The sequence below is a fragment of the Pempheris klunzingeri genome, chromosome 21 (genome assembly GCF_042242105.1).
Source record: "Pempheris klunzingeri isolate RE-2024b chromosome 21, fPemKlu1.hap1, whole genome shotgun sequence".
In the NCBI taxonomy this organism is placed as follows: Eukaryota; Metazoa; Chordata; class Actinopteri; order Acropomatiformes; family Pempheridae; genus Pempheris; species Pempheris klunzingeri.
Genome location: NC_092032.1, coordinates 486,290 through 774,647, shown reverse-complemented (window position 1 = coordinate 774,647; position 288,358 = coordinate 486,290). Strand labels below are relative to the sequence as shown.

The 288,358-nt window shown below is 41.9% G+C and overlaps 4 protein-coding genes across 5 annotated transcripts; 2 read left to right on the top strand and 2 right to left on the bottom strand.

The window, feature by feature from the left end:
- Positions 1–48,458: 48,458 nt before the first annotated feature.
- Positions 48,459–65,071, bottom strand: c1ql3a (complement component 1, q subcomponent-like 3a). Its single transcript, XM_070852868.1, has 3 exons — positions 64,922–65,071; positions 64,475–64,876; positions 48,459–48,638 (listed from the first exon to the last, which is right to left on the bottom strand). Exons 1-3 carry the CDS (start codon positions 65,063–65,065, stop codon positions 48,459–48,461), a joined length of 726 nt encoding a protein of 241 aa, XP_070708969.1. The 5' UTR covers positions 65,066–65,071.
- A 6,983-nt stretch (positions 65,072–72,054) lies between these two features.
- rsu1 (Ras suppressor protein 1) lies at positions 72,055–117,608 on the bottom strand. The gene is made up of 9 exons (XM_070852867.1): positions 117,502–117,608; positions 117,292–117,404; positions 116,142–116,192; positions 106,621–106,741; positions 102,687–102,805; positions 101,401–101,483; positions 99,136–99,250; positions 98,493–98,625; positions 72,055–73,499 (listed from the first exon to the last, which is right to left on the bottom strand). Exons 2-9 carry the CDS (start codon positions 117,398–117,400, stop codon positions 73,397–73,399), a joined length of 834 nt encoding a protein of 277 aa, XP_070708968.1. The 5' UTR covers positions 117,401–117,404; positions 117,502–117,608; the 3' UTR covers positions 72,055–73,396.
- A 492-nt stretch (positions 117,609–118,100) lies between these two features.
- trdmt1 (tRNA aspartic acid methyltransferase 1) lies at positions 118,101–129,328 on the top strand. Of its 2 annotated transcripts, none has more exons than XM_070852866.1 (11): positions 118,101–118,255; positions 120,618–120,727; positions 121,479–121,555; positions 123,884–123,955; positions 125,358–125,423; positions 125,566–125,635; positions 125,722–125,802; positions 126,177–126,502; positions 127,450–127,507; positions 127,834–127,963; positions 128,993–129,328. In XM_070852866.1, exons 1-11 carry the CDS (start codon positions 118,192–118,194, stop codon positions 129,091–129,093), a joined length of 1,155 nt encoding a protein of 384 aa, XP_070708967.1. In that variant the 5' UTR covers positions 118,101–118,191; the 3' UTR covers positions 129,094–129,328. The 2 variants fall into 2 exon arrangements, 1 of the variants encoding a protein (XP_070708967.1); XR_011585866.1 differs by having other exon boundaries at positions 118,107–118,255; positions 127,450–127,511.
- A 4,966-nt stretch (positions 129,329–134,294) lies between these two features.
- On the top strand, positions 134,295–232,165 carry cubn (cubilin (intrinsic factor-cobalamin receptor)). The gene is made up of 67 exons (XM_070852865.1): positions 134,295–134,443; positions 135,043–135,172; positions 139,757–139,852; positions 140,025–140,063; positions 140,161–140,262; positions 140,711–140,814; positions 141,482–141,608; positions 142,389–142,557; positions 144,063–144,194; positions 147,208–147,303; positions 148,283–148,407; positions 148,764–148,956; positions 150,363–150,481; positions 154,884–155,118; positions 157,500–157,681; positions 157,998–158,160; positions 160,464–160,654; positions 160,816–160,972; positions 161,818–161,993; positions 162,763–162,928; positions 163,336–163,561; positions 163,750–163,880; positions 164,508–164,697; positions 164,993–165,153; positions 167,739–167,920; positions 169,740–169,896; positions 170,021–170,211; positions 173,932–174,091; positions 174,854–175,035; positions 175,412–175,580; positions 178,422–178,603; positions 179,797–179,953; positions 181,858–181,974; positions 182,088–182,201; positions 182,393–182,521; positions 182,678–182,810; positions 183,759–183,964; positions 186,437–186,618; positions 186,813–187,005; positions 189,700–189,897; positions 191,608–191,754; positions 192,839–193,029; positions 193,793–193,961; positions 194,575–194,749; positions 195,010–195,188; positions 195,650–195,859; positions 196,374–196,514; positions 198,016–198,200; positions 201,066–201,237; positions 202,290–202,493; positions 205,287–205,436; positions 205,596–205,717; positions 206,544–206,769; positions 208,025–208,212; positions 216,126–216,282; positions 216,545–216,694; positions 216,855–217,040; positions 217,245–217,374; positions 218,077–218,294; positions 220,480–220,679; positions 221,012–221,174; positions 222,148–222,356; positions 223,339–223,483; positions 227,889–228,070; positions 228,741–228,906; positions 229,628–229,863; positions 231,727–232,165. The coding sequence occupies exons 1-67, from the start codon at positions 134,322–134,324 to the stop codon at positions 231,832–231,834; spliced, it is 10,893 nt and encodes a 3,630-aa protein (XP_070708966.1). The 5' UTR covers positions 134,295–134,321; the 3' UTR covers positions 231,835–232,165.
- Positions 232,166–288,358: the final 56,193 nt, after the last annotated feature.

Here is a 288,358-nt window from a genome sequence, read left to right as displayed (position 1 = left end):
GAACACATCCTGGGACGCTGTCCAGTCCTGATGCTTTCCCGGTCTTGACTCGCCACAGTGCATTCCTCACCTCGCTTGTGTCCAGCCTCAGCTGCTGCTGGTCTGGTGACCAGGTGGTTTGTTCGCGTGTCCAGTGCAGCTTCCATTTTCAAAACGGACAAAGAACAGGTTCAGGTCCTCAGCAAGCAAGGGGTCGACGTTGGCAGGCAAAGTGCTGTTTGTTTTATAGTCACTGTTTGACTGTAGGCCCTGCCACATACGTCTGGTGTTGTTGCTGTTGAAATTCCCCTCAATCTTGAGCCTGTATCCATTCTTTGCTGTTTTGATGCCATGCTTCAGGTTGGTTCTTGCCAGGCTGTAAGCTGCAGTGTCTTTGGCCCTGTACGCAGCGTTCCTGATCTTCAGTAGGTTCCTCACCTCGTTGTTGAACCAGGGTTTCTGGTTGGGAAACACGCGGATTGTTTTCCTGGATAATACTGAGGCTGTATAGTGGTCCAGATCTGAGCTGTCCCGGGCAAAGACAGACCACTTTGTGTTCTCAAAACAGTCTTTCAGCTGTGATTTTGCAGTCTCAGGCCAGACCCTGATCTCTCTACTGGCTGGTTTAGTCCTGTCGATATGCGGACTCAAAGGAGCCAGGGATCGAACCACCGACCTTCCAATGGACTCACTCTACCATCTATCTAGGCACAGCCGCCCCTGAATGCATGAGATAAGTTTCTTTCCCGTTCAATGCTGATGGCCCCAGGAACGAACGATTTCCTCCATCATCTCCTTCCTCTTCACCACATTCAGCTGCAGGCGATTCTCCCCACACCACCTCATGAGGATGGCTGTGGCTCAGAGGTAGAGTGGGTCGTCCCTCAATCAGAAGGTCAGGGGTTCGATCCCCAGCTCCTATGGGTCAACATGTCGAACTGAACCCCAACTTGCTCCTGAAGCATAGCTTCAGTGAATGTGTGTGAAAGAACAGTCTCCTCTGGCTTAGATTCCTCCTGAATGAATGATGTGTGAATGGGTGAATGTGGATGTGATGTAAAAGCGCTTTGAGTAGTTGAAATGACTAAAGAGGCGCTATATAAATACAGACCATTTACGAAGCGTTCAACCATGTCCCTGTACTCATCCTCCCGTCTATTCTCCACACCTATGGCTGGTGAATTCAGTAGCAGCTTCCACTCTTCCTTCCTTTATTTCTTTGTATGGCTCCTTTCATTATTCTCCATATTTCATTATTTTCAGTCTCATAAGATCAGCTTGATAAGGACATCATAGAAACACAGCAAAAACGCTTCCTTCAGTCTGCCTAAGAGTAGCACTCATGGGCAAAAAGTGGCATTCTTACTAAATGATCACTGACATAAACATAAAGCACAGTCCACTCTCACTATCTTGGTCTCTCTGTGCTCGAAAATATTTCTCTTGAGAAATGAGTTTTAAAAGTCTACTAGTTGCTATGGAAGTGCTAAAAGACTCAAAGCTGCAGAGTTACAGAGTAGTGGTGAAGCCAGGGTAGCTGGGCTGGATAAAGGCTTTTCTCTTGGGCTTTGTTCAGCTCAACATGTGGATCAGTTGGACTCAGAGGAGATGCCCAGTGAATTCTCTGGGTGTAGGGTAAAGCTGTATGTGTCTGCCTTATTTGTGTTTCCACCTCAGTCTCAGTCTTTGTGGCATATCAGCTGTGTTTTGAACACAATGCTGGCTGGAGCTGCTCAGCAGTTCACCTCCATTCTGGACCCTTCAGTCTCTATCAAGTTTAGTTCTCTATCATGGTCCTGGAAGTCAAGGACTCCAACTGATTCCCATCTCCATCATCATGACTTTATACTCTCACTGCGCAACAGGAGCAGACAGGTACACTTGCTGGCATGTGGAATTTCGCTCCAACACTGAGCAGAGACAGAGAGAGAAACATTTAGAGAGAGCTAGAGTGGAAACAAAGATTGCATAATCTGATATTTAGCATCAACATGGTCACATGACACACACTGGAGCTCTTTAATTTGTCTGACTGACATCATTTGGAAACATGGTCTGTGTTTAGCTGATCATCACCTCGTGTTATGATCTTGAGACTTTTGTTTGTTCTTTTTTTACAGGTGCCAATAGAACAGCGTTTGGTAACCAAAGAATATGTTTGTAGTGCTTTAAATTTGTGAATATAGCTATAAATAATACACTCTACTGAGCATCTTAGCAGTAAAAGTCTAACGTTTCTCTGCCTGCTGAAGCACTTTGTCATCTTGCTGTCCTTTCTACTTGTCTCTGAGGACTGTGGTAGCCAAACAGAAGTGGGAGTCAGTGGTCAGGATGGATGTCTCAGTTGAGCTTATGTGCTGCTCGCTATTGATGTGGGGTTCAGCTGCTTCCATTTTCACATCCCAGCACTGTCTAAAACACAGTTAAGAAAAATCAGCAGCAAACTCAGCACCCAGAATAACACAAAGCAGGCAGAGCTTCATCAGAACCAAACTCCTGGATCCTGCTACATGGCTCCATGCCCCCCCTGCTCAGCTCTTTATAGAGGCTGGTCATTCAGCCACAACCCAGCAGCAAAAACCTAGACTGACCTGGCGGACTAACCAACCCCATAAGGGCAAAATGTTGCTATGTTAGAAATGAACTGAATTTAACTTTGCTTATATTCACTTATTTTTCAACTTATTTTTTTCTTCAGGCAACAGAACTGAAGTGGACTAAAAAAGTGTGAAGGAAAACCCTACGTGGAATTTCAAGTTGGATTAGTTTTTGTTTGTTTTGTGGATTTTAAATCTGTGAATGTTTTGGTTTTGCACTTGTTGGTTGTACATTTTGATTTTGGGCATCTTTTTCTGAAGTTTGAAGTTTGATGCAAAATTAACTTTTTGAGGTCTTTTCCACATTAACATAGGTTCCATGGTGTGTCCACAGACCACCAAACTATGAGAAAAGACTGTCCTCCTTTTCTCCGGCCCCATCTGTAAATAAAGGTGTGTGAATACGGTCTGTTTAGATTTGTCTCCCTTTAGGATGTCACAAGGGGAGCTGTAGATCATGTGACCTCCTCCAACCATTCGCCAGGCCAACTGTCCCACTGAAAACCTCCCATGTCCACCTCAGACTAGAAGAGGAACAGTTAGGTGATGAGACTGAAAACAGAACAATTGAGTTCCATTTTATTCAAATTAGTTAGTTAAAAGACTACACCAGCCTGTTTCAGCTCATTTAGAAATCCTATAAGTGTTGCATTGTCCACAGAGTATTTGGGAATGTTTTATGTTTTCCTGCCGTTACACCAGCCATTGTTTGAAATGTATTTCCATAGAGTGTGAAAATCAAATTGTAGATCGGAATTTCCTTCATGTCAACGATGGACAGCTGTATGTGTCCACTGCCTTTAAAACCTTTGAAAAATTTAAACTGGTATTAGCCCACTTCATTGGCAAGTGAAATTAGAAAACCGTATTAATCACACCCTCTCAGACTTGAAGATGGAGTTTACTTTCTCCTAATGAGATAAAAGTAGTGGGGGCTCCGTTCAGTGAGAGCATACGCCTCGTGGTAAATGGTACAATTAGCTGGCAGCTATTACTGGCATCTGCAGAGAGAAATTAGACTGAACGACAAAATAAATGGACAGGAGCAATGCGCTCCCACACAGAACTCATTCCCACCCCCTCACCTTTCCTTGCCCCCCCCATCTTCCTCCTATGCCTCCCCTTCTCCCCTCCCTTCATTCCTCATTGCCTCCACTTTCCCTCTCTCACCTCATCCTCTTCTCTCTCACACTCCCCTCGTTTGGCTCCCCTTTACCCCCCTGCTACCTTCCTATTATCTCTCATCTACTCACCCTTTGCCCCCCACCCACCCCCACCACCCTCCTTCGCCCTAGCCTAACAAGCCAGTGTCTACTCCTACATTATTTGATAATTTGGCTTTCTCCCATGTGTCTCTGTGATAATTAAATGTGCTGTACACTGTCTGTCACAATTGATTTTTCTTGGTACAAGGAAGTGGGAAGCCATTTAATTTTTTGACCATGTTCATTTGGAAGGAAGCTACAGAGCATTTTCTCCCACTGGTTTGTTTTGCTTTTACACAGAAAATTCAACAGCAGTGTCTTTCCGAATAAGAGTAAATTATCATTAAGAAAGGGGATGACAGTGGAGACAATTACTATTGTGAGTTTGTCTCTGCTGTGTCTAAACTACACCTTATCGTGGCACATGTGGTTTCAGGCTTTGCCTCTCTTGAATTTAGTTGAGAATGAGCAGTATAAGGCACTTTACAAATAAAATGAACCAAGTTTTAGATAATGAATGGATGGATGGATTTGCTGTCATGCACTACATGCACTGATCCTGTGATAACACACCTCGTCCTCTCTATGACACGTGTGTTGTAGGGCTGCCAAAGACCAAAGAAAGAACTAGTAGTGGTTAGTTAAAGTCACTAATCATCACGCACTCATGATGTTAGTTTAATTATTTAAATATGTTTTGAAGGTGTCATCAGAAAACGGTATGGGTTTCAGAGCTGAGAACGAGTGTTAGAAGTAACATTGTTAACACTGTGCACCATCACAGAGAAATACAAAACTGTTGTAATGAGCCTTTAGAATATACATTTTACAAGAGCATGAAGCCAGTTGCATCAACACCAGCTTGCAGACTTTCATGTCACCTTCTTGGGATTGTCCTTTACCCTCTCGAAATGATCCTGGTTGACATGTAACTATCTGTAAACTGGAAGTGGAACACACTCAAAAACCACTTTTTGTTCATTAAATACCAACTCTTTCCAAGTGTGTGGGGGGGGGCACATGTTAGAATACTAACAGCTGATCATGTCACAAAACCTGCTCATCAACTGTTTCAGTCCAGCCTCTGAGTCCAGCCTCTGAGTCCAGTCTCTGAGTCCAGCCTCTGAGTCCAGTCTCTAAGTCCAGCCTCTGTAGCACTAGTGGAAACTTTCAGCTGTATTTAAGGGGTTCTGAACATCAGGTTGGACAACGTTTAGTTCATAACAGCAACATTATGCAGTGACCACAAACAATAACACACAGTTACTAATGCAACACAGTGACTGCAGGTCCACAAGTTATATAAATAGTCCTATCTGAGCATGTTCTGGCAAAAGTGGCAATGAGTTTTGACTGTCCAGCACAGTTAAACACGAGCTGTGGTTACTTTATCTATCATATCAGTCTACAGAAATCGGCTGGTGCTGGAAACAGCCAGATACACACCATTCTGTCCTCCATCACAGCGGTCTGGAGGTCCTCCACTAAATGAGTGGAAACTGAGCCTCACACAGAGTGGAGGTGAGTCTGTTTGCCTCAGAGAAGATGTGCAGAGCATGCCCTGCCCTTGTTCCCCATGAGTGCACGAGACGCCTTTCCACTACGATTGGAGGCTTTCTGTCACAAACAGTGGCCCAGAGGTCATCTCTAGGCTTTTCCTTGGGTCCCCTCATTCCTCGTCTTTCATTCAGGAGCAGGGTTTAGCAGTAGTTGTGGTGGCTTCAGAGTGCATCATGGTTGCATCATGGACAAATTATATTGTAGTCTGTTGTTGTAGTCTGTCTAATGGATTGTGGTACATTCTAGTCCCGTTCTTTTGCAGAATGTACTAGTTCTTCAGTGAATTGAACCTATTTTAAGACACCCATGACTGTACAAGTGAAACATTGTTGTCTCAAGCTGAGAATGAAGAAAGTAGAGTTACTTCCTCAGGAGGGAGGAGTTGAATGAATGCGCTAGTCCAATGTGCTAGGAGCGGGAGAGGAAGAAACTGTGACAAATGCGCTTTTGCTATCAAGCTTCTGCTAAGCGAGATGAGTCTTTTCACACCCTGATAACAAATGGAGATGTCAGTGATATTAAAAGAGACAAGGCCCCCTTTAACCCACTTGTCTCAATTTGCTTGGAGTTAATAGTCTGTTGTTGGAGATTTGATCAGCAGTGAGCCAAGTGGATCACATCCAGTCCAAACAGTCCACAGCAGCTGTCACTTCTCATCACATCAGCACCGCTGCTATACCCAGCTAATTCAGAGAGAGGAAAAACTGCTGCTAAAGTATGTGAGTGTGTCAGCGCACGTGTGTGTGTGTGTGTGTGTGTGTGTGTGTGTGTGTGTGTGTGTGTGTGTGTGTGTGTGTGTGTGTGTTTCCCACCAGGGTGTAGAGTGCATAGTGTGTTTGTAAGAAGATCTGTGTGTTTTGCACATCTATGTTTCAACAGTTACTTTATTATTGTCTCCTTGTGGTTTGACTGATGCTACAAGAGACCTCGATTTAATGTATTTAAAAAGAGATTAAAAATTATATTTGTATCTTCATGTGTGAAAGGAACAAGTAAGTTGGAAACAACAACAACAACCTCATCCTGAACACCTCCAAGTCGAAGGAACTGATTGTCGACTTCAGGAGGTATAAACCGGACATTCAGCCCATCATTATAAACAGGGATAGGGTGGAGATGGTGCCAGACTTCAGGTTCCTGGGCACCTACATCGGTGAAGCCCTGACCTGAACTGAGCTCTTGGTGTCCTTCTACCGCTGCTCGGTGGAGTCGGTGCTGAGCTACGGCATCTCGCTGTGGTTCTCCAGCTGCACTGCAGCAGAGAGGAAGCAGCTCCAGAGGGTCATAAACACCGCCCAGAGACTGACTGGCTGCCCTCTTCCATCTCTGGAGGAGATCTACAGCACCCGCTGCCTCAGGAGAGCCCGCAGCATCATCGGGGACTCCTCACACCCCGGCCACCACCTCTTCCAACTCCAACCCTCAGGGAGGCGTTTCAGGGCAATACAGTCTAGAATAAACAGACTGAGGAACAGTTTTTACCCAAATGCTGTCATTGCCCTGAACAATACAACCAAACCCTGAACAATGTGAAATAGAAATAATTCTGTTTATTGTGTTGTGTTCTGTTCTAATCATTTCTGTTTTGTTCATCTATATTTATATTTTTTATTTTTATTTTTATTCATATAATTTAATACTATGTTTTTGCACTATTTCGTTTTCCTGTTGTTTTGCACTGCCTATGAGAGCTGCTGTTTCCATTTCAATTTCGTTGTGCATTCTTTGTACAATGACAATAAAAGAATTCTGATTCTGATTCTGATTCTGATTCTCAAACAAAGAAAGAGGCTAAGCTGCCTGTCTGTCTGGGGTCTCTTCCATCCAGATTCCATCAGCATCATCATTTAAGACTTAGAGCTTCGGGTGTCTGCAGGAATAGTATGCTCATTTTTATGGAGCTACTAGAGTCCAGTTTACATCTTATGTTTAGAAAACTAGTGGTCAAGTTTAAATCTCAAATAATTAGTCTGGTTAACGCCCACACCACACACCATCAGGACGTTTTTGAGCTGTCCACTGGCAGGCCAACAGGGCTTTATCTGATTGGTATGTGCTAATGAATTCTGGAAGGAGGCACAATCGTTAGAAACATTAATTTGTCTCTCTGTCAGTTAAACTTATGAATGGGTAGCTCCCTGAGGACAGATTGAGGAGCAGGGAGGCTCTCAGAGAGCTGTGGGTTACCACCAATCGTGTGTTTGCTTGTAAGCATGTAAAGTGAGACATGTTTGTTGCTTGTATTTTTCTTGTGTGTATGTGTATAAGTAAGCCTTTGCACCATAGTGATTTTTAAATGATGATGATGAGGTGATGGCTCTCTAACTAACTCTCTAACTTTGCTTGGTTGTTTTATCTTAGGCCAATGTTTGTTCTCCACCAGGTATGAGCCTGTGTGTGTGTGTGTGTGTGTGTGTGCGTGTGCGTGTGTGTGTGCGTGTCTGGGGCTAATCTCTCAATCTACTGGACTAACCAGCAGTTTTGTTGATTCACAATGTTTGAAAAACGTATTTTATTGGCTGTTACATACCGTTGTCTGCTGCCTCTGCACTCCTCTGAACCAGCCGGTCGGGCTATATTATACTTATTCACTGCACATCGTTGGAGAGCGACTGATACAGCAATACAGCAGTGCTGGTTTACTGCATTCAGCCACAAGTTCTCATCCACATCAGACTCACAGTTTGCCCTCTCTGGCAATTCACCCTGGAAAGAATCTCATGGATGTCTGATCAACCCCTGGCATTCATCTGCAGTTATGTCCAGGCTTCCAGCATTCATGGCATCATCTGATCATGTGGACGGTGGTCATAAACTTTCCAACTCCAAGAGGAGAATTATTATCAATCAATCAATCAATCAACCTTTATTTATATAGCGCCAATTCATGAAAGCGTTATCTCAAGACTCTTTCCATAAAGAGCAGGTCTGGACCAAACTCTTTAATTAGAGAGAAACCCAACGATTCAGGAATTCAACATTAAGGATTCAAGAATCCCCACATGAGCAGCATCAGATATTTTATTAGGAAACAGTGGCAGGAAGAACCCCCCTTTAACAAGAAGAAACCTGGAACAGACCCAGGCTCAGAGGGGGGGGACTTTCTGTCAGGGTCTGTGTTGGGTGGAGGTTGGACAGAGAGACAGAGAGAGAGAGAGAGAGAGAGAGAGAGAGAGAGAGACAACACAAACAGCAACCAATATACTAACAGTGACTATAGCACTAACAAAAGGAGTGTGACTAATAAATTAGCAATATGGTAGAACTGAAAAACATGACGAGTGGCCGACAATCCGCATCAGTGATTCATGAAGCCAGAGAACCACAGCAGGATAACCAGGATCCACAATTAGTGAGAAATGAAAATTCGAAAGAAGTGGTCACTGAAAGTACTTTGTGCAGTCCACAGTTAGTCTACATTCCACTGACCTGATTGAGCTGTTTGTTTCTTCCCATTTTATCTCTGCCATCAAGTTGTTTACATGAGCTTTAGCTGATTGGCATCAGACGCTCACTGCACTGTGACAGCTCTGTCACCCTCCTGCAGGGCCTGAACACATCTCAGCCTGACCTTATCTCCTCCACAGAGCAGTCATGTGCAACTTTTTTGAATTAGCAAAATGTCTTTTGGGGGTAACATAATGCTGTACCTGAAAAACATTCATTGCAAAACATTTTCAATTTATATTTCTTCAGTAGTAGTGTTGCTGTTAAAATGATGAAGCCAATAGTACATTTATATGGATTTAAACAAAAATAAACTTGATTGTCCAAAAGGTGCATTTTTCATTACCTTTTTTAATAACCACAGACATGAGAATAAAAGAGAGTGTCCTCTCAACAGGGACAAAAGCACAACGCGTGACTCCAGTGGCTGTAGTAATTCTGATGGGAGCAGAGGGAAGTCAGATGATTTTATTATACAGAAAAGTGTGCATACAGAGGTCATCAGGTGGATGAATGGGTCACTAAAACATCAGACTTTAACACAGGAGCAACAATCGACCAACAATCAACCCTGGTTGTTTTGATAATCATTCTACAACATGAACCACATGGTTATTTTTGTAACCATGACATCGAAGGTCGCCTAACCGTAACACAATAACCCAGACTAAGCAAGTGCCTCTGTGCCAAACCCTTCGCACGTCAACCATAAAGTTGTTACATCATAAAACTGATTTCTTTTTAAACCATTGTTCATAATATTTTGGATGACACCAACTGTTCTAGTCAAGCGGTAGGGGCATCAGTTTGGAAAATGCTTCTATGTGTCATCGTAGAGGGCATGGATAAGTGTTTTAGCATTTACTTGTTTTATCTGTTTTTATGTTGTTTTGTCTGTTTTTAATTGTAGCACTTTGAGATCTGTACCGTCAAATATAAAGTGCATTATAAATAAAATGTATTATTATCATTATTATTACTTGGAGCTACTTTTGGAATGAAATGGCATCTCATGGAATATCGTTCATTACATATCTGTCATCCTGAAGTTGTCCTATCTTTTTTTGCAGGTTTTTTGTCTGGACAGTGGTTGAGGTGCTTGAGTTTGAAGTTTTGACTCTGCGTCTGTTTCAGACAGCAAGTTTAAAGCTCTGGACCCATCAACAACCTGAGTTGGCTCTGTTGTTTGTCCCAGTATGAAACTCCAGTGTTGTTCTGATGAGATATCAAAGCTGCAGTGTCCAGTCACTAACAGAAGGACAATCTCCCCCATGAAAGTGATGGCAGATGATAGCAAACTACACACTCTGGTCTGAGTACTACACTCTGTAACTGGATATTGGACTTCCTCACAAACAGAGCCCAGACAGTTCAGATTCGGCCACAACTCCTCCACTCCAATGCTGAACGCCTGAACCCCCCCAGGCTGTGTGCTCACGCTGGTGATGTGTCGGTCGCGAACGATCCGGTTCTTAGAGCCGGCTCTTTGAAGTGAACTGCGGGAGCCGGCTCCTGATTGGGAGACGATTTGTTTGTTCTTCTCGTCTTTTTTCTGTTAAAACCGCACGTGATTGGTCAAGATGTGTGGTGGTGTCTGTGTGTCCACACTGAGCAGGAGGAGGGTGGACGGGGGGGTTACAGACACACAGCACAGTGAGCAAACGGGTGAGAAAAATGGGCAACAGAAAACGTAGTAAAATCTGGACACATTTTAATATAACTGATAGTTCGAGGGCAGAGTGCAGACTTTGCAAAATTAAAATTTCATATCGGGCAGGCTCCACAAACAACCTGGACAGGCATGTGTGTACTGTTCACCCATCAATTCAGTTAGAGGAGAAAAGACAAGCAAGGGAACCTGCTGTTAATGAAGGTGCCAGTGTGTCTACTGCAACAGTTGCTGCTCCTACAATGTCTACAGCATCATCCAGGACAACACCACAGCCACCAAGATCTACAGCCCAGAGCTCTATGAGCCAGTAAAACTAAATAATTTAAAATTAATAAAGCAATATGAATAATACATATTCGATACAATGTGTTTTTTACATTAGTAATTCATTTTACACATAATTTGGTAATAAATTTATTGAAGCAACAAAAAAATCTGAGGAGCCACTTGGGAGCCAAAAGAGCCGGCTCTTTTTAGGGCGCCGAGCCAAAAGAACCGGCTCTCTAAAAAGAGCCGAAATTCCCATCACTAGCTCACGCCCCTCCTGTTTACACTGTACACCCAGGACTGCAATCTCAGATAAGAAGAAAAGTCAGAGGTAAAGTGAGTCGTCCTACAATCCGCATGTTGAAGGGTTTTTGGACAAGACATCAAAGCCCAACTTGGTTAGTTTCCTCCTGATGGCAGTGTTGGCAGCCTCCCCTAAGATTCCATCAAGTGCATTGAGTGGTCTGAAAGACTAGAAAGGAGCTATAGAAGTACTCTCCATTCACTATCTACTGTAAACCTTGCGGACAAGACTCCCATCATTAACTGGATTACGAACAGTCCATCCATCCATCTATACTGCTTATCCATCAGGGTCGCGGGGGAGCTGGAGCCAATCCCAGCTGCATTTGGAGGAGAGGCAGGGTACATCGTGCTGATAAACAAACCATGAATGTCCATTGAATGAAAGCTCATGAAATTTCTGCTTTGACAAGCACCTCAGAGAAATTTTGTCTTGTCAGCTGTGCAACCTGAAAGGTCATGAGCTCACCAGAATTACAGAAAGAAGCCTGTGAATGTATCACATGTAAACCACATTTTGCTGAGGACCTTTTTGTATGTCAAATAATGACCCACCAAGGTCTTCAGTGGCCTCATTGTGCAGACTCTTGAAGCTGCCTCTGAAAGCAGACACAGGAGCTCTCACTAAGAAGCTTCTGTTTGTGTCTTTCTCGTGGAGCCCCAGGCACACACACCTTTGTTAACAACACACACAGAGGCAGGCCTATTGTTAGCAGGACATCATCCATCACAGAAAAAAATAGACCAGATTGATCAGATTTATGTGCATTTTAGAAGTGTGTTTTCGAGGGTCAGAAAAGCCCTTCTGTCATGTGGGCGAGACACTTCAGAAAGACATGCACCGCTCTGTATCCTGAATCATCTCCACCTTCACACCTGCACATTACAATGTGGCTTTTGTCTCATTATCAACCATCAACACTGAGGAAGTATGTGGTGTACAAACTGTGGTATTTTGGGCATTCTTCAGGTAAAAACTGTTGGCTCCTTGCTTTTGCTGCACATTTGTGACATTTTCCGTCAAAATGAGTCAGGTGTCACAATGGCACCACTGCATTAAAGTATCAGCTTTAATATAATGCCAAATTTAATTAAAAATATCAAGTATACACATAGCTAGCATGAACAAAATGAAACAGCTGTCACAACACAGGCGAGCTGGTTTACTTTCGTTACGCATCAACAAAGTTTTTTAGGGATGGAGACAGATAGATGGATTGAAACAGCAGCTCAGACAAAATGAATTCTCACCATGAAGACGTCGCTCAACTTTTCAAATTCATTTGAGAACAAATGGATCGAGCTAATTTCAGATTATTTCATCCCTCTGGCAGCTGTTGAGTGCAAGGCTCGACCTCTGACTCGGACTGTCCAGCCAGCTCCGATGGAGAGGCTAGTAACTGTGGCAAAGATGAGGAGGAAGATATTCCACTTACGGCTGACCCGATAGAGGCATACAGTGTCTCAGACTTTAATTCTATAAATGAGGTAAAGTGAAGCCGCAAACTCCACAACAGCAGATGAAATATTAAACATGACAAAACAAATGTAATAAATATTTAACTATAATTGGGTGCTTATTAGTGCATGCACATTTTTTTGATAATTTTTTTGCGTATTTTCAAACCACAAAGCAGCGGATTTGAACCTTTAACCTTCCTGCTGTGAGGCAACAGTACTAACCATCGCACATCTAACATGTTGCCCCTCACAAACATGCACAACAGTCAAACAAAATACGTTTGTGAGTCCAACTGACTCACAATGATGGAGCAGGTCACATATGTGACCTATTACAGGATTTGCACTCAAAGCTTCTCATCTGAAGAAGCTCGTGCCACACAACAAACAGCCCTTTGTCCAATAATATATTGATATAGTAATCGTGAGAATTACGCCCCACTCTTGGTCTCAGCCTTTTTCAGCTGAGAAAACCTTCAATGTAACTGGCCTATTTTCTCTCCTCCTATCGGATATGTTTGAGTTTTATCCAAAAAAATCCCACTGCACTAAACACTGTGCTAACTGATACTTAAAGTATAACTTTTAAGTATTCCCTCTCTGGACAGTGATGCATTTATTTAGAATTACCATATTTTTATTGGAACAACATAAACATGTCTACATTGATTATTTTTGGATTGTTTTTGATTTTGGATAGATGAGTCACACTCAGTCAGCACATTGTTACCTTCCTATTGGATAAATCAACCACAAAACAAGTAAGTACTTAATATTCCTGGCATATAACAGTCATTAATGCTTCAGTTAGTCCTCCTTCATGTTACTCTCAAATCATTTAATATATTAAATGTTGCTGTTGTATGAAATTGGTTCAATGCATCAAAACCACCTTAGTGCATAATCCCAGTTTTCTCCTGTGGATAAATGTGAGTTGGAATTTAACATATTTAAATCATCACTACTTCTTACCCATCATGTGCAAACAAACATAAACAGTTATATAAAAGTAATTTTATTCATGGATGGTGCACAAACATTTCTTCTGCATGTGTTTTTGTTTTTGGGTCCCTGTGGAACATGTTGGTCTTCCTCACCCTAATCTGAGCATTTCCACAAACATAAAGAGCATAGAAATACATTTTCAGTAATGGCAGAACAAAAGTTACTGCCTTGCCCCTGTCCCTGCTCGACCTCGATCAACCCTACCCTGGCTAGCCCCAAAGGTAGGTTAGCATAATAAATGAAACCTTCAATTCAATTCAATTCAATTCAATTTATTTTGTATAGCCCAATATCACAACAGAGTGTCTCATAGTGCTTTACAAAGTTCACTGAAATAAACAAGTGTAAGCGAACAAACAATCTAATAAAGAGTCCAGCAGTCGATGAGGCCAATGGATCAGTCCAATGGATCAGTCTGGTGGATCAGTCCGAGGCATCACCTGCCCTTTATGACCCTCCTTCTTCGGGAAGGAAAAACTCAAAAAACCCAGTGGGAAAAGAGAAACCTCCGGGAGCACCACAGTGAAGGAGAGATCCAGCTCCCAAGGACAGACAGGCTGTAGCCTTGGACAGACGCACATCCATTGGCTGATGGAGAACCACATCAGCAGGACCAGGACCAGGATCCATAGGAACCAGGGAACCACATCAGCAGAACCAGGACCAGGATCCACAGGAACCAGAGAACCACATCAGCGGGACCAGGACCAGGACCCACAGGAACCAGAGAACCACATCAGCAGGGCCAGGACCAGGATCCACAGGATCCACAGGAACCTGAGAGATGAGAAAGCACAGAAAGGCTCCGGGGAAGATAGCAAGTTAGAGGCAGACATTTGACTGACATGAGACATAACGATGGAGAGGAAGAGGAGGATAGAGAATAGAGAATAGATAGAGAATTGAAGCGCAGTGCACCATAGGAGTCCCCCGGCAGTCTAAGCCTATAGCAGCATAACTAGGGGCTGGTCTAAGGCCTGAGCCAGCCCTTAAATATATGCTTTGTCAAAAAGGAAGGTTTTTAGTCTACTCTTAAATGTAGAGGGTGTCTGCCCCCCGAACCCAAACTGGAAGGAGGTTCCACAGGAGAGGAGCCTGATACTTGAAGGCTCTGCCTCCTGAACTACTTTTGGAGACTTTGGGAACCACCAGTAGGCCTGCATTCTGGGAGCGCAGTGCTCTAGTGGGGTAGTACGGTACTATAAGCTCTTTAAGATATGATGGGGCCTGTCCCTTAAGAGCCTTGTAGGTGAGGAGAAGGATCACTTCACTGATACTTAGCCTGCAGATAGGCCTAACAGATGATGTACATTTACTATTTGCAACAAAGAAACATTACCTTACATACCGAAAACACTTCCATTTTCTATTTTTCTGTTTTTCACTTACCAACTGAAAAATCTGTGTTTCTACTGTGCCTTTACAGCATGTTCCTGACTTTCATGTTACAACAGAGACAGTCTGTTTCAACTGTTCCCCTGATCCTGTCTCTCCCCTTTGTTACTAAATGTTGATTAAATATGTTTGGCACATTGATTCAGCTGCAACCTCCTAAATTCTACCTTAAAGTTTTCACAAGCAACTTGACTCAAATACAGCAGGTCCTTGGATTTCAAATGATAAAGGTTTTATTTAAACTTGATGAATTAAATATCATATAGATATGGAAGAGGCAACCCCTGAAATTGGTATGAAGCAGTCAGCCAGGGAGAAGACTGCTCAGAGATATTCAGTCCTCTCATGGTAGTGCTACAGAGTAACACCTCTTTGACTAGATAAAAATTTTTTGGCTAATTACACCTGCTGCAGAGAGCCCACAAACTGTACCTCTTAACAGTCAAGTTTCACTGTCCTTGTTATCAAATTAGTCACTGAACAGCATCAGCCATCTGTAGCATTTGTCATTTTAACCAGTGGACATGACGGGATAGAAGCAGCTATCTGAGTGATTTGCACACTGATCTTTTCTAAGGAGATAACAGATAACAGATTTATTACCAACAGAGCTCAGCGAACCTGTATTTTTCTGACATGGGAGTCAGTAACCTAAAATTTTCACCTCAGACTCTGGGCTGTCATTAAGGAGAGCAGCGCTGTAACACCAGCACACTGGGGTGAACAAAACACAGTTGAATACACTAAAGAAAGCATCAGAGACTCTTATTTTCGGCTTGGGACATCTCTGCTGAGCACACGTGGAACGTCTCCTCTGAACTACAACGTCAAATCAACTTTATTGTTCAGCTGGTGGGATTGCCATTGTCGCCTAATACCTGATGCTGCTCATGTGGAGATTCTTGAATCCTTAATGTAGAATTCCTGAATCGTTGGGTCTCTCTCTTAATTAAAGAGTTTGGTCTGGACCTGCTCTTTATGGGAAGTGTCTTGAGATAACACATGTTATGATTTAGTGTTATATAAATAAAGACTGGTTGATTGATTGATTGATTGATTGATTGATGAACTTCAGCGTAAAATGATTGAGAGCATGTGTAGAGGCTGAGTGGTAGACAATCAATTAATCACATTAAATAAGACAGGCAGCACAATGGCCAGAGGCAGATGAGAGAATGGGAGAACAAAATACTGCAGAAAATATTTTCATTCTAACAGACGAAGAAATCACAGATCACTTTGCTGATTCAAATCGTTACTTTGTGATCACTTGCTATTTAGTTTGATAATTTTTTCCTAAACTAACAACCTGTATTACCATTCAAATGGACTTCAATGTGTACATCAGTATGGGAATGCATCACTGTTAATATGCCCTGTGCTGCACTGATTCTGATTCGGACCTCTTGAATAGAGGCGGATGACAAGAGGAATAAGGAGAGAGTGGAGGCTGGAAAGAGACACGGAGGTTAAAAAGAAAGGGAGGTTCAGAACATAATTGGACTGTTCTCTGTGTTTTCTCTTCCTGTCTGGATTAAAGGAGGGAGTCAGGCAGGATTTGGGACACATGGTAATTATCCCATCTGAGATCCCATCTGTGACCCCCCCCCCCCGTCCCCAGCCTGTTTTCTAAACCCTCCCCAGCCCTCACAGCTTAAGCAGGATTGTCTTTCTCTGCTCCCGAGTCTCTGAGGTCACTAAAAACAAGCCAGGCTTTTGTGTCACAACAACAAAGGATTTGGAATGAAGAAGGAGATACCTTTTAACTCCCCAGAAGAGGAGCCAGTCAACTTGTTTTGCAACCTTCACAATTTTGTGTTTTGTGCAAGGTTTGTTGATTGTCTGATGCCCTTATGAAAACACAAGCAAAACCAAAAAAGCGTCTAGTTGTGGATGAACACTTACTTGCTGCCATAAAAAAAAAAAGAGTACAATACAGGAAATAATTTATGCTCAAAGAGAATATTTTTATTGATCAAGATACATATTTCAATAGCATCCGAGTTGATCATTAGTGTAAGTGTAAGACAAAGATCAAATTAGTAACTCTTAATACTTAGGCATACTTTAAGGATACTAATGACTTCACTAACATGGTTAGGGCAGCTGTGAATGAGCTAATCAACTGCAAATTGAATTGCTGTGCTCAGTGGTACTAGGGCACCAATAAACGTAGGGGTTCCAATTATGTGTGGACAATTAATACTCTGCCTCATACGGCGGCACCAACATGTTGGGGTTTGGTACCTTGTATGGGGCAATTTGGCTATCAGAAATAATTAATAACTATCAAAGATAATTAATAATTATTTAAATTAATGGGAACTGTGTAAATTCCACCTCGATTGGGGCACCACCTCAATAAATGTGGAAAAAGATAGCCAATTTAATTGATTGAGTCTCATAAAATACTAAACTATCAATCTGGTATAATGATTAATAATTAACTTAACTACCAAGTATTTCAGAGTTCTTGACAGAGTAGAGGTTGGCAGTATTCACTTTTGTACAATATTAAAGAAGACAGCATGTGGATTAAAACATTTATTAAGACATGACAAAATCACACATAAACAAACTAACTAACTAACTGTGATTAGCTAACAAACAATAGGTAAGAGTGTGTGTGTGTGTGTGTGTGTGTGTGTGTGTGTGAGGGTGTTGGTGGAGAACAAAAGGAACCACACAAACTGACTCCCTACAAACTGGCCCCCAGACCCCCTGGTGTGTGGGTCAGAGGCAGACAGGAAAGGAGTGCTGTAGCTGTTAGCTTAGCTTTGTCTCTCAGTTGAGGCCTGTTTGTAAAACTTTAATGCCGCGTTTCCACTAGCACTACTCGGCTCGACTCGACTCGGCACGGTTTGGTTGCGTTTCCACCAGCCACCAACCTGGTACCAGGTACTATTTTAGTACCTCCTCGGCCAGGGTTCCAAGCGAGCTGAGTCGAGCTGAAAGTGTGACCTCACCAGACTGCAGGCCACTGATTGGCCAGGGAGCGGCGTCACTTGATGAGTCATGAGAGCGACTCATTCACAAGAATTAAACCCACCGTTTTTAAAACCCTGGAAACAGAGACCGAGCGTTATTTTTATTTCTGTGAACGAGGTAAACGGATACACACAAACCAAACACTCCATGTCCGTGTTAGAAACTTTTACGTCCGGTTCTTTTATTGGCAGCTCAAGAACTCAACGGAGGTTTTCAGTCTGGTCTCACAAGCAGTTTATTCTGGTCACAGGTCACAGGTAAAGTACTCGCAGCGCTGGGCTCATGACGGACCCCGAGGGGCCGGTCAGAGGAGCCCCCTCTGGAGTGTGTGTCCCTCTGGTGTGTCCTGTCCTGTCTCTGTTTCCAAACATCTCATGTTTAAATGCTTGTTGGATATCATAAAGTACGTAACCATTTCTGATTAACTGTTTAGGTTCGTGCGTCACAGATAGCACGTTCCTGTAGTGATGTTATGGTAATCTAACAGTTGGATGTTGGTTGCAAGGCGTGTATCTATAATCAAACTTCAGAATATGTTTTGCACAACAAAAGCACTACAATCAAGGTCTGTCTGGTACATTCTGGAGGTCAGATTGACATATTCTGTTCACTCTCATGAGGAGAGAGTAACTTTATTTGAGAAGGCCTGAAACATTCTATGGTCATATTAAATTCTAATTCAACATCCGTAGTTGTGTTTGTTTGTGCCATATACAAATTACGCTACCAGAGTTTCGGCCCACCTTGCTATGACGACCCCACCCACTTTGTACGCCTCTGTAATGGAAACACAACCACACCGTGCTGAGTCGAGCCGAGTAGAGCCGAGTAGTGCTAGTGGAAACGCGGCATATGTGCGAGTGTGTAGATAAAGGTATCAGGTTAGGAGAGGATCGTTAGTCAGATGCAATGTAACTAACATCAACTTAACTTTATGGCTGCACATCACACATCACAACAATCAAACGCAATGAACATTAAAGCAAATCAAAACCAATACATTAACAAGGTTAAACCATTGCTTAGCCATGTATACAGTGATGCTATGCTTTAAATGCCCAGTTAGAGTTTGTTACCAGTCCTCAAAGAGAAGAAGAAGGTCCTTCAGTGTGCTGCTTTGTCAGCCTGTTGATGAACCAAGCTGGAAGAAGGTTCTGGTTCTTTGTCCTTGCTGTCCTGGTTGCAGGTTGGAGGAATCTGGTCGCTCCTTTGTTCCTTGCTAGTTAGCAGCTCGGTGCTAACTAGCTGGTGTGCTCCTGTTGCTCTGAAGATCAGCTGGCAGACTTTGGGTCATACCTGCTGGTGCTGATAAGCTTGGTTCAGGCAGGGCTTTGTGTCACTGCCATGAAAAAGATTGCCTGGTCTGGTATAGGCCACACTGAGGCTGAGGCTCTGGGAGGAGAGCTCCTCTCAGTCCAGATGAGAAGTCAGAGAGAGTTGATCTCCAGGAGAGAGACCTGAAAAAAGAGCCGAAGGTTTAAGAGAGTTTGAGAGAGAGCACTGAGCTTAGCTCAATTGTCCCTCAGAGGTCAGAGAGAGGTGATCTCTCCTCCATCCAAGAGAGGGATCAGAAAAATTATTATTATTATTATTATTATTAATGATGATGATAATAATAATAATGGTAATAATAATTATTCATAATAATTATACATTAAAACAAAACTCAACTTGTGGAAATTGTGACATTTTTTAACATCATTCAATGCATAGATTTCACCCACAACAGAGGCCAGACCCTAGACCTTGTCTGTTCCACCAGCACCATCATCAACCAACTGTCTCACACTGAGCTCACCATTTCCGACCACTTTGCCATCCTCTCTAAAATAGACATCCTCACCTCCCTTGAAGAGCAGAAATGTCTTCTCTCTCCCATCACTTGTCCAAAATCATCTCTGACTGCACCCTCATGTAGAACATCTGTCCCACCAAACTGGCCAACTGGCCCATTCAAACAAAATGTGTTTCCTTCACACATATCTGTGATTCACCAACAAGCTGCTCCACCTGAAATCTAAGGGACATTGGGAAGGGCAACTCACCTTGAGAGCAGGTCTTACTGTTCATGCTGATGCACATAAAGATCACCAACGTCTTTACAAACCTCATCACTACCTGCTCTACATGTCACTAATCCAGACTGGCTGTGATAACTAAGACACTATTCTCCACTATCAAAAAACTCCTTAAACCCATGGACACTTTACTTAACACTAAGCTTTATGAAACTCAGTTGCAATAAATAAGAAAATTTGCTTGTTGGGCCTGACCCCCCCATCTGACTGACTGATTTCTCATTCAATATTGACGGCTTCACTCTCTCCTCCTTTGCCCAAATCTGCAACCTTGGAGTCATCTTTGACCCCACCCTCTCTTTCTTTCCTCATGTCAACCAAAACAGTCTTCTTTCACCTCTGTAACATTGCCTGCCTCCAATCTTCATGTGTCATTTACTGCTGCAGAAACACTCATTCACGCATGCATCAGTATGCTGTTGTGCTTCACTATACAGTGAATAGCACATAGTGAAACCGCATGTTTCTTTGTCTGTAAAACTATTGGACTCCTTTCCCCAATGCCCCCCAGTTTCACAGATAGGTGTGAAATCACCCCCGCACCCAGCGCCACAGTCGCCATTGGCCGGAGGGGATTTTACGACCGCAGGCCAACAAAACCAGTTCACCCCCACTGAACTTTCTCTTTTCTGCTCCCTCTTTTCCGGACGTCTCTCCTGAAGAGGAGAGACCAGCTCCCCTGACCTCTCCTGAAGAGGAGAGAAGCTCAACTCAGCTAAGCTCTGCCTCAGTGTGGTCTGTACCAGAACAGCCACCTCCTTCATGGTAGCGACACAAGGTCCTGCCTGAAGTAAGCAGATCAGCGCCAGCAGGCACGACCCAGAGTCTGCCAGCTGATAACCAGAACCAACAACAGGAGCACACCAGCAAGTTAGCACAGAGCTGCTAACTAACAGGAACAAAGGAGCGACCGGATTCCTCCAGCCTGCAACCACACAGCAATAGACAAGAACCACACCTTTCCTCCAGCAACAGGCTGAGAAAGCAGCATCCTCAAGGACACTCCGTCTCCCCTTTTAAGGACTGGTAACAAACTCTAACTGGGCATAATTAGCATAGCATTACTGCATACATGGTTTACCCCTATGTATACCCCTTAATGTATTGACTTGCTTTAATGTTCATTGAGTTTGATTGTTATGATGTGTTGTAGATTACTGTGCAGCCATTAAGTTTAGTTGATGTTAGTTGTTCACACAGACACAGGGTCTACATGCAACTAACCATCCTGTCTTAACCTGCACCTTTATCTCTCTCACACACACAGTCTGCAACAGGCCACTGAGGGACAAAGCTAAGCTAACAGCACTTAGCTTCCTTTGTCTCCTTTGCCCCACACCCCAGGGGGTCTGGCCATCACCATTTGGTCTCTCTCCCCCACCTTTGTGGGACCCATCTCACATTCCTCAGCCTTATCACACACACACACACACACACACACACTCTTATTATGTGTTAGTTTAGTCATAGAGACTTAGTTGGATTGTTTGATTGATTTTGTTTCTGTAACAGCAGATGTCTTTAATACCTACTCTGCTACAGCTGTACTTACAACCAAAGTACAAGTCCTTCACCTTAATGAGTAACAAATGATGTCCCTGAATTTTGCTCTGTTTTAATAAATGTTTTAATACCTGCTGTCTCCTTTAATGTTGTACAAGGGTGAACACTGCCAACCTCTACACTGTCAAGAACTCCAAAATCCTTCAGCTAGCTATCAATGTGGTAATTTTGGTAGTAATTATTAAATTAATTATAAAACATAATTCCAAATTGATAGTTTAGTATTTTTATGAGACTAAATCAATTAAAACGGCTGTCTTTTCCTCGTTTTTCGAGGTGGTGCCCCAATCGAGGTGGACTTTATTCAAAGTTCATTTATTTTAATAATTATTAATTATCTTTGATAATTATTAATTATTTCTGATAGCCAAATTGAACATTACCACTTGTTAAAGCACAACAATGCTCTACGGCACCACAAACAAAGTCCTTAAAAAACTCTGGTATGTACAGAACTCTGTCGCCCACCTACTTGTCAGTGCCCACTCAAGTGACCTCCATGACCTTCACTGGTTCCTGGTTAAACACAGGATAAACTTCAAGATTCTACTCACTACCTAGAAGACCCCCACCTCTCCGACCTCTGACCTGTCCCATCCCAATGGGGCAGATACCTGCAAATCTACAGAACCTAGACCTGGAGTGATAGGGAGTTTTCAGTTGCCACCCCATCTTTGTGGAATTCATTACCTACCTGCAAATCTACAGAACCTAGACCTGGAGTGATAGGGAGTTTTCAGTTGCCACCCCATCTTTGTGGAATTCATTACCAATCCATATCTAAAATGACCCCACACTGTCATCATTGAAAAAGGCCCTCAAAATAAACTTTTTCAGACTTGCCTTCCCCAGCTAAACCTCCCCCTATATTGTATTTCCATGTTTTTCTTCCCTAGTCTTGTGTCTGAAAGAGATTCAGAGTTTGCTTTTGTTTTTAATTTAATATATCTACAGAAAAGCACTATACATCTGATGTATCACATTATTATCCATCCATTATCTATACCGCTTATTCGTCAAGGTTGCAGGGGAGCTGGAGCCAATCCCAGCTGACTTCAGGCGAGATGCTGGGTACACCGTGGACTGGTCGCCAGCCAACTCACAGAGACAGACAACCTGAGTAGCTGGAGTACCTGGAGAAAACCCACGCAAGCACGGGAGAACTTTTCCATGTGCTCAGAAATATCACTGCACCAAATCAATAAGAACCAGATTATGAAGTATCACATATGGCATATGGCATTGAAATCGAAAGGTTAACAGTCTTTCCACAAAACTCTATTTTATCGGACCATTACCTGATAACATTTGATTTCCTATTACTGAACTATGCGCCATTTGATAAAAATCCCTTAACTGGATCTGATAGTGCTGTTGCCAAACTTGGGACGTGGTGCACATGATCTTCCTTGGTCCTAGAGAAGATGAGTATGTCGTCCAGGTAAACAAACACATATTTGTTGACCATGTCTCTAAGAACGTTGTTTACACCAGTGCCTGGAAAATGGCTGGGGCGTTGGTGAGGCCAAAGGGCATTACCAGGTACCAGGTGCAGAGGAAGGGACATTTGTCACTTCCAGGTTGGACTATTTCTGCTCCTTATTATCAGCCTGCCCCAATAAGTCCTTTAAAGACTCTCCAGCTGGTCCAGAACGCTGCTGCTCGTGTACTGACGAGAACTAAGAGAAGAAATCCTATTTCTCCTGTACTGGCTTCTCTCCACTGGCTTCTAGTAAAATCTAGAATAGAGTTTAAAATCCTTCTCCTCACCTACACAGTTCTTAGTGGTCAGGCTCCATTATATCTTAAAGAACTCATAGTACCGTACTACCCCACTAGAGCTCTGCGTTCCCAGAATACAGGCCTACTGGTGGTTCCTAAAGTCCTCTAAAGTAGTGATGGAGCCAGAGCTTTCAGCTATCAGGCTCCTCTCCTGTGGAATCTCCTTCCAGTTTGGGTTCGGGGGGCAGACACCCTCTCTACATTTAAGAGTAGACTAAAAACCTTCCTTTGTGATAAAGCCTATAGTTTAGGGCTGGCTCAGGCCTTAGACCAGCCCCTAGTTATGCTGCTATAGGCTCAGACTGCTGGGGGACTCCCATGATGCACTGGGCTCCTCTCTCCTCCTCTTCCTCTCCATCCTGATGCTTCATGTCTCTTGCGGATGGCAAAGCAAGATTTTCATTGTACAGGGAAACTTGTTTCTACACTGTATACATGACAATAAACACTTTGAATCTTGAATCTTGAATCTAATGTCTGTTACTAACTTGCTATCTTCCCCGGAGCCTTTCTGTGCTTTTCTCATCTCTCTGGTTCCTGTGGATCCTGGTCCTGGTTCTCCTGCTGTGGGTCTCTGGTTCCTTTGGATCCTGGTCCTGGTTCTCCTGCTGTGGTTCTCTGGTCCCTGTGGATCCTGGTCCTGGTTCTCCTGCTGTGGTTCTCAGGTTGCTGTGGATCCTGGTCCTGGTTCTCTTGCTGTGGTTCTCTGGCTTCATGAATCACTGCTGCAAATCGCCACCAACACTTTTTACTGATGTTAGTCATGTTATTATTTTTCATATATTAACTATTGTCATGTTTTTCACTGTTACCATATTGCTCATATTAGTCATATTGTCAGTATTATAGTTGCTGTTATTATGTCTCACCCCCACCCAACACAAACCCCGAAAGAGAGCCGCCCAGCTCTAGCCCGGTTATGTTCAAGGTTTCTTCCTGTTAAAGGGGAGTTTTTCCTTTTCACTGTTGCCTAATACCTGATGCTGCACATGTGGGGATTCTCAAATCCTTGAATTCTTGAATCGTTGGGTCTCTCTCTTAATGAAAGAATTTGGTGTAAACCTGCTCTTTATGGAAAGCGTCTTGAGATAACACATTGGCGCTATGTAAATAAAGATTGATTCAATTATCCGTTTTTTTTATTCCTTGCCCATGACCCACTCTTTATTGCATCACAAGTGCTTCAGTTTCTTATGTACTTGGACTGAGAGCACGAGCCACTGTTGGACTTGTAGTCCCATCTTGACTGTGTGCACTAAATAGTAAAAGTGTCAATGTAACAGATGCTCCTAAGTTAATAATAGCATTTGCAGAAAAGCATAGGATTGATTTTAGTTCTCCTTTCCCCCAAGAGTGAAGGCTCTACATCCTTCTGTTCCTGAGTAATGACACGTAGGGGTCCTCTTATCCTGACAACTATGTCACATTTTTATCATCCATGTGTCATTTTCATGGAAGTCAAACTAAAGTGCAGATAGAGGCCTATAGGATCCAAAGTCTTACACTTGTTGAGTATTTTCAACTGAATATGTCTCCTTGCGCACAATGGCATTTTTTCTGCACTGAATTGCTTTACAAATTGTCACTCTCACTTTAGTCGCAGTCTGACTATTCAATCTGACCATTCTCTAAGCAACATCTTTGCATTAGTGATGTGGTCGCATTCCCAGATCTCAGCTAGCAACATTTTGTGCAGATAGGAGCTGCGCACTCAGCGACAGTCTCCAAAGGTGTCAGAGCAGGAATCACCTGAGGCCCAACAAAGAACTTCAAGCTGGTTTAAAAACACCAGCTGGCTCAGCTACCAGCCATTTCATAAAGGACTTGGGAAGAGAAATCACTAATGTCAGCAGTCATGATGTCCAGAAAGATCTCAGAGGGAACATCAGAGACACATCTAAAGCTTTGGCCAGAACTGATCTTTACATGGAAGACGGGGGAAATACATACAAGTGTGTATGCACCAAGCCGAGCTGAAAGCTGCACCCTTATTTTCACCACTAACAGCTAGAGGATGTGTTACTGGAAGATGCCAAGATGGGCTTCACAAGTCTGGAGGTTTCTGCCTCGACATGGGTCATCCTCTTCCAGCATGCACTGGGTAGAAGGAAGGGAGCTACGCTGGACAGCGGAGAGGATCATTGGGACTCCTCTTCCCTCCATTCAGGACATCGCACTAAAGCGCTGTATTTCCTGAGCCAGAAACAGCATCAATGACTCCTCGTACCCCCACCATGGACTGTTTTCCCTGCTGGCCTCTGGATAGAGGTTCTGCAGCATTCGGTGCGCAACAGCTTGCATTTTTAAAGTATATTTTAATACTGTGCTGAGCCAATGCAATAAAAGATTCATTGTTTCTAGAGTTTGACACACACTAGGAATTAAAGTGAGGACATTTCAGTCTCAGCTGCATAGATTCTTTCATTTGTCTTGGAAGTCCTCAAAGTTTATGGAAGATACCCATATATGAACCTGAACAGCATCAAATCAACATTCAGGAGGAGGGCTGTGACTCGTTTACCCATGTCATGTGAGGACACTGAGAGGGACAATAACATACACTGTGAGGATACTGCAGACAGATTGGAATGCATCCGCTGTATGGCTACTGCACCTTCAATTAGTTATGCCCATATCATAGACCAAGACTTTTCCATGTGATGTAAAAATGATCTGATTCAAAGTGCATCCTTACAACTCAATAGACAAGCTGTATAATTATCGTCTAGGCTGACTGTTCAGTGTCTCAGTCTATGCCAACTCTGTGCCACATGGAAAGAAGAATCTCTGATAATGTTTCTTTATCTGTGATGCTGTTATTTATCCATTTGACAAGCCAGAGCCAGCAGGCTGCTTTCTGGGACATAGAAGCTGGAATCCAGGCTGGTGGAGTCTGCCGCAAATATTCAGCTCATGCATCATACAGATACACTAAAATAGAACACGTCACAAGTCCACTATCAATACTGAGCTCCTCTTTGTCCACGTCAAATACTGTAAAAGAACAATAGTTCAAACCATATGTCATTTAGCCCCCAAGACTTTCTTTTCTTCAGACACAACATTTCCCAACATGGCCGGTCTACTGGGATGGTTTTGAATGACTTGGACCGCAGAGTGAGGGAAAAGCAGCCAACAAGTGCTCAGCACTTCTGGGAACTCCTTCAAGACTGTTGGAAAACCATCCAGGTGACGACCTTATGAGGCTGACTGAGAGAATACAGAGAGTGAGCAAAGCTGTCATCAAAGCAAAAGGTGTCTACTCTGAAGAATCTAAAATACAGAACATATATTGTTTTATTTAATTGATTTATTCAATATTATTATTATTTCTCTATTTTATTGTTTACTAGATAATTCCATATGTCTGCTGTAATGTTGAGCTGTCAAGGATATGTTTAGTCAGCTGTGGACTGGTGTGGACTGATAAAATAAAGAGAGGAAAACAAGGATAAAATCTGGTGGTTAAGTGTTGAGTAAGGTAGTGGTTATAGTTAAAAAAAATTAATAGAAACTGAGAAATAACGGCACAGCTTCACTGCTCCCAGGTCCTACAGAAGTCCTACTGGCTTCTAATAAAATCCTCACCGTCAAGGCTGTTAATGGTCAGGCTTAAAGAGCTCCTATTACAGAACTACCGGGGCAGCTGTGGCTTAAAGGTCGGATGGGTCGTCCAACAATCTAATCCCTGTCAAAGTGTGCATGACTCTGAAGCATAACTTGTGTGATAACAGTGTGTGAATGTGTATGAAAGAACAGTCTCCTCAAACTTAGGTTCCTCCTGTATGAATGATGTGAGTGGGTGAATAATATCTGATGCTGCTCGTGTGGGGATTCTTGAATCCTTAATGTTGAATTCCTGAATCGTTGGGTCTCTCTCTAATTAAAGAGTTTGGTCTAGACCTGCTCTTCATGGGAAGCTTCTTAAGATAAAGATTGATTGATTGATTGATTGATGTTCATGTATATGTGCTCATCTGTAATTAGCCCTCAGAGTTTGTGGAACAGGTGGTGACAACACAGGACTCACAACCACAAGTCATCAACATGAGCCAAAACCTCCTTCAGAGTTCTCTCTTTCTCTTTCTCTTTCTCTTTCTGTGTGTGTGTGTGTGTGTGATTTGATTGGTTCTGCCCCTGAATACACAACTTCCTTTCAAGTTTCCAAGTTTAAAGGCTTAATCATTATTTTTGACCACATTATTCTAAGATTAACTTGATTTTCACTTGACTTAAAACTTGTTACTACAACACGGGGGGGGGGAGTAAAAAGAGACAGCAGAGAGAGAGGGAGAGAAGGAGAGCAAGACAGAGATAGAGACAGAGAGCAAGAGAGACAGAAAGAGAGAGGACTTGCCTGCTGTGAAAGTCACAGAGACAGACAGAGGGGTCATAGGATGGAGAGAGTGGTGATCCTGTGAGTGACAGACAGACAGACAGGCAGTGTTAGGTGATACTTGTCTCTCTGGACAGACAGTCTCAGTAACACTGTATAACACAGGGTCCACTACTGTTCTCTATGTCTGTCACCTTAACTTGGTCAGCTTGGTTTCCTTTATGAGTTTGATGAAATCCAGTTTTAAAATTGGTCAGGATCAGCAGAGTCCTGCAATCTGAGCCCATCTCACACAGAGACAGAAGTTTCTTGATACAGGTTATTCTGTAAGCTTGTGACAAGAAGGAAATCAGTTCAATGCCTGAGCTGTAAGGATAAATAGCAGAAAGGAAAAGATCAGCTCACCTCTGATACTGCTATGTCTGCTTTTATACTACAGGACTGGGTGATACTACTATATACAGTATAAAAAAAGAAACAGGGCCACAAAAAGGAAACAAAATTGCAACACAAATGAAACCTACACACGTCAAAACAAAATGCCAGCCTGTACAAGTGAGTTTTTAGAAGTTTTTTAAAAACTGGAACTGGACCTGACAGAGAAGGGAAGGCAATTCCAGAGAGTTGGAGCTAAAATGCAAAAGAGCATGCCCCCCCTTAGTTTTGAGCCTGGACCATGGAACTGATAAGGGCAATTGTTCAGAAGATCTGAGTGGTCTTGCAGAATGTTGTGTTCACATCCAAAAGCTTCATACTGTTCCCAGACTTAAGTAGGTCAGGACTTATTGAACACAATGGGCCTCATTCACAAATGTTTTCTGATTTTTTTTGTGTTGTGATGTCTCTGCTTCATTTGTGCGTTGGTGAACAGAAATAAGCTTATCTTGATGCACATCTTGGGTCATTTCAAAATGAACAAAAATGAAATTGAAAATAAACTGAGTGAAATAGAAAATGAAAATCAAATACTATTTCACAACAAGACCAGAGAAGTAACAGCACCTGAAAAAAAAAAAAATCACTTATGAAAATAAATGCTGAAAACATTTGACCTGAAACAATAGAAGCTAAGAAAAGTTTATCAGTTGCAAATGTATGGAAAATGACATCAGATTATACATTTAGCGTTAATCAAACATTAATCAGACATATATGAACCTGCCTCAACTGTTGGTCCAGAGATGTAGTCTCGGGGATCATTCCAAACATTTCTCTTAGTGATTAGCCAACAGTGATAACAGCAGCGCCAACCTGATCTTAGATTAAACCCAACAATATGAAAGTGACTGCATGTAAGCCACAGAAAACTCAGAAAACAACTTTATAGTTACACATATTTATTTCTACAACCACTGAAACAATTGACCCAAGGACACAACAGAAAGACCAGCTACAAATACAATGCCAGAAACAAAGGAGGAACACAGGATGAATACCAGAACGAATACATCAGACCAATGACTGGACCTGAGTGGACCACTGACTGTCACTGGAAACAGTGACACATTTAGAATAAGTTAGGTCAGGGAGGCCAATTGAAGTTCCAAATGAACCCAGTTAGCTGAGAGGAGGTGTGTACTTGCTTCTCCATGAGGGTCACTGAATTGGCTGGGCGACGCCAGCCGTATGAAGGAGGCGACGATGCAGCTGTAGTCGTGTGGGGCAGAAAATCAGGCTGTCAAAGTGGGTGGTGTAACAAAAAGGACAGAATGGGCACTTTACACAAAAGAAAAATCATCTGTTGGAAAAAATTATCAAAGAAGTCCAAAATGACGTTTCAGTGAAGGTCTTCAATCAATCAATCAATCAATCAATCTTTATTTATATAGCGCCAATTCACAACAGCGTTATCTCAGGGCGCTTTACATAAAGAGCAGGTCTACACCAAACTCTTTAATTAGAGAGAGACCCAACGATTCAGGAATTCAACATTAAGGATTCAAGAATCCTCACATGAGCAGCATCAGATATTATATTAAGCAACAGTGGCAGGAAGAACTCCCCTTCAACGGAAAGAAACCTCGAACAGACCCAGGCTCAATGTGGGCGGCTTCTGTCAGGGTCCGCATTGGGTGGAGGTTGGACAGAGAGAGAGAGAGAGAGAGAGACAACACAAACAGCAACCAACGTACTAGCAGTGACTATAGCACTGACAATAGGAGTGTGACTAAAAGATTAGCAGTATGATATTATTGAAAAACATGACGAGTGGTCGACGATCCGCAGCAGTGATTCATGAAGCAGAGAACCACATCAGCAGGACCAGAACCAGGATCCACAGGAACCAGAGAACCACAGCAGCAGAACCAGGACCAGGACCCACAGGAACCAGAGAACCACAGCAGGAGAACCAGGACCAGGACCCACAGGAACCAGAGAACCACATCAGCAGGACCAGGACCAGGATCCACAGGAACCTGAGAGATGAGAAAGCACAGAAAGGCTCCGGGGAAGATAGTAAGTTAGTGGCAGACATTACGCAGACATGAGACATAATGATGGAGAGGAAGAGGAGGATAGAGAATAGAGAGGAGCCCAGTGCATCATGGGAGTCCCCCGGCAGTCTAAGCCTATAGCAACATAACTAGGGGCTGGTCTAAGGCCTGATCCAGCCCTTAACTATATGCCTTGTCAAAAAGGAATGTTTTTAGTCTACTCTTAAATGTAGAGAGGGTGTCTGCCCCCCGAACCCAAACTGGAAGGAGATTCCACAGGAGAGGAGTCTGATAGCTGAAAGCTCTGGCTCCATCACTACTTTAGAGGACTTTAGGAACCACCAGTAGGCCTGCATTCTGGGAGCACAGTGCTCTAGTGGGGTAGTACGGTACTATGAGCTCTATAAGATATGATGGGGCCTGACCATTAAGAACTTTGTAGGTGAGGAGAAGGATTTTAAACTCTATTCTAGATTTTACTGGAAGCCAATGAAGAGAAGCCAGTACAGGAGAAATGTGGTCTCTTCTTTTAGTTCTCGTCAGTACACGAGCAGCAGCGTTCTGGACCAGCTGGAGAGTCTTTAACGACTTATTGGGGCAGCCTGATAATAACGAGTTACAATAGTCCAACCTAGAAGTGACAAATGCATGGACTAATTTTTCTGCATCATCTGTGGATATGATGGGTTATGATTATGATTTTAGCAATATTACGTAGATGGAAAAAGGCAGTTCTAGAAATCTGTTAGAGGTCTGTTACAGCTTCACTGCTCCCAGGTCCTACAGAAGTCCTACTGGCTTCTAATAAAATCCTCACCGTCAAGGCTGTTAATGGCTCTGGACTCCTGACTGGGTCAAAGCTTCACCTTCCAACAGGATAACGACCCTAAGCACACAGCCAAGATGACAAAGGAGTGGCTTCAGGACAAGTCTCTGAATGTCCTTGAGTGGCCCAGCCAGAGCCCGGACTTAAACCCGACTGAACATCTCTGGAAAGACCTGGAAATAGCTGTGCTCCCCATCCAACCTCATTGAGCTTGAGAGGATGTGCAAAGAAGAATGGGAGAAACTCCCCAAATCTAGGTGTGCCAAGCTTGTAGCATCATACCCAAGAAGACTGGAGGCTGTAATCGCTGTTTTTTAACATTTTCTGATGCATGGCTGCTCACATTGTCGTAATGTCTGGGTTTTTAGTCAACTTCTTACTTGTTATTAATGATGTGGTCGCAGTCATTGTAGTAGCTATTGATGAAGTAGGTATAGCTGTGGTAGTAGTTGTGGGTGCTGTGGGTGCTGTAGGTGTAATTGTAGTAATTTTCGATGATGTGGCTGTAGTAATAATGTTGCAGTTGTAGTACGCGGTGTTGTCGTTGTGGTGGTCAGTGTTGTTGTCTCTATTGTTGTGGGTACAGTCATTGGTTGATGCTGCTGAAATGGTAGTCGGCCTAGTAGTTATGTCGGCTATTGTTGTGGTGGTTAATTGTGACTGTTTCACCAATTGTGGCTGCACAGTGTTCGTTGTCCGTGCGCACAGCATAACGGAGACTCCACAGTATTACCGTGTTCTTCTTCCCATCTACAAGGGTTATTTTATCAAGCCTAAGTTCGTACACTTTATTATGACATAACGCTGACACTGCAACCTCCATGATCCAGCCACAGGGCGTATTTCGAACAGATACCACGCACCCTGCTCCACTATTATCCCACATCGACACTCCATACTCATAATCCATAGTCCAGCCACATAATTAGGGCCCGAGCACTGAGCAGTACGAGGACCCTATTGAAATGCAAGGATGCAAGAAAATATCAGGGCCCAAGCATTTTGGGGGGGCTGAACAATCACGAAAACTCACGAAACTTTGCACACGCATCAGTCGTGGTGAAAAATTACGTATTTCAAAGGTTTCGTAAATGGGCGTGACAAAATGGCTCCATAGCGCTCCCTAATTTCAAGCCCCGGAACTGCGTTTTATGTACATGTATAAAATTCGGAGGGTTTATGTATCTCTCCAAGATGTACAAAAAAGTTTCTTGGAGTGATGAGCTAAACCCAACAGGAAGTTGGCCATATTGGATTTTTCACGCATTTTTGGCGATTTACAGGGGACGTAAATGAACGAACTAGTCTGAGGGGGTTGAAGCTATGATGTCTCAAGACCAGCCAGTTGATCAGATCCACTTCAAATTTGGTCAGGAAAGCCTCAAGACCAAGATGTTGGTCCGTAGTGAAAACTGTGAGTCTCCGTCAAAAGCCGTTGCCGTGGCGACACAGCGAATTTCGTTTGATAATTTTCCGTCGACATGAGCATTAAAAGTGCTGTAACTCCACTCTACAAGGTACTATCTTCACCAAATTTATACCGTTTGATGGCTGTCCGGCTCTGAAGACATGTACATGCCAATTTTGAACCATAGTCATAGCGCCACCTAGTGGCGAGAGGAAGTGCATGTTTTATTCTCAGACGTCTCTCTCTCAGCAGGTTCACCACAGCCACTTCAAATTTACTCCAAACATTCCCAAGACATGGATGATGCTCAGTTAAGAAGCTCTTAAAGTTTCGTCAAACACTGTCGCCGTGGCAACGCCTCATTCGCCATGAAAAGCGAAATCAGTTTCAAGGGCTAAACATATTTGAAAACTCACCAAATTTGGTACACATGTCAGGAGGCCTAAAATGAGTGATCTGATTTGGTTCATAGGTTTGAGTGGGGTAAAATGGCTCTACGGCGCCCCCTACAAAACTTTGACGAACTAGCCCCAGGGCTATGTTTCACCTACATGTACAAAATGTGGTACACATATGAAACATGATGAGACCTATAAAAAAGTCTCTTGGAGCGATGACCTAAACCCAACAGGAAGTCGGCCATTTTGAATTAAGTGTCAAATTTTCAGCAATTTATAGGGGACGTACATGAACGAACTAGTCCGAGGGGGTTGATCCGATCCACTTCAAACTTGATCAGCATGTAGACATTAAGGATGAAAAGTTATCAAAAGTCTCTACAAAACTTTAACGGTTTGCCCATATCTCACCATGGCACAGAAAGTTATTGTAACTTCAGTAGACTAATTTCTGGAAAAATTGTGGTGTGAATGCTGTCTGCTGACGCCACGCTGCCGTGTCACGGCCATAACATGTGGACCAGTGGAGAGAAGAGGGTCTGCTGAACACGTACGTGTAGTTTGAAGTCTCTAACTTGTGAAATGAGAAAACTGGAGCAGGTTAGAAAAGTCTTAGTTTCTGCTTCCCTCCTCAACTTTCAGCTCTCAGTTAACATGGCAGATAATGAGGCAGTCGGTCGGCACTCCCGTCGCTCCAAAGCTTGTAGCGGGTTGTTTTGAGTCACATCACTGCATCCACAAGGATTTTTGTTACGTTTTGATGTAAAAATTGTGACTGTGGGTGAAACGGAACGGCCGTGAGAGCGAGTTAAACTTTTCAGATGATTTTTAAGACCTCCATGCCAATAATCATCTGATTTGCATAAAATTTTCACAGTGTAGTCAACACTTCATACACTGGAATATAGGACGTCATTAGTGGCTGTTCTCTAGCGCCACATAGGGGACACAGGAAGTGACATGTAACTCCTTCATGCACTGTCCAAAATACATGAAAATTCTGAGCCGCATGGAAGGGTCGGAGTCCTGCAACAGGACGAAGCCGTCGCACACCCCGACGTGCACGAAGGTGCGAGGGCTCTCCAATGCTGCTTGCAACTTTAATTTCCATTTGTTTTTGTCTTTTAGAATTTCTAGAATAGTCACTTCTCTTTTTATCAAGTCCCCCAACTTGGTGGAATATGCAATCTCAACTTCCTCTATTTCTATCTCTAAATCAGTTTTCCTCTCCAGTTCCACTTCTCCCCACACTGCACTCCCAACACTTAAGTCTGATACTTTTAGAAAGGTTGTGAATGAATAATTTGGATTCCAGTGTCTAGCTAGTCTAACTTCTATCCCTACTTGGTCTCCTATTAATACAGTGACCAGACATTGATTCAGCTCCTAAGCGTGCCTTAACAGAAGAGACTATGACAGCAAACAAATACATTTTGTCAATGTTTTCTTTTCACTTTTAATAGAATGACCGTCACAGTTTGTAGTACAGACTTGCTCTGAGTCTCTTTTCCATGTGCTCTACTGTTTCGTAGCACTCCCGCCATACATATTTACATGTGTGCAGCTGGATAAGCTTCATCTCTGGGACACTGAGCTGTTCAGCTGTGAGCGGCCCCTGTGCTGCTGTGCTGTCAGCCGGCCCCCAGCCTCCATCTGGCGCACTACTACAGGTGTGAACATCGTCCTCAGCAGTCTCCTTCACTGCCTTTCACCACTACCCTCACATTTACACTTCCATTTCCACATGCTATTATGGCAAGTTGATGCCCTTCTTGTCAGGGCCTCAAAGAGTCCGAAAGTTATCCCATTAATTCCAATAAAGAGATATTTATATATTCCGTCCAAATTATAGATGAACGTTAACATGTTTCAGTTTGTTCATTCTGATGAATACTTCTGTTTAAAAAATTAAAAGCCTAAAGAAAACGTGGAAAAAACAAAACTGTGTATGAGGAGCATGTGATATGTTCAGATGGTTCAGAACAAGCAAGGAGGTGGAGTTTTAAAACAATTTAACAACTGCTGCAAGGACAAGAATGAAAGAATATTAGTGTTGTTCGTTTGCAAAAGCTAATCACCAATATCCTAATCTCGATGGATAGTAGATCTGAGAATAAATTATAAATATTATGATATGGAATCAGCATATTCTCTTTTCATTCAGAGCGAAGCCAGACACCACAGTGCAGATCACACAATATGATGATCCACAAGAGTGCCTGTCTCTTCTCTTGATACTGTAATGCATTACCTAGTAGTCCAAGACAAGAGTGCAAACCAGCCCTCACATTTCAGAGGCCACATCTTGCAGGCCTGTGCTGCAGTTATGGGACAAGACTCTTTCCTCATCTCTCATGTTCCTGGTTCTCCTGCTGTGGTTCTCTGGTTCCTGTGGATCCTGGTCCTGGTTCTCCTGCTGTGATTCTCTGGCTTCATGAATCACTGCTGAGGATCATCAGCCACCGACACTTTTACCTGATATTACTCATGTTATTATTATTCATATATTAACTATTGTCATGTCATGTCATGTCACTCTCTCTTTCTCTCTATGTCCAACCTCCACCAAACACGGACCCCTGCCACTGTTTCCTAATATAATATCTGATGCTGCTGGGGATTCTTGAATCCTTAATATTGAATTCCTGAATCGTTGGGTCTCTCTCTAATTAAAGAGTTTGGTCTAGACTTGCTCTTTATGGATGGTTATGAATTGGCGCTATATAAATAAAGATTGATTGATTGATTGATACTAACAAGAACAGGTTGGAAGAGAGGGAACATGTTTAGTCTTCTTCCTAAAGCCCAATTCTCCACTATTCCAGTGGTTACAACGTGAGATCACAATAACTCAGTCATAACTCAGTAACTCAGACTTCAGCGAAACAGACGGTTTAAGAGTAATTCAATCATTTATGTCACTTAATGTGAAGAATAGGAACATCTGTGATGTCATCAGGTATGCCTTGAGCTGTGCAGATAAATCCCTGCAAAAAAAAATAACAGGAAAATTAGTAACAGAGAAAAGCAAAACAGCATTAAAGCAAAACAATGTTTTCCCAATGTCTACAGTAAAAACAAAATGAGTCCAGCAACGAGCAGGAACCAAGTGAACATGGTCAGCAGTGATCTGTGTAATGGTCAGCCAACGAACCCAATGAGCAGCAATGACCAGGATGCATTTAATATGGTCAGGAATGACATGTACTGTAAATAGATTTAGTAAAAGTCAATCATTTCAATATTACTTTGTTAGCCTGATATTTTCAACCATCCATACCTAGGAACTGTATCATCCACTTGATGGAGAACAAACTGAACCATGACGTTACTTAACAGAATCCAACAAAATGTCTTGGTAATTAATCCAAATATGGAAGGGCGAGTCCTGTATCCGAACCACAAAATACAATTTAAACAGGTTGAGGATGAGTCCTTTTTGCATGCATCGATGTGACAGTGACACAGTCAAAGGAACTGTGTTAGTGTGTAGTGTGAAATAATTGGCTCACAGAGCTTGAGGCAAAATCTGATTGGTTAAACTGAGTGAATGAAAAGAAATAGAGTAAGCATTAAGATCATTCTGACCAAAATTTCCCTATGCTTCATACATAATGAGTTACTGATTAGGGGAATGAGGGGCTGGTGTGCAAACAGATGATGGTCAGGTGGTGGATGGGTGTATGTAGGAGTAGGAGTTCTGACATGAAAGGAGAGCTTAGTGAAGAACAGCAAACACGTTAGGCTGGGGAGGTATGTCATGAATCATATGAAACTGTAACGAAGTCCATGATATTTATTGCATGGTCTGAAGAATTTACCTTTACTTTCCAGTCTTTTACAAGGAGGAGTTATGTGTCTGTAGCCCAGAGAAAGTCATGGAAGAAAGAGGGTCAGTAAAGCTCAGTATATAGGTTTTCTTTGCTGTTGCCTCATGGTGGTAACAAAGCAGATAGGAGAGGTTTTGAGGGTATCAGTGCAGTTGTGAGCAGAAATTCTGTTCAATCATCAGTAGCTTTAATATCTATAAACAATGAAACAACAATGAACAAACAATGAAAGAGAGATACTGGTCTGAAAAGATTAACTGAGATGGAAACAGGAAACTTGGGTTTGGGTTAGGTTAGGGTCACGTTTGGGATGTTGGGCTCTATTGTCTGCCTTGGTTTCCTGTGTTCCAAGGAACTGGATGAAGGAGATGGAGGAGCTTTGTGTGGAGGTGCCATGAAAGTAGAAAAAATCTTTCCATGAGAACATTTCCAAGGCCGGGGGGACTTTCCCCAAGGTGTCTGGGTTTTGAGGTGTTTTTTTGATGGATATCTCCTGGGATGGTTTTAAGTGAAAGAGTCTGTGGCAGAGAGGGGTTTGTCTCAACGTCCTAATGCATCTGCTGTTGGGCCATAACAGTGGCCACTGCCTTTGTATGATTTCTCCCTAAATCTACTGTACTTGTATGGAGCCTCTCTAGTCTTTTTGACTGCTAAAATTGCTTTAATACTACATTCACATTCTCCCATTCTCACACCTTTCATACACTGATGGGTTGTTGCCAGTCTGCCATCAGGAGAGAGTTAAGCATTCACACACATTAACACACTGAAGCTGTGCTTCAGGAGCAATTTGAGATTCAGTGTCTTGCCCAAGGACACGTGATTAGAATGACTGTGATTACCGGACAACCTGCTCTAACTTCTGAAAGGAAACCAGCTGCCATTCAGTGTTAGATTGGACACATGTTTTGGCTTATAACCACTCTTCATCAATGTTGGAAGTAATGCATTACTATAACATAACTACAACAGTAACAAGTAATGCAAGCAATGGCTCAAATTAAATGCCACTATCACAATTTCTGGGACGGAAATGGGCTTCTTTCTCATTACTGTCGGGGCTACAATCTAACGTTGCCCGACCTGAGCCACTTCGATCCTGACATTGTGAATTAAACGAATGTTGCCCTCCCTCACTGCACTGTCACTGTGCGACATGCCAACAGGGATGTTTGTCTCTGTCCCTCTCAGCACAGAACAGCGATCACAGAAACATAGCGCCCATTCTCCCATACCCCACTGGAGAGGAAGTGACATAAGTCCCTATTCCCTGCTTTTCCTACTCTGTGTTTTCAGGCACTTCCATGTTCATTGGGGAAGTTGTTAGGTGAAACAGTTGCTCCGGAGCACTGAGCACTGTCATGGGCAGATTCGCTGTTGTCCCACACTGTACCACAGCAATGCTCACATAATATGTATGCATTGATAAAAGAAGAGGTGTGTATGTAATGGTAAAGGTTACTTTCCTTAGTAAATACTTACTTCTGTGTGCAGTCATAGGTAAAGTAGTCCCCTTACTTTTGTAACTAGTAACTGCAAATAATGACTTCTCTGGCTCCAATGTCTAAATATCAGAAGAGACATTGGTCCAACAGGAAAAACTGAGCATGGAGTTGAGGGCCAGAGGGAACTTGGAGATCCTAGGTTTAGCTCAGTTCCCCAATAAGTCCTGTCTTTTACCAGACAGGTTGAAACTAAATGGCTAGCTTGGCCACAGAAAAGGCACTTATTCTCTCTCAGGCACTGGTTGATCATTTCTTTCTTTCTAGCTGTGTGGGTTTGACAGAATTAGGTGAGATAATCACCAAAGGAGATAACAGGGCACCCTCAGGCTGACAAACAGCAAAGGGATTAAGATGGCGTCCTCAGGGTGAAGAGACCGTGGTTTTTTATTTTTTGTTATCTTATTTTACTCTTTCAAGTTATTGTGATGAAGGACCAGGGCAGCAGTGTACGGTGGCCGGGAGGTGCAAAACAATTTTACAATACAAGAAACACTTTTACAAAGCTGGAGACAAATTTACATTTTAGAAAACATTTTTACAAATCAGAAAACAAAATTACATTGCCATAACACTTTTACAAACGCCGAGACAAATTTACAAGTGACGAAACACTTTTACAAGCGGCCAAAACAAATTTACAAGTAACTTTTTCAACCGCAAAGGGAATGTACCGCATTAATCGGCTTATATGTTCGCCACAAAACGGGCAAAAGACCGCTTGACTGCCGTCCATCGTGGGTCGCCATGAACTCCTTATCACTTCCGGTTCTACTCGACAGTTGGTACATTCCCTTTCCGGTTGAAAAAGTTACTTGTAAATTTGTTTCGGCCGCTTGTAAAAGTGTTTCGTCACTTGTAAATTTGTCTCGGCGTTTGTAAAAGTGTTTCACGTCTTGTAAATTTGTTTTCTCAAATGTAAATTTGTCTCAGGACTTGTAAACGTGTTATGGCAATGTAATTTTGTTTTCTGATTTGTAAAAATGTTTTCTAAAATGTAAATTTGTCTCCAGCTTTGTAAAAGTGTTTCTCGTATTGTAAAATTGTTTTGCACCTCCCGGCCACCGAAGCAGTGGGCTCAGCAGCAGACAGAAGTCAACAGATTACCTGGTGGTTTGAAAACAGATCACTGATTTCTAGCAAATAAGCAATTTACTTCTGTTTGTCACTAGCCATTTGTGTCCACTCAGCTGCTTTGGTGCCTTCATCTGCTCAAAGCTCCTCTTCCTCACCACAGCCAAATGAAACATGCACTTCCTGCTTTACCTTATGCACCAGCGTCTTGAAGAGCAGCTCAGCATGAGCTGAAAATTTTGTTTTGCTGCAGTGTTGTCCAGGTTGTGTGACATCACTGTGGACTGTGGTCACAGGTATAACAGGTTTCATTTATCAAAGCAGAGGTGAAACATAAAGCCAGAGAGGGCAGTGAAGGGCTGCTTTACAGCCTCTGTTACACTTTAAAATGAAAGGTACTCTGTCGGGTTTAGTCATGTTGTGGAGTAGTTATTTTACAGGGCATGTTTGTGACATGACACACATTACTGGCAATGCTTTCACATTACTCTACTCCTCTACAAGTGGTGGTAGTGTGTCAATAAATGCAGCATAGTGCACCAGCTAAATGCAGAGAGTGAGAAGACTGACTATGTGTGCACTACTTCTGACCTCCTCAATATGTACACAAATATACTGTACACACATGAATATGTTCAGTATAGGAAACTTTTACTTCAGTCAATATGTATTAGCAGACTAAAAAGGACATGTAGAATATAAATGACTCCCTGATTTTAGCATTAACCTTTTAATCACCTCACTAACTTGGAGCCAGTCAGTGAACATTATCATCAGAGATCCCCTTAGCTCACCTCTCTCTGTCTCTCTGCTGCTCAGACTGTTACTGTTTAAGGGTTGGGGACACATGTAAATATGAATCCTGATGTCAATGATGAACCATGTATGGACTGATAATAGAGCAGCTAATCTGTCTGAGATGCTTAAAGTATAGTACAGAGTGCTTTAAAATGCTGTTGGTCCATCATGGTTCAGACACCACTGCAACTGTGCATGTGCACAAAAGTGCATGTGTGAGTGACTGTATATGTTTTTTGAAGTAACATTTCATCATCTGAATCACTGTAGTCTAACAAACAGACACAAGCACCGTGACTGACTACCTGTCCAGGGAGTACTCGCCCAGAGTCCTCTGGGATCGGTCCAGCCCCCCCAGGACCCTCCAAAGAATAAGCATCTGTGTTTCCTGCCTTTCCTTTGTTTTTCCTTTGTGGTTCATGTGTGGTTTCCCATTGGGATTAGCTGTTGCACTCGGAAGCCGTGTTCTGAGCCGACTAAACGCTCCAACAGAGGACTCTGGCAAGCTGAAGGGAGGAAGGCTCTGTGTTTCCATCAGTGATGCCTGGTGCTCAAACACAGTCAAAGAATTATGGACAATGTCTCCCAGATATGGAAATCCAAAAATACTCTACATCAAGGCATGTCAGGGCTCCAGACTGTGGTGGGACCAACTTTCCCAGGTGGTCGCACCAGCACATGATGTGGTTGCACCTCTAGCAGTACATTCTATTAATCAATGACTTTGCATGCTGGGGAATAGTTGTCTTCATTCTTATACCCTAGTTTTGCAGTGATGTGAAGACTCACAGTTACACGAGACTTGATATTTGCTTAATATTAGAAGCAGAGTGTGAAGTTGCTCTGCCTCTCTGGCTGAAATAAAAGGTTCTCTTTTATTAAATGATTTTAAAAGAAAATAGCAACCACAGGTATTGCATTAGCAGTATTTTACTTAAGTACTAAATTACGTAAGTATTTCTATTTTCTGCTACCTCTGACTGCACAACACCTCAGAGCCAAATATTGTAATTTTTATCTGACAGTTTTAGTAACTTTGCTTAATCAGATTAACACCATTTTTAAATGTGTAGATTTAAATTCAAATGAGCTCCATCCAGGTATGTGTGTACGACCAGGGCCATCGTGATTTCTGTAAGATGGACAGCTGCTGTTTACTCTGTCTCCCTGAATTTTTCAGGAGGGACCCAACAATTGAAGAATTCAATAGTAAGGATTTCAAATTCATGAACTCACTTGGGGCAGCAACTTATTTCAGACCAGGACGGAGCAATCCACCGCTTTCTGCCAAAGATCCATCTCTTTCAACTATAAACTGCTTTGTTCAGGAACTTGACTACATTTTGTGCTGCCCTATGGACCACCTGGCCCTTACTCACAATTTTTAGAAGAACTTGGAGATTTCATCTCATATCTTGTTACTCTTTCAGATAAGATCTTAGTTACTGGTTATCAATATTCAATGAATGAATGAGACCTCCAACTGAAGTTAGGCATAATTTTTGGTTTCATTCAGTTTCAACATGAACTCACACACTGGACTTGATTCTCTGTAGATGAAGGTGGCTCTTCTGTCTAATCCGAGATTTTGGACCACTTTCTAAGCACCTTTGAATTAAAACTAGCCTTTGTAGTGGCCTATTTGCGCTGATGTGCTTAGCACCCATCATATTGGCCTGTGGTCCTGGCTCCTGTCATGACCCAGCCCTTACTTCCCTCCGACCAAAACTAGATATTCAGAGAGGTTTGCTTTACAGATGAAGCAGGTGCTCCTGAGAAGGACTGCAGGAGATTGGACCATAAATGGCATAACCAAAAACTGGAAGTTTTCTGCCTCTCATGGCATGAGAGTCTGTTGAAACTTTCTCTCCATTAATCAGTAACAGTAAACACAATCCAAGATTTCATTTTTTAGACACTGTAGCAAACTAAATGTTGTATCATGTTCATGCATCAGTAATTTTGTCATCATAATTTGTTTACTGTGAATTAGTAGTCTATCTTGGGGGATAGATCCTCTGTTGCTCTTCTTGATGTTTCTTCCTTTCTTTTTATTCTGTTGAAAAGGTTATGGTTTTTGGCAGTTTTTCCATTTTAATCAAGAGCTGTCATATGCCGTCCAGATTATAAAGCCCTCTGAGGAAATTTGTGATTTGTGAATTTGCTATATAAATAAGATTTGATTTGATTTGACATTGAGGAAAGTGATATTAATTCCTAAAAGTTGACTGTGAAGGTGTTTTACCGTGAAATAAGAATGTTCTTTTGAAAAAGGTAATTTTGAATGAAATGAATTTGAATCATATCCAATAAAATTCTTATTATGAAATTATGAAAATGGAAAAATGACATTTCATAATAATAACCAGTTTCCTCTGGATGATATTTCATAATAATGCATTAAGTTTGAATCATTTATTTAATCATTTCATAAATGCATGGTTCATTTTTTTATATTTTACACAATTTATTGATATGACTATTGTTAGTAGTTAGACCTCACACTGTCACACATCAACTTGTAGACAAATACACAGGAATGAGCAAACTTCACACGGGCAGGTACATACTGTTCGTATTCCTGACAATGGACTTAACTGGTGTTAATGTTTCAGCCCTTCAGCTTCAGTCTGGTGTTCATATTATGGAGACTTGAGTGATACAAGAAGGGTTTGCTCGGCATGGTGTTGTCTTCATGCTGTGAATGAAGAATCACATTTTGGGTGTATACGTGTGGTACCTTCCCTGCTACAATCAGGCTGTCTCACATGTTCCTCAGCTGAAGAAAAGGGCCAAACTGAAGCTCAACCCTTGGCCTGCATCTGTGTGCTCCACTTCTGAAAACTCTCCTTAACAACTATTGGTGGCAGATGCTATGACTTGAGCCAGTTTTTCCTTGAGACGTCTTTAAAGTGAGGGCATGACATTAATGTCTCCAACAAAAAACAGTTTTCAAAATATGACTTCCCAGAAAAATGGTCTCTTGGCTCAAATTGCCCCTGATGAGGGCTAAGATGAGTAAATAGGTGGTAGATAGTAGTTTAGTATATATGTAGAGCCCACATAGAGGTGGCCAAAAGGGTCAGATGCAGAACTTTCACCCAGGAGACCAGAGGTCAAAGCCGTGTGACCCCACATGATAATGTAGACACTTTTATTCTAAGACTTATTTCAGTTTTCAGTTGCACTTTGATTCTGTCTTGTAGCCAAAAGTACTTGGTAATGAATGTGTAATTGTCATGTGATGTCAGTGGGACATCTGGTTACGTATGAGGCAAATTGTCTTATTGAGACTCACCATCAAAAACAAGACCTGCTGAGGATGTCTGAGCAGGAAACAAATCAGCCCAAACCATGGATGCAATTTAACTTCTGTCCATTTAATGGAGACATTGTTGAGGTAACAGTACACAGGCGACTGTTGTAAGACAAAAGAGTGCAAAGTTTTTATAGTATTGCACACACCTGACACTGTATCTACCATACATATGCCTTTCACACCAATACACTGGTGAGGCTATAACTTCAAGACAATCAGTGATTAGTGAGTTAAGGAATTGATTCATTGATTATTTCATAGGATTTCCTCTGTGATCCTCCAGCATTCTGTACATGGGATCGGCAGAAAAAATAACAACAGTTGGTATCACTACAGTATTTACATGATTCTCCTATCAGTTATCCACATTTTCTATCTTTAAGGGACATGACACTGTACATTGATAAACTGCTATTCTCTATGTATGCATAGTGCTTTCAGTTCACATTTCAATACTTCACACTGTTATTACAATTCCACATATATATAAAATAACAATATGTGACACTTTTCCTTGGAGAACACAGAAACAGTGTTAAAAGCCCAGTGTATATGGTCAGGACAAGAAGTGAGGCTGTCAGAGCTGTTTTATGCACAGTAGACTGATTCTGTAGGCTCCAGGTGTGTGGAAGAAAAGCAATGAGACAATGAAGACTTCACCGAGGGGACAAACAAATAAAGGAATACAAGCAATAAAGGAAATGTGGATAATGGAGAAAGACAAAGCAAGCTGAGGACAAGGAGTGAATTTTGGGTGTTTGGCTTACAGTTTCTTGCTGACAACACCACACTAATACAGCCACTCCTGTGTTACTTGATTACAAGCAAAAACACACTGTCATCATGTCATAATACAAACCACTGCTGGGTACTTTAATGTCTGCACTGTGTGTGTCTGCACTCGTGCCGATACTGGACTCAGGAAGTGAATACTTGGTCAGGCTGAATTAGGACAACACAGCTGAGACACAGGCAAATGAGCAAACAACTGAAATAAGCATCCTCGAAATGGCTACCAGGTCATTAGAGGACTAGCCTTTGTGGACACATGAGAGCCACTCAGCCATGCTGGTGCTGCTTGGTTGGAACTGATAAACAACTCACTTATTTGCCATATTTGTTGTCATGGCCATGTGAAGAAACTCCCAAATATAGAAACTCAGTTTGTAGTTCCCACATTTGTATCCAATATGTACTGGTTTGTTTGCACTGGTTCCCAGCCATAGAACAGCACTGGTTCCAGCATAAACACCCAGTCAGCCAAAAATGTTAACAAATGCCTTAAAAACGGCTGGAAATGGTTGTGTTTGGATCAGGGGTGTCCTTTATTAAAGAGCAATTGTGTTTCTACGATGAACAGAGTTTGGTAGAGTTGTATCTTATTGTACTATACTGTAGATTTTTAGCAAATATCATAGCAAATTTAACAGATACCTTTTACTCCAACATGTTTTTTGCCACATACTTACTGTGATACAAAATGTACCAATATCATGTATAGTGGTTTCATGTAACATCTTACTCATTGACATTTGTCTGGCACAATTCCTGGGCAATTCAGTCTACTGCCTGGCAGCTTTTTTGATGCTTTCCCAAGGGTCCAACCATTAGTGTCAATGACCAACATCCAGTCAGTCATAACCAAGTATGAAATGTTCATACTGAGGGCCCTTAACAAACATTTGGCATTCAATACCTCACCTGTTAAGATCACTCATTGTGCAGTAGTGATACATTTTGTTTTACCCACACAGGCATGTGAGGCATCAGTTTCATGATGTGTTTAGCACAAAGTCCTCAAGCACTAGGAACAGCCCAGCTGCATTAAAAAAGATGAGCTATTCTTGAAACCACTGCATTGATGTCTTATTTACATGTCTTCCTAACTAGTCACCAATTGTGAGATTTAAAACTGCAGATAATCCTAACCCAGACCCAAACAGATAATCCTAACCCAGACCCAAACAGATAACCCTAACCTGGACCCACGCACCTCTAGCACGGACCCAAACAAATAACCTTAACCCAGATCATCAGAGCTTGATTAAGGACATCCCATTACTATTGCAATACTAGATATCTAGCTTGATATTGTTTTGATGTTTTTTGTCTGATAAAATTTAGAGGGACGGAACATATTTTTCAAAATCCTTAATAAAATAGTATTAATTTATCATAACTATTATCATTATTATCATTAGTAGTAGTAGTAGTAAAACAGTCATGTTGACAGGGTCAGACATACCATGTTATTCTACTGTGTCCAATCATGAAGAAAAGATTATTAATGTTACTAAATAATCTAGTGAAGGTTTTCCCACATGTAGACATGAAAAATATTATTCATACTGAGTCCGACATGTATTATATGTCAGTCAGTCCTACAACCAGCCCAATACCCACACTTAGTCATGTATACTGTTTTGAAGTGGTATGTTACTCATCAAAACACATTAACATGTCAGGAGCATTTTCTTCCTCACAAATAATTTGCAAAGCCAATTTTTGGAAATAATTCAAATCAACCACTTCAGGAAGCACAACAGTACCGTGAACTCCTGACCTGACCAATACAAGTTCTGCGGCGGGATCAGGGTTTAAAAACTCAGATCAGAAGCTCCTCAGTGGTATGACAACAGGTCTGGATGATATTCACCCTGAGATACTGATCCTCTGGACATTGCTGGGCTGTTTTGGATGCCTTTTGGGGTGTTGTGTGGAGGTTGGGGACAGTACCTGCACAAAGACAGACCATTTGTACGGAGGTTGGGTATCTGTTTAGGATACTTCCTGAGCACCTTCCTTGGAGGTTCTCTGGGTCGTCCAGGTCTAGACCCCAGGGTACACCTAGAACATGCTGAAGAGATTACATATTTCATGTGGCTTTGGAACACCTTGGGAGCACACATGACAAGCCAGAAAATGTTGCTGGGGAGAGGGACGTCTGAACTACCTTGCTTAGCCCTGGATTCTCACCTACAAAGCTCTTAATGGTCAGGCTCCATCATATCTTAAAGAACTCATAGTACCATACTACCCCACTAGAGCACTGCGTTCCCAGAATACAGGCCTACTGGTGGTTCCTAAAGTCCTCTAAAGTAGTGATGGAGCCAGAGCTTTCAGCTATCAGGCTCCTCTCCTGTGGAATCTCCTTCCAGTTTGGGTTCGGGGGGCAGACACCCTCTCTACATTTAAGAGTAGACTAAAAACCTTCCTTAGTGATAAAGCCTATAGTTTAGGGCTGGCTCTCAGGCCTTGGAGCAGCCCCTAGTTATGCTGCTAAAGGCTTAGACTGCCGGGGAACTCCCATGATGCACTAGGCTCCTCTCTATTCTCTCTCCTCCTCTTCCTCTCCATCCTGATGCTTCATGTCTCTTTAATGTCTGTTATTAACTTGCTATCTTCCCCGGAGCCTTTCTATGCTTTTTTCATCTCTCAGGTTCTTGTGGATCCTGGTCCTGGTTCTCCTGCTGTGGTTCTCAGATTCCTGTGGATCCTGGTCCTGGTTCTCCTGCTGTGCTATTATTGTTCACATATTAACTATTGTCATGTTTTTCAATGTTAGCATATTGCTAATTATTAGTCACAGACCTATTGTCAGCACTATAGTTGCTGTTAGTATTTTGGTTGCTGTTTGTTTTCTCTCTCTCTCTCTCTAACCTCCACCCAGCACAGACCCCGACAGAAAGTCCCCCCACCTCTGAGCCTGGGTCTGTTCCAGGTTTCTTCCTGTTAAAGGGGAGTTCTTCCTGCCACTGTTTCCTAATATAATATCTGATGCTGCTCATGTGGGGATTCTTGAATCCTTAATGTTGAATTCCTGAATCGTTTGGTCTCTCTCTGATTAAAGAGTTTGGTCTAGACCTGCTCTTCATGGAAAGTGTCTTGAGATAACACTGTTATGAATTGGCGCTATATAAATACAGATTGATTGATTGATTGATTGATTAGCACCACACATGGATGGATGGAGGTTTTAAATCCAACATCGTTTATGTCCATGTTCATCTTTTTGGTCTTGAGATAACGCTGCTGTGAATTGGCGCTATATAAATAAAGATTGATTGATTGATTGATTGATCTTTTACAGCCTTTGGTCGTGCACTGCAGCACATCTCAGCGTATTACCTCCACCAGTAGATCAGAGGGATAGTGTGAAGTCACAGGCAGACAAGTGTCCTGCATCACTTGTGTGCAAGTCCTTGTGCATGTGCACAGGATTGGCAAAACAGGGACCCACTCATTGAAAAACAGCTCCATAGAGCTACTAGAGATCTAAAACTCCACAGGGAACCCTTAAGTGCTGATGACCACAAATGTCGCTATCCAGACTTCACTTTCCGACCAGGTCCTGCAGTTGTCTCAAGTTTAGCATGGTCATTTCCACTTTACAATCACTTCCTTTGAATGCCATCAGAGGTTACAATCATGTTTTCAAAAGCTTGACATAAATCAGAAATGTGTCTATGACAAAGTTTTTAGTTAATGCGAGTAAGTTTTAAACAACATTTTGCTTTATTCTGGACAAGCTTAAAACTAGTCACATGTGTAAAATCCTCATCTTTGAAAGCTTTTCATTAACACTTTGGTGGTGAAACAAGTCAATGATGAGGAATCACCACATTATAGATAATGTATGATTAATGATATTAAAATCAGACCATGAAGAAATAAACAGATTGTGTAAAAAGTGTACAAGCTCAATACTTTCAAATCAAATCATGAATGATTGAAAGAAATACTAATATCTTTGTAATATTTGTATGATCTACTGCCAGTATGTTATAATGAACTTCAAGTGTTACCAGATTTCCCTTGCTATGATATCAAGAAAAAACCAAAAACACACACCCTGACCTCATCATAGTCAAATTGTTGACAGGCAGCTAGTGACCCAATCAGATTTATGGGTGAAGGGTCTCTCTGTGACCATTCTGCCCCACCCCCCAATGCACACATATACCACTCCTCCCTCTCTCCTTCACACCCATTACTCTCTGAAATGACTGCACTGACATAAACACATCAGCTGTAAGCCCGAGTGTGATGTAGAGGATATGGTTTGATCCCACATTTTGACAATTCAACCATTTCATGGCCATTCATTTATTGGCCAAAGTCACCATGCAGGCAGAATATAGAAAATCAAATAATATGCAGGTTATAAAGGCTGATTTCTATTGGTTTCTCCACACATGTTTATAAAAGTAAGTCTGAGCTGTGTTGTTGTCTAATCAGCGTAGATGATGAATCCAGAGAAGGTGCTGTACTTGTTGTTGTTGCCTCCATGAGCTTTGCCTCCATCTAGTTTAATGTACACCTCGTCTCCTGGCTCCAGATGCAGCACAGCGCTGTTACTGGCATAGTCATAGTTCTGGTCAGCATCCTGGGCTATAGCACTGGCCCGCACCTGCAGAAAAGCACACAACCACAAGCAGGCACAAATCATACACCTTAAGTAAACCACTCAAAAACATAGTAAGTCTGATTGACGGCCCTACAAAGCCCAGAACAGATCCACTCGACACAGAGTAGAAAGGAATTTAAAGGTGGCAAAGATCTTGTTGTAGAAAACATTTTTAAATGGGCTCAGTAAATGGCTCCCAATCTGCCCATTAGACATTGGACATTTCTAGTGTACAAGGAATATGTGAAATTTGGTATTAGGAAATGTCAGGTCATTCTCGGTAACCTTGTGTTTACGACATGTAGCATGGAGTTGCAACATCCCCAAGTTCTGTCAGGGGACCTTTACTATATGTCACAGCCCTTTGCACGTAGACAGAGGGCTGTGTAGACACAAACACGTTCTCTGCCTGGCCACCATTAATACTTTGACTACGGTTAGGGTTAGAACCTGCAATAGGTGAAAACACTGAAACACTCACAAGGAAACATCGGAGCTTAGCAATATCAACAACAGCAAAGCTTCGCAGTCACACAGGGAGGAGGCTGGTGTGGTGCAGGTCGCTGGTGTTAACATGAATATCAACACATATGAATAGCATTTCACCAGGCTGGTGATTTCTGGGCTCTGTCTGAACACAGTGCTATATGTGACATCAGATCGTGAAATACCCACAGACATTAAAGGGGACATTTTATACACTTTGCAGTGCAATGCAATACACTTTTTAATGTAGTTTCAACAGAACAATCTGTCCCCAGTGTGTCAGGAGAGCCACAGACTCTGAATAAAGACCATCCTCCCTCTGTTTCTGTTCCATCTCTCAGTTAATGTTTGAAAAAGTTTAGATTTGGCCGCACTTCTGACATGACACACAGGGACCTGTTGATCATGTGACCCTGCCCAGCCCTCCAGCAGGCTGACGGCCCTGCCTACTGAGAGCCTCAGTCCACCTATCTGTCATCCACTGTTGATACCCGTCTGTCCTCCACTTAGTTGGCTGATGCTGCTATTCTCATAAGATGTGGAAGGTTGAGCAGAGCAGCAGAAAAAAACTCAAAAGCAGAGGAGGTGCTGCTTTCTTAATGAGGGCCGTTAATGTTACAAGCTCCAGGACAGATCGCTATGCTGTCATGACCGACTTCAGTCTGGGAAACTTAATCTTAGTTTGCTGTTTATTTGGCAGGTAGGCATGTTGAGCGCTAGCATGATGTTTGACTAATGCGCTTGCCTTTCAGAAATACAGCATAGATGATTCAAAATTGGTGGGCAGTGCCTGATTGTGACCAATCAGAGCAGACTGAGTTTTGGAGGGGGGGGACATCTCAGACATCTCATTACTGCACTTTCACAGGTCTAACCAGAGGGAAATGAGAGCAATGAAGAACCTGTGTACCAAAGAGAATCACAGGAAATGATGTGGAGTGTCCATGAGGCCGTGGGTTCAACCCCCTGCTCCACCATGTGTGTTCTGACTGGCCTGTCCCTTTGGGGACCCACTGGCTCTCATGTCTCGGTGTGGCTCCACAGTGTGGGAATGCAGTCTCCACTTTCTGACTACATCTCCACAACAGTCATGACTTCCTAAAGACAAATCGTAAGTACTTGTTCTGTCGCTCTTTGAGCACACAAGATAAACTTTTTATTGATCCCACAGTGGGGAAAGTTTGCTGTTATTGCAGCTCAAAGGACAGACATAAAGCACACAGTTAAAGAAAGAGAAAATTAAATAAACATAAAATATACATCAGTTAAACATCAGTCATACTATGTTGACATCTTTAAAAACCTCAGTCATGCTACATGTTGGGTAGTGATTATATTTGATGCAGCAGGTTATAGTGTATGTAGGCAAAAGCCAAAGACATTTGCTAAATGAACATAATGAAATGGACATGCAAGTGTTAGAAAATGTACTTCATCACCCATAACATGCAGTCAGTTTTCAGTTTTATCATTTTAGCAAGTGTGAACATGAAGTACCTACAAGTTTAGACATTTCTTCAGAATGCTTGGAGCTGTCTGGCAGAGGTTACACGCAGCTGAGTTACAAAACCTAAACAGAAACTAATCGTAACATTGAGCCTTTCAAGTACTCGACCATCAGACAAGCAGGCCTCACTGAGCGTTAAACAGCATGTATACAAGATCTAATGAGGACAATATGACAACTGCAGCAGCTGTGTAGCAGCAACAACCAGAGCTCAAATTCTGTCCACAAACATCTGGAGAACAGTGCAGTAGCCTGTATCATCCTACTGGCTGTGAATGATCACGGCCATCCTTTAGTCTGTGGAGCCTCCACAGAGAGACTTGATACACCACTGGTTCAAGACATAATGATGGAACTGCCCACAGACAACATCAAACAGCGCGTCAGGATCCCCTTTAGGATCCCCTTTGTCGCTGGATCCCTCCTGCTATGTTACTTGGCTGAATAAAATGGTCTCTTTCTCTTGTTCTGTTTTTGACAGATAAATAATCTGACACGGGTGTCCTCGTGTGTTCATTATTTCTTCAACTGTTGAAGCTGTTTTCTCTCTCTCTCATTGACAATGTCCACACATGAATCTTCACCATACAGCTGTCAGAATCAGCATGCAATATTGCTAACAGATGTTGGCTGTAGGTGGCGACCACAGCAGTGGAACCACTTTTTAACATTGATTCAATCTATGGAAGTCTGCAGGAGGGAAGACACAGCTGAAACATTGATATTCATTTTTATTTTGTTTCCTTATTTATTTTGCAATGCCGGGATAGTGGAAATCAGACAGAGACCCATGGGGAGGGGGTAGGCCAGGCTTATACAAGTTGCAGGTGTTTGCTTTCTGTTGGTTTTCTGTATTGTTTTACTGTCTTGGTCATGATTGTGCAGCTCTATGTTATATTAGTGGCAGAGGTTAATTACTGATGTAAACCTGCAGACCTCACAAAGGTAAATGAATGGAAAATAAAAAATGCCCACATATTGAATAATGATGTGTTCTGCTGTTGAATCGTATCGTTATGTCAGATTTAAAAAGTGATTCTTGAGGCAGACACTGTCCTTGTCCTTGTCCTGGTTCTGGTTCTGGTTCTGGTTCTGGTTCTGGTTCTGGTTCTGGTTCTGGTCCAGGTCCCAGTCCAAGTCCAAGTCCTGATCCTGGTCCTGGTCCCAGTCCTTGTACACCTCAGCTCCACTCTTTTTGCCTGAAAATGTTCTTCTTTGGTTTTCTTCAGGTATGTGGATGGTAGCTGTTACCTGCTACTTCTTTTGGTATCAGCTCCACTGGGGTTCTAAGCAAGATGAGCCAATAGTAAAAGGTGGATTGAAAACACTGCAGAGGATCGACTGGTCAGAGGGTACCGTCACCACAATCAGCACTTGTGCAACATGTGAAACAGCGACTGCTATTTCTTTATTCACACCATTCTTTGACACTCTAAAGAAATGGCAGCCAGCAAACCCCCACTGTGGTCAGCGGATGAAGTGCCGACACTTCTCTGTTGATTGCTGATGAAAGGATGCAGGGCGTGGATGGAGCAATACACAATGACAGTATTCCTGTTCCTTCGTGTGGCTACAAGTTATTTTATGAACATATACAGCTTCCCCTCTTAATAGACATCAATGTCTTTTTAAGTGGATTCCACTTAATGACCAAGCAGCATATCCTTGTTTTCATTTTGATTTTCCCACATTCAGTCATTTAGTTTGACAGTTCAGCGATACAGTTTCACTCGTTCCATTAGTCTGTAGGTGAAAAACCTTTTAACTGCTCAGCATTCCTTTCAGCCCTGAGCCCAACCCTTTGGAGCATGTGTGAGGCTTTGTTTGACACTAACTCTAACCCCAGTGGCCCACTGGATTTTAAAGAGGTTAGAAAAAAACAGAAAATGAATTGTACATATATGCTTTATTATACATGTAACAACACTTTCCACCTCTGCACGACAAACATCAGATGCACACAGACAGTCCATCTTAAACAAATGAACACTATTTAGTTAAAGTTAGAGTCAAACTTTGGAGGCAAGCTGACCAAACAGGTGCAGCCGCAGCTATCCTCGGCAGGAAAACCGTCTGTTAAATCACAGCGTGTTACCGGCAGCACATCCATCCTGCACACTCTAACCACAGCTCACTGTTACGAAGTTCTGTCAGCATCTTCTTCCAGCGTGGTGTTTACTGGTGATAGCCATAAAAAGGTGTATGGTTTGGGTTGTATTTGACGTATTTGGACCAAGCTCATACACCATATATATGAGATACTGTCAGATTGGGTGTTCTTTTTTTCTTCAATTTTCAAGTTATTAAGTTGAAACATGCTTATGCTGTTAAAAACATATGTGAACAACTATTGATAACTTCATGAGCAGTGAACATTGGAGCTCCTGTGAGTCTGGAAACACACTGTACAAACCATGGCCTGAGCAAAGAAGCATGACTCCGCAGTGTACCGTGGGCCGTTACACGACGCTTAATGTGATGGCACCCGGCCATTCAATGAATGGGTTTGTTCAGGAAAGGGGGGGTGGGAGTGAGAGTCCTGGTGGTCGGACGATGGCTGGGAACTGGATGACAGCTGGCTGACAGCCTTTGGCTTTTAACTGTGAGGAGCTGTGTGCAATTTAGCACACTGACCGTGCACCACGTCTAGTTAATGGTTCAGTCAACACTGTGTCAAGTGTTCACTTTATCAAAATTTCACCAAAGGCATCTTTTTTTAACCTTTTTAACCAAACCAAACCACACGGGGGCCTCAGGGTGTGACCTCCATGTCTCTGGCTGTTCTGTGATATGGTGAAGTACGTACAGTAGATTCAGGCCGCAATTCTGTTTCCCCTCAAAACACAGCTTGCAAAACAAATTCGTAGCATAAGTATCTAAAACTATAAACGTATAAATGATCTGTTACCTTTGGAATATCATGGTCACTTGAAATGCCAGTCAGACACAAGGCAAGGCAAATGTATTTATATTGCACCACTCAGACACAAGGTCATTCAAAGTGCTTTACAGGGACACAAAACATGTAAAAACAAGACTAAGAAACATTAAATTGCATGTAAAAGATAATAAAAGCACAAGAAAATAAATAGCTAAAGCTTAAGAGAAGATGCATTTAAAAAGCCTGAGTCCTGGGGCTAACTGTTAGCACAGCTCTCTGATTCTACTGCTGCATGTTTAACTTGACTCCACTGCTGATAATGGAATGAAAAACACTGGTGTCACATTCAAAACTGAAAGACGTTTTTCCCACATGATTTATCCAGCTGCTCTCAAGCCTAAAAAGCCCTGATATGACTCAATGCCAGTTTGTGGGTGTTGTAACCTTTACAGATGTTTAGCTGAGTAAAAGATTCATCGCTTCCCTCTTTTTGAAAAGCTTTTGGCGTTGTGATTATGTGGCATGCACCTTAACTATTTGACTATCTGGTCCCTCATTTTGGCAAGCTGTCACTCAGCTGCCTATGTTTATGATGTTACAGCTGTCAGCAGTGGCAACTTTTCAGAAAAATATTTTTGGAGGAGGAAGCACATTTTTGGGGGGACAAACAAATATTTCACAACCAAGCATTTAAAAAAGAATTAAAAAGAGAACGTGCAGAAATAACAAAATGGTCATTTGACTTACAACTACAACAGCCATGTATTACTGCAGCATTACTGCAGCAGGAAAATAGCCCACAAGTCCAGGGTCATTTACAGAGCTGGACCCAGTCTGAATCTGTGAATGCTGACGAACGCTGCCTGTAGCAAACATTTTACAATACAATGCTGACAGTTCAGAAGAGATGCAGTAATGTGTAGAGAAGGTAAAAAACATCCATTACACATTATTTCATACTGCATAACAACACGGAGAAGGTCAAGAAGTAACAGTTGGTTTTAGTCGTTTCATGCCTCTCCCCTAAAGTTTTATTAGAATGAACATCATTCCAAACTACTTATTCATCATTGCCTGCTGCTAAATTTGTGAATCAGATTAGTCCAGTCCAAGTCCCTTTGTTTCTTCCAGTGACCACCTTTTGAAAGGGAAATAAACATTTAATTTCCGTGGTTCCTCTTGAAGTTGTCATCTCCTGAAAGTACTGGACAGCTATCTAAGGAGCAGGAGTGACAGTTACACAGCTAATCACATTAGATCAAAAAACATTACATCACCAGTTCGCTGCCATCAAAGGGCATCACAGACCTGTCATTGATCTTGTGTGGCTGAATGCCACTTGTTTCTCAAAGAAGTTGGACGCCGACTGCAGCTGCAGCTGGATAGCTCAGTGGGTAACACTTAGGTCAGGGGTTCAAACACCTAAATCCAGTGTGGACCCTTAAACAAGGTCCTTGGTGCTGTTGGGCTACTGTAACAAAACGATGGACGAGGGCTGAGAACATGGGTCTATTGGAATGCTACTACACATATCACCACCAGATTTTATCCTTGTTTTCCTCTCTTTATTTTATCAGTCCACATTTAGTCTGCAGTGGTCCAAGTCCACTGCTTGTTTGATAAGTAAACAATACGACCACTTAATGCTATGACCATCCATTCAATCTATTTCTCCTTCCATCCTGAATTAACATGTTTTTAACCCCTTCAGACCTGATTTTTTTCTGCTGAGCAAAAAATTTGTATCCAGTTGCTTTTTACTCCTCTCCAATATAGAAATGCAGGGTAAAAAAGACATTTTTGCGAAGTCCATTTTATTCGTATTTTTGCATGTCCATTACAATGGTCTGAATGGCTAAAAATAAAACTTCAGAAAAACAGGATATGTTTTTAACATTTGGAAGTGGATGTCTGCATGTGTCTGCATGTGTGTGTATGTCTGTGTGCAGGTCTGAACATGAACAACTTTACATGTGCATGATTTTGGGTAACATAAAATCAAGACATCAGTTTTGATGTCTTTGATGGTTGATTCTATCTCAACCTCAACTCCCACCTCAGTTTCTTCCTGCATGCATGGAACCTCTCCACTGTCCCTCTCTGAATCTAATAACAAAAGAATCTAATTCTTTAACTCATTTTACCTATTCTCAATCCAGAACACTGTGCAACTATGAGCACCGTATATGCACCATTAAAACCTCATACTATGAATAAAAAATACTCTTAACTTCTAAATTTACCCTCTATCTCATTCCTGTTCTCATCTGCCTCATTTTCTGAATCCAAGGAGTCGATTTCAGATAACTTTCCATTTACAAGGAGTTCAAGGAAGTCTTCCACTTTATACTTCTTTCAATCAATCAATCTTTATTTATATAGCGCCAATTCACAACAGCTTTATCTCAAGACTCTTTACGTAAAGAGCAGGTCTAGACCAAACTCTTTAATTACATTACATGAATGAATATATATATAAATAAATAAACTGTCAAAATTTAGCTATGAAATGCTCACAGATATTCCATAACTTAAGTTATAACATAAGTCCCAATGTCCATTGGAATGGACAATGAACTTTAAAAAAAATCCTGTACTTTACAGTTATATATATATATATATATATATATATATATATATATATATATATATATATATATATGGCAAGCTGTTTAGGAAATTATATATATGGAATGAAACTCTGAATATATGGAATGAAAGTCCGAATATATTGAATGAAAGTCTGAATATATAGAATGAAACCCTGAATATATTGAACGAAAGTCGCCATCTTGTGTTTTTAATTACACTTTCACCTGAACGGCTGAAGGAGGGAGAGGATGGGTGAAGCTGCCCGAAATTTAGTAGCTGCGATTGAAGTGACACTGAACCGGGGTTCAGGGTCACTGGGCCAGATTTATGGTTGTCTTATCAATGCGCAATGGGTCAAGAAAACTTTGGCAAATGGATCAAAAATGAATCAAGAATAGTCAGGGAAACCAGTCTCAGCTGATATGCTCAAACAGTCTTCAGGAGTCAGAGTTCAGAGCAGCAAAAACCTTTAATGCCGGCAACAAAGGGAGAACAATCTATCTGCACAGTACATACAGTCAGAGAGTTCTGAGCTCTCACAGACAGTGCATCAGCTTATATTCTCATGGGGCTCCACCTGCTTTCCTTTCATCACCGCATCAAAATGACCAATCAAGTTATATTGTAACATTACACCATTATAATCATTGGTCAGGTGTGGGTCCTAGATGATGTAATCCTTAAAGTTGGAATTGTAGGGGCTTTCCAGCCACCTGCACTGGCACATGCATTTTTCCTTGAAGTTTTAGCCTGATGCAGGGCTGTGTGATAGTTGCAGTGACCTTTATACAGACCAAAAGAGATGTGTGTTGATGTAGAATAGAACAGTGAGAAGTCAGTGTACCTGCGCTTCCCACCAACCGCCCCTGCAAGGAGGAGAGGGAGCAGGGTGCGGCGGAGGACTGCTGAGAGGAGGAACTTTGCTTATACATGTTGCATATATGCTTGAAAGACACTGAGACTGCTCAGTGCAGGTGTAAATCCTTGCCTATACTCCTTGCTTGCTGCAAGTAAAACTTTGAACTGAGATCTCTGTCTCTGGGAGTTTATCTTGTGTGTTGGGAAATTAATGGTACGAACTAACAGTGAAAATACAGTTCTTGTTTTACAGAAATAATTTCCTGACATAAGTTATCCCTTTTTATTACACCCTTATTTCTCAACTCTCTTCTGCTGCCTTTTTTCAATGTAAGTGCACTTATTTTAACATAGAGAATACATGTGAGGGTCAATGAGTGAGGGTCACACACAATTATACTTTTAGTCCAGTGATGAGTACATGTAAATCATAGTGAGGAGTATATATATATATATATACACACACACACACACACACACACACACACACATATCTAAGCCATGGTGAAGAATATAAGTCTATAGTTTGAATGATTACTAAAAATAGAAACAACATATCACACTCCAGCATATATCTAGTTATTCCAGTGTCTTTCCATTATTCATATAGTTTCAGTGATTAAGTCAACAAAAGCAGCGTGCAAACTGAATTTCTTTTTAGTACAACACTTGTCTTTTACACTACACGATACTGCGCAACGAACAAGTTATTAGCACGGTAGTTGCTAGTGCTACTAAACCTAGCACGGTAGTTGCTAATGTTAATGCCTAATTAAATTAATTTAAAAAACAAGATAGCGACATTCGTTCAATATATTCAGACTTTCATTCCATATATTCAGACTTTCTTTCCATATATTCAGACTCAAAAAAACAATTTGCATAAATCAATGGCAAGTACCCATTAACCCCGCTACCCTTCTCACTCACGGTTGCAAAAAGATTCCCAAAACTCCCATGGTGCATTGCAGCAAAACAGTCCAGCACTTGCGACCAGCTCTGCAATCGCTACAATATTAAAACTAGTTATAACTATTAACTCTTAAAATGGAAAAGCTCACATTGATTCAAATGTAAAGCAATGCCCAATTAATATTACTACAAAACTATGCTATTCGATTTGTTTTGTAAGCAAATGTATTTCGCCAATGGAGGGGGGCGTTATATAAAATCTTACCTAGGGCACCACATTGAGTAGGGCAGCTCTGCCTTCATTCCATATATTCAGACTTTCATTCCATATATTCAGACTTTCATTCCATATATTCAGAGTTTCATTCCATATATTCATAGTTTCATTCTATATATTCATAGTTTCATTCCATATATTCATAGTTTCATTCAATATATTCAGACTTTCATTCTATATATTCAGAGTTTCATTCCATATATTCAGAGTTTCATTCCATATATTCGGACTTTCATTCAATATATTCACAGTTTCATTCCATATATTCCGAGTTTCATTCCATATATTCAGAGTTTCATTCCATATATTCGGACTTTCATTCAATATATTCAGACTTTCATTCCATATATTCGGACTTTCATTCAATATATTCAGACTTTCATTCCATATATTCGGACTTTCATTCCATATATTCGGACTTTCATTCAATATATAATTTCCTAAACGGCTTGCCATATATATATATATATATAAAATATCATCACTTTGAATTGTTAGAATTATGCTGAGTGCAAATTGATTAGGCTACAATCAACATAAATTAATATTTATGAGGAAGAAAAGGTGCTTAGTCCTCCTCATGTCAAGCGTCAGAGCCATGCTTGTCTTGTCTGATTTCTGCAGCTCTCTCAGATCAAGTTACTGGTCATAACTTCATTGTGATTGGATAATTAGGAACCAATCAGTAACAAAGCATTATTCAAATGACGGAATCACCGATTTTTAATGGTCTAGACCCATAAATATGTCATGTCCATTCCAGTGGACGCAGGGTCTGAAGGCACTCATTTCTCAACAAAACAATTTTTCATAGTGGAAGTGGCGCCATTATCCATGAGCCTCATCGACTGTTTATATGGACATGAAAATTTGCATTATGTAACAAAACTTTTATTATTAGTATGATACTATCATGTTGTTCACTGGATATTTGATATATTCTAAAGATATATCATTTTACAACCCTACTTTGTAAACTGTAAGGACTGCCAGTGTCCACAGACACGCATTACATTTTGTGACTCCTTTGTGAGACGGGGTTGGCTGGGACACTGTACGCTGACAGGCAGGAGCCCAGAAGCCAGCCAGCTGCAGTGTTTTCACAAAGCTGCTTCTCTTGGAGCTAAAATACAAATGATCCAGATGTTTGACTGCTATAATTTATCTAATTTATTTTAATCGCTTATTTTAATGGTGAAAATTCTTCATGTATCTGAGCTTTTACAGTTGCATTTTGATGACAGTTTAAATCTCCAAGAGAAAAAACCCAAACTCACCACACATGAAGTGGGCCTCCCATCATGTGTGGCTGATAATGAAGGGCGGCTCCACTCTGAGTGTCTCTCCTCCTCTGTGTGAGTGAATGCTTGGCTTTTTATGTGCAGGTGTTCCATCCTCTGTCCATGGCACAGAGCTGGTTGGATGGGAGCGGTCTGACCAGCTACTGGCAGCAAATAGAAACTCCAAACAGTTTTACTTTTTCCATGTTTAACTACTATATTTGAAGTCCTTTTCCCAAACATCACATGCATTTCTCTTTGGTAAACTGTGGTTCCAGCTGTTTTAGTTTTTAGCTGGGTGCTGTAATTCAATTATTCTAGTATTCTGTAGTGTTTGAGGTTATGATAAATGACACACAACATCACACACCACATACCTACTCTGAACATGAATTCGTGTCCAGAGGATGGATCTTTCCTCTGATGCTCAAATGTGGTTTGTGGCTTATGATGTAGGGATATATATATAAATATAAATCATATAAATAAAATGGACTTGACTCTGTTACGCTTTGTGGTTCTGATTCTGCCGTTTGTCTATTAGAGCATGAGCTCACTGAAAAACACAAAACGGATTGTGTGTGTTCACATACAGCTGATTCTGACAGATCACCAAGCCTTCACCATGACAGTAGACAACAAGTAAAACTACGAATCATGGTCACAGTCCACCGAGTCTCCTGAGTGACGACGTTGAATAATGACCAGAAAAGAAACATCACAATCACAGTGAGGGTGACCTTTGACCTCTGGATATAAAATGTCATCCCTTCATCATTTGCCCTTTAAGACATTTGTGTGACATGTTGTCATAATTAGTGCGTGAATTTTTGAGTCATGACCAAAAAGGGTTTTTTTGAGGTCACACAAGGACCATGTGAGTGATGACAGGCGTCTGTTAGGAGCAGGACATGGCATGCCGTTGTTACAGCGCCACCAAAGACGATACAATGACACATACAAACAGCATCCACATGTTATTATTGTAATATTTGCTTTTTTAACACAATTTTTTGAAAGAAAATGATGTGATTTTCATCTCATTGAGTTATCATGGCACGTTTTCTGCCAATAGCCTTTCTACTTTCCTATCACAGACACCCAGCATTGTCAAATAGTCTGACCTCGTTCAAACATCCTGTAAAAAATTCTTACGATATTTTGAATGGTGTCCAACAGTATTTCTATGATATGGTTGTGTTGTAGGACACCTTGTAGACAGACACCTCCGTGGTTCACCTGCTAAATCTGACTGAAACAGTCACCGAACAACCACACAGTCGCTCTCCGTCACAATTTAACCTAACCGGTTCTTACATGTTTCCAGAATCTCAGTGCTGCACGGTGAAGAGTTCTGACGGAGCGCAGAGAAGCATTTTAGGCAGCTGTTCTTCCAAGAGCAAATGAAAGGATTTATAGGCAGTAAGTAGAAAAGCCTTGATGGGATGTAGATGATGATACCCCAGTTATCTTCATCCCTACACAGCAGGGTGAGCACATGAGGTGTGTGAGGCAGCCGGCAGGTTGATGATGTGGACCTCAGTCCTCAGTGTGGCTGCAGTGTGAGCAGGGGTTTATGGAAGAATGTGATGGATGCTTTGGATGTTGGTGTGACCCACATTTGGCATCTTAAATTAAGAGAAAGATTTCTTCTGTCCTCTGTGTCCGCTTACCTCTCCTGAGCCTATAATGGCCCGTGCTGTTGTAAACACTTTTATTCATATGTATTTTTAGCGTAATTATATTGTGACATTTTAGTCTTATCTTAGCTTTTTCCATTTATCAAAAAGTGTGGTAAGGATTTTTTTTTACGGTTCAGTAAAAGTACCAATAGCCATGTAAAACACACTCCGTGTAAAGTAAAAGTTCTGCTCAATAAATCTTAAGTCAAACTATCATAAGAAAAATGTACAATTGTACATTTGTACAAAAAAGTAAACGTATTGATGATGCAGCAGAATGACCCGTCACAGTTCTCTTATTCTACGGTATGTGAGTATAATCACTGATGCATAATGACAGAAGGCCTTTAGTGCTGTAGCTGGACGAGGTGAGGATACAATATCTTTTGCCTTTAAAATGACTCAGAAATGCAGCGAAGCAGCGGCATCACCAAGTGGAAATAGTCACGTAAAGTCCAGTTGAAAGCATTTTGAATTCCAACAGGATCAATGGAACATTTCTACTCAGTTCTGTATGATTACCACAGTTTGTCCCCATTTTCCCCAGAAGTTCCTTGAGAGCAAGAAAAAAGCCCTTTTTCACAGACGTGACCTGGTCTCACAGTCTGTATCTATGGGGAATGATGATGACTATCATCTTACTAAATAGAGACAATAATCTGTCAAATGTGACACAACAGCTGGATGCGACAGCTATGAAATTATCAGTGAGCACAGTCACAGTCCGTTCACCCTCCTGCTTCTGGTTTGATCTCTCTGATCTCCTGCCAAAAAACACCTTCTACGCCTTTGTAGAACTTTCAGGAGAACGGACTGAAGCTTCTGTCAGACCTACAAGATTTCACACAAAAGTCAAAGTCAACATATGATGAATCAGCAAGATTCCTCATCTATAGCATTCCTCTGACGGGGGTTTTCTTCATTTGTGCAACGGTGGAATTGTATCATCCCCGACCACTTTGGAGCCCCCACACAGAGGACAAAGACTAAGGCTGCCTCCGCTCAGATTGTTATAGAGTGGAGGAAAATAAAAGCCCGCTCAGCTGAACAATGATCTCAGGATTTCCTTTTCAATCTTATTTGATCATAGTAGTTTTTATGTAATGCTACTACTGATGATAATAATAATGATAGTAACAGCAATAATCAGCATCATCATATACTATATATATTAGAGCCAGTATGGAACTCTACTTTGTACACACTGTGTCTGCACTGTAAAATCTCTGTGTGAAAGCACCATTTTGGTCCCGTGGTGTATTGAATGACGATTGACAATGATTTTATAAAATGATTTAAAGAAGATCATTGGAACCAATGAAGTCACACTGTGGTGTATTTAATTGTATTGAATTGTATTTTAATGTGGATCATAAATGAAGTGGACATGCAGTGTCAGTGTGGTGGTCCCGTCCACACAAATGGAACATGTGTGAAAGTGGTGGCAGCCGAAGGCCTGATTCAAACAGCATCGCATTCGTCACGGAGTGAAGCTCTGCTGCTTTAATCCCACTGCCCACATTTGCTGTGTGTGGAGACAGACAGACAGACAGACAGACAGGAAGACACAGGATAGGATGAGAGACAGGCTGACAGACAGACTGACAGACAGACAAACAGACACAGGCTGAGAGACAGACAGGCAGGCAGGCTGACAGACAGGCAGAGAGATAGACAGGAGGGATGTGCTCATTGGAGCGACACCGTAATACTGGTTTGGCCCATGGATTAGATGTACTGCCGACAGCCTGAGACACACACAGACGGAATGAACACACACATCATGAGCATTAGCTTCATTATAGTTATTGTTATTGTTACTATTAGTATCATTATCATATTAAGTCTAATAATAATAATAATAATAATAATAATAATAATATTGTTCTGTTGTTGTTATTATTACATGTAGTAGTATTTTTTCTTGTTGTCATTATTATCATTATTACTACTTTTTTATTTCCATTATTAGTATTCCACTTTATTAAGCACTCTTGTGGTGCAGACATAGTAAGCAGAATAGAATAGAATAGAATGAAAAAGCTTCAGGTGGTGTTAAAAGATGTGTTCAGATTCCTGCTAAAGCTCCCACATATGTACAAGTCATATGCTTGTGACAAGGAATGTGTACGAAGGAATTTATATTTAATACATTTTAAGTTAATGTGTAGATTAACTGATTCAAAATTGTAACCATAACGACCTTAACTGAGTGACACAAGGTAGTTCTCTTGTTTTCGGAAACGCTGGAAGAAATGCCTGTATGGGTTTTAATCACTGTGGAATGACTCTGCGTCTTCTTTGTTGTCCTTGTGTTTCATTCTATTTTATTTTGTTCTGTGTTTTTATACTGATATGGACTAATGTGTCTGAAATAGAGTTATCTATATATCTATTGGTAGCAGCAGTAGTATTGTCGTTGTAGTTGTTAGTATTAATATCACACTGAGAGGCAGTAGAAGTAACAGTAGTCTCTCTGTCTGCTCTACTTTTGAGGTTCATCCCTCTGTCAGTGTCCTCTGTAACTTTCGGACTGTCCCGTAACACAAAGCAGACCATCTGATGGGTGCAGAAATGTTGTGGACACGTGTCAGAAACATTGTGTGGAAGTGTTTCAAAGGGTGACCACACATTCTTATCGCATTATTGCATTTCCACGACCAGACCAGCTCTGCAGGTGAGCAGTGTTCACCACCTGTGTTCAGTCATGTTGATGCAAACATGCAATCATCAAATGTGAGGATGATGACGATGATGATGATGCGTTTCTGCAGCTTAGACGGCACGTGCTGTTGTTACATGTTACAACCCCCACCAGCTAAAGTTGTATTGTCCATCAGGACAGAGCAGTGCAGTGTCCTACCAGGGAGTCTTTTACACACATAAGGAGAATTAGTTCCAAATGCAGCACACTTCTGTCTCAGCTGAGAACTATAAACTACGCTCAGCATGACTATCAGCGAGAACGACCTGGTGGGTCACCGAGAGTGGAGGGGGTGAGGGGCACGGCAGCACGGCTGCCCCTCTAAAGAGTGGGGGGTGTTAGGTAGATCCTGTAACCTCTCAGTCAGCGTCTGACCTCTGACCCATGGTGACACCCCTGCATCCTGCATCCTCTCACCCCCTTCTTCAGGGTACCAGGTCCCTGTGGGGCACACACACAGACTGCTGGCCATGTTTGTGTGTGTGTGTGTGTGTGTGTGTGTGTGTGTGTGTGTGTGTGTGTGTGTGTGTGTGGACCGTGCTACACACCGAGCTGATAGTGAATAATGAGATCTGCTAAAGTCTCTTTCAGCCTCCCCCCTCCACAGCACACACCCCATCCTGAGCTCCTGTTTGCCCCCACATGCACTCCGTGTGTTACCTGGTTGTTCTTGCACAGGTCCGCCCACATGCTGGTGCCGTCCCCCCCGCGCATCAGGACGTGGTAAGTGAAGAAATAGATCCCGGGGATGGAGCAGGTGAACTTCCCGGTGGTGGGATCGTAGTGGTTTCCCAGGTTGGTCACCACGTCGTCGAACTTGAGCACCTCGTAGCCCTCGTGCTGCTTTTTCAGCCCCGCGTAAAAGGCGATCTTGGGCACGGTGCTGTACGTGGCCGCGCTGATCGCTCCAGCCGCTGCGCTCGGTCCCGGTGGTCCCGGTAAACCAGGTCTGCCCGGCTCACCTTTCTCTCCCGGCGGCCCCGCTGGACCCGGCGGTCCCGGCTCCCCGGGAGGTCCCCTCGGACCCGCCTTACCTGGACGACCTGGATCCCCCTTCGGACCCTGGATAAAGGTGGGCAACGACTGCACGAGGCTGTTGTCTCGGACCGTGTCTGCCGTGGCGGTGCTGGTCGGAGATTTGGTGCCGTACGGGTCGCACACCATCCTACAGGTACCGAGCATCTCGTAGTGCGCCGCCGTCCCCGCTGAGTTGACCAGAACCGGGATGAGGATGACCAGAACCAGAACCATCACGACCCCCAAGACCCCCGCTGCCACCAGCCGCTTCCTGCCGACCAGCCGCGTCAGCGCAGGCCGATCCTGTGCTCTGCTTTTGGGTGAAATTTTGCTGGCTGGAGAGATGCGCCTTTAGAGAAAAAAAAATGTAGCGGAGCTACACTTTATTGGCAATGTTAATGAACTTTTAAAGGTGCCCCCTCCCCTCGGCGTCCTAGTCACTCTCCTCTCCCACTTTTTCTGCTGATGCTGCTTCTCCAAGTCTCTCAAAGTTCAGCCTTCACTGCTCCAAGGTTTGCCAAAGCTCTGGATTCAGCATCTCTGAGATGCTTTGAATCCAGGTATCCAGGTCCCGCCCCCCCCCCACCTACAGGTCCAGACCACAAGAACAAAGTACAGGAGCCTAAAGGTGGATCAGGACCAGATCGGTCAGACCTCCTGCCTGATACAGAGCACTCCAGGAGACAGAGGCACAGACACACAGCAGGAGCAAATCAGAGGTGGGGAGGGGGGGTGATAGAGGGAGGGGAGAGAGAAAGAGAGAGATAGAGGGGGGGTGATAACAGTGAGGATACTGATATTGTGTCTTCCAATGAGAACAGGACACGTTACCTAGACACAGAGACACACATTTACTGTCACTGTGGCTAAAGTCTCATCTGACTGGTGGCCTCCCACAGTGATCATAGTGTCCCACAGTGATCCATAGTGATCATAGTGTCCCACAGTGATCCACAGTGATCATAGTGTCCCACCGTGATCATAGTGTCCCACCATGATCATAGTGATCATAGTGTCCCACAGTGATCCACAGTGATCATAGTGTCCCACCGTGATCATAGTGTCCCACAGTGATCCATAGTGTCCCACAGTGATCCATAGTGATCATAGTGTCCCACAGTGATCATAGTGTCCCACCGTGATCATAGTGTCCCACAGTGATCCATAGTGATCATAGCGTCCCACAGTGATCATAGTGTCCCACAGTGATCCATAGTGATCATAGTGTCCCACAGTGATCCATAGTGCACATATTTGCACTCTGTGCTCTTTAAGCTTGTCCTGACTCACTTTTCCATTTGCTGGAAAGAATAGGCAGGAAAGATGCATTGGGGGTCCACTGCGATCCATCCTGCCTTCTGAGGAATCTGTCTTAAGCCCCTCCCACCAGACAACCACGGCCTTCATCATGGGGAGGGTGTGAGAACCACCGTCCTGTTTTCTATGAGACGTGTGGACCTGTGAAGCCCTGTAAGATGATACACTATGATTCAGGTTCCAACATTAGCTAGCTTCATAGACATGGAGTAAAGCGCAGCCTTTAGCTACGGTAGTGGGAAGTAGTGATGGGAATTTCGGCTCTTTTTAGAGAGCCGGTTCTTTTGGCTCGGCTCCCTAAAAAGAGCCGGCTCTTTTGGCTCCCAAGTGGCTCCTCAGATTTTTTTGTTGCTTCAATAAATTTATTACCAAATTATGTGTAAAATGAATTACTAATGTAAAAAACACATTGTATCGAATATGTATTATTCATATTGCTTTATTAATTTTAAATTATTTAGTTTTACTGGCTCATAGAGCTCTGGGCTGTAGGTCTTGGTGGCTGTGGTGTTGTCCTGGATGATGCTGTAGACATTGTAGGAGCAGCAACTGTTGCAGTAGACACACTGGCACCTTCATTAACAGCAGGTTCCCTTGCTTGTCTTTTCTCCTCTAACTGAATTGATGGGTGAACAGTACACACATGCCTGTCCAGGTTGTTTGTGGAGCCTGCCCGATATGAAATTTTAATTTTGCAAAGTCTGCACTCTGCCCTCGAACTATCAATTATATTAAAACGTGTCCAGATTTTACTAAATTTCTGTCGCTCATTTTTCTCACCTGTCCTGCCTGCAGTCTCTGACTATGTAGCAGTGCTCTCTCGTGCCCTATTGTCTCTCCCTCACTCCAGTTCATTTGCTCACTGGTTACCCTGTAACCCCCCCCCCTCCTCCTGCTCAGTGTGGACACACAGACACCTCCACACATCTTGACCAATCACGTGCGGCTTTAACAGAAAAAAGACGAGAAGAACAAACAAATCGGCTCCCAATGAGGAGCCGGCTCCCGTCGTTCACTTCAAGGAGCCGGCTCTAAGAACCGGATCGTTCGCAACCAACACATCACTAGTGGGAAGCTTATCTATTAGCATCATTCAACAGAGCTGCTCACCACCTGCTTCATGGTAAATCTGCGTACACAAGCTAACAAACCAACGAAACAGAGATATTTGTGTTTCTGATGCTGTTATAAAATGTTACATAAAGCTGAACTGGAGTTAGCCACAGAGCTCAAACACAGTAGGCTGTGGCAAGGACATGTTTCCACAAAATCAAATCCACGCCTATCAACAAAGTCATTTGTCTTGCGGATCAGGAAAACTGTGAGGCACAGACAGTATATTGATGCCACTAAAACCAACGCTCATCTTCTCCGGCTTCATTAGGCCTCCAAACGTTCACTTATCGAGAGTCCCTGAAATGAGCTGTGAAGGTAACAGAACATCATTGAATTGGCACCCCACTCAATATGAGCACGCTGAATGATGAATTGCTGTGGAGGGCTTATCGAGGCACAAAAAGGTGAATGGCTGGACAGAGTCCATGTAATCATCATCACAGACTTTATTTCTAGTGTGCTTAGAAAACAAATGTTCATAAGGCCAGAAAAAAAAGATTAATGAAGAGCAAAAACCATAGAATAAAACAGAAAAAGTTGTGCATCATGTTTTATCCATTATCTGTACCACTTATCCTTAAATCCCAGCTGACACAGGGTGAGAGGCAGAGTCCGTCCTGAATGGTCTCAGGGCTAAAGGAAACAATTCAGACCTGCATGTCCTGGACTGTGGGTGGGAGGGGACAGCACTAACCAGTGCACCAAAATAAGGTAACGGACATGTTATATGTAACTCAATCACAGACAGACGCATACAGATGTGTTTTTGCTGCAATGTTTCATGACTTGAAATAAAATTGTTTGTGCACAACTTTGTTCAAATCTGTGTCAGAGAGCAATCCTAATTCTTCTTCCAGTTTGGGTTCGGGGGGCAGACACCCGCTCTACATTTAAGAGTAGACTAAAAACCTTCCTTTGTGATAAAGCCTAAAGTTGGACAATGGACCAGCCCCTAGTTATGCTGCTATAGGCTTAGACTGCCAGGGGACTCCCATGATGCACTGGGCTCCTCTCTCCTCCTCTTCCTCTCCATCCTGATGTTACATTAGAATTGAATATTACAACAAAATGTTTTCAATATTAATTAGAACTTTAAATCATAAAGTGTTTCATATGTTTCTCAAACCTGACAGACTGGTGTCTCCTCTATTGTTTTAAGAAGCAGATGTAATATCTTAATTGTAAGAAACAGAAAGTTCTTGTTTTGTAAACATATTCCTGCTAGATACATGCCTACGCAGACGCACGAACCCACTGGACCAATCAAACATGGTTGCGTGTGATCAGGACCCTTTAAAATCTGTTAGCTAACTCAGTTTGTTGCTCCTCTGACCAGAACCTCCCCCCAAGGTCTGTCACGAGCCCAGCGCTGCCTGAACCCCAGCGCTGTATTGCATTGTATTTGACCTGTGAACCTGAATTAAAGGTGCTTCTGAGACCTGACTGAACCCTCCAGCTGATCTGTGAACAATCTCGGGCTGTCCATTAAAGAATGCGGGTCCTAACACTGATGCCTCATGTCTCTTTAATGTCTGTTACTAACTTGCTATCTTCCCCGGAGCCTTTCTGTGCTTTTCTCATCTCTCAGGTCCATGTGGATCCTGGTCATGGTTCTCCTGCTGTGGTTCTCTGGTTCCTGTGGATCCTGGTCATGGTTCTCCTGCTGTGGTTCTCTGGTTCCTGTGGATCTTGGTCCTGGTTCTCCTGCTGTGGTTCTCTGGTTCCTGTGGATCCTGGTCCTGGTTCTCCTGCTGTGGTTCTCTGGTTCCTGTGGATCCTGGTCCTGGTTCTCCTGCTGTGGTTCTCTGGCTTCATGAATCACTGCTGCGGATCATCGGCTGCCGACACTGCTTTTTATTGTCTTTTCAAATGTAGAAATTTGAATGTGTTTTCTGTCCCTGTAAAGCACTGTAAGTGGTGTCTGGATGCTGCTGCGTAAATAATCCTGCCTCACCTTCTTCTAGAGGTGTTTCTGGACTTTTGGCTTCATCTGTAGTGATGTCAGGAGGACCATGAGGAGCTCAGCACTCTGGGAAATGAAGTCAGCTGTCATCTGTCTGCAGCCAGACCTCTTCTGTGCATGTTTCCTTGGAGGGGGGCTGTGTGACATGAAGTCTAGACACAAACAGAGTAGTCTTAAATAAGAAAAATGTGATCATGGTTTGTTTTTCTATGAAACTATGTCATGTCAGTCTGCTGTGGGTGGCTTCAGAGGCATTTGTGTGAGACAGACATCATCCTTAATTGACACTTTTGTCTTTGACTTCGAGTCCGCTGATACTGACAGTGAAGACACAGTGGCTGCTCTTCTTGGGAGCCTGGACTTCTGACTATTCACTTGCTTTTAGCAGCTCTTCATGAGCTACATGGGTTTGAGACATGGAAGATCAACTTCTCATCTACTACTAATACTATCTAATACTAGCTGTTCCATCAGTCTGACTGAAGAATTAAAGGATAATTGTGTTTTATTACCAAATAATAAAACCTATACTGCTCTACTCACCGCGGCTCTTCAGCCACCCCACTTTGTTGGTGTGATGTGTCTCTGTATTATCATAACTAGAACTGGATGGCACAAATTCCACAAAAAGCCACCTCATATGTATATATATATATACCATATAATATAATTTCCCCAAAAATTAATAGGTAATGATTTGAAGAAAAATAAAATGCAAAGGCTGAACACCACAGCAAGTGTTTAACACAGTGGATACGCTGTGTTTAAACAGCGCATGTAGCACATGCACATGCTCATCCTGTGGTGGGGGGGTGGGGTGCTTGCCTCTCTGCCCTGTGTCACCACCCTCATTAAAGTGGCACAGTGCAGCCCCTTGCAGACAATCAAGCCTGCCCTAACACACACGCCACCTATAAATCACCTGCTGAAAATCAATGGGCTTTAGTTAGCCTGGGACTCATTGTGTCCTTGGAAAGGTGTGAGATGAATTGAGATGAAGTGAGAACAAAACAGGGACAACATCCACGGAAAGAGCAGAAGTACACCAAAGAGTGTAGCAGTTACTAGTTAAAGTTAGACTGGGTTTTAGGGAGGGGGTGATGGTGCGTGATCGCTGACTCCAGTAAAGCTGACCAATATTCACTTTTGGAATTAAGCATTTCTTGGCGCTGCTAAGGTTTTCCTTTCTTACAGAAAGAGAAAGAGGCCAAGTCAGGCTGCCATTACTTTAGATTCTCTCTGAGATGGATGGAGGTCCCAAGCAAAGGCTACCACACCGAATATTCTTCTCGCTCAGGAAACTTTGGGAAGCTTCCCCGTTGCATCTGTACAACTTTCTGCTGATTAAACCAGTAAAAAACTCGCACCACATCTCCAAAATATGAAGCAACATAAAACAGCTCATGGGTGTGTGTGGTGCTCTCAGTGCTACCTCAGCTAATGATGCAACTGAACGTGCTCCTCCTCATGAAAGCTTACAGAAGAGCTGCAAGAGGAACCTGATGCTGCATGTTTAATTTAAGGTCTTTTTTTTGCTCATTTTACTTCATCAATTCATTCTTGTCATCACAATATCACTGTTACTCCTCAAGAAAAACCAAGCCAATTAAACAAGAGCCTAAATCAAGAGTCCCAACAGTGAGTCTCATCCAAGAGGCCAAGAGGTCACATTTTCAATTGGTAAAGACCAACTCTTTACCCTTGAATGGTTTGTTGGAGGAGTCATGGAAGTTTGCCCATCCAGTATACCTGTGTTTTGTGGACTTGGAGAAGGCTTATGTCTATGTCCCTCAGGGAGGCTGAGGTGAGGAGAGCATGCAGTTTGGGAACCTCTGCTGTTTGCGCATGATATGGTCCTGTTGGCTTCTTCAAACCGTGACCTCCAGGAGGCACTGAGGTGGTTTGCAGCTGAGTGTGAAGCGGTTGGGATGAGAGTCAGCACCTCCAAGTCTGAGGCCATACCAGAAAATGGTGGATTGAGGTTGGGAGTGAGTTGCTGCCCCAAGTGAGGAAGTTAGCTGGATTGGTACGGTGTCCACAGTAATGCAGGTGCTGTATCGGACTGTTGTGGTGAAGAGGGAGTCTTGATTTGCCAGTCTTTATTTACTAGTCAATTTATTTTCCACCCTTCACCTGGTCATGAACTTTGGGTAATGACTGACAGAACAAGATTGCAGATACAAGCAGTTGGTTTCCTCAGCAGGGTGTCTGGGCTCAACCATAAGAGTGCGGGTGAACAGCTTGGACATCAGGGGGGAGCTTGGAAGACAGCCGCTGCTCCTCTGCATCGAAAGAAGCCAGCTGAGGTCATTCAGGCATCTGGTTAGGATGCCTCCTTAGCACCTCCCCTTGGAAACGCTGCAAACATCCCCCAGGAAGAGCTGCAGAGCATTGCTGGGTGAAGGTGTGGAGTGCCATGCTTGACCAGTTGCCACTGTGACACTGACACACATTCTGGAGGTCAGTTGGAGTGGACGGATGGAAATGAATGAAATAAAACATATCGTTGACATTTCACACCTGGGACTGATTTAGACAGATTCTATATTGTAACATAAGAGTAAGTCCAGACATTTTTTTTCTTCTCAAATGTGATTCTAAGACCTTGTGATTCTGTACTGGTCTGTACTGGTTTAGACTCATATCATTGTCCTTTGGAGTCTGAGTTAATGGAACAGTATTATAGTAAGAACAGCTACATCTGATTTTGGAGCATTCCCAAAAGTAACTGATATTCAAACCCCAAACATGACTATAGCGCAGAGTCCGTTTACAACTTTAATGACTTATAGTGTACTGTGTATTTATTAATACAAGAGACGCCATTGTAATTGTTTTATTTGAAATGGTCTATACAGATAAAAGCGTGATATTTTTTTAAAAACTGATCACATTCATTCTTTTTGCCACAGGCTGAAATGTGATGGACACTTGGTGAAGCTTTGAAATAAACCTGAACGTGAACGTGGAGCTGAAGATGCAGCGAGGTTCAAACACAAGAACAACTGAAGTGAGTGTCAGAGCACTGTCAGCTTATTATGGCAGGTGTCTCTGAGCTGGCTGCCTTACTCTGACAGATAATAGTCATAATTGTATTTAAAAAAGTTTGTCAAAAGACTCTGTTTTGTCTGGCAGTGAAGAATACCACTGTCCTGTCACAGTGCTCAGACAATATGCTGCTTTTCTAACTGGTATGACCACAATGTCTAGCTTGCAGCTCTTTTCAGCTGTAATTTCTTTACATGCATTACAGCAAAACAATCTTTTTTTATCGTAGCAAGTAGTAGAAAGAGACAGACAGACAGAAAAAGAAGATAAATAGAGAGGAAGGAGCAGAGAGTCACTATTCAGGATATACAGATACAAACAGAGTGGCTAGTATAGTAATTAAGTGGAGTGAAGCACAGCCACACCTGCTAAATGAATTGCAAAAGTGTTCCCAATATGTTTGTACAACATGACAAATAAGTCTAAATGACTGTAAACTACCTTAGAAACATGGCGTGCACATTTGGACACGTGAACCGTGGTGAAGACACGTCTGAGCTGAGGGTCAACTGGAATGTGACACAGCTGCAGCAAGTGGACATCCAGGGTTAGTCGTTAGGGGGCTGAACACTTTCAGAGGTTGGACTGCTGTCATTAAATGGCTAAGAGGGGCAGCAGAGGAGCACTGAGGCAGCGTCCATCTTGACTCTTTCAAAGCTGTCTGTGAGCAAGAGTGCTTTCTAGACAAAGCTGGGCTCACCCATATTCAGTGTTTGCTTTCATTTGAACAGCGTCACCTTGCAGGACTTACTGTTATCCTCTAAACTGTGAAGGATGACATAATAGATTCAGAACTTTGCTGATCTCTAATTTGATTGTTATGCAGGTGGTACCAGTGGTACCATATCTCCTCGAGTCTGCTGTGACATTGTAAATTTCCCCATTGTGGGACTGATAAAGGAATATCTTATCTAATATCTTAGCCTCTGTGTCCACATGCTGTAAGGAGACTCAAGCAGTTAGGAAGAGTTGAAAATAAGATCATCCATCTGGACTCAGTCTGGAATACAGTCCAAACAGTGTTTATCAATACATTTCCATATAATACAGTTAGAAGAGAGAAGAAAGGCACATGCAGTGACTTTGGCTGGCTGACACAGTGCTCACACGCCGGATTTTCCTCATTTGTTCTTAGCAGCCAGTGGCTTGCGGCTGATCTTCTTACTCTTGTCGTTGCTCTTCTTTGGAGGTTCTGGGTTGGCCTGCATGTGTCTGCCGTAGAGACTGGGGGAGGGATTGGGGTGAGGGGAGAGCAGAGCAGAGCACTTCTTTCAGTATGTACAGAAAACCATTGAATTGTCACACACATTTTTCTGTAGAGCTGAATGTCACATGTGCTCCTAAAGCCAACCCTGAGCCCGCAGCCTTCGGGACACTATACAAAGCGGGACAAATGATATTCTATGATATATACTATTCACATTCTTAGCAGGACTAAAAATATTAGAAGAACATGAATACCCAGACCACATTAGGTTAGCAGGCTTTTAGATGACCCAGTTCTGCTAGTAGCATGGCATCATGACTATACTATTTGAGAAGGAAGCACTTTTCGTTGCAGCACTGTCTATCAGTGTAAAATCAAAGCTGAAGCAGGAACACCTGTGTTTGCCATGTTAGTCCTTACAGCCGGCCAGACAGCTTAAAACATGAGCGAGTGACCTCTCAGGCATTGTGGTTCCAGGACTGTGGAGGATTTATTAAGCCTCTGCTGGTAATTCTCCTCACAGGATCTGAGCTGACTTTTTTCACGTCAGCAGTAAAAGTGATGCGAGGACACTCTCCAGTAAAAAAAACGAGATATACTGATCACGATAACGAGATTAATAGCAGGACAGCGGGACACTTAGTGAGCCTCGGGTCAGACAAACTGGAGAACCCTAACATCACTCCACAGCCTGACAAACTCACACTAAACACAAACGTTGGCATGAGGCAGATCCAGAGCCATACAAGTACCAGACATCACTAGTACTAGTAACTAGATCCATGACGCCTGATTTTATCATTTATCATCAACAGACAGCAAACCTCTGTAACATGGGTAATTGTATCAGACATTCAAATGCTGTGTGTTTCACTCTGTCACTAGTTATTTGTATTTAGTATTAACCTTTGATAGTTTAGTTCATATATGATCAATTAAAGAGTTTAACCTTTTGTTTTACTATTAGCAGAAATGCATATTAACTTCTGACTGACTTAAAGCAGCTTAGTTAGGAACATGATGTAGTTTTAATTGTGTTTGCTGTTTAATCATGTGTTTTCTACATATTCTATGCATCATGCAATCACACAAGCTATGATTAACTTCACTGATGGGTTCTGACCACAGTGAGTGAGTCTGAATAAATTTGTGTATTAAATATCATTTTCATAATGCCATCCAGTCAGACCACATTTCTCTTTAGAATGAGCTGCAGCTCATCTCAGCGTTAACATTCCCCTCCAACTTATTTTTGTGCTCCACTTTAACCTTTTGATATTGTTTTGAACTTTAGTTTCACTTTCAAATTGCTTTTGTGCTTCAGTTAATTTTATCTTTTTAACTTATTTTTCTGAGTGGACTTAAAGGAAGGGATTTCAGAGTTAATATCTGACCCTCACCCTACATCATCCAGCCGCCTGCTTGCAGCCGAGCTATTGGCCCAGAGACTCTCTTTATCTCAGGCTGAGTTTTACCACCAGCTAAGACAACAGCTGACCGACTCCTAACGGTGTTGCCCAGCGGCCCTCTTTAGGTATCAGCTGTCTGGGGGCTGAGCGACGCTGTGACGTAGGCCAACACAGAGCTGAAAACAGCTGGAGCTGACGCTGAGGCAGCGCTGCAAACGGCAAGAAAATATCAGGCTGTGATCAGAGCCGACATGGGAATCAGTGCTCTGTGGTCCTCTGTGAGGACTTAATGTTAGATTAGAGAACATTTCCCTGCTTCTGCACTCTGATGGTCCTCAGCTTCACATCTACACACTCATTCCAGATGTTTGATTCATTCACTCTGCTGTTGACTGGCTGTTTTCCTTTATTCAGTGTCCATTTTCTCTCATCATATTAATAAAAGACCTGGCATTTACTCAGGAGGTCGGTGTGAGGGTTTCCTTTGAGGCAGAACTCAGAGGTCTTTGTCCCGAGAGCCCTGTTCTTCTGACTGTGAGACTGATCAGATTGGTTAATTGACTGATGTGATTCATTTGACACTTTTTTTTCTTCTTTTTTTCCCTCCTATTTGAAGGGGGGGGGTTCTAAACGAGAGAAAAACTAAAAATAAGTGTACTGTTCATGCTACAAACCATATCTATATCTTATCTACTTGTGTGTTTAGATGTGACCATGCAGAGGCGAAACCATCACACATCAAGCATTCTGCTTCCTTTTGTGGTGCCCCTCCTGCTCTAGAGCTGCCGTCCCAGCGCTGACACATGGAGCCAGAGACTAAACTAAAGAGCACAGGAGGATGAATGTCTACATCTGCTCAGAGACACTCGCAGCACAGCATCACTGTGATCCTCATGATAGAACTCAAGTCACACAACAACAGTCACACATGGTCATCAGCAGCCAGGGCCAGTAGTGAACACTCATCAACATTCACTGTGCTTCACTTATCAGTGTCCATTAAGTGGACCTCCAATGCACACGCACACACACTCCACCTCTATCTGTCACTTTTTCCCCTCCCATGGGGCGGGGTTCAGTGGAGTGGAAAAGAGTTTTTCTTCAGCTTGGTGTCTCTGTCCTCCTCCCTGCTGCCTGCTTCACAGATAATTGTGTCTTCTTTTTCCTTCTCCTGGATTCATGCTTAGTCTGGCTTTAAAATGAGCCTACTTAAAAGAGGGAAATGCTGGAGTGTGTCAGTGACGTTACTGACCAGGATTCACCAATCAGATCATACAACAAGACAGCAGAGTGTAGAGGACTGGTACAGCGAAGCTTACATCTCTGAATGAGTGTTTCCCTACATGAACAGGTGTCTGTGTGCAGGCGGACACTTGGTCCTCCCTCCTGAGCTTGGCCCACATTTCTTTTACCACATTCATTTCAAGTGGCTATATAGGCACACAATACAATGTTGCTGAAGCATGTTAACACTATCAACCCATTCTCAGAGACAACAAGAACAGAACAGGGCAGGAACAACACAGCAACTTGCAACAACAGCCTTATTAACCCCCCCCCACACACACACACACACACACACACACACACACACACACACACACAGTGATTGAAGTCAACTGTATTCTCCTCTCCTCTTTCTGCCTCCTCCCATGTCAACACTTTCAACTGGGAATTAAATGCTGCCAAACCCACTAATGTCTGCTGCCCATCAAACCACATCAGCGCTAAGGCAGAGATACACAGAGGGAGGGAGGGAGGGAGGGAGGAAGGAAGGAAGGAAGGAAGGAAGGAAGGAAGGAAGGAAGGAAGGAAGGGGTACAGCCAGTGGAGAACCTGTTGTCCTGCTTACTTTGTAGATGGCTGTCTGTTCACCTTACTGTCAGCCATCTTGGTTTATCTGCCACATTCGTCCTACTTGGACACGTATGCCTATTTTCAGTTTATGACCAACCCCTCCTACTCCCTCCATTTGGAGGTCTCCTGTCTGCAGGGACAGATTTGACAGAGAGAGAGGGGCTGAGACAAAGTGGGATCCTGGGATTGTGCAGAGCCTCAGGCCCAATCAGCTGGACATTTGATTCCCGGGGGGGGGGGGGGGGGGGGGGGCTGGCAGCTCCTGGGAGCAGCAGAGTGTCTGGAAGCAGACGGGCCTTGGCTTGGTTGACAGTTTGTAGCCATGCTAGCGTGATGGCTCTAGGGATGGCGATCTGTCTGTCTGTCAGTTTGTCGACCTGACTGGTCGACGACAGTTGGTCCAGACTGTGTTTAGTGATCTCCTGACAGCTCCTTTAATGCCACCATGAGGTCAACATTTGTGGTTTTGAGTTTAATGTCTGCTGGATGGACTGCCATGGAGTTTGGTCCACAGGTTCATGTCCCCTTCAGGACGATGTGTGATCATTTCAGTGATCCCCTAAACCTTTGCTAACCTAATCTGTTGCACCATCAGGTGAAAATTTTTTGGTGTACACTCTGACAGCATGTCTCAGTTGTGTTTTTTAGCCCTCTGTTTCATGCATGTCTGACCAAACAGAAACATTTCCGTTTTAATCTGTACAGCTCTACAGATAATGTGGGACTGACTGCGGAGCCCTGCATGATTGATAGTGATGGGACTGTGTCCTTCTGTGGCTTCCTGTGGTCCACAATACAGCTGTCTATAGACGTGGCGTGACCAACTGGGAAGCCCTGAAGTATAGCCATACACTTGAGAGGAAAATTAAACCGAAAGCAAACAGTGCAGGTTTGCTTTTTGTTCTCTTCCAATGCTTTTTAGTTTCAATAGTTGTCCTGGTTTTACAATGCTTTGTTGTGATTCTGTATCTATATCAGGCCTCTTGCAGACCTCTTGAGACTTCCTGAACGAACCAAGTTTCTTTTATGTCAAATTAAACTACTTGAACAAACTAAACCAAATTTGCAGAAACAATTTTAAAACATCATTAGGCTACAAACCTAAACTTTTAGTTAGGTCTTACATCTATGTCTATCTACATTATTGACTGAATTACTTAACAACAAATGAAACTCCAAAGTCTAAAAAGAGAAATGTCAAATACAGATGACACAGTTAGTCCCTGACTAAGAAACTTTATGGTCAAATAGGATTCCTCCATCGTGTTTTTTCATTGCTCCTTGATCCATATTTCTCATCTTCATCTTGCCCAAACCAGACAAAAGAGATGAGCCATTAAATTAAAATGTTTCAACATATTGTTTGTTTGCCTATTTTGGATGTAACTTATCAATCAATCAATCTTTATTTATATAGCGCCAATTCATAACAGCGTTATCTCAAGACACTTTCCATAAAGAGCAGGTCTAGACCAAACTCTTTATTTAAGAGAGCCAGCTGGGAAGAGCCAGCTGGGAGCACTACAGAGCACTTTGGAGGGGCAGCATTTTTTCAGCTGAGACACACTGGTTGCTATAATACCGAATACTCACTAAAGTATAAATATCATCTGGGTGAGGGATGTCATCTGGTACTGACATAGATACTCCAGCACTCAAGCAATTCTGTGTAAACTCAGGCATTCATAATGATATTTTGTTATGTAACCATGTTTTCACACCAACGCGGCAATTTGACTGTGAGATTGGCTGTTGAATCAACATAATCAACTACACTGCTCAAAAGTGCTCACAGTATAACACCAAGTCAATTAAACGTCAGGGATATCATTCTGTCCAGTTAGGAAGCATAAGCGATTATGAATCAATTTCACCTGTTTTGGTGCAAATGAAAGTGACAACAAGTGCACTGGAGGGGCAACAGCAAGACAACCCCCAAAACAGGAATGGTTTTACAGGTGGTGGCACAGACAATTGCTCTCTCCTTATCCTCCCTGACTGATTCTTCTCTGGTTTTGCATTTTGTTGGTGTCTTTGTCACTACTGGTAGCTTGAGGCAGTACCTGCAGCCCATTCAGGCTGCACAGGTAGTCCAGCTCCTCCACGTTGCAAGAAAGTTTGCTGTGTCTCCCGGCATAGTCTCAAGACCATGGAGGAGATACCAGGAGACGGGCTGTTACACAGGGAGAGCTGGACAGAGCCGTAGAAGGGCATCAACCCAGCAACAGGACTGGTATCTGCTCCTTTGAGTGAGGAGGAACAGGATGAGCACTGCCAGAGCCCTACAGAATGACCTCCAGTGGGCTACTGGTGTGCCGACACACAGATTGGCATTCGCCAGAGAACACCAGAACTGGCAGGTCCGCCATTGGCGCCCTGTTCTCTTTACAGATGAGAGCAGGTTCACACTGAGCACATGTGACAGATGTGAAAGACTCTGGAGATGCCGTGGTGAACGTTATGCTGCCTGCAACATCATCCAGCATGACGGTTTGGCGGTGGGTCAGTGATGGTCTGGGGAGGCATATCCTTGGAGGGTCGCACAGACTTCCACGTGCTAGCCAACAGTACCCTGACTGCTGTTAGGTACCAGGATAAAATCTTCAGAGCCATTGTCAGAGCAGTGGGCTCTGGGTTCCTCCTGGTGCAGGACACTGCCTGGCGAGTATGGTCAGAATGTGTAAGCAGTTACTGGGTGACATTGACTTGGCCTCATGTTCCCCAGACCTGAATCCAATTCCTCTGAGGCATTATGTATCGGTGCCAAGTAGCGCCACACACTGTCCAGGAGCTCACTGATGCCCTGATCCAGGTCTGGGACGAGAACCACCAGGACACCATCCACTGTCTCATCAGGAGCCCAGATGTTGTTGGGAGTGCATACAGGCACGTGGGGGCCAAACACACTACTGAGTCACATTATGAGTGACCGTGTTAAAATTCACGCAAGTTGGATCAGCCTGTGATTTAAATGTTTTACTTTGACTTTCTGTGTGATTTTGAATCCAGCCCTCAGTCAGTTGGTGATTTTGGTTTCTGTTGACAGTTATGTATGAATTACACAATGTAAAGATCGTGAACATTTAGTTTTCATTGAGACCAGATTTAAGTGTTCCCTTTATTATTATGAGCAGTGTATTTAAGGTCAGCACTAGGATGAGTGTGTAAAATCATATTTTTTTGTCCCATGTACGCAGACATTCACCATTTCCCTTATTTAAAATATAACTACTGCACCTACAGCTACAGCTACAGGAGAGCAGGACAACTGCTGAGCATTTCCCCAAACACATGTTAAAATGTAAGAGAAAGAATGTGAACAGTACTCGTTTCATTCTCCAGCTCATTAATACCTCATTATTACACAGTGGTTTTATTACTATTTTTATATTTTCCTATTTCTTCATGTAATGATATGGGTGGGTATTCAATTCCCTGTTCATTTAATTTCAGTAAGAGACATAACAAATATAATAAATAAATCACAAAGAAATTTATGTTTTGACAGTAGATGTCATGCCATTACAGCTGTTTGTATGTGAAGGGGAGGTGGTAGAAAACAGAGAATTGAAGCAGATGCTATAATGAACAGAGAGGGGATGCTAGAGGAGATCAAAACTCTATTGACTGATTATGTGAGCTCCTTTTAAGAAAAGCAAGATAATCCATTTAGTCAATAAGTGACCAATGCAACATACTTGGTGCTGTCATAACAAGCCAATGTTAGCATAATTGTTGGTTCTCAGCACTGATGGATGAGTCGAGTCGAGGAGGATGTGGAGGGAAGAGGAGGAGTGGAGGAGGGGAATGATCAGTCAGAGTGTCGTATAGGAAAAATTAAATCAATGTGAAGAGGGGAGAATAATGCAGCCTAATTGATGATGGAGTGTTCACCTAAAAAGAAATCAGAGAGTTGATGTGTATTACTATTTTGAATAATTTCTTTTAAGATCAACCATTAACATCAGGTGGCGATCCAGCCAGTCAGTCGGTCTCTAACCGTGTTCATGACAGAGTCCATGTCTGTGTCACCACTCAAGTCTGTGCTGATTTGAACCCAGAGGAGCCTGATGCTGCTGCCTGTCACCAGTGTAGCTTCCTGTGGTCCACAATACAGCTGTCTACAGACGTGGCATGACTGACTGCAAAGACCTCAAGTACTATAACAGTCTGGCTCCTTTATCAGATGTTCTGGCACAGACATAGCCATACACTTGGGCAGAAAATTAAACCCAAAGGATACAGTGCAGGTTTGCTTTTTGTTCTCTTTGAATGCTTTTTAGTTTCAATAGTTGTCCTGGTTTTATGATGCTATAACCAGTTCTTCATCAGAACATTACAAAGAACACAATCATCAACAGAGAACACAGTACATCTATAATACTATCTAGACTGGCACACTCACCGCTGTGAGTTACTTGAAGAGGTCAGAGGTCATTACAGACATCTAGAAGCTATCAGGTCCAGCTGTGCCAGGTAACCCAAGTTGCTGAGATAGGTGCATAGCTGGCGTTCAGTTTATTGAGGAGAGATGCAGACATTATCTCAGCACTACCAGGTTTCCTTTTGTAGTCTGTAACAGTTTTTGCCGAGAACACACTTTTCTGATGGTGGAGCCGTGATGGTCAGACACCATTTTGTCCCAGTACTGTCTCATAGCACTGCTAATAGCTCTCTGGAGTCTGGACTTCCTGAACCTTTAAGCATCGTTCGTGCTTAAAGTTCAGTACAGTCTTCACCGCTAACCCAGAGCTTCTATTTTAGAAATATCCGTACCATAATCCTTAATTCAACCTCATCGATACATTTGCCGATAGTTGAAAACCGCATCTGTGTACATGTTGTGTACATGCTGTGCTGAAACACACCATAGAGATGACATACAAATCTGAGCAGCACTCGTTGTTGAGGTCCTGAGGTCATCCACTTTATTGTCCAGTGACTTGCTGGAAGAATACGCAGCAGACAAGGTTGGTTTGCATGTGTCCTAGGCCTGATAAGGACCCTGGATGGCGACCCTCATTTCTTTTGTCTCCTTAAAATTCCAGGTACAGCAGTAGGCAATCCTAGCCATGGGTATTCCCTCTTGTTCATAGATCATGGTGAGAAAGTGTTGCTCACCAATGATCTGATGGGCAGAGGTAATTCTGCATTATATTGTATGATAAGGCTCACTTGGGCAGTATAAATGTTGCATAAAAGTCAGGGATAAATCACAAGAAAAAGAGCAAAGTTGAGGAGGAGGTCGAGACATGGCAACCATCTCCAGCACCATCTTGTCTTCCTTCCTTCTGGCCAAGATGAAGCAGTCTGGTCTATCATAGGCATACTGTACATATTGTTAAGTCCCTTGAAGCAAATATGTTATTTGTGATCTTGTGTTATATAAATAAAATTTTGATTTCCAAATCGTGTTATTACAGAACAGACAGCTGCTGTCATGCCAGTGATATTCCCTCCATTTAAAGGTCTATACCATCCAAACTTCCTCACAACTAGAGGAAAAGATGGAAAATGGCAATCTATGACAAGAGTGCTAGAATCCAGCAGCTTGTGGAATTAATGGAAAAGCAATCTAAAATACTACTGGACCTATTATTCTGGGATATACAAGACTACCACCTCTCTGTCAACGATTGTCACAAAGAACCAAACAGTGAACATTAGAACACCTTCGAGTAAAGTGAGTAGAAAGTTCATCTCTGTCCATGGAGCTCAGCATCATTTCGCATGGAGAATCTAATGAGGCAATGCAAAGCATGCAAGTCAACAATTCTCCTACGAGTCAGGAAACACCTGTAAAAAGCTGAACTCACAGCAGCACATACCTTGACCTACTAATGATGTACACAGAAAAAGTCTCACAAGGATCTGGAATCTATCATGAAGATCTCATCATCATGCAATATAATCAGGACTTCTCTGAAAAGGAGCATGAAAATAAATAAATATTGGACAAAAGGTTCATGGAGATAGCATCAACCTCGGTAGTTCTCAAAGATGGACACTAACACCTACCCTTGCCTTTTTCAATAAAGGCAAGGTTATGCCTGACAACTATGAAATGACTGAACAATATACTTCCTCATAAGATCCTCAGGTTCCTGGTTCTGGTCCTGCTGATGTGGTTCTCTGGTTCATGAATCACTGCTGCGGATCGTCGGCCACTCGTCATGTTTTTCAATAACATCATACTGCTAATCTTTTAGTCACATTCCTATTGTTAGTGCTATAGTCACTGTTAGTATGTTGGTTGCTTCTCTCTCTCTCTCTCTCTCTCTCTCTCTCTCTCTCTCTCTCTCTCTCTCTCTCTCTCTCTCTCTCTCTCTCTCTCTCTCTCTCTCTCTCTCTCTCTCTCTCTCTCTCTCTCTCTCTCTCTCTCTCTCTCTCTCTCTCTCTCTCTCTCTCTCTCTCTCTCTCTCTCTCTCTCTCTCTCTCTCTCTCTCTCTCTCTCTCTCTCTCTCTCACCCAACGCGGACCCCTACAGAAGCCGCCGACATTGAGCCCGGGTCTGTTCAAGGTTTCTTCCCGTTAAAGGGGAGTTTTTCCTTGCCACTGTTGCTCAATATAATATAATATCTGATGCTTGCTCATGTGGGAATTCTTGAATCCTTAATTTTGAATTCATGAATCGTTGGGTGTCTCTCTAATCAACGAGTGTGGTCTAGACCTGCTCTTCATGTAAAGCGTCTTGAGATAACGCTGTTGTGAATTGGCGCTATATAAATAAAGATTGATTGATTGATAATAAGTCTAAGTTGGATGCAGTAGACCATAAAGACCTTATGGATGATGTGTTCAAGAAAGGTTATGCTGAGAAAGTGCCACCAGAACAGGGAACTCCTAGAGGTCCTGATCTAGCAAACACAATCATCAGGGCTCTAATCTGATTCCACCAAGAACAAATTGCTTTCATGGCAAACCAAGTGCAAGTCCATGACAATCACAGGAAATTCCTCAAATTTTTGGTGGCCAGATGGTGACAGTAACACACCCTTGGAGGGCTATAGAAAAACTCATCAAACACAACACCAGTAATGACATTTCTACATAACTCTGGATCATTGGATTCCACTCAGTGACATCTGTGTGATATTGCTGGTAAGACTCTTGTATTTGATGCACAAGAAGTAGAGTAACCAAATATAAAGCAAACTGGAAAACCCAAACTCGACATACATTAAAGGTGCTTTGTGATTTCGGTGAGACTTTTAATAATTTTTCATCGTTAATGTCTTTTCTACCAGCTGACCAAGTTTGAAGTCGATCGCTTCAACCCCCTTGGACTAGTTCGTTCATTTATGACCCCTGTAATTCGCCAAAAATGCACAAAAAATGCAATATGGCCGACTTCCTGTTGGGTTTAGGTCATTGTTTCAAGAGACTTTTTTGTATATCTTGAAGAGATACACGTACCTACCAAATTTTGTACATGTACATAAAACGCAGTTCTGGGGCTTGAATTTTGGGGGTGCTATGGAGCCATTTTGCCACGCCCATAAAATACGTAATTTTTCATCACGACTGATGCGTATGCAAAGTTTCATGAGTTTTCGTGTATGTTTAGGCCCTCAAAATTGCAATCTATTCCGGAGAAGGAGAAGGAGAAGAATTCCTTGCATTTCAATAGGGTCCTCACACCGCTTGGCGCTCGGGCCCTAAAAAGAAAATTGTGCCTGACAGCGTCTGCAGAGAGAAGTGGTCTGAGCAGGTTTTAACGCGGCTGAGGCTGCACTTCTCCTCATAACCAAACATGGTAATAGAATTTTCTTGCACCAAACAAACATTATATTTATACCTAACTTACACTTGCATGACAAGCTAATCAACTGTATATATTCAACATTCTGATTTATATAATAGAATTTATAGCTTTTAACATCTAAAATACATTTTAATGAGCCTCATTTACAATAGCTTGTTTTCCTCTCAGCAAGCTCAATTCATGTAGATTCACTGCATTGTAGTTTGCCTTTGAAGAGTACTATCTTACAACATGAGTGCTGTGTTCTGTGCTGCTGCATTCATTTGCTTGATTATTTTTCTGCATTACTATCTCTGTATCATTCTCCTCACCTACACAGTCAGTCTGGAATTAGCAAGGGCTTCCTCTCATCTTCATCTTACTGAAAATCTATGACAATGTAACAGTAGATATTTAGTTCCACTGGTCATCTGCCCTCTTTTCTTTGAGTGCTGGAGAGGCCAAACCCCAGGAGGCCATGGACTATCAAGCCTGCCACAACCACTCAAAACACACACAGAAACACATGCACTAATAATAAAAAAAATGCATTCATTATGCTTTTATACGAGCAATACAGAGCACCAACAGTTCTACCCAGAGATCAAGATAAAGATTTCCCATTTCCTTTAACTGTGTGTGTGTGTGTGTGCAGCTCCAGTGATGAACTGTTAGGGCCAATTAAATGCAGAAGAAGAGAGGCGAATGGATTCAGATTCCTGATTATGTCTTTATGGAGCTCTGCTATTCCACACGGCTTAATTAATCATGGCAAAGTTCTGTGTGTGCGTGTGTGTAAAGAAACTGAAAGTTAGTATTTGCTTTCCTTTATCCATGTGTGTGTTACAAAGTTAAAAATATGTATGTGTGAGTGCTTGTGTGATAAATGCGCAGGGAGGCCAAAGGCCATTGATCTGATGGGGGCCTTCCTCTCACAGCCACCTCATCTTCACCAGAGCTGCCAAGTAATTTAGTAGCTTCCTTTACAGGAAGAGAAACATTAGAAGGAAGGAGGCAAAGAAGAATGAAGGACCAGAGAAGATAAGGAGGAGTGTGGAGAGGAGGAGATGAATGTAGAGTAAAGGCATGAGAAGAGAGAGGAAAGGAAAAATCCTAATTAAGATTCATGACAAAAAACTGGGCCTTTTAGCCAATGGTGGCAAAGCTCTTTGCCCTCATCATTTGTTAGTTACATTTCCTACTAGCTCACCAGCACTCTGAGGGATGTGTTTGTGTGTGCGTCCTCTACCTTTGTTAAGCACACACACACACACATAATGCAGTCCACAACTCGCGGCCCTTCTCCCGCAATATGCAAATGCCTTGAATCCAAGTTGAGAGTAGATTTAACTAACACGCCATTAAAAATTTTAAATTTTGCAACATACAAACCACATTATGAAGAGATTAGATGACCTGAAAGTATCCACAAGTGCAAGTACCTGCTTTAGCAGAGGATCTGGGACCCAAATCTAATCTACACTGGAAATGCAGTGATTTCCACTATAACAGAGGACAATGAGGTATTCCAAATTGCCACTAACATATATATTAAAGCCACTATTATCTGAAGAAGTTGAACATTTCCTACTTTACACTGAGGCACACAACAATGCACACTGCTCCTACTTTGACAGCCAAGCTACATCACCTGGTCTGCATCTGTGGAGTCAGACCAAACTTCTGGGAAACTATAAAAGTACACATTTAAAAAAGAGCAGGAGAAACACTGGAGCCCCATACAGCTGTCATGATAACACGTCCTGTCCTCTGACAGGCAGGTACACGCAGACGGGAAATTGTCCAAGCTGACACAGCAGAAGACCACAATCCTACAGAGGACATCATGTGTTTCCAACCAGACAAGCAGGCAGTTATGGATGTAATAATCAATCGACCACAGATTACTATTCGCTGATGTTTGAGATACGTCTTTGGTGATTGGCTGATCATTATTTGTGGTTTTGTGCCACTTGACAGTCACTGAATATGATCTGCTCATTATTCTTTGTCAGTGAATGGAGTGGTTGCATTATAGTCATTTATTAGGTGATTCGTTTTGGGGCATTACAGTTAGCCAACAAAATGCCACATTTGGCTCTATCTAAAATAATTACATTTCTAATTACTCTGCAAAAGTGTAGCAACAAAAGCTGAGAAGGCATTAAAATACTGCAGCCAATACTTTATTTTGCTATGTAAAATTACACTCACTTTCGGCTATCATAAAGAATCAGTATTTTGACTAGCTTAAATAACAGAGTTAACCACCTTAGAGCACGACCACTTGAAAAGGGAAACTTGATAGCCAATTAATTAATTAAATCTAAATTCAGAGGTTGCTACTCAGTTCAGCTCATTGTCAGTGACCGTAACACTGAAGTGTTACGGTCACTGACAATACACACACACCACGGAATCAAGTTCTTCGTAAAATGAAAGGTTTACACACACACACACACATACACACCTTCTAACCACTAACCATACAAATGAGTAAATAAATGCTACCATTACCAAAATCTGGCATGAATAAATACAATGCATAACCCAACTTAAACCCTATCAAGTTTCATACATGTAGGCCCAACTGCAAGGAGGGGATCAAAGTTTTGTAGTGGGTGCTATCGAGCTATCGCCCATGTCCAAGACCTATAAAATGAATAAATCTTCATCATTTGTGTCATGTGTAAATTTTAGCGGTTTTGAAGCAGCTTTAGCTCCTCAAAATGTGATAAATTTAGCATCACAATAGGGTCCCAGCACAACTAATTAGTTAAAGTGAGAGCTGAAAGCTATGTGCTTTGCTCATGGTCTGATGAGAGCCACCGTTATAACACATCTGGGATGAAAACTGATATGTGGGGTGAGCAACTCCGTGTATTCTTGCAGAAAAATCCAGAGGGTTTTATCAGTGAAATGAGATGCTCAGCAGCTTCCTCTCTGTGATCCAGAGCTGAGCAGAGCGACCAGTGTAGAAGGATGGGAGGAGGAGGGAGGGTGGGGCATTAGACAAAGTTTTCCAACAGTAAGACCTTCTCACTGCAGGGCCTCACACTGGCATGAAATGAGCAGAAAGAGAAAAAATATGTTAGCACGTGTCTGTGAGGATGATGAAAACTACAGAAAGATTGCCACCATTTCCTAAACCATGCCAGAAGTTGCTAGAATGACTTCATACCATCCAGTTCACTGCTCTGTGAAGTTGGCTTTAAAATGTAGATCTGATCATATTTAGTCCTGTCAATAAGTCAACAAGTTTTGACAACCTGTCACACGCAGAGTTCAGACTTTTACCTAAAGGAAAATGAGTCCCGACAGATTTGATGGAGCTCAGGAGTGTCTGTGATGTGTAGAATAGTGCAGAGAGTCATTTCTCATCATCCCGTCTGATCCACTCACCCTGATGGCATAATTAACAGTTGTTAATAATTAATGAAGTTACAGCTGCTGTGCCGCCGTGCTAACACGCTCCATTCTGAATGTGGAGACATGTATTGTTCCTGAAGCTGTGTGATGACAACTGGTATCTAATAAGTAACGTAAATAAAGGGATTACTCCGTTCTGGCACTTCAACGTTAAAATGGCGTATCATAGACAAAGTTCCTAAGGCAAAAGAGCAAAAGAATTTCACAACTGAGGAATCTGAAACAAATGTGTTTAAGGTGAAAGCCAGAAGAGGGACACGTTTCTAAGAAGTGGTGGGAGCAGCCGATCATTAGGCCTAGAGGCAGAGTCGGTAAAACCAATGAAAACCAAAACTGTTACATTTCAGTCTGGACTTTTTCCATATATTCCATTGAAGCCGTTTAGTTAAGAGGTTGGTGTTCACTTTTTCTAAGAGACCATTTGTGTGTCAACATGGTCTGAGGCACTTCTTTACTTGTTCGCAGCGTACGAGCAATTTCAGGTCAGAAAATGTTGATGAATCCTGGACATAAAACATTCGTTCCAATGCACTGTTGGCGAATGAGGCTCACTGCAGTCTCTTGTCCTGTCAATGTTTTGGCCATATCATGTGAAACCATGAGTGTTTAACATGCCGGCCTAGCCTGTGCCCCGCCACAGTACTGAGCGTAGGTCACCCATCTTCATCTGGAATACACCTCCCAACAGGACATGAATCAACCAATCAACTTGCTTGACATGCAGGTCTGTAACAGCTGAGATTTGGGAGGGGTGCGTTGGCTCCTTTATCAGCCCTCTGTGCAGGTTTACAAGGATGTCCACAAGTATCTATGTCGACAGCAGGATTGATTAAAATAGCTAGATGAAAGGCCTCCTGTGCACACAAGCCTTTTGGGTCCAGTGTTTCTGGCGAGGCACTGTAGCTGAAGAGAATTAAATGTGTGCTGTGTGAAATCACTGAGTCAGGTCTGTCTACTGACACACAGTCACTGCTCTCTGCTGGGAAGCTAATTGGTCTACCAGAGCCTGAAGTCCCTCTGTTCAAATTGCCATATTGTGTCTGGTAGGAAGAACTCAGAAAGGCACAGAGAGGAGGAAACACATCTAAACACATGTACAGTATTAACAGCAGGCCCCATTTTCCCTAACAAAACTAAAATGGTACAAAATACATGATGGGACAGAGATGGAAAGAGAAAGGGAAAGAGGAGGAAATTAATAAAAGATGGTGGGGAGGGGTGTCTCCAGTATGTTCATGTGCCGTGAGCTGCTCTCTGTCAGGACACCTCATCACTGATGAAACATGTAGGACAGCTAACATATCTCTACTGTCTCTCAAGCACACACACCACGATGACTAGAGCAGTGATATTTGAGGAACAGTCAGCCCCCCCACAGTCCCAGCACTCAAAACTGGAAAGACTGCTACTGTCCAACCCAATATAACTGCATATTCACATTTCCTGTTTCACCTTTATCTCTCTGAGATCAGATGACATGCGTAAGTAGTTCCTGTTAGTTCAGGGATCTGCATCAAAATCAGCATGTTTCATCAAAACCTTACCTCCCACAATGTTCATTTAACATACTAAACAATGAGAGTTGATCTGTGTATGGGTGCTGTGGTCTCCACTCTGGGCCTTGTCATCCCTGAGTCCGGCCGGCCTCACTGGCCCACAGGTCATATTCTCTGTTATTCATCATCATCATCATCACCACCACCACCATGCTACACTCCACCACGATAACACAGGAGCTCAGTATTAGCACCACATTCAACACTCAGCCCACTAAGCTGGACACGTAGAAACTGGAGGTGCAGACAGATGTGTACGTGTGTGAGAGAGAGAGATGGTGAGTATGTGTGTGAGAGAGAGAGTGTGTATGTGTGTGTGTGTGTTGACAAAGTTGGAAAATGAAGGACATTTCGTCAGGTGTGAACAAAGCTGTGAAGACTAAAAAAAATCTCTTTGGAAAATTGTTTAACACCTGTCTAAAGACAGGCTGCTGCTGTGTGTGTGTGTGTGTGTGTGTGTAAACCTCTTTTTCACTCCAACACGTCCTCACAGTCTGTTCATAGGATGTCTGTCACAGACAGGGTGGGGGCTGACTGAACAACCCCAGTAATGACATCAGGCTGCTCCCTATTGTTCTTTACTCCAACTAGAAAATCACAGTTTGGGGCTGAACTTGTCGCCTTGCTGCAATCACGAAAAACAGAGGCCTTTGGTGTGACTACATTAACTTTAACCTTCAGCCAGAGGAGGCAGCACATGCCCTCAGACAGCAGAGCGTCAGGGTCCACAGCTGACAGCTAGGGGCCACGTCCAGTGGGTGGACAGGAGAAACCAGTGAAACCCTCTCAGGCACATGACCAAATTTTCATCACACAGACCTGTTCATGCCTGCAGATGTGGACATCTGGTTTAGGTTTCAGACCTTTTGGGTTTGTTTGCTTGTTGACATTAAGTTCGTACTTGTGGAGAAGATGCAGGCTTCACTGGGTCAAAAATAACTCACATCACTATCCTTTTCACCAATATCTATTTCAAGATGACGCTCCCGTGTGTGACATAGCGTAGCTCTACGAGTCAAGTTTTACACTGTTTTTGTCTCGCTAATATTGCTGCTGTCTTTTCACGTGCAGTATGTTAGCTCATGTTAAGTACAATCGAGAGACTCAATTGAGTCACAAGGGACACTTTCACACAAATGTCCTCGACCCCTTTGTACAGCTACACGTTGGAGTGACGCTGGGCAAGGCCACAGCAGGGGGATCTCCTGCTGCCCGGAGGTCGACACGGAAGTGTGGCAGGTGGGGAGGAGTAGAACGGAGACTCCTCCAACTGGTTAGCAGAGGATGGCTAATTCTCCCGGTCATACTCTTCGCCAATGTTTGTTTCTGTGAAACGTGGCTAGGACAGAGGATCCCCAACAAGGCCATAACACTACAGAGTGTGGTAAAACCCACGGGGGAGAAACAGTGATCCTCGTCAAACAACCCTGGAACACCAACAAAACGATAATATCATGGTCATGTTCTGAAGACATGGAGTATATTAACCTGTTCAAGTGGCTGGACTCAAGCGGTTCAAATGGTTACAACCTGAGATACTGCAGGCCTGTGAGCATCAGGGCTCAGAGCATCATTTCTGTCAGGCTCTGTGTTGGATGGAGGTTGGACAGAGAGAGGGGGGGTGCAAAATAATAACAGCAACTATAGTACTGACAATAGGAATATGACTAACAGTGCAATATAATACAATACAATAATAACACAACTAATATTAGTAGTAGTAGTAGTAGTAGTAAAGTGGTGGCGGCTGATGATCTGCAGCAGTGATTCACAGAAGCCAGAGAACCACTGGATTTTATTGGATGCCAGTGAAGAGAAGGCAGTACAGGAGAAATGTGATCTCTTCTCTTAGTTCTCATCAGTACACGAGCAGCAGTGTTCTGGACCAGGTGGAGAGTCTTTAAGGACGTATTGGGGCAGCCTGATAATAAGAAACAGAAATAATCCAACCTGGAAGTGACAAATGTGTGGATTTTTTCTGCATCATTCATAGACAAGATAGGCCTGATTTTAGCAATATTACATTGAAAAAGGCAGTCCTGGAAATATGTTTTATGTGGGAGTTAAAGAACAAATCCTGATCAAAGGTAGGTCTCTCATGTGTTTAGGGCCAAGCAGTTTTGTCCTCAGTTTAGAAGCAGAAAATTGCTGTTCATCCAGACTTGGCAGATTGGATTTTAGTCATCTCATTGGATTCATCTGGCTTTATTGATAAGTATAGTTGGGTGTTTCCAGGTGGGTAATATCTGGGTAATATTCCCAGAGGAAGCATATATAAAGGTAAATAATATCAGTCAATGCACCGAACCTTGTGGAACTCCATGTCTAACTTTAGTGTGGACAGAGGACTGTACCGTGTACTGAAATCGATCTGATAAATAGGACCTACTGCTGCCACTACTGCTACTATAAAGGACTGTGGTACGTAACCTGTTAGGAAAGTGATTGATCATATCTAGTAAGGACGTGTTAATTAAGGGCAGGACTTCCTTAAGTGGCGTTAGTAGGAATGAGGTCTAGGAGACATGTTGATGGCAGTCCAAAGCAGATAAAATACATTAAACCAAACAGCTGTTTCCATGATTACTAAGTTTGAGGTTGAATCAGAGCCTGTTGAGGGCAGGAGGTGATGAATTTTTTCAAGAAGCTCATGAAGTCATTGCTACTGAGCTCTAAAGGATCACAAGGATCAGTAGAGTTCTGGCTCTTTGTCAGCCTGGCTAACATGCTGAACAGAAATCTAGGGCTGTTTTTATTTTCTTCTATCAGTGAGAAGTAATAGGCAGCTCTGGCATTACAGAGGGCGTTTCTATAGGTTTTCAGACTGTTGCCAGATTAAGCGTGATTCTTGTAATTTGGCACGCCATATCCTTTCAAGTTTTCACGAATTTTGCTAAAGTTTCAGGTCTGGGAACTATTCCAAGGAGCTTGTCTCTTTTCTTTAATTATCTTTAATATATAAAGGGGCGATGGAGTCGAGTGTCATTCGCAGGGAGCCTGAAGCACTATCAACCAGATAATCGATTTGGGAGGGGCTAAGACTAGCATAGGGGTCTTCTATTGTATGGAGACATGGCATTGGCTTAAATACTGATGGAATCACTTCCTTAAATTTGGCAACAGCACTTTCAGATAAACATCTAATGAAGACATGTTTAACAAATTGCGCATAGTCCAGTAACAAGAAATCAAGAGTCTGAGTCTGGAGGACTACAGTGGAGATCGAAAGTTTGGGCACCCCAGGTAAAAATTTGTATTAATGTGCATAAAGAAGCCAAGGAAAGATGGAAAAATCTCCAAAAGGCATCAAATTACAGATGAGACAGTCTTATAATATGTCAAAAAAAGTTAGATTTTATTTCCATCATTTACACTGTCAAAATAACAGAAAACAAAATAATGGCGTCTGCAAAAGTTTGGGCACCCTGCAGAGTTAATACCTTGTACTGCCCCCTTTGGAAAGCTGAGACCTGACAGCGTCATGGATTGTTCACAATCATCATCTGGAAAGACCAGGTGATGTCAATCTCAAAGGTGTTAAATGCCCAGACTCATCTGACCTTGCCCCAACAATCAGCACCATTGGTTCTTCTAAGCAGTTGTCTAGAACACTGAAACTGAAAATAGTTGACGCTCACAAAGCAGGAGAAGGCTATAAGAAGATAGCAAAGCGTTTTCAAATGCCAATATCCTCTGTTCGGAATGTAATTAAGAAATGGCAGTCATCAGGAACAGTGGAAATTAAAGCAAGATCTGGAAGACCAAGAAAGATATCAGAGAGAACAGCTCACAGGATTGTGAGAACAGCAAGTCAAAATCCACGTTTGACTGCACGATCTCTCCAGAAAGATCTGGCAGACACTGGAGTTGTGGTACACTATTCCACTATAAAGGGATACTTGTACAAATATTGTACTTCATGGAAGAGTCATCAGAAGAAAGCCTCTTTTACGTCCTCACCACAAAAATCAGCGTTTGAAGTTTGCAAATGAACATATAGACAAGCCTGATGCATTCTGGAAACAAGTTCTGTGGACCGATGAGGTAAAAATAGAACTTTTTGGCCGGAATGAGCAAAGGTACGTTTGGAGAAGAAAGGGCACAGAATTCAATGAAAAGAACCTCTGTCCAACTGTTAAGCATGGGGGTGGATCAATCATGCTTAGGGGTTGTATTGCAGCCAGTGGCACAGGGAACATTTCACGAGTAGAAGGACAAATGGATTCAATAAAATTTAAGCAAATTTTGGACGCTAACTTGATGTCATCTGTGAAAAAGCTGAAGTTAAAGAGAGGATGGCTTCTACAAATGGATAATGATCCTAAACACACCTCAAAATCCATGGTGGATTACATCGAGAGGCGTAAACTGAAGGTTTTGCCATGGCCTTCACAATCTCCTGACCTCAACATAATTGAAAATCTATGGATAGACCTTAAAAGAGCAGTGCATGCCAGACAGCCCAGAAATCTCAAAGAACCTGAAGACTTTTGTAAGGAAGAATGGGCGAAGATATCTCAAACAAGGATTGAAAGACTCTTGGCTGGCTACAAAAAGCGTTTACAAGCTGTGATACTTGCCAAAGGGGGCAGTACAAGGTATTAACTCTGCAGGGTGCCCAAACTTTTGCAGACGCCATTATTTTGTTTTCTGTTATTTTGACAGTGTAAATGATGGAAATAAAATCTAACTTTTTTTGACGTATTATAAGAATGTCTCATCTGTAATTTGATGCCTTTTGGAGATTTTTCCATCTTTCCTTGGCTTCTTTATGCACATTAATACAAATTTTTATCTGGGGTGCCCAAACTTTCGATCTCCACTGTACACTTAAAATAGTTTTGGGAGAAGACTTTCAACAACAGCACAAGGGGAGCAGATCTCTGATCTGTTCAGTGTGAACAGAAGGAGTGATGAGCCAAACAAAAGCTGATTTCATTTCGAATATTAGACCAGCTGACCACTGTGACCCTTTTTTCCATATCAGTGGTAAATGGTAATGGAAAATGGCCTTTCTAGTTACTTCAACTACTCAAAGCGCTTTACATGACATCCTCATTCACACATCATTCATACAGGAGGAATGCAATTTGGAGGAGACTATTCTTTCACACTCATTCACACACTGAAGCTGCTTCAGGAGCAAGTTGGGGTTCAGTGTCTTGCCCATGTTGACCCATAGGAGCTGGGGATCGAACCCCCGACCTTCTGATTGAGGGACAACCCACTCTACCACTAAGCCACAGCCGCCCCATTGTGGGGCCTGTGCTGACCCACTCATCCTTTTAACTGAATCCATGATAAGCTCTTAACTGGACCTTCTCTTTAAGCTCTTTTTTCACCCACTTTAAAGGCATTCACTCAGTAAAGTAGTTAGTCAATCAGCTGGCGCCTGCTGACGTCTGACTTTTACGACAGGGATAAAACGGCACAGACATCACTGTGTTCCCAGCTGGGACAACAGGTAATGTAGTCCGCTTCGTCATGACATGGTGCTCTGTGAGACGTGGCAGTGCCCCGCCCAGCAGTGCCCCTCATTTTAGCCTCACCCCTTGACAACACCAGAGACAGGTTGTCTGTGTGCACTTGTGTGTGCTGGTTAATCAGAATGATTGATAAATTATGCATGTGTTGCTTTTATGAGTGCTGGCTTTAAGGTTGGCAGTGATTGATCACACAGACAGAGTTGCAGTTGATGACGGGGAGTAGCAAAGCTCTCCATCATGTGGCCTGACAGACGCTGGTGACCCGCCCATTCGATCTGCTTGTCACTAAATATAATGTATAGCCTGTTAGTCCACAATCAAAGCACAGAGTTCCTGGCTGGCAGGCCACAGTTACAACCCAGTGGACTCCAGTGGCGCAGGAGGAAAAATATACAGCATGGCCGGTGGCCTCTTCCTGAGCGCTAGACTAACTGGGTTCAGCTGAACTGCATCAGCCTGTCCTCTGGTAAGTGTTCACATACACCTCACATCACTCTGTAGCTCTGCAGCTGTGCTGCACTGAGCAGGTCATTTACAGAATGACATTACAGAGCATTGTTAGAATTAGTTAAATCCAACAGTGAAGCCTGACCTGGAAAGACTGAGCGGCGCTATGGCCCTGTACCTGTGCTGGATTTGATCCCTTGTCCACTAGTGGAGCACAGTAGAAAACAGAGCATGATTGGCTCACCTGGTTGCTCCCTTTGCCTAAATACCCTTGGGGGAAGGAGGGTATTGTCTCTTTATTCATTGGAAAGATGACAAACCCTTGAGTTCAGCAGCATTAAACGTGTGTGTGTGTGTGTGTGTGTGTGTGTGCGTGTGAGACAAGCATCTGTGATACGTGAGGCCAGCGGTTTTGTTTCAAAGACTCTGGTATTACGATATGAGGAATCACTGCATGAATTCCTTTCTGATTTGGATGAGTTCAAAGAGGGCCTGCTGCACACTTCTACTGACAGCCGTGTGTCTGCATACATCCTGTTGGTTCAGCAGCACTATTGGACAGATGTGGGCTCCCACACACAGTGCTCATACAAGCATGCCAACATAATATGGAATGGAAGACGGTTGAGACGTGGTCTTTTTGCCTCGCTCACACTCAGTCACAGTGAGCAGGGATCAGTTCCAGAGCCTGCCTCGGTGTAGCACTTTGACACATTCACACAGACGTATCTCCCTCTGCCGAGAACAAGAATTAATAGCAGCTTTTTTATCCACAGCACCAACACTTTGTTGCACTCCAGAGAGAGAAGTGCTTAGACATTTCTGTGCTCTAGCATACACATATGTACAGTTGACATCATATTAGACATGGTGCATGCACACACACACACACACACACACACACACACACACTATACCTCAAATCACAGGCGGCTGTGTGATGAGCTGACGATACACATCCTTGGTGCCTTTTTCAGAGCTAAAAACTGATCTGCTGATTTCTTGTTCCTTCTTTAAGTCTTGACTGACTTAGTATTTATCAATTCTCCTGTCACACTTGCACAAATAACAAAGGGCAAAATTTCTCTGTTCCCTCACCTTTACACAGGTGGGCTGCTGGAAAACTAAGTGTTATGTTTGCGTCAACAAGTGCAGTGATGAGAAAACACAGTATGGCAAGCTGTGTCCGGCCACTGCATTAACTGTCCAAAACCAACGACCCAACACTCATGGCCACTTCATACCGTGATCACTCAGCTGTTGGAGGCGAGAAAGGAGACAGAGTTTGAACTTCTCTCTGCTTGTCAAGCTGCTTATCACTTGGCACTCTTGTTTTTTCTGGTTGGATAACATGTTGTTATAATCTAGTTGTGATTCAGCAGAGGGGACCCTTATTCAGCATTGTGTGTAGGGTCAAACCATGTCCAGCCACTTCTTTGGACATGACAGTCCAACCTTTTCCCCAACAAAGACTAGTCAAGAAGAAAATGGGTTACTGACATGTGTCAGAACACTACATTCACATATCATTTATACATGAGGAACCTAATTACTGGTAGAGACTGGCAGTGCTTCATGAGTAATTTGGGCTTTTTGTCTGTGACACTTTGACATGTGAAATGGATAAGTCGGGGATGAACCACCGACCTTCTGACTGGCGACCCACAACCATCCACTATGATAGAGGTTGTTTTAGGGATTAGCAGGCATTCACACTAAAAACAGCAGTAAAGAAGGGGCAGTGGTGAGGAAGACGACAGATGTTTATATCATAGGGGTTCTATTAATTTAGGTGTTCTTGCTATGTTATGTTGTGTTATTAGATGCCATGTTTTTACGCTTACAGGCAGTTGCTTTCTGTTGTACTTGCACTGTGTACCGACATTATACAGCTGAAGTCCACTGGATGTGTCACAGTAACACCAAACACCCCATGTTTGATGTAATGGAAAGAGGAAGTCTGACAGTAAAACATTTTTGTTGGTGTGTGCTGGTCTTTTTAGACCTGTTTAAATAAGTAAGAGTAATGGTAACATTTTCATTAATAATAATGAAATATTTCTATACTTCCTTTTTTATTCCAGTGGGGAAGGTCGTTCATGTACTTAGTGACTGTGTCAAAGTGCAGTCAGGACTAGTTTTTGACTTTATGCCCAGACTCCACTACGTTAGAGGCAACATAACATTTACCCCACTGCCTTTAAAACTTGACAGCTGCACGAATTACGTTTATGCCAGGGTCTGGCTGAATACTCATTGGTTGCTGGGCATTTGTTAAAATGTGATATTGGAAACCTACTAAGTAGTTTCAGTCAGTGCTCTAGATTAATGTGCTGGCTACAATAAATGAGTAACCATAGCAACAGAGACGCAGTCAAGACCTCTTGTGACAATTTAATGCAACACATTAACAAGGTAGTAAGTGTCCTCCAGCTTGTATTTCCTGTTGTGTCACTGACTTTGAATCTTGCTAGCACAACGTTAGCTTTGGGGTTCTATCTCCTGCTGCCAAGTCCTGTCTAAGGTCCGTCCTATTTACTGGAGGATGAATGTTTCCACTGCAGAAGAACCTTATGGAATGGTAATGTTTGTACCTCAGTATAAAGCAGTAGAATGCTGTTTGAGGTGTTCATAATCAGGAGTAAATGGACTCTGCTGTTTTTCTGGTTATCTGCCTCCATGTTGTCCATTAAGCCCAAATAATACACATATACATACATATACATACTGCAAATTAGGAATGTGCCAACAAAATATAAAATCACTGAATTAAAATCTGATGAATTGTTTACACTAAAAATGAAAACATGTTAATGCATCTTTAATACAACTTCAGAAATATTACACTGGGTTGGTAGGCAATATTTTCCTGATGCAGCGTAGTATTTTATTGTAGTTATTGTCAAAATGATGATTAAAGGATCTGACATAGAAAACCAGCTGACTGTTACAGTTAATGGACACTCTCCATGTTAAAGTATACTAGAAAGTGCACAACAACCGCAAACTGAGATCCACCATTGGTAATGTGGCAATCTGTGTGTGTGTGTGTGTGTGTGTGTGTGTGTGTGTGTCTGCTTACTACTTGTAGGTCTCTGAGCGAACATATTCAAACACATGGGACACGCCCAGCTGGAACTGGTCAGCAATTGGAGTGACCCAGGGATTATTCTCTGCTTTAAAGACCTGCTTAGGACCAGTCAGATCCAGGTTACCTGCGAACACACACATACACACACAGTTGGACTTGTGAAACATGTAAAGTGTCCTTGCGTCTCTTGAAAGGCGCTACATAAATCCAAGTTATTATTATTGGTATAGTATGTCCGCAGTGCTAATGCTAAGCTAAAAGGTTTCCCAGCCACAGTTATCATCTGGGTATGAGCATGACAAGGTGGAATTTGTTACTCAAGCTCTTCATAGTGAAATAAAGGAGGCGAGTTAAAGGTGTAGAGGAAACATTTTCTTACTTCTAAGATGGTGCTGGAGCCACTGTGTGTCTGTGCAGGAGGATCCCAGGGATGAACTAACCCGATGCCATAACACTGTTCTTCTTTGATGACAATGATGCTAATCTATCAGCACTGGGACCTCTAGTCATCAGCCTTCATCTTTGGAATAGTCCTCACTTTTAAATGGATTCTCACTGTGTGAGTGTCTGTGTCTCCATCTGTGTGTGAGAATGTGTGTGTGTGTGTGTGTGTGTGTGTGTGTGTGTTGAGTACCCAGCTCCGGGGGCAGGACGGTCAGCCTGTTGCCCTGGATGTGTAGCTCTTTGAGTTGAGCCAGGTCTCCGGTCTCTTTGGGCAGCGAGATGAGATCATTGTCCCTCAGACTCAGCTGACCAGGAGGACAGAGAAGAGAAGTTATCACACACACACGGGAACAACAGCAACGCTCATGTGTTTAAAGCACAGAGACTGTCTTACAGACCAACATATCCTAACTGCTTTAATAAAGCTACTCCTAGCGTACAAGGCCCGAACCTAAATGCCCCCCTCCTCACTGCTGCATCTACATTTACATCAAGTTATGTGGGTGGTCTTTTCCAACGTGTTTTCAGTTGGCTCTATAAAGGGGGGGTGCAGAAACATGTGGGGGGAGGAAGACTGTCCCTGTAAGTCACAGTCCTGGACCTCAAGACAGATACGATCCTTCGGTCAGAAGGTCTGAGGTATGTGATAGTGGCTCATGGCTACGACCTCCGAAGAGGCCGGGTCATTTAGACCAGTGTACACAGCGAGTGTAGAGGGATGAGCATGGCCGGGGTGCGGTAACCCGCATGGATACCAAACGGTCTGTGAAGAGTGAAGAAGAACACCTGAGCTGGCTGTTCGGTCTGCTCAACGGAACAACTGGGATTCAATAGATCATTGGCTCAGTGGTAGAGTGGGTCGTCCCTCAATCAGAAGGTCAGGGGTTTGATCCCCAGCTCCTATGGGTCAACATGTCGAAGTGTCCTAGGGCAAGACACTGAACCCCAACTTGCTCCTGAAGCAGCTTCAGTGTGTGAATGAGTATGAAAGAATAGTCTCCTCCAAATAACATTCCTCCTGCATGAATGATGTGTGAATGGGTGAATGAGGATGTCATGTAAAGCACTTTGAGTAGTTAAAAGGCGCTATACAAATACAGACCATTTACTGGGACGACCAGCAGCCTGCAGACCCTACAAGCTCTACACCAGAGACACAGTGGTGACACTGTAGGCGGTGTCCCGTTAGGGGTGTGGTCCCTGAACACTGTGCTGAGCATGAACAAGGCTCCACAGTTTCCATTTGCAGGTAGAGAAAACTGAGACATCTGATTTTGAATATGATTTTGCGTATGCTTTCACACAAGGGGATAATGTGCCAAGATGAGGGGAAATGATGGAGGCTAAAAGCTGTGATCCAAATAATGTAACCTGAGATTTATTCTCATTGAAGTGGACAAAGATTAAAGCCATCCGATGTGGGACTTGAGGCAGCAGAATGGGACTACATGTTGTTGCATGTAAACCCTGTTTTACATAATGACAATACAGTAACATTAGACCTTGTAGCTTGTATTTATGTCATAAAGACAGTTAGTGTGCTGTATATTAAGGGTGGCACAGCTGTGTGCCATCCACATAACAGTGAAAAGAAAGCTTGTGCTTTTGATTAATGTGTTAGCAAGAATCTGTTGGCAACAGACAAGATTTTGTGTTTGCAGATGCTTTTAGTACTGACCAATCATGTCTGAGCGAGTGTGGACTGCAAAATAAGTGGAATGCGTTGGTCGAAATGCAATCAGGGGAGCCATCAGCTATCGTCTGACGAACAATTTCGCTTTTTACCCTGTCGAGTTTGTTATCATCATCACCATTGTTAATATGAATACATCTACTACCACTAGTAATAACAATAATGATACCAATAAGAATATTGTGAGTGTTCCCTATTGAGTTCCTTCAGGTTTGTTGTCGTTCTTTGTTGTCTCGTGCCACGTCATAGATTCCTGTGAGCTGGAATGAGCCAGAAATATAAAACTTTGCATAATAACTTGAAATGATTTGCATTTGCTTCCAAAGAAACTTAACCCTTATCAGTCACATGGTGATGTTGTAATTAAAGCCCAAAAATGCCCATTCACACTGATACCAACTTACTTATGTCGTGAACCACTAAAGTCCACCATGCTGGATTTTTTGCTTATGTGTACACTGCATAAAATAGTCACCCAGTTCAATGTTGCACAAAATCCAGGAGTCTGAAGACCTTCTGATGTGGAGACAGAAGGGCTCCTGGCTCCGGCGTCATGATGTGAAAATGGACTGTAGACGTGTTCCAACTATGAGGCTGTATCAGTACCAAAAACAGGCCCCCTTCCTCACCGTTTGTGCCTCTCTGATACTGAAATTGCCGCTTTACCTCCACTCACTTTCCATGCTATGCTATTGATTTGTTGAGCCTGGTAACTCAGTTCGCACTGAATCACCAACTGACTCTGCTGTTGTATCAACTTACTATTTGCAGCTTGGTCAGCTTCCCGATGTCAGCAGGCAGAACCTCGAAGTCGTTGTCACTCAAATAGAGAGCACGAAGTGTGGCTGCAAAACAAGCATGTGTGTTAGTCTGCTGCTAACTGGTCAATGGCACCAGTTAAGCCTAATTAATATGACTGGCACACGAACTGGGCAGAATCAATCCACACAGACTTGCTGTCTCGCAAGACAACACAAAGCAAGACAGCTTTGTAAATGTGCAGGTTGAGCACATTGATTGAGCTCTGTGAAAAGCATTTCACACTGAGGAGCTGATGACGTTGTCTCTTAACTGTTAGAACACAAAGCCCAAAAGCTGCTCCTGCTGTAGGCGCCTATTCATCTTTTAATGTGAAATCTATATTACACTGCACATGATTAATGCAACCTGAGGCCTACTGCCTTTTCCTCCTGCTTCCAGCACCCTAACCCCTTCACCTCTGTTACCATCTGAGTGAAAACACAGTGTCAGATCATTATCAGCTGATTGTGCTCATTTCCCACCCTCAGAGCAGTAACCAGAAAACATTTTCTTCAGGACAACTGTGCTAGAACTTAGAAAGCAAGTGACCAAAACATATTCAAACTTGCAGTGACATGAACATGCTCAAAGTATTTTTGTTCCTCTTTAAGAAGAAGCTGGAGGAAAGTGTCTGTACTGAGAGTGTGCACTGTTGCTGACGGACCTCAGTATCCACACAGAGTGATGTGAATAAATCCTTTCATCATGCTGTCCACTGCACTGGGAAACGAAGTGATGTGTACTGTGATGGAGTGGTTATCCATAAAACAGGACAAGAAGTTTGTCATGGGCTGCTTAAACCATGCAGCATGCCAGTCTTTTGTTAGGGTTTAATTTTTAGTAGTTTTATTTGAGTATATGTACTTTGTAACTGTATTTTCACTAGCTTAAATCTTAACTGGAAACTTACAGTTGTCAAATTGTCTGTGTAGGCGTGTATGTGTAAGATTTTATGTTTAAGTGTGTAGTTCATATTTCCGTTATTTTTGTCATTTTCTCCTAACTGTAGACGTTAGAGCCAGAGTCCAAACAGCTGATTAGCCACCGCTGGCGAGCTCCACTGCCCAGGAAAAAATGCCTGTTAATAATATTTGAGGATCAACAGGGCATGGCCTTTCTATTTCTTCAGAGAGAAAAGCATCTTTACCACAGAGTCATTAATGAACTCCAGTAAGCACCAACACCAGCCATCTGTCAAGGCATCATGGAGAGTGTGTGTGTGTGTGTGAGAGAGACTTTTCACTTACTAAGGTAGAAGAAGTTTCCAGGCAGGGAGTTATGGTTCAGGTTGTTGTAGGTGACGTCCAACACTTCTAGAGCTGGCAATGAACCAAATCCTCTGGGCAAGCTGCTCAGACGGTTCATACTGTGCTCACAAACAAACACAAATGCAAAACATACATCACTCACACAAAGCCACCACTGGAAAAAGACATTTCATCTGAGCCTTTTCCTGCTTTCAATTAAAAATCAGCCTGCTTTAGGACAGAGTATGGACAGTCTCATAAGTATGCACAAACAAAAGTCAAGTTACGCAACTCACAAAACACGATGCACAACTAAATGCAGAGTGATTTGTATTTGTAAATCTGGTTTGTGTGTGTGTAAATCTGGTTTGTATGCCCAAGCTCTATCTCTAAGGCTGAGCCCAGACACTCTACTGAGGACTCATTTCAGCCGCTTGTATCCGCAATCTCGTTCTTTCGGTCATTACCCAGAGCTCATGGCCATAGGTGAGGGTTGGAACGTTGATCGACTGGTAAATGAAGAGCTTCGCCTTCTGGCTCAGCTCCCTCTTCACCACAACAGCGCCCCCATTACTGCTGATGCCGCACCAATCCATCGGCCCGAAACTCCAGTGGTGTAATTTGTATGCGGCACAAACACAACGACATGGAGTGTTTGGTTTGCGTGTAGCCGTTTACCTCGTTCACAGAAATAATAAAAACGCCGTTGCCAGGGTTTTAAAAAACGGCGGGTGATTCAGTGACATCACTGAATCACTCATTCAGTGATGTCACTCCCTGACCAATCAGTGGCCTGCAGTATGTTGACGTCACATTTTCGGCTCGACTCAGCTCGCTTGGAACCCCGGCTGAGTAGGTACTAAAAAAGTACCTGATACCAGGTACTATCGCCTAGTGGAAAACCCTACATACCAAGTCGAGCAGGTGCTAGTGGAAAAGTGCCATTAGAGGTGCTGACCCTCATCCTGACCGCTTCACACTCTGCTGGAGGAAGCCAACAGAACCACATCATCTGCAAAAAGCAGAGATGCATTTCTGAGGTCCCCAAACCAGACGCTCTTCTCACCTCGGCTGCACCTTGAGATCCTGTCCGTGAAAATCACGAACAGGATCGTGATAAGGGGCAGCCTTGGCAGAGTCCAACACTCACTGAGAACGTGAGAACTTTGTGCCCAGAACGTGGACACAGCTCTCACTTAGACTCACTAGATTTTCCCGGGGAGGCTGAGCAGTGCAATACCCTGATAATTGGAGCACATCCTTCGGTCCCCTATTTTGAAAATGGGGACCACCACCCCAGTCTGCCAATCCACAGGTACTGTCCCTGACATCCACGCGACACTGAAGAGGCGTGTCAGCCACGACAGCCCAACAATGTCCAGAGCCTTCAGCATCTCAGGTCGAATCTCATCCACCCCTGGCGCCTTGCCCCCGAGGAGCTTCTTAACTACCTCAGCGACCTCTGCCACCTCTGCCAGGGATATGGACAAGGCTTCCCCTGAGTCTTCATACTCTGCCTCCTCCACAGAGGAGGACGTGTTGGTTGGGTTCAGGAGTTCGTCAAAGTGTTCTTTCCACTGCCCGACGATATCCCCAGTCCGGGTCAGCAGTTCTCCTCCCTTGCTGAATACAGCCTGGGCCAAGCCCTGTTTTCCCTTCCTGAGCCGCCAAATGCTTTGCCAGAACTTCCTTGAGCCCACCCAAAAGTCCTTCTCCATAGCCTCCCCGAACTCCTTCAGTGGTCGCCTCAGCCTCCCTCACCGCCAGGGTCCACCAGCGGGTTCTTGGGTTGTTGCCCCGACCAGCACCGACAACCTTCTGGCCACAGCTCTCAGCAGCTGCCTCTGCAATGGAGGCTTTGAGCATGGTCCACTCGGATTCCATGTCCCCAACCTCCCCCGGGATGTATAAGAAGCTCTTCCGGAGGTGGGACTTGAAGACCTCCCGGACAAGAGTCTCCCCTAGACATTCCCAGCAAACCCTCACAACACATTTGGGCCTACTGGGTCTGTCTGGCAGCCTCCCCTGCCATCTGATCCAACTCACCACCAGGTGGTGATCAGTTGACAGCTCTGCAGCTCTCTTCACCCAAGTGTCCAAGACATACGGCTGCAGATCTGATGACACGACCACAATGCTATGCTCGAACATGGTGTTTGTTATGGCCAAACCATGCCTAGCATAGAAGTCCAATAACAAAGCATCACTCGATTCAGATCAGGCAGGCCGTTCCTCCCAATCACCCCCCTCCAGGTTTCTCCGTCATTGCCCACGTGAGCATTGAAGTTGCCCTGTAGAACTATGGAGTCCCCAGATGGAACTCCTTCCAGGATCCCTCGTGAGTATCCCCACACCCGCCTGGCGCCTCTCACCCTGAGAAATTGCGGAAAAGGAGAGAGTCCAGCCCCTCTCCAGGAGTTTGGTTCCAGAGCCGACACTGTGAATGGAGGCAAGCCCAACTATATCTAGGTGGTAGCGCTCAGGCTCCCGCACCAGCTCCTTCCCTGCCAGACAGGTGACTTTCCATGTCCCTAGAGCCAGTCTACGATGATGGGGCTCCACACGCCCAGGACCCCGCCTTGGCCTGTCACCCAGCTCTCCACGCACCCAACCCCTGCAACCCCTGTTGCAGTTCCACGTTGTTCGTTCGGGCTTGGCCCGGCTGGGCCCCGCGGATCCAGGCCAAGCCACCAGATGCTCGCCAGCGAGCTCCCCTCCCAAGTCTGGCTCCAGAAGGAGGCGCACGGTTTCCCTAACCTGGGTGAGGGAACTCTTTGGGTTCCGCTTCATACAGGGTCTCCAGTGGTCCAGGTCTGTGTCTCCAGTGGTCCAGGTCTGTGCTGTATGTTTGTTGCTCATAGACTGGCCATCACCCATGTCAGTGAAGCAGGGAGCAGCTCAGACTAGCAGACAGGGATGGTGTGAAGAAGTAAGAAACACCAGCTCAGATGATGCTCGTGTGTGTGTGTGTGTGTGTGTGTACAAGCGACAGAGAGGTCATAGGGACGGCTATTCTATTTCAGTTCTATTATGTGTGCTCGACAAATGAGATTAAGCACTTACAAGGTTCAAACACAGAAACATGTCCACTTATAAATACAGGAACAGGAAAATAAACAGACGATGAAAAGTGAATGCACAAGCTGAATAGCAGTGTGAGGCTTACACTATCCCGATGATGTTTGCCTGTGGATCAATACCCACCAAGGCTCCCCTCCTAATCCTCCTCCACGGACACCCACCCTGTGTGAGCCTGCACTCATATCCAAACACTCCGCCAAGAGGTGAAGAAGTGGACCTCCCTCGCCAATTTGTTACACACATCCAAACATCCTTCCATGTATTTGGTATGGGATTAGTTTATATTTTTTGTGTTCCACACAAAAAACTCTTGGTGTTAGTCTATATTTATTTATTTATTATGTATTTATGTATGAGTTTTACTTTCGTTCACAAATGGTAGTGATAAATCACTGAGGGTAAATGAAATGCAGTTAGACAATCCTTTAAACAAGTTTTTTGACCCCACTGATTTGGTTTCCGTCTTTTCATAAAAAGTAAATCAAGCAGGAAGGCTCAAAAGTTTCAAAATAACTGCTGAACCCAAACCTGAGCTGGTAGGAACAGCCTGGGGGGCGATTCTGGTTTCACTGTGTAGAGAGACTGAGATGGAAAAGGGAATCTAGTGACTTATAGGTAGAACATGAGGAGTGTGAGTGTGAGTGTGTGTGTGTGTGTGTGTGTCTGTTCATGGAGGACACAGGAACAGGAGCATGATCAGACAGTGGACAAGCCTGGCCTCAGGGCAGCAGTAAATAAACAAGAGGCAACTCAACTAACTACTGTACAGCAGCAGCATAGAGCTACATAGAATTACAAGGGTGGGCTCTGAGAGTGTGTGTGTGTGTGGAAAAAAAAGAAGAATGGGACATACCCAAGGTTCAGGTGCTTGAGTTTCTGAAGACTGCTGATCTGAGTTGGCAACTCTTCAATCTGGTTGTTGAACATGTTTAGAACCTCCAGGTTCTTCAGCTCAGAGATGTTGGCAGGCACCGCTGGAAAGTACACAGAAATGACAAGCTCATCACACACACACACACGAGAACCTCTCAAAGATTTATCTCAAACTATTCCATCATTATACTGATAAGCTCTGAAAATAATGGATCAAAAACAAATAAAATGGCACCACTGTATATTTCTGAAAAGGTTCAAGTTGCTCAGTTATGACAGCTTCACCAAGTTCTTTTATTAAAGTGATTTTGAAATATGTGAACCATCTCGTCCAAGCTGTACTTTGTCCAAATGTCACAAAAAACATTGCCACTGCAGATCAGCCTCTGGAAACCCGCAGGGTGACACAGCACACAGCTACTGGCTCCATCATCTTTTGCACGAAAAGGAACTGTTTGAATGTCCAACCCACAGAAACACTGAAAGATGGACTAAAAACGTTTCATGCGCAAGTGAAACACTGGCTCAAACAAAGTATGTGTGCCATCACTGATCATGTACCTGTGCACACACGTGACATGTCACAGAAGAACATACACACACACATACATACAGTGGCAAGAAAAAGTATGTGAACCTTTTGGAATTTCATGGTTTTCTGCATTAATTTGTCATAAAAAGTGATCCGATTGTCATCCAAGTCAACGGTATTGACAAATATAATGTGCCTAAAATAATAACACAAAAGGAAATTTTTATCTATCATGTCTTTATTAAGAACAACCATAAAAACCTTATAGTGCTAGTGGAAAAAGCATGTGAACCCTTGAGTTAATGACCTCAAAAACTGGAGTCAGGTGTTAGCATACCTGGAGTCCTGATAAGAAAATGAGTGTGGAGGTGTAGACTAGAGCTACTTTGACTGATAAAAACCACTGAAACTTTTTGAGTTTGCTCCGCACAAGAAGAATACGCTTATGTGAGCCATGCCTCGCCAAAAAGAGCTTTCAGAGGATCTACGATCAAGAATTGTTGATTTACATAAAGTTGGAAAGGGTTACAAAGTGATTTCAAAGACTTGAGAAATTCCCAAGTCTATAGTTAGGCAAACAATCTATAAATGGTGATACTTTGGGACTGTGGCTACTCTACCAAGAAGTGGGTGCCCAGTCAAAATGACTCCAAGAGCACAACGAAGACTCATCAATGAGGTAAAGAAACAACCCCGAGTGACAGCCAAAGATTTGAAGGCGTCATTGGAACTGGCTGACATCTGTCTTCATGAGTCTACAGTACATAAAACATTGAACAAGCAGGGTGTCTATGGCAGGACACCACAAAGGAAGCCGCTGCTTACTAAAAGGAACATTGCTGCATGCCTGAAGTTTGCGACAGAGCACATTGACACTCCACAGCGGTATTGGCAAAATGTGGTGTGGACTGATGAAACTAAGATTGAATTATTTGGAAAGAACACGCAGCACTACATCTGGCATAAAAAGGGCACTGCATATCATCATGAAAATATCATCCCAACCGTAAAGTATGGTGGAGGAAAGCTCATGATTTGGGCCTGCTTTGCTGCATCAGGGCCTGGCCAGCTTGCAATCATTGAGGGGAAGATGAATTCCCAAGTGTATCAAAAAAATTCTTCAGGATAATGTGAGAATGTCTCTACGTCAGCTGAAACTCTGTAGAAGTTGGGTGATGCAACAGGACAATGACCCAAAATACCAGAGCAAGTCCACAACAGAATGGCTTCAGAAAAACAAAATCCGCCTTTTGGAGTGGTCAAGTCAGAGCCCAGACCTCAACCCAATAGAGATGCTATGGAATGACTTGAAGAGAGCCATACACATGAGACATCCAAAGAATATGACAAAGCTAAAGCAGTTCTGCCAGGAAGAATGGGCTAAAATCCCTCCTGAACGATGTGCAGGTCTGATCCACAGCTACAGGAAACACCTGGTTGAGGTTATTGCTGCCAAGGGGGGGGGGTCAACCAGTTATTAATTCCAAGGGTTCACTTACTTTTTCCACTACTGTTTTGAATGTTGAATGAGTGTGTTCAATAAAGACATGAAAGATCAGAAAATTTGTTATTATTTTAGGCACATTTCGCCAATACCTTTTACTTTTTCTTGCCACTGTATATTCAGTCACGAATTAGAGAACATACACACCTACACTGACTGTGATGTGATTTGTGATGACTGTGACGTAAATTGTCATTTTTGTACCCATATTTTAGCCTGTGTGGAGGTGGAAAGACGTCACCGCCTTTTCTGTTGAAGTAACGGCATCACATCGCCCTTGAGAAAAACAAAGTGAATGATGACAGATGATCTGAGGTCTGACTGCACCTTCACGACTTCACTCCACAGACTGTATGTAACAAGTAGATAGCGCTGCTGTGACATCCCCCCTTTGGTTTGCAGACCGCCGTTTGGAAGCCATCAGTTTTGCTTTACTGGCGTTGCCATCTTGGTTTTTTGGAACCAGAAGTTGCATTTATTCCGCACAAACCTTCTCTGATTGGTTAAGTTTAGTCATGACCCTCCTCTGAATGCAGGTAGCCCTGCCCTAAAGCCCCCCCTCTTCCTGGTCTATTTTCCTCTAAATGGGACCCGAATTTACTAAATGAACATCCTGCTGTGCTGAAGAAGACTGTAAACTAGCGACAGACCATAAACTCATTAGGAAAATGTTTACTGAGCTAAAAACCGAAAGATTAGCTTGTGTGAACTTTTGGTAGTGGTGGTAAGTTATGACCATTTTACTTCAGGGTTCGCAAATTAATCTTAGCTAAGAACCCTACGTACAACATATGTATCAATTTATTGAGCCTGTTAGAGTTTTCTTTGTGTTGTCCCTGACAAACTGCTAATAAACTGATAAATAAAGAGAAATTACACATCACAGAGGGTGGTGTCAGTAGCTTTCATATGCAGCCCCAGAGACGGGCAGCTAACTGCACATGGTGACATTTGAACAGCGCACATATTCCAGTTTCTATGTTCACCTTCATCCACAGTTTTATTCCCCCACCTCTGTGGCCACAGATCAATGGGCTGATAACAAGAGCAGGAAGTTTATCGGATTATCAGGCTGATCAATGCAAGAAGAGAGAGATGGAGGGGAAGGTGGACAGTAAACCAGACAGGCCAACCTGACCTGAATACTGCCAAAAGAATGAGTGTTGGAGAGGTGAGGACCGGGCACACTGATACTGTATCAGTTCAGCCTGTGTGTGTGTGTGTGTGTGTGTGTGTGTGTGTGTGCAGAGGTTCCAGTGTTTCACCAGATTGCAGTAGCAGACATGTGAGTGACGGTGTAGCCATAGTCCATCGGGTTACATTTAACAAATGTCATCATTTCAAACTGGCCTGTGTGTTCTGACAGCGACCACTGCAGGCAGGCTGAGGACGTCACACTAGTTCAGACGATACACATGTGAATGTTTGTATCAGTGTCAGAGTGGAGCATGGACACGGCTGTGCTTCAGGCTGGCTCATGGAGCTGGTGCTCACAGCGGAAGAGCTACCAGACAGACGGCCTGTGGTGCAACAGAGGGTCAAGGAGCTGCTTGTTTAAAAAGAGCCCGCCAGTTCACCGTGGATGTCTCAAATCTATTTCATTTAGCTCGGCTCTCTGTGGACCACTGAGCAGAGCCCAATCAATGCAGTGCCGCATCTCATATCCAGGTGGACCAACCTACAAGATCCAAACAGTGTATGGTATTGATTTCCAAGTGGGCACCTCCACCTTGGTGTGTGTTAGTGTGACCCAGGGAGCTATCAGTAGCCCCTTTTCCACCAACATTTCCAGGAACTTTTATTACCAGGAATTTATTTACCTGGGTAAAAGAATTCCTGGTAATCTGTGTGGTTTGCGTTTCCACCGCACCTCAAAGTTCCGGTACATTTATTCAAATGGGGCTGATGACGTATAATACGGCAGTCTGACCCACTGTTGTGGTCCTTCAGCTTCTTATAATCTTGCGTATGTTTCTTCAACTTTTCATGAATTTGTTTCGGCGTGTGCCCTACATTTAGCTCCGCCAGCTTGTCGGCTATTCTTCCATAGACTCGGTTGTTTCGAATCGCCGACTCAAAGTCCAGCTCAATTTCTTCCTCAGCAAATACACTCAAAAGACCCTGGACCTCGTCGTTTTTCAAAATCCCGGGTAAATGAGAAAAGTTCCTGCAGTGGAAAAGGGGCTGGTGGTGTGTTCGAGGAAGACAACCTCAGCCCATGTGAAGGCACAGACATGGCAGGGCGGGAAATGAACGAATAGCTGCACTGTGACAACCACAGTGAGGCCATGTTGGCACTGGGCAGCAACTAGCCTCCCCGCCCTTTCCACATGTCAATTAAGTTATAACTACCTTCATATAGCACCATCACCTCCATCCTGTCGGACAGAGCCGCTGGATTTTTGAGGACGAGCATTAGGATGAGATGGAGGAGCAGAAGGGATAGAAAGACAAACGGAGATGTTTCCTGCTACTTCTTCAGGCTGCCGGAGGACTGCGACGGGTGATAGGTACAGGACTGCCGTTACTGAGCATACCTCAAGAGTGCCCGCAGGTTGTAACTACGCCAATTAACTAATCCTCATTTCTGTCTGATCTAGGCTATAAATAACCCAGCAGAGTGAGGGTAATCTCTTCATCTTCAGAAGCAGATTAGAAAACACAACGAGTGAATAAAGACAGAAGTTTGGATGAAAATAAAATACAAATCAAATGTACATCTCAACAACTTATTTGCTGTTTTCATGTCATTGATGTGAGATTTTATCAGGACATTTTAATCACTGATGCCTATATTCTGTAATAATGAAAATATTTTACTTTGACACTGTCGTCAACTGTCATTTCTTTACCATCAAAAAAAGTTACTGACAACTGAAAAGAAGCTCAACTGACCCAACAGAATGAAATAATGTTGCTTAATGGCAGACTAATTGTTGGCTCTGACAGAAGGCTGAAGTCACAGTGGGGAGAGGAGAGGAAAAGTCAGTCAGTCTGGATTTATAACAGCATACAATTTAGAGCTGGCATTGGCATTCAATATTCAAACAGAACAGAAACTATACTAATACACAGGCAACTCTTCATGTGGCAATTCAGCTCTTTAAATGCTATTTCATGACACATGATCATGTTAGATGGTCTGTGGTGACCTCTACTGGTGCCAAACGCCGTTACATCACATCACTCCAGCCGGCTGCTACGGAGGATGTCCCTCAATGGAGTGGCCTCAGGTGTCAGTTACATGACAGCGAGTGAGCATCTGCGGCTCAGAGGTAGAGCAGGCATGACACTGAACCCCAACTTGCTTCTGAAGCATAGCTTCAGTAGCAAGCTCCTCCAACCTAGAGTTGTCCTGCATGAATGATGTGTGAATGAGGATGTCATAAAAGCACTTTGAGTAGTTCAGTAGTTGACTAGACAGGCGCTATACAAATACAGACCATTTACCCAAACAACAGAGCCAACTTGAAAACTGGTTAGTCAGTGGGTACCCCCACTCACTAAAAACTAGAGGACACTGCAAGACCTCTGCTGGTACACCCTGAGCACATGATCCAACACCACAGACAGATCTCCCCCACTGTATGATGACCATCTGCTATCACATGCCCAAAACTCCACATTTAGGTTAAGTGATGAACACTGATTCAGCCCACTGACTGAAGAATACTGTGAGATGTGACTGAAAGCTGCAAAAGCTAGTAAGTGGACCTTTGACTGCTCCTGAAAATGCTCTGCCTGACTAAACACAGAGAACAATATTCAATGGATAGGACATAATTCTTTTCTAATATTACTGGAGGACACATACCCATAACAATTAGAAAAATGAATAAGGGCTGCAAGCAGCGTTAAACGGGGCCTGGCCTCTGGAAGTCGGTCAAAGTAGCTCTGAGTTTCCGTGACTGTTGGACATTACCTTAATGACTTAATATCACTCGTTGTGTCTCGTGTGTGAAACTGCAGAGAACAATTAATTTACATCGTGTTGCTGTGTATCACGTGTAGACAACAGCACCCTGTAAACCATGTACAGTACTGTGCAAAAGTGTTAGGCAGGTGTGAAGAAATGTTGTAAAGTAAGAATGCAATCAATTTACAAAATGCTAACTGATGAATAGATGAAAAATCTGAATCAAATCAATATTTGGTGTGACCACCCTTCACCTTCAAAACAGCATCAGTTCTTCAGGTACACTTACACAAAGTCAAAATCATATTCAGGTGTATTATTAACCAGTTATACCAAACAGGTGCTGATGATCCTCAGTTTCATATGTAGGTTGAAACAGTCACTAAGTGAAACAGAAAGAGCTGTAGGAGGATTAAAACTGGGTGAGGGACAGCCAAACTCTACCACCAAGGTGAGGTTGGTGAAGACAGCTTGATGATGTTCAGACTGAACACAGCAACAAGACACCAGGTGGTTCTACTGCAGCAGGAAGGTCTCTGCCAGGCAAAGATTTCAGAGCAGACTGGGGTTTCAACATGTGCTGTTCAAGCTCTTTTGAAGAAGAACAAAGAAACAGGCTGCGTTGAGGACCGTAGCCTCAGTGGTCGGCCAAGAAAACTTAGTGCAGCAGAGCAAAGATACATTATATTTACTTCCCTTAGAAATCAGAATATGTCCACCAGTGCCACCAGCTCAGAAGCAGCAGAAACCAGTAGGACCAGGTACACCATCTACTGTCTGGCCAGAAGTCGTCTTCATGGAAGAACTGTGGCCAAAAAGCCAAACCTCCAATGTGGAAACATGGCCAAGAGACTCAACTATGTACAAAAACAGGAACTCGGGCAGCAGGTGCTCTGGACTGATGAGGAAAAATCTGAAATATTTGGCTGCAGCAGGAGGCAGTTTGTTCACTGAAGGGCTGGAGAGCGGTACAGTGGTGAGTGTCTGCAGGCAACAGTGAAGCTGGTGAAGGTTCAATGCAAGTTTGGAGCTGCATTTCTGCAGATGGAGTTGGGGATTTGGTCAGAGTTAATGGTGTCCTCAGTGCTGGGAAATACAGGCAGATACTTATCCATCATGCAAAACCATCAGGGAGGCGTCTGATTGGCCCCAGATTTAATCTGCAGCTGGACAACGAGCCCAAACATACAGCCAATGTCATTAGGAACTATCCTAGAGTCCTGAAAGTGATGGTGTGGCCCCCACAGAGCCCTGATCTCAACATCATTCAGTCTGTCTGGGATCACATGAAGAGACAGAAGATTTGAGGCAGCCGACATCCACAGAAGATCTGTGGTTAGTTCTCTAAGATGTTTGGAACAAACTACCTGCCAAGTTCCTTCAAAGGGTGGTCACACCAAATATTGATTTGATTTAGATTTTTTTTTCTGTTCGCTTACTTTGCGAGTGAGCTCAGTAACATTTAACAACACATTTGTTTCTATTCAGCAAGCTATCCAACACTACTTAGTAAAGTACTTAGAAAGTACTACTTTAACTCTGTCGGGTGCAGTAAACATATGGCCGTTGGTAGCCGTTGGTAGCCGTTTTGTCTACACGAGTGATCAGCTGATCGCTCTGAAACCTGCTGGCATCTTGACCACGAGATCTTCACAAATTCCAGAAGAATTGTGGAGGAAAACACACCGAGGTTGCAGAGGAAAGAAGAACCAGCGGAGGAGAGAAACCAGAAGGAGACAACAGAGGCGTATGGAGGAAAAGAAATCTAAACCCTGTCTCTCCATCGTTACTATGGGCAACGTGAGATCGCTGGTAAACAAGATGGAGGAGCTAACAGCGTTAGCCAGGAGTCAGATGGAGTACCGGGAGTGTAGTCTGGTGTGCTTTACGGAGACATGGCTGCATCAGGACATTCCCCACGACAATGTTTCCATCGGTGGCTTCCAAACTGTTCGGGCCGACAGGGACTGCACCAGGAGCGGTGAGCGGAAAGGAGGGGGGCTTGCCGTTCTGGTGAACAACAGGTGGTGCAGTCCTGCTCATATTACTATCAAGGAGCGCATCTGCAGCCCGGACATTGAACTATTTGCTGTTGGTCTTCGTCCATATTATCTGCCACGGGAGTTTTCACATGTTGTCATGGTGACATTCCTGCTTCTGCCAACCCGACTTCGGCGTGTGACGTCATCCACTCTGCCATAGCCCGGGTACAGACTCTACACCTGAGTGCACTCACTGCTATCTCTGTCTTCAACCATGTCACCATGGCAAAGGCACTGCCCAACTTCACCCAGTACGTGAACTGTTTCACCAGAGAGGAGAGGACTCTGGACTCACCTGATTATTATTATTATTATTATTATATAATACAGCTCCTCACTCTGAGTGTCTATGTTGTTATATGTTATTGTTGGTAGTAGTAGTAGTGGTAGTAGTATTATTAGTATTATATAATACATCTCCTCACTCTGAATGTACATGTTGTTATATATTATTAGTAGTAGTAGTGGTATTATTTGTATCATTACTTTATTCTTATCAATTTCCCCCTGGGGATTATTAAAGTAATTCTGATTCTGATTCTAATCTGATTATGCCCCGCATGAACTCAAGAACAAGTGGTACACCCTGAGCCGAGGTCTTCATGACGACCCCCCGTCCCCCCTTAGCTGAGGAGTGATGGATCCAGACTTCAGCACGGGGTTGTTGGAACGCTGAGTGGGAAGTGAGCAGTAACTTCACGGCTGACCCAGGCAGCCTCTTTGCACTGAAAGGTTCTCATTCTTCAAGTAGCACAGGAGCAAAGACTGTCCCACAGACCAACATGCCAAATTACTGGTAACGGTCAAGGGTTTGCTGTTAAATCACGGCAATAGGCCAACTTCTCATTAGGGTCATTATTACCACATTTATCATTTTTTAGACACATTACCAAGCTGAATTCATCAAAATGTGCATTCATTGTATCATTTATTAATGTATATTCTCTTTGACGGCTGTTTTCTGGCATTTCTATGACTGACATTTAACAGAGCTGCTGATTTGTTAGACTTAAAAGTTGAGTGAGGCCAGCATGAACGAGGGGCCGGGAGGGGTGTAACAATTAAAACTACAGAACCAAGAGAGTTATCATTTAATCATTAGCACTGTAGCCACTGATAACTAGTAGACATTAGATGCTCATCTTGAGGGTTAGCGGTTATGTAAAGGACGCCATTTGCAGTAGATGGGTCAAATCAAGCAAAAAACAAAAAAAGGACTAGTCTGTCTCAAAAGTGCAATAAAATAAATGAATTCCAGTAGACAAAAGAGGCTGTAAAACTCAGCTTAGTCTTTCTCTGACTGGCCATTTTTTCATCCTTGTTATATTCCTTCAAAAAGGGCCAGGGTGATGATGACGACTTCACTGCTTTTGGTCTGTAGCTAAGAGGTTAAAAGACAATGCTACTGTAGCCATGTGACTCAGCTGCTGTCCAGGGTAGAATAGGACGTCCACGGGTGTGTGGACGGGTGTGTGGACGGGTGTGTGTGAGACAGCAGAGGACTTACCTGTGAGCTTGTTGTGGCTGAGCACCAGCTGTGTGATGTTGGACAGAGTGACTGGAACGACAAGAACATCAAGTCAACACAACGTATGTTTTCACATCATCAGAGGCCATTACAGTAGCAACCCCAAGGCCAGCCCAAAGAGCACATATACATTCTTTAAATGTATATGTTTACAAAACATGCAGAGCATGTGAAAATACATACAATCATATCACAAAAACCCCAACAAGTAGCCAGGACACCACCCATCAACTTCACTAAAGAGCCTGGAACAGAGTGCCTTTTGGATTTGTTGCTTGTTGTTAAACTTTTGTTTCATGGGCCAAAGCTGAAAGTGTTCCTTTCACCATGGTTCCGACAGACCATGATACACTTGGCTCTGCAGCTGCTGCTCAAAGAGAACAAGCACATTTCTCTGATCAGCCTTGTTGGTGGGATGCCGTTCTTAAACTCATTAGCATAAACAAATATATTCAGTACAGAATGAAACCAAACCCATGTCTCTTTCTCTGCTGTTTTGTGATGGTGAGCGTGTCTGTGGAATGTTTAGTGCTCGTCTCTGCGGGGGATTCATTTGTTTTACTGGTTGGTGGAAAAAGGCAGGGAGGATCATCACAGACCGGTCACAGTCTGGACATCAGGACAACCTGTCCCTCCCTCTGCCAGCCTCCGTCTGTGGTACCAACAACAGAGCGGTGAGCCCCACACCTCCACCGTGGACACACGACGGTGTCCTGATTTGCAGTGACGTGGTGCGCTATTACCAGGGTGAGCAGACTGGAAAGGGACTGAATAAACTCAAGCATCATTACACACACACAGATGTGAACTGTTAGAACTGTTGCTCCCCTGAGGCTATTAGAGGACAATATAATCCCAGCCTGACTCTACACTGTGTCAGATCTACATCCATCTTTTGGTGCCCGTTGCCCATTTGGCCCCTCCCCTGTAGATTTAGTGACAGAGCTTTTTCACAGCAGCTGTGTTTGAGACTGTGAGGGCTGCAGATCTAACGCCTCACATGTTTAAACAAGTTGTAGAGGATAATAAAGTGGAAGTGACGTGACCGGAGGACAGTGGACAGTCACTGAGCCGTGTGTGGGACACGTCTGTGGAGACGGGGGGGGTGACATGGACGTGGATCTCTTACACAGTCCCGGGATGTCCAGCATGTTAGAAATGCCTCTGTCGCACATCTCCACCTCGGGGAGGTTCTTGTCCCGACTCTCCTCCACGATCTTCTTCAGAGACTTGGACATTGTCCTGGACAGAGAGCAACAGCGGTGAGTCAAAATGTCGTCACAGCGTAGAATGAGAGCGACGGGAAGAGTTGAAGCAGAAAAGTCCTGAAGACACTCACCGTTTGGAAAAGAGCGACAACAAAACACAGAGAAAGACAGCAACAGCAGCGTCTCAGCGGCGGAACTCGCTCTCCTCTGGATCACACCCTACCGGAAGTTTATGTGGGAGCCTCCGTCCCTTATTAGGACACTTCCGGTTCCTGGATGTGTCACTGTGACGGAGGGACTCCAAACACACACACACACACACACACACACACACACACACACACACACACACACACACACACACACACACACACACTAACTTGTGAGACAGAGAGACAGCACTGGTCACTGTGAGAACCTCCAAACCACAGCGACAGGTGGAAAGTCTGAGTGATAAACTAAAGTAAAGATGGAGTCTGAGTGATAAACTAAAGTAAAGATGGAGTCTGAGTGATAAACTAAAGTAAAGATAGAGTCTGAGTGATAAACTAAAGTAAAGTTTTAAACTATTATTCTTTATTATTCACCTCATGGTGTGAAGACGTCCACACAACAGCTCACATTACTTCCTCCGGTCAGTAGGTGGCGCTTTGCAGCCAATGAGCAATGACTGCAACCCGCCATGTAACAAGAAGAAGAAGGAAAAAGAAGAAGAAGAAGAGGAGAAACAGAGAGGCGGTGACAGTATCGCAGTAGAAGGAAGAAGAAGAAGAAGAAGAGTAGTAGTAGTAATAGTAGTAGTAGTGAAGCGGTGCTGTGCCATGGAGACCGTGCGGGCAGTGGAGCTGTACAGTGGGATAGGAGGGATGCACTACGCCGTGAGAGGTGAGCTGCCCGTCGGTGCTCATGTGAGGCTGCTGTCGGTGTCAGCGGAACTCCGACAGCAGACCAGCCGGAGGGGGGCTGTCCCACCCTTCTGTCCGCCACCGGAGGGGGAACACCGGCGGAAAACTCCGCTCCTCTCTCTCACTTCTCCTCACACACTCCTCCTCTCTCACTCATTCATCCACACTCACTTCTCCTCACACACTTCTTCACCACTGTACTGTACTGAACAGAAACGTGGCCATAGACTCTATCAAACACTGTTTTATTTCATGAAGGTACTCTCACTTTAAGAACATACTAGAAGACATGCTATGAGACAAGAGATCAACATTTCAGCTTTTATTTCCAGGTATTTACATCTGGATCTGATACACAACTTAGAAGATATCACCTTTTGTTTGAACGCACCCATTTTTCATGTGAGCAAAAGTATTGGAACATGTGACTGACAGGTGTGTTTTGTTGCCCTGTTGAGTCCTATTACATTGATTATTCAAACAATAAATAGCGCTGAATGTCTACATGCAGTTTCAGATTTGGGTTTTGCCTGTGCAGACTGCATTTATAGTTAGAGGTGTAACCAACATGAAAACCAGAGAGCTGTCCATGGGTGGAAATTGTGAAGCTGAGAGAAGACAGAAAATCAATCAGAGCCATTGCACAAACATTGGCCATAGCCAGTACAACCATTTGGAATGTCCTGAAGAAGAAAGAAACCACTGGTGTACTTGTGATGTGATGACATCGAACAGGTAGACCAAGGAAAACAGCAGCAGTTGACGACAGAAACGTTGTAAAGAAAGACCCTAAAACAACTGTTAGTGACATCAGCATCAACCTTCAGAGGGCAGGAGTGAAGGTGTCACAGTCTACTGTTCGCAGAAGACTTCATGAACAAAAGTACAGAGGCCACTTGTCAGCATGTTCGTTTGTTTGCAAAATGAGGAGTTCAGAGATCAGCTATTTCTCAGTCAAACATTTAATCCAAATATTGGAGAATCAAAATGGCTTGTACAAGGATCTCTTCTGTTCAGAAAACCACAGTTGGTAAACCATTAGCTGCAGCCAACTTCCCAGAAGAGAGTGAGCTAGCTTAGCATTACACAATGTCATATACTCAAAATGTGCAACTATCTGATTGGTTCATCAAAGATGGGGAAGAGCCGTGGTTTAGACTTAGCTCTCCCGGTTTGGTGCACAGGCTGGTCCCAGCCTCTAGGCACACGGATCATCCAGTCAGCAGAGACGCTAAAGGGGAGGAAAACCCTACACTCCCTCATCTTTGCGTCTTTTCACGTGCTTTGGTTCAACTTCAGGGTGTCTCTCTAATTAACACTATTCCCTTATTCAGTACTTAACCTTGAGTTGTTTCTTTGTGTGATTTGAGTGTAAGCCTGTGTCAGCAACTTATCTTATTTCTACCTCAGAGCAGATTCCTTGGAGTCTACAACCTAACTGTGTGTGTGTGTCTGTGTCTGTGAGTGTGTCTGTGTCTGTGAGTGTGTGTGTCTGTGTGTTTGAGTGTGTGTGTGTGTGTGTGTGTGTGTGTGTGTGTGTGTGTGTGTGTGTGTGTGTCTGTGTCTGTGTCTGTGTCTGTGTCTGTGTCTGTGTCTGTGAGTGTGTCTGTGAGTGTGTCTGTGAGTGTGTGTGTCTGTGTGTGAGTGTGTGTGTGTGTGTGTGTCTGAGTAGTGAGTGTGTGAATTTATCTCAGCATAACTTTACTGCTTATTGATTAATAATACATTTACATAATATGAAAAGGCACTTCATAATCATTGTAACTTTTAAATCTCAACACACACCAAAAGATGCAAACCACTCATTAGCAAGAAGAATAGGAAGGCCAGGCTGGAATTTGCCAAAAAGTACAGAGACAAGACCTCAAAACGTCTGGGACAAAGTTGAAAGCCTGGAAAAGCACCACAAAAGAAGAATGCAAAGGTTTGGTGATGTCAATGGGTCACAGGCTTGATGCAGTTATTGCAAGCAAAGGATTTGCAACTAATTATTAAGTCTTATTCACTTTAATCTATTTTAATCTGTTCCAATACTTTTGCTCACCTAAAAATGTGGTTTTCCGTTACAAATAATGCTATCTTATAAGTTGTGTATCGGATCCAGATGTAAATACCTGGAAATAAAAGCTGAAATGTTGATCTCTTGTCTCATATTCATCTTTTGATGTCAAACCCAAATGTTTTCAGTCTACTGCAAGGAATGACTCACAGTAGTCATTTCGAGGACGATTAGTTCTTTTACTGTGCACTTTGTGTATAATTTTCTGTCTGCATTAATTTACTAAAGCAAAAGAACGGGGCTTCTTCATGTGTAGCTCATTATCCGTTTGTTCTTCCTCCAGAGAGTGGCATACCTGTCCAGGTAGTGGCTGCCATCGACATAAACACCACAGCCAATCAAATCTACAGGCACAATTTCCCTGAAACTCCCCTCTGGAACAAGACCATTGAGGTGGGTGACAGTTCGGGATACAGTCATGACTGCTGGCATCTGAACAGAGGAGTGATTCATCCTGTAGAGCTGGAGCAGCTGTGTAGGAACCACCGTTCTGTTTTCTGTGAGACTTGTGGACCTGTGAAGCTCTGTGAGATGATTCAGGTTCCAACGTTAGCTAGCATTAGCTACATAGACATGAAGTGAAGCGAAGCCTTTAGCTACGGTAGCAGGAGGCTAAACTAGTAGCAACATTCAACAGAGCCGCTCACTGCCTGCTTTCGTGGTAAATCTGCATACAACAAACAACGTCAGTACATTTAGATGTTACAAGAACATGAAGTCAGCAGCTTCATGGTGAAGTTCTCTTCATCTCTGAGACACTTGGTGGGTTTTGACTCGTGTTTTATTGCATTTATTGTAGATTGTGAATTTTCCAAAGCCTGAAAACAGCTTAGAGTTTTCTCTTAGACCAGCTAAACTACAGCATAATGTAAGGTTATTATGAATTTTGTCCAAAATAAAGTCCTGCTTTAATCAGCACTACTTTCTATGAATTAAGCAAACATTACATGGTAGCCAAAAGATGCAATGTTACTGTTCCAGGCATTCTACATTGAACATTCCATGAATGTGGGATGCAGCTTGGTGCGTAATGATTCACAGATCCAAACCAATGCTCTTCAGGTTTAACTTTGCAATATGAGAAATTTACAAAAACTTTATTATTTTAAACTTGTTTTCTGTCTGCTGTTTTTTGTTCTTTTAGGGCATAACTCTAGATGACTTCAATAAATTGTCTTTTGACATGATTTTGATGAGCCCTCCTTGCCAGCCTTTCACCAGGTAGGCAGAACTTCAGTCAGACTGAATGTTTTTGTGGAGTTTTCATGGTCCTTGATTGTGTGTCTTGTGGATGTGTTCTGCTCCTCTGCTCTCTTCATCCTCCAAACATAAATATAAACTGCCGTATGTATGAAATGTGAGTTTTCTATTGACTGGCCCTGTGACAGACTAGTGACCTGCCTGGGAGGCCTGCCTGCCAAATGCAAGCTTTAGTATGCTCAAATACATTGATCAGATAAGATCAGCCATGGTAGTGTAAGGTTTGATTGTATGTACAATTCATATTTACCAGTACTACCGACATCCATAAAAAAATTGAAATATTAGTATCATGTACAGGGGACGCCACTGCCAAGAGGCAGGCATATGGTACAGGAGCATCTGCACTGAGCTGGAAAGATGTGGGGGGTAAAGGCAAGAGTGGTGCCAGTGATGATGGGAGCACTGGGGGCTGTGACCCCCAAACTGGGAGTGGCTCCATCACATACCAGTGCAGTCAGAGGGGGATTTTAATATGGCCTATCCTAGGCCTTGTGCCCTAGCCCTGCTTTCCCCTCCTGAGCCCCGGAATGGTTTGTCAAAACATTCTTGAGACTAACCAAAAGTCCACCCTGGTCCACACCGAGCAACCCATCGTCCTGGGAGGAATTGACTTAAAGGGATATGTCGTGACCCGGGCCCACTCCCTTATTGGATCACCAGCAACATGAAACAAACAAGATGCAGTTTAACAGTTTATTTGGCCCCTCCTTTTGGTACTCGTCAGATCATCACAATCAGCAGACACACTAGCCAGGCAGTTCTAACAGTCTATAGAAAACACACGAGTAAAAAGGTTTCAGAGCATTTGCATTACAGTGGCACCGCACACACAATTCATAACCACACAGTTAAGTCACCGCAACCCACACTATGCTGCTGGCAGTGTGCTATAACCACCTGTACACCCGTAACCAGAAGGGGGGGGGGGAACCCACACACAAATGGACAGACAAACAAATTAACAACTAGCTGTGTCTGGAGGGACTGGCGGCTCGCCCCTGGCCGCCCACGAGGCCCACTCCCCCAGCGGCGCAAACAAAAAGAACACAAACCCTGACCAGTCCAGTTTCCCCTACTCGGGCACCCCAAGTCCGTCCAGGGCTGCTCCTGGTGAGGCCTAATGTCCTCCCTGCATGTGTGTCATTCCAGCAGACGTCCTTGGCTCCCAGCAAGCATTTCTTGTATCAGCAGTGTGGGCCCTCAGGCTGGGGCGGTGAAAGGGGCAGCCGGACCCTCAGCGGCGTGGCCCAGAGCTCCCACTCTCCTGCATCCCCCAGTCTTCCTGGGTCAGAACCGGTTCTAGGCAGTGACACACAGACACACACAACACCGACAGGGAGAGAAAGGTGGAGAGGGAACGGGGGAGAGATCAAGAAGGAAAAGCAGTATGTAGGCAGCCAAACGAACACACACGGCCCAGAGGCACCAGTCCCTCTCCGCTGCCGTCCTGGTTCTGGTCACTCCACCTGTGCTCTGCTCTCCTCGAGTGCCAGAGTGTCTCCTCTCTTTGTCCTGCTCAGCAGCCAGTCAGTCACTCCAAAATCGTCAGCAGCTGGCTACTGATTGCCAATTAATGGGCAGGGCTGCAGGTAAGCACACACCCTTCCCCCTCATCACCCTCTGTGGACACAACCAAAACAAGACAAAAACACACATCCCTGACTGGGATGTGACAGATATTTTGCAGATTTTCAACTGGCTTGGTGCTCAGTAGCATTGATCTACCAAAGAGAATCTCAGTGTCAGTGAGTAATTCATCAGTTTGGTTTTATAGATGCTTTTGATTTATTACCCAGCCCTAGTTAAAAGGCAATTTGGAAACTTAGGAAAATCGATAGTGGCGGGAAACATAATTGCTCATAATAACACAGGCAGCATACTAACCAAAGGACCCCAAAAACTTAGACTTGCCACTTTACAAACAGCAGCTAATTCAATTTGGTGGCTGTCATAGCTGATGAAATCACCAGCCCGTTTAATGTTTTATGTTGATTATGTAAGTTGTAAATAAAAATGTGGCTCTTGCAATTTTAAACTTCAGCAAGTGTGACAGCCTGAAGCCAGGCTCAGTGGGTAAAACCTGTGTGCTTTTTGTGATAGTCTAAGTCTGGTGTCAGCAGTGTTGCACTTTCCGTTCTGTGCATTTTTACTAATACACCATCACTTCATCCACCTTTCTGTCTCTTTTTGATCAACATTTTGTAAATCACTGTACTTAATGCTTTTTTTTTACTTTTGTTAAAGCTGTTTTTTCCACTGAAATTTTGTTTTTCTTTCTGTGTGCAGGATAGGACTTCAGGGTGACGTTGCTGACCCCAGAACCAAGAGCTTCCTCTACGTCCTTGATCTTCTGCCAAGGTCTTTAACGGTCACAATTAGCTTTTCATCTACCTCCTGCCAGTGTGAATGGAAAAATCTTATTCTTATGTAAAAATAAAAATTTTTAGTGCAATTTTGTAGCAACAAAAGCTGCCCAATTATTATTATCAATCAATCAAAATATAGTGCCAATTTGTAACAGTGTTATCTCATGACGTTTTCCATAAAGAGAAGGTCTAGACCAAACTTTCTAATTAAGAGAGAGACACAGTGATTCAGGAGTTCAAAATTAAGGATTCAAAAATCCTCACATGAGTAGCATCAGATATTATATTAGGCAACAGTGGCAGGAAGAACTCCCCTTTAACAAGAAGAAGCCTCAAACAGAATCAGGCTCATATAAGGCTTATGAGCTCGTGCACCATTTGCTGAATTGACTGATGGTCTGACCTGGCAACCCTACTTATCTACAATGAATTGGTACTTGTTGCTAATGTAATGCTACTGACTGACAGTCTTCTATGACAGGGCGACAAACAAGGATCAACACATTGTTTGATCGAAAGCTGACAACCCATGAATGATGTAGGTATGTAAGGCACCTCAGCCTGTGGCTGGGGTTCCATCAGTGAGTGAATGGCTCGTGAAGCGACAAGACTATACCCATCAATATATACAAGATAGAACCGTAGTGAACCACCAGAGCCTGTATGTGAGGACAAACTTGTTGAAGTGGAATTTAGGCAAATGTTTGGTTTGTTTGTTTCACCTCAGCCTCATCACCTGTTAACCAAGAATTCCAAATGAAGCTTATTTTGCTTCCTACCTGGAAACAGAAGGACCCAGACATAACCTAGCAACACATCGTTGTCAGAGCGTCCATTTTAAATGGAGTGTGTCTGGAGAAAAAGCTGCTGTAAAAATGTCTAAAGTTCCAGATGCTTCCAGAGCTTCTATGAGCCAGCAACTAACTGCTGAAGAGATATCTGAGCTGTCTCAATGAATGATAGCAGAGGATGAGGAGGAACTTTGTTGTTTGAATGAGAACAAGTGACTTCAGAAACTACTGGACACCGTTTCAGCCCTGAAGTCAGAGGGTGACACGAGTTGGTTTGCACAGGTTCATTGTTTTTCTCACTGTAAACTGTTGCAGACTGGATCATCTGTTCACTCGGATATTTCATTCAATTTGGAAACAATAAAACAGATCTAACTACTTGCAGTGTTTCCTCTAGTGTGTGTGTGTGTGTGTGTGTGTGTGTGTGTGTGTGTGTGTGTGTGTGTGTGTGTGTGTGTGTGTGTGTGTGTGTGTGTGTGTGTGTGTGTGTGTGTGTGTGTGTGTGTGTGTGTGTGTGTGTGTGTGTGTGTGTCTTGTGTCATGGCTTCTGTCACTTACTCCTCTTATCCTTTCTTCTCAACTGGCATGACGATGTGTGACCAGGCTGAGGAGGCGGCCCCGTTTCATCCTGCTGGAGAATGTGAAAGGCTTTGAGAGCTCATCTGCCAGGTAATGATGAAGACAGCCAGGGGGCTTTTATCTTGCTCCCTCTTTTTATGTGAACTAACTTCTGTCACTCTTAAAGCTCTGTAATATTGTGTTACACAGGGAAGACATTCATGTGTCCTCATATTATCCTCATATTCTCCAGGGACTGTTTGGTGAAAACACTGATGGAATGTGGATACACTTTCCAGGAGATCATGGTCTCACCCACAAGTGTAAGAAAGGCACACTGTATGACTCATGAAATACACCTGTGCTGTGGAGGTTCTACATAATATCACTGTTACATTCATAAATCCAGGTTGGGATCCCAAATTCACGACTGCGTTATTTCCTGATGGCTAAGATTTCAGAAAACGCCAGCACCCAGACAAGTTTAAAGGTAAGAGACAGTAACCAATCAAAAAGTAAACAGCCAATTCAAGTGATCCAGTGTCATTAAATTCACAAAATCATCAGTATGGAATTCTGATTAATGATCAACTTAACTACAACCAAAATAATCAATAGCAGAGTAAATGATCAGAGTTCTTAGCAGACTACCACACCTTTGAGGCGGGGGTTAGACCAAGCTGTCACTGTTATTCTTGATAATCAGCAGATCTCACTGTAACCCGTTTCCACCAAAAAAAATATCCATACTAAATGTTTTCTGAAATTTGAGTGAACTGACCCTTGAGGAACATGAGTGTGTTGGAGGTGTGATTATATCAGAACTTCTCAATACTAGTTGTGACACTGACTCTGTCGTCTCAGATTGTAGATGTCTTCCCACATCCTACTGACAGTGATGCTGCTGAGCAGCCCACAGTCCTGAGTCCTCATGTCCCAGACATGTGCCAGCCAGAAGAGGAGATGCAGGGGGGTCATGTCCTGTATAAGCTAGAGACAACAAGGGAGGCCCAGAGGAAGAGGAATCAAAACCATGATGTGTCTGTCAGGCAGATCCAAGACTTCCTTGAATCACAGGTGGAAATAAATATGGAACACTATCTGCTTCCTCCTAAAACGCTGCTGAGATATGCTCTGCTCCTAGACATCGTTCAGCCCACATGTAGGAGGTCTGTCTGCTTCACCAAAGGGTAGGTACACTGTCTGTGTGTGTGTTTTCTTGTACTTGTCACATAGTGAGGACTAGAACATGTTTTAACCTGCAGAGTGAGGACATTTTCATCGTGGTCCTAAAATATTCAAGTTCAAGGAATTCAAGTATCTCTATTGTCATACCAGAACACATTTCCACATGAGATGGCACAAAATTAAGTACTCAGGTGCCGGTTATAAGCCAAAGAGAATGAATAAACAAGAGTATTTGAGCACTATAAAAACAAGCATTTAATAGTGATAAATAAGCATGTGTGCAAAATACAGTTGGCCAGGTTATGGCGGGGGCCATAACCAGCACCCCCAGAGTTCAACAGTCTAACAGCTTCTGGAAAGAAGCTGCTCCTCAGTCTGGTGTCCTGCTCCCAATTCTCTGCAGCCTCCTGCCTGAGGGGAGGGGTGCAATAGTGAGTGTGCAGGGTGGGTGGAGTCCTTCATGATGCAGATGGCCCTCTTCCTGTATCTGCTGATGTAAATCTGACACTCGCGAAAGATTAGCAGACTTTGACATATGAACCATTCTGAACTGGACAGACGCTGGAATATGATGCAGCTCCCCGAAATGAGTACCAGCAAGTTCCCTGAGGAGGAGGAGTAAAGGTGGCACACACCTGTTGGAGGGGAGGATGCATTCGCCTTTTCAACATTGGGCCAGAAAGTGTTGGATTTCAGTCCATTCCAGACATGATCCAATAGACCAGCTAGTCCTAACAGAGAGAGACCAGCCAGAGCAGCAGAATGAGATATCAAGTGTAACATAAGAGGCAAGAAGAACAGCAGCATCATAATAATAGTTTAGATGCTTTAAAGTTTGACAAAATCATTTCGTGTCAAACTCGTTTTTTGTCATGTATGTGAGCGCTGCTGTTCCTTTCTAGTTGGTTGATGACTGTCATTCAACGGTGTTATCGTGTTGTATCCACAGCTATAGGCGTTATGTGGAGGGAACCGGCTCAGTGCTGCAGTGCTGCACGGAAACAGAGGTAGGTATGTGTTTTACCTCAACTGTCAATGCAAACATTTATGTGCATTTAGAAGTGAATTTCATGCAGCCATGTGTGAGATACACACAGACACTGTGTGAACCAGTGAAGAATGTGTCGGTAAATAGCTCCACCTGTAGACAGGTGCACTGGGGTCTCGGCCTGAAACGGATGTAAGAATTTGAATGGAATCACAGAAGTACGTTTAAAGTGGGTTTATGCACTGAGGCTGTTCAGCTGTGGCGTTCATCAGTAGTGTAAACATTTTCTTCACCTCTAACAGTGAAGTGTGCTGTGCTGAAGGCTTTTGTTTGTGTGCTCTGCAGATGGAGAGTGTGTTTAGAGATCTGGACCAGCACTCTGACGAGGAGAAACTCCAGCATCTGTTGAAACTGAAACTTCGTTATTTTACTCCCAGAGAAGTAGCCAACCTCATGGGTTTCCCGCAAAGCTTCTGTAAGTCAAAATGCTGTCAGTCCTTAAGGCTGAATACAGCCATGCATGCTTTTTTCCACCTGCCTCATACTTCCTCCTCCAGACATACCGCTGATCCAGAGACCTGAAAAGTTCCACTTTTGTTGTATCGCTCCACAGAACAGAATCCCCAAACTTCTGTGGCTTATTTATATGGTTTCAAGCATATTGGAGCCGACTTCTCTAGTGCTTTTGGGTCAGTAGTGATGAACATCTTGGAGTTCAGGCATGGAGGCCTTCAGTGTTTAGAATGCATCTTACTGTAGAAACTGAAACCTCAGTGCCTGCTGCTGCCAAGTCTTACTGCAGATCTTTTGCAGTCACTGGAGGGTTTTTGGCCTCCTGCCTCCTCAGAAATCTGGTGGCAGCCGTCTATAGCTTCCTCTTTCTGCCACGTCCAGGTAGTACAGCCAGTGTTCCTTTAGCTTTGAACTTGTGAACTTTGCTTCCAACAGTATCTCTACAAACATTCAGTGCCTTTGCTATCTTTTGGTATCCTTTTCTTTGTTTGTGCAAAGCAATCATCTCCTCTTTTGGCCAATTCTCTAGACTTGACCCATTTTCTGACATGCAACCAAACATCACTGTGAACAAACCCGCAGCCAGTCCGGGTATTTGATGTGTTCTATCTCAACACTTGATTTACAGATAAGTGCTCTTATGAGAGATCCTATACAGGGGTTGAATAATTTTGAGACTGCAGTAGTCATTAAAAGTGGCATTTTATGTTGAATTTGAAGAAACCACCAGTAATATTAGTTATGTTGAGCTATTTATATTGTTTGTACATTTTGCCAGTACACCTAATTTGAAATGGGGTTGAATAATTTTGAGTGCAACTGTACATTCCTTCTCTGCTTTTATTCAGTATTTGTGGCAGTCATGTCCTCAGTTGTATTGTAGGGAACTAATGTCAACATGCCTAAATGCCTAAATGTGATTGAGGGTTTTTTTAAACCATTGGATGGGTTACATACTTACTTTCTTCATTGATTTGAATGTGTTTTGCAGCCTTTCCCGAGAACATCCCCACCAAGCAGCAGTACAGAGTTCTTGGAAACAGCCTCAATGTTGTGGTGGTGGCCAGACTCCTACAGCTGCTGCTGTCCTAGAACTGGAGACGCACTGGAGAGGAAGAGTGTCTTATTTTTCACTGTGGAGGATACTGCTGTCTGTCCTCTGGCCCTGTTTGAAAATGTACTTTGTTGCTAAGGTACTTACTGGCCCACATGTCTCTTCAAACAGAATATGTCTTTTGGCTGAACCTGAATGTTTGTTTCTGATGAGAGCGATAATAGGTTTTCTAAACATCAAAATATAAACATTAGAAAATAATCTGTGAAGGCCTTTTTTCCTTTGTTAATTAATTAATTATTATGCATTTCCCCCCACCCATGGCTGAATTCCTGTTCCCCTTAAGCTTGTGACTACACCACAGAAGAATATCATGAAATGAAAGTGTATGTTTGCTTTAGCAGGCTGACTTGGATGAAGTCATACCTCTGTTGAATCTTCACTTTGTGGCCCATTGAGTGTGTAAAGGACACAAATTCATTGTGGTCAAATATGCGCAGTTTTATTTTGAAAGGAACTTGCGTTTTTGTGTTCCCATTTCCTGTGAGGAAGGAAGTTTTGAAATGTCACTTAACGTAGTGAGCGGGAAGGTAAACAGTATACACGGTGGTAGCGGTAAAGAGCACGGAATATGAAGAGAAACGACAAAGGAAGAGAAACTACGACGGAAGAGAAATAAAGGAGTTTAGCTCCAGTTGAAAGTGGCAACAAGGTACAGTAATTGTGTGCTATCAACTGTGTAGTTTTGAACAAATACTGTATGGTGTGAAGCAAGCAAATGTGACTAACGTGCTAATTGTGTTCTTTTTTTGTTTAGCTCTTACGTTGGTCCTAGGTTGCACAACGATTGGGTTTAAGACCTGAATTGATAATAAAGAACATTGGACCTCGATGAACCTCGCCACTCAGAACGTACCGAAACACAGATAGAAAAAATGCTTGCTTATCAAAAAGAAGTAAGTAAAAAGGAAAAAAGATTGCCGACATTTTGGCGAAAGCAAAGGATGACATTATGAAACTCTACACTGAAATAAGAGATCACACAGCTCCAACAGCTGACTTAAGGCGAAAGGTAGATGCATGTGAAGCAGTAACCAGTGACATTATCAAAATACAAAAGATGGAGATTTTGATGCAGAACATGAAGGATGTCGTCTACGTGAGCTACTAGATCGCGATTATCCACACTCCATTTATGGCTCTACTGCTGCACAGTCAAGTGTCACCCACCATTCCTCAGCTTCATACCTTGCATCAAAACGAGTAGAGGCAGTAGCAGAGTTGGCCGTAAAAGAAGCAGAATACAAGATAGCGCAAAAGGAAAGGATTAAAGCTCAAGAAGAGCAACACAAGAAAGAACTGGAAATTGAAAGATCTGAGCTGGAGCATCTACAGGCTGGAAAAGATTTGGAAGCAGCTCGAGCCAGATTGGAAGAAGAGTGAGCGGGTGAGCCTAAATTCTGCATATCAGCCCCCTGCACCACACCCATCTAACATAGCGATGTTGTCTGCACCACCTGGTGTCGCTCAACTAGCACAAGCTGTGCAGGACAGCATTACGATGAATAGACTTCCTATGTCAGAGCCAACGGTGTTCGGTGGTGAGCCAATTCACTTTATTGAATGGAAAGCTTCCTTCATGTCATTGATAGACTAAAAGGGCATCTCTGCTGCAGATAAACTGTTTTATCTAAAGAAGTATGTCAGTGGCCCAGCTTGTAAATGCCTTGAAGGCACCTTTTTTCAGAAATGATGAAGCCGCCTACCAAGACGCTTGGAAAAAACTGAGTCGACGATACGGCCAGGCATTTGTTATTCAAAGAGCCTTCAGAGGAAAGCTATCAAGCTGGCCAAAAATACAGTTCAGAGATGCTGAAGGACTAAGAAACTTTGCAGACTTCACAAATGCTTGCCTGCTAGCGATGCCTCATGTAAAGAGCCTGGAAATATTAAACAATTGTGAAGAAAATCAAAGACTGACACAGAAGTTGCCTGACTGGGCTGCCGCCAGATGGAACCGCCAGGTGACAAAGGCCCTGATGGAAGGTAAAGATTTCCCTAGCTTTAAGGAGTTTGCTGCATTTCTGTTGCAGGAAGCAGAAGTTGCATGCAACCCAATCACCTCCATCTATGCTCTTCGTTCTTCTGAGGTGTACAGCGACAAAGAGAACCTAAAGGATGTTAAAAGGAATAAGGCAAGTGTCTTCAGTACAAAGGCTGTACACAGTGACCAGCACACATCAACCAGAGCACATATGGGATTTCCGTGCATGTTGTGCCAGAACACACATCCACACAGCTTCAAGTGCCCAGGCCTCATGAAAAGGTCGCTGGAAAGTAGAAGGACGTATGTTAAAGACAATAAATTGGGTTATGGCTGTTTAAAGCAAGGTCACAGTGTAAAGGATTGTCGACACCGCCTCACCTGTGACATTTGCATGAAAATGCAGCCAACTTGTCTTCATGATGAGAACTACATCAAATTTGTGAAAGGAGAAAGGCATGTGAGTCTGGAAAGTGCAACACAAAACAACACATTGGAAGCTCCTGCTGTTATGTCACTTAACGTTGCCAGAGAAGGACACTCAGCTAGTACGTCAATGATTCTTCCAGTGTGGGTGTCATCTGTTGCAAACCCCTACAAAGAAAAACTTGTCTATGCTTTATTAGACACTCAAAGTGACACCACATTCATTGATCAAGAAGTGAGTCGTGAACTGCTAGTGGACAGCTGTCCAGTGAAATTTAAGCTAACTACTATGATGGGAGAAAATGCAGTTGTAAATAGTGAAAAGGTATTGGGTCTCTGTGAGGGGTTACAGCTCAGCAACGCACATTCTCCTCCCTGCTGCATACACAAAGGACTATATACCTGCAAATATTGAACATATACCAACCTGCGAAACAGCCAAACACTGGAGTCACATGTCACCAATCAAAGATGAAGTCCCACCGCTCCTCAGTTGTGAAGTAGGTCTCTTGATTGGTTACAACTGTTCCAGAGCATTAGCACAGAGGCAAGTGATCCTAGGCAAAGAGGATGAGCCTTATGCTGTTCAAAAAGAGTTAGGGTGGAGCATAATTGGCAGTTCAGTAGAAGAAGTTCAGGATGAAGGAGTTCCTGGTGAGAAATGGTATATACCACATCACGGCATTTATCATCCAAAGAAACCAGAAAAACTACATGTCGTTTTTGACTGTTCAGCTAAGCATCAAGGAACCAGTCTCAATGAGCACCTTCTGTCTGGACCAGACATGATAAGCAATCTAACTGGTGTCCTTGTACGCTTCCGACAGCATCCAATAGCTCTGATGTGTGATATAGAAAAAATGTTTCCTCAGTTTAAAGTCCAAGAGAGTGATCGTGACTACCTCCGCTTTTTATGGTGGAAAAATTGAGATTTAAGTGCACAACCGCAAGAGTACAGGATGACAGTAGATCTCTTTGGTGCAGTGTCTTCCCCAGGGTGTTCAAACTATGGATTAAAACACCTGGCCCAACAGAACAGCCTTGCATAACCATTAGGTGCACAGTTCATTGCCAGAGACTTTTATGTGGATGACGGTGTTGCCAGCACAGAGACTGTGGAAAAGGGCATACAGCTGGCACAAGAGGCACGAGACGTGTGTGCTAAAGGTGGTCTGAGACTCCACAAGTTTGTATCAAACAATAGTGTCATTCTAAACAGTATCCAGAACATGCAACAGACACCACATCAAAGAACCTTGCTTTATGTGAGAAGCAAATTTAGAGAGCATTAGGTGTTCACTGGAACATTGAAAGTTGACATTGACTGCTTTACATTCAACCTCACATTGAAAGACCAGCCTCCCTCACGGCGTGGAATATTATCCACAGTTGCATCAATATATGATCCCCTTGGTTTTGTCGCCCCCTATGTTCTCAGTGGGAAAAGAATCTTGCAAGAAGTGTGTCACCATGGCACTAGTTGGGATGGCCCCCTACCTGAGCATCTGAAGCCAAGGTGGGAGAATTGGAGAAAGGATCTCGTCAATCTGGAGAAAATACAGATTGCCAGATGTTATTTGCCTGACGACTTTGGAGAAGTGGTAAATAAGGAACTGCACCATTTCTCGGATGCGAGCACCACTGGATATGGACAGTGTACTTATCTGAGAGGTGAACAAAAAGTTCACTGTGCTTTCATCATGGGCAAATCCCGCGTGTCTCCTAAAAAGGTAACCACTATTCCTAGGCTAGAACTGATGGCAACAGCAGTCTCAGTTACAGTAGTTCTGAGTAACATGCTCAAAGAAGAGCTAGCTTATGGTGATGTGGAAGAGTTCTTTTGGACAGATTCTAAAGTCGTCCTGGGATACTTAAATAATGAAGCAAGATGTTTTTACACGTTCGTTGCGAACAGAGTGCAGAAGATTCGCAACAGCACAAGGCCTGAGCAATGGTTTTATGTTTCCACCAATGAAAACCCTGCAGACAATGCGTCCAGGGGAACAACTGTGGATGAACTGCTGTCATCCAATTGGTTCATGGGTCCTCGGTTCCTGTGGGAAAGGGATATTTATCCTCCAGCAAAGGAAACTATGAAACTTGACACAACACAACATCCGCTCTCCTGGAATGAGAACCACGCTGGTACGTTCCAAAAGTGTCCTTGGGAAATTTTCTATTTGTGACATTGTTTAGAAATAGGATTGAAAAGAATAGAAATGTTCCAGTTGTAGAATAGTGATCTAGTTTTGAAATCCAGATGGCTGCCACAGCACCAGCAGCAGCAGGAATTCAATTGGGTTAGACTGCACCAGTCCTCTGAGTTTCATTCTTGGTAAAGAGCTGAACGAAGAAAAACAAGCTAAAAACCCTGATGATTCATCCAAAAATTAGGATTGAAAGTAATGTTTCAAAAAGTGTCACATTCAGTTGGTGTGAAAAAGTTTCTGATCATTCATGATCGCCATCATATGGTGCCCTTTGAAGGATGCTTAGGGCAAGATTTTATTCCAATGTTTACGGGGATAATTTTAACTTATATTCATCTGCACAGTGGTGACTTACTTCTGACATCTAGACAGCACACACATAGTCACACACAGCAGGTTACTCATCTCCTACAATCATGTGATGGTCATTTTCACTCTATAGTAAAGTTCAGCAGTTTTGGTGAAATGAGATGATCTTTATGGTGCTACTGTCAGGTCAAAGTCTCGACAGTGGTCATTAGAGTGGAGCAGCGTGTCAAACCCCACTATAGGTGATTAGAGTGCCTAGGCAGTGCATCTATTTTCTATGGCTGGGACACTTAGACTCTCATGGCTATTCTTCGTACTCATTTTCCTTCTGGTGGGACTGCACGGAGAGCCCAGGGACACAGCACAGAGAGGAAACCAGAGGAATGTCAACAATGACCAGTGAGTTGGGCTTTGTACAGATCAAACCAGGGTGTCTTACATAGGGATGAGCCAAAACATACCGGCTCCACCAGTATTACTTCTCTTACATACTACTACGTTCAGTATCAAGTTAAAGTAATTTATATGAAGCTGATATCCTACTGATATCTGACCCAGGCCTCCCACTACATTTTCAATGTTTTTCCGTTGAATGGTTTTCAAACTGTACAGAGCGTAAGGTCTACCCAAAAAAAAAAATTAAATAGTATGTAAAATCCACTCCCCTGCAAGATGTTATTCTGTGCAGTGTTAGTTTTTGGTATATTTTTATCTGTGTTTTAGTTACAAGTTATTTTACATGTACATGTACTAAAAGAATATTATCATTGAATATTTTATTATTGAATTGCTGGGAAAAAGGGCTTTTTCACAGACCTCCCAAATTCTTAGAATGATATATGAGGTTTATAGTGTTATTCCTGATTAAAGATGAGATCTGTAAGCCAGCATTAAACCAGGTTTATGTCTATGACCCTGACTGACCTAAATACATCTGCTCAGTACAAAAAATTTCAGCACAGGCCTGTTGATGGAATTGTGTTGATCTGTCCCTGAAGGCCTCGTATGCTGTCTGACAATGGCCATCTCGTCTTCACAACTGGTGACAATAAAGAGATCCGCTTCCAGACAACAGCATCTGGCCGAGTTAAAGTGAATAATGAAGACCTCACTCAACTCCTGAGTCAGGTGAGCGCAGACCTTTCTGACAGATGTGCAGACTTAGAATGGAATATTCTATTCATATTCCAGATGTGATGGAATATGACACATTGATGCAGTAAAGTGGATAAAATGCTGAACAATGAAGAAGAAGTTGTATAGGAATAACTGTCCCACAAATCCCCAGACAAATCTGCCCCATCAAAGAGATATCTGTCCCCTATGCAGACAGAAAATCTGCTCTGTATGAAGTCAATTCCTTCTAAGACAACAGCCAAGGCAAATGCTCCTAAACAGGAATAGTTTGTTATCCAACCACCTCTGCAATGTTCTGGTCATCTTGGCACGTTTGAGTGTGCTTCTGACATGTCACTAACATTACAACAGCAAACTAATGAACTTATTCAAACAAGCCAGAAAGTGATTCATTATAGCATCTTATCAGCTCTTATCAGCTTTTTTAAAACTGCTGCCAGCTGCCTCTCATGTGAAACTATGAATGATTAACAAGTTAGGAAGCGGACACAGCAGTTTTGAGCGGACCAAAGATCAGGGGCCAGGAGCATTACTTAAGTACAATTACTGAAGTGTTCATTCAATTCTGGACCCTTACATCCAGATCTTATGGATGTTGTGAATGAGTTATCTTGTAATGTTGTTAGTTTTCTCTCTCCACCAGTCTCCACCTTGCTCTAATTAACTTACCTTTCTCAAAAGTATAATGGTCTTAAATGTTGGGCGGAATGGGTGGACGACAGGGAATTAAAACTGTATGACTGATGTTAAGTGATCATCAGGGTGAAGGATTGTGGGTAGAAACTGTCCTTGTGTCTGGTGGTTTTGCCATACAGACATGGTTTCTGGTTTCTGTCAGAGGGAGGAGTTGGAACAGGTTGTGTCCAGGCTGTGGTGGTCTGCAGTTCCTGTCATACAGAAGTCCTGGATGGAGAGCAGTTTAGCACCAGTGGTGCTGTCCTGACAATCTGCTGTCATCTGCTCTGGTCCTCGCTGTCACTGGGTCATCGCCTGAGAGGTGGTCAATACGTCACAGCATTCCTCAGTCCCCTTGTGTCCTCAGTGTGAACCTCAAGCTGAGCAGCTTTTAGTTTCTGCCTGTTCGTTGGGACAAGACGAACCACACGGGAACCACAAAGTCCCTCAGCAGCCTGGAGACTTAGGTGGCCCACAGTCTGCTCATTTTTGGTTTCTAAATGAAAAACGAGAAAACCCGTGGTTTGATCCCTGGCTCCTCTACGTGTCCACAGTGGGCAAGACACTGAACCCCAACTTGTAAATGTGTGTGAAGGAATAGTCTCCTCCAACTTAGATTCTTTCTCTACGAATGATGTGAATGGGTGAATGAGGATGTGATGGAAAAGGGCGTTGAGTGGTCAGACGCCACCCACATTGAGCCTTGGTCTGTTCGAGGTTTCTTCCCATTAAAGGGGAGTTCTTCCTGCCACTGTTGCTCAATATAATATGTGATGCTGCTCATGTGGGGATTCTTGAATCCTTAATGTTGAATTCCTGAATTGTTGGGTCTCTCTCTAATTAAAGAGTTTGGTCTGGACCTGCTCTTTATGGAAAGCGTCTTGAGATAACGCTGTTATGAATTGGCGCTCTATAAATAAAGATTGATTGATTGATCAAAATGACTAGAAAGGCATTAAATTAAGAGAAGAGGATGTGGGAGTAGAAGCAAGCTAAGTATAAACTAGAGTATATAGACTGTATACAAATGGACTGTATATATACAAATACTCTAAATTTGCCAGAAAACGGTGGCATGCCAACTCCGGGTAGGGAATGAGCCCTTACCCCACGTGAAGGAGTTCAAGTACCTTGGGGTCTTGTTCACGAGTGAGGGAACGATGGGCTGGAGAATCGGAGCAGCATTCGCTTAACTGTACCATTGTGACGAAAAGGGAGCTGAGCCAGAAGGCAAAGCTCTCCATCTACTGGTCTATCTTTGTTCCTACCCTTACCTATGGTCATGAATTGTGGATCATGACTGAAAGAACAGTTGAGGTGGTTTGGGCATCTTCCCGTGCGCCTCCCGAGGGAGGTGTTCCAGGCACATCCAAGTGACAGGAGACCACGGGGTAGACCCAGGACCAGGTGGAGAGATTATATCTCCACACTGTCCTGGAACGCCTCGGGATCCCCCAGTCAGAGCTGGCTGATGTGGCCCAGGAAAGGGAGGTGTGGGGACTCCTGCTGGATCTGTTGCAGGAGGAATCTAAGTTGGAGGAGAGTATCTTGGGCCAAGGACACTTAGACATGCAGACTCATAGCTGGGGGTTCAAACCACCGATCTGCTGATTGAGGCACGACCTGCTCTACTGCTGAGCCACAGCCTTCCACAGCATTGTGCATTTTATTTCCATAGTCTTCATTCAGTGAATTTATGCAACCTCTAGTTCCAACTTTCTGTCCAGGAGGTAGTGGGCCTCCAGGACCAGGATGGGAAAATACTAGTCTAGAGTTTTTAAATTTAGGCTACATAATTGTAATAATAATATATATAACAATAACACTTTGATGTGATGTGCTCACCAAGCTAGGTTTGAATGAAGCACCTTTAACAAGTTTTACAAGCACTCTGCCACGTTTTCCCCACTGGCATCTCCCTCAGATTCCATAAAGAGTTGTTTCTCCTCCAACTAAAAGTGCTGGAAACCTGCGGCTCAGTGAGAAACATTTGTCCAGTGGGTAGTCGAATATTTAAAAGTTCCACTCTGCTGCATGTGATCAGAGAGACAAACAAAAACTGCTGTAATGACAAAGTAATGACGCATGTATATGATGTAAAAATAAAAACTTTACATTTTTCAACAACCTTTCTGGCCATTTCGTGTAGAGCTTAGGAGGTGTACTTGAATACACCATGAAGTTAGTGGAGGGGGAAACATGAGGCGTCCAAAATAAAAGTCCTCAGAGTCCGAACCCAGTGAAAGATGAAGCCACAGACATATTGTTCATGGTGGCAGTGCAAATTATATGAATGTATGATATTAGAATCTCTAATTATTGGTGCTGGGGATAGGTGGGCGGGCAGAGTTTCCCAGCATGCTTTGATACGATGTGTGGACACAGCTTTTAGTTCATTTGTGTTCTAAATGGTCACAGATGTTACGTGGACAATGACTGTAGGGAAGTTATGAATACAGTTAGTTCTACAGTTACTACCTCCAGTCTGGGTGTTTTCAAGTATTAGGTTTCATGATGTGACCCATAAAATCAATTAGTTAGTTGATTGTGTAGGTGTAGCCATTTACCTCGTTCACAGAAATAAATAATGATAATAAATAATAAAACGCACGGTCGCTGTTGCCAGGGTTTTAAAAACGGCAGGTTGGATCCACTGATGTCACTCCCTGGCCAATCAGTGGCCTGCAGTCTGTTGACGTCACATTTTCGGCTCGACTCAGCTCACTTGGAACCCCAGCCGAGTAGGTCCTAAAAAAGTATCTGGTGCCAGGTACTATCACCTAGTGGAAAACCCTAAAGACCGAGTCAAGTTGAGCTGAGTAGGTGCTAGTGGAAAAGCGCCTATAGACTCTGTCCACAAAAAGGCTCAGCAGAGGTTGTACTTCCTGCGACAGCTCAGGAAGTTTAACCTGCCACAGGAGCTGCTGATCACATTCTACTCCGCCATCATCCAGTCTGTTCTCTGCACTTCCATCACTGTCTGGTTTGGATAACCAACTAGGACAGGCACAGACTGCAAAGGACAATCAGATCTGCAGAGAGGATAATTTGGGCCGATCTGTCCTCCATCCAGTACTTGTACCTGTCCAGGGTCAGGAGGAGGGCAGGTAACATCTCTGCAGACCCCTCACACTCCCGCACACATACTCTTCAAACTCCTCCCGTCTGGCCGGCGTTACAGAGCACTGTACGCCAAAACCACCAGACACAGAGACCGTTTCTTCCCCCAGGCCATCACCGTGATGAACTCTCACTAGACTCAGAGACTCAGGAACCACTGTGCAATAGTCCCATACCATTTGCATATTTGTCACTACTTTTGCACTACATAAATGCACCACACCTACCTCCACTGTATATACTGCTATTCATGAGTATTTATATTGTTCTTATTCTTATTGGTGTAGTTTATTTCTTTACTTTTATTTACTGTACATTGAGAGAGAAGTTTCACCAGAGTCAAATTCCTTGTTTGCTTGTACAAACTTGGCCAATAAAGGTAATCTGATTCTGAGACTTTACACAGACCTGATCCATGTCTGTACATAGACCTGAACCACTTCTTTACACAGACCTGACCATACAGTGTCATCAATGTATTTATTAAAATCACAAATTAGTTAATTAGTTGCAGTTTATTAACTGGATGTGTCACTAATTAGTTAGCAATAAAGCTTTAAAATTGGGTCCAAATTCAACATAAATAATACAAAATAAGGAAATATGAAAGACCCATCTTCTAATCAAGGCAATGATGGTATTCACAAATAATTCACAGTTTGCTTTAATGTGTTGAGTCAGACGACACTGGTATGTTAAGTTATTTCATTGCCACGGAGGGTCTCTTTGGCAACAGCTTTTGTATACTGAAGTGTCTGTATGTAAACTGTCTGATTTCAGATCAAAACCAACAAAGATGACATTGATGACATTAAGTCTCACGGAGGTGGAGTTCCTCCTGATATCACCAACAAACTAAACCAGCTTGATACCAGGGTAAGAGAGAAAATGCTTGTTATTTATTATCATTCAATGCAGTCAACAACTAGACTAGGCCACTGTGTGTTTCTAAGAAAAGGTCTTTAGAAGTTAACTGTCCAAGTAACATTTTCTTAATGTGTATGAATGCTATAAAACATATTTCCATGCGTCTTTCTTTGTTTTCCAGGTGTCAACGCTTGAGAATAAAGTGACTGCACTTGAGCTGGTGAAACATTTGATAACTGTTTCTTTTAATGGCTCAAAATGAAGACTGTACATGTGTCCGTCCTTATGGTCTTTTCCACAATTCCTTTCTCATCCAGACAATCCAGACGTCGTCGTGCAGCAGTAATCCCTGTCGGAATGGAGGAACATGTCTAAATTTACTTAACTCATATCACTGTGTGTGTCCCAGCAACTGGGCTGTGAGTTCCCCACTATTTGTTACATTACAGGGGTGTTAGTTGCAGTTGGCTGTGTAGTAAGTATTGGCATTAAACAATCTTGATTGGTATTTGTGACAAATAGTCCACATAGCAGACTATGGTATATATTTCCAACAGTTCCAGAAAGCTACTACTACTTCTGTAATGCTATTTCTTCATATTTAGATGATCATAATGTATTATAGAAAATAATATACATGTACAGCCAGCCAAAAATATTTACATAAAAAAACCAAAGTCACAAATATACAACACAATAAATTAAAATTTTCTTAGAATTCTTTGAGAATTAAAAGTCCTTGCCATTCCAGTTTATATATTATATTTTATATTATGCTGTTGAATATGACAAACGTCATTAACTAACCAAGGTGTCTGTGGTTCTCCCATTTCTTCCACTCTTTCTGTGTGTGTGTTTGTGTGTCAGGGTCCTAACTGTGCAACAGATGTGAATGAATGTCAAGTGTATGCTGGAACACTTCAGGGTTGTCAGAATGGAGCAACCTGTGTCAACACCCCTGGTTCATTCACGTACGTCTAAAGCTTCACAAAATTTAAATGTTATTGCTTGATTTTTAACTACCTCCTCTACCATAACCACAAGAGAACCATTGTGAGAATCACTGTGTTTGTCTTGTGCACAGTATGTACAGTCCTGTATGGTTTTCTACACACCAAAATGTCCATTATTCCAAATGGTTTATGGTGTTAAAATGTCCTGTTTTACATGCATGGTATGTTCCCATACCAAGTATAAAGTAAACATTCAGCAGTGAGGCCTCTGCACTCACTCTGAAGTTACTGGAACCACTTTTAACAACAGAAATAGCCCTTGTGAAAGCTAATGGCAGTGATATGTTGCATATTTTGAAGGATGGGGGCAGATGCCTCTCTTAGATTTTGTTAAATGTGATTTTTAATAATGTGAGCTCCTTGATTTCCACATACCTTACTTGTAATGAGGTGGGACAGAAATGTCAGAGAAAGACTTGACAAAACCTTGGCAGATAAAATGAAAACTTGTGAGGCTCGATACCTAAAAAGGTAGACGGCCTGTGTTTGAGAGCCTGATGATCATTCTCCTTGTCAGTTGTCTATTTCTTTAGAAATTCTACTTTCTGTCAGTCTTTGTTTAATGACTTACTGCATTTTATAGCTACCATTGTGGTATCATAATGATATTTCTGTTTGTGTGCAGTTGTAATTGTTCTCCTGAGTGGTCTGGGATTCTCTGTACTGTGCGCTATGATGACTGCAGGAATGGAGGACAGAGCCTGTGTGTACATGGCACATGTATTGATGCAGACCGTGTTGTACCTGGACAGGTAAGTAATCACCTAGTCATTCTACTTAACACATTCAATCAATCAATCAATCTTTATTTATGTAGCGCCAATTCATAACAGCGTCATCTCAAGACTCTTTTCATAAAGAGCAGGTCTAGACCAAACTCTTTGGTCTGTCCTCATAGGAGGAACGCTATTTTTACTGGAGAGTGTCCTCGCTGACACTTTTACTGCTGGCGTGAAAAAAAGTCCGCTCCAATCCTGTGTGGAAAATTACCAGCAGAGGTTTAATAAAACCTCCACAATCCTGGAACCACGATGTCTGAGTAGTGATTCGCTCATGTTTTAGGCAATAAAGAATAAATGAAATGGCAAAACTACAAGTTCTGCTTTATTAATTTTGTTTTTATTCCAAGCTGTCTGATTTCAACAATTTACACAGTAAGTGGCTAATTATAATTGCATTGTAGGATATTACAGTAAATTCTGCCAATGTGACACATAGTTTCACCTGCAGATATTAATGAAATCACTAGTACTCTCTGACACATTTCCTTAATATGTGATGCCAAGAGGGAGATAATGGAGTCAGCAAAAAGTCATACACATATGAAGTGGAAATACAAATAAAAGACTGACCTTTTTCCAATTGAGCATGATGTTGTACCTTCATGGCATATAGCTGCAAACAACTGCTCTTATATTACAGATGAGTGTTATTTCAGTTTGTTGATGCATTTCCATGATCGTGGTTATTGAAGATGTGATTTTGGTTGACAGAGTTTTCACATTGAGATTTGTTTTTTTCCCAATCAACAGCCGAAATTCCAGTGTATTTGTGACAGTGGCTGGGAGGCTCCAGCTGGGAACCCAGCCTGTGTGTCTGATGTGGATGAGTGTAGCCTACCTAACAAACCATGCTCCACCAACCCTGCTGTTCCCTGCTACAACACCCAGGGTTCCTTCTACTGTGGAGCCTGTCCGGCTGGTAACACTCAATCACTCAACTCATACTGGGATCTATTTTATATGCATGCACTGGGATTAATTACCTGATTTTTGTGACTTTGAAACCAGAAACTCACAAGAAGTCTTGGCATAGTATTCTGAAATCTTGAAAATATGGTTGGAGCAGGAACAGTTACTTGGAGCCTTACCTGGGCATGACTTGATTCAATAATCCAATACTTCTTTTTATATTATCTGTCCTACTTCACTGCCTATTATTTTATTCAGATATAAGTATTTCTTTAGACATTTTCTGTGTGTAGCGTGGAGGGGCTCAGGGGTTTCTAAGTTCCAAAAGTGAGCTCACACAGCTTTAATCATTCCATGAGAGCCCCTGTTATTAACTAAAACTAACATTTAGTTAAAAAGGGTTTTCCATTGCATGCTCAAATAATCTGCTACGGTACAATTCTGTCCTCCCACACGCACAGGTCTATTTCTGCTCAAATCTATCCCAGTGTGCTCAGCCTGCAAAGGTTGACTTGCAGACTGAGTACCGCCCATACACTACTCACAAAAAGTTAGGGATATTTGGCTTTCAGGTGAAATTTCAGGATGAACCTAAAATGCATTCTAACCTTTCCAGGTGAACTTAATGTGACCTTCTCTAAACTTTTGAATGCACATGTCCAACTGTTCAGTGTTTCAGTACTTTTTGCACAAGTTGCTGTTCTCTAACAAGGAGATTAACAGCAAAATTCACAACAGAGTTGATCCATGAATCGACCGATACATTTCCTGCTTCAGTTAGAACTGGTATTTAAACAGTCCTCCTCATCATGCTGTTTACATTCTGACATCATGAGACCAAGACGACACCTAACAGTTGATCAACAGCACCTCGCCATTGCGAGGCTTCAAACAGGAAGTCCTCAGACGGAAGTGTCCACTGAGCTTAGAGGGTCACAGAGTGTCATCAGGAGGTTGGAACAGTGATACAGAGACTGGAAGAGTCACAGAAAGGAGAGGAGTGGATGTCCTTTGGCCACGTCCCAATTTATTGAGACATTGAAATGTTTTGTTGTGGTATACCTACCACTGTTGTTAGCTCTTCTTTCAATAAATTGTTTGAGATGAATAAAATTACCATTGCATGCTTCTACTTAAATGCCCTACTTTCATCATATAGTATCACTGTAGCATTCACTTTTTCCATTTTCCATAAATTTCACCTGAAAGTCGAATATCCCTAACTTTTTGTGAGTAGTATACGTTTTTTCACCTTATTAAAACTGTATTGATCATGCTACAGCCCTTTTCCTGATGGCACCATGGGTTGCTACTCTATCAAGTTTCAAAGAAAAAAAAATGGCAAAAAAATCACTTAGCTACGTTATCTTTGTTGGCTGTTTACGCATGCACACAATTGAAAAAAATCAAATACTTCTTAATTGCAACTGTGTGTATGTATCTGTATGTGACTGTGGCTTACTGTATATCCTAAATAAGTGAAGATTTGTTCTAATTACTTCTCATATGTCTCAGGTTGGCAAGGCAATGGCTACAGCTGTCAGGATGTAGATGAATGTTTGACTAATAATGGCGGCTGTTCCACCACTCCAGTGGTACAATGCCTCAACACCATGGGCTCCTTCCACTGTGGTCCCTGCCCTCCAGGTACGAGGAGAGGAAACAAGAGTTACAAATGTAGCTACAGTTCTATGAATTCTATATAACAGTCAGAGACTGTATGTAGTACCACTGAATGTGGTGACACAAGTGATCTGATAAAGGACCCTGACACCCAGCATCACCTCTTAGAGTATCTTCTGATCAAGCCTCCAAATAACAACCCGACTGTCAGAATTCATAGACCTATAGTTGCATTTGATATTTGTTACTTGTTTCATCTCTTTCTTCCTCAGAGACAGTATATAATAACTGGATGACTCATACCAACAACGTCACAAGGAATGTGTGCTCACCATGTCTCGGTTGCAGAGTGAAGATGCAGACAGTATAGCCACAGGATGAGGAGTGGCCATATTATTACCTTACGAATGTCAGTCAGTAGAAGACACTTCAGAGAACGGCTGGTTGTGGTGTGAGAACTGCTAAAACTATAGGCCGATGTAAAACTGAAAGCTGAAAAAAAAAGAAAGTTGAGGGAGAAATGAGGGGTTGGGCTAAAAGGTAATGCCAGACCCATGAGAATTCCAACACAGACACTCCTGGCACAAATAAGGCATGAACCTCACTAATTTGCTTTATGAATAATTTGATGAGAAGAAAAGCAGCCGAGCAGTCAGCAGGTGTCAAGTCCCATGAAGGCTCAAGCACATGCATACTCCTTTTCACTCAATGTAGTTTTAGGGCCTTTTCAGAGCTGGAATTTAATTTTCTTGTTTGGTTGTCAATATAGGCTCGCAAAGCCAAGAACAACACTTGTAAAGAGATTATGTAGTTTTGTTGGTAGTAATCACCATTGTTGTTGTGCTTGACGTTGACACAAGTATTTTTGGGAAAGCAGAGAGTCTCACATTGACGTAATAATGTGGCTCTCTAGCCCATGGAAAAATACACTGGCTTTGAGAGGGTTCACATATTGAACCAACTCTGAACTTGCACCAGCCCAGAACCAGAATTGGATTCGCATTGGTGCAAAGAGGACAGCAGAGGTCTCAATTGCAGAGCCCCCTTCAGAAAACAACCCATCCATCCATCCATCCATCTTCAGCTGCTTATACGGAGTCGGGTCGCGGGGGCAGCAATTTCAGCAGAGATGCCCAGACCTCCCCGGCCCCAGTCACCACCTCCAGCTCGTCCGGTGGGACCCCGAGGTGTTCCCAGGCCAGCCGAGAGACGTAGTCCCTCCAGTGTGTCCTGGGTCTTCCCCGGGGCCTCCTTGCCCGGAATACCTCTCCAGGGAGGCATCCAGGAGGCATCCGAAACAGGTGCCCGAGCCTCCTCAGCTGGCTCCTCTCGATGTGGAGGAGCTCGGAGTAGAGAAAACAACCCATCGGAGAATAAAACCCTGCAGTCTGATTGCCAACTAACACCTCAGTTCACTCCCCTCAGTCATTAGTCATTCCCTGTTCTAGTCTTACATAGGTAGAGTAGATCTCCAAGGTCCATACAGTCCACCTACGCACTGCCCTTATGCCTAGTGTGGCCAGTTTCATTGATTAGCAGTAATAGCATACTGTTGAAACAGTGGTTCTATGAATTGTCCACAGGAACAGGTATGTTACATGTTCATTGTAGCCTTGAGTTTAACACCCACTTTGGGCTGCTTTCCCAGGTAGTGAAAAGAGATCCATTGATCCAGAAACATTTCCAAAGACTTGCACACAATGCAATTGCATGTTGACATACAGCATTCTACAAGAGGATGCTCTTGAAATTAAGGTGGAATAAATGATCTGAGCTCCAATCTGACTGCAAGTACTGAATAATGAGACAGCGGAAGGCGTTCTTGTTAGGGATGCAAAATGTGCCCACCCAATTGCATCTGAAAATCCTGCCTCTGTGAAAGAGGTGAAAACACATAATCAAAAAGACCATATCCCCTCACCAGCTTGGAGCCACCAGCAACAGTGTGTGTTTGCATATGTCTATAAAATGTGTACTGGGACCAGAAAGATAGTATTCAGGAGGCAGTTTGGCCAAGTATGAGTCCTGACCCAGTAGACTGACTGGTTCTAACAGGGAGTGCAGCAGTCATCTGAACAGTCTCTGGGTTCAGCCTCCAATTGCCCAAAGGGGTCTGGATGCATTTGCCCTGAGATTCCCAAGGTGAGGAAGGGCCCACCAGAGGAGCCTCTGCCCTTCCTACAGGGACTGGTTGATTTAGCTCCAAGAGAACATAGCTCATAGGGATCAGCTATGAGGCTACTGTTGTAAAATGCTAATGCTAGTCAATGCTAACTGTTCACACAACCTGCACAGTTAGTCAAGACAATGAAAAGAAGACGACTGCTTGCGTCAACCAGGTCATATGCAACCTCCTGTGCACGGGTATGATGATATCTAAGTAGTAGATACGCCTCTGACAGTCAGAAAGAATGAAACCTAGCACCTCTCTGTGTTATGAGAATTAATTTAAACTTCCTGTTACCCAGTTGCCCTATGTTTATTACAGGTTATGTGATGAAGTGGTCACCTACTCATGGAACATCTAAATCTAACAAAGACATCCCTTCCTTAAGATCCATACCCCAAGTTTTCATCTCCTTCCTTTTGCCCTTTCTCAATATAGTAGTAATATATTAAGGTATAGGGATTTGTTTGTGCTGATCACATGGTTATGATTTGAGACACCACCATTGTTTGAGTACTGCCTTTTATTTATGAATTTCCATGAAATATGTTGCTAAAAATGTTACATGATAATACTGTTTTATTCATTACACTCAACCCTAGCCAGACCTGTTTCCTGGGTGGCTGAGAAGAAAAAGTCTTCCAAAGAGCAAACTTTTGAGAAAGACAAGATGCTATTTATTATTAATCAATGATCAATTTACTTATCTAATTCATTTATTTTGAAAATGTTAAAATTGTAACATTACTCTTAACGGAGAACCTTTAAGTGAATTAAGTGAAGCCCATTCTGAGCTGTGATAAATAAAAAAAAAAATGTTGGTGACTGACACCTCTGAGTGACTGATTTTAAAGGTGACTGTTTGTGCAGGTTATGAGGGGGATGGAAGAACGTGCACCCAGACCAATATCTGCTCCACCAACAATGGAGGCTGTTACCCATTAGCTACTTGTTCCTCCAGCCCAGGTAAAGCAAACATGCATGATTCTCTTACTGTGCCTTCCATCGTGGATGAGCATAGGCAAAATCATTTGTGGTTAAGCTGATTAATAATGTGATTTTTTGGGCTGTGATTTTTTCTTTTCCTGAATTTAAATTTTGTGTTATTCTTCCCTTGTTCATTGTAAACGTGAAAAATATTTGCAGAGGCAACAATCCTATCACGACATCAGCGCTTTATGTCTTTTAGTTAAAGTAGTAGTGAAATCCATACGTTGTCTTTGTGAGTAGGTGTTGATCGTCATAGTTACTAATGGTTTGGCATAATCAGTCAGTCAATCAGTCAGTCAGTCAGTCAATCAGTCTTTATTTATATAGCGCCAACAAGCGTTATCTCAAGAAGCTTTACATAAAGAGCAGGTCTAGATCAAACTCTTTAATTAATTTGTCTTTCAACAGAGATATTTTCAAATAACTCTTGCCTTCACATTGTTCTACATTTTATCATGAAGCACAACTACAGTAAAGTCAAATGTTTACTCTAAATTTAGCACCACATGTGGGAGATGAGAAAAACACGGAAAGGCTCTGGGGAAGATACCAAGTTAGTAACAGACATTAAGGAGACATGAAGCATCAGGATGGAGAGGAAGAGGAGGAGAGAGGAGCCCAGTGCATCATGGGAGTCCCCTGGCAGTCTAAGCCTATAGCAGCATAACTAGGGGCTGGTCCAAGGCCTGAGCCAGCCCTAAACTATGGGCTTTATCACTAAGGAAGGTTTTTAGTCTACTCTTAAATGTAGAGAGGGTGTCTGCCCCCCCAAACCCAAACTGGAAGGAGGTTCCACAGGAGCAACAGTGTTCACAGTTTTATCTCTACAGAAGATTCAGTACAGTGTGTTGAAAAGGCTTTTTCGTTTGGTGTGTGACCAATTTAAGAGTGAAATGTGCAGTGCTGGACATGACCATGTATTCTTCTTTCCATTTGACCCTTCCACATTGACCAGACTCAAGCCTCCCTATATGTACCTGCCCGCCAGGCTACATAGGCAATGGTTATGGACCAACTGGCTGCACCCAGACCAGCAACATCTGTCAGACCAACAACCCCTGTGTCAATGGAAATTGTGTGGTAAGTGTTTGCGACTGTGTGTTTGTATGCCTGTATGTATGGTGGGACGCTGTATGGCAATTATGACAAAGATAATGTCTCTAACTTTATCTGCAGTCACTTTAATGGATAAATCTGGTAATATTCTGTATTATTTTTTAGACTAAAACAAACAACAAATTGATCCCACTATCAAGTATTGTGTACCTATCCAAAGCCCACTGTGATGTAAAAATGTTTTAGTAATTAGTCGCAGTTGGCGTAGTCTGACTCTGTCTTTCAGTGCTTGATAAATTCTACCTTGTTTTTGTGTTAATGATATTTTCAAGAACAAAAATTCCACGATCAAATGACTAAGTACACTAATGCCATCACAGGCTACCACCTCTGCTCCTGGTTATATCTGCAACTGCAACTCTGGCTGGCAAGGAGTAAACTGTGACCAGAATATAGATGAATGCTTAAGCAACCCCTGTCAGAATGGAGGAACCTGCAATGATGGCAATAATGGATTCATATGTACATGCACTGCGCAGTGGACTGGACCACTCTGCCAAACCCCACAGCAAGGTATTGAGATCATCAATCAATCAATCAATCTTTATTTATATAGCACCAGTTCATAACAGCGTTATCTCAAGACTCTTTCCATAAAGAGCAGGTCTAGACCAAACTCTTTAATTAGAGAGAGACCCAATGATTCAGGAATTCAACATTAAGGATTCAAGAATCCCCACATGAACAGCATCAGATATTATATTAGGAAACAGTGGAGGAAGAACTCCCCTTTAACAGGAAGAAACCTGGAACAGAATCAGGCTCAGAGGGGGTGGCTTCTGTCAGGGTCCGTGTTGTTGGGTGGAGGTTAGAGAGGGAGAGAAAGACAGAGAGAGAGAGACAACACAAACAGCAACCAACATACTAACAATGACTATAGCACTAACAATAGGAGTGTGACTAAAAAATTAGCATTGGCAATATGATCGTGTTGAAAGAAACATGACAAGTGGCCGACGATCCCCAGCAGTGATTCAGTGAGATGAAGATGGGGAGGTGAAGAGAAGAAGTGGGAAGAAATTGCAAGGACAAAATGAGAATAGAATGGATGTGCAGAGACACAGAGAGGAGGAAGTTAAGGGACTGGGCTGGTTAACAGACTTTGGGGCCTGTGATAAGGAGCTTACAGGCACTCTATTGTTAAATATTTTATCATCACCCATATAATTATATAGTACAACCAGTAATCTATCATTCTAAATCTATGCTTATATACCGTTGCCCATAAAGTTGGAATAATTGTTCAATCCCCCCAATTTTGTTAAAGCCTGAATACACAGTTTGCAAAGGTTAATTGTGGTTTAAGTTTCACTGTGATCTGTTTGGAAGAGTTTGATCAATAAAGTTGAGAAGATATACACTTTATTTATCAAGAATAAATCACATTGTCACAATCATTTCATGAGAAGAGGTAAAAAAAAAACCATTTTATTCCAACTTCATGGGCAACAGTGTATATTAGAATGATCTTTATTCATTTTTTTTGCTTTGGGCTTTGAGTTATAGAAATATCAGAAATGTATTGCTGTGAATGAGAAAAACAGTTTCACAATTGTGTGTGACTGTTATCTCTACTTTATGGCCCATTCGGAGCAACCTGTGCTCACCTTGTTTTAGCTGTTGTGGTCATATATGTCCAATCGTATCGTATCACAGACCACAGCCACGGATGATGGGGCATGTGTACTTGCACTAGCACTCTTCATCAGTAATCATAATACTTAGTAATATACTAAGTAATATTTGCATATCCTTTAAAAAGAATATTCTTACACTTTATCAGAGTTCAGCATTATTTTTCAGTGCCTATGGCAAAAAGACAGAAGTGCACCCCATTTCTTGCCCTTTTTGTCCATTCATTATGCAGACTGGAGATCTTCTGTTATCTGTGCTACTCTGATTGTGCATGTGTGTTCCAGAGTGTGGAGGTTACCTGACTGGCCCTGCCGGTTCCTTCAGTTATCCCAACAACCCAGGTCATGACGAATACGATCACCAGGTCAGCTGTGCCTGGGTGATTCGCGTTGACCCAAACAAGGTCAGTGGCGGTCTCTTACTTAAACGTGAATACCTTTTCCTGTCAAGTGTTTACTTTGTACCATAAGACTTTTAAACTGCCCATAATCTGCACAAACAGTTTTGCACTGCCCTATTTTGCACCTCTATTTATCTATTAAGCTGTACATTTTATTCTATTTTTTAGTTGTTGTATATACCTTATTTATATTATTTACTTGCTTGCTGGTGTGTTTTTATTTGATACTGTTAGCAGTGTTACTGGAACCAGAGACACAAGAATTTCACTGCCAGTGAGCCATGTAACTGCTGAGCATGTGACAATAAAGTCTTTGATTTGATTTGACTATTTAATTTACAAATTTATTAGATTGCTCTTGTCGAAAGGGGCACCACCTCTTTTGCAGAGGAAAACAATTTCTTAGCACAAATTGTTTTAGGAATTGAACCTTAAGAATTAAGCATTGAACTGTCTCATAATCAAAACCCGTAAGTTCTCAAAGACAGGGGACTCTGTTTTTGCCCTGAAGAAATATTCACAGACAACGACGTGGATTTGATGATGGTAAAAGAGAAATTAGATGATCAGATTTACCAGAGAACGAGGGAAACAGTATTCGATTTAGGGGGATTTAATTTTAAGGGCTACGGGATATCAATGACTAATGAGTAATAACTTCCTAAAGATTTAGATAGATCTCAGAGCTATACCGACACCAACTCTTAATCACCATAAGCAATGTTGTAATTCATTTGCCTACTAGGTTGTAGAGATGATTCAGGTATAGCATCAGTTTCTGCGAGGACCCCGGACTGTTGGTCGGCTCCGCCAGGCGGTCACAGAGAACCAGATGGTACCAGCTAGGCACAGTGGTCGCGTTTCGAAGACTCAGACAGCAGTGGTTCCTCAGTGGCTCCGGTACCCTTGCGTGGCCCAAGTTTAAGGCAGATGTGCAGTCTCTTGAAGGCGGGCAGCTGTCAGTCAATCAGAAAACAGACCAGCCAGCGATGGTTTGGTTCGCTGCTAGCGTAAGGATTTTTGAAAACTAAGATTTAAGTGAAAGCAAAGACAAAAAGCGACGAGACAAAAGCAAAAGACCAAGAAGACGCAGTAGTTTTATCTACCGTGAAGAGTGGGCGTGGGGTGGGTATCTTCTTGATCGACCCGGACACGCCTCCTTTTTATGAGGAATTATTTAATTTGAGTACATATTAGTACATATAGATGAGCATTACAATTTGTAATAAGGGATGTAATATTATAAAAATAACTTCATTCAGGACCCAATATTCAACCTTGTGGAACTTCTGTTTGACAGTGGTAAATATACAGAATGATATGAAATACAGATCATGCTCTTTATGTAAAGCATCTTGAGATAATGCTGTTATGAAGTGGCACTATATAAATAAAGATTGATTGATTGATTGATTGATTGATTTCCCAATATTACACACTGTTTTCTATTCAAGATTCAAGATTCAAAGCGTTTATTATCATGTGTACAGTGCAGAAACGGGTTTCTCTGTACAATGAAAATCTTACTTTGCCATCCACACTGAATGCCAAAGAGTAAAAAAGAAGAGGATAAAATATAAAATATAAATATAAACTACTATTGCTATATAAACTGCTATTGCTAACATATAAATATATTCACAAAAATATATTTACAAAATGTGCAACTTAACATGAAGTAAAGTGAATGTGCAGATGAATGTGCAGATAGAGGTAGTTGTTGACTCCTATTGGCTGTTAAGGAGCCTGATGGCGGAGGGAAAGAAGGAGTTTCTGAGTCTGGATGTCCTGCATTTCAGACTCCTGTACCTCCGGCCTGAGGGGAGGAGAGTGAACAGTCTGTGTTGGGGGTGGGTGGGGTCCTTGATGATGGAGGCAGCCCTCCGGTGGACTCTGGGTCTGTAGATGCTCTGCAGAGAGCAGTCATGGGTGAACAGGGTGTAGAGGATGGGGCTGAGGACACACCCCTGAGGTGTGCCGATGTTTGTGATGATGCTGGCTGAAGTCCTGTTTCCTATCCTGACAGACTGAGGCCTGCCAGTCAGAAAGTCCAGGAGCCAGTCACAGAGGAGGGGGTGTAGTCCGAGTGAGAACAGTTTGTGGGTGAGCTTGTGGGGGATGACAGATTAGACAGATAGTCATAGACTTATTATCAAAACCAGTATCTCATAGCCTCTGTAGAGGTATAACATCTATCATCTACAACCAAGGTAACAGCAGCAATGTTACTATGCTTAGCTCTGAACCCAGACTAGTGCGGATTTAACACAGAGTTTCTTGAAAGAAATGATTTGACTCCAGGACTAATAATGACACAGATCATTTTTATCACCATCGTTATGCAGTGGGGCTACATGTGCCGATTTTCAAACTCGATGAAAGACGCCAGTAGAGATGGAAAGATTAAAAAGGATTTGTTTGCACTTTTATTTACTGATCTCCAAAGTTGAGATGGATTTGCAAAAGAGCTAGAGATTAATTATGTGTAATGGATTTTTCTTAAAGAGAATGTGTACTTTGTAACATTGTTGCTAATTCTGTGGAGAACCAGGGGCTTGTTCTGTCTTTAACTCTAAGCTTCTTTAACAGTGCTTTATCAATGATAGTGAGAAATGAACATGAACAATATTTCAAAGCCAGGTGTTCATCTGGTATGATGTGTATTATGAGCAATGTCACTGAGAAAAGCCTGTTAATCAAACTAGAAAGTGCAATTCCTGGAGAAATTGCTGTGTGAATGCTGTCCGCTGCCGCCATACTGCACTGCTGCTGCCCTGCTGTTCTGCTGCCATCTGGTGGCTCAAATGTCACTAATGCGCTGCTGCTCATCAGCTGTCAGGTTGCCATGGTGACTGTGCATGCCAAGCAAGTCTGTTCTCAAATGCAGATTTCAGCTGCGTGACACACCTCTAAAAATCCAGGTTTTACTCAAAACGGTACATGTCACAGCCATAAAGTGCAGACCAGTGGAGAGAAGAGGGTCTGCTGAACACATACATGTAATTTAAGGTCTCTATCTTGTGAAATGAGAGCTCTGGAGCAGGTTAGAAAAGCCTTTGTCTCTCCCTCCCTTGTCCGCTTTTCCCTCTCAGTTAACATGGCAGTCAATGGGGCAGTCGGTCGGCACTCCCGTCGCTCCGAGGCTCATAGCGGGAGCTGCGTACGTTTCTGTGGTGTTCTGTCACATCACTACGTCTGCAGGGACTTAACCTACATTTCAGCATTCACACCAATAATGAATGCTTTCAGCATTCACACCAATAATACACTTTTTTGTCACAGAAGAACATATGTTGTGCTTTCAGCATTCACACCAATAATAAACTTTTTTGTCACAGAAGAACATATGTTGTGCTTTCAGCATTAACACCAATGATTTTACATTTCTTTGATAACAATGCTAGAGCTCGATCTTTGTATTCTAGTATTTGTAACGCAGGCCAGAGGCTAACAAATGGAAAAACTCCTATCGAACAGAATCAAATGTATTAATGTTGCCTGAGAGGGACCCTTAAGATTGGGTCTGATAGGCTTATTAATCAGCTGTGACAGACTGAGATTGTCGCACATATCTTTTAGATTATTTGGATAATTGTTCAGCCAATTTAGGTTAAAATCTCCTAAAACCAGCATCTTTGTGTTGCTGTATTCAAGCAAGTCTACCAGTTTCTGTAGTGCATTAGGGATAGCTGAGGGTGATCGCTATATACCCACCACATTATTGAATTATTACTAGATAAGTTGACTGCCAGTGTGGTATAGTGACAGCATTTAACATTGTAACAGATAATCACGTTCACAGCCACACCAGGTCTTCTTCTAACTTTGTCTACTCTGTACAAGTTGTAGTTATGTAATAAAGCCCCAGAGTTTTCGATACTGTGTTTGTGTCAGGTTTCTTTCAGATATCAGTCTATGATTATTTTAAGTTGATTTAATTAAACTCATTACACAGACTTCTGGTATTTAAGTGCATTAACTGTGCCTTCCTAAAGTCCTAACGTGTTTGAATTATTCTCAGAGTTGTCTGTAACTGGTCAGAATCGTGACTCCTTGATCATAAAATCACCTTTACTCACGTTTGACACCAAAACTTCTTTGAACAGAACTGTTCTCACCAATTACTCCAGTGGCCTCTCTCCACAGGGTGTAGGGTCTCTGGTAGCCTAGAAACAAGGGGTGGCTCAACTTCCCCACAGGCTGAAATCACCTCATTCTCCCCTGAGGGGTTGTTGAGACCAAGTCAATCACATCACACAAATGTTTGTGCTCTAAGGCCACAAGAACAAGCTACAAGAGGAAGAGAGTGATGAGGACTGTAGCATTAGTGGATAGTATTCCATGTAATATAGCAGACTGACAGAGATCTTTTGATCTCCTCTTTTCTGTGTTTTCTATTCTTTAGATTCTACACATCTCCTTCCCTTTCTTTCATCTGGAGAGCAGCACCAATTGCAACTATGACTTCCTTCAGATCCATGACGGGGACAGCGCCTCTGCTTACATGATTGGGAAATACTGCGGTCAAAATAACCCGCCGGACGTCTACAGCTCCCACAATTCCCTGTATTTCTGGTTTCGCTCCGACCACTCTGTGAGCGGTCGCGGCTTTACAGTTGTTTGGCAGTCTCAGGACCCAGGTAGGGGTGTTTCATGGTTTTTGGTTCAGTTGATGCTTAATCCTTAGAATTTATCACCAACACTTAAATTTGATCGAAGAAATGTAAGGTCATTAACTGTCTTGAGTTTTGAAATGATGCACACGTCAACATACTTTATCAAATGTATTTAAATGACTTTTTGTGCCAATACACATACATGCATAAATGTGTGTGTGTAAATACATTTGAGTAAATGCAAGATTATTATAGCAGGAATCGTTCACTCTTGTCTTTAACACTTTTGCTTTTGCTGTCAACATTTCAGATTTTCACCACACTATTATCATGGCCAATAGAAGTCACGATAATCATATTACTACTGTTGTGCTAAATAGTACCTTGCCTCACACGGCGGCACAAAAATGTTGGTGTTTGCACCGTGTCTGGGGAAATTTGGCTATCAGAAGATTAATGGGACTTAGTGTAAAGTCCACCTCGATTGGGACATCGACATAAACGAGGAAAAAGATTGTTTCAACTGTTTCAGTCTCATAAAATACTAAACTATCAATTTGGTATTATGATTAATAATTAACTTAATAACTACCAAAATGACCACACTGACAGCTGTATTTATTAAATGTGTATTAACACATTTAATAAAACATAAAGAAGTCACACATATAAACAATCTAACTTTACTAGCTAACAAACTAAAGGAAGAGAGAGTGTGTGTGTGTGTGTGTGTGTATGTGTGTGTGGGTGAGAGAGAGAGAGAGAGAGAGAGAGACGGTGTGTACATGTGAACAGGCAAATGGTTATGACATTGAGGACTACAGAAGGTATTGACTTCCTACAAACTGGCCCCCAGACCCCCTGCTGTGTGGGTCAGAGGCAGACAAAGGAAAGCTAAGTGCTGTAGCTGTTAGCTTAGCTTTGTCTCTCAGTCAAGGCCTATTGTAACACTGTATGTGTGAGTGTGTAGATAAAGGTACCAGGTTAGAGGAGAGGATGGTTAGTCTGTAGACCCTGTGTCTGTGGGAGCAAACTAACATCAAATCTAAACTTTCTGGCTGCACAGTAAACTGTAGCACATCACAATACTTAAACTCTGTGAACATTAAAGCAAATCAAAACCAATACAAGAAGAAGAAGGTCCTTCAGTCTGCTGCTTCTTAGCCTGTTGATGAACCAGGCTGGAAGAAGGTTCTGGTTCTTTGTGCTTGCTGTCCTGGTTGCAGGCTGGAGATTCTGGTCGCTCCTTTGTTCCTTGATAGGCAGCAGCTCTGTGCTAACTTGCTGGTGTGCTCCTGTTGTTCTGAAGATCAGCTGGCAGACTTTGGATCATACCTGCTGGTGCTGAGAAACTAGAAATTTAAATGTGTTGTATGTTGCCATTTTTAATCATTCATGAACATTTTGCATCAGTTGAGACATGACTCTAGGGTCCATACAGCTGATCAGGAAATATCAACTGTTTGCATTTGCTGCGCCCCTTTGGTGGCAGAATATCTCAAGACTGTAGAACAAAACTCAAGTATTACATTTCCACAATATTACTGATTCTGGTACAACAATAGAGATGTGATACTCATCACTCAGCTGCTCAGAGTTTCTTGTTTAAACAGAAATTATAGGCTAACTCGCAACTAAATTCTTGTGTCTTCCCCCTACAAGTTTTTTTTTCATCACTCGATGTAAAGCTGTTTCACATTTAAAGACTTCCAGCGACTCAAATGGCAGCTGTGGTTCAGTGGTAGAGTGGGTCATCCCTCAATCAGAAGGTCAGGGGTTTGATCCCTACCTCCTATGGGTCAATGTGTTGAAGTGTCCTTGTCACACTGAACCCCAACTTGCTCCTGAAGCAGCTTCAGTGTGTGAATGAGTATGAAAGAATAGTTTCCTCCAACTTAGATTCCTCCTGTATGAATGTTGTGTGAATGGGTGAATGAGGATGTGATGTAAAGCGCTTTGAGTAATTGAAAGGAGAAATACAAATACAGAGCATTTACCATAATCCTCCTCTTTTCATTGCACAGTTTTACTGTGTGCTATTTGCATGAATTGTTTGCTTTCATTACAGTAGTAGTACAGTAGTAGTACTTTGCTCAATCATTTCATAATAAGTATTAGTTGGCCATTAATTGTAAATAATGAGTGACAGATGTCAGTACAATGTACATGTACAATATTATTAGAATTATTAACCTTAGTTCTTTGGCTTTAACCACTGTGCAGTGAAAAAACAATGTTAACAATGTAAATGTCCTCCTTTATGCAATGCTTCTACAACTACATGTGTAGTACTGCTACTCTCAGTGTCCCTCTCCACATTTTTAGCAGCTAAGCTCACAAATGATTTTGAAAGACAAAGTGAAAATAATTGTTTACTCTTCCCTATAATCTCTTTCCCATCTTAGTGTGTGGAAGTGAACTAACCGCCCCCTATGGCAGCATTAACTCACCTGGTTACCCCGGAAACTACCCACCTAGCCGCGACTGCTACTGGACAGTGACCGTAGAGCCTGGTTTGCTTATCAACTTTGCATTTGGAACTCTCAGTCTGGAGCATCACCCTGACTGCAACTATGACTTCTTAGAAGTGAGAAACGCTGCTATGCATGCCTGTGTTTTTCACATTTGGAAGAAATAAATCAATAAAGAAATCACAGAGAACTCAAAGGTCAACTTTCACCCCCACATTGTGTTTGTCTAGTAAAAACATGATTCATTTGTTGTTTTTAAAGCAAAGCTACATAAGGCATTTCAGTGTAAAGGTATGTTTCTGGAGTGAAATGATTGTTCAGTGCATGCCACTTGTGATACCACTCCACGTAACATGCCAGCAATGGAGTGCAACCTTACAACTTCTTCCTATTGTTTTTCTATTTATTGTTTTGTGTGGTCAAATGTTATAGATCCGAGATGGTCTTCTGCCTGAGGACCCCATTCTGGGGAAGTACTGCAGTACTGCATCACCTCCCCCCTTACAGACTACCGGTCCAGCTGCATGGCTCCACTTCCATTCAGACTTCAGTGTCTCTGATCGAGGCTTCCATATTACATACACGACATCACCAAGTAAGCAAATGTATACCAAGTAAGACAGTGTATGTATGCTTGGGTGTGGTCTACAGGTGGTCGGGGTGAACTGAAATTGAAATCATTAATGACATTTGCAGAAACCTGAAGCTTATGACAAACTGCCAAAACGAGGTGAGACGTGGCATCAAAACGTTCCTCAGTCTATTCAACCAGCACAAAACGGTCATAGCTGCCAGTGATGAGACAGAAAACAAATGTGCATGGGGAGAGCACCTGTGGTTGACGCCTCCCTAGAGAAGTGGATTGATAAGCGATCACAAATAACGTAATAAATAGTGAAGTTGTCCACTTCCTTACTTTATATTAATGTAATAAATACACAAATGTAATCTACATGATGAATAAAGAAAAAGCATAAAATAACTGAAAGCAGTTTCCACTGTATTTAAAGTAATATTACCCAACTTCATCAATTCAATTTATTTTGTATAGCCCAATATCACAACAGAGTTGTCTCACAGTGCTTTACAAAGTTCACTGAAATAAACAAGTGCAACCGAACAAACAATCTAATAAAGAGTCCAGCAGTCGATGAGGCCAATGGATCGGTCCGATGGATCAGTCACCCTTTATGACCCTCCTTCTTCGGGAAGGAAAAACTCAAAAAACCCAATGGGAAAAGAGAAACCTCCGGGAGCACCACAGTGAAGGAGAGATCCAGCTCCCAAGGACGGACAGGCTGTAGCCTTGGACAGACACACATCCATAGGCTGATGGAGAACCACATCAGCAGGACCAGGACCAGGATCCATAGGAACCAGGGAACCACATCAGCAGAACCAGGACCAGGATCCACAGGAACCAGAGAACCACATCAGCAGGGCCAGGACCAGGATTCACAGGATCCACAGGATCCACAGGATCCACAGGAACCTGAGAGATGAGAAAGCACAGAAAGGCTCCGGGGAAGATAGCAAGTTAGAGGCAGACATTTGGCTGACATGAGACATGATGGAGAGGAAGAGGAGGAGAGAGGAGCTCAGTGCACCATAGGAGTCCCCCGGCAGTCTGAGCCTATAGCAGCATAACTAGGGGCTGGTCTAAGGCCTGATCCAGCCCTTAAATATATGCTTTCAATCAATCAATCAATCTATCAATCTTTATTTATATAGCGCCAATTCATAACAGCGTTATCTCAAGATGCTTTCCATAAAGAGCAGGTCTAGACCAAACTAATTAAGAGAGAGACCCAACGATTCAGGAATTCAACATTAAGGATTCAAGAATCCCCACATGAGCAGCATCAGATATTATATTAGGAAACAGTGGCAGGAAGAACCCCCCTTTAACAGGAAGAAACCTGGAACAGACCCAGGCTCAGAAGTGGGCGGCTTCTGTCAGGGTCCGTGTTGGGTGGAGGTTAGAGAGGGAGAGAAAACAAACAGCACTGACAATAGGAGTGTGGCTAATAAATTAGCAATATGGTAGCACTGAAAAACATGACGAGTGGCCAATGATCCGCAGCAGTGATTCATGAAGCCAGAAGAACCAGGACCAGGATCCACAGGAACCAGAGAGATGAGAAAAGCACAGAAAGGGTCCAGGGAAGATACCAAGTTAGTAACAGACATTAAAGAGAGATGAAGCATCAGGATGGAGAGGAAGAGGAGGAGAGAGGAGCCCAGTGCATCATGGGAGTCCCCCCAGCAGTCTAAGCCTATAGCAGCATAACTAGGGGCTGGTCCAAGGCCTGATCCAGCCCTAAACTATGGGCTTTATCAAAAGGGAAGGTTTTTAGTCTCCTCTTAAATGTAGAGAGGGTGTCTGACCCCCGAACCCAAACTGGAAGGAGATTCCACAGGAGAGGAGCCTGATAGCTGAAAGCTCTGGCTCCATCACTACTTTAGAGGACTTTAGGAACCACCAGTAGGCCTGCAGTCTGGGAGCACAGTGCTCTAGTGGGGTAGTAAGGTACTTAGGAAAACGGTTCTTAAGAAAACATTTTAACAAACTCATTAATGCGATCAGAACATTACTGGCAATTAGTTTATGGAAGTAAGGTTTTCTGATGTCAACCTTACCAAATGTCATGTTATGCTGGAACATTCTTTATATCATTAATATTGATAACAATTAGTTGGCCATGAACATCAATAAAAAAATGTATTGTCACTATGTATTGGAAGTGTAAAACCTACTAACTAGTTAAATTTACCTTTTTTTTCTTGCTCTCCGGTATCCGGTAACCCTATCCTCTGCCCCTTGTTTGTGTCAGTGGTCTTGCCATCAGCTCCTGAAAGAAATGCCTTCATGTACTGGTAAAGTGTGTTGTATCTAAGGTGACCGTGGTTGTGGCGGTACCTTCACCAACAGTGAGGGCATCATCATCTCCCCCAACTGGCCCAATGATTATGCCCACAACAGCCAGTGTATCTATTTGATCCAGTTGCCAGCAGGTGAGAAGGTGGCCCTCAACTTCACTCACATTAACCTGGAGAGTCACAGCAGCTGTGCTTTTGACTATGTGGAGGTAGGCCTTGTTTATGACTCACAAACATATGTCTTGATGTCTTAAAATGTGGTTTTAATTGTTTCCTACATTATGTTCACTGGCAGCCTACACACGGACTGCAATATATTCCATCTCTTACCTCCTTCTCCTTTCTCCCCCTCTACCCTTTCTCCTTCCAGGTTCGTGATGGCAGAATGGAGACTGATGCTCTGATAGGCAAGTTCTGTGGAAGCTCCCTGCCAGCTCCTATTGTGTCATCCACCAACTTCCTGTGGATTCGCTTCAGATCCGACAGTTCAGTCAGCCGGGCTGGTTTCAGGGCTGTCTACACTGTTGGTGAGATTCCACTCACACACACACACACTTGTTTTTAAATATCATAACATCTGACACTGTCATGGCAGAAATCAGGAGGAGACACATTTTGACTTGATGACATCAATGTCTCAGATTTCTGACAGGAGCTGTTGGTAAATATGATTTCTTTTGTCTGGATGTTAACTGATTTCAGTGCTAAACTGATTTTTTTACAGATCTCAAACAAAGTTAATCTGTGATAAGGTTCATGGTATCAGTAGCTGACATTCTGGTAGAGATGTAACCTGCATAGTTTATCATCATTATTTAATCTGCCCCATTTTTGTTTTTGTGGGTATGGGGTAGCATTAGGTTTTAGCTTGTTATTTCTCCTTCCCACACAATGGATGTTGTGTCAGCACCACCCTACCCCCTTTGCCGGGCAGCTTTGGCTGCTTGTGCATACATGCTGGTGTGCACTGCAGTGAAAGTCAGATCATGGATAATCTTAATGACCATGAAACTGGAATGACAAATATTTTCACAGTGAAAATAGATTCAGAAGTAGAACTTGTAACTTTCACGTTGTAAAGAACATTGGTGTGACAAAACATTTCTGCATGATTACATTTAGGGGAGGGAGAGATTTGCATCATATGTGTGAGAATTTGGCTTAAAATTGGCTTGGGAAAGACTGTGACACTTCATAAATTCTCAGAATGGAGAATGGTTATTCAGTTGTATATTTAGTCCTCATTGTTTGTTTCAGACAACAGAGTAAAGTTTAACAGAAAAGGGGAGGAGCACAGATCCAGGCAAAGATTTGAATCTATATGATCAATTCCATTAGCCACTGACCAACCATCAACCATCCCTCTCCTCAGCTTGTGGAGGTACTTTGTCTGGGACTGGGCAGTTGCGCTCTCCCTACCACCCCAACGCCTATCCCCACAACAAGGACTGTGAGTGGGTCATTAACCAGCCAGAGGGCCATGTGGTCACCCTCTACTTCCTGTCGTTTGACGTTGAGGGAGGCTCCTGCCGTTTTGACTTTGTTGAGGTAAATGAAATCATTCATAAAATCAAACTGTAATTGAAATATGAAATAAATTGAATATGACATTGACAGCCTGATAATTACGAGTTGCAATAGTCTAACCTGGAAGTGACAAATGCATGGACAAATTTTTCTGCATCATTCATAGACAAGATGGACTTGATTTTACGTGATGGAAAAAGACAGTCCTGGAAATATATTTCATGTGGGAGTTAAAGGACAAATCCGTATCAAAGATAACTCCCAGATTCCTCACAGTGGAGCTTGAGGCCAGAGTAATGCCATCCAGAGCAGCTATTTTGTTAGAAAATGTGTCTCTAAGGCCAAGCAGAATAACTTCAGTTTTGTCTGAGTTTAGCAGCAGAAATGTGCTTGTCATCCAGGATATATATGCAGTATATAGCCTCTACATATATATAGATATATGGATAAATACCAAAATGAAAAGTCCATCTCCCTTGGTTCCTCAGACTCTTGGTGTTTTATTGCATTTATTCCATTACTGGAATAGAAACTTTTTCTGCACTACATTGAATCAGACTTACTTACGTACTTATTGGTTACTGAGCCTTTTTGTATGTGGGGTGTAGGCGTTTCTGTTTCCCTCTCTTTCCCTGTATCCTTCCTCTCCATTGGTCTCATTAGTCCCACGGTTTCCCAGCCTGCTGATTTGCCTGGATAAGGACATATAAAATCTGGGTGGCTAAACTGATAGAGTGAGAGGAGGACAGTGGATCAGTTATAATGATGCATATTTCATTCTTTCACCCAGGTCCGGGATGGCTCCACGTCTAGTTCTCCTCTGCTGGGGACATTTTGTGGTGTTGAGATTCCCCCGAGGCTTCAGTCCACTCAGAGATCCATGTACATCCACTTCAGGACAGACTCCTCTGTTAGCAACCATGGCTTTGAAGCAGCCTATGGTTCTGCCTTGGAGGGTGAGAGCAGATCATTATTCATTAGCATTATTATCATCATCATTTCAGACATATGCAGTAGGTATGTAGTATGTGTGTGCAGTCTTTGTTTATTACTGTAACCTCAAAGCGTGGCTCTCATGTTAGGTGGAAAAATTAAACTTATCTGTTACACAATACTTTGAAAATATTCGGCAGTTATGTAAAAACATTCATTATTTGTAGTAAATTGGCTGAAACATTAGAATCTACTGGTATAATGAAGTTCACCATGTACTTGTGCTTTTCAACTTAAAACTTTCAGAGACCATACCCGCTGCTTTTAACATGACAATCTCCAGAATGGAGTTCAGTATTGTTTTATATGTGTGCCCTCTCAAGCCACTCTACTCTACAGTTGACCAGTTGTTCTTTTCTTCCTGTACCAGGCTGTGGTGATACCCTGACCAGTCCCTCAGGTACCATCACAAGCCCTGGTCACCCCACCAGCTACCCCCATGGTGCCAACTGCACCTGGTACATCAATGTTGCCCCAGGCAGCCTGGTTCGGCTGTCATTTGACTCCTTCAACCTGGAGTACCACATTAACTGCGACTTTGATTACCTGGAAGTGTACGACAATGGCACTGTGCAGACTGGAACCAAGATTGGCAGGTGCAGGCTTTATATATGTGTGTCTTATGTATGTATGTATATACAGTATATATGTGTGTGTGTGTGTGTGTGTGTGTGTGTGTGTGTGTGTGTGTGTGTGTGTGTGTGTGTGTGTGTGTGTGTGTGTGTGTGTGTAAATGTGTATCTATTGTCATGAGGAAAGACATTTGGGCTCTTTGTGTGTGCAGATACTGTGGTCGTTCCGTGCCTCCGTCCATCACCAGTACTGACAGCGTACTGACCCTTCTGTTTGTGTCTGACTCAAGTTTGGTGTCAGAGGGATTCTCTGCCCGCTATGTTTCCATCAATGCCACCACAGGTACACAGAAAATGTCTGTTCTTCAGTTTTTACTGAATACATTTGAGACTACTGATAAGTTATCTTTGGACAACAACACTACAACTCAGAATCTCAGGTTGCACTACAAGTTTTACCTCTGGAAAAAATCCCCTACTCATTCATGACACTGTGTGGGCACAGGGTATGCTGAAATTGAGCCTCTGGCAAAATTATGTCCTGAGTGCTGTGGGGGAACAAAAGTTGAACCTGACGGGTTTGATTTGGTCAATTTTCTATTCTAGTAAAGTTAACTCAAACAAGATGATTGAGTCCTTCACTATATGGAAAAGTGGCAGCGTGACATTATATGTGAGCTCTGCAGCTTTCTGTTACAGTACAGTCTCTGTCAAAGCTGCAGTTAGTGATATTAATGATATTGGAGCAAGTGCACTACAGCGTGTAACAGAACTTTTGATAGCAGCTATATATGAAATTCGGATGTGAAAGTGCTCAACCCTGACCAAAATTTCATACCTGCTTGAATGTAAATGAAAAGAAACATTTAATAGAGGTAACCCCCAGTATATACAGTACATTTAATTCAGACAAAATGAAAAGATATTACTCCGATTATACTGTTCTGCTTAAACCTTTCTCTCTCATCAGACTGTGGCGAGACCTTCACCTCCCCTACTGGCTCTTTCACTTCACCCAACTACCCTGAGTACTATCCCAACAACAGAGACTGTATCATCAAGATCATTGTGCAGGTCAACATGCAGATCATGTTGAATTTCACAGACTTTGAACTAGAGGGCTCCCCTCCTTCTTGCAACTTTGACTTTGTGGAGATCAGGTAAGGAAAGGTGGTAGAGTTGGACTATCTTGTGAGAAGGGGAACCTTTAATATGTAATATATAAGAGGATAGAGGAGTTTCCATTGGTGTGAGAGAGAAAAGAAAATGAAAAGAATATGCAAAATCACCATCACAGGTCTCTAACCAGAAGTGGTGACATTGTGGATATATGACGCGTCTTTACTCGGCCGCCAGATCAAGCTGTGTTATCTTTAAGCTACCTGCACACAGCAGACACATCTGTCTGTCTCTAATACGACCATCGATATTTTGAGGTTTCGTCTGCTTTTGCAGGGATGGTGGCTATGAGACATCTCCCTTGATTGGTAAGTTCTGTGCTGATCAGAGGCCTCCAGTCCTGGTGTCCCACAGCAACCGTCTTTGGGTTAGATTCCACTCCGATGCCTCTGTCACACACCGTGGATTTACTGCCCACTGGGACGGCACACAGACTGGTGAGTGTTTCTTGATGTTAGATTGGCTACTTATTGCCAGGGAAAGCAGAAAAAGTAAAGGACAGAGTGGCAATTCATGACCACCACCTGGAATTAAGCATTTATTACGATTCTGTCATTGGTAGATGGTGACACGGACTTCAGGCCAACCCCCAATGCAAATTAGGTGTATTGGTGACATGTACAAACTTCCAGCTGTGTTCAGTGAATGATTCAAACAAGAACTATTAAAATATCTCAACACAACTAATATTACAGGTGGTTTCTCCAAATTCAACACATTATGCCACTTTTAATGACTGCTGCAGTCTCAACATTATTCAATCCCCTGAACATAATCTCTCATGGAGCACTCATTTGCAAATCAGGTGTTGTTTCACGCACATCTGATGAAACTAATCAAGGGCCTCATTACTTGCATCAGGTATGATTGAGATAGAACACATGAAATACCTGGATTGACAGGGGGGTTTGTTCAGAGACATTAAGTTACATGTTAGAAATATGGGTAAGTCAAGAGAATTGTTCAAAAAGTTAAGAGAGGAGATGATTGCTTTGCACAAACATGGAAAAGGATACAAAAAGATAGCAAAGGCTGAATGTTCCAAGAGATGCTGTTGGAAGCAAAGTTCACAAGTTCAAAGCTAAAGGAACACTGGCTGCATTACCTGGGCGTGGCAGAAAGAGGATGCTATTAAAAGCTGCCACCAGATTTCTGAGGATGCAGGAGGCCAAAAACCCTTGAGTGACTGCAAAAGACCTGCAGTAAGACTTGGTGGCAGCAGGCACTGAGGTTTCAGTTTCTACAGTAAGGAGCATTCTAAACACTGAAGGTCTCCATACCTGAACTCCAAGACGTTCACCACTGCTGACCTAAAAAAAACTTTTGAAAGAATGAGACAAGACCCTGAAAAGAACACAGTTTCCATAATATTCAATATTTACTGTCAAGATTTCCCCATAGGAATGAATGGAGAAAATTCTAGCCCTTCTAGCCCTCACAGCTCCTTCATACTTTTAGCTAGAAACTCCATTGAAGCTTTAAAATTTTCATCATCTTGTCCTCTTTCAGCACGTCATTCTACCTCATTTGACCCATTCACCATTTCATCACGGTCGCCTTTTAAAAAAATCTCATTTTACATGAGTGTGTATGTGGCCGAGCTAGAGTGGGTGATGTCATCGCTAGAGCGTGGAGGAGCAGAAAAAAACGCCTGAAATTTTTGTCTTTAACTTGCTGGTTTGGCCGAACCGTTTCACCCACAGTCACAATTTAGATGAATGGATGGATGGATGGATGGATGGATGGATAGATAGATAGATAGATAGATAGATAGATAGATAGATAGATAGATAGATAGATAGATAGATAGATAGATAGATAGATAGATAGATAGATAGATAGAAATAACAGAGAGACAAATAAATAAGCAGATAAAAAGATAAAAAAGTGCGATTGAAATAAAATTAGTGCAAGTTGAAGAACAGAAGTACATATTAGTGTTAAATAGCAGAGGGTGCTGAAAGCTTTCTGCCACCTAGAGGTGAGTTATTGAACAGGGTTATGGCTGTTGGCATAAAAGATTTCCTGTATCGGTCCTTGTGACAGCGGAGCTGAACCAGCCTGTTTGAGAAGCTGCTCCGCTGTCTATCCAGTAGTGGGTGGAGTGGGTGGTCAGGATTGTCCAGAATGGACAACAGTTTGTTCATGGTCCTCCTTTCCACCACCACTTCAAAAGTGTCTGGTTTACAGCCAATTTATACTTCAGAACACACAGAAACGCACGCAGTACGTTGTACGAGCCTCGGTCGAGTGCCGACCGACTGCCTCATTAACTGCCATGTTAACTCAGACGGGGAAAAAAGGAGGGAGGGACAGACAAAGACTTTTCTAACCTGCTCCAGAGCTCTCATTTCATTTCTCATTTTTCAGCTGAAATCTGCGTTTGAGAACAGACTCGCTCGGCAGGCACCGTCACCACAGCAACCTGACAGCTGACGAGCATCGCGTTAGTGATGTTTGAGCCACCAGATGGCAGCAGAGTAGTGTGAAAGGAGCAGAGCAGCATGACAGAAGCAGGGTAGCAGCAGAGCATTAGGGCAGCATGTCAGCAGCAGTGCAGCATGACGTCAGCAGGACAGCATTCACACCGCAATTTCTCCAGAAATTCCACTTTCTAGTTTACAATATCCTTCTGTTGCCCTGCCCGATCAACTGTCAATCATTTAAACTGAAGGATCATCTCTGATGCATCTCCACAGGCCCCTTTTCTTCCTTTTTACAAACATGTTGACAATACATCTGTCAAACCAGTTTGACAAAAGAATGACTTGTGATTGCAGTCCAACTTCACGATACAAAATAAAGTATCCATTATAAAGTTACAACAATCATGTTCTCTACATCACATTTCACTTTCTATGTTAAAATGTAGAAATTAAGCGAGTCACAGTAATTTGCACATTAAAACTGATGTGAAGATTGAGCCAAAGCTGTTTTAATGCCTACGCAAATACCTAAAGTGCCTCATTCCTACACTCACATGTACCTGCCCATCTGATTTCTTTCCCTGTCCTTTTTCTAGGCTGTGGAGGGATGTTGACAACAGCATATGGGTCATTTTCCTCTCCTAACTACCCCTTGGCCTACCACCCTAATGCTGAGTGCTACTGGACCATCAGGACCAGTCAGGGCAGCCAGCTCCTTCTCTCTTTCTCTGACTTCCACCTGGAGTCCAGCTCTGCCTGCTCGTTTGATTACCTTGCTGTACGTATTCACAGTATGTTAGAGCATTTGTAGCAGATTTAAGATGAGAATTTTATGGTTTGAACACTTGACTTATCAAACTTAATATTGATGTTCAAAAAACGCTAGCAATGAGAGATTGTTGGGATACCTGTTGATCAGTCTGTTCAGCTCTAAATAGACAAGTATACCTTGGTTTTTCCACATGTGGTGTCATTACCTCACCTTGTGGGAAGTTATAATGGTGTCATGTTTCCCTGGTGGTGCAGTTAGTAAGTCACCTTTTCTGGGGATACAGAGGTCCAGGTTTCAAATCTTACTTACTTACTTATGAGGCAGTTCATGCATTTTTTTAATCTGTCAAGTCAGCTGCATCTTTGCTCCACTGGTCTTCTTTTCTAAAAATGGAAAAGTTTTTCTCAGAAAGTTGTTTTATACAATTGCTTTTTATCAAAAATAGCTACAAATGTTGGCATTTGAGACAATCTCCACTGAAGGTCATAAGCTACATCGAATGTTTCTGAAAATAGATTTGTATAGTCAGTGCATCAGGGCAGAGTGATGAGCTTTGTATCTTGACAATTAAATAAGAAACAAGCATCCAAATGCTTGCAAGCTTGGTTGTACCCCGATCATTGCCACTTATGGCTATATTCCTTCTTCTTCATTGTATTATTATTATTATTATCATTATTATTATTAGCAGCATTAGCAGTAGTATTGTTATTATTTCACAAACTAGTGACTATCTCTGACCACTGGGGAGCAGCCATAGAACATACTGTAGACATTTTACCAAATAAACTCGCATAGTATCTTATGGCGCTTTTCCAGTATGTTTCCTGTCCCACCCGGAAAGACAGGATCCTAGACAAGTGTTATGGGTTTATCAAAAAAGCTACAAGGTGGTCAACCTCTGCAGCAAAATAACTGGCACTACCCAAGAAACCCTACAGGACATTTATAACAAACAGCTGTACAAGAAAGCAAAATCCATTCTGTCCGACTGTTCCCATCCACTACATCATCAGTTTCAGTTTCTCCCATCCGGTTCACTACTCAGACTTCCACTAGCAAAAACAAACAGATATAAACACTCTTTTGTTCCATCTGCCATCACCATACTTAACTCCAAGAGGAAAAGGTAGCCTGACTGTAGTGTTTTGTTTTTGTTTGTTTGATGTGATTTTCTATTTATTTTATTGTTTCAAGTGTGCATGTATTTTATGTTCTTTTATGCTTCCACTGCTGCACAATCAATTGCCCCATCAGGGACAAATAAAGTTATTGAATTGAATTGATTACACAGTTTTAGCTCTACTCTACTTGCCTCGACTCGACTCGACTTGGTTTGGTTGGCTTTCCATTACAGTAGTGTATCACCTCAAAGTGAGTGGGGTCGTCATAGCAAGGCAGCCTGAAACTCTGGTGGTGTAATTTGTATACGGCACAAACAACACAACTAAGGACATGGAGTGTTTGGTTTGTGTGGAGCCGTTCACCTCGTTCAAATAATAAAAACACCCGGTCGCTGATTCCAGCGTTTTAAAAACGGTGGGTTTGATTCTTGTGAATGAGTCGCTCTAATGAGTCATCCAGTGATGTCACTCCCTGGCCAATCAGTGGCCTGCAGTATGTTGACGTCACATCTTCGGCTCAACTCAGCTTGCTTGGAACCCCGGCCGAGGAGGTACTAAAATAGTACCTGATACCAGGTACTATCACCTAGTGGTAACCCTAAAGACGGAGTCGAGTCGAGCCGAGTAGGTGCTAGTGGAAAAGCGCCATTATACACATGTCCAATAAGACTTATAAATGTATTCAACGTGTGTGTTTTCAGGTGTATGATGGTAACAGCAGCAGTGCCCCAGAGCTGGCCAAGTTGTGTGGCAGTCAGCTGCCGATCCCCATCAACTCTTCCAGCAATCAGCTCTACATCAAACTACGCACTGACAGCAGCGTCAGCACTGGAGGCTTCATCGCATCATACACCTCAAGTACAAAAACTATGGAAAGCTGAAAGGGCCTCAGTTAATCATAGTTTCCCACACAGTAATTGTAAATGACCACCCAACATTTATTAATACTGTGTATTATTGGCTGGCTGTGTTTGCTTTTCAGAGTGCCAAAACGTGCTCATCTCAGGCCGACACAAAGGCACAGTGGAGTCACTGAACTTTCCCAACGACTACCCAGCCAACTCCTATTGCAGCTGGACCATCCAGGCCAGTAGTGGAAACACTGTCAACTACACCTTCACTACTTTCCAGCTAGAGGCCACCTCTAGCAGTTGTGTCTACGACTACATCAAGGTACACAGACACACATTATCCAACCATACCAAGTGTAGAAAGCATAGGTGAGCTTCAGTAATAAACTGATAGTGGCAGATAAATTTGCAGGAATGATGTGTGTATCACCCTGGAAGTAAAGTGAGCCAGAACGGTCCAGAATGGAGTCCTGGCACCCTCCTGGTAAATTGATCCCAGGCTGTCTGGGGCGTGATTGCAGAGAACAGTATTTTCTTTAATTAGTACTTTACTTCCTGCCACACAGTAACTCATCACGCTGACACACACGGACTGTCCAGTGCCTATTCACGTATATATGTGCGCAATTTTTTATGCATACTTTCAGTGCAGTTCTTTGTTCCTCAGGAAGGTTTGATGCACACACAGTGCTCTCTGCTGCAGCAGCAAACCAGGATGGAGGGATGATAGATAGAGGAGCAGATAAGCTTTTATATGGAAGATATTGGGCATTTTAAACTAAGGCAAGAAACATTCTCCTTTTTTGTTTCTTGACTAGGCAGAGAGCCAACAAATTTCAGACTGTTGAATTTAATTTTTTTGCAGGCATAAAGGCAGTATACATCAATTGTTTTATTTTCATGCTCTTATTATACATTGCACAGAACTGCCGTAAACTCTCTTTTAATAGAGTAAAACTTGAACAAACGTTAACAAAGAAAGAAGCAGACTCCATCATCATTAGAGTTCTGAGGAGTGTATCCAAGCTGGCTGATCCATGCAGGGAATTGTACTCTAATGTACATATCACATTGTAAGTGTATATCTATTTTATTTTTCTCATTTTTAATGCAGCAATGCTTGTGCACTCCGTGTACTCTCTCTTCGTTTGTGTGATGAAGAACAGGATGACTCACTTTGTGGCTCTAACCAGTCATTTATTCTGGTGATAACAGATCAACATTAGGATTCTCACAGCCTCTCATCTCTGAGTCTCACATGACAAGCTCCAGCATTTACTAAAACAAAGAAAAGAAATCATTTAGTTCAGTTGGCTAGAAGTTTCACCGGAAGGTTTTTCCACAAACTTAAGTGAGCTAGCACGCTCACAGACATCATGGTGAGCTAGACAAACACACTTTACTAAACCAATCTCATTAAATGTTGTATAAATTCTAATTCTAAAACTAAATTCAAACATGTTTAGCCAGTGAAATTTCATTAAATGTCAATCTTGGAAAACTTGAGGGTTTCAGGTGAAAAATGCAAACAAACTATTATGCCAGCTTTCAATTAACATATTTGCTTACATGTTAGTGTGCCACGTAATTACTGTAATTGTGTCTTCTACATTCCTATTAATGTAGATGTCAGAATGGAAGCAATTATTTGATTGTTGTAAAACTGAATGAGAGCTATGGAATTCCATATAACATCCAGTAGACATTGCAAGCTTGTTAACAAACCTTTTTACAATGACATAGCTAAGGTAGCTGGCAGCAAATAAACTTCTTGATTAGAACAAAATACATGTTTTTGCAAATATACACAGTACCTGATTATGATGCAGAGTGGTGATGCAGAAACTGGAAAAATGCAATGCTGAGGTCAATGGCCTCTTGGTCATCACAGTTCAAATACAGATTGCATCTAAGTCCGAAATAAAACTTTGAGGTATGTAGATTATAACAGCATATCATGCATATTTGTTTAATTTACTTCAGAAGGTATTGACGATATTGGTTGCTAGTGGTTACAGCTAACTTTAGCTAAACTGCTAGCCTGTGTAAATGTAATCAAACATTTTACAACATAATTTAACATTTCTGTGTCTTTATCCAAACACTTTTTTTACTAACATCCTATTAAAGTGTGCCTTTAATTACTGATATAAATGACAATAGAATATCATCAGTTAGTTTAATGGTCTTACAGTAAAGTCTAACTTCCTCCCTTTCTAACCATGTATTCTTTTAACCAATTACTTCAGCTTCATCTTGACCAGTCTGCGAAAGGATGCTATCGCTGGTCATTTAACAGCTAAAGCTGGGGACACATTACACAACTTTCACAGTCTTTACACATTTTGAAAACACGAGGAGTACACACTATCAGACTGGTATCAGCAGTTCATTTGTCGAACCAACTAAAGCCAACTGAACACATTAAACTGTCACGCAAATTCTTGTAAGGGCGACAGTTTAAAGGATAAACAAACATACCAGTTGGTGGCGGTAATGCATCAATTTATTGTTTGCCAACCGCCAATAACTGTATTCCATTTTCTTCTTCTTCTTCTTCTGACGCTATTTCCTGTCTCCCACCCTCTCTGTTTGCAGTTGGGTCGGTAATCAGTTCACACCAATTGTGTCCAGATTTGGCTCAAAAAATTCAAACATGTTTGATTGACTGCGACGGAGGTCGGGTCAGGTCTGTTCCCCTCACACACTAAAAGATTTTTGTGCCAACTAGCCATGCCGACTGTCCCCAACTATTGCAGACTAGTGCAGACTTTGCCCAACTGGGAATCGTGGGTAAAATCTGGCAAACAATCTTGTAGTGTGTCCCCAGCTTAAGTGTGATCTGTTTTTGTGGAGTTGCCTCTTAGCAAAAAGCTGAGTGAATTGATGATTTTGCCAATATTGTGTTTAGACAATACAGTGTTTAGATTTTGAAGGAAAAAGATGGAAGAAGTGTGTGTGAGTTGCTCTGCTGTCTTAGTTGTCAAGGCAACAAAGTGTGAAAGATCGGTTCAGACAAAGTTCAGTTACGTCTTTTTATTTCATTTCCTGCAGACGTTTTTACAGAATACAATCGGATTTATCACAGGCTCAACAGGTTGTTTAACTTCATCTTCCTCCTCATCCAAATAAGCATGTGGTAACTGCACCGCTGCAACCTAACAACCCTGTCACATAGGCTATGATGTCACCTAGCGAGATAGCTGGGTAGAATTTTTTTTCTTTCAAAAAAAATTTCAAATCAGATTTTAGTCAAGGTCGTTCCCCTGAAATGACACTATCAATGCCAAAGCATGCACATTTAATTTCCTCTTTAATTATTTGTGGTACATCTATTTACTTGCTTAATTCCATTTTACTGAGTATCTGCTTACTAATATTTAAAGTCTTAATTTTGAGAAAGTACCATTACAATATCAGTGCAACAGCCTACCTGCGTTTAATACCCTTGTCACCAGTCTCTGTTATATATCATGTACCACCTTTAATGCCACAGCACCTATTAAAGCTAAAATACTAGATACTAGATACTAGAATACTACTAGCAAGAAGGTGTCTCCATGGAGGAAAGCACAGAAAAGGGAATGTTGTAAGGTAGAACGCAGATGGTGTAAAATTAATCTTCTGATTGGTTATGATATTAAAACCAAACTTCTAGACTATAAATACTGTATGTAATTAAGGTAGAAGGTTTTTTTCTCAAATGATGTTGAATACTGCTTGGATCCTGACAAAAATAAATCTAAGGTGGGCCCCAACATTTCAAATCTGATGGTTGATTGTTATGATGTTTCTCTCAGTTCGTGTTTTATATAAACACTCTGACAGGAAAACCAGTATAATGTGCAATCCACTTAAATAAATCTTTTCTTAGTGAAGTTGAAAATCCCAAACTCCAAAGATTCTCCAAGATTCTGGTATTGTAGCCGTAAAGCTAGGAGTTCCTGTTATTTTTGTCAACCCATAATTTACAGATTTATTTTTGTGACTGTATAGCTATTATACTCTCCACTCACACTACTTTCTCCAAATACTGTCCTAGCTCTATAATGGGCCTAACGAGCAAGCTCCACTGATTGGTACATTCTGTGGATACACTCCCCCCCCAGCCAACAGCACCACGAGCTCAGCTCTCACCGTGGTGTTCAGAACAGACTCCTCTGTGTCCATGTCTGGCTTCCAGATGATGTGGTACCAATATGGTAAGAAAAGAAATGTCTTTTGTTGCTTTGGATCAGGGTTACAGAGATCTGTTTCCTAACATTTTGTACGTCAGAATACAATGTGTGCATAAGATGTCATAATTGTACATTTTTAAGAATAAGGGCTCTATTGTGAATCAGTTTGCAGTGATGAGCATTAATGTCCAGCATTTCCATCCAATCCATAAATACCCATCATTGTAGGGCCCTGAATTTAAGTAAAATGACAATGTTTCTCTTTCCTTAAACTATTTTGAAAATTGTATTCAGTTTGATTTGATGGTATCCTCATGGAGCTAAAACTGGCCATTTTTCAAACATGATCCTTTTAATGAACATTTATTTAGTTTTATTTATGTATTGTTTTGTTGTATTTTTCATCGGGCTGTTTGAAGTGTTCTGAATGTGTCAAACACACCTGTTGATAATGCTAATGCTAATCACAGCTGACAAGTTTTGAGAGCAGAGGAGCATTGTGGTTATTCCAGTTGGAGACTACAGATGAATCTGCTATCTGTTGCCTTAAGATGGCTTTAAGAGTCTCCAGAGTAAATGACTTCTGTAGAGGATACTAGTTGTCTTTAAGTTGTCTTTAAGTTGTCTTGTCGCTCAGTGTTTATTCTGTCTCTGTCTCAATGTTATAATCAGAAGAAAAAACTGTATTTCTTCTGTATGATCACATGGTTGAAGAATGTAGAATGAAAGTGAAACAGGCAATCAAACAAATGTGTGCAATGTTAAACACTCTGTGTGTCCCTGTAGGTTGTGGTGGGGAGCTCTCTGGTCCCAGTGGCTTCTTCAACAGCCCTGACTACCCCAACAGGTATCCAGAAAACAGGGAGTGTATCTGGCATATCACCACATCAGCTGGCAGCAGCATTACCCTCACTATCCATGAGTTTGATGTGGAGTTCCACCAAGACTGCAACTATGATGTGCTGGAAGTAAGATATGGACTCATCTCGCTGAAAGATTTCGGCTAAAAACCTCATCTCTAGTACTAGAGTTGATGCAATCAGAATCAGCTTTATTCTCCAAGTAGGCTATGTCTACACATACAAGGAATATCAAGGAGTCTAGTTTTTCCGCTGCTCTTAATCAGCAAGCACTTATTGCAACATTGTTCTAGTTGGTAAAATTTGTTTATCATTTTAAGGCCAGATATGCACATGCAGTACAGAACTCCATCCAGACAACTTTTCTGAGTAGGATACATATCCTCCTTTTCATTGGTTACATTTTAATCGCAGAGAAGTTCATATGACTCATCTGAGACACGTGTAAAATAACACCTAAGCTTCCATCATCACTTCCCCTCAGGTGCATGGAGGCCCAGACCTGTCAGCCCCTCAGCTGGCCAAGCTGTGCACCACCACATCCAGCCCAATGCATGTCTCCAGCACTGGCAACTTGCTCACAGTGCGCTTCAAGTCTGATGCCTATGTCAGTGGTAGAGGTTTCAATGCAAGCTGGGCTGAAGTCCAGGGAGGTGGGTGGACATAAAAGCACAAGGACAGAGCAGTCACAGTTACAACTAGGTCATTAGAGAATGTCACAAGGGCTGTAACTGTGCCGTGTGAGTCTTTTTCAGAGGCAGTTGAATACTTGCATGTTTGAAACAATTTGAGCTGTTAATGATCAATAAAACAAAAATACTGACTTACAAAAAACTTAGCTGGGATAAACACAAAGCACAAGAGTAGGATTTTCTTTGAGAAACTGAATTATCTAATGCTGAGATGTTAGTAGTTTGAAAGCGGGTGAGACAAAAAAGAATTGTTGACGGGGTGTAGATTATGTGGATCATGGAAAATTTGAGATGAGTGCTCTTCATCTTTTCCTTAGATTAAGTTGCAAAGTTCTCCTTCCAATAATTCTATCAGGGCTATGCACTGGACCAGGTAGGACTCAAAAGTATGACACCGGAAACTCTCCGACAGATGAACACTTTAATCAGGACTGGCAGGCAAACAATACTTACAGACTTGGGCAATGACAAAATACTTAGCAAGATACAAAAGATTCCAATGGCTTGACAAGATACAGTTGGCAACTTGAACGCTTGACAGGACAAGACAATATGGCACGGGACACAGGGAGACGCAGACAATTTATACACAAGGTAATGGAGAACAGGTGGAAACAATCAGGGCGGGGCAGACAATCACAAAGGCGGGAAACACACAAGGGCAGGAAGTCAATAGCCTGAAACGAAAGGAGAGTTTAGTTTTCAAAATAAAACAGAGACTAGACTAAACGCAAGTGAACACAGACAACTTAACAGACACAACAAGACATAATAAATTCCCCACTTCCAGATCTGTGGTGGTGGTCCACTGAGAACAGGGCAGAGAGAATAGGATTTTATGATCATGAATTTGGCTGCAAAGTTAGCTGTAAAAATGCAAGACCATACGATGGGATGAGTTTTCAAAAACTTAGGGAAGGAGCTTTAAACATTGCAGCTTTGTGGTCTGACATAAAGACATCTAGTAATTCAGCATTTTCTGGGCAAAAGCCCTAAGAAAGTACCAGTTCAAGGATAAAACTTTTAGAATGCGTTCTTTATATCATTGTAATAGAATGAACAATCCAACAAGGTCTTGGAGCTCACTAGACATACAGTGGGAAGGACTACATTTATGAATGTTAAAATTGCTATTCCTTTGGAGTAAAGGCACGGGACCTGTAATAAGAAAGCCTCAAATGAAATGAAATAAGCAAAGGAAATATATGAAACAGCTGAGTCCGCGCCACTCACACAGGGTCGAGGAAGATAGAGATGTTCAAAATGAGGGGATTTAGTCTACACTAAGAAAACAGAATCTACTGGAGTCAGCAAAGTTACCATGAGAAGGTCCAAGCTATTAGATATTTTGGAAGTGTGTGAATAGTTGGCTGCTTAAGAGGCTTGCATAGAAGAGTTCTTGATTGAGAAACTGAATTCAGTTGTCCATTTAACTCGTGGTTTTCTGTAGTATAATCAAAGAATCAAATGCATAAATCAACCTATCCATAAATGAGGTAGAAATGTAATCAAATATATGCTCACAGGCGTAATTCAGTGAAATTAGGCTTGTAAATTTTCAAAATTAGCAGTTCAGAGAGTTAATTCAAAAAGCATTAACAGGTTTGGGTGCTTGGTCAGTCAAGCAGCAAACTGGGATTTCACAATCAATTTAAAAGAAAGTAATTCAAACCTATTGAAGATATCACATCTAAACTGATTACAAGTAAAATGGTTCTCCAGGCCCAGGGAGGTGTAGCAAGTAGAATGGAGGTACTGCAGCAATTACAGGCATGGACTCGGGTAGTCATTGTTGGTAACGGTCCACAGTTTGCAGTATCAATCAATCAATCAATCTTTATTTATAGAGCGTCAAATCATAACAGCATTATCTCAAGACTCTTTCCATAAAGAGCAGGTCCAGACCAAACTCTTTAATTAGAGAGAGACCCAACGATTCAGGAATTCAACATTAAGGATTCAAGAATCCCCACATGAGCAGCATCAGATATTATATTGAGCAACAGTGGCAGGAAGAACTCCCCTTTAACAGGAAGAAACCTCGAACAGACCCAGGCTCAATGTGGGCGGCTTCTGTCAGGGTCTGTGTTGGGTGGAGGTTTGGAGAGAGAGAGAGAGAGAGAGAGGGAAAACACAAACAGCAACCAACATACTAACAGTGACTATAGCACTGACAATAAGAGTAATGAGTGTCATGTAATAGATTTAAGAATAGTTGATTACTCAGCTGTGTGATTAACACAGTGTGCATGAGACAGTGATGATTAATGCGATGGAGACCTAATACTGGGCTGATGGAGTGTATTTTGGATTGTCATTATTGTAATAGAGACTAATGGTATAATATTGTTGATAGGGGTACATAATTGTACTATTAGGAGTATGTAAAAAGGCATATGATACTGTTTGATTTGATGCTGCTCATGTGGGAATTCTTGAATCCTTAATGTTGAATTCCTGAATCGTTGGGTCTCTCTCTAATTAAAGAGTTTGGTCTAGACCTGCTCTTTATGTAAAGCGTCTTGAGATAACGCTGTTGTGCATTGGCGCTATATAAATAAAGATTGATTGATTGATTGATTGATTGATACTGCTGCCACCATCACCACCACCACAAGTCAAGTCAAGTCAAATTTGATTTACATCCAAAATCACAAAGTATAAGTTGCCTCAGGGTTTACAATCTGTATGACACCCAACACCCTCTGTCCTTAGACTAAAAACTCCATGTAGAATACATCAGAGACAGGCTACACGGTTTTCACCAGCACTCTTAATAAACTTTGTCTACTGTTCCTGCAGGGTGTGGAGGCCCAATCACAGCTCCATCAGGGGAGATCCATTCTCCTTTGTATCCCAGCAGCTATCCCAACAATGTGGACTGTTCCTGGGTGATAAGTGTGGATCCCCACCACCGTGTCTTCTTCAACTTCTCTGACTTGGACATTGAATATCACAGCAGCTGCTCCTGGGACTATGTGGCTGTGAGTGACTGATTTAATCAGTTCAAGCAATCATTATTTATAGAGCACCAATTGATGACAGTGTTATCTCACAATGCTTTCCATAAAGAGCAGATCTAGAACACTTTAAGAGAAAGACCCAACGATTTAAGAATTCAAAATTAAGGATTCAAGAATCCCCGCATGAGCAACATCAGATATTATATTAGGCAACAGTGGCAGGAAAAACTCCTTGTGGGTCCATGTTGGGTAGAGATTGGACAGAGAGAGAGATTGTGTGGGGGGAATGCACAACAAACAACATCTAAAATAATAATAGCAACAATAGGAATATGACTAATAATTAGCAATATGGTAACATTGACAAACATGACAATAGTTAAGATATGAATAATAACTAGAAAATTTGCAATTCATACCTGCTGAATTGCTGACGCCACACTGCATTGCTGCCTGTTGTAATTCATGGTTTAAGGTTGCATGATTTGAGTGGTGGGATTTCCTACTTCCTGTGAATGCAACACGTGCGCGTTTCTGCGTGTCAAGCGTCACTAATTAACCGATGTCAATAAGCAATATCACAGTTTTAGTTTTATGCCGTGTTCCCTCCTTCTCATATTATATTATCTCATATTATAATGGGTGTGTATTGCGCTGCCTAGAGCGGGTGACGTCATCACTAGAGTGCAGAGGAGCAGAAAAATGGTCTGAAAATCTTGTTTTTAGCTCGCTCTCACACCCACAGTGTGTCACTCAGACTTACCATTTATGCATCAAAATGTAAGGAAAATCGTGCCCGTCGCAGTAATGTGGCCACGGAAACAAAAAAAAACGTACACAGCTGCCTCCATGAGCCTCGAAGCGACAGGAGTGCCAACCAACTGCCTCATTGACTGCCACGTTAACTGAGAGCACAAACTTCAGGAGGGAGGCAGAAACAAACACTTTTCTAACCTGCTCCACTCTCTCAATTTAGAAGTTAGAGACATCAAACTACATGTACGTGTTCAGCAGAGTGTCTTCTCTCCACAGGTCTACGCATTAAAGCTGTGACATTTACTGTTTCTAGCTAAAACCTGGATTTTCAGAGGTGTGTCACAGCTGAAATCTCAATGAAAGAGCTGTGTGCGCCCAGAGTGACTCAGCCGCAATGCTTGTGCTTAACATTCAAAGCTGCACAGTTATACTGAAAGTATATGTCTGTCCTTCTGTAGATCCATGATGGACCTACCATATCTTCTCCTCTGCTCACCCGTGTATGTGGCACCAGTCTTCCTCACTCCATCACATCCACCCAAAACAGCATCTATGTCCGGTTTAGGTCCGACTCTAGTCGCAGCCACCGTGGCTTCAGTGCTCGCTTCTCTGAGGGTGAGTTTCCTTTAACTGCTCTGTTTGAATCACATGGATGAGATATTAAATCAGTCATTTTAAGGACTCACTAATGCTATTTGAAATGCAGACTACAGGACTTTCACAATCACAGAATTGCTGTCCTGTTTAGACCACAACATGTTTTTTTAATCTGAGGCTACTGTCAAGTTAGCGCAAGGGTGCACAAAGTTCACAACTGATCTCAGATTTCTTATTCCACTTTCTATGACTGAAGCAAATGATTGTATAATATATATATCATGTGATGCATTTGGCAAACAAAACCAAAGTGTACTAAAAGTGATGTAACCACCACAGATAGAATATAAGCAAGCTTCAAGGAAGGATGAGGTGGAGATAGGAAAGAAGAATTTGACAAATTGCAGTACAGGCATTTGTAAAAGCAAACAAGTAGAATGTAGCGATAAACTTTGATTTAAACTTAACTGCATTTACTTTCAAGTGAGAAATTATCTATCTATCTATTATCTATTATTATTATTATTATCTATTATCTATCTATATTTATGACAAGCTATCCAGGTCATGTATCATTTTACAACACTGGGTTGCACAATGGAATGCAAGTTGTAGCCCCTTAATGCTGGATACACAAAGAACATGTGTACAAAAAAAATAAATGTTGAATAGAATAGAAAAAGATGAAATAAAAATAAAATAAAACAATATATAGTTATGTATGTACACTCCCCTCCAAAAGTATTGGAACAGTGAGGCCAGTTCCTTTATTTTTGCTGTAGACTGAAAACATTTGGGTTTGACATCAAAAGATGAATATGAGACAAGAGATCAACATTTCAGCTTTTATTTCCAGGTATTTACATCTGGATGTGATACACAACTTAGAAGATAGCATTATTTGTAACCGAACACCAAATGTCCAAGTATTGGAACAGATAGACTTAAAATAGATTAACGTGAAAAGACTTAATATTTAGTTGCAAATCCTTTGCTTGCAATAACTGCATCAAGCCTGTGACCCATTGACATCACCAAACTTTTGCATTCTGCTTTTGTGATGCTTTTCCAGGCTTTCACTGCAGCCTCTTTCAGTTGTGGTTTGTTTTGGGGGGGTTCTCCCTTCAGTCTGCTCTTTAGCAGGTAAAATGCATGCTCTATAGGGTTGAAGTCTGGAGATTGACTTGGCTGTACTGGCTATGGACAATGTTTGTGCAATGACTCTGATTGATTTTCCATCTTCTCTCAGCTTCACAATTGCTTGTTTTTCACCCATGGACAGCTCTCTGGTTTTCTTGTTGGTTACGCCTCTAACTATAAATGCAGTCTGGAGGGGTGTGTACATATACACATACACCTCAGAAACATAATGATAATAATAGTCATCACTTTGGAGGAGGAGACGAGCGAGGGCGGCTGTGGCTCAGTGGTAGAGTGGGTTGTCCCTCAATCAGAAGGTCGGCTCCTATGGGTCAACATGTCAAAGTGTCCTTGGGCAAGACACTGAACCCCAACTTGCTCCTGAAGCAGCTTCAGTGTGTGAATGAGTGTGAAAGAACAGTCTCCTCCAAATTACATTCCTCCTGTATGAATGATGTGTGAATGAGGATGTCATGTAAAGCGCTTTGAGTAGTTGAAATAACTAGAAAGGAGCTCTACAAATACAGACCATTTACCATCACTCTGTTGGACAAAGCTTGACAATATTCCATTGTTTGATGTAAGATAAGCCTTAAGTCCATTATTTCAATAACAAAGAAGCATTAGTCTCATTAAGATGGTCTACATAAAGAGTTCTATTCTGTGAGTCTTTGTCTGTCGTTTGTTGTCTTCCATGTCCTATTGTAGATTGTAGAACCTTCATGTCCTAGTGACTGAGGGGTGGAAGACCATGTCATTTTGTTTTTGTTTGTTTTCAACAGCTTGTGGTGCAACCATCTTAACAGACAATGATGGTGGGGCAATTGCATCACCACGGTACCCAGCATCATACCCACCCAATCAGAACTGTAGTTGGATAATCAGAGCACAGGAACCATGTGAGTTGCATTGTTTAATCTAATCGGAATAGAAATTCATATTGTTCCACATGGTTTACATAAAATGTTGTGCATTGTGTGTTTTAACCTTTGATATGTCTTTCTGTGGCTAGTCAACCATGTGACCCTGTCATTCACTGACTTTGAGTTAGAGATGATCAACTCCAACTGCTCCCATGATGCTGTGAATATCCTGGACGGAGACAATTACCAGGCACCTTCCATAGGTAGTTCTACGGGTTAGAGTTATACAGTAATGTCATTACATGTGATATGTGATTACATTACTGAGCTCACTTTGGTTGAATGTAACAAGTCCACAGCTTGTTCAATTAATGAAATCATGTGCAGCCTTAAATTGAATTAAAAATATGAAATATAAATATAATAATAGAAATAAATAAATCTATCTTTTCAGGGAGGTACTGTGGATCTGAATTACCCCACCCAGTGACATCCTTCAGTAACTCTTTGGTGGTGAACTTCATCTCTGACTACTCTGTCTCCGGCAAAGGGTTCAGAGCCACCTATTCAGCATCCACCTCCAGTAAGTCGTACTAGGATGTACTGCTCACAGTCTAGTTGGACACATTGAAAACTGATCACTGCAAAGTCAAAATCATTCTCTTCTAATGCACAAACACACTGATACTGACACGATCACCAGGAAAACTCATTCTTCTCACCTCTTCCTTATCTTCAGGTTGTGGAGGAGATCTGTTGATGGAGAGTGGTGCATTTAACAGTCCCAACTATCCAGATGCTTATCCGCCTAATGTGGAGTGTGTGTGGACCATCAGAAGCTCACCAGGAAACAGCGTCCAGCTCTCATTTATGTACGAGATTCCCTCTTGACCTTTGAAACATATCTGTGGTTAAATATTCTAAATTTGAGGTCGACTTAGTAGCTTTTTCTGGAGTTTTCAACAGTATCACATAAGCTTCCTCAGTAAATGGAAACTGCTTTGGTGTCATAACATGAAAGTACTTCTGGTCATACAGGTGTTGGTGTACCCCTGTCTCTGTTTAAAGATGATCTCTGGTGTCAGATGTCATAGCCTCTTTGCTCTTTCTCCAGCCTGATCAACGACCTTTGACTCTTTACCAGTGTGAGCAGTTTTAGTTTGATGTTCACAGACAGCTGATGTTGTCTGTTTTCAGTCTTCATCCAGTTTAGTACTGAAGGCACATTTTCACTTTGTAGCGCAACGTGAGATAAGCACCCTTATTTTTGGTTATTGTAACCACTGATATATCACTCATCTTAATGAGCTAATGTGAGCTTTGTCTTGGCCCAGTGACAGAGGCCACTTACTGAAAACAGTGTGTTGAGAAGTAAAATTCACCCCTTTTCACTTTCTAATAGACAGAAGGGATTTGCTTCTTAATGCAAATCAGTCCCATCCCATGTGTTACTGACAGTGTAGGTTGTAACACTTGCAGCACATTCTCATATGCAGCAGAGAGAAGAAAAGTGGTAAAAGAAAGAAAAATGTTAAAACTTGGTACAGATCCAAACATAGAAAATTATTAAGTATGCAACAGATGTTTTTTTTTCTTTTGAGCAATCTGATAATCAATTAATTGTTGATCAGTAAAATGCTACCGGAAAATGCCCTAAGAACAGAGACAGTAAAGACAAACTAAGCCAGATAGTGAAGGTTGCCAGCAAGATGACCATTACACATTCTCTGTGTGAGAACTTTCTAGTTAAATGTCTCATACTTATTGAGAGGATCCTTCATTACTGAATATCAGTGACAGTTTTCTTGTGTTTTGCTCAGTGTCTTTCACCTGCAGGGAGATGCTGGCTGTCATAATGACTATCTGGAAATCAGAGAGGAGAGCTCCACTGGGCCTCTGGTTGGTCGCTTCTGTGGAAACTCGCTCCCTACCAACTACACCTCTGTGATTGGTCACATCCTGTGGGTTAAATTTGTCTCAGACGCACTGACTAGCGGAGCAGGATTCAGAGCCACCTTCTCACACTGTGAGTGACTGTGTGTGAAGACAGTCTTGTTTACATTAAATTAAGACTGTTATTTCAGCAGCAAGGTGGCAGAAATGAAACGGGCAGAGCCCCTTTTGAAAATAATACAATTTGTACTTTGGATAGAGCACAAACCATGAAAACCATGATCACTTCATTTGTTTGAGTCTTAAAACAACAATATTCACATCACACACACACACAGAGGAGGATGTTCTTTCCGCTACGCAATATACCTGATTAACACAGAATCACAGGCACAGAATGTCACACAAACAGTGTGGGCTCACTTTTAAAATGTGCAAATTACTGAATACATGCCCAAAAATGTCATTTGTGAAATATTCCATTATTGTTCAAGCTAAGTAACATAATCTAAATACTTTGGATTACCTTTGGATTATTTAAAAATCGTTGTCAGCTCATTTGTCAGACTCACTTTGAGTGTAGTTAACACGTGTTGAGAATGATCTTTTTTTTTTCTTTTGTTTTTGCAAGGACGCAAAACACAAACGTGGTATGTTTTGTCTTGCCATTGATACTATAGAAAGAAAAGAACAAGATCAAGATAGAGTAAAAACACACTAGACAACATTAAAATACAAAAAGTGTAGCAAATACAGCAAAATTAACTCACTAAACGAATACTTTATGTCTCAGGACCACCAACTTCACTGCAACATTACTTACAACTGCTGATTGTATGCAATGTTTTCAAAGTGTTCATCTCTCACACGATTATGATGTGGGGTGAAAACAAGCTGTCCCTAACTAAAAAGTTGCTTGATCCAGAACCCACCTCAAAACTCCAAAACCATAACAGTTTAAAATATTCCTCCAATTTATAATTTACAAACTGTTTTACACTGTGTAGCAGCTCAAACAAGAACAACACAACTAATATTACAGGTGGTTTCTCCAAATTCAACACATGCCACTTTCAATGACTACTGCAGTCTCAACATTATTCAACCCCCTGAATAGAATCCATCATAAGAGCACTCATTTGCAAATCAGGCGTTGTCTCAAGCACATCTGATCCAACTAATCAAGGGCCTCATTAGCTGCATCAGATGTGCTTGAGATAGAACCCATCAAATACCTGGATTGGCTGTGGGTTTCTTTGCAGTGACATTTGATTGCATGTTAGAAATGCGAGTCAAGTCAGGAGAATAGTCCAAAAAGTTAAGAGAGGAGATGATTGCTTTGCACAAACAAGGAAAAGGATACAAAAAGATAGCAAAGACTCTGAATGTTCCAAGAGATGCTGTTGGAAGCAAAATTCACAAGTTCAAAGCTAAAAGCACTGGCTGCATTACCTGGATGTGGCAGAAAGAAGAAGCAATTAAAAGCTGCCACCAGATTTCTGAGGCAGGAGGACAAAAATCCTCAAGTGACTGCAAAAGACCTGCAGTAAGACTTGGCAGCAGCAGGCACTGAGGTTTCAGTTTCTATAGTAAGGCACATAATAAGCCCATGTTGTCCATGAGGAATGAGCTTAGATTGCTGAGGAACACTGTCAGAACCTGGTGTCTGGTCATGCATTACGTTTGCAGCAGATCATAACAGCAAAAGAGTGCTCTACTAAGACCCAAAGATGCTTAACAAGAGGGGGTTGAATAATTTTGAGTAGTAGTAGTAGTACTCTCCTCCTCGTCCCCCCCAAAAAATCCCAAACCCATGCTGGCCACTGGTGCCATCTTGAAAAGTTAGGTTTTGAGCCAAAGCGCCTAAAATCTTGCATCAAGACGCTTTTTTGTCAACCACGAAGATTCTGATTCAGACATAAGTTTGACGTTAAGACACCATCTTGACCCAGAAATTCAAGATGGCTGCCATCCAGTAGCGCGAAATGTAATTTTTGAATGGGAGGTAAAGATGTGGTTTTTGGGGCTTGCCGTTTTTACGCTATGTGAGGAAGGAAAATAACAATGGTAAGCTATAGCTATCATAATTTAGAATCCATGCCTGCCAAACATGTATGTTTTAGTAATAGACATTTATGGTTTGGCGGTCATCTCACAGTTCACTGAAGGTTCAGATGTTGATGTCAAAACCCATTTTACTTTGGTACTGCTGTACTTTAGGGAAACTACCTCCTTAAGGATCTCTGTAGAAAATAATTGATGAATATATGAGAATTTATTATACTTCAAAATAAGCTCATTTTAATAGCTGTAACTGGAATAGTTTAACAATAAAAACCACCTAGCCCCTAATCATAACCCACTAGATTCTGAAGAATCCCTTCACCACCTCTGTACATCATCATCTCCCTTTCTCTCATCTTTCTCCTCAATCTCAGCTTGTTCTCTTCAGCTGGCCCTGGTGCAGTAGATGCATCGCATGGGTCAACTTGATGTATTAAGTTCAAACTGATAAATGTCTTCATACGTGATTCTAGGTGCATTGGTTTGAAACTTCGCATGAGACAATAAGAAATCTAACTCTGACTTCTTCACTGTTTCTCAGTGTACGGCAATGATGTGACGGGGGAGTTTGGTCAGATAGCATCTCCACTGTATCCCAGAACATACCCCAATAATGCCCACTACCATTGGACCATAACTGTGGAGGGAGACAGCTACATCCAGATCCGCTTCTTGGACATGGACATAGAGGACCTTTACGACTGCTACTACGACCAGCTCAAAGTAAGATTGTGTTCAGCATCTTGCTCCAAAGTGGGCAAGATGCTGAACCCCAAAAATGTCATTAGTGTATGAATGGTGTATGATCAAGTGAATGAAGCGTTTCAGCGCTTTGAGTAGTTAAAAGGATGAGAAAGGTGATATACATTTACCATGTGGTACTACCTCATTCATTGTCCATCCTTATTTTTCGCCAGATATTCGATGGCCCCAGCGTTCATTACTACCCCATTGGGACATTCTGTGGTCTAAACTTGCCCCCTCCCTTAAGAAGTTCTGCAAGCACTGTAACCCTGCAGTTCCAGTCGGATTCAGTGGTGGGAGGACGAGGATTCCTCGTGGAATGGACTGCTGTCCAGGAGTCTGGACCACCACCCACTATCACACCAGGTCAGATAGTCCCTTTGAGCCCCTTTGTATAAGCCACACAACATATAAGACCAGCATACTGTCTGATGCTGCACACTCAAACATAAAGGTACAGTGCCAGCCATTCAGAATTGCTGCACCACTGCAAACAGGCTCATTCATTCAATTACACCATGTGAAGGTGCTTTCTTTACAAAAACAACTGACACAGAATCAGTCAGTAATACACAGTTTTTTTTGTTCTTTTGGAACATATGGACGTTTGGTCCTTTCTTCCTTCTGAAATATTGTATATAATATTGTATATAATATAATATAATATTAAATATTTTTATGATTACACCATTCAATCAAATTTAAAAAATATTTTTTTAATATCTTCTGTTTTCTGTGGACCTAACATTCTAACATCTCCATGTGCCTGCTCACCAAAACTTTGTCCTGCGCTCCATCAGAGTAGTTAACATAATCTGATTCGTATTGTGATATGTAAGATTGGATTGTGGGAGCACATGTTACTGACAAATCTGAACAGGGCCAGTGTGACAATCTAGCTTGTGGGGGCTGGAAATCCATAAGGACAATACATCAATGGCCCTTTAAGGGTAAACAAAGGTCTACCGTGGTGCAAATGGTGTGTTTGGGCTCCAGAAACAAGCAGCACATGTTTCAATTGATTTCACCGTTCAGTGTAATACAGGCTACTCCTTCGTTGCCAGAGGAGAAAGTGGTGTCTATGACAAATTCTTTATAATTTCTGCCTTCTTGTAAATTCAGCATCCAATGTAATGCATTAATGATCACAAATCAAACACAGTGAACTGTAACCAGTACACCTCTTGTTGCCCAAGGAGAAAGTCATACTACCTTTTGTGAGTTCTTGAGTTAGGAGAAACTATATAAACTTTGTGAAATGCTCTTTACAATGTATTCTTAATTATTTGTGCCTTCTTGTAAAACCCACAACTGTTATACATATTAGTTATTTTTTTCTTTGTGTAAAATCACTTTGTCCCAGCGTGTTGGCTATTCTTTGGCATAGTTGAGTGTTAAACAGTGGATCTCTTACAGTGATCATGGCACAGAGAAGAAGGTATATCAGTAACTAGAGATGAGTCACTTTCAGCCTTTTAAGTTTGAACATGAACCTATATTTTATTTGAGCCAGTTCCGAAAAACAACAGTCTGTATCTGTTTTACAAAACACCTTAGCATTCATAATATTTTCATGAGCTTATGATATGATAATATCTATCACATATGAAGCCACTGTGTTAAAAGGCCTGACTTCTGTCCGACTTGTATGTTGTATGTATGCTTGAAATACTGATACCTGAGGTACATAGATTTAGATAAGTTTGAATATCTTTGAACAGCCAATTTCATTTGTTTCACAAAGAGCAGAAGATTAGTCTCAGTCAGAAAGCTTGGTTGTAAAGGAAATGCCAAAATATTTAAAGCAAAATCTAATCCAAATTGAAAAGGAGAACATTTGGAGAAACACATGCTACTCCTCTTTCCAAATAGCAAGACAAGAGACTTGTCAAAATGTATCTTGTATATAGAAAACATTCGGAAGGTGTCATTGATCTTGATTAGAGTTAGTACAGATTTTGATGGATTATGTGCCAGTGTTCTGGTACTTGTTTGAATGTTACAGAGTCACTTAAGTTTCTCCAACAGGCTCTCTGGCCAAAACAAGTAAAGTAGACAGGGGACGACCTTGTTTGCTACTTTTACTTTGCATTAATCAAACCATTTATCAATAATCAAATAGTCAAAAAATCAATTTGTGGAGATCCATCAATCTGTCAGCTATAATTGCTTCAAGGCTTGTGGGGTACACCCTGGATACTTCACCAGTCAGTTATAAGGCTGATACATAGGACAGACAACTAGTCACGCTTACATTCACACCTACTTTCTGTTTTTTGTATTGGGGCGGCTGTGGCTCATAGGTAGAGTAGGTTGTCTATCAATTGGACGGTTGGTGGTTCGACCCAGGTTCCTCAAATTCAGCATGTTGAAGTGTCCTTGGGCAAGACACTGAATCCCAACTTGCTCCTGAAGCAGCTTCAGTGTGTGAATGATTGTGAAAGAATAGTCTCACACATGATTCATACAGGAGGAATCTAATTTGGAGGAGACTGTTCTTTCACACACATTCACACACTGAAGCTGCTTCAGGAACAAGTTGGGGTTCAGTGTCTTGCCCAAGGACACTTAGATATGTTGACCCATAGGAGCTGGGGATCGAACCTTTCGACTGATGGACGACCCACTCTACCTCTCAGCCAAGAGAGATCTCAATATATCAGGGGCTATGATATAATAGATAGAAAGTCACAGTGTCAACGCTGCAGTGTTATCACACATATCATGACATTCTATGTAGTCTTCACACACAGAAATCTCAAAATACTACAATGGCAGGAGATACCCCCTCCCCAAACAGAGAAAATAGGTTAAAGGTGAAGTTTAGTGAAGTTCATGAGCTATGTTTATTCTAGCCTGTTACATTAGGAAATTATGTATAATTTGTTTATTATGGATACACTGCCCACTTAATTAAGTCAATTAATCACTTGTGTCTGTGTGGTAAAAGTTATTATTGGATGGATGTTCTCACAGTAATGATTACATGGCCATGCTTTTCCTGTGTTGGAGGTGCACCATCTGAATGTACCGGTGTTTTCTATGTATGTATGCTGTCAGGTGCATGCGGTGGAATGCTACTGGCCGGGGAGACTCCCAGCTTTCTCTTTTCTCCTGGCTGGCCTGAGAACTACCCTCCTGACCAGGAGTGTACCTGGCTGATACGTTCTCCAGATGCGACAGTAGAGTTTAACCTCTTGTCTTTGGACATGGAGGACTACCCCACCTGCTACTTTGACAGCCTTGTCATCAGAGATGGTAAGACATGAAACCCTACAGGTTGAGACAGTAATGAAAAAACAGCAAATTTGTAGGTAGCTGTTAATCAGTGATTTTACACATCAAAATCAGCCTGTGAGCACAGTGATGTTACAAACTGAGTTTCGACAGGGGCTCAATACGTGCCGGTAGATCGTGTGACATTAAAAAAAATCGATTTTAGTCCATCATCTGTCATCCCTAATTAGGACTGAGCGGTTTAGAATGAAGGAACGTAAATGAATGGCATTTGCGACTTGATTGACGTACAAGGGCGGCCAGTCTAAGAGGTCTTCTCTGCTATGGGTCCCTGGCAGGGACATGAGCGATCAAACTCTTTAGCTTTAGCCTTCCAGTTTATAATCTACTAAAGAAGGGATACTCTGGGATGGGGAATAGGATAGGAAGGGACATTTGACATGAATTAATTGGTAAATTCCGCGGTAAAATAAGTATTTGGTCACCTACAAACAAGCAAGATTTCTGGCTCTCACAGACCTGTAACTTCTTCTTTAAGAGGCTCCTCTGTCCTCCACTCATTACCTGTATTAATGGCACCTGTTTGAACTCGTTATCAGTATAAAAGACACCTGTCCACAACCTCAAACAGTCACACTCCAAACTCCACTATGGCCAAGACCAAAGAGCTGTCAAAGGACACCAGAAACAAAATTGTAGACCTGCACCAGGCTGGGAAGACTGAATCTGCAATAGGTAAGCAGCTTGGTGTGAAGAAATCAACTGTGGGAACAATTATTAGAAAATGGAAGACATACAAGACCACTGATAATCTCCCTCGATCTGGGGCTCCACGCAAGATCTCACCCCGTGGGGTCAAAATGATCACAAGAACGGTGAGCAAAAATCGTAGAACCACACGGGGGGACCTAGTGAATGACCTGCAGAGAGCTGGGACCAAAGTAACAAAGGCTACCATCAGTAACACACTACGCCGCCAGGGACTCAAATCCTGCAGTGCCAGACGTGTCCCCCTGCTTAAGCCAGTACATGTCCAGGCCCGTCTGAAGTTTGCTAGAGAGCATTTGGATGATCCAGAAGAGGATTGGGAGAATGTCATATGGTCAGATGAAACCAAAATAGAACTTTTTGGTAAAAACTCAACTTGTCGTGTTTGGAGGAGAAAGAAGATGAAATGCACCGCCCGGGCAACGAAGGAGTGGCTTCGTAAGAAGCATTTCAAGGTCCTGGAGTGGCCTAGCCAGTCTCCAGATGTCAACCCCATAGAAAATCTTTGGAGGGAGTTATAAGTCCGTGTTGCCCAGCGACAGCCCCAAAACATCACTGCTCTAGAGGAGATCTGTATGGAAGAATGGGCCAAAATACCAGCAACAGTTTGAAGACCTTGTGAAGACTTACAGAGAACGTTTGACCTCTGTCATTGCCAACAAAGTATTGAGATGAACTTTTGTTATTGACCAAATACTTATTTTCCACCATAATTTGCAAATAAATTCTTTAAAAATCAGACAATGTGATTTTCTGGATTTTTTTTTTTTTCTCATTCTGTCTCTCATAGTTGAGGTGTACCTATGATGAAAATTACAGGCCTCTCTCATCTTTTAGTGGGAGAACTTGCGTAATTGGTGGCTGACTAAATACTTTTTTGCCCCACTGTAGGTCTTTTTGTTCTTTTGGACATATCATAATTCCCCCCTCTTTGTGTGTGTGTGTGTGTGTGTGTGTTCCCAGGTGCAAGCAGTCTATCCCCCATGCTTGCCAGTGTGTGTGGTCGGGATCCTCCAGGTCCTCTCCACTCAACAGGAGACTCCATGTTCATCCACTTCTCCTCAGACAGCAGCGTTAATGGACGAGGCTTTAATGCCTCCTACTCCAGAGGTCATACATCAGAAGCAAATTGATAACATTATTTATTCATTTTATATAACACCACAAGGCCTGAATGTTTATAACAAAGTGGCTGTATTTTATGAGGAGAAATGAAATGTGTGATGAGGATCATCATCAAATCTGGCTTCAATTCATTACCTTGCCATCTGGATCACCAATTCCCAAAATGCTTGTATATCGGGCTCAAGGTGTCTGTACAAGTGCACATATATCAACTTTTCTGTGAGAAGTGGCATCTTTCAAGCCCTATTTTGGGTATATACAATGGCCATCTTGCTGCAGTATCTTGGACGACCTGCAGATGAGTATGGAAAGAGGAAATTACAAGTACCAACAACTGTTACAATAGAATAAAAAAAAATTTAAAATAAATTTTAAACCGCTAATTTGCAGAAACAGAACTGGCTGTAATGTAACGACTAAGGAGTCCCAGCAAGACTTTAATTGAAGCATAATTCATCCAAACTAAACGCAGCTAGCAACAACAAATAGCACTATGTAGTGTCAAGTATGTGCTTCCAAGGTGTTGAATGGTGCAAAAGGAACAGAAGATGATGCAGGGTGGATACCTTCTTTAGGAAAAGAGAGAAATGAAGCACTGACAGCTTTTGTACCTAAGAACCCAGGAGCCAGTTGCACCAACAGGTCTTTACTCAGCCTGGTTCTATCTGCTAACTCGGTTGCATCAACCAAATTGAAGCCTGGTCTTAAACATGCACATTCATTTGAATGCTCACATCACAGTATCTGTTGCCTAGCAGCATACGTTGCTAGAAAAACATTAACAGTCTCCTGCTAATTTCTCATTTTCTGCAGCAATATGGAGATTCTAAGAAAAAGAATGAAAGAAATTTCATGGACATTTAAATGCAAAAATGAAAATCAATCAATCTTTATTTATATAGCACCAATTCATAACGTTATCTCAAGACGCTTTATTGAATAGAGCTGTGCAGCCAGCACAACATGTACAACATTATAACAAATAAGCAAAACATTAGCATGAGGCAATGATTAAAACAAAAATCCACCTGTAAAACAGTAATAATATTCATAGTATTTGTCTTTTTAGGTTGTGGCGGTCTCCTGCATGTGGACAGGGGTGTGCTGAGCAGCCCCCACTACCCCCAGACCTACCTGCCTGGTTTGGACTGTAGCTGGCATGTGATGGTAACACCAGGCTTCAGAGTTTCTGTCACCTTCCAGACTCCCTTCCAGATTCAAGGCTATGGAACTGGATGCAGCTCGGGAGACTACCTGGAGGTAAACATTATATGGACTGCAAAATCTACAAATTGCAAATAAACGTTAAAACCAAGATCCACGCTGCCACAAGACACAGTTTAGTCAGTTTTGCTGACTGAAGGTCAGCATAATATTTCTTTTGATGATCAGTCAAGAGCCTGAGTTAACAATTGGAAGGGATAACTTCAACTTCAACTTGGATGTATAAAATGGCTGGAATTATAGAAAACTTGGGCAATGACTTCATATTTAAAATATGTTACTATCACAGCTTGCAAAGAATGGCACAACAATGACACTATGCATTCAGTGTGTACACGTAGAGTGCAGACAGAAGAATAAATACCAAACCGTAGATGGCAGCGGAAATATGAATGAACCAAATACACGTAGTAAATTAGTGAGCATTACAGGAGGCAACTGGCAAAAGTGCCGCTCTTTCCCAAGACAGTAGTTCTACAGACAGGTGGGAGTACCCTAACCCAGTTGTATGTAACAGCTTACCTAAGTGCATGTGAACACAGTGAGTGGATCACAGGACATCTATGTCAAACCAGAATAACCACCAGAGAAAGGGACCTGCAACACCACCTATTGGCTACTTACGGTAGTATCCTGATATCCCTTCCCATCCAGTTTATTGCCAGGTGGGGAACTTTCACCAGTCAGTAGAGTGAATGAAGCCTAATGAGCAGAACAGTCTCACTCTGCTTGAGAATCACTTGATGAATTGTTTGTTTCATTACTCCCAGTTATTATTGATTCACTGCTGTCTCCACAGCTTAAGAATGGTCCGGATAATTCATCTCCACTACTGGGGGGACGTCTATGTGGCTCAAGTCCACCATCCCTCCTCCAGACCACTGACAACCACCTCTTTATTCACTTTGTGTCGGATGCCTCTAATGAGGCCAGTGGCTTCAAGCTGACCTTTGAAGCCCACAGTCAGGGTACAACCACCACTCTTTTTTCAGTCACACTACAATTCTTTTTTCTGTCACAGTTCAATACATCACAGCATCAACATAGTTGACATTCGTACAGCAGTTTCATATAATGCCATCAAGTAACTGAAGGCAAAGATAATGGGAAAGTAAATACTTTCAAACAGTTAACAGATGATTGAGCATAAGTGACTATGACACACAGTTCATGGAGGTAATTAAAGTACTTTCTGACCCATAGCAACTGATTGCCAGAATTTGCATCAAAAATCAAAAGCCAAATCCAAGCACACAGACATGATTTGACTTGTATTTTCTGAGTGTGTCATCTCTATGTCCTCTGGAAATAAACGTCTATAAATTGGCTTAAAAATCACAACTTCCACCATCACATTTTCTTCATTATCAAAGTAATCCAGCCACAGTTGTTACATTACATTATAAATAGGGACTGCTTGTTGCTAACTCTGCATATTTTTAGTCGTAGTGGTGCTAAGGCAGCTTAATAAAATAACATACGGGTTGTAGTTCTGAAACTTGGAGCGTCATATGGCATCAGTTTTGTCTGATGCCTTACAAAGTGGTCCAATATCAAGTTATTCTTACTCTGTTCCTACAGCATGTGGAGGCTTCATTGAGCTGAATGATAATGATCCTCCGGGGTATATCACTTCACCTAACTACCCTCAGAACTACCCTCAAAACATTGACTGTATCTGGGTCATCACTGTGCCAAATGGAGAAGCTGTCCAAATTGACTTTGAGGATGAATTCTACATTGAGCCCACTGGCAGGTACAGCTGCTGCTCTCTATTCAGGCTGTTGGGTTATTTTTACGCTATTTTTCGCTTAATGTATTCTGCCTTTTTATTTTGATATGACTTCATTAGAGTTTGGTTACCTGAAATGTGGTTATGGGAAAGACATTGATGGAGGAAGCTTGCCCTTACATCTCAACTTTCATTAGGGAAATTGTCTTTTGTATTTAAATTTTTAAGCAATGCTTTGGGGAACATGAATCATTATTTTAGATATTAATACATGTATTTCTCAGCTGTATGTATGACTTCTTGGAGCTGCGTGATGGCTCAACCTCCAATGCTGGCTTAATTTCTCGGCTCTGTGGCAACACCCAACCATCTACCCAACATTCAACAAGTTCCTCGATGCTGCTCAGGTTTCGTACTGACACCAGTGTGACGCACAAAGGCTTTAAGGCAAAGTACTCCATAGGTAAGTAAATCACAGTCATCACACGCAATCTGAAGATGGTTTTCGAAATCCAGTGCTTGGTTTTTAAATATGGATCCAAATTATGACACAGCAAGCAAAAAAAACATCTTTATGTACAAAAACAGACACTGTGGGCCACTCTATGTCAAATGCAGGCTTTGTTATATTTGAAAACATGTCACTTGAAATTCTTATTGCTGCACAAGTGTGAACCGGTACTGTTTCTTATGGTGACACTAATACTGGATGGTGCCAAAAACAGGAAACTTTTCAAATCATAGGTGAAAGGTTTGACGACAGGTTTAAGGTTATACTCGTTGTTTTCTCTTCAAAAATAGGAAACCGAGGGTCATGGAGACACAGCAAAATGACCAATAGTATTTGTATCAAGATTGTAAAAGAAATAGAATAGTTAAACAGTAATAACTGTACTGTTATTTTGTATCTCATATTCCTCACAGCAACATGTGGAGGCACCTACATTGGTCAGAGGGGTACAATCCACAGCCCTGGCTTCCCAGGAGCCAACTATCCTGACAGCTCTAGCTGTGAGTGGTATTTGGAGGGGCCCACAGGACACTACCTCACTCTCAGCTATGGGAACTTCAACCTGCAGACCTCTCCAGGATGCTCTGCTGACTTTGTAGAGATTAGAGAGTACAATGCCTCAGGTGAGAAAGCGAGGATCCATTCAGCTACTCTTTTTTTGTGTCTTAAGAGACACCATCAGAGTACAGAATGAATTAACATGACTTTTCAGCATGATTATGTTAGTCAAAATGAAAATTTCCCATCAAAGATGCATTAGCAAGAGTTGAAAATGTTTCAATGTGAGCAACAGAAGAACTGGAGTTCCAGATTTGTTTTGAAATAAGTTATACATGCACATATCGTCTGTGTGCTGCAATTGGTGCTTCTTCTGTTTATTGTGAGAAATTTAAGTTCACCTCACATTCAGACTAAACACATATTTGTTGAGAATTTTTTTATTTCTTGTCTGTTTAATCACAAATGTTTTTATTGCGCATTTATTTTCCCAGCACAAGTTTATTTTCCCATATGAGAATTAAATGAAAAAGATATAAATGGAAAGAAAGGACTGCACTGGCAAAAGCCACATCACTTGACACTGACATGACAGGACAGTTAAGATTAAATCTCCTCTGTTGTACTGTGTGTATGAAGGGCGCCTACTGGGCCGTCACTGCGGCAGTAACCTTCCAGCTTCCATGGACACATCTGACAGTTTTGCCTATGTCAGGTTTATTAGTGACACCAATGGAAATGCAGCAGGCTTCAGTCTGTCATTTGAGGCCAGTGTTGACGGTAAGTAGTTGAGACATTCTTTCTAGTAGGGTCCCCATGCTCCCCACTGATAAATTATTCTAATTTACTTGTTTTGTAATCCTCAAGGTATCAAGTGAACAAATGTTGATGTTCCCAACATAAAATATATATTGTTGAACCTCCTGACTTACCTTATCACATGGAGGACATCTGGAAGTCTTGCTGGTGTAGATTTAGAAACAATTGGCTACCAGTGAAGCTGCTACCAGAAACACTTGAAGTGAAGCAGTTAATTCTACTAAAGAGAAAGAAAGTAGAGATTGCCACTCATATTTTATTTTTCCCTTATCACTATCAATTTTAGTTGATTTGGGATTTTGTGTGGATTGTACAGTTTGGTATACAGATATTTTGCAACTTTCTTAGAGTAAATTATACAGACCTTTTTTCCATTTTTCAACTGTTGTCATACCATAACATACAAATTGTTAAAATCAAGACAGTGTTACTGTTATAATTTTAACAAGTTCCCTATGACAAAATTACACAAAAAAGTTCAGAACATCAAAATGTATTTAATAGACACTTTAACTATTACAAAAGTAAGTAGTAACATTGTAAGCAGGTTGGAAAAATATATCAATAGGGTACAACTTGAACACATTGCAAATTGAAGTCAGAATGTATAGGCGTTAGGATCAACCGGAGCACACCTGGAGGTGAAAGCTACAAAGGAGCCCTTCTTCTGCAAAGGAAATTCTCAAACATCATCAATTGTCACATCAAGTAAATTTTATTTACACAGCTCAACATTACTAAATGAGAAGATCACCATTAGGGGCATTACAATTATTACAAAGCATAACACCCTCTGTCCTGGTAATGTCACTTAGAAAACCAAAACCTCCCCAAAAACTCCTTTAACAGGGAAAAATGGAAGAAACATGAGGAACAACAGAGAAGGTGCAGACATGTAATGGATGTTAGTGTGCATATAAACTAATGTTGTCATCAACATGTAGGATCTTTGTGAGACACTTTTTGTACATTTGAAGTTAATGTCCTTTTTACATACAGTCATCGTGGGTTTGAGTAGGTATCCCTCTGACTGGAATTAATTTTAAAGTGACTGAGCACTCTTTCTGTTAGACTTACCACTAAATTAGGCTTTGTTGTTCACCAGGTGTCTCTTTGCTTGTGTCTCATTCCATATTCATTGTTGGAGAGACAACTTAATCAAAATAAAAATGCTCTGGTGACTTGTGATAGGCATTATGATTACATTTGACATTTTGTGGACTAAAAGAATTTCATTGAATTTTGAATAACTGAGGTGAAATTTGAAGTTGCTTAGTTACAGCACCTTAATATGTTTAATATGTCATACACAGTAAGTGAGTAAGTTAAATATAAGACTATGGCTGATTTGATGAAATGTAATTTACTTAAGCTCAGATCAATAAGTAGACATTAATTTTCTTTAGAAAACATTATGTTTAGTGTCTGTCTTTGTCGTACTTCTCCTCTCTCCCTCCTGCAGCCTGTGGAGGCGAGTTGAATGCTCCCTCTGGAACTATCTCCTCTCCCAATTACCCCAACTTGTACCCGCACAGCCGGGTGTGTCGGTGGGAGCTGGTGGTGTCACCGGGCCGCCGAGTAACACTCACTATCAATGACCTGCGGCTGGAAGATTCTGGTACTTCCTGTGCCTTTGACTATGTTGACGTGAGTTTCTCTCTGTCAGTATTTCCTTTGATCACTCTACCTTTTCCAGTTGAGTTTCTTCCTCAATTTCATAATCATATTCAACAATTCAATTCAGGAATTTGTTGAAGTTATTTATTACTTATTCATAATTTTTTCATGCTTTTCACACCTCAAATGAATTATCACCGGCTGAGATCTCAAAACATGGGCAAATTCTCAAAATTAAAAGACTCATGTAAGCTGATCCAATGAAATTAAAGGCAGGGTCTGTAATGTTAGAGAAACTACTACGCTGCCTAACTAATGTCCCTGTGGGGGGACGAATCCACGACAGTGATAAGGTATGTAGGTAGACAGGCAGGTTGGCTGTTGAATAATTTCTAAAAATGTGTTATTTGAGTAAAAATGAAAATGCAATAATCCAAATACTTGCACATTATTATCATTTGATAAAATAGAAAGCTTTTTTGAGGGGCTCAACAAAACTCAAACATGAACAATTGAATAACAAAGCTATTCAAAGCTTGAGTTTTCACTGAATAGTCCCGATAGCTCACACGACAATCTTCAATGTTTCACTATAAACTAGGAAACTGTTGTAACTGGATTGTACATTGTCCCATATGCCCCACCCAGGCATGTGGGTCGCTATTTTGTAAATAACACAGGTTCGGACAGGAAGTTCAAAAAGTGATATAGCAGTAGTCAGAAAAGCCTAAGTGATTAACAACTTACAGAAACATTGTGAGCAATCGTCCCTCTCTCTTCTCCTTTCTCTGTCACTCTCTCTTAAATATGCCTTGGAGAGCGCCACACTGCTCAGTCCTTGTCACTATCCTTGTCTTAGGTTCAGGTGGTTGATTAATGCATACCCTGTGGGTTTAACAGTGTCGATTGGCTCTCTTAAGGGCAAGTATCAAAAAACCCTGACTGGTGCATCAGTAAAGCAAACACATACATACTGCACACCACTGACAGTCACTGATGGCCTGATGGGTCACACTGTCACCGCATAATGTTGATGTAACATGAGATCTTAGCTCTGTAGGTTCTTCCAGCACACACAGATCAGGCCGGACTCGGTACACAGTCCACTTGTTTATTTTTTGCGAGCAACAATAGTTCAGGCAGGTAATAGTTCTGGCCGCTAGCTCCTGCTCTGGCTGTGTTTTCTCCTCTTCTCGGGTCCCGGCGTGCTACTCCTTAAATAGGGAGAGAGGTAATTTACTGCACCTGTTTCCAGGTGCGCTGGTGCTACTTACCTCTCCCGCGTCATCTCCTGGGCCAGCCCTGTACCTCTCTCCATTGCAGCTGAGCTCAAAACCAGCCCACACCTCCACAGTTGAATTATCATTTGAATTATCCATACAGTGACAACATGTGACGGGATATTTTTAAAGACATACAGAGGTCAAATACAGTTCAGTACAGGAACAAGTACAAATGGTGAGAAGCTGACTGTCACTGTCATGGTGTCAAAATGAAAATGAAAATTCAATCTGTCCGTCTTCTCAACAACGCAGGTCTTCAGTTAGGACATCAATGAGAATGACTGCATTTAAATGTAAAAGCAATGACGGGGGACGCAGTTTGGCCTATTGCACTAGAACAGTGCTTCTCAATTAGTTTATGTTAGCAATGTCATTTATACGTCTGGCGATAGTGTCATTGGACAGAGGGATAGTTTTTATTTTTGCAGCACTTACGTCATCCAGCATGACAGAGACCATGTTTAATGCTGCAGGCAGTATCAGCTCCACTGCGATGGTGTGGGTTTTTTTGCACTAAGCAATTTGGTACGCCACCTTATAAGATGCTATCAGTGCTCGTTGGTCTACTGAAGTAGCATTCACAAAGCGGGATGATTGTTGGCAATATTCGGCACGTTTTCGCTGAAAAAACTCAAGCGGCTTATCAGCGTGATTGGGGTGTAATGTCTTTAAGTGACGCCTTCATGCTGTCCGCTGCCAACATTTTTAGACACAGTAAACACACCGTCTCCCACCGTAGTCACAGTGAAGCCAAGCGCTACATATGCTTCGTCATATTTCCTCGTCTTAGCTTTCGGGAGACTTTCGTTTGTCTCATTACCTCCGCCTTTCTTTTCATCATCGTTAAACATTTTTCCATGAGGTCTCTTGAGGGTTTGTTCACTGCACTTCATTTCTCCCGCTCTGCTGTGTGTACACATGCTCAACAACAAAACCCTACACATAGAGCTAATACTCCCTGCGCACACTCTGACAATGGGAGCGCCACTGCCACCTACTGTAGGGGGTGTGCAATTACACTTTATTCTAGTACAGCAAAAAACTGTACAGCAGAGTAACTTGGAAAACTAAATGTCAGACATATTTTACATATATATGATCATTCACACTCATTTGGATTATTGCGTTTTGATTTTAATTTTTACTCAAATAACACATACCTATGTGAACAATTATACTGCTATTGTGGAATTATATTTTCATTTTCAAGTTATATTATTATTTAAATGTAGTCCCCTTCCATAAGGGTAGGAAAATATAAGTTGGCTGTTGTTGTTTGCGATGACCTGGTGAACTGCTGATGTTTTAAATGGAACTGTCAATTAAAACCATTAGACATTTGATAGTATTTTACTTCATTGTGACTGAAATCTTGAAGGTCTATACAAACCTTTTAGTGTAAGCCCACACTTAATGATCAATCATTTTTTTTATTGATATAGTACCAGTTCATGAAAAAATGTTACCTCACGAAAGTGTTCATATAGAACAGATCAGGACCCAGTGATTCAAGAATTCAAAAATAAGGAGTCAAGAATCCCTGCATGAGCAACAACTAGTTAACAGTAACAATGAAAAACTCCCCTTTAATAATAATCTCTGTGCCTTCTAGGTACTGAATGGGCTGGCGGTAGATGCACCTCGCCTGCAGCGATTCTGTGGTACAGTACTAGCAGGCACCCAGGTGCGCTCCTCTGGCAACACCATGACTGTAGTGTTCCACACTGATGCTTCCGTGTCCAGTGGTGGCTTTATGGCCTCATATTCCTCTGAGGAGGCTGCCGGTAAGATGCTCCCTTGTACAAATTTTAAACTGGACAACTATGTATAGTATAACTTATTTAAAATAATCCAAACATTTAACAGGGTAACACCTAACAGTAAAGGGTACAGCATTATACTTTTTTTTTTCCATAAAAAAGTAATAATCTTTGCTAATATACAGCAAATACTGTTGACTATCCTTTCCATCAATGATTAGGAAGCCTATTGTTAAATTGGAACTTTAGTACCACCATAAAAAGTCTGAGACGGCACAGAAGAGCAAAATCTCTCTTGCCTGTGAGAGTGGATGTGTGTTCTGAGAAGGTCACTGACCGCACAGAACAAGTGACTCTGCCTTGTTGTGAGACGCAGATAGATAAAGACGAAATGCACCAGCCACTCTGTTCTGATAAGTAGGAACCAAAAGCGCTTGTGTTGTGCAAAACATATTCTAAAGTTATGACTATAGATACACGCCCATGCAAACAACATACACAAGTGTTAGAATATCATAGCATCACTTCAGGGTCGTGCTATCTGTGACGCACGAACCCCAACAGCCAATTAGACACAGTTATGTACGGTACTCTGACCAAAAAACACTTTAAAAGCAGATGTCTAACTGAGTTCGGGGCTCACTGACAGAGATCCATGAGGCCTCTGTCACTCTGAGCCCAGCACTACACGTACTTTACCTGTGACCTGAATAAACTGCTTCTGAGAACGACAGAACTCTCCGGCTGAAATCCTTTGGCTGTCAATGAAAGAATCGGGTTCTAATACTATAGGATTACATATTAGCATGAACCGTGTGACCGTGTGTGTCTGAGTATAAGTCCGCAGACCACCCAAATATTCTCAGTCACCAGGTATTATGTACACCTAATCAAGTCTGATACAGCAACTTTACAATAAATCCTTAAAGGTTAAACACATTGAGTTTTGAATTGTATTGTGTTATTTGGAGAGGTGATCTCCTCCACCCTCATTGTCATGAATGGGATGGTTGTGTGTTAATTTTGTGTGTGTGCAACTCACTGTGGCCCTACATTATCATGTTTCCTTTTGTTAGAGTGTGGTGGAAATCTGAACAACCCAGCCGGTGGGAGCTTCACTTCCCCTGGATACCAAGTGTCCAACTACAGCAACAACCTCAACTGTGAGTGGTTGATCCAGAATCCACAGCATATCAATTCCTCTATCGTGGTGCTGATAGAAGACCTGCACTTGGAGAACCACCAGACCTGTGAGTCAGACTACCTCCAGTTCCGATTAGGTAAGTGCCACACAGACAACATTGGCTCGAGGATGCACTGAAAGAAGTAATTACTCATGCATTTGAGATTTTGACTGTCAAAGTAGATTTCATCATAGAATTATGAACTACAAAAAGTAATGTAGTATACTGTAGAGCAGGGGTCGGGAACCTATGGCTCTTTTGATGACTGCATGTGGCTCTCAGATAAATCTTAGCTTACACTGCTTAACACGATAAGTAATGAATAATTCCGCTGGAAATCACAGTGTTAAAAATAACGTTCCAAATATAAAAACATTCTCATGCATTTTAATCCATTCATCCGTTTTCTACCGCACCTGGTCAAGGTTGCGGGTGGCTCAGCCAATCCCAGCTGTCCTTCGGGGTACAGGAGGGTCCTCTATTTTTATTGACTAACGTGGTAGCCAACGCGGGTCACGAAGACCAAGACCAAGGTCAAGAAGAAAAGAAAAAAAGATGAGGACTACCGTACATTTCTGGACGAATGGACAGAGGAACTCTCCCTTTGTAGAGAGAGCAGGTTCTGCGGTGTGTCTAATATGCAATGATAAAATTTCATTGAAGAAACAGTCAAATATAAAGTGGCACTCCGACCCACGCCATGCTACATTTGCATTGAAATATCCAGCGGCGGACAGCAGGAGGAAAGCATGCCAAGAGCTACTGTGCAGAGTAACTCCGTGTATGGGCCCGCCAAGGTGACTGGAATTCGGCTAGCTTTACTGCTTCTTTAGCAATAGTGAGGAACGGAAAGCCATTCATAGATGGCGAGTACGCTAAAACATTCATGCTTGATGTTGCCAATGAACTTATTGACGACTTTTCGGATAAAGACAAGATCATCAAACGAATAAAAGACATGCCTCTGTCAGCAAGAACTGTTCACGATCGTACCATCATGATGGCAAGTCAAGTGGAGGAAACACAAGTAAAGGACATAAATGCAGCGCCATTCTTTTCCCTCGCTTTGGATGAGTCAATAGATGTAAGCCATTTATCCCAGTTCAGTGTGATTGCAAGGTATGTTGCCGGTGACATTCTGCGTGAGGAAAGTCTTGCTGTTTTGCCAATGAAAGGGTCAACAAGAGGGGAGGATTTATTTAAATCTTTCACTGAGTTCGCTAAAGAAAAAAAAGTATTTTATTTATTATTAGTTAGCTTCAGTATAACAAAGTTATTAAAAAGAATAGGAGACTTATTATACTCTAAAATTGTTGGTCTTACTTAAAAATGCACGCAGTTAGTTGTATTCAGTGTTAAAAAATATTATATGGCTCTCACGGAAATAAATTTTAAAATATTTGGCTTTCATGGCTCTCTCAGAGAAAAAGGTTCCCAACCCCTGCTGTAGAGTCTGCATTGTTTTCAGAACAGGTGTTTTGAAGATCGCAGCAGATGTTTATCACACACCACCCTCTTAGAATTCACAAGATTTATAAAGGTTGCACTGCAAGTGACAGGCTAAGAGACTTCAAATCAGACCATACTGCTCTTGCGGCTTTAATATCTTAAATTGTACATTGTTAATCCCCAAGCGGACTTTTTGAACAATTAATGGAAGAGTCTCCTCTAAGACACTGAATTCCATAAACATTAGAAGTGATACAAATAACTGATTTATTTATTGCCAAGGGTTTGTATTTTGTTTGGAGATATCCAGACCTAATCATAATGATTGATATTAGAGCTGATCTAAAAAGTTTATTCAAAATCCAGTCCTTTCTTTGATGTACTCCATTTATGAGTGACAAAGTTTTGGTCATATTTCAGTGTCTACAAACCGCTAATTGTTCACCATGTCATGAAGATTGTTGTCCATTCCGATGGTCTTTATAGTTTTAAGACAAAATAAAATAAAATATGAATATTTTTATATTTATTTATATTTTATAATATTATATTTATAAAATATTTTGATTGATAATTGCTCAGGCCTGTTTCATCTCAAAGCCCCGTCTACTATGTTATGAAATTGTATAATACTAATAAGGTGCTTCCCACTCAGTGCATATAGATTCCTCATGTGTTAACTATGTTCCACCACCCATTTGTATGCCACAGTACTCCATTAAATACTTAAAAACTACAGTTCCTCTACCAGTAGGGTGCTCTGAGGTGTTTTGTATGCTGCCAGTGACTGGAATGAGATTGGTCATTTCTACCAGCCTGTTCATTGCTATCTCATGTATGTTTTGACGAAGGTTTGACAGAGTGAAAGCTCGGCTATTAGAGTGATTCATTGCACTGATCAAAGTGTGTGGAAACCCTGAAGCAACAGAGGAGACACTGAACATGGAACCCAGCACCCAGAGAGCTACAGCACTGTAGGATGGTGAAAATGAAAATTAAGTCCTGATACAGAGACTGGATTGTTGTTGTCTGCATAAGTAGTGTGGCCAAAAATCTTTTTCCCTTTTTTTTCAATCACTCATAGAATGACTTCAGAAAATATAAATCTGGGATTAGAAAAAGTTCTTCTGTTGCTCTACCTATCTATTTTCAGCAGCACAAAGAGATGTGCTTCAAATCCTGAGGGTACCCATGGCCATTACATGCATGTTCTCCCCCGTGTCCCCCGTGGTTTGGTTTCAATTTAATTGATTCATGCCCACAGGTGTGATCATGACTTTGAACAGCCTTATCTGTAGATGATAGACTAGCAACATGTCCACAGTGCACCCTACACAGGCTCTAGCCCACCACAATTCTGCAGGGAGAAGATGGTCTTGAAAAGATATGTATGGATGTATTATTTATTGTCTTTGTGTTATGTTTCACACCCTTTCTCAGGTGACTCAGATGGGGAGCTGTTGGCCAAATTTTGTGGGCAGACAATCCCCGGAATTCCCATTGTGGTCTTCACCCCACAGCTCTGGGTCCATTTCCAGACTGATGCCTCCCTGGGAGACCTGGGTTTCAAGGCCAAGTACTTGTTTTCCGGTAAGATAGACACTTACAGCTCCACTGAATTCATAAACCGCAGGGTACTTCAAGTATGAAATGAATCACAGTCACAGACAGAGAGATGGTAGTATGTGTCTAATCTAACAGTCCTACTACAGAGTTCTTATATGGATAATTCTCTTTTCATTCTCTCAGAGTGTGGAGGCCGGCAGACTGGTGAGGGAGGGGTGTTATCTAGTCCTAACTACCCCAACAGCTACCCCAGCCCCAGTCGCTGTGCTTGGCTGCTTGAGGCTCCAGTTGGTCACACTATCACGGTAAATCTGCTCCTGGTGCATTGAATAAACTCAACGAATGGAAGCAATGCACACTGATATACTGTCTGCAGTGTTTTAACCATCATGTATCATATTTGCTTTCATCCAGCCCATTCTCACAGAAGTTCATGAAATAGTCACAAAGTTTAATCTATTAATTTGTCTCCGCAGACATGAATTTCCCTTTTTTTGTACCTCAGAACCATTTTCATTCATCATTTTATCTTTTCGTACCTACAGTAGGACATCTGCAAGACCTGGGAGCAGCTGTGCTATTATTTCTCATTTTATATTTCATTTTTACCTATAAGTGCTTTATTATTACTGTGATACTATTACTGTTATACTAATTCGGGTGTTAGATATTTTTTTCACAAACTTCCGGGAGACTGGGTTGTTTCACCATGATACTGTTGCTTCAGTATTTCTGTATTCATAGTCTTATTTAGTTGCTCATATGCTGAGGGACTTATCACAGTACATATCAATAGAGGGGTTCAATTAGCTGAAATATAAACATTGTTTGTACAAAATGAAACTTAATGTGAACAAGATCCTTGGCTGAATCCAAATGTCCAGACTTCCCAGTCACTAAGCTTATGGGTTTGCACCCAAGTTGTAAAGCATGGCCAACTGATAAATTACAGACTGACCCAATTTAGATATATAGCACAAATATGCTAACCACCCCTTAACTCTTCAATATGTAAGAACCGGTGTGCTGGTGTTAATTGTAGTTGCTAAGGCAGAGACTACAGTTTACATGTACAGATCCTGCTGTGGTTTGTTTAAGCCCAGTCCTTGGTTATCACTCCCCTGTCTCCAGCTAACCTTTACCTACTTCAACCTGGAACCTCATTCTGAATGTGGCTGGGACTCTGTCACCATCTTTAACGGGGGATCCCCTGGCTCTCCTGTAATTGGCCAGTACTGTGGGACCACCCCCCCTGGAACCATCCAGTCAGGATCCAGCAAGCTTGCTGTGGTCTTCCTGGCTGACCACAGTGTGTCTCGTGGAGGCTTCATTGCCTCCTGGTCTGCTGATTCCTCAGGTGGGTTTGCACTAGATAAATGGACATGCTGTATAGTAATATGCTGTGACAATGTGCGTATGAAGAGCACACACATGCTTCAAAACGTTGCTATTGTCTGTGCTATTTTCAGCTGCTGCGTAAGTGTTAAATCTTCCCTTGAGCCCAAAATCATAACTGATTTCATATGTTTTTACGAACTACATCAAGACATAAGATATTTTTTAGTGTAGGGGATCTAGTCTAGTCATGATAGTTAGCATAGTATACAATGCTTCATTATTAGCGTAATATCTTGTAACCACAGGGACACCCTGCCTACATGAGCAGTGCAAGATTGATATTGACCCAGTCTGTGTCCCAGCACTTTACAGCGTGAATACAAATAATCTCTTTGTCACTGGACTTCTGGGCTGAAAACAGCATCCAGTAGTTTCCATTGTCATTCTCTCTTTTTTTTTCCTGTATTGGTGAAACTGTACGACAAAAGACCAATGATACAAAAGATAAAAAAAAAATACACATACAGAGGATAACACAAAAGAGTCACAATGAGATTAGAGTCAGTGGTGTGCATCCATGCTATGGGCTATTATTATAACAATAATTTAGCACGGTGGTGAGGTGGTCAGCACTGTTGCCTCTCACAGCAAGAAGGTTCCAGGTTTGAATCACGGTTTGAACCCGGGGAGTTTGCATGTTCATGGGTTCTCTCCGGGGACTCCGGACTCCGGACTCCGGACTTCCTCCCACAGTCCAAAGACATGCAGGTTAGGTTAATTAGGTGTGAGTGTTTGTCTGTCTCTGTGTGCTGGCCCTGTGGTTGGCTGGCTGTACCCTGCCCAAAGTCAGCTGGGATTGGCTCCAGCTCCCCCTGACGGATAAGCGGTATAGATAATGGATGGATTAATGGATATTATTTTTGCAGGAGCTCTTTATGTTGTGCTTCCCTCAACACCCTGTGCCTAGCTTAGTAGTAACAGCCCCGTTCCCCCAAGACAAAAAAAATGCAATGTATATTAGACTATTCACATGTTGATGACTACATTATATTGTTTGTGGAGATTCATTGAATTACTAATAATCATAGGCTTATACAAGCTGTTCTGAAAATAGTTCACATCCTACTTGTCCCTTACTAAGGATGAGACCAGCAATCCTGTGAAGGATGCTCATTCAGTTTGCTTGTATCAGCCTTCTAAATCTTTCGTTCTTATCACTTATGTAATCAATTTATACAAGCACTGTACAGTCACGTATTTTTGTTTTCGGCCAGGCTGTGGAGGGGTGATCCATGCTGATGCAGGAACAATCAAGTCTCCAAACTATCCCCAGAACTTCCCTGCCAATGTGGAGTGTTCCTGGCAGATTATTTCCCATGAGGGAAACCACTTGGAAATGAGCTTCAGCAGTGATTTCCAGATTCCCGACAGCACTGGGAACTGCCAGAGCAGCTATATAAAGGTACCAGCACTTAGTTACAGCAGAGACACGTTCAAATGAAGCATTTCTGAAGCCTAGTAAGAGAAGAACTACACCTATGATGCAGCTGGTTAAAGGATAACTCCATCTTTGGGCCTATTTTTACATATTCTTGGTTTGAAATGACTGGTTTTAAATTGGTCCAGCATTTGCCTCTAAGTAAGTGGCGTAATGGTAAATGGTCTGTATTTGTATAGCACCTTTCTAGTTATTTCAACTACTCAAAGACATGACATCCTCATTCACCCATTCACACAGGAGGAAATGTAATTTGGAGGAGATAATTCTTTCACACTCAGTGTCTTGCCCAAGGACATTTCGACATGTTGACCCATAGGAGCTGGGGATCGAACCCCCAACCTTCTGACTGAGGGACGACCCACTCTACCATTGAGCCACAGCAACCCTTGATGGTCTCCCCTCAGAGTGCTTGTTTTACCCACTGACAGGCTCAGATTGCTATTCTAAGTGTGTGACAGCATTATTGAAAGGATCCCTACAGAGAGAGATCTGGAAGATCTTTTTGGTTTAACCACAAATAAAACCCAATGAATTCAGACTATGTTACAGTTCTAATGTTTATAGCATTAGATCACAGACGTTGCACAGATTGGAGCAGGTTTCCTTCAGCAGATGTTTGTATTTCAAAGTTGAAGAATGTCCACCTTCAGCTTGTTCTGTAGAGCGCAGGGAGCCAGCTGAGTTCTGGGAAAGAAAGCCAGGAAAAAGTACAAGCACAAGGAAGAGTAGAGACAACAGGAGAAAAAGTCTTGTTTTTATGGTATCTGTATAATTTCTATCAAATTACAAATGACAAAGTTTTCCCATACATATCTAATTCTCCTATGTTTGGAAGATTGGCCTTCTCAGGCTACCATAGACATCTGCCACACAGGATATAATCCACTGATACAAACCTGCTTACAGTGATCACATCTGTCAGGGTCAAATTGATCACTATAAGTGGATGATTATTATATCCAATTTCTTCTTCTTTTACTTTAACCATCTAGTTGACATTTGTATTTTTACTACTTGGCTGTAAAGTGATAAAACGAATAGCTCTGCAACTTGCCAAATTTTGACTCACAAAGGACCCACTTAGGAGCATAACATGATTAGGCAGTATTAATCCACTTGATGCGGGTGGTGTCATCCACAGGTGCTTCTCCTACGAATATTTGTTTTCTGTCTCCGTTACTTGAAGCTGTTTGTTTTTAGTTATTTGAGTTATTTGACTACACAAGGTACAGCAACTTGGGGAACATCAAGTTTCGCAGCTGTATCTCATGGCTTGTTTGTGGCAGTTTGTCTTCAACTTTGAGGAGACAACATGTGTCATTGAGAGAAAATGTCTTTTTCCTGATTTTAATGTGCACGTATATGTATATTTTACCATATAGGTGTGTGTGAACGTGTTTCAATCATTTTATATGATGCTTACATGACGTTTGGATATTTTATTTTTCTCCAAACATTTAGACAGTTGCCTCTAATTGTTGTTTGAAACAGCCAATGGCCAAACCCTATCAGATGTGTACAATATATACACTACTCACAAAAAGTTAGGGATATTGGGCTTTCGGGTGAAATTTCAGGATGAACCTAAAATGCATTCTTTTTTTTTTAAACTTATTTTTTATTCATTTTTCTTTCAACAATTACAGGTCAGGGTACATCATACATACATAGTTAAGCACACATCCTTACATCAATGTCCTTATTTATCAAATGGTAATGGTGGTGTCCTCTTCTTGTCTTCTATAATCAGTCCATTTTTCACATTTAGCCTCAAATTGTGCCTCTTGGAGTCTCAGTTTGTGTGTGATTTTTTTCCATTACAAAAATCTCTTCCACAGTGCACATCCACTGCTCCCGGGTCGGCAGTTCTACTTTGTACCACATTCTCGTAATTGTTTTTTTGCTGGCTGATAGCAGCACTTTAACAAGATACTCATCCTCTTTTTGTATTATGTTTCGTGTTAAATTCCCTAAGTAAAGTATCTTACATGTTTTTGGTACGTCATATCCTATTATTTTTTTTAAACCCCCCCCAAATTTTGTCCCAGTATCCTTCTAACTTTTGACAGGACCAGAATATATGTGTATGATCAGCATCCATGTGACCACATGCTCTCCAGCATGGCTGCTGCACAGACGTCACTCCCCTCCTAATCTTTGGAGTTATAAAAAATCTAACCACATTCTTCCAGTTGAATTCTCTCCAGATCCTGGAGCTAGTGGACGTGCACTGCGTTTTACAAATATTAAACCACTCTTCCTCAGTTATTTGTTCTTTCAATTCCTTTTCCCATTTTTCTTTTATATAAAGAGAGGAAGACTTTCTACATGACATCAAACTTCTATATAGGACTGAGATTGCTCTGCATTCTTTACCTTCATAAGCTCTTCGGAATACCTCAACAACTTCATTATCAGTGTCAGTTTTTATCTCCTTTTCATAATAGTCCCTTATTTGCAAGTAGCGATATTGTTCATGTTTATCCAATCCAAATCTATCCCTCAACTTCTCAAAACTCTGCAGCTTGCCCCGTTCAACCATTGTACATATTGCCGTGATTCCTTTTCTCGCCCATTGTTTAAACCCTTTATCATTTACCCCAGGTGCAAACCTATCATCAAATGCAAACAAACTCAAAATCTTTATCTCTTTCTCCAGTTTATACCTTTCAACAACAATATTCCATATTTCAATTGTAGTTTTGGTTATTACATCCAATTGGTTACCTAATTTTCCAAGTAGGTCCTTGTATACTATCAAGTTCCGTACTTCAACGTCCGTCTGCCCTATTTCTATACTTTTCCATCTTGAAAAATACTCATTGTTACACCAATATATCAAGGGTCTGATTTGTGCAGCATAGAAATATTCCTCAAGGGCTGGCAAAGCCAGTCCTCCTTTGTCTTTAGTAAGCTGCAGAGTTTTGTATCTGGTCCTAGGTTTCTTTCCTCCCCATATAAACCTCGATATCCATCTATCCCATTCCATAAATTGCTTTGGTGGGATCTTTACTGGCAGAGATTGAAACAAGTATAGGAGTCTTGGTAAAACATTTATCTTAATTATCTCTATCCTTGAGCTGAAGTCCAAAATAATAGCTGACCATCTCTCCAAGTCTCCCCTAATTTCTTGATTTATTTTAGTGTAATTTGCGTCATATAGCTTGTCTATTCCTTTTGTGATATTTACTCCCAAGTATTTTATCGATTTAGCTTTCCAATTGAGTTTATATGTATCCTTTATCTCTTGGGACGGGGAGTAGTTTATTGACAAGATCTGTGTTTTTGTGACATTAATTTTGTATCCCGAATATTCACCATAATTCTCGAGTAACTTGATGAGTTTTGGGAAGCTTTCGTTGGGCTGCTTTAAAAATATCAATATATCATCCGCGAATAGTCCTATTTTATGTTCCTCCTATTTTCACCCCTATAACTTCTTCCTCCTGCCTAATCATTTGAGCTAACAGTTCGATAAATAATGCGAATAGACTCGGAGAGAGGCTGCACCCCTGTCTTGTCCCCCTTTCTAGACTGAAACGTTTTGTTAAGCTACCACTTATTTTGATCCTTGCCATAGGTTCCTGATATAATGACTTAATGCAATTCACAGATTCCTCATTAAATCCAAATTTTTCCAATACCTTATACAAGAATACCCAATTCACACTTTCAAAAGCTTTTTCGGCATCTATGCTTACCAAAATTGCACTTTCTCCCTTGCTCTGTATATTTTCTAGAACATGTAAGCTTCTTCTTATATTATCTTGTGTTTGCCTCCCTTTGATAAATCCGGTCTGATCTTCATCAATCAAATCCTGCATAAATGTCTCTAACCTTTTAGCAATAATTGAGGTGTAGAGCTTGTAATCCACATTTAAAAGCGATATGGGTCTGTAGTTACAGCAGTATTCTTTGTCTTTACCTTCCTTTGGAATAATAGAAATAATAGCTTCTTTCCATGAGGGAGGGATCTTGCCTGACCTGAGACTATAGTTAAATGAGTCATGTAGTAGTGGAATTAACTCTTCCTTGAATGTTTTATAAAAGGAAGCTCCAATCCCATCAGCTCCCGGTGATTTCCCTGATTTCGCCCGACTAATTGCTCCTTGGATCTCTTCGACTGTAATCTCTGAAGTCAGTATTGCGTTTTGCTTTGCACCTATTGTTGGCAAATCTAAATTGTCTAGAATATCCATCAAGTGTTCTTCACCTGCAGGAGTAGGCTGCGAACACAAATTGTTGTAATATTCCTCAAATACCTTTTCTATTTCTTCTGGTTCATATAGAATTGTGTTAGTTGCAGGGTCCCTTATTTTATATATATTAGTCATTGCTTGTTGTTTCCTTATGCGTCTAGCCATGGCTTTAGTGGCTTTAGATCCCCCCTCGTAATAAGTCTGTTTTACATACCTTGCTTTCCTTTCCACCTCTTCTAACAGGATATCATCTATTTTTTTCCTAACTTCTTTAATTTGATTAAATATGTCTGAATCTTTTGATTGCTTGTGCTGCTGTTCCAGTTCTTTTAGTTTTCCAATTTGTTTCTGATATGTTTCTAGTCTGACTTTCTGTAAGAATGCTGTGTGTGAAATCAGCTTCCCTCTAATCACTGCCTTCAGGGCATCCCATAAGATTGCCGGGTCAACTTCCCCATTATCATTTTCCTCCCGGTATCTGGTTATTTCTTCTTTTATTTTTCCTACTAGTTCCTTATTGTTCAGTATGCCTTCGTTAAGTCTCCATACTGTACTTTTCCTCTTGTCGTTCAGATGAATTTTTAGGTAAATGGCACTATGGTCTGAAACATCAGCCACCCCTATCTTACATTCCCTCACTTTGTGTATATCTCCTTTACCCATTAGAAAATAATCAATTCTGGAGTACATAGCATGTGGAGCTGAGTAGTGGGTATAATCCCGATCAAGTGGGTGAAGTTCTCTCCATACATCCTGCAAATCCATTTCTAACATCATTGTATTCATATACCTATTAATTTGTTTTTTGTTTCTCTTCATACTTGTAGTGTCTAACCCGTAATTCAATACCACATTAAAATCCCCACCGCACACTAATGTCCCTTCTGTTTCCAGATTCATAAGATCAAAAACTTTTTTATAAAATGCTTTCCCACTTTCTGGAGGAGAATACACATTGAGCAGTGTCACCAATTGGTTTTCTAATTTCCCTTTTATCATGACATATCTTCCTTTCTTGTCACTAACTTCTTTGATCATTTCAAACTTAACCGTGTTAGAAATCAGTATCACCACACCCCTCTTGTGAGTTTGCCCAAAGGAACTGGAAAAAGAATTCCTGTAGCCCAACTTTTTAAACTTTGCATGCTCCTCCTGTGATAGGTGAGTTTCTTGAAGAAAAATAACCTGCATTTTCTCTCTTCTAAACTTAGATAAAGCTTTATTTCTTTTTTTGATATTGTTTAAGCCGTTAATATTGAGCGACACCACCATTATATCATTATGTTGCATTATTTGTATCCCTTGAAATAATTCCTAGCCCCTCCACTGTAATGTTATCAACCAACTTTTTCCCATGAACAAAATATGAACGAACACAAAAACTGAACTTCCCAGCAAAAAAGGGCCTCACTCTCCGTAGGCCCTGTCTCCCTGTTGGTGGGAGTGGGGGATGACTTTTTCTGAACAAAAGGCCCCCACTAGCGGTTTGGGGTATACCTACAGTAGGTCTTCCCATCCTACTAGTTAAGTCCAACAGTCACTAGCTTAATAGCTCTCTCTGTCGATTTACATGTAAACATTAGAGAAGTCCCATTTGTAGGAGAGGGGGGGTGATCTTAACATTCCCCCCTTTAGGTTTTGTTTACTTACCCAGCCATCGTTTTGCCTTAACTTAAAAACAGGAGGCATTTAAACCATCTGGGTTCTCTAGGGACTCTTCCCCTCTCTGTACTCCCCCTCTCTCCGTTGACCTAAGTCTTCATCGTCTCCTCATCTTCTAAACTCTTGCAGCATTTCCCTCACTCTGTTCGCCGCGTCTTGATTGGCGTCCTCAGGCGCAGCGGACCCTCTGTTTATCACCTGCTTCTCTCCGACGCGTTGCCATGGTGATGCTCTCCGAATCCGCTCCTCGAGTGAAGGTTCGTTACTGCGCCGTTCGCCCGTCTCCAGCCCTCTTTTCCGCATGTCCTGCGCAGCGTCCTCGGCGTTATTATAGATCTTGGGCCCATCTGACCAGTGGATCCTTATCCTACTCAGAGGTGTCTGGAAGCGTATCTTTTTGTCTTTCAGAGTCTTTTTAATGTCTGAGTAGGATTTACGTTTCTTCATCACCTCAGTGGGGTAGTCATGGTCAAAAAATATCTGCCTCCCCTCGACTATTATTTTCTCTTTCCAGGCTTTAGTCAAAATGCTCTCTTTAGTCGCGTACTTAAGAAAGTTGACCACAATGGACCTCGGAGATGCACCCGGTGGCGGTTTCTTTCCAAGACTCCTGTGCGCACGTTGAATATGGAGCTCGGTTCCCTCCGGCAACATGAGCTCTCGGCGGAGGAGCCCCTCCACCAGTTCCGTCACAGACTCATTGTCCCGTTCAGCCACATTGTAAATTCTCAAATTACAGCGTCTTCCGTGTCCTTCCACTTCAGTCAGCTTCTCTTGAAGTTTTGTTTGCTGTTTTAGCAGAGTGAGGATGGCCTCCGTCGCCTCCATGTTCCACTCCTCCAGCTCCGCCACTCGCAGCTGTGCCTCGGTTAAATCCTTCCGTTGCTCTTTAATTTCCGCGACGTTTTGTGCCATTTCTCGGTTAGTTTCTTCCTTAAAGCGGGTAAATTCTCGCCTCACCTCCTCTTTAAATTCCTCTTTGAATGTCGCGAGGTCTTGTTTTATCTCCGTTTTTAGGTCACGTATCTCTTTCGTGATAGCAGCGAGGCCCTCGAGTAACGCCTGGGCCTGTTTGGGGTCGTCGTTTTTCCCGCTCGCCGCCTCGCCTTCAACTTCGTGTTCTTGGTCTTTGGACATCGTTGTTTTCTTTAAACTTCTCTGCCCTCGTCCCCCACTCATAGTTTGTCAGTTTGAAATTCGCGTTTTCAATATTTTCATAGTTTGGGGGGAGTTATTATCTAATCGACTCAGGAGCTCTACTCTATGCCGCCATCTTGCTCCGCGCCATCCCGGAAGTCCAACCTAAAATGCATTCTAACCTTTCCAGGTGAACTTAATGTGACCTTCTCTAAACTTTTGAATGCACCATAGCAGAAATAAAAATGCCTCTGTTCAGTGTCTCAGTACTTTTTGCACAAGTTGCTGTTCTCTAACAAGGAGATTAACAGCAAAATTCACAACAGGTTTGATCCATGAATCGACCAATACATTTCCTGCTTCAGTTAGAATTGGTATTTAAACAGTCCTCCTCATCAAGCTGTTCACATTCTGACATCATGAGACCAAGACGACACCTAACAGTTGATCAACAGCACCTCGCCATTGCAAGGCTTCAAACAGGAAGTCCTCAGACACTGAGCTTAGAGGGTCACAGAGTGTCATCAGCAGGTTGCAACAGTGATACAGAGAGACTGGAAGAGTCACAGAAAGGAGAGGAGTGGACGTCCTTTGACCACGTCCCAACTTATTGAGACATTGAAATTTTTTGTTGTGGTATACCTACCACTGTTGTTAGATTTTCTTTCAATAAATTGTTTGAGATGAATAAAATTACCATTGCATGCTTCTACTTAAATGCCCTACTTTCATCATATAGTATCACTGTAGCATTCACTTTTTACATTTTCCATACATTTCACCTGAAAGTCGAATATCCCTAACTTTTTGTACTGTATCTTTAAAGCAATGTTCCATTTGACAAGAATTTTTGAGTCAGTGTGCATTTTCCTGCAGGTGTGGTCAGGTCAGACCCAAAGTACTGAGGCTCTGCTGTCAACAGGCTGTGGCTCGGTGGCCCCAGGCCCCATCATTGCTCCATATAACATCATCACAATCCGATTCCAGGGTACTGAAGCCCCTGGCAGAGGTTTCTCAGCCTCCTTCAGCACCAGTAAGAAGCAAGCAGTCGAGGCAGTTTCATGTCACAGTGTTAATAGCACCACAGTACCTTTGAATGTTAGGTACCTGTGTTTGTTCAGAATGAATCTTTTCTCACATGAGAGGGTTTGGTTTATTTGCATTGTCATTACAGTCTTTGATTTCATAAGACACAGTCTTCAATCAGTCTTTTGAGTGTTTCAGTGTGGATTGAGGTATGCGGTGGCCAGCCCCCAAAAAAATGCAAAGCAAGTCTGATGTCTTCCATTCATTAGGGTGTGGCGCAAACTTCACAGCTCCCAGCGGTCGTGTGGTTTCTACAAATTATCCAGGCAACTACCCCGACTACTCCAACTGCAACTACACCATAGACGCTGGAGAACAGACTGTGGTCATCCTCACCTTTCAGACCTTTCAAGTAGAAGGCAAGTGTTAGCATTAGCAATACATAGAGAAAGAAACTTGATATAATCAAAACATTGGCTTGTCTGCCTTTGGACGTTTTGCAATTAAATGTTTTCTACTCTTTGTTTGATAACCAACCGTTAATTATTCAAGTATGTGACCTGTCTGTTTGTTGTCTAGCACACTCCACCTGTCTATATGATGGCTTAAAGATCTACAGCCTGGCTACTAGTGGCCCTGCTATTGCTACACTGTGTGGTGCCAGCATCCCAGGGCCTTTCTCCACCTTTGGTCCCATGTTACTCCACTTCTACTCTGACTCTGTGATCACAGACAGTGGCTTCATGGCCGAATACAGAGCCATTCGTAAGTAAAGAAGAGCAGGAATGAGTGCTATATTTGAATGAGCAAAATTAAGCCATCATAGCTGAAGTAAACAAAAATATGGGGAGAATGTAGACTATTTGGTTATACAGTTTTTGCCACTGTAGTCACTGTAACTAAGTTAGGGGCAAGGTTCTATTAATTTCTAGATATCTATATTGGTACTGTGTGTTTGTCTGTCTACAGCATGTGGAGGTTTCTTCAACAGTACTATGGGAACAGTGAGCAGTGCAGCACTGTCTATGACCAACTACCACCACAACATCAACTGTACTTACCATATCATGGTCCGAGCAGATAGAGTGGTGGATCTCAAGTAAGTCTGCACTGACTGCATTAATTGGACTGCAGGATTACTCAAAGTGCATTTGAGAGGGAGATTTTTACATTCTGTAACGCAATAAATGCTTTAAATCTGATGAAATATTGATGGTTTACCCAAATACACATGGCTACTGGTATGTTTTTTGTAAAAAGGAAAGATATCTTTTCTCAACAGTGTTCACAAACTACAAGCTTCACTTAGCAATGTAAAGAGTGAAGGGAGGGACAGAGAGAGACAGGAAGAGAGTGAATAAAGGAACAAAGAAAGTGTGACATTATTACTTTTTTATTTTATTTTTTAAGTATAACCAACCCCAGTTAAATACAATGTTGTTTGTCACTCAAGAAAACCAAACATAAAGCACATAGAAAAATAATGTTAAAAAAAATGTTAAACATTTATTTGAATGTTTGCATATTTTTGTGGAGTTTTCACAAAACAATTAAGAACAGAAATTTTGGATCTGGATTTTGACAAAATCAAAGCCTTCCACAATTGGTCCACAATTGGCTTAGATTGGTTTAGGGTTGTACTTTTGGCCACAGTCCCATGTGACCACAGTAAAAACATGTGGTTGTGCTTGGGTCCTTCCAGTAATCATGTGACAAAGTTGTGTGACGATGTTGGTAAGAATGATGTTTAAAGGCCGAGAGAAACACCTGCTTCTAGCCCCTCATATTCTCCATTTCCCAGGTTTAACACTTTCCACCTGGAGGCTTCTTCTTCCTGTCGTTACGACTATGTAGCAGTGTACGATGGACAGGACTCCTTGGCACCTTTGCTAGGAAAATTCTGTGGTGCAGTGCTCCCACCTGATCTGCGCTCCTCCACCAACCAGCTGTTCATCATCTTTAGGACAGATGCCACAGTGAATGGGATTGGCTGGAGGGCTACTTACAGCGAAACACTCGGTAGGTCAATGTCACTGTTTTTCAGTAAATTGTAAACATAGTGCAAGTGTGCATTATTATATTCTTTATTCACATTCATTCTTTCAGGGGTTAAAAGTCACATAATACCAGCACAGTTCAGAATCAGAATCAGAAAGTTTTGTTGTCATTGCACCAAGTGGTGCAACAAAATTTGCTGTGCTAAAAAAACCTAGAAATACACTATGTAACATACACACACACACATTCATTCACTCATTCACTTGTGCATCAATAAATAAATAACAATAAAAAGGCATAAAAGAGTAGCAGCAGTGAGTAGTGCAAACATTGCAATGTTCACATTTATTGCACATTATAGTGACCGCAGTGCTTGCACCTATGAGGTCTGTGGGTAGTGGCCAGGCCTGAGGTGTGTGAGTAGGGTTTGAGTTCAGTAATGTGATGGCTTTTGGGAAGAAGCTGTCCTTTAGTCTGGAGGTGTGGGCTCTGATGAGTCTGTAGCTCCTGCCAGATGGTAGCAGAGTGAAGAGGTGGTGAGATGGGTGTAGCTACAGTTTAATTTGGAAACTATGTTTTTTTTGTAAATAATTTTTGTATTTTGTAATTTGATTTATCTCATGGAGCACTGTAAAATAAAAGCACCTCGTTTGCACTCAAGAAGTCTGCCGAGTCTGTCTACCTACCACCTTCCTTGACCTGGTTGGCCGGACTACTTTACAGATTGGATGATTGCAGTGTAGAACTAGATCTGTAGCTCCTGAAGCAGGGTGGACTGGCTGAGTTGGCAAAGGAAACAGAGCACACATCCCTGGCCAGTGCTCATTGTCTCACCTGTTTCCTCCTAGGTTGGCTGACACTAAGTTTTCCAAGGATTTCATAACCACAGAGGTCAGGGCAACAGGCTTGTTGTCAGTTAGTCCAGTGATAGAGGGTTTCTTGGGGACTGAGGTAATCGTTGAGTATTTGAAACAGGAAGGAACTTCACACAGCTCCAGTGATCTGTTGAAAATCTGTGTCAACAGTTAGACAGCGTTGTTTCTTGACATTTTGGTACTTTAGGTAAGACATTCCCCTGTGCCCCTGAGGGAAGTCATCAACAACGTCTTTGATTAGGCACCTTTGTATCTATCATTCAGTCTCAATCAATCTTTATTTATATAGCGCCACTTCATAACAGTGTTATCTTAAGACGCTTTCCATAAAGAGCAGGTCTAGACCAAACTCAAACAAAAAGAGAGAGGAATGGAGAGGGAGAGGAGGAGAGAGGAGCCCAGTGCATCACGGGGAGTCCCCTGGTAGTCTAAGCCTGTGGCAGCATAACTGGGGCCAGTCCAAGGCTACACCAGTCTCTGTTGTGTGTTGTCCTGATTATCGAATCTTATTCAGGGTATGATATTGAACATAACCTTTTTTATATATTCCTGTATGAGTCAAACATTATCCAGGTCACTGATCATCTTTGTATGAATGTCTTTCAAGCGTCTACGTTCCAGACGATGTCCACATTCCCGTATGGTGTTTTTGACATCTCTTAGAGAAAAAACACCTGGAATTATAGGAAGTGCCCATTGATCAAGAGATGCCCTTACTTTACTTTCATTTCATCATATAGATAATTGATTTCTTCTGTTAAACTTACTGACTTACTAACTGCTACATAACTGGAGATGAAGGCACATCTGCTCACGTTAGCTCACCTATGCGCTGTCGGCCCTGCTTGACGTCACAATTCGTTTTAGAAGATAATTCCACAATTCTCCGATCATTAATGTAAGCAAGGTTACTGCGGTTTAGGTGGTTTACTCTCAGGTTTGTCATTACTGACATTGTTTTCACATGTACTTGAATGTAACTAAATGCAACTAACTTGTCCCTTAATAAACAAGGGACAAATAGTGAAGTAGTGTATATTTCAGTTAGGTTTACTTGTGTTGTATTACATTACTCATTATGTAACATTAATCTGAAAGTAAATGTTTGTTTTTGTTTTTTTGTTAAAACACCTAACAACCTAACTATATCTTCATGTGTGTAAAATCAAATGGTCACACTGAATGGCAGTTCCCTTCACTGTAAATAGTGAAGCAATAATAATCCTACTAGACATTATTTTCCTACTTGGTGAAGTTAGTGTAAAGTTGCCTGTGGTATAACACATTATGAGTTTTAAGAAATGGTTTGTTTGTTTCTGAATTCCCCGCAGGTCCAGAGCAGGGATGTGGTGGCTTCTTGTCTATGCCCATGGGTATGTTTGGTTCTCCAGATCCAAACCTGGATGGGCGCTATGAGCCTGGGATGGACTGCCTGTGGACCATTGAGATGTCAGTCAACAAGGCAATCAACCTGACATTCAACTCCTTTGAGCTTGAGAGCTCCTCATCTTGCTACTACGACTATGTCAAAGTAAAGAACCCACAGCTATTGAAATATGACCATCACACAGTTTATAGCCATCCTCGCAATTTGCAAGTAGTTATGTCCAACTGCAAAATTAAGATCATAGGAACAGCTGTGGACCTTACAGATTTGCAATGGCATAAAAAAATCTGTGAGCTATAAGCAGTAGATACTGCATGAAGCTTTGTAGTGTGATAACTATGATAACTAACCAACTAATGATCATGTCTTCTAATGTGAAAGCAATATGGGACAATACAACATTAGCCATAATACTATGACAGCAATGGCTTTGCTATAATCTTGTAATGCCTCTAATGTATATGTGCCTCTATCAGGTGTATGATGGTGACAACATTCACTTCCCTCTGGTTGGGACATTTTGTGGAAACTCAATTCCCTCCTATTTTGTATCAAGCGGAAACTTCCTGACTATCCACTTTGTTACTGATAGTTCAGTGCAGAGACGAGGCTTCAATGCTACCTACAGAGCTGTGCCAAGTAAGACACTTTCTACTCTCTCTTCTGCACTGCTCTCCATTTGCTACAGAAACTAGGCTAAATTTTCATCTGAAAAGCTTTAAAATGTAAGACCTTAAAGCGAAAGATATGAAGATAATTCATATATGATTGAACATCAAGGTTGTTATGGCTGTTATGGAATTTCCACTTGGATGTCACAGCTGTTGCTGTTGTCAGTGCTTTGAAACAAGGATGGACAAATTGGCTTCATGATGTGTATTGGTAAGCGTAGTAATCTGAATTTCCTTTTGCTATCTGAGTGGTTTGAGTGAATCCCCTTAACTATGTATAGGGGTTGATTTTCCCAGAAATAATGGAAGAACTGAAAGGCATCTTCCATTATTTTTCCAAATTCTCCAAAGCCACGTTGTCCCAAAGAGGCAGATAAAAATGTACATAATCAAAAGCTTTTCCTGCCCAAGGAAGGACAGCATTAATGAATTCAACTGAACAATCTACATGTATTACTATACTACTAATACTCACTGGGTGTTTGCATTTGTTCTCTCCAGCTTCCTCCCACAGACGAAAGACATTTCATATATCAAAAAAAAAATTTCATATCAAAAGAAAGAAAGTATTTTTATTCAGTACCGCTTTGCACCCCAAATGTAGTGGGAATGGAGAATTATTTATTTAGGTTGCCTTCATTCAACTGCACTCAGCTACATAGACTGCAATCACAGCAGAGAGTGGCACAACAGTTTAACTGTTTAAATTTCCCCCCAGAATATCAGCTCAGCTCAGACTATCTCAGCGAAGAAGCTGTTAAATATTTTAATTTTAATTATATCAACATGCTCGATGCTGACATTTTATTTCTATACTGTAATAGAAAACCTAAAAAATGCTTGCACTCTAGCCCAAGTAATTAGAAACTTGTGAGTCACATATTTCTTGAACACTTTTACTTTTGTGCATTTTCCATACATGTGTATCTGCCTTCCCTCAGTGGTTTGTGGTGGGACTCTGAATGCCACAACCACCATCCAGACCCTGACTTCACCCTCCTTCCCCAATGCCTATCCCCCTTACACCTCCTGCCGTTGGATCCTGGATGCTCCGGCCCAAGAAACCGTCAAATTGTCAGTCCAGACCTTTGTGCTCCAGCCCAGCCAGAGCTGTTCAGCAAACTACCTGGAGATGAAGGACTGGCCTATGGTGAGTTCAGACAGGGACTGGGCCAAAAAATATTGTAGTCAACACAAAAGATACCAACGGGACAAATAGGCAGCAGTAGTTGGCTTATAAATTCTGAGACAACTACAAATCTCAGTGGGAAGATGTTTCAGAGAATTTATATTATAAAAGTCTGATGGCATCTTGAATACAGTGCATTTATGTAATTGGTCTGTACTTGTATCGTGCCTAACATTTTCAACCAATCAAAGCACGCCTACACTAGATCACTTTCACCTATTCATACACTGAAAACGGGACAACCCACTCTATCACCAAGCCACAGCCAGTCAGTGCTGTGTGGCGGCTGAGGCTCAGAGGTTGTGCCGGTCATTCACGAATCTGAAGATCCATGCGGCATTTCAAATAGGCCTTGGACAAGATACTGAAACTATACAAGGTTCCTATTAGGTTCCTAGGTGCTCTGAGTGCTCTGAGGTCAAAAAGTCTACAAAGGGGCTATACAAACATAATCCACACATAGTCTCAGGAATCAGTATACCACTTTCTCTATCTATCTATCTATGTATCTATCTATCACACCCTTTGTGTTGCAAAACAATTCTTGGTTTTTTTAACATAGTGCATTTTTTGGTCTGAATGCTTAGAGGAAGCAGACAAATGTAGGTGCTAATCCTGTACAGAACCACAGCTCTTGCTTCATTATAGTAGTATTTGTTCTCCTCTACAGTTCATGATCAGCAGATGGATTTAATAGTCATCCAGTTCTTGAATTGATGCTAAAATCACACATCTAATGTCCTGTAGTTACTCTGATTTGCTTCCACACAACAAACAAGACCACCTTAAAAGGTGAGTCAAGGTTTTGTTGTTAAGTCTGCATCAGAGATTGACTGACAGCTTTGACACCGGCCTAAACAAACCAAATTAAATGGGACAAAGCTCACATACAGTTACAGTATTGTAATATTTAATCTGAATGAGGTGCATCTTGTTTTTCCAGGGAGACTATGGGCAGTCACAGAAGTCCTGTGCATCAGATGGTCATCCATTAGACTTCTACAGCTACAGCAGAACAATGCTCGTGCACTTCAAGTCTGACACCTTCATGACAGGAAATGGCCTGAGTTTCACCTATCAGATCGCCAGTAGGTACCTGCAGTAAACTTGACCCAACATGAGAAAAAATATCCCGCTCAAGTACTGTTATATAGTTTTATATATGTAAAATATATTTATATATGTAAATGATTCATTTCATGAAAGAATTTAGGACTTCAAATGTATTTACATCATCCATGTATTCATGTTTGCAAATGTGTTTGAACAAAAGAGAAGGGGTAACAATTTGGGATCTTACAAAGAACTCATACTGTAGTTATATATGTATGACCCACTGACCAACGATCTGGATGTTTGTTAGGAACACAGAGAATTTATCCTGCATTTCAAACTGACCTCATTACCAATGAACAGTCACACTACATTGGTCTTTTCTAATTTAAATTCCCTTTGTTCTCTTTGTTCCTCACAGAAATCCAGATTGTTGCTCAGTGGGTCATACATATATAACTACAGCATAAGTTGTAAGATCCCAAATTGTTACCCCCTTCTCTTTTGTTATGTAAAATTTGTTTTGAAAATTCTGGAAAAAAGAATCAGTATTCTGTGCCCTGAAACACTCGGGGCTTGTCCACTGAAGCCACCGAAACCAGAAACGACATCCACCACTATCTTTATGAGATACATAACTGCAGTCTCCCTCCATGTTTATATGTTTTCATCTGTTCATTCTCTGATTTCTTAGTCTTTAATGGTTCCACTTTACCAGTGCTCACTTTAAGCTGCTAGTGAGTGTAGAATACTTTAAACCTGATACCTTTAGTTCAAACCGATGTAACTGTTGGGGTAGCTTTGTAGCTTAACCCAGCTTAGTGTTTCCAGTTTAGCCTCTTTTACCACGGACACCAAGATAATAGTGTTAATATGATTTGTGTTGATTGCTCTGCCGGTCTCTTCCAGAGAGAGGTGTCTGTGAGTTACAGGTGCCTACTGTAAGCTGGTTTTCAACCCTTGCTAGCATTGTTGATAGGTTGATTTAGTTACTACAAATAATCTGCCATTGTCGTGTGCCTGTGCCTGCAATGTAGTGACTGGCAGAGTAATTAAATACTCTTCCATGTCAGTGGGTGGCAGCAGGTAGCTGATGACCTTGTTAATTTAAGACAGTAGAATTAGGCTAGAGATACGTAGAACAGGTAACAATGATAGCGACGGATAAATATTTGAAAAGGAAAAATACAACCACCGAAGTGGACCCCAGTATGAGTGGTGGTCAAAAGAAGGCAAAAACAGTGAGCTCGAGGCAATACAGCAAAAGTTATCTTTCATTTGGATTCACTTTCACCGAGGATCCAACTGCAGCGATTCCGTTATGCTTGGTGTGTGGGGAAAAGCTATCTAACAGTGCCATGGTCCCAAGCAAGCTTAAACGCCACCTCTAAATGAAACACCCGTCACTTCAAAACAAGAACACAGAAAATTTTTGTGCACCTGCATGAACACACTGAGAAACATGCAACGTTAATTTGAAAAAACCACATAGGTGAATGAACTCTCAAAGCTAGCTACCAAGTAGCTGAACTCGTTACCAAATCAAAAAAGCCACACACTGGCAGACATTAATACTAACTACCTGCAAAGCCATTGTAAATGAGATGCTCAGCCCTGACGTGTCTTAAGTAGCTAAAGTCCCCCTCTCAGATAACACAATTGCCAGACATATTGATGACTTGTCTGCAGACATCGAAACTGCTGTTTTGGAAATTTGCAGTGCAACTTGATGAGTCTATGGATATTAGTGGACATTCACAACTCTCAGCCAATGTGCATTTTGTGGATGGAGACAAAAGTTCCTGCGGTGGAAAAGGGCTATTGTTCCATACGGAGGTCCGATGGTTGTCGTGTGGCAGAGTGCTGGCCTGTGTGTATGAGCTGCGGGAGAAACTAAAAGTGTTTTTGACTAATGAGAGGTATGATGACGCAAAGCTGCTTGCAAGTGATGAGTGGTGTGCAAGGCTGGAATACCTGGCAGATACATTTCAGCATCTGAATGAACTGAGCAGGAAATGTATTGGTCGATTCATGGATCAAACCTGTTGTGAATTTTGCTGTTAAGCTCCTTGTTAGAGAACAGCAACTTGTGCAAAAACTTGTGACACTGAACAGAGGCATTCTTATTTCTTCTATGGTGTATTCAAACGTTTAGAGAAGGTCACATTAAGTTCACCTGGAAAGGTTAGAATGCATTTTAGGTTCATCCTGAAATTTCACCCGAAAGCCCAATATCCCTAACTTTTTGTGAGTAGTGTATATATTGTACACATCTGATAGGGTTTGGCCATTGGCTGTTTCAAACAACAATTAGAGGCAACTGTCTAAATGTTTGGAGAAAAATAAAATATCCAAACGTCATGTAAGCATCATATAAAATGATTGAAACACGTTCACACACACCTATATGGTAAAATATACATATACGTGCACATTAAAATCAGGAAAAAGACATTTTCTCTCAATGACACATGTTGTCTCCTCAGTAGTGTATATAGGACATGACTTTGCAGGAGCAGGAGGAACTAACTGAACTGAGACAAGATTGTGGTTTAAAGCTAAGCTTTGCTGATCTACCTTTGGACAGTTTTTGGTTGACTGCTGCCAAGAAGTTCCCTATTCTGGCAAACAGCTATTTCGACATTCCTCCCCTTTCACATATCTATGTGAGCTGAGTTTTTCAAGCATGACTGCTAAAAAAACAGAGAGAGACTGAGAGCTGTTGAGGAAGAGCTTTGTGTGTGCCTTTCCTCAAATCCTGCCAGGATATCAGCTGTGTTCATCTGAACAGCCCCAGGTTTCACACTGGATGAGTATAAATACATTGAAAGACTAAATTGTCATTGGTGTGAATGCTGAAAGCATTCACAACATATGTGGCTCACAATACACAGAGACACACACAGCGTGTCCCACGAGCCTCGGAGCGTCGGGAGCACCGACCGAACGCCTCATTGACTGCCATGTTAAAATGACAGAGGAGGGAGGGAGAGAGAAACACTACTCTTACCTGCTAGCAAGCGCTCATTTCACAAGATGGAGGCCTTAGCTTACATCTACATGTTCGGGAGACTCTCTTATGTCCACTGGTCTGCACTTTATGGCTGTGACATGGACCGTTTTAAGTAAAACCTGCATTTTCAGAGGTGTGTCATCTCAATGAAAACAGTACCATTAGTAAGGGAGCATGAGAGGAGCAGCAGCATATCACTGATGTTTAAGCCACCAGGTGGCAGCAGAGCTGCTTGAAAGGAGCACAATATTAGAGCAGGATTTCAGCGTGACAGGAACGAAGCAGCATGGCGGTGGCAGCAGACAGCATTCACACCGCAATTTCTTCAGAAATTGCACTTTCTAGTTATATATACTGTATTAGGCTACAGTGTGTCCATTTGATACAATTTTTGGTTGGTGGTATGCCGCAGGGTTTTTTTAAATGTAAATTCAAATGTGCTGTGGTTCAAAAAAGCTTGAAAAACACTGGTCTAGAGGGAGGCATTCTTATTTCTGCTATGGTGGGATCGCTGCAGGTATTTTACCATCTGTAATCCAGGGTGACCCGGCCTCTCGCCTAAAGTCAGCTGGGTCCAGTCCATTCCATCCAGTCCATTGGCTCCAGCTCCCCCACGATCCTGATGGATAAGCAGTATAGATAATGGATAGATGGATGGATAGAATCCATCAGATATTAATCAGAATGTTACTTTTTATGACCACATAACATAACATATAACTGCCATCCTTCAATAAGTCATTTCACTGTCAAATTCTGTCATATGTCTGTGCTTGCAATGTGATATATGTTCCGCTGCGCAGAGGATTGCGGGTCAGCACAGACAAAAAAAGTGTGCTGGATTCTACACTGCTAAATGCAACTGGATCGTCTATACCGCTTATCCGTCAGGGTTGTGGGGGAGCTGGAGCCAACTTCATTGCTAGACAGACAGTCACTCACACTCTTAGAGTCACCAATCAATCTAATGTGCATAAGTCTTTGTACTGTGGAGCCACAGCAAGATCAAACCTGGATTCATACCCAGAACCTTTTTGCTGTGAGGCATCAGTGCTAACCACTGCACCACCATGCTACCCATTTGGCAAACATGTATTGGGAGATACTAAATCTTTTTTCTGGTGTACTAAATAAAGTGGAAGCATAGGTACTGGTATGCACCATTTGATATGCACCCCCACCCCTTGACAGCGAGTAGAATTTCATTTGTGCTGCTCACAGCATTTGACAAAGTGTAGAATCTCTTTCCTGTTTCTCTGAATAATCCACAGAACATACTCTCACAGTCTTCATTATCTCCCTTTCCCCAAAAAAATGTTCCGATGAAAATTTTACAATGGGTTTTGAAACAGTGTACATGATCCAAACTGAGAGAACTTGGTTCCTGATAAAAGCTCTGACTTTGGTGGTTTGGTGGTGGTTTCCAGGCTGTAGCAGAACCTATGAACAGGAATTCGGCTACTTGAAGAGTCCAGGCTGGCCTGACATCTACCCCCACAACATGGACTGCATCATTGTCCTGAAGGCACCACAGAACAGCTACATCTCCTTCTTCTTTAACAATTTTGATGTGGAGAGCCACAGCAACTGTGAATTTGACTACCTGGAGGTAAAACAACCAGCACACATTCAGAGACTACACTTTTACTGACAACAGTCATCATGGGAATAATCACATTTAAATAATATGTGTGTGTTGTATTGATGTCTGAGTGTTTTCTTTTTTAAAACAGACATTTCTTGATTTTATTTTTTAAATCGATAGATGAATAAAGTATCTATCTTACAATACAGTAAATGTAATGAAAAATACATCACATGTAAAAAAAAGTATGCCATATGAACATTCCAGCCAATCTGCTACTATATCATCAACCAATCATACAGCTCCCATTCAGCCACAGTCAGCATTCCTGTTCATCCCAAAGGTGTTTGATAGTGTTGAGTTTAGAGGGCTAGAGTTTCTAGGGCTATGTGCAGGCCATTTGGTGCTGTGGAAAGTTCTTCAACACCACTGGGAACAGCACAGCACCAACTGTGAAGAAAATGTCTTTATGGACTTGGCTTTGTGCACAGTAACATTTCATGTGGCAACAAGAGGTTGAACAAGGGTGTCCACATACTTTTGGCCATACAGTACATTTTATGTACTACATGTGAATGTGTGTTAATGGTGTGGGTAAAGTCTCCTCCGATCTGTATGTTATCTGTCTGACCCGTCAGGCTGTGACTCTGTGACGTGTCAGTGTCTCAGTAAGTCACAACTCTCTGTCTCTCAGGTCCGTAATGGCAGTACAGCAGATTCACCACTGCTTGGTCGTTTCTGTGGCAGCACCCTGCCTAGCCCCATCTTCCCCCAATTCAATCTGCTCTACTTACGCTTCAAGAGTGACTTCTCTCACGCCCAAGATGGTTTTGAGGCCACATGGACATCCTCCCTTCATGGTCAGAACTGAACTGTTCATACAAATGATTTTAAATCAGGTTTAATAAAACATCAGGAGCTCACATGTTTTCATTACAAGTGAAGAGTTAAACAGTTGATGTCACCAACTGATACATCTTAAACCTAAGAAGTTGATAACCAATCATTGTGGTCAAGCTCTGACTGATTTTGTTGATGAAACTCATCAACAAATTTGGAAACCAGAACCTCAGATTCAACAGTAACGCAGCTGCACATTTAAGGGGCAGCTGTGGCCCAGAAGTATAGCGGGTTGACAACTATGAGATCAGCGGTTCAATCCCAGGCTGCTCTGCATATCAATGTGTTCTTGGCCCGGACACTGAAGCCCAAATTGCTTCAGTGTGTGAGCGTGAATGAACCATCTCTTCCAGTAATTAGGTTCCTCTTGTATGAATGATGTGTGAATTATTCACACTTCATGTTATGTCTCAGTGGTGTGTTATTTTTGCAGCTGTAAAACTACTTTTGTGAGAACTAGCAGGAAAACACAGCTACACACACACACAATGGATTCTCTTCTTGTGTCTATAATGCAGTATGTGTTTAATACTTTTGGATTGGATTTTTTACTAGTTTTTCAATTTGTATTACTGCTGCGGTTAATACTGATTTGAGGCAGTAAAGATAAGTTAATGTATTTGTTTGCTCAACCTGCTTTTCTTTTATCTTAAGCATCTTTGTTTAATGTTTTGATGATAGGTTGTGGTGGCACTCTATATGGAGACCACGGCTCATTCACAAGTCCCAACTACCCGGGTACCTATCCCAATGGTACCCACTGTGAATGGGGCATCATGGCACCCAGAGGTCGGGTAGTGACCATTACCTTTGCACAGATCAGTATTGATGACCCTGGAGATTGCCAGAACAACTTTTTGAAGTTGTTTGATGGCCCAGACACCTCCTCACAGCCTGTTGGACCTTACTGTGGAGAGGTATGTAACCCAAGAAAGCAATTGCTACTTCAGCTATAATGTAGCAGACTAAGGGGGGCCCATAATAGCACAGTTTTATCAATACATTTGATGAACTTGGAATATTGATTGAAAAGACCAAAGGTTTTGATATATGAGGAGATTATGCTTCAATAGTACGATGTTGTCAGCTCAACAGAAAGATCTGTGATTGAGTCATGTAAAATCAGTGTAGGAGATTGTTGGAAAAATATTTAAAACTGTAAATCTGGTCCAAAAATCCCCCAAATTACTTATTTTGTAAATAGATTTTTGAACAAACTCAAGGCCTGTGGGCCACATCCGGCCCACAATACAATTATATACGACCCTCGAGATAATTTCATGAGACTATTAAGAATGGCCCGTCAGCAAACCGCACTCCCACCTCTAATACTACAAATCCCACAATGCACTGAACAGCTGCCGCAGAGTTTCCTGTTTGTCTGTCGGAGGTAAACCTGTGTGTCTTGTTTGTGGGGCTAATGTAGCCGTAATTAAAGAATATTAAGACGACACTGTGAGACAAAACATGAGGATAGTACAAAAAAGAAAAAGTAAATTTTATTTATTTTATTGAGGAAAAGTTGTTGAAGTTTGGCTGTTTAAAGTCATATTTCTGAATAAAATATTCATCATTATATTATATACTATAATAAAAGAGTCACTTTTAGACTCTTCACTAAATGTTGAGCCTGTTTGGCCCACGATTTAGACTGTGTTTTAAATTTTGGCCCCCTCTTTGATTGAGTTTGACACCCTTGATGTAGGCAATTTTCCTTTCCTTTAAGCTCTTGACTTTCTGTAAATACAGAAAAATATGGCTCTGTTTAGTTAAATATCATTGGCTGCTTCATTTATATTGCGCTGGATTGGAGTTTCTGAAAAAATAAGCAGGAGGTCACTCTGAACAGAACAGAGGTAAAATTGTATGAAAATAATAGGTTGTTGCATTTGTCTTTTGTTGTGGTGCTGAGTGGAGAGTTCCAGTTAAGTTACTTTATAACACGTGTGTCAGTTTGTGCATCTCTTTCACTCACTGTCTCCCTCCTATATATGGTTTCTCATCTTCAGTATGTGTCTGATTAAATACAGCTGCAGATTTTCCACCTGTTTTGTAAAAATTTCAGATACTGTCTCTTTGTCTCACCACTGCGGTCAGTCTGAGGCGAAATCGGGCACAACAGCCATTTCTATGAGTTTCCATTCTGCCCTCACATATTTTATGCCTCTAATCAGAAAAGCCTTGAAATTAGGGCTGTCAATTGATAAAATAAATGTATTATCACACATTTTTTGGCATTTAGTATTTATAATTGGTATTTTCTTAAGACTGACACTTGTAGTAATGGACATTAAATGTAAAACTATGGAATTAATGCAAATACAAATACAGAGGAAGCAAGAGCATCTTTAACTTTGAACCCAGATTCTCTCCTGTGAAGTACAGATTTCCAATGAAACCATAAAGACTTCAAAACTGACTGTTGGTGTAAAAGTTTTCTTATATGTACAAACAACAAAAACATATAGCCTGGTGCCAGCTGAATGGACTTAAAATGCAACACCTCCATAGCATCTAATGTGCAGAAAGACTGCATTGGAGACATAATTAAAAACAATTGATGTTTTCTTCATAACTTCGTGATTGCAAATTACAGGGTAGACACAATACTGTGTCACATAGTCCGCCTATGAGTTATTAGAGATACTATGTTTTTCTGTGTATTTCTCAATGGTATCTGTATACTACATATGTATCTGTTAATTATATCAGCGAGGACAACGATTCATAGTTTGAATGTACAAGCATACTACAAGTTTCTCCTTTCTGTGTTTGTTCAGGAAACCAACATTGCTCCATTCACAGCCTCCTCCCATCAAGTCTGCATTGTTTTCCAAGCCCAGTATGCCACCCTGCCTTCAGGGTTCAGACTCACCTGGAGCAGCTGAAAAAGCACACCCTTCTACACACACTCGCACTCACAGTCACTCACTCTAAGTTGTTAACAAATTCCTTCATCACTTTTTAAATGTAAACATCTGCTGTGTGTTATTTAATCAAACTAATGTAAATAATGCATCTGTAATGTCTTAATAAATGCATGATTCAAGGAGTACAACAAGGTTGTCATATCAGATGTTTGATTTAGTTTTATTATATTCATTTTCAACCAGAGTGCTTCAACAACCCCACTGAGCTGCTGATGAGACAGACATCACAAACTTGTGTTGCCTCCAGAAACTTCTAAATTCTAGTGGAGTTTCCATAGACTCAAGTGCACCTTTTTAGATGACATTATGTAAGAAATATTGTTAATGTTACTATTTGTTTGCAAACACTGGTGTGTGAGGCCATGTGTTACTCAGGAATGCAGACCATGTGAACAAAATAACGAAGGAGTGATGGAGCCCTGTATTGTAGCCTACTCATACTTGATTGTGAGTCTTGACATAAATTGAAAGATGCTGTGTGCTCTGCTGTGCTTATTGTGCATTGGTGCTGAGACACTAAGGGACCCCATAAGTGCTGTACCTTGTCTGATGTCCTGATGGCTGCTAGTCAGATGGTAATCTCCACAGAGTCTATAATTCCCAATTATGGACACCAGGCATCATCCTGTTTATACCGAGGTCACCTGCCAAAGAAAAAAAAATCATGCATTCTGTGTAGCTAACTATCAAGCCATGTCATTGTCCCCAAATCAATCTAAAATTTTCACAAACAAATTAGGTGCTGTGTGTACTGTCAGCTGCAGCCTGAAGTAAAAAGTTGAACAACATGTAGGCGGCTGTGGCTCAGAGGTAGAGTGAGTCGTCCATCAATCTGAAAGTCGCTGGTTTGATCCCCGGCTCCTATGAGTCAGTGTGTTGAAGGGCAGGGAGGGGTTTTCTTGGGCAAGACACTGAACCCCAACATGCTCCTGAAGCATAGCTTCAGTGTCTGAATGTGTATGAAAGAACTCCAACTTAGATTCCTCCTGAATAAATCATGTGTGAATGGATCAATGAGGATGTGATGTAAAAGCACTTTGAGTAGTCGAAATGATTAGAAAGGTGCTGTACAAACAGACCATTTACCATTTATTTACCATATGGGATGTAAAATAAACTCTTACGTGATGCATAGTATTATTGAGTTCAGAGGGGCAGTGCACTTATTGCAGGTTGGTGTAGTGCCGTTGCAATCCTGTGGTGTTCAGAGGATGATGCATTAATGATGATGATGCATTCTCAGTGTTGGAAATATGTTGATAATATGTAACTAAATTGCAAAAAGAAGCATAGACTGCATCTCTGTTGCTATGGTTACTCATTTTAAACACAGGCTGAAACTATGTACCCATCATATTAATACAGAGTTTAAATGGAACCACCAAAGTGTCCATTATGTATGGGATAATGTCTCATGTTGTCCAATAAGTCTTGATAATGGACACCTCATCGGGCATTATACCTCACATAATAGCCTATAATTTATTAATTTTTTTTTGTCAATTCTGTTTATTGAATTTTACATATAAAAGTAGCAATTACAGTCATACATTCAATAACGTATAGCTATTGTAATTCAGAACAAACAACAAACACCCCCTCACCTGTTGTTTTTCAATCAGTGAAGCCAGACAAAATAACAATGATTTACAGATATGAATGTAAGAGAAAACACAGTCACACAAACATTACATTAGAAGGGTTGATGAACGTGCACGTCACATTAGTATATCACTATTGTATTGTGTACTTTTTTACAAAGCTATTATGTCAACAGACGAAATTGTTGATTGAAATTATGAATGTAGTCCACATGCAGAGTAACTGAACCAATATCAGAATGTTAATAATAGGTTGCCTTTTTTTTTTTGAGAAAGTAAAACTATTACACAAAGAAATACGAAAACAATTAGAGCTGGAGCTGAATCAGGAATCACGAGTCCAAAGCCTCCATTAACCCAGATCCTATGAGTCCAGTCAGTGAATCTAAGTTATAAGTTATATACTGCAATAAACAAGTGGTTAAACACACTGATGTCTGTTATGGCTGATGAATTTTATACACATGCTTTGACGTCCTCCCGCCCCACAACAGGGGGGGAATCCTAGCCTCTGGGATGTTGATTGGTTTTATCCAATCAGAATACATCGCCTGTGGACTGGACACTGGCCAAGAACAAGGACAGCTAGGCAGTACGTCGTTGGAAAGACGCATTACAAATCCCTGTCTGTTGCGAAGACTGAGCCGCATCAAACCAGGTAAATAAGTCTAATTAGTTGCCATCTACCTCACAATTGCCAAGGTATAATAATAGTCTTGTATGATGTTGTAGCGTGCTGAGCTCGGCATGGTAGGCTGCCAATTCTCTGCCGAGCTACATTGTCTGTTTCTAAAGCTTTTCGAAATATTCCAGTATAGCTGCTGTTGTCCACAATATCACTTCTGCACATCTTCAATGTGGATGTTAGTCTGACTGTATAAAGCTGTTTAACATTCTCTTGTATTGTGAACTACTGGCATGTTGTGGTGCACTGTGTTGCATGACACTAATGTCTTTGGATATGAAGCTCTGGAGATATGTATAATATGTGTCAACCACACATAATATAATATTATACATATCTACAATGTGCTGTGCAGTATCATAGTGTCTTGTGCGATTTATGTGCTTGTTGAGGCCAACTCTGGCTGTCCTCTAGCCTTGGCCCAGTATTCCCTTGCACAATGTTGGTTGTCAAGCGTATCCTGTTGTTTCATATACCAACTAAGTTGCCTTTATTTTTTTCTTTTGAAACAGAAAAAAATTAGTGGTGATTCTTGAGCTGGTGGTGATTACTGGCTGGCAATAGGGCTGATAGGGCTTTTAATGACATTTATGTGCAAATACTTACTAGTCAGAATGGTTGCAAATGATACAGTCTAAATCCATTTTCCCTGGATTAAAATGCACATGCTCCAGATCTTTTAAGTGCCATTCTAAAACCATATAAATGTTGATGTTGAAATATTGTCAGAGTTGCTGTACTTTTCTTTTAGTAAAAGAGCCCTTTTTTGATACTAAGTCAATACTGGTTTAAAATTTTTGCTTTATGTAGGTAGGAGCTTGAGTCTGTAATTGAACAAAAGCTGTTCAAACACAATAACAAGTCTTAATACTAGCAATGTAAACTTACAACACATGTTTTAATGCAAAATGTTTTTGCTGTTAAGTATTAATCTTTAAACCTATTTCATGTCTTATGTGAAGGTTTTTACCAGTTAAAAGGTTAGAATCCATGAATGTTAAGCAGAGGCTTCCAACAACCTTAGGACCTATCAATAACTGCTTGTGGCCTAACCTCTCTACTGATGACTCAGAGGATTCATCTACAAAATGATTAAATATCTTGGATATCATGCCCCTCCCAATACAATCCATCCATGTCTTTACCGTTTATCCATCAGGGTCGTGGGGGAGCTAGGGCCAATCCCAGCTGACTTTGGGCGAGAGGAAGGGTACACCCTGGACTGGTCGCCAGCCAATCACAGGGCCAACGTATAGAGACAGACAAACACTCACTCACACACTCACACCTATGGGCAATTTAGAGTCACCAATGAACCTAGTCTGCATGTCTTTGGATTGTAGTAGTACCAGAGTACCTGGAGAGAACCCACGCTAGCATGGGAGAACATACAAACTCCACACAGAAAGACCCCAGGTTCAAACCGGGATTCGAACCTGGAACCTTCTTGCTGCAGTTGCAACCACCGCACCACCATGCTGCCCCCAATACAATACAACATAGTTGATTTTGCTGTTTTTTAGTGAAGTTTCTTAACTGTAGATATTTGGAGAAGTGATTATGAGATACGTTGAATTTATTGGCCATTTCTACAAAAGACATCAGGGTCTTATTGATTGGTTCAAATAGTTGTCGTATTTTCTGTCCCCTTTCTGCCCATGTTTTAAATCCTCCATCTGACGTTTCTGGGGTAAATGAGTCAGTTCCCCAAATTGGACTATTAATCAATCAAACAATCAACCAATCTGTATTTATATAGCGCCAATTCATAACAGTGTTATCTCAAGATGCTTTCCATAAAGAGCAGGTCTAGACCAAACTCTTTAATTAGAGAGAGATTCAGGAATTCAACATTAAGGATTCAGGAATCCCCACATGAACAGCATCAGATATTATATTAGGAAACAGTGGCAGGAAGAACTCCCCTTTAACGGGAAGAAACTTCGAACAGAGCCAGGCTCAGATGTGGGCAGCTTTCTGTCAGGGTCCGTGTTGGGTGGAGGTTGGACAGAGAGAGAGATACAACAAAAACAGCAGCCAACGTACTAACAGCAGCTATAGCACTGACAATAGGAATAAATTAGCAATATGATAGCACTGAAAAACATGAGTGGCTGACAATCCTCAGCAGTGATTCAGGAAGCCAGAGAACCACAGCAGGAGAACCAGGACCAGGATCCACAGGAACCAGAGATATGAGAAAAGCACAGAAAGGCTCAGGGGTAGATACCAAGTTAGTAGCAGACATTATAGCAGACTATATACTGAAAGTAAGGCAGTCTCCCCCAGATGTTTTTTGATTTGGTGCCATACCCTGATCATGTTTCTAAGGATGGGGTTTTTTGTGTGTTTTTTAAGCTTTTTAACATTAGCTGAGTACAAGTAAGTGGGAAGCGGTAAGCTTAGTAGATGGCCTTCCATCTCCTTCCATAGGGGATATTAGTGTTCTTAGCTGTGCTGCCCAATAGTACCAAAGTGGATTCGGACATCTGAGCCCCCCTGTATCATATGGTAAGTACAATAGTACTTCTCTTTAGATGAGCAAACAAATTACTCTGTGGCAGAAGTGTTAAATTTTGAAACAGATACAGCAGCTTTGGAATCACATTCATTTTGAGGGTATTTATTTTCCCCATTAACTACATTGGTATATGTGACAAAGTGGGTGAGCACATGGGTCTTCTCACCACTTGTCCCTAGACATGTCTGTTTTCCTTATATGTTTTTGCTTTGATTAACCAGGCTAGTGTAGCAGGACACTTACTATCCCGGGTTTGTGTGTGTCAGGTTACACTTTATATCGAGCGCAGGAAGAATTAAAGTAAAACACATTCAGTCATTTAGTTTAGTTACCCTTTATTAATTTGCAGGTTTAAGTATGGGTCAATTGTTTGTTATACTTACCTTTTGTTTGTTCTGGCTCACCATGTGGGAGGAGTGTTTGAGAGGAGGCCGGCCCCACACATCCCCATTTTATGGTTTAGGTGATGTCAGTATGGCATCATTGGGTCAGACCATGTGGAGGGTTTTTTTTTTTTTGTTTCCTTTTGACCAATGTTTGTTGTTAAAATACATAAATTGTTGTTTTTTGCTTGTTTAGATTATGGGGAAATAGAACAAGGTCTTGAGGTTTGTAGTGTGTGCAGTGGTATTTTTTTATTTGCAGATTAGTTGCAATTCACTGTACAGACTGTCTCCATGCTACCAAATGGTAGCGCTGAAGTAAGCAAAGGAGGAAATTGGATTCACTATATAAGCAGTGGGTACTTGGATGCTGGGGGGATTGACTGAATTGAGTCGTGAGGGCTGTGCTGTCACAGTATAGGTTTCTTTTGAGTAGCTACAGTTTAATTTGGAAAGTATGTTGTTGTTTTTTAAATACTTTTGTATTTTATAATTGGATTTATCTCATGGAGCACTGTAAAATAAAAGCACCTCGTTTGTACTCAAGAAGTCTGCCGAGTCTGTCTACCTACCACCTTCCTTGACCTGTTTGGCCGGACTACTTTACAAATGGTGGCAGTGGTGGTTCCAGGCCAGTAGGAGACAGCAATGCAGAAATCTCTGAGATTAAAGAAGCATCAATTGACTATGGACAATGCAAAAGACCAGGTTCCAGAGGATTTACAGCCAGCCATTTCATGAGGAGGAAGACATTGAACATTATTTAACAACTTTTGAAAGAATTGCCACAGCATGCCAATGGCCAAAGGAGGAGTGGGCACTTCATCTGGCCCCACTACTCAATGGTAAAGCACGTGCTGCATATGTAGCTATGGACTTTGATGAGACGATGGACTATGTAATGGTGAAGAAGGCTATTCTTGAAAAATTTGAAATAAGCCCAGAGACATACAGATTGAGGTTCTGTTCCACTACAAGAGAGGAAGATGAGGCCCCCAAAGAGTTGCAGACATGCCTGAAAGACCTTTATGACAAGTGGATGGCCCCGCGAGAAAAAACAAAGGAACAAATCGGAGATGCTATTGTGATGGAGCAGTTCCTGAGAGTCCTTAATCCTGATCTTCGCATTTGGATAAAGGAACGTAACACTTCAAAACAAGCAGCAGAGATGGCCGAAGCATTTCATGCTGCCCGTCGCCCACTAAAATGTTTCATCACTCCTCGAACAACTTCAGTCCCTTCATCAGTGAGTAAGACAGTGGGAGGGAATGGGCAGAGATTCAGAAACGTAAACCAGTTCAGTACAACCAACAGTCGAGTTAGGGCCCCCTAGTGTGTCACTCTTGTGGTAAATCTGGTCACTTTAGGGCAGATTGTCCACAACAGCCAGTTAGCAAAACCTACATGTGCTGCTCACCACAGTCTGGGAATCATGAGGAAGATGGTGTGGTGGTTTTAGCATCCCCTAGTGACCATGAGCGCACTACTTGTGTCTTTATTGGAGATAAGCCTTGTGTTGCGCTGTTAGATTCAGGTAGTAGTCGCACCGTTGTCAGGCAGGATTGTCTTCCTAGAGATTTCATGTGCAGTGGTAAAGTTAAAGTTTGGTATGTTCACGGTGATAATGTTGACTATCCCCTTGCTAATGTTAATATCCAAGTTGAGGGCCAGCAGTACTTACTGTCAGTGGGAGTAATGAATAAACTCCCTTACCAAGTGGTATTAGGCTGGGACCTTCCCATCCTTGGTGATTTACTATCAAAGAGGGCGGAAAATGATCCCTGTGTTCCATGTGAGAGTATGATGGCAGTCACCAGGTCTAGACACAGTGAGCACCAATCAGAGCCAGGTTTAGGTGGGAGTGAATTACCATTTGCAAGCTGTGAAGTTCCTGAGGTTGAGGGATCCAGACAGTTTTGTGCAAAGAAGAGCAGAGTACAGAGGAGACAGGATAAAGTGAGAGGGACAAGGATTGTTGAGTCAGTGCCAGAACCAGACAATGTTGACCTAATGATGGTACCAAGCGACATAGTTCAGCTTCAAAGGCAGGATCCATCTCTAGCACCTCTATTAGCAAAGTGTGTTCCTAGCTCAACCAAGGTTACAGAGGAAGTCGGAGATATTTCTCCTAAAGGGTGAGCAACTGTATCGTCGCAGTAAGGTGGGAGACCAGTTGGTGGTGCCAAAAAATTTAAGGCAATTAGTCTTGCAGCTAGCTCATTCTGTACCTTGGGCAGGTCATTTAGGACAACTCAAAACCTTCTCCAGAATGTTAACTCACTTTTATTGGCCGCAGCAATTTGCTGACACAGTTACATTTTGCAAATCATGTCCACAGTGCCAGTTAACAGCACCAGGAAAGAAAAGTGGCAGGGCTCCACTCATTACAATGCCAATAATTGACACCCCCTTTTCCCGCATTGCCATGGACATTGTAGGCCCACTAGAGAGGAGTAGTGCAGGGCACAGGTATATTTTAGTGGTGTGTGATTATGCTACAAGGTATCCTGAAGCATTCCCCTAAGAAAGGTCAAGGCCCGCCAGATTGTTAACTGCCTTCTACAAATGTTCCCGAGGGTTGGGATTCCCAAAGAAATAATCACTGATCAGGGGTCCAATTTTACATCTAACCTCCTGAGGGAAGTGTACAAAATGCTGGGGATCAGAGGGATCAAGACCAGTCCCTACCACCCACAGACAGACGGTCTCATTGAACGCTTCAACAAAACCTTGAAATCCATGCCGAGGAAGTTTGTGGAAGACTCAGGGGCTGACTGGGACCAGCGGCTACCATTTCTACTTTTTGCTTACAGAGAGGTGCCACAAGCCTCAACAGGCTTCTCTCCATTTCAGCTTCTGTATAGTCATGCAGTACGGGGTCCAGTGGATGTGCTGAAAGAGGCCTGGGAAGGACCAAAACCTGGAAAAAGGTGCAGTGTTCTGTCGTATGTATTAAAGATGAAAGACAAGCTTGAGCAGTTCCAGGATCTGGCAAATTGTAATCTGATCAGTGCTCAGGAGCGTCAAAAGCAGAATTATGACAAAGTGACTCTTTAGTACCAAGCCAGGTTGTACAAACCTCATTCAACATGAGATACGTCTCCATTGTCCCAACCAGCAACCCATTAGGGACACCACCTCCAGAGTTCCAGCTAAGTTGATGCCTGCACTGAAGCAAGAAAGAAAGAAAGATGACATTAGACAGATTTTGTGTTAATTTCTCTAAACTGAATGCAGTCTCAGCTTTTGATGCCTACCCTATGCCAAGAGTAGAGGATTCGATTGAGCGCTTAGGAAAAGCCAAATATCTGACAACTCTTGACCTTTGTAAAAGGGTATTGGCAGGTGCCATTGACTGAATCTTCTAAAGATTTGACAACGTTTAGGGTCCCTAGTGGACTTTATCGTTTCAGAACGATGCCATTTGAACTGCATGGAGCTCCAGCTACGTTTCAGCGGTTGGTGGATGAGGTTCTGAGAGGAGTCGATGGCCATGCAGCAGCCTACATTGATGACATTGTTGTGTTCAGTGAAACCTGGGACGATCACATTCAACACCTCTCGGACGTCCTTCAACGGATCCTGAAAGCTGGACTTGTCATCAATGCACGTAAATGTCACATCGCCAAGACTGAGGTGGAGTACCTAGGTTATATCATCGGGGGTGGTGTCATCCGCCCTCAGGTAAGCAAGATTGAAGCCATGGCTGCCTATCCTCCTCCAACCACGAAAAGGAAGATAAAATCGTTCCTGGGTTTGGCCGGCTGCTACCGTCGGTTCATCCCCAATTTCTCTGCCAGGTCAGCTGTTCTCAGTGACCAGACCCGTAAATCTACTCCAGTTAAGGTCAAATGGACTCCAGAGTGTGATGTGGCTTTTACAGATTTGAAAAACTGTTTGTGTAATGAGCCTGTGTTGCAGTGTCCAGATTTCAACCGTCCATTTACGGTGTAGACAGATGCGTCTGCTTGGAGCTGTATTACTGCAGGGCGTGGGAGATGCCCAAAGGCCAGTCCAGTACACAAGTCGCAAGCTCTTCCAAAGGGAAAGGAGGATTGAGTTGAGTTGACAGGATTGAGTCATGAGGGCTGTGCTGTCACAGTATAGGTTTCTTTTGAGTAGCTACAGTTTAATTTGGGAATTATGTTTTTGTTTTTTTTTTGTATTTGGTAATTGGATTTATCTCATGGAGCGCTGTAAAATAAAAGCACCTCGTTTGCACTCAAGAAGTCTGCCGAGTCTATCTACCTACCACCTTCCTTGACCTGTTTGGCCGGACTACTTTACAGTATAGAACTCCAAATGTCTATTGTTAAGTCAAACTGGAGTTTTGAGAAGGAAAGAAGCTGTAAGAAGAGTAAACAGCCATAGACAGGTGCGACAATTAGTGAAGCGGAAATAATCTGCGGCCGCAGGGTTGCTACCTGGTACATATAGAGGGACCCACACGGCATCTGAGGGAACCGCTGAAGTGAGGGAGGCCACGGGCAAACAAAGTTGCCATAAGTTGCCGTTCAAAACGCTGTAGAGATCTAAGGCCAACTGTGCAGAATTCTAATGATTCTAATACAAGATCCAGGTGGCAGCCAGTAAGATGCAAAACTCCAAATAGAATAAGAAACTGTTTAACCTGCCTAAGTCTGCTGCCGGTGATTTGTGTTAGTTGTAGCTTTAGCCACGGAGATCGGCACCATTTATGAGGGGCTCGAAATTTCAACCTTTTCATGTCCATGTGTGAATGGCTGGGTATATTGCACTTAATTGGGGTTTGGAAAAGATTGCATTTCAAAATCACTTCATGCACTTTAATAGATAATTTTTAAAAAAAGTAAAGGTTTGATCAAAATATTAGTTTTAAAAAGTTTGATAAAGTAAATATGTTAAAAGCTCCATGTGGTACATGATTGGGCTAAATGGTTTACATATAAGGATATAATGTCTGGTTATATTTGCTATAGAATGTGAAAATTTTTTCTTTGTTTCTGTCCAAAGGTTTTTCACTTTGATACCATGTCACCTTGTCACTTTGCTGCCACTTGATTGAACTAACTGCTAACTGCAAAATAAAAGAAGGGAATACAGCTGTTTGGTCAATGAATGGAATCGAGCTTGAGCCTGGGTAGAAGGGATCATCCTTTTTCAAGTGGGGAAGCAGCACATATTCACAATTAATGAAGATAGATGATCATTGAAATTGGGAGTACACTTGACAGTCTATTGAGTTTAGTATTTCATTCGTTACGGGTTTATAGTTAGTTTCTACTATATTGTCAAGACGTGGTACAATTTGAATACCTAAGTATGTGAAGTGTCATGTCTCGTCGTATCTTAAGTTTGTCTAGTTCACTCGTGTCTAGTCTTGTCTCCCACTTCCTGTCTTATTGTGGAATCTAACTCTCCTCTTGTTTCAGGCTGTTTGACTTCCTGCCCTTGTGTGTTTCCCGTCTTTGTGATGTGTCTGCCCCGCCCTGATTGTTTCCACCTGTTTCCATTACCTCATGTATAAATAGTCTACGTCTCCCTTTGTCCTGTGCCAGAGCGTCTTGTCCTGTCCAAGCGTTTCATGTTGCCAGTCAGTTCAAGTCTAAGCTATTGTAAGTACTGTTCTCTTTGTGGAATTAAAAGAGTGTTCAACTGTCAAAAAGTGCCTGGTGTCGTGCATGTGAGTCCATCCTGATTCTGGGTCTAAACCGTAATATGAAGTGGTCGGCCACATTAAATTGAGCGGCTTCTGTAGGTGGGTTTTTCCTTTCTGCTTGGTTTAGAAGCATAATTGAGGTTTTAGATTTGTTTATCTTATAGCCTGAGATCTTGATCCAGCAGATTGGATTTTGTTCACGTTTGAGGAAAATAATTCATCTGCATACAGGGCCAGATGGTGTTCCCCCTGTCCCATGATAAATAATAGTGGAGACAGCGGATCCCCTTGTCCACATCCACGTTTTATCTTTATTTTTGAAATATTGCTATTAGTCGTCTTTCTGCGTTCTGTGTAGAGCAGTCTAATCCATTTGCAAAAATTGTCTCCCAGACCAAAGCGCAATAGAGTTTCAAACAGGTAGAGCCATTCTGTTCTGTCAAAGGCCTTTTCGGCATCAAGAGACAGTAATGCAGAGTCTAGTGCCCCCTTTTGGTTGTGAAGAATATTCAAAAGTCTTCTAACGTTATGGAAGCCCTGCTTGCCTAGGAATAAAGCCGCTTTGATCTTTTCCTATTATCTTTATGTGGCATGGAGAAGCTCAGGAAACCTTGTTCTAAAGTCAACAGGAACTTAGCCACACAGGTCAGATACCACTGGGCAGGACGTGTTTTCATAAATCAATTTTAGTAATAAATTTGTTCATAAGAAGAATGGACAAAATCACACACCAGGTCAAACACTCAATAAAATGGGCAGAAAAATATAAAACCACAGGGCTGGGGGCTTACCATGCGGCAGGATAACCAAGAAGGAGGAAGGAGGCCCTCAAATCAATCACACCGTGACAAATGCACACACACACAAAATCAAAAAAAGGAGGGAGGGGACCATGAAGAACGCCCCACCACCAGGGAGTAACTGCCACAGTCAGCCCACAGCACCTGAAAGCAGCAGAAAAAGAACAACTTAATTTGTGAAGGCCTTCATCATAAGGCGTGGACAGCCACGCATTTCCAGATGGTGTGTGACACCATTAGCCTTATCTTACAAAACGGGTCCAGGCGCCGCCCTGAACCAAAGCAGAATCCTCTCTGCGCTGACCCCACGCCGCAACGGAACCAACACGAAACAAAAAGAAACCAGAAGAATACAAAAATAACCAAAACCAAAACAGCAATGTAGTCCAGGGAGTGACGATAGCAGCGGGCAGGCAGTTGCTCCAAGCTGCTGTAAACACAGATGTAAAGTTTAGCTGATTAACAAAATAAACCAACTTAACCCGGTTTAGAATACAAACAAAAAAAAGAATTATATCTGTACATACCAGTGCAGCAAACCCCCAAGCCACCGGAGGATGTGGGCCTCGATGGTTGACTCAAACGCACAGCCTAAAAGTTTCGCTCTGTGGTAAACGGCAGACAAAAAGGACAGGCAGACAACGTGGAATTTACGTACCGGAGCAAGCAAGTGACCATACACGGTGGTGCGCCAATGAATCACTCTCTCTCCCCTGCCCCGGCCGTCAGCCCTGAAAGGAGCGGAGATCTTGTGATTCCCACACACGCTAACGTGCAAACAAAAGATAGAAAGACGGCAGGGTACTTACATGGGAGGAAACTCAGGGTGCTCGAATGGGAATCAACACACGGTGGACGCACCAAACAAAGGGGCTGCCACGCCAAACAGCGCTGCCACGCCGCACCAGTCACCACGGGAGTCAGCAAGGAGCGGAGACCTGTACTGCCGCCACAGCCCTGAACTTAAAAGTTCCCCTGGCACCGCCCTGCAATCAATACCTGCGCCGCACCTGGCACCACCCCGCCATCAGTACCTGCGCCGCTGGCGCAGTGCCCAGCTGTCACAGTGCCCAGCAGTGGCAAAAAGGGGGAACAACCCCCGGCCACATTTAGTATTCTTTCTGGCAAGAATCTTGAATTTCCTAAAAGACTCATTTATTTTGGTTGGGTCAATGATGGTCTCACCTTGGTCGTTCTGTAGTGAGGTGATCGACCATTCAATCTGCAGCTGTTTGATTCGCCATGCAAGTACCTTTGCAGGAGTTTCACCCTGATCACAGAATGTTTAAGACGCAGGAGGGTGGCCAAAGCTTTGGATGCGGACAGGTCATTATATTCAGCTCTCAGTAGGAGTAGTTTTCGATGAATCTCAGGAGAGCCTGAACGATAATTTTCCTTTTCTAATACCTTTTTAATTTTTGCTTCCAACATTTTTGCCTTCTGTTAAGTCTGCTTTGCTTTAGGGCTGGTGATGTTAATTAACTGTCCCCTAATGAAGGCCCTAAAGGCTTCCCATCTGATACTTGCTGAAGTTTCTGTTGTATTTGTTTCAAAATAGAATTCGATTTGTTCTTCTAGGAAGGTGACAAAGCTGTGATCTGCCAGCCATTTTTGTTTGAAACACCACCTGGGGGGTGGGGTCTTGCTACAGAAGGGAATTTGGTGCATGGTCTGAAATTAGAATGGGATCATAATGGCAATCTTTAATTCTGTGCTTTAAACTCGCTGAAATCAGAAAGAAGTTGATACATGAGGTAAGATTGGTGTGTACTGGAGTAGCATGACAATTTTACATTATTAGGATTAATCTACCTCCAAATGAGTATTATCCCCCTGCTTCGGGAATGTGATCGATTGACTTCAGAACTCTTGTCCCTCACCAGATCCAAGGTGCAGGTGAAATCACCTGCTATCACATATCTTCTTGGAAGTGTGGCTAAATTGAGAAACGGGTCTTGGAAAAATTTGGAGTCACCATTTTATCTTTAATGACCTTGTTCACCTGTAATGGTATAGATTCATGAACTAGTTTGAGGACACCTCTTGCTTGGGAATTAAAGATAGCTGTAACTATGCCTTTCCACCTCCTCCTAACCTTCAGCTCATCTTTATGCATCAACTGGGTTTCTTGGAGAAAAATTATCTTGGATTGCATTGATTTGATTCTATTCATAATTTGTTTGATCTTCTTGGGTTTTTGTAGCCCTATGCAGTTCCATGATTTCTGTGGAGGTGTGGGCTGGTTTTGAGCTCAGCTGCAACAGGGAGGGTTGCAGGACTGGCCCAGGAGATGGCGCGGGAGAGAGGTAAGTACCACCAACGCACCTGGGAACAGGTGCAGTAAATTGCCTCTCTCCCTATTTAAGCAGTAGCACGCCGGGACCTGGGAGGGAGTGAAACACACGGCCAAGAGTGGCGAACTGAACGCTGGGTCAGCAACAACGGCAGGATACTGCCCTGGAGAGTAGCTTGCTTGGTGTTTGCCCTAAAAAAAGGATTTGTGCCTATAACGATGGTCTAGTGATCATTGAGTGCTGGGAGAATCCACAAGAGACCAGGTCTCATGCTACAATGTCATTTTAGGTTTTAGTTCACTTGCCATTTTAGAAAACCTGTGATACATCTTCCCAACCTTTTTAAAGCATTTACCATTCAGCAAGACATGAACAAAATTAGAACCAACACAAACTCTCCAATTAGGTTAGGCTTCCAGCTGGCTAATAACTGTCCATATCCAAATGGGGAACAGCAATACAGTGCTGTTCAGGTGACTATACAACTCTAACCTTAACCTCCTGTGCTACTATATGTGAAAAGAAAACTCTTGAATGCAGCAGACTGGTGCCTTAATTTCAAATGCTGCAACATTATTGAAGAACTAGAGCAATTTCTAAATTATATAGAAAATCCGGGTCTATTCGTCCCCTATAGGGCTCCCAGGGCAAAGACTGTGTAGTCAGTTGTCTAATTTAGTAAATTTCACTTTAACGACAAGACATTTAAAAGGACAGGAATTTCTAAAACTATAAGTTAAATAATATTAATTTGTTCTAGAGACAAATCACAAAAATGTACTAAATCATTATGTCACGCTTAACAGTCCTTCTCCTTAACAGTCTGTGAAATTAGTCCAAAATATCAGTTTGGCCAATGCACGCAGTGCTGTAACCTACTAATCAGTTTTAAGCATATGTGCATTTGAGCCTTCAATCCTAAAGAAAAACAACTTAGTAGAGAAATGTACTCACCCCTTAACCAAAAAACACAGGCCTTTAAATTATGTTACCAACGATTTCAGCGTCCGCTACGGAGTAATTAAGTCCAGTCCGTTTTCTAAGTTGATCTGCTTGATGAATTATTCTGTCTCTTTGGGGCTGCTGAAGATGTGATCGCAGCTGTCTCCTCGCCTCGTCAAACTCCTTGTGCTTCTTGTGAATTCCTACAGCCATGTCCTGGTAGAAACTCACCTGCTGGTTCTTGTAGAGGATTTCTTTTTTCATCTTGGCTGCTCTTACCACAGTTTTTTATCTCTGTAGTTCAGGAATTTTATAATCAGTGTCCTGGAAGAAGCATTGCTGTCTTGTCTTCGGCCGACCCTGTGTACCCTCTCTACGGTCAGTTTGGATCGTAGCGGCACCAGCTCCAGTGCCACCGGTATCCAGCTTTCCAGAAAGGTGCAGGCATCTTTGCCCTCCACTCCCTCAGGTAGGTTGACCAGTCTTAGGTAAGAGCAATTGTACTTTAGCTTGGAGTTCAGTGACGTTGTCTTCAGTTGTAGAGATTCTAGTTTCTGCCTGAGGGACTCGCTCTGCACAGTCAGTAATGTCTTTCCTCACTGTCTCAATAGCAGCCAGTATTCCATCAAAAATTTGGTGGAGAAGTAGTATATCCTCAGATGCTATACTAGCGTTAGCTGCTTTGTCAGCTTTGGTGCAAGCAGTGATCTTGGAATTGGTACTCTGCGATGCAAAGTTAGGCAGTTTAGATTGAAGGACTTCACTCTTGTGGCCTTGGCTTGCTTTTTCCTTGTGTTGAAGGCATTCCCATTACATTTGGTAATGCATCAGTCTTAGTAACGAGTTTTTAGAAAGGAATTAGCTATAAGAGTAGCGGAGCGGGTTAACACGCATCCGCTCAGTACGCCACTTGAAAGTCTTTTTGGTTACTTTTAATGACATTTTGAGCTTGGAGAGTTTGGAGGAAGATTCTCAGTCATCCAGGTCGTAGTTATTATTATATATTAGGAAGATGTTTGTTTCTTTGTCAAAGTTATACTGAGATATTAAATTATACACTTCACGTTATATTTAATAGCGATTAAACCATTCTGTGTTTTGTTCCAACAGACAGATCTGGACACGAATGAGTACATGAACATATCCCTTGAGAGTCCAAATAGGTGGATGGGGGAGAACGGCTGTGTAAGCAACATACAAATCTTTCTACAAAATGCAATAAGTGCATGGATCTATCACACAACTACATCCTCTTCAGTCTTCTGGTCCTCCAGAACCAAAACCAGTGATTTAGAATACACTTTATAGAGTGGTAACCCGAACCTATTTGAAGTACTGAAGGTGAAAAAGGGCCTGAGATTCCCTTGAATTCAAATAATCTCATGGTTTGTCTGTTGAATCTCTGTTCCTCACAGAAAGAAAAGTCAGATAAGCATAGATCCAGTGAAAATGGTGACACAGCCTGTGGTGAAGGAAAGTTCTAATAATTATAATAGTCAGTTTTTTATTCCTATGCACATGAACTACAGTTATATTTCAGGATTAGTTTTCTGCCTCACATGCAAAAATAAATAAATACATACATACATACATACATCTCATGAGAAAGAATAAGAAAATAAGCTGTCCACGCTGTTTTGTCTGAGTTTAGCAGCAGAAAATTTCTACTCTTCCAGGAGTTTATGTCCTTAAGGCAGGCTTGGAGTTTAGTTAATGTTGTGTCCACAGACAGTGTGGATACGTCCTTTAGGTGAAAAAAACGACAGAAGCTAAGCTAACAACAAGTGTTGCTTTATTAGCATGCGGCAGGAACAGAACACGACTCCACGGGCCAGCTCCTGGCTGACACACCCTCGCTCTGGGGCTCACAGTATTCTTTACTGTGTGTTTCTTTTAAACACCACAGCTCCTCTCCTGTAGCTTAGACATAACTTTTTTTTTCTCTTTTTACAATTTTCACCCTGCTGAAAAAAAAACAAAGAACATCTTATGGATAACCACATTCTTACACATTTTGGTGCATGTCCATAATGTGAGACGTTAGGCCTCCTCTAACAGTTTAGGTGGGCGCACATTTCTTTTAGGCCGCTCCATGCCTCCTTGAAAGTGAAGGTTCATTCATAGCTCGATCAGGCTCCACTGAGCTCGGGTGATCCTCAGATGTCTGCTCACAGACATTAGTGTACGGTGCATGAACACTAGGATCAATGTGGTAATCCCAGTCTCCTTCAGTGTTAGTCACAGTCTGTTCAGGCAACACCTTCCTTCTCTTTGCATCCAGCATCTGATTTACATGTCTTTTCACACATGTTCCATTTACAGACACTAAATTCGTTACAGGACCCAAAACCTCAGCTATCACACCATCCAACCACTTCTCTCCTCCCCTGTAGTTTTTTACCAGTACTGCCTGACCTACAGAGAAAGATCTGAGCTTCTTCTTACAGCCTGACGAGGTAGAAAAACTCTCTGTTTGGATAGAATGAGATACTTCCGGTTTAACCAGCGACAGCCTGGTACGGACCTGTCTGTTTAAAAACAGTGCTGCCGGTGTTTGCTTGGTAGCTGTATGTGGCATATTCCTGTAGCTAAACAAGAATTAGCAATACAGTGCTGCAATGACATGCCAGCAACTGCTCTGTTCTTGGCCAAAGACCTTTTGAAGTTTTGGACCAATCTTTCAGCCAATCCGTTTGAAGCAGGATGATAATTTGGAGTTTTAATGCGTTTAACAGCATTCATCTTAAGAAATGTCTCAAATTCACCAGAAGTAAATTGAGGTCCATTGTCTGTCACCACCTATTTAGGCAACCCATATGCTGCAAACAGATTTCTCAGAACTTCAATAGTTTTGCTGGCTGTAGCAGTGTGCATATGTATTATTTCAGGCCAGCGAGCATATGCATCCATAACTACAAGAAACATTTGTTCCTTGTTTTCTGCAAAATCAAGGTGTATTCTCTCCCATGGACCTGAAGCGGATTTCCACGCATGCACAGGTGCTGTGGCAGGCAGGCTACGCTGCTGTTTACAAACGTCACACAGATTTACCTCGCTTTCAATGTCCTCATCAAGTGTAGGCCACCAAAATAAGCTTCTGGCGAGAGATTTCATTTTTACTATCCCCCAATGACTGTCATGTAGCTCTGATAATAACCTGTTTTGTAGCTTTCCTGGAATGACCACCCAGAAACCCCAGTGCACACAACCATCCTTTGATCAATCAATCTGAACGTAGTTTTTCTCAGCTTTGGTAAGCATCCGTGAAGCAAAAGCTACTGGTTTTTCACTTCCATCTGGCATCTTGTGTGAGATCACTGCACCTACTCCTACTGGTGAGGCATCACAATCTAGTATGAGGGGCAGGTCTGGATTGTAATGTACCAGGACTTGATTAGAAAGTAGCTGTCTTTTAGCCTCTTCAAATGCCTTCTGGCATGAGACTGACCACTCCCATTTAGCATCTTTCTGCAGTAACCCGGTCATAGGTGCTATCAGGGTAGAAAGATGTAGTATGAACTTTCCATAATAGCTCAACAGCGAGAGGAAAGACTTAAGTTCAGTTGTATTAGTGGGAATTGCTGCCTTTGCAATAGCATCACACTTATCCTGCATTGGGTGAATTCCATCTGCATCAATGACATGTCCCAAATATATCACACTAATGTTGGAAAAAGGCACATTTTCTCGGTTAACCCTGAGATTGTAGCATTTCAATCTTTCCAACACTTTTTTCAAATGTCTCATGTGCGTTTCCCTGTCTCGTCCTGTGATTAGTATGTCATCTAAATAGCAGATGACACCATCCATGCCCTGCAGAACTTGATCCATCAACTTCTGAAATATGGCAGGTGCACAGGCCACACCATAAGGAAGTCTGTTTACTTGGTATAGCCCTTTATGGGTGTTTATGGTCAAGGACTGTTTAGAACTCTCATCTAACTCGACTTGTTGATAAGCTTGTGACAAATCCAGTTTAGTGAATTTCTCACCTCCTGCTAGTTTTGTGAACAAATCCTGTGGTTTTGGTATGGGGTACTGATCTAACTCAAGCCATGGATTTATAGAGACTTTATAGTCCCCACAGATCCTTCCTGTCTGATCCATCTTAGGGATGTTTACAGTTGGCGCAGCCCATTCACTGTAATTAACAGGTGTGATAACGCCATCAGACTCCAATTTCTTTAACTGTGCTTCAACTGCCTCCCTGAGTGCATAAGGCACAGAGCGTGGTTTACAGAACTTTGGAATAGCTCCTTCCACTACATGGAGTTTAGCTTTGATTCCTGTCACCTTCCCTAGACTGGGTTGAAACACCTCTGGGTATCTGTCACATAAAGTCTCCCAACTCTCAGGTGCTACTCTGTGTACAAAAGACCAATCCAGGTTTAGCTTTCGGATCCAGTCTCTTCCCAATAAAGCTGGACCATTACCTTTGACCACTAGTAGGTTAAGCCTGTGAGTGTTTCCATTACACTTTACTTTCACAGTGATGTTCCCTTTCAGCTGAAGTAACTGTGCACTGTAAGTTCTTAACACACAATTGGTAGGCATGAGTTTAACCTTCCTAAACCTGCGTTTGTAAAGTCTTTCTGATATGACAGACACGGCTACTCCTGTGTCTACTTCCATTTTCAACCGTTTTTCATTTACCCTTACATACAAATAATAAGGTTTTTCAATGTCTCAGTGTCTCTGAGTCCTCACCAATGGGCTCCATCTGCTGTGATCGACGTCCTCAGGCAGCCTGTCCGGAAGGCTGGTCTCTCCAGCCGTTGGTTTGCGGACTTTCCCCCGGTTGCTTTTATCCGCCTGATTTGTGGCATCCAGACGCCTGGTCCATTTGGTTTGAGTCTCCTTTCCTCCCTCTGGTCGTGATCTGCAAGCCTTGGCGATGTGTCCCTTCTTCTTACACGCTTGGCACCTCCTTAAAACAACACTGATCTGGCACGTGTCCTCTGCCGTTGCATCTGTAACAGGGCTTCCCTTTATCACATTTTTTTGCCGCTGGCGTCTTGCCAATGGCGTTAGCTTTGAACGACTTCTGTGACCACTGCTGTGCATTTTGTGTGGTCACTTCATGGCCCAGACCCATCTCATAAGCCCCTGCCAACGTCAGATCTTTCACAGGGGCGGCATTTAGCATGCGGTCGCGAAGCTCTGAGCTCCTGACACCACACACAAATCTGTCTCTGAGAGCATCATCCAGAAATGCCTCAAATTTGCAAGTAGCTGCTAACTTTCTTAAATTTACCATATATTCACTAATGGACTCCTCTTCTCGCAGATTCCGGGAATTAAACTTGTATCTTTAGGGTTAGGGTTAGTCTAACCCTTTATTAGATTGTTTGTTTGCTTACACTTCTTGTTTATTTCAGTGAACTTTGTAAAGCACAGTGAGACAACTCTGTTGTGATATTGGGCTATACAAAATAAATTTTGTCAAATTAGATTCCTCCTGTATGAATGATGTGTGAATGACGATGTCATGTAAAAGCGCTTTGAGTAGTTGAAATAACTAGAAAGGCGATATAGAAATACAGCCCATTTACCATTTAGTTATTAAGTTAATTATTAATCATAATTCCAAATTGATAGTTTAGTTATTATTGTGAGACCAGTCAATTAAACTGGCTACCTTTTTCCTCGTTTATCGAGGTGGTGCCCCAATCAAGGTGGACTTTGTCGAGGCCATCCACAGCCAGCCAAAGGACCGGGTCGTTGACACCAAAGTCAGAGGACCAGACCAGCCATCCAGAGGACCAAACCTGCAGCAGCCAGTCATACCCGGCCAGATTACCAGGCCGTCCACAGCCAGCCACAGGACCACATCCGCATCTACCAACCACAGCAGGCCATCCACAGCCAGCCAGAGAACCAGACCCGCAGCAGTCAACCACCACAGGCTGTCCACAGCTTGCCAAAGGACTATTCCGTCCACAACCAGACAGATGTCCAGGCAATCAACAGCCACCAGAGGACCAAGCCATCCACATTCAGCCAGAGGACCAGTCTGTCCAAAACCAGCCGGAGGTCCAGGCCGCCCACAGCCAGCTTGAGGTCCAGAATGCCCACAACCACCAGAGGACCAAACCGTCCACATTCAGCCAGAGGACCAGTCTGTCCAAAACCAGCCGGAGGTCCAGGCCGCCTACAGCCAGCTTGAGGTCCGGAATGCCCACAACCACCCAGAGGTCTAGGCCGTCCACAGCCAGCCAGAGGAAAAGACTGTTCACAGCCATCCACAGCAGGCTGTCTACAGCCATCCAGAGGGCAAGACATTTGACAGCCAAACACGTCAGACCCTCTACAACCAACCAGACAACCAGGCCATCCTCAGCCACCCAAAGGACAAGGCTGTCCACTGCCAGCCAGAGGACCAGACCCAAAGCAATCAACCAATAATTTTGTTGGATGTGGACGGCCTACGGTCTTTTTCTTTCATGGGCTTTGGACGGCCTGCTGTGGTTGACTGCTGTGAGTCTGATCCTCAGCCTGGCTGTGGACGGCCTGGTCCACTGGCTGACAATGGACAGCCTGCTGTGGTTGGCTGTCAAGCTTCTTTACCTCTAGCTGGGTGTGGACAGTCTGCTCTGGTTGACTGCTGCGGATGTGGTCCTCCGGCTGGCTGTAGATGGCCTGTTGCATATGAATGCTACAGTTCTGGTTCTGATATGTTCAGCTGTCAAAGGTCTTTTTCTTTTGTGGGTTAGGGTTAGTCTGGTACAACCACAGCAGGCTGGCTACTGCTAGCCTGAAGACCAGACCTTTGACCTTTGACAGCTGATCGAAGCAGAACACGAACTAAACCATCCAAATGTAGCAGGCCATCTACAGCCAGCCGAAGGACCACATCCGCAGCAGTCTGCCAGAGCAGGCTGTCCATACCTAGCGGACCAGGCCGTCCACAGCCAGACTGAGGACCAGACGCAGAGCAGCCAATCACATCCGGCCAGGAGACCAGCCTGTCCACAGCCAGCCAGAGGACAAGACCCACAGCTGCCAACCACAGCAGGCCGTCGACATCCAGCCAAAGGAAAAGACCTTTGATTGCTAATAACAGCAGGCCGTCCACAGCCAGCCAAAGCACCAGCCAAAGGCCTATGACAGCTGATCATAGCAGAACCAGAACTGCAGCATCCAAATGCAGCAGGTCGTCTACAGCCAGCCGGAGGACCACATCCGCAACAGTCGGCCAGAGCAGGCTGTCCACACCCAGCTAGAGGTAAAAACCCTTGACAGCCAACCACAGCAACCTGTCCACAGCCAGCCAGAGGACCAGACCCACCGCTGCCAACCACAGCAGGCCATCCACATCTGACCAAAGGAAAAGACGTTCGATAGCTAATGACAGCAGGCCGTCCACAGCCAGCAGAAGGACCAGGCCGTCCACAGCCAGCCTGTATTGGAATCAGTTCATTTGTAGCATCTGCACTGTGTTGAGCACCACCTGGTGGTGAAAAGTAAGTAGCTGCTTTGAGCAGGAAGTGATGCTTTGAGCAGGAAGTGATGTTTGCAGGAAGTTATTTTCCCTCCATGGACTCAGTGCAAACACGTGTGCTTATCTGATTGCATCCTGGCAGTTAAGTCCATAGAAACGTCTTCATCCGTAAGTTAGCCATTAATGACGGTTATGTTTACATGTTTATGTGATTATTCTTGAGATTTAACACAGCAGGTTAACATGTTGGCTTATTGTTAGCGACATAAATGTATATGCAAGTTAACTAATATTTAATGCTTACCTGCTTGTATTTTTTGTGCTTTTTTCAGTTTTACAAAGAAATTAGTATGAGTATTTTCCTATATTAAATCCTGCCAAATACATCACCTGTCTGATCCTTGGAGGATGCAACATTGGATTATATGCATATGAATGTTAGCTAGCTATACAGCTAAAATACGTTGCCTGCAACAACCTTTAGTGAGGACAGCATAGTAAAAGGATGACCGCTTGCTGTGGAATTTAAGAAGGATTACGATACGGCTACACTGTACGCTACTATGGAAACTACAGTCGAATCAGAAGAGGCTCCAGTAGAAGACAGGGCATGTTCACAAGATGGCATTGAATCAGGTTCAGTTCTCTCTCACGGTCTCTCCAGACGCTCTCACTCTTCACGCTCATCAACAGGATCTAGAGTCAGCTTAGAAGCAGCAAGAGCCCGCGCCAGAGCAGAGGCAGCCAGAGCCAGGTTGGCCTTTACCAAAAGAGAGAGTGAACTCAAAATCGAAAAAGCAAAGCTGGAAGCCAGAATCGACAGCATCAATCTACAGCGAGAAACTGAAGCTGCACATGCAGAAGCTGTAGCGCTGGAGACAGCAGCAGCAGATATGCAGGGCATAAGACCTTTGAAAGCTAACGACAGCAGGCCGTCCACAGCCAGCAAAAGGAATATGCCGTCCACAGCCAGCCAGTGTACCAGACCCACCACTGCCAACCACAGCAGGCTGTCCACATCCGACCAAAGGAAAATACCTTTGATAGCTAATGTGAATGCTAACCACAGCAGCCTGTCCACAGCCAGCCAGAGGACCAGACGTAACGCTGCCAACCACAGCAGGCCATCCACATACAGCCAAAGGAAAAGACCTTTGATAGGTAATGCTAATGCTAACCACAGCAGCCTGTCCACAGCCAGCCAGAGCACCAGACCCACCGCTGCCAACCACAGCAGGCCGTCCACATCCAGTAAAAGGAATAGACCTTTGATAGCTAATGACTGCAGAACGTCCACAGTCAGCAGAAGGAACAGGCCGTCCATAGCCAGTGTACCAGACTCAAAGCAGTCAACCACAGCAGGCCATCTACAGCCAACTGGAGGACCAGACACACAGCTGCCAACCACAGCAGGCCGTCCACATCCAGTCAAAGGAAAAGACCTGTGATAGCTAATGACTGCAGAACGTCCACAGTCAGCAGAAGGAACAGGCCGTCCATAGCCAGTGTACCAGACTCGAAGCAGTCAACTAGCGCAGGCCGTCTATTGCCAGCCGGAGGACAAGAAGCAGAGCAGCCAATCACATCCGGCCAGGCGATCAGGCTTTCCACAGCCAGCCAGAGGACCAGACCCACAGCTGCCAACCACATCAGGCCATCTACAGCCAGGAGGAGGACCACATCCGTAGCAGTCAACCACAGAAGGCTGTCCACACCCAGCTAGTGGTAAAAACCATTGACAGCCAACCACAACAGGCTGGCTACAGCCAGCCAGAGGACAACATCCTCAGCAGCCAAACAGAAAAGGCTGTCCACACCCAGGCCCACAGTTGCCAACGACAGCAGGCCGTCCACATCCAGCCAAAGGAAAAGACCTTTGATAGCATATGACAGCAGGCCGTCCACGGCCAGCAGAAGCACCAGACCGTCCACAGCCAGCCAGTGTACCAGACTCGAAGCAGTCAACCACAGCAGGCCGTTTACAGCCAGCCAGAGGACCAGACCTAACTCTGCCAACCACTGCAGGCCGTCCACATCCAGGCAAAGGAAAAGACCTTTGATAGCAAATGACAGCAGGCCGTCCACAGCCAGCCAGTGTACCAGACTCAAAGCAGTCAACCACAGCAGGAGATCCATATCCAGGCTGAGGACCAGACGCACAGCAGCCAATCACATCCTGCCAGGCGATCAGGCTTTCCACAGCCAGCCAGAGGACCAGACACACAGCTGCCAACCACAGAAGGCCGTCCATATCCAGTCAAAGGAAAAGACCTGTGATAGCTAATGACTGCAGAACGTCCACAGTCAGCAGAAGGAACAGGCCGTCCACAGCCAGTGTACCAGACTCGAAGCAGTCAACCACAGCAGGCCGTCTACAGCCAACCCGAGGACCAGAAGCAGAGCAGCCAATCACATCCGGCCAGGCGATCAGGCTTTCCACAGCCAGTCAGAGGACCAGACCCACAGTTGCCAACGACAGCAGGCCGTCCACAGCCAACAGAAGGACCAGGCCATCCACAGCCAGCCAGTGAAAAAGACTTGAAGCAGTCAACTACAGCATGCTGTCCAAAGCCTGTGAAAGAAAAAGGCCTATGCCAGCTGATCATAGCAGCACCAGAACTGAAGCATCCCAATGTAGCAGGCCGTCTACAGCCAGCCGGATGACCACAGCGAGGAAAAAACCATTGACAGCCAACCACAGTGTTGTGCTTCACTATACAGTGAATAGCACATGGTGAAACCGCATGTTTCTTTGTCTGTAAAACTATTACACTCCTTTCCCCAATGTCCCCCAGTTTCACAGATAGGTGTGAAATCACCCCCGCACCCAGCTCCACAATCGCCATTGGCCGGAGGGGACACATGATTTTACGACCGCAGGCCAACAAAACCAGTTCACCCCCACTGAACTTTCTCTTTTCTGCTCCCTCTTTTCCGGACGTCTCTCCTGAAGAGGAGAGACCAGCTCTCCTGATCTCTCCTGAAGAGGAGAGAAGCTCAATTCAGCTAAGCTCTGCCTCAGTGTGGTTGTACCAGAACAGCCACCTCCTTCATGGTAGCGACACAAGGTCCTGCCTGAAGTAAGCAGATCAGCGCCAGCAGGCACGACCCAGAGTCTGCCAGCTGATAACCAGAACGAACAACAGGAGCACACCAGCAAGTTAGCACAGAGCTGCTAACTAACAGGAACAAAGGAGCGACCGGATTCCTCCAGCCTGCAACCACACAGCAACGGACAAGAACCACACCTTTCCTCCAGCAACAGGCTGAGAAAGCAGCACCCTCAAGGACATTTCTTCTACCCCTTTAAGGACTGGTAACAAACTCTAACTGGGCATAATTAGCATAGCATTACTGCATACACGGTTTACCCCTGTTAATGTATTGACTTGCTTTAATGTTCATTGAGTTTGATTACTGTGATGTGTTGTAGATTACTGTGCAGCCATTAAGTTTAGTTGATGTTAGTTTGGTCACACAGACACAGGGTCTACAAACTAACCATCCTGTCTTAACCTGCACCTTTATCTCTCTCATACACACAGCTTCCAACAGGCCACTGAGGGACAAAGCTAAGCTAACAGCACTTAGCTTCCTTTGTCTCCTTTACCCCACACCCCAGGGGGTCTGGCCATCACCATTTGGTCTCTCTCCCCCACCTTTGTGGGACCCATCTCACATTCCTCAGCCTTATCACACACACACACACACACACACTCTTATTATGTGTTAGTTTAGTCATAGAGACTTAGTTAGATTGTTTGATTGATTTTGTTTCTGTAACAGCAGATGTCTTTAATACCTACTCTGCTTCAGCTGTACTTACAACCAAAGTGCAAGTCCTTCACCTTAATGAATAACAAATGATGTCCCTGAATTTTGCTCTGTTTTAATAAATGTTTTAATACTTGCTGTCTCCTTTAATGTTGTACAAGGGTGAACACTGCCAACCTCTACACTGTCAAGAACTCCAAAATCCTTCAGCTAGCTATCAATGTGGTAATTTTTGTAGTAATTATTAAATTAATTATAAAACATAATTCCAAATTGATAGTTTAGTATTTTTATGAGACTAAATCAATTAAAACGGCTGTCTTTTCCTCGTTTTTTGAGGTGGTGCCCCAATCGAGGTGGACTTTATTCAAAGTTCATTTATTTTAATAATTATTAATTATCTTTGATAATTATTAATTATTTCTGATAGCCAAATTGAACATTACCACTTGTCAAAGCACAACAACAGCAAGCTGTCTACAGTCGGCCAGAGGGCCAGACCTAACGCTGCCAACCACAGCAGGCTGTCCACATCCAGTCAAACGAAAAGACCTTTGATAGGTAATGCTAATGCTAACCACAGCAGCTTGTCCACAACCAGCTTGAGGTAAAGACCGTTGACAGCCAACCACATCAGACCTTCTCCAACCAACCAGAAGACCAGGCCGTCCACAGCCACCCAGAGGACAAGGCCGTCCACAGCCACCCAGAGGACAAGGCTGTCAACAGCCAGCCAGACATTCAGGCAATCCACAGCCAGCAGAGGATAAGGCTGTCCACAACCAGCCAGAGGACCAGGCCGTCCACAGCCAGGCTCAGGACCATACACGCGGCGGCCAGTCACATCCAGCCAGGCTGTCCACAGCCAGCCAGTGGACCATACCCAATGCAGTCAACCACAGCCGACGAGGTGACCAGACTGGCTGTGGAGGGACTGTTGTGGTTGGTATCTGCTGATGTGGTCCTCTGCCTGGCTGTGGACAGCCAAAGGACCAGATCGTTTACAACCAGACAGAAGACAGACCCGTAGCAGCCAACCACAGCAGGACATCCGCAACTACCCAGAGCACAGGGCTGTTCACATCCAGCCAGCTGACCACACTCCACTGCCAGCCAGAGGACCAGACTTGCAGCAGGCCATCCACAGCCAGCAAGAGGACAAGGCAGTCCACAGCCAGCCAGAGGATTAGGCCGTCCAATGCCAGGTAGAGGACCAGACCCAAAGCAGTCAACCACAGCAGGCCGTCCACAGCCAGCCAGAGTACCAGACTCGAAGCAGTCAACCAAAGCAGGCTGTCTACAGCCAGCCAAACAACCAGGCCGTCTACAGCCAGCCAGAGAACAAGATCGTTGATAGCCAACCACAGCAGAAGGTTAACAGCAAGCCAGAGGACCACGTCCGCAGCTGCCAACCACCACTGGCCATCCACTGCCAGCCAGAGGACCAGTCTGTCCACATTCAGCCAGAAGACCAGTCCGTCCAAAGTCAGCCAGAGGTCCAGCCCACCTACAGCCGCCAGAGGTCCAGGCCATCCACAGCCAGCAAGAGGACAAGGCTGTCCACTGCCAGGCAGAGGTTCAGGCAATCCACAGCCAGCCAGACTACCACATCCGCATCAGCCAACCACAACAGGCCACCCAAAGCCAGCCAGAGGGCCAAGCTGTCCATAGCCAGAGGACTAGACCCGCAGCAGCCATCCACAGCAGGCTGTACATAATCAGCCAGAGAACAAGGTTGTTAACAGCTCGCCATAGGTCTAGACCAGTCCGTCCAAAGCTAACCAGTGGTTCAGGCCGCCTACAGCCAGCCAGATGAAAAGACTGTTCACATCCATCCACAGCAGGCTATCTACAACCAACCAAAGGACCAGGCCGTCCTCAGCCACCCAAAGAACAAGGCTGTCCACTGCCAGCCAGAGGTTCAGGCAATTCACAGCCAGCCAGACTACCACATCCACATCAGCCAACCACAACAGCCCACCCACAGCCAGCCAGAGGACAAGGTTGTCCACAGCCACCAATGGATGAGGCCGTCCACAATCAGCCAGAGGACCGGACTCGTAGCAGTCAACCACATCAGGTAAAGATAAAATCTGATTCAAATGTTTAATAAATTACTTGATTAATAAAGGAAACCTAATTCAAAAAATAAAAACATTCAAACACATGATACAAATATTTCTAAAAACTACAAGAACAGAAGCAGTGTCCTCCTATATTTCTCCCAGGCCTGTCCCAATTCAAACATGTAAGGCATCAAATTAAAGCTTAGATTCACCTCTTTCCATCAAGAATAAAAATTAGGTCAAATCCTCCCTCTATCCTCAGTCTAGTGCATCAGGCCATTATGATCTGATCAGATTTTCACCTTTTCAGAGAGTCAAAAATTGTTCATTTTAGACCTTCTACTGGGCTGCAGCGCATAGTTTTAAAATGCTTGTATACAACTGTTTTCACAGGCCTAAAATGACCAGCATTTTGGCCTACACATATCCTCCTGTATTTCTGCCGGGCCTGTCTCAAACCAAACATGTAAGGCTTCAAATGAAAACATGAAGAGCCTGTCCTTTCTGGTAAGAGGAGAATCTAAGCTATTATAATATTTAATCTATTTAATAAAGATTCAGTATCATGGTCATAATCACTTAAGCCATACCCAATTTAAAAGGTCACATTCTAAGCTTTCCATAGAGTCCAAGGTCATACACGTTTGACGTCCAGGAGTTCAATGCACCTCCGGCCATGTGAGCTTGGTAGCCCCATTCAATATAATGGAACTTTTTTGTTTTTTGTTTTTTTTGGTAAAAATACTCAAAACCCACCACCATCGAATTTGTCTCAATAAGACGAGTGGCACTTGTGATGTGCATGAATCCTGGAAATTATAAATATTTGTAAAAAAAAAAAAAAAAGGAATAGATACCTGTGGATTTACATCTTGGTCGAGCAGTCTCTGGTTCCTGTTCATTTTGAGTCTTTACTGAGCAGTACTTGGGTTATCACAGTTTTCACAGGCAGAGCTATGCCTGATGTGACCAATAGTAGAACAGTGTCGTCCTCCCTCTCATATACATTACCACTAGAGAGAGACTGGAGACCCAATGCAGATTTGTTTTTTTAATCATGTTTGTGAGCTTCTTCTAAAGATGACCTCTTTCAACATTCTTTGGATGATAAGCAGAATGCTGTCTCAGGTGAATACCTACTTTTTTCTGCCACAAACTACACTGTATTGTTAACAAAATGGGAGCCATTGTCTGATGACATTTTTTCTTTCACATTGGTATGCTCTCCTGTAAGAAATGTTTAGCAGTTGATTTTGCATCTGCCTATTTACAGGAAAAAACTTATATCCACCTAGAGAACAGATCTATAATCACAAGGCAATACTCAGCCTCCTGCTGGAGTTAGTTCAATAAATCAATAAAGGTGCTGAAATGGACCATGAGGAATTGGAAATGCAGATTGTGTTGTGTTGTGTGACATATCGATGTTGTGTTGGGCACACAACAGACATCTTTTGCAAAAATTATCTGCCACTCTACTGTAGAGTTGTATCACTAGCATGAACAACAAAATCGATCATTCCTGTTTTAGACAAATGGTCATAGCCATATAGGAAAAAAAATCTTGGGCAGACAGGAGTCTTTTGAGGAGGAGCAGAAGCTAAAGATTCCTTCAGCTTCACAAAGGAGTCAGTAGTTTCAGGAGTCCATGTCACTGGGTCATTTGCAGTCAAATGTGCCATGTCATAAAGCAGTTGAACCAAATTAGCTTAATCACAGATCCACTGTCTACAGTATCCTGTGCATCCTAAAAAAGACAACAACTGCCTTTTGGTCACTAGTTTAGGCATTGACAACACCACTTTGATGCTGTCTTTGCCAATGGTCCGTGTGTTATGTGAGATCTCATGTCCTAAGTAGTGCACATGTTGTTTCACTAGTTGGAGTTCTTCTGGGGTTCTATGCTCTTGAGAAGCAAAATATTTTAACAGGGCATTTGTATCTGCGGTACAATTTTCTTCAGATGTGGAACACACAAGTAAATCATCTACATACGAAATCAAAGTACTCCCTTTGGAGAATACGAAACCTGACAAACTTTCCTACAACACAGCTGAATAAACAGCAGGCGATTCTGAAAATCCCTGTGGGTGTTGAGTCCACGCATATTTGTTTTAACTTTTGAAGGTAAAAGCAAACCGGTATTGGGAGGCCAGGCATTAGCCAAATCTATCACAGAAAACCATTTTGCATGGCCAGGCACACAAGATAAAATTGTAGCTGGGTTGCTCAATAACAGGAGTCATGCTGTCTTCTGCATCAGGATACCATCGTTTTTTGGGCCTGTAAACTGATTTTGGGGTGTGGCATTCTTAATCAGACCAACGTCATAATTATTATTAGTCTATAATTTTGTGACATAGTAGTTGCCTGATGAGCATAGTTGGACTCAGGAATGTCTGTGTTAGAAGACAAATTTGAATCTACCGATTGAACTGTTCTGTGGGCACTCAATGTGCAGCGGAAAGGATGGAAAGTGGCTCTCTCCTTGCAATTTCCCTTCTGACCATCTCTATATCATGGCCTGAAAAAGCTGTTGACCGTGCCACAACAACATTAGGGATGCCAGCTTTCCAGAACATTTTTTCTGCATCTCATTTAAATCAATAAACAACATAAATAAATTTCATAGGTGGTGCCATGGACATTGGACTGTGATCTTAAATATTAGGAGCTCTTTAGACTTTAGACTCTTTAGACTTGTAGCATAGAAGGGGGCAGCATTTCTAGAATCACTTGTCTGGGGCTTTTCACTCTTTTCCTGACAAACAATGTCAAGGGTCATGGCTTGCACATCTAGTCATGATCTTTTTGATGTGATGATGATGTTCCCAAAGGGTCACCAAAAGATTGACGTGCTGTTCCTTGTTCGCCTTGGACTATCAGTTGATTTATCTTTTTTTCATCCTGTACAACAGTCTCAGCATGTATGCAGTATTTCTTATCACTTAGTCTGGCACTTTGTCTTGCCACACTGCCTGACAAAGATGGCTCTGATCTCCGGAAGATAGATTTTGAAATCATATTACTTGCTTACAAAGCAATAAATGGTCTTAGACCTTATAAGTAACTCAGTTATGTATTTGGGTCCGAGGCGTCCAGACCTCTCAGGTCATCTGGTCTACTCAGGTGGAAGCTAGGTGGGGATCTAAAAGCTGCTTCACCTTGCTTGGTTTCGATTCTGGGAACGCTGAGGTACAAGTGTCAGTGCATTTAAATCAGGCCTTAAAACATTACTTTACTGTGGCTTTCCAATAATAGAGCTACATAACTTCTCTGAATTGGTATCTATTTATACAGATGCTTTTATCATCTTTTAATTAATATTCTCTAATTCTCTCACTTTGCATTTCAACACATGGGAATTCAAATAGCTGGTGATTTTTGATGCGTGTCAATGTCAAGTAGGGACTTGACATCAAGAGAGTAAGGGTTAGGGGGATGTGCAGTGTTGGAGGGTTTCCTGTGAAATTCGACCACCATCTCCTTTGTCTTGCTGGCATTAACTAGAAGGTGATTCTACTCACACCAGTCGACAAACTCCATGATGAACGCTCTGTATTCATAGTCGTTCCCCTGTGACACACATCCCACATGAATTTGCTAATAAAGTAAAAGATTGATTTGATTGCTGCCCATCTGATCTTCTCGCTCCAAGATCAGATCATTTGCTTCCTGCAGTGACAGAGATATGGGGAAACTCTGCTCTGAATATCTCTTCCATCTGAAGGGTATGTCAGGTAAGTTATAACAATGTCCTCAGCAGACCTTGATAGTACAGGAGCCGATCCAAGTGTATTTTAATGGATTGGTATGGACTGAAATATATAATATAATGATAGTTTACTTGTATAATGAACATAGAGAAATACTGAAGACAGAAAGAATAGTCAAATATTTACAAGGAAAATCATGTCTCTTAATAAATGTGCAAACTGATTTTTTTTACATTGACATTGACTTAAACAGTCACGCCACTGTTAGATTCTCTGCTCCTTCGCTTTCCTGAATTTAACTTTATTACATTCTTTTCTACTCAGGCTGATTATTAAATAGGTCAATAAATAATAAATATGATATTAAAAAATACAGATCATTATTCACAGTTACTGTGCCTGTACTGTATCTGAACTTTCATAGCACTCTGTTGCCACCTCATCCGGTTAAAAGAAAAGCTATTCTGGAAAATATGAGTGAAACGAGACAATGCATATCAATCTCATGTTTATTCATTCAGTAGTAGCAGTCTATATCTGAAAGCTTATGTTAAACTAATCAACTGTATGATTTAGTATAAGAATATAAAATAATAATGGATGATAAAGTCTGGATCACGTTTTACTGATGTTTTTTTTCCTTAATAGCAGATGAGCATTATTACCTTCTGTTACTGACGCTGTTTATTTTTGAATTTTAGTTGAGGAAGTGGCTCTTGGAGTCCAAGTTGACCTTATTAAGCTCATTTTTGACAGTGCAGTAACACTGACTTGCCAGCAGGTGTCACCTACAAAGTTATGCAGTTTAGTGTGGGAATGTTATATCATAGTGGTTAATGCATTTCGGTTGAAGTTTTACTGATGAGTTTGAGTCAAACTAAATTCTGCATGGTTTAGTATAAGAATGTAAAATAATAGTGGATGATGAACAGTGGCAGGGAGCACCTCCCTTTAACGGGAAGAAACCTCGAACAGAACCAGGCTCAGAGGTGGGGGGCTTTCTGTCAGGATTCCTGTTGGGTGGAGGTTGGAGAGAGAGACAGAGAGAGAGGGAGAGAAAGAGAGACAACACAAACAGCAACTATACAACAGCAGCTTTCGCACTGACAATAGGAATGTGACTAATGAATTAGCACTATGGTAGCACTGAAAAACATGACGAGTGGCCGACAATCCGCAGCAGTGATTCATGAAGCCAGAGAACCAGCAGCAGGACCAGGATCCACAGGAACCAGAGAACCACAGCCAGGAGAACCAGGACCAGGATCCACAGGAACTTGAGAGATGAGAAAAGCACAGCAAGATACCAAGTTAGTAACAGACATTAAAGAGACATGAAGCATAAGGATGGAGAGGAAGAGGAGGATAGAGAATAGAGTCCTCTCTCTATGCCCAGTGCATCATGGGAGTCCCCTGGCAGGCTAAGCCTATAGCAGCATAACTAGGGGCTGGTCCAAGGCCTGAGAGCCAGCCCTAAACTATAGGCTTTATCACTAAGGAAGGTTTTTAATCTACTCTTAAATGTAGAGAGGGTGTCTGCCTCCTGAATCCAAACTGGATGCCTGATAGCTGAAATCTCTGGCTCCTGCACTACTTTTGAAGACTTTGGGAACCACCAGTAGGCCTGCATTCTGGGAGCGCAAGATTTAGATGGCACTCTGTGTTACAAAAAATTACAAAACACTGCTAATTGTTTCATTCCTCGCATATGACCTATAAAGAGAGAAATAGAGGTTTAAAAGGCTGATGATGAATTACATTAGTAAGATCAAGTTTCTTAAGATAATTTGTCTGTGTTCATCATACGTTCATTTTCATGTTTTCTCCCCAAACTAAGCTTATTGTGGACACAGTAGGTGAATTGTGTTTCTGGGTCTGACAGGTCTGAAATCCTGTGCAGGAAACGCTGGCAAATCTGAAATCCTGTGCAGGAAACACTGGCACAGCTGAAATGCTGTACAGAAACACTCAGAATAGTTAAAGATGATGAATTACATTAGTAAGATCAAGTTTCTTAAGATAATTTGTATGTGTTCATCATACGTTCATGTTCATGTTTTCTCCCCAAACTAAGCTCATTGGACACAGGAGGTGAATTATGTTTCTGGGTCTGACAGGTCTGAAATCCTTTGCAGGAAACACTGGCACACCTGAAATAATGAGCAGGAAACACTGGCACATCTGAAATCCTGTACAGGAAACACTCAGAAAAGGTTAAGATGATGAATTACATTAGTAAGATCAAGTTTCTTAAGATAATTTGTCAGTGTTCATCATATGTTCATGTTCATGTTTTCTCCCCAAACTAAGCTCATTGGACACAGACCCAGAAACACAATTCACCCCCTGACAGGTCTGAAATCCTTTGCAGGAAACACTGGCACACCTGAAATCCTGTACAGGAAACACTCAGAATAGTTTAAGATGATAAATTGCATTAGTAAAATCAAGTTTCTTAAGATAATTTGTCTGTGTTCATCATACGTTCATTTTCATGTTTTCTCCCCAAACTAAGCTTATTTTAGACACAAGAGGTGAATTGTGTTTCTGGGTCTGACAGTTCTGAAATCCTGTGCAGGAAACACTGGCAAATCTGAAATCCTGTGCAGGAAACACTGGCACACCTGAAATCCTGTACAGGAAACATTCAGAATAGTTAAAGATGATGAATTACATGAGTAAGATCAAGTTTCTTAAGATAATTTGTCTGCATTCTTCATACGTTCATTTTCACGTTTTCTCCCTGAATTAAGCTCATTGGACAAAGGAGGTGAATTATGTTTCTGGGTCTGACAGGTCTGAAATCCTGTGCAAGAAACACTGGCTCACCTGAAATCCTGTGCAGGAAACACTGGCACACCTGAAATTCTGTACAGTAAACATTCAGAATAGTTAAGAAACTTGATCTAACTAATGTAATGCATCATGTTTAAGATAATTTGTCTGTGTTCATCATACGTTCATGTTCATGTTTTATCCCTAAACTAAGCTCATTGGACAAAGGAGGTGAATTGTGTTTCTGGGTTTGACAGGTCTGAAATCCTGTGCAGGAAAGACTGGCACACCTGAAATACGGTGCAGGAAACACTGGCACACCTGAAATCCTGTACAGGAAACACTCAGAATAGTTTAAGATGATGAATTGCATTAGTAAAGTCAAGTTTCTTACGATAATTTGTCTGTGTTCATCATACGTTCATTTTCATGTTTTCTCCCCAAACTAAGCTTATTTTAGACACAAGAGGTGAAATGTGTTTCTGGATCTGACAGTTCTGAAATCCTGTGCAGGAAAAACTGGCTCACCTGAAATCCTGTGCAGGAAACACTGGCACACCTGAAATTCTGTACAGTAAACATTCAGAATAGTTAAGAAACTTGATCTAACTAATGTAATGCATCATGTTTAAGATAATTTGTCTGTGTTCATCATACGTTCATGTTCATGTTTTATCCCTAAACTAAGCTCATTGGACAAAGGAGGTGAATTGTGTTTCTGGGTTTGACAGGTCTGAAATCCTGTGCAGGAAAGACTGGCATACCTGAAATACGGTGCAGGAAACACTGGCACACCTGAAATCCTGTACAGGAAACACTCAGAATAGTTTAAGATGATGAATTGCATTAGTAAAGTCAAGTTTCTTACGATAATTTGTCTGTGTTCATCATACGTTCATTTTCATGTTTTCTCCCCAAACTAAGCTTATTTTAGACACAAGAGGTGAAATGTGTTTCTGGGTCTGACAGTTCTGAAATCCTGTGCAGGAAAAACTGGCACACCTGAAATCCTGTACAGGAAACATTCAGAATAGTTTAAGATGATGAATTACACGAGTAAGATCAAGTTTCTTAAGATGATTTGGCCGCATTCATCATACTTTCATTTTCACGTTTTCTCCCTGAATTAAGCTCATTGGACACAGGAGGTGAATGATGTTTCTGGGTCTGACAAGTCTGAAATCCTGTGCAAGAAACACTGGCTCACCTGAAATCCTGTGCATGAATCACTGGCACACCTGAAATTCTGTACAGGAAGCACTGGCACAACTGAAATCTTGTACAGGAAACACTCAGAACAGTTTAATATGAAGAATTTCATTAGAAAGATCAAGTTTCTTAAGATAATTTGTCTGTGTTCATCATCCGTTCATTTTCATGATTTCTCCCCAATCTAAGCTTATTTTAGACACAAGAGGTGAATTCTGTTTCTGGGTCTGACAGGTCTGAAATCTTGTGCAGGAAACACTGGCACACCTGAAATTCTGTACAGTAAACACTCAGAATAGTTAAGAAACTTGATCTAACTAATGTAATGCATCATGTTTAAGATAATTTGTCTGTGTTCATCATACGTTCATGTTCATGTTTTATCCCCAAACTAAGCTCATTGGACAGAGGAGGTGAATTGTGTTTCTGGGTTTGACAGGTCTGAAATCCTGTGCAGGAAAGACTGGCACACCTGAAATACGGTGCAGGAAACACTGGCACACTGACTTACATTTCTGCCCAGAAAACACTTAGAATAGTTAAAGATGATGGATTACATTAGTTGGATGAAGTTTCTTAAGATAATTTGTCTGTATTCAACAGTGTCCATTTTGGCTTTCTCTCACCATTCTAAGCCTAGGAAACACTCAGAATAGTTAAAGATGATGAATTACATTAATTGGATGAAGTTTCTTAAGATAATTTGTCTGTATTCAACAGTGTCCATTTTGGCTTTCTCTCACCATTCTAAGCCTATTTTGGACACAGGAGGTGAAATGTGTTATCATGGACTGATAGACTTACATTTCTGCCCAGAAAACACTTAGAATAGTTAAAGATGATGGATTACATTAGTTGGATTAAGTTTCTTTAAATAAATTGTCTGTATTCAACAGTGTCCATTTTGGCTTTCTCTCACCATTCTAAGCCTAGGAAACACTCAGGATAGTTAAAGATGATGAATTACATTAGTTGGATGAAGTTTCTCCAGCTAATTTGTCTGTATTCAACAGTGTCCATTTTGGCTTTCTCTCACCATTCTAAGACTATTTTGGACACAGGAAGTGAATTGTCTTTCCAGGGGCTGGCAAACCTGAACTTCTGTACAGGAAATGCTCAGAATAGTTAAAGATGATGAATTACAGTAGTTGGATGAAGTTTCTTAAGATAATTTGTCTGTATTCAACAGTGTCCATTTGGGCTTTCTCTCACCATTCTAAGCCTATTTTAGACACAGGAGGTGAAATGTGTTACCATGGACTGATAGACTTACATTTCCGCCCAGAAAACACTCAGAATAGTTAAAGATGATGAATTACATTAGAAAGATCAAGTTTCTTAAGATAATTTGTCTGTGTTCATCATATGTTCATGTTTTCTCCCCAAACTAAGCTCATTGGACAAAGGAGGTGAATTGTGTTTCTAGATCTGACAGCTCTGAAATCCTGTGCAGGAAGCACTGGCACACCTGAAATCCTGAGGAGGAAGCAGTGGCACACCTGAAGTTCAGTACAGGAAACACTCAGAATAGTTAAGAAACTTGATCTAACTAATGTAATGCATCATGTTTAAGATAATTTGTCTGTGTTCATCATATGTTCATGTTTTCTCCCCAAACTAAGCTCACTGGAATGGTGAGAGAAAGCCAAAATGGACACTGTTGAATACAGACAAATTATCTTAAGAAACTTCATCAAACTACTGTAATTCATCATCTTGAACTATTCTGAGTGTTTCCTGTACAGAAGTTCAGGTTTGCCAGCCCCTGGAAAGACATTTCACCTCCTGTGTCTAAAATAGGCTTAGAATGGTGAGAGAAAGCCAAAATGGACACTGTTGAATACAGACAAATTATCTTAAGAAACTTCATCCAACTACTGTAATTCATCATCTTGAACTATTCTGAGTGTTTTCTGGGCGGAAATGTAAGTCTATCAGTCCATGGTAACACATTTCACCTCCTGTGTCTAAAATAGGCTTAGAATGGTGAGAGAAAGCCAAAATGGACACTGTTGAATACAGACAAATTATCTTAAGAAACTTCATCCAACTAATGTAATTCATCATCTTTAACTATTCTGAGTCTTTTCTGGGCGGAAATGTAAGTCTATCAGTCCATGGTAACACATTTCACCTCCTGTGTCTAAAATAGGCTTAGAATGGTGAGAGAAAGCCAAAATGGACACTGTTGAATACAGACAAATTATCTTAAGAAACTTCATCCAACTACTGTAATTCATCATCTTTAACTATTCTGAGTGTTTCCTGTACAGAAGTTCAGGTTTGCCAGCCCCTGGAAAGACAATTCACCTCCTGTGTCTAAAATAGGCTGGTGAGAATGGTGAATTAGAATGGAGAATTAGAATGGTGAGAGAAAGCCAAAATGGACACTGTTGAATACAGACAAATTATCTTAAGAAACTTGATCTTACTAATGTAATTCATCATCTTTAACTATTCTCAGTGTTTTCTGGGCGGAAATGTAAGTCTATCAGTCCATGGTAACACATTTCACCTCCTGTGTCTAAAACAGGCTTAGAATGGTGAGAGAAAGCCAAAATGGACACTGTTGAATACAGACAAATTATCTTAAGAAACTTCATCCAACTACTGTAATTCATCATCTTTAACTATTCTGAGTGTTTCCTGTACAGAAGTTCAGGTTTCCAGCCCCTGGAAAGACAACTCACCTCCTGTGTCTAAAATAGGCTTAGAATGGTGAGAGAAAGCCAAAATGGACACTGTTGAATACAGACAAATTATCTTAAGAAACTTGATCTTACGACTGTAATTCATCATCTTTAACTATTCTGAGTGTTTCCTGTACAAAAGTTCAGGTTTGCCAGCCCCTGGAAAGACAATTCACCTCCTGTGTCTAAAATAGGCTGGTGAGAATGATGAATTAGAATGGTGAGGGAAAGCCAAAATGGACACTGTTGAATACAGACAAATTATCTTAAGAAACTTCATCCAACTACTGTAATTCATCATCTTGAACTATTCTGAGTGTTTCCTGTACAGAAGTTCAGGTTTGGCAGCCCCTGGAAAGACAATTCACCTCCTGTGTCTAAAATAGGCTGGTGAGAGTGGTGAATTAGAATGGAGAATTAGAATGGTGAGAGAAAGCCAAAATGGACACTGTTGAATACAGACAAATTATCTTAAGAAACTTGATCTTACTAATGTAATTCATCATCTTTAACTATTCTGAGTGTTTTCTGGGCAGAAATGTAAGTCTATCAGTCCATGGTAACACATTTCACCTCCTGTGTCCAAAATAAGCTTAGAATGGTGAGAGAAAGCCAAAATGGACACTGTTGAATACAGACAAATTATCTTAAGAAACTTCATCCAACTACTGTAATTCATCATCTTGAACTATTCTGAGTGTTTTCTGGGCGGAAATGTAAGTCTATCAGTCCATGGTAACACATTTCACCTCCTGTGTCCAAAATAAGCTTAGAATGGTGAGAGAAAGCCAAAATGGACACTGTTGAATACAGACAAATTATCTTAAGAAACTTCATCCAACTACTGTAATTCATCATCTTTAACTATTCTGAGTGTTTCCTGTACAAAAGTTCAGGTTTGCCAGCCCCTGGAAAGACAATTCACCTCCTGTGTCTAAAATAGGCTGGTGAGAATGATGAATTAGAATGGTGAGGGAAAGCCAAAATGGACACTGTTGAATACAGACAAATTATCTTAAGAAACTTGATCTTACTAATGTAATTCATCATCTTTAACTATTCTGAGTGTTTTCTGGGCGGAAATGTAAGTCTATCAGTCCATGGTAACACAATTCACCTCCTGTGTCTAAAATAGGCTTAGAATGGTGAGAGAAAGCCAAAATGGACACTGTTGAATATAGACAAATTATCTTAAGAAACTTGATCCAACTACTGTAATTCATCATCTTGAACTATTCTGAGTGTTTCCTGTACAGAAGTTCAGCTTTGCCAGCCCCTGGAAAGACAATTCACTTCCTGTGTCTAAAATAGGCTGGTGAGAATGGTGAATTAGAATGGAGAATTAGAATGGTGAGGGAAAGCCAAAATGGACACTGTTGAATACAGACAAATTATCTTAAGAAACTTCATCCAACTACTGTAATTCATCATCTTTAACTATTCTAAGTGTTTTCTGGGTGGAAATGTAAGTCTATCAGTCCATGGTAACACATTTCACCTCCTGTGTCTAAAATAGGCTTAGAATGGTGAGGGAAAGCCAAAATGGACACTGTTGAATACAGACAAATTATCTTAAGAAACTTGATCTTACTAATGTAATTCATCATCTTTAACTATTCTGAGTGTTTTCTGGGCGGAAATGTAAGTCTATCAGTCCATGGTAACACATTTCACCTCCTGTGTCCAAAATAAGCTTAGAATGGTGAGAGAAAGCCAAAATGGACACTGTTGAATACAGACAAATTATCTTAAGAAACTTGATCTTACTAATGTAATTCATCATCTTGAACTATTCTGAGTGTTTTCTGGGCGGAAATGTAAGTCTATCAGTCCATGGTAACACATTTCACCTCCTGTGTCTAAAATAGGCTTAGAATGGTGAGAGAAAGCCAAAATGGACACTGTTGAATACAGACAAATTATCTTAAGAAACTTCATCCAACTACTGTAATTCATCATCTTGAACTATTCTGAGTGTTTCCTGTACAGAAGTTCAGGTTTGCCAGCCCCTGGAAAGACAATTCACCTCCTGTGTCTAAAATAGGCTGGTGAGAATGGTGAATTAGAATGGAGAATTAGAATGGTGAGAGAAAGCCAAAATGGACACTGTTGAATACAGACAAATTATCTTAAGAAACTTGATCTTAATAATGTAATTCATCATCTTGAACTATTCTGAGTGTTTTCTGGGCGGAAATGTAAGTCTATCAGTCCATGGTAACACATTTCACCTCCTGTGTCCAAAATAAGCTTAGAATGGTGAGAGAAAGCCAAAATGGACACTGTTGAATACAGACAAATTATCTTAAGAAACTTGATCTTACTAATGTAATTCATCATCTTGAACTATTCTGAGTGTTTTCTGGGCGGAAATGTAAGTCTATCAGTCCATGGTAACACATTTCACCTCTTGTGTCTAAAATAGGCTGCTTAGAATGGTGAGAGAAAGCCAAAATGGACACTGTTGAATACAGACAAATTATCTTAAGAAACTTGATCTTACTAATGTAATTCATCATCTTTAACTATTCTGAGTGTTTTCTGGGCGGAAATGTAAGTCTATCAGTCCATGGTAACACATTTCACCTCCTGTGTCCAAAATAAGCTTAGAATGGTGAGAGAAAGCCAAAATGGACACTGTTGAATACAGACAAATTATCTTAAGAAACTTGATCTTACTAATGTAATTCATCATCTTGAACTATTCTGAGTGTTTTCTGGGCGGAAATGTAAGTCTATCAGTCCATGGTAACACATTTCACCTCCTGTGTCTAAAATAGGCTGCTTAGAATGGTGAGAGAAAGCCAAAATGGACACTGTTGAATACAGACAAATTATCTTAAGAAACTTGATCTTACTAATGTAATTCATCATCTTTAACTATTCTGAGTGTTTCCTGTACAGAAGTTCAGGTTTGCCAGCCCCTGGAAAGACAATTCACCTCCTGTGTCTAAAATAGGCTGGTGAGAATGGTGAATTAGAATGGAGAATTAGAATGGTGAGAGAAAGCCAAAATGGACACTGTTGAATACAGACAAATTATCTTAAGAAACTTGATCTTACTAATGTAATTCATCATCTTTAACTATTCTGAGTGTTTTCTGGGCGGAAATGTAAGTCTATCAGTCCATGGTAACACATTTCACCTCCTGTGTCTAAAATAGGCTTAGAATGGTGAGAGAAAGCCAAAATGGACACTGTTGAATACAGACAAATTATCTTAAGAAACTTGATCTTACTAATGTAATTCATCATCTTTAACTATTCTGAGTGTTTCCTGTACAGAAGTTCAGGTTTGCCAGCCCCTGGAAAGACAATTCACCTCCTGTGTCTAAAATAGGCTGGTGAGAATGGTGAATTAGAATGGACAATTAGAATGGTGAGAGAAAGCCAAAATGGACACTGTTGAATACAGACAAATTATCTTAAGAAACTTGATCTTACTAATGTAATTCATCATCTTTAACTATTCTCAGTGTTTTCTGGGCGGAAATGTAAGTCTATCAGTCCATGGTAACACATTTCACCTCCTGTGTCTAAAATGCGCTTAGAATGGTGAGAGAAAGCCAAAATGGACACTGTTGAATACAGACAAATTATCTTAAGAAACTTGATCTTACTAATGTAATTCATCATCTTTAACTATTCTGAGTGTTTTCTGGGCGGAAATGTAAGTCTATCAGTCCATGGTAACACATTTCACCTCCTGTGTCCAAAATAAGCTTAGAATGGTGAGAGAAAGCCAAAATGGACACTGTTGAATACAGACAAATTATCTTAAGAAACTTGATCTTACTAATGTAATTCATCATCTTGAACTATTCTGAGTGTTTTCTGGGCGGAAATGTAAGTCTATCAGTCCATGGTAACACATTTCACCTCCTGTGTCTAAAATAGGCTTAGAATGGTGAGGGAAAGCCAAAATGGACACTGTTGAATACAGACAAATTATCTTAAGAAACTTCATCCAACTACTGTAATTCATCATCTTGAACTATTCTGAGTGTTTCCTGTACAGAAGTTCAGGTTTGCCAGCCCCTGGAAAGACAATTCACCTCCTGTGTCTAAAATAGGCTGGTGAGAATGGTGAATTAGAATGGAGAATTAGAATGGTGAGAGAAAGCCAAAATGGACACTGTTGAATACAGACAAATTATCTTAAGAAACTTGATCTTACTAATGTAATTCATCATCTTGAACTATTCTGAGTGTTTTCTGGGCGGAAATGTAAGTCTATCAGTCCATGGTAACACATTTCACCTCCTGTGTCCAAAATAAGCTTAGAATGGTGAGAGAAAGCCAAAATGGACACTGTTGAATACAGACAAATTATCTTAAGAAACTTGATCTTACTAATGTAATTCATCATCTTTAACTATTCTGAGTGTTTTCTGGGCGGAAATGTAAGTCTATCAGTCCATGGTAACACATTTCACCTCCTGTGTCTAAAATAGGCTTAGAATGGTGAGAGAAAGCCAAAATGGACACTGTTTAATACAGACAAATTATCTTAAGAAACTTGATCTTACTAATGTAATTCATCATCTTTAACTATTCTGAGTGTTTTCTGGGCGGAAATGTAAGTCTATCAGTCCATGGTAACACATTTCACCTCCTGTGTCTAAAATAGGCTTAGAATGGTGAGAGAAAGCCAAAATGGACACTGTTTAATACAGACAAATTATCTTAAGAAACTTGATCTTACTAATGTAATTCATCATCTTTAACTATTCTGAGTGTTTTCTGGGCGGAAATGTAAGTCTATCAGTCCATGGTAACACATTTCACCTCCTGTGTCTAAAATAGGCTTAGAATGGTGAGAGAAAGCCAAAATGGACACTGTTGAATACAGACAAATTATCTTAAGAAACTTGATCTTACTAATGTAATTCATCATCTTTAACTATTCTGAGTGTTTTCTGGGCGGAAATGTAAGTCTATCAGTCCATGGTAACACATTTCACCTCCTGTGTCTAAAATAGGCTTAGAATGGTGAGAGAAAGCCAAAATGGACACTGTTTAATACAGACAAATTATCTTAAGAAACTTGATCTTACTAATGTAATTCATCATCTTGAACTATTCTGAGTGTTTTCTGGGCGGAAATGTAAGTCTATCAGTCCATGGTAACACATTTCACCTCCTGTGTCTAAAATAGGCTTAGAATGGTGAGAGAAAGCCAAAATGGACACTGTTGAATACAGACAAATTATCTTAAGAAACTTGATCTTACTAATGTAATTCATCATCTTTAACTATTCTGAGTGTTTTCTGGGCGGAAATGTAAGTCTATCAGTCCATGGTAACACATTTCACCTCCTGTGTCCAAAATAAGCTTAGAATGGTGAGAGAAAGCCAAAATGGACACTGTTGAATACAGACAAATTATCTTAAGAAACTTGATCTTACTAATGTAATTCATCATCTTGAACTATTCTGAGTGTTTTCTGGGCGGAAATGTAAGTCTATCAGTCCATGGTAACACATTTCACCTCCTCTGTCCAAAATAAGCTTAGAATGGTGAGAGAAAGCCAAAATGGACACTGTTGAATACAGACAAATTATCTTAAGAAACTTCATCCAACTACTGTAATTCATCATCTTTAACTATTCTGAGTGTTTTCTGGGCGGAAATGTAAGTCTATCAGTCCATGGTAACACATTTCACCTCCTGTGTCTAAAATAGGCTTAGAATGGTGAGAGAAAGCCAAAATGGACACTGTTGAATACAGACAAATTATCTTAAGAAACTTGATCTTACTAATGTAATTCATCATCTTTAACTATTCTGAGTGTTTTCTGGGCGGAAATGTAAGTCTATCAGTCCATGGTAACACATTTCACCTCCTGTGTCCAAAATAAGCTTAGAATGGTGAGAGAAAGCCAAAATGGACACTGTTGAATACAGACAAATTATCTTAAGAAACTTGATCTTACTAATGTAATTCATCATCTTTAACTATTCTGAGTGTTTTCTGGGCGGAAATGTAAGTCTATCAGTCCATGGTAACACATTTCACCTCCTGTGTCCAAAATAAGCTTAGAATGGTGAGAGAAAGCCAAAATGGACACTGTTGAATACAGACAAATTATCTTAAGAAACTTCATCCAACTACTGTAATTCATCATCTTGAACTATTCTGAGTGTTTTCTGGGCGGAAATGTAAGTCTATCAGTCCATGGAAACACATTTCACCTCCTGTGTCTAAAATAGGCTTAGAATGGTGAGGGAAAGCCAAAATGGACACTGTTTAATACAGACAAATTATCTTAAGAAACTTGATCTTACTAATGTAATTCATCATCTTGAACTATTCTGAGTGTTTTCTGGGCGGAAATGTAAGTCTATCAGTCCATGGTAACACATTTCACCTCCTGTGTCTAAAATAGGCTTAGAATGGTGAGAGAAAGCCAAAATGGACACTGTTGAATACAGACAAATTATCTTAAGAAACTTCATCCAACTACTGTAATTCATCATCTTGAACTATTCTGAGTGTTTCCTGTACAGAAGTTCAGGTTTGCCAGCCCCTGGAAAGACAATTCACCTCCTGTGTCTAAAATAGGCTGGTGAGAATGGTGAATTAGAATGGAGAATTAGAATGGTGAGAGAAAGCCAAAATGGACACTGTTGAATACAGACAAATTATCTTAAGAAACTTGATCTTACTAATGTAATTCATCATCTTGAACTATTCTGAGTGTTTTCTGGGCGGAAATGTAAGTCTATCAGTCCATGGTAACACATTTCACCTCCTGTGTCCAAAATAAGCTTAGAATGGTGAGAGAAAGCCAAAATGGACACTGTTGAATACAGACAAATTATCTTAAGAAACTTCATCCAACTACTGTAATTCATCATCTTGAACTATTCTGAGTGTTTTCTGGGCGGAAATGTAAGTCTATCAGTCCATGGTAACACATTTCACCTCCTGTGTCCAAAATAAGCTTAGAATGGTGAGAGAAAGCCAAAATGGACACTGTTGAATACAGACAAATTATCTTAAGAAACTTCATCCAACTACTGTAATTCATCATCTTTAACTATTCTGAGTGTTTTCTGGGCGGAAATGTAAGTCTATCAGTCCATGGTAACACATTTCACCTCCTGTGTCTAAAATAGGCTTAGAATGGTGAGAGAAAGCCAAAATGGACACTGTTTAATACAGACAAATTATCTTAAGAAACTTCATCCAACTACTGTAATTCATCATCTTGACCTATTCTGAGTGTTTCCTGTACAGAAGTTCAGGTTTGCCAGCCCCTGGAAAGACAACTCACCTCCTGTGTCTAAAATAGGCTGGTGAGAATGGTGAATTAGAATGGTGAGAGAAAGCCAAAATGGACACTGTTGAATACAGACAAATTATCTTAAGAAACTTCATCCAACTACTTTAATTCATCATCTTTAACTATTCTGAGTGTTTTCTGGGCGGAAATGTAAGTCTATCAGTCCATGGTAACACATTTCACCTCCTGTGTCTAAAATAGGCTTAGAATGGTGAGAGAAAGCCAAAATGGACACTGTTGAATACAGACAAATTATCTTAAGAAACTTGATCTTACTAATGTAATTCATCATCTTTAACTATTCTGAGTGTTTTCTGGGCGGAAATGTAAGTCTATCAGTCCATGGTAACACATTTCACCTCCTGTGTCCAAAATAAGCTTAGAATGGTGAGAGAAAGCCAAAATGGACACTGTTGAATACAGACAAATTATCTTAAGAAACTTCATCCAACTACTGTAATTCATCATCTTGAACTATTCTGAGTGTTTTCTGGGCGGAAATGTAAGTCTATCAGTCCATGGTAACACATTTCACCTCCTGTGTCCAAAATAAGCTTAGAATGGTGAGAGAAAGCCAAAATGGACACTGTTGAATACAGACAAATTATCTTAAGAAACTTCATCCAACTACTGTAATTCATCATCTTTAACTATTCTGAGTGTTTTCTGGGCGGAAATGTAAGTCTATCAGTCCATGGTAACACATTTCACCTCCTGTGTCTAAAATAGGCTTAGAATGGTGAGAGAAAGCCAAAATGGACACTGTTTAATACAGACAAATTATCTTAAGAAACTTGATCTTACTAATGTAATTCATCATCTTTAACTATTCTGAGTGTTTTCTGGGCGGAAATGTAAGTCTATCAGTCCATGGTAACACATTTAACCTCCTGTGTCCAAAATAGGCTTAGAATGGTGAGGGAAAGCCAAAATGGACACGGTTGAATACAGACAAATTATCTTAAGAAACTTGATCTTACTAATGTAATTCATCATCTTTAACTATTCTGAGTGTTTTCTGGGCGGAAATGTAAGTCTATCAGTCCATGGTAACACATTTCACCTCCTGTGTCTAAAATAGGCTTAGAATGGTGAGAGAAAGCCAAAATGGACACTGTTGAATACAGACAAATTATCTTAAGAAACTTGATCTTACTAATGTAATTCATCATCTTTAACTATTCTGAGTGTTTTCTGGGCGGAAATGTAAGTCTATCAGTCCATGGTAACACATTTCACCTCCTGTGTCTAAAATAGGCTTAGAATGGTGAGAGAAAGCCAAAATGGACACTGTTTAATACAGACAAATTATCTTAAGAAACTTGATCTTACTAATGTAATTCATCATCTTTAACTATTCTGAGTGTTTTCTGGGCGGAAATGTAAGTCTATCAGTCCATGGTAACACATTTCACCTCCTGTGTCCAAAATAGGCTTAGAATGGTGAGAAAAAGCCAAAATGGACACTGTTGAATACAGACAAATTATCTTAAGAAACTTGATCTTACTAATGTAATTCATCATCTTGAACTATTCTGAGTGTTTTCTGGGCGGAAATGTAAGTCTATCAGTCCATGGTAACACATTTCACCTCCTGTGTCCAAAATAGGCTTAGAATGGTGAGAGAAAGCCAAAATGGACACTGTTGAATACAGACAAATTATCTTAAGAAACTTCATCCAACTACTGTAATTCATCATCTTGAACTATTCTGAGTGTTTCCTGTACAGAAGTTCAGGTTTGCCAGCCCCTGGAAAGACAATTCACCTCCTGTGTCTAAAATAGGCTGGTGAGAATGGTGAATTAGAATGGAGAATTAGAATGGTGAGAGAAAGCCAAAATGGACACTGTTGAATACAGACAAATTATCTTAAGAAACTTGATCTTACTAATGTAATTCATCATCTTGAACTATTCTGAGTGTTTTCTGGGCGGAAATGTAAGTCTATCAGTCCATGGTAACACATTTCACCTCCTGTGTCCAAAATAAGCTTAGAATGGTGAGAGAAAGCCAAAATGGACACTGTTGAATACAGACAAATTATCTTAAGAAACTTCATCCAACTACTGTAATTCATCATCTTGAACTATTCTGAGTGTTTTCTGGGCGGAAATGTAAGTCTATCAGTCCATGGTAACACATTTCACCTCCTGTGTCCAAAATAAGCTTAGAATGGTGAGAGAAAGCCAAAATGGACACTGTTGAATACAGACAAATTATCTTAAGAAACTTCATCCAACTACTGTAATTCATCATCTTTAACTATTCTGAGTGTTTTCTGGGCGGAAATGTAAGTCTATCAGTCCATGGTAACACATTTCACCTCCTGTGTCTAAAATAGGCTTAGAATGGTGAGAGAAAGCCAAAATGGACACTGTTTAATACAGACAAATTATCTTAAGAAACTTCATCCAACTACTGTAATTCATCATCTTGACCTATTCTGAGTGTTTCCTGTACAGAAGTTCAGGTTTGCCAGCCCCTGGAAAGACAACTCACCTCCTGTGTCTAAAATAGGCTGGTGAGAATGGTGAATTAGAATGGTGAGAGAAAGCCAAAATGGACACTGTTGAATACAGACAAATTATCTTAAGAAACTTCATCCAACTACTTTAATTCATCATCTTTAACTATTCTGAGTGTTTTCTGGGCGGAAATGTAAGTCTATCAGTCCATGGTAACACATTTCACCTCCTGTGTCTAAAATAGGCTTAGAATGGTGAGAGAAAGCCAAAATGGACACTGTTGAATACAGACAAATTATCTTAAGAAACTTGATCTTACTAATGTAATTCATCATCTTTAACTATTCTGAGTGTTTTCTGGGCGGAAATGTAAGTCTATCAGTCCATGGTAACACATTTCACCTCCTGTGTCCAAAATAAGCTTAGAATGGTGAGAGAAAGCCAAAATGGACACTGTTGAATACAGACAAATTATCTTAAGAAACTTCATCCAACTACTGTAATTCATCATCTTGAACTATTCTGAGTGTTTTCTGGGCGGAAATGTAAGTCTATCAGTCCATGGTAACACATTTCACCTCCTGTGTCCAAAATAAGCTTAGAATGGTGAGAGAAAGCCAAAATGGACACTGTTGAATACAGACAAATTATCTTAAGAAACTTCATCCAACTACTGTAATTCATCATCTTTAACTATTCTGAGTGTTTTCTGGGCGGAAATGTAAGTCTATCAGTCCATGGTAACACATTTCACCTCCTGTGTCTAAAATAGGCTTAGAATGGTGAGAGAAAGCCAAAATGGACACTGTTTAATACAGACAAATTATCTTAAGAAACTTGATCTTACTAATGTAATTCATCATCTTTAACTATTCTGAGTGTTTTCTGGGCGGAAATGTAAGTCTATCAGTCCATGGTAACACATTTAACCTCCTGTGTCCAAAATAGGCTTAGAATGGTGAGGGAAAGCCAAAATGGACACGGTTGAATACAGACAAATTATCTTAAGAAACTTGATCTTACTAATGTAATTCATCATCTTTAACTATTCTGAGTGTTTTCTGGGCGGAAATGTAAGTCTATCAGTCCATGGTAACACATTTCACCTCCTGTGTCTAAAATAGGCTTAGAATGGTGAGAGAAAGCCAAAATGGACACTGTTGAATACAGACAAATTATCTTAAGAAACTTGATCTTACTAATGTAATTCATCATCTTTAACTATTCTGAGTGTTTTCTGGGCGGAAATGTAAGTCTATCAGTCCATGGTAACACATTTCACCTCCTGTGTCTAAAATAGGCTTAGAATGGTGAGAGAAAGCCAAAATGGACACTGTTTAATACAGACAAATTATCTTAAGAAACTTGATCTTACTAATGTAATTCATCATCTTTAACTATTCTGAGTGTTTTCTGGGCGGAAATGTAAGTCTATCAGTCCATGGTAACACATTTCACCTCCTGTGTCCAAAATAGGCTTAGAATGGTGAGAAAAAGCCAAAATGGACACTGTTGAATACAGACAAATTATCTTAAGAAACTTGATCTTACTAATGTAATTCATCATCTTGAACTATTCTGAGTGTTTTCTGGGCGGAAATGTAAGTCTATCAGTCCATGGTAACACATTTCACCTCCTGTGTCCAAAATAAGCTTAGAATGGTGAGAGAAAGCCAAAATGGACACTGTTGAATACAGACAAATTATCTTAAGAAACTTCATCCAACTACTGTAATTCATCATCTTGACCTATTCTGAGTGTTTCCTGTACAGAAGTTCAGGTTTGCCAGCCCCTGGAAAGACAACTCACCTCCTGTGTCTAAAATAGGCTGGTGAGAATGGTGAATTAGAATGGTGAGAGAAAGCCAAAATGGACACTGTTGAATACAGACAAATTATCTTAAGAAACTTCATCCAACTACTTTAATTCATCATCTTTAACTATTCTGAGTGTTTTCTGGGCGGAAATGTAAGTCTATCAGTCCATGGTAACACATTTCACCTCCTGTGTCTAAAATAGGCTTAGAATGGTGAGAGAAAGCCAAAATGGACACTGTTGAATACAGACAAATTATCTTAAGAAACTTGATCTTACTAATGTAATTCATCATCTTTAACTATTCTGAGTGTTTTCTGGGCGGAAATGTAAGTCTATCAGTCCATGGTAACACATTTCACCTCCTGTGTCCAAAATAAGCTTAGAATGGTGAGAGAAAGCCAAAATGGACACTGTTGAATACAGACAAATTATCTTAAGAAACTTGATCTTACTAATGTAATTCATCATCTTTAACTATTCTGAGTGTTTTCTGGGCGGAAATGTAAGTCTATCAGTCCATGGTAACACATTTCACCTCCTGTGTCCAAAATAAGCTTAGAATGGTGAGAGAAAGCCAAAATGGACACTGTTGAATACAGACAAATTATCTTAAGAAACTTCATCCAACTACTGTAATTCATCATCTTGAACTATTCTGAGTGTTTCCTGTTCAGAAGTTCAGGTTTGCCAGCCCCTGGAAAGACAATTCACCTCCTGTGTCTAAAATAGGCTGGTGAGAATGGTGAATTAGAATGGAGAATTAGAATGGTGAGAGAAAGCCAAAATGGACACTGTTGAATACAGACAAATTATCTTAAGAAATTTCATCCAACTACTGTAATTCATCATCTTGAACTATTCTGAGTGTTTCCTGTACAGAAGTTCAGGTTTGCCAGCCCCTGGAAAGACAATTCACCTCCTGTGTCTAAAATAGGCTGGTGAGAATGGTGAATTAGAATGGAGAATTAGAATGGTGAGAGAAAGCCAAAATGGACACTGTTGAATACAGACAAATTATCTTAAGAAACTTCATCCAACTACTGTAATTCATCATCTTGAACTATTCTGAGTGTTTCCTGTACAGAAGTTCAGGTTTGCCAGCCCCTGGAAAGACAATTCACCTCCTGTGTCTAAAATAGGCTGGTGAGAATGGTGAATTAGAATGGTGAGAGAAAGCCAAAATGGACACTGTTGAATACAGACAAATTATCTTAAGAAACTTCATCCAACTACTGTAATTCATCATCTTGAACTATTCTGAGTGTTTCCTGTACAGAAGTTCAGGTTTGCCAGCCCCTGGAAAGACAATTCACCTCCTGTGTCTAAAATAGGCTGGTGAGAATGGTGAGAGAAAGCCAAAATGGACACTGTTGAATACAGACAAATTATCTTAAGAAACTTCATCCAACTACTGTAATTCATCATCTTTAACTATTCTGAGTGTTTTCTGGGCGGAAATGTAAGTCTATCAGTCCATGGTAACACATTTCACCTCCTGTGTCTAAAATAGGCTTAGAATGGTGAGGGAAAGCCAAAATGGACACGGTTGAATACAGACAAATTATCTTAAGAAACTTGATCTTACTAATGTAATTCATCATCTTTAACTATTCTGAGTGTTTTCTGGGCGGAAATGTAAGTCTATCAGTCCATGGTAACACATTTAACCTGCTGTGTCCAAAATAAGCTTAGAATGGTGAGAGAAAGCCAAAATGGACACTGTTGAATACAGACAAATTATCTTAAGAAACTTCATCCAACTACTGTAATTCATCATCTTGACCTATTCTGAGTGTTTCCTGTACAGAAGTTCAGGTTTGCCAGCCCCTGGAAAGACAACTCACCTCCTGTGTCTAAAATAGGCTGGTGAGAATGGTGAATTAGAATGGAGAATTAGAATGGTGAGAGAAAGCCAAAATGGACAATGTTGAATACAGACAAATTATCTTAAGAAACTTGATCTTACTAATGTAATTCATCATCTTTAACTATTCTGAGTGTTTTCTGGGCGGAAATGTAAGTCTATCAGTCCATGGTAACACATTTCACCTCCTCTGTCCAAAATAAGCTTAGAATGGTGAGAGAAAGCCAAAATGGACACTGTTGAATACAGACAAATTATCTTAAGAAACTTCATCCAACTACTGTAATTCATCATCTTTAACTATTCTGAGTGTTTTCTGGGCGGAAATGTAAGTCTATCAGTCCATGGTAACACATTTCACCTCCTGTGTCTAAAATAGGCTTAGAATGGTGAGAGAAAGCCAAAATGGACACTGTTGAATACAGACAAATTATCTTAAGAAACTTGATCTTACTAATGTAATTCATCATCTTTAACTATTCTGAGTGTTTTCTGGGCGGAAATGTAAGTCTATCAGTCCATGGTAACACATTTCACCTCCTGTGTCTAAAATAGGCTTAGAATGGTGAGAGAAAGCCAAAATGGACACTGTTGAATACAGACAAATTATCTTAAGAAACTTGATCTTACTAATGTAATTCATCATCTTTAACTATTCTAAGTGTTTTCTGGGTGGAAATGTAAGTCTATCAGTCCATGGTAACACATTTCACCTCCTGTGTCTAAAATAAGCTTAGAATGGTGAGAGAAAGCCAAAATGGACACTGTTGAATACAGACAAATTATCTTAAGAAACTTCATCCAACTACTGTAATTCATCATCTTGAACTATTCTGAGTGTTTCCTGTACAGAACTTCAGGTTTGCCAGCCCCTGGAAAGACAATTCACCTCCTGTGTCTAAAATAGGCTGGTGAGAATGGTGAATTAGAATGGAGAATTAGAATGGTGAGAGAAAGCCAAACTGGACACTGTTGAATACAGACAAATTATCTTAAGAAACTTGATCTTACTAATGTAATTCATCATCTTTAACTATTCTGAGTGTTTTCTGGGCGGAAATGTAAGTCTATCAGTCCATGGTAACACATTTCACCTCCTGTGTCCAAAATAAGCTTAGAATGGTGAGAGAAAGCCAAAATGGACACTGTTGAATACAGACAAATTATCTTAAGAAACTTCATCCAACTACTGTAATTCATCATCTTGAACTATTCTGAGTGTTTTCTGGGCGGAAATGTAAGTCTATCAGTCCATGGTAACACATTTCACCTCCTGTGTCCAAAATAAGCTTAGAATGGTGAGAGAAAGCCAAAATGGACACTGTTGAATACAGACAAATTATCTTAAGAAACTTCATCCAACTACTGTAATTCATCATCTTGAACTATTCTGAGTGTTTTCTGTGTTTTCAGTCCATGGTAACACATTTCACCTCCTGTGTCCAAAATAAGCTTAGAATGGTGAGAGAAAGCCAAAATGGACACTGTTGAATACAGACAAATTATCTTAAGAAACTTCATCCAACTACTGTAATTCATCATCTTGACCTATTCTGAGTGTTTCCTGTACAGAAGTTCAGGTTTGCCAGCCCCTGGAAAGACAACTCACCTCCTGTGTCTAAAATAGGCTGGTGAGAATGGTGAATTAGAATGGTGAGAGAAAGCCAAAATGGACACTGTTGAATACAGACAAATTATCTTAAGAAACTTCATCCAACTACTTTAATTCATCATCTTTAACTATTCTGAGTGTTTTCTGGGCGGAAATGTAAGTCTATCAGTCCATGCTAACACATTTCACCTCCTGTGTCCAAAATAAGCTTAGAATGGTGAGAGAAAGCCAAAATGGACACTGTTGAATACAGACAAATTATCTTAAGAAACTTGATCTTACTAATGTAATTCATCATCTTTAACTATTCTGAGTGTTTTCTGGGCGGAAATGTAAGTCTATCAGTCCATGGTAACACATTTCACCTCCTGTGTCTAAAATAGGCTTAGAATGGTGAGAGAAAGCCAAAATGGACACTGTTTAATACAGACAAATTATCTTAAGAAACTTGATCTTACTAATGTAATTCATCATCTTGAACTATTCTGAGTGTTTTCTGGGCGGAAATGTAAGTCTATCAGTCCATGGTAACACATTTCACCTCCTGTGTCTAAAATAGGCTTAGAATGGTGAGAGAAAGCCAAAATGGACACTGTTGAATACAGACAAATTATCTTAAGAAACTTGATCTTACTAATGTAATTCATCATCTTTAACTATTCTGAGTGTTTTCTGGGCGGAAATGTAAGTCTATCAGTCCATGGTAACACATTTCACCTCCTGTGTCCAAAATAAGCTTAGAATGGTGAGAGAAAGCCAAAATGGACACTGTTGAATACAGACAAATTATCTTAAGAAACTTGATCTTACTAATGTAATTCATCATCTTGAACTATTCTGAGTGTTTTCTGGGCGGAAATGTAAGTCTATCAGTCCATGGTAACACATTTCACCTCCTCTGTCCAAAATAAGCTTAGAATGGTGAGAGAAAGCCAAAATGGACACTGTTGAATACAGACAAATTATCTTAAGAAACTTCATCCAACTACTGTAATTCATCATCTTTAACTATTCTGAGTGTTTTCTGGGCGGAAATGTAAGTCTATCAGTCCATGGTAACACATTTCACCTCCTGTGTCTAAAATAGGCTTAGAATGGTGAGAGAAAGCCAAAATGGACACTGTTGAATACAGACAAATTATCTTAAGAAACTTGATCTTACTAATGTAATTCATCATCTTTAACTATTCTGAGTGTTTTCTGGGCGGAAATGTAAGTCTATCAGTCCATGGTAACACATTTCACCTCCTGTGTCCAAAATAAGCTTAGAATGGTGAGAGAAAGCCAAAATGGACACTGTTGAATACAGACAAATTATCTTAAGAAACTTGATCTTACTAATGTAATTCATCATCTTTAACTATTCTGAGTGTTTTCTGGGCGGAAATGTAAGTCTATCAGTCCATGGTAACACATTTCACCTCCTGTGTCCAAAATAAGCTTAGAATGGTGAGAGAAAGCCAAAATGGACACTGTTGAATACAGACAAATTATCTTAAGAAACTTCATCCAACTACTGTAATTCATCATCTTGAACTATTCTGAGTGTTTTCTGGGCGGAAATGTAAGTCTATCAGTCCATGGAAACACATTTCACCTCCTGTGTCTAAAATAGGCTTAGAATGGTGAGGGAAAGCCAAAATGGACACTGTTGAATACAGACAAATTATCTTAAGAAACTTCATCCAACTACTGTAATTCATCATCTTGACCTATTCTGAGTGTTTCCTGTACAGAAGTTCAGGTTTGCCAGCCCCTGGAAAGACAACTCACCTCCTGTGTCTAAAATAGGCTGGTGAGAATGGTGAATTAGAATGGAGAATTAGAATGGTGAGAGAAAGCCAAAATGGACAATGTTGAATACAGACAAATTATCTTAAGAAACTTGATCTTACTAATGTAATTCATCATCTTTAACTATTCTGAGTGTTTTCTGGGCGGAAATGTAAGTCTATCAGTCCATGGTAACACATTTCACCTCCTGTGTCCAAAATAAGCTTAGAATGGTGAGAGAAAGCCAAAATGGACACTGTTGAATACAGACAAATTATCTTAAGAAACTTCATCCAACTACTGTAATTCATCATCTTTAACTATTCTGAGTGTTTTCTGGGCGGAAATGTAAGTCTATCAGTCCATGGTAACACATTTCACCTCCTGTGTCTAAAATAGGCTTAGAATGGTGAGAGAAAGCCAAAATGGACACTGTTTAATACAGACAAATTATCTTAAGAAACTTGATCTTACTAATGTAATTCATCATCTTGAACTATTCTGAGTGTTTTCTGGGCGGAAATGTAAGTCTATCAGTCCATGGTAACACATTTCACCTCCTGTGTCTAAAATAGGCTTAGAATGGTGAGAGAAAGCCAAAATGGACACTGTTGAATACAGACAAATTATCTTAAGAAACTTCATCCAACTACTGTAATTCATCATCTTGAACTATTCTGAGTGTTTCCTGTACAGAAGTTCAGGTTTGCCAGCCCCTGGAAAGACAATTCACCTCCTGTGTCTAAAATAGGCTGGTGAGAATGGTGAATTAGAATGGAGAATTAGAATGGTGAGAGAAAGCCAAAATGGACACTGTTGAATACAGACAAATTATCTTAAGAAACTTGATCTTACTAATGTAATTCATCATCTTGAACTATTCTGAGTGTTTTCTGGGCGGAAATGTAAGTCTATCAGTCCATGGTAACACATTTCACCTCCTGTGTCCAAAATAAGCTTAGAATGGTGAGAGAAAGCCAAAATGGACACTGTTGAATACAGACAAATTATCTTAAGAAACTTCATCCAACTACTGTAATTCATCATCTTGAACTATTCTGAGTGTTTTCTGGGCGGAAATGTAAGTCTATCAGTCCATGGTAACACATTTCACCTCCTGTGT

Bases quoted from the DNA above. Each gene is read 5' to 3' on its own strand.
- c1ql3a (XM_070852868.1), bottom strand. From the start codon at position 65,065: ATGGTTCTGGTTCTGGTCATCCTCATCCCGGTTCTGGTCAACTCAGCG. The intron at 64,877-64,921 runs GTCCGAGACAAC...ACCTTTATCCAG, and splicing joins GCACCGCCACGGCAGACACG to GGTCCGAAGGGGGATCCAGG. The intron at 48,639-64,474 runs GTAACACACGGA...GCTTTTCTGCAG, and splicing joins ACCTGTGCAAGAACAACCAG to GTGCGGGCCAGTGCTATAGC.
- rsu1 (XM_070852867.1), bottom strand. From the start codon at position 117,400: ATGTCCAAGTCTCTGAAGAAGATCGTGGAGGAGAGTCGGGACAAGAAC. The intron at 116,193-117,291 runs GTAAGAGATCCA...TTGTCGTTCCAG, and splicing joins GCTGGACATCCCGGGACTGT to TCACTCTGTCCAACATCACA. The intron at 99,251-101,400 runs GTAAGTTGATAC...CCTCCTGGTCAG, and splicing joins AGCTGACCAAGCTGCAAATA to CTGAGTCTGAGGGACAATGA.
- trdmt1 (XM_070852866.1), top strand. From the start codon at position 118,192: ATGGAGACCGTGCGGGCAGTGGAGCTGTACAGTGGGATAGGAGGGATG. The intron at 123,956-125,357 runs GTCTTTAACGGT...ATGTGTGACCAG, and splicing joins GTCCTTGATCTTCTGCCAAG to GCTGAGGAGGCGGCCCCGTT. The intron at 126,503-127,449 runs GTAGGTACACTG...TTGTATCCACAG, and splicing joins TCTGTCTGCTTCACCAAAGG to CTATAGGCGTTATGTGGAGG.
- cubn (XM_070852865.1), top strand. From the start codon at position 134,322: ATGGCTGGGACACTTAGACTCTCATGGCTATTCTTCGTACTCATTTTC. The intron at 169,897-170,020 runs GTACAAAAACTA...TTTGCTTTTCAG, and splicing joins CATCGCATCATACACCTCAA to AGTGCCAAAACGTGCTCATC. The intron at 174,092-174,853 runs GTAAGAAAAGAA...GTGTCCCTGTAG, and splicing joins GATGATGTGGTACCAATATG to GTTGTGGTGGGGAGCTCTCT.